The sequence below is a fragment of the Bufo gargarizans genome, unplaced genomic scaffold (genome assembly GCF_014858855.1).
Source record: "Bufo gargarizans isolate SCDJY-AF-19 unplaced genomic scaffold, ASM1485885v1 original_scaffold_1398_pilon, whole genome shotgun sequence".
Classification (NCBI taxonomy): domain Eukaryota; kingdom Metazoa; phylum Chordata; class Amphibia; order Anura; family Bufonidae; genus Bufo; species Bufo gargarizans.
This window is the reverse complement of record NW_025334339.1, coordinates 73,828-331,923: the sequence shown is the minus strand read 5'-3', so window position 1 is coordinate 331,923 and position 258,096 is coordinate 73,828. Positions and strand designations below refer to the sequence as shown.

The 258,096-nt window shown below is 43.8% G+C and overlaps 2 protein-coding genes, 1 long non-coding RNA gene and 1 pseudogene across 8 annotated transcripts; 1 reads left to right on the top strand and 3 right to left on the bottom strand.

The window, feature by feature from the left end:
* Positions 1-15,147: 15,147 nt before the first annotated feature.
* NTF3 (neurotrophin 3) lies at positions 15,148-155,617 on the bottom strand. Of its 6 annotated transcripts, none has more exons than XM_044274027.1 (3): positions 154,769-155,617; positions 153,871-153,940; positions 54,409-55,351 (listed from the first exon to the last, which is right to left on the bottom strand). In XM_044274027.1, the coding sequence occupies exon 3, from the start codon at positions 55,328-55,330 to the stop codon at positions 54,551-54,553; it is 780 nt and encodes a 259-aa protein (XP_044129962.1). In that variant the 5' UTR covers positions 55,331-55,351; positions 153,871-153,940; positions 154,769-155,617; the 3' UTR covers positions 54,409-54,550. The 6 variants fall into 6 exon arrangements, 4 of the variants coding, with proteins under 4 accessions (XP_044129962.1, XP_044129960.1, XP_044129961.1 ...); XM_044274025.1 differs by having other exon boundaries at positions 153,905-153,940; positions 154,917-155,617; XR_006387251.1 differs by lacking the exons at positions 54,409-55,351; positions 153,871-153,940 and adding an exon at positions 15,148-15,362.
* Positions 64,364-64,506, bottom strand: LOC122923249 (annotated as a pseudogene).
* Positions 132,522-137,520, top strand: LOC122923248. Its single transcript, XR_006387253.1, has 4 exons — positions 132,522-132,580; positions 133,144-133,214; positions 135,844-135,888; positions 137,461-137,520. It is a non-coding gene; the product is annotated as an uncharacterized LOC122923248 (long non-coding RNA).
* LOC122923247 lies at positions 132,777-135,068 on the bottom strand. Its single transcript, XM_044274029.1, has 2 exons — positions 134,998-135,068; positions 132,777-133,511 (listed from the first exon to the last, which is right to left on the bottom strand). Exons 1-2 carry the CDS (start codon positions 135,038-135,040, stop codon positions 132,946-132,948), a joined length of 609 nt encoding a protein of 202 aa, XP_044129964.1. The 5' UTR covers positions 135,041-135,068; the 3' UTR covers positions 132,777-132,945.
* Positions 155,618-258,096: the final 102,479 nt, after the last annotated feature.

Sequence of the window (258,096 nt, the reverse complement as noted above, 5' to 3'; positions counted from 1 at the left end):
AATTTTATTATTTAATTTTTATTTTATTCATTTCCCTATCCACATTTGTTTGCAGGGGATTTACCTACATGCTGCGCCTTTTGCAGCCCTCTAGCTCTTTCCTGGGCTGTTTTACAGCTTTTTAGTGCCGAAAAGTTCGGGTCCCCATTGACTTCAATGGGGTTCGGGTTCGGGACGAAGTTCGGATCGGGTTCGGATCCCGAACCCGAACATTTCCGGGATGTTCGGCCGAACTTCTCGAACCCGAACATCCAGGTGTTCGCTCAACTCTAGTCATGATGTTTTCACTGCCTGGTCTTGGTCAATCAAAGTGCAGAGGGCACAGCAGTTGTAGAGAGAGCTGAACCTCTAGGAGTAACGGCAATGCCCTTGTTGCTTCTAGAGGCTCATTTGCATATATTAAAACATCATTTTTTTCAGCAATGCGGCCACATATGACCAACACAGATGCCTTCAGCTGCCAAGTGCACATGTAACAGGTCAGGTAGTTTCATAGGTACACATCTGCTGACAGACGACCTTTAAGTGGACTAACGACAGACCATTATCTTCTGAATAGAAGTTGGCTGTTTTTGAAATTTTTGTTCAATGATCCTTTAAAAGGTCTTTCATTCAAAGAAAGTTTTTTCAAAGGTTGGACAACGCTCCATAATCTCTGGGGGATACACCGTACTGAATGTGATTAGCCATTCATAATAACAGAAATAGCTAATTAGACCCAGTATCAACCACCAAAGAATCCGACTTATGTACAACCCCTCTATACCACTTCACTAGGTAACCTTTTCCCCAGACATTTTATCAGACACTTGTTCCGTATTATAGAAAACAGATGTTTTTTCCTATATATTCCAAAACCAGAAAGAAAGAAAGCCTGTGGTTTCCCCTCTCTTCCACATTCGTGCTGCTTGTGGTATTGCCCTTTTATTCAGAATGAAGTTGATAAGAAAATAAAGCTAACAGTTATAAATTACATGGCTGGCTTTATAAACACCACCAATTCAAGAGATGGTTTATAGACTATTAACTTCTGATCTCACTTTTACTTTTCAAAATTTCCTTCACACGTATTTAAAAACTCCACTTGATGATACAAGTGCGATAGATGACAGAATGGGGATTAAACAGAAATTTAGACTACATCATAGAAGACTTGGCAGCCATTCAACACAAACTATGAATTCAAGGCCTGCACAGAAAGTATACAATGTATAAACGGGAACAATATGCTCTGAAACTCAATGAAGTAGATTTACTATACATACTGCAGCTAGTCAAATAGAAGTGCACTAAACTTCCTGTCATTTATTTATTCCTGTTTCTTATTTAGCACCAATATATTCTGCAGCGCCATACACAGATTGCCATCATTAACATCATTTTGTGTCCCCAATGGGGCTCACTATCGAATGTTTTATTAGACATATAGTGCATTTGGAATGTATTCAGACCCTTTCACTTTTTCACATTTTGTTATGTTTTTTCCCCATCTTTCTGCACTCAATCTCATATAATGAGAAAGTGAAATCTTTCCTAAATTGTTGAAAAAGAAACGTTAAACTCTTCCCTTGGCATAAGTATTCAGAGCTTTTTAGGTTAAAGCACCTCTGGCAGTGATTACAGCCTCCAGTCTTCTTGGGTATGATGCCACAAGGTTTACACACCTGGATTTGGCGATTTTCTGGCATTCTTCTCTGCAGATCCTCTCAAGCTCTATCATGTGGGATGGGGGATGTCGATGAACAGCCATTTTCAGGTCTCTCCAGAGATGTTCGATTGGGTTCAAGTCAGGGCTCTGGCTGGGCCACTCAAAGACATTCATAGAGTTGTCCCAAAGCCTTAGTGTTGCCTTAGTAGTGTGCTTAGGGTCACTGTCTTTTTGGAAGATGAACCTTAAGCCCAGCTTGAGGTCCAGAGCACTCTGGATCAGGTTTTCATTAAGGCTATCTCTGTACTTTTTTCCATTCAGCTGTCCCTCAACCCAGACTAGCCGCTGAAAAACAGCCCCACAGCAGGCTGCTGCCTCTACCATGCTTCACTGTAGTGATGGTATTGAGCAGGTGATAAGCAGTGCCTGGTTTCCCCCAGACATGACACTTAGAATTGAGGGCAAAAAGTTAAATCTTAGTTTCATCAGACCAGAGAATTTTGTTTCTCTTAGGGTCCATTCACACGTCCGTGGAATGGGTCCGCATCCCTTCCGCAATCTCGGGTGCAGACCCATTCATTCTCAATGGGGCAGGAATGGATGCGGAGAGCACACTGTGCTCTCTGCATCCGCATTTCCGGAGCGCAGCCCCGATCTTCCGGTCCGCAGCTCCGGAAAAAAATAGAACATGTCCTATTCTTGTCTGCAGACAAGAATAGGCAGTTCTATGGGGGTTCCGGCCGGATGTATTGCAGATCCAAAATTTGCAGATCCGCAATACACCATGGACATGTGAATGGACCCTTAGTCTGTGAGTTTTTTGGGTACCTCTTTGCTAATTTTTGTCTTTTGGTGAGGAAAGGCTTCTTTGCTGCCACTCTGCCAAAAAGATCAGATTAGTCAAAATACTGTAGTGATGGTTGACCTTCTGGAAGTTTCTCTTATTTGCACAATGGGACTCGACCAGAGTGACGATTGGGCTCTTGGTCATCTGTCTTACCAAGGCCCTCCAATTATTTAGTTTGGTCGGGTGGCCTGCTCTAGGAAGACTCCTGGTTGTTCTAAACTTCTTCCATTTAGGAATTATTGAGACCACTGGGTTCTTGAGAACTTTCAGTGCTGCAAAACATTTTTGTATCCTTCCCTAGATCTGTGCCTCCACACAATCCTGGCTCCTCAGTCATTTTTTTCTTTCTCATGGCTTGGTTTTTATTCTGATATGAATTATCAGCTGTGAGATGTGATATACACAGGAGTGTGTCTTTCCAAATTATGTCCAATCAACTGAATTTACCAAAGGTCGTCTCCAGTGAAGGTGTAGAAACATCTGAAAGATGATCAAGAAATGGGAGGCCTCTGGGAGCTCAAGCGTCATAGCAAAGGTTCTGAATACTTATGTCCATGTTTAATAAATTCTTTAAAAATTTCTACAATTCATATAGAGGTACAGGATGCCTATCAATTGAAAATGGACCTGTAGAGGCTCTATGTCATGCCACTGTACAGAATCAATGCACACTAGATCCCAAAGCAGACTTGGCCTGGCTGTTCTTTGGGAGGTATGTGGCCTCTGATCTTTATTGCTTCCGCCATCACCTTCCTCCTTTGATTTTTCCCCTTCTCAGCACCCTGACCCGGCATCCAGGTCCTGTCTAGCACACACTCGTCATCAGAGTCCTCACCTTCCCTTTCTGGTTCTATCAGACTGTGGTATATCATGGTGGGTTCGTTGAGGCTCAATTTCAAATTAATACTCACAGGTAGATTGTTGCCCCACCCTGTGTATTGCAGCAGGGGCCAGACCCCCCTCCTTCCCCAGTATTAAAAGCATTGGTGGCCAGTGCGGCCCCCCCTCCATCCCTAGTATTAAAAGCATTGGTGGCCAGTGCGGCCCCCCTCCCTCCCTAGTATTAAAAGCATTGGTGGCCAGTGTGGCCCCCCTCCCTTCCTCCCCAGTATTAAAAGAATTGGTGGCCAGTGCAGCCCCCCTCCTCCCTTCCAAGTATTAAAAGCATTGTTGGCAAGTGCTTACAGACCTGTCACTTACCAGTAGGAGGAGCGCCGGCCGGCCACAGACAGTGCATGTAAGTATAAGCTAAGTAACCATGGTAACCGATTGGAGCCCCAGCGATTAAACTAGAAATCCGATTGGAAATGCCGCTCCGCTGCCACCAATGATGGGGGGAGGGGGGTTGTTAGCCTGTGGCCACTGCCACCAATGCTTTTAATACTGGGGAGAGAGGGGGCCGCACTGGCCACCAATGCTTTTAATACTGGGGAGGGAGGGGGGCCACACTGGCCACCAATGCTTTTAATACTAGGGAGGGAGGGGGGCCGCACTGGCCACCAATGCTTTTAATACTGGGGAGGGAGGGGGTCTGGCCCCTGCTGCCTGACAGCACCCGATCAGGGGGCTGAGATCCGCACAATTAACCCCTCAGGTGCGGCACCTGAGGGGTTAATTGTGCGGATCACAGCCCTCTGTAAGAGATCGGGTGCTGCCAGGCAGCAGGGGGCAGTTATGTCCACAGTTCTAAGTATATTCTAACTTGAAGCGTCCCCATCACTATGGGAACGCCTCTGTGTTAGAATATGCTGTCGGATCTGAGTTTTCATGATCTAACTCAAATCCGATGGTATATTCTAACATACAGGCGTTCCCATGGCGATGGGGATGCTTCAAGTTAAAATATACCATCTAATTGGAGAAAACTCAGATCCGCTGGTATATTAATAGGGACTCCTGACTTTACATTGAAAGTCAATGGGGGACGGATCCGTTTACAATTGCACCAATATTGTGTCAATGTGAAAGTATCCGTCCCCATTGACTTACATTGTAAGTCAGAACGGATCCGTTCGTCTCCGCACCGCCAGGCAGACACCAAAACGCTGCAAGCAGCGTTTTGGTGTCCGCCTCCAGAGCGGAATGGAGGCGGAGCAGAGCTAAACTGATGCATTCTGAATGGATCCGCATCCATTTAGAATGCATTGGGGCTAAACTGATCCGTTTGGGGCCACTTGTGAGAGCCTTGAAACGGATCTCACAGGCGGACCCTGAAACAGCAGTGTGAAAGTAGCCTAAATTGTTACCCTAGCCTGTGTATTGGTGTACTGATCACCTATATGCTGGTTTCATTAAGATCAATAACTCCCCTCTCCAAAAAATAATGATACTAAACTGTGTGTATGTGGAGATAATAAATAGATTTGGTTCTCAATTACTGATGTATATGATTTTTCAAACTGAAACAAAAAATATATAAATAAAATAAAATATGAGAGATGACCTGATACAGAGTTCTCACTATGCTGTGCTAGATTAATGGTAGAACACGAGTTGGTACATTTTTTACTTATTCCATCCCAAAAAAAAGATTTCTGTGAAAAATGATTTCCTTGCAGGTAGCTGCTTTTGAGGTTTGCAGCAGCTTCAGTTCTGCGAGGAGGCACAGTGGCCACAGCTCCTCTTTCCTTCTTTCCTGGCTCTGTTGGCTTCCCTGCTTTTCCCTATTCTACACAAACAATTCCTCTTTGTAATACTAGCCTTTCCTTTCACTCTACCTGACAATATAATACATGATTAATTGATTGATTTTTCACTCTCTCTGACTTCCTAAGAATGTTTTTCTGGCAGACACTGCAACGCCCATTCACAGCCCAGGACGCAATGGCGTTCTGCTCGTTCTGCTAGGGCACCTCCCTGCCTGCTGAAGCATTGATTGGCTCATCAGGGCTGTCTGTCAGCATGGGAACCAATCAGGGAAAACCATCCGCTCGACTTCTTCTCAGGGTCATGTGAGACCCCTTCTTCTTCCTCCCTGTTTTTTTCCCTGCCGACATGCGCAGTAAAATGGCACCTGAAAATATCTGGGTTTGTCTGCCGTCCAAAGAATAGCAACATTCGCTCATCCTTAGTGTCTACTTCCTATTGTTTTCAATGGGAGGGCACACCGTCGTTCACGAAGCAGTCCTTTCCTGGTGCTGATGCTGAATCCAGACTGATGTCGCTAGAAGCTGCAGCAGGTGTCCGTTGTTTTTTAGTTCCATTCAATGTGGCAGTATAAATAGGCCCTAAAAGTCTGTACAAAACATGGATATAAACAAGATTGTTCCCATTCACTGATGGCAAGCAGGAATCTTCACAATGTTGAGAAAAACAAACCACACAGTATGTTAGAAATTTGCTGAAATTTTCCTTAGGCTGAGTTCACACGAGCGTGACGGATTAGGTTCGGATGCGTTCAGGGTGCGTTCAGTTAAACTCGCACCATTTTGCAAGTAAGTTCAGTCAGTTTTGGCTGCAATTGCGTTTAGTTGTTCAGTTTTTTCCGCGCGGGTGCAATGCGTTTTGATGCGTTTTTCACGCGAGTGATAAAAAACTGAAGGTTTACAAACAACATCTCCTAGCAACCATCAGTGAAAAACGCATTGCATCCGCACTTGCTTGCAGATGCAATGCGTTATAAACGCAGCCCCATTCACTTCTATGGAGCCAGGGCTGCGTGAAAAATGCAGAATATAGAACATGCTGCGATTTTAAAGCATTGCAGAAGTGATGCATGAAAAAAAACGCTCATGTGCACAGACCCATTGAAATGAATGGGTCAGGATTCAGTGCGGGTGCAATACGTTCACCTACTGCATTGCACCCGAGCGGAAATCTCGCCCGTGTGAACGCAGCCTAAGGCCCCTTTCACACGAGCGGGTGCAATGCGTGAAGTGAACGCACAGCAGCCGCACTGAATCCTGACCCACTCATTTCAATGGGTCTTCGTAGCATGTTCTATATTCTGTGAATGGGGCTTCAGCGAAAAACGCATTGCATCCGGATACAGTGCGGATGCAATGCGTTTTTCACTGATGGTTGCTAGGAGATGTTGTTTGTAAATCTTCAGTTTTTTTCACACATGTGAAAAACACATCAAAACGGATTGCACTCGCACGGAAGAAACTGAAACACTGAACACAATTGCAGACAAAACGGACTGAACTTGCTTGGGAAATGGTACGAGTTTCACTGAACGGATCCTGAATGCATCCTGAGCCAATCCGTAACGTTCGTGTGAAAGAGGCCTCATAGAATAATGAATCTTTATTTGTATAAAACTGAAAAATCCCTTTAAATTCAGTATGTGACGTTTTCTTGGGAAGTATAGCAAACTACTTTCACTATACTGTACATTGATTACAGTTCTCTGCTTTCCTCTTCCCACACATTCTGTGAAAAGATTTCAAAATTAGGCATGGTCGCTGCTAATACCCAGATGGGCATATTTAAGGGATTTATCCTATCCACAGGGATAAAACACTTGGAACATAGTTTAAAGGCCTAAAGTAATGAGGATTTTTAACTTCCCCAACTGTCCCTTGAGCATAATATCTATTTACGGGTAAAGTTGAGATTCATTTATATCTGATGAAAAGATATCTTTATTTTTATTCTTGTAAGACCTTCTCTGAATTGAAGGGAGGTCTAGTTTAGAAAAACTATTTTCATATACCTTATTAAAGGGAGTCTTTCACGCAGATTCACCCTATTAACCTAATAACAGTGTTATGTTCACGGCATCCCCCCTATTAAAACGGTGCTTACCGTTTGTTCCTTGCTATCATCGTTGTGGAGAAAAACACTTTTAATCCGCAGGCAAATGAGTCTGTGAAGGTGCCCAGGGGCGGCGTTACAATGGCTGGTGCCCAGGCCCCTGGGTCATTTTCAAACAAAGGCACCCCCCCTCCGCCGTGTCTGCCCGCCCTTAGTCTCTGTTCTAACCTCCCTCCTCCCGTCCGTAATCCCGCGCATGTGCACGCTAAACTGCGATGCCCTGGCCCGACAGTGCTCATTCAATGCGCATGTGCCAATATCGCATTCATTGGCGCATGCGCAGGATTACAGACGGGAGGAGGGAGGTAAGAACAGAGACTAAGGGCGGGCAGACGCAGCGGAGGAGGAGTGCCTTCATATGAAAATGACCCAGGGGCCCGGGCACCGGCTGTTGTAACGCCGCCCCTGGGCACCTTCACAGACTCATTTGCATGTGGATTAATAGTGTTTTTCACCACAATAATGCTAGCAAGGAACAAGCGGTAGGCTGTTTAGCAGGCACATTGCCACACATTTAATAATGGCTGTGCCTGGTACTGCAGTTTAGGCAATGCCAGGTATAGCCACTACCAAATATTCATCACTATGTCTGATGATAAGTTTTTGTGTCACTTACTGAAACTCTATGGCCTCTCTGTCACTTGATCGGAAGTGCCAGGAGTGAGATTTCCACAGATCTGATATCAATGACCCATCCTATCAATAGGCCATCAGTATGGAAAACTCCTATAAAATTAGATGTAGAAGTTGATTTGATGCTTGTATACACTCTATATAATTACATAAAATAGATGTTATAGTCAACAGTGATCTCAGTGACCTGTGATGTACCATAACCTCTGGGAACCTGAGATCCACCTAAAATCCCACCTTGCTGGATAAGGTCTGAACAGTTTCCACAAACTCATTGGGTTTCTCATAGCATAAACATACAATGTTGTCAGCCTTATCAGCTAACTTGTGATACTGGCAACATCGGTGTCCACCGTGTTTGCTTAATTACGACAGAGCTAAAATAATTTTAATGGTGGAAATGTAGCAGTGTTTAACACATTGATAAAGCCCACACCTACGGTCACATAACACGTTGGTGGCGAGCAAGAAGAAACTTGTTAACTTAAATGATACTGTTAGTAGAATCCCTGCTGACTACTGGGAGACAAGCATAACACTTCATCACGGAAACAAGTCTTGTGATCATTTTATTGTGACACCATTTGGCGCTAAGGGTCTAGGTGTCCCAATGACCTTGGTGAAGATCATAAAAAAGATTATGGGGGTCATTTATTAAGACCGGTGTTTTAGACGCCGGTCTTAATTATCCCTTGCGTTAATTAGGGGCCTTGGCACCAGCCTCTACATAACTTTGGCACATCTATTGACATAATTGTAAGCCAGATTCCTTGCTGAAATTTAAACCATTGTCTATGCCTAAAACAGACGTAGAAAATGATAAATGAGACTGTCCCCTTATCTGCCCACGCCTCACCCTCTCTTTTAAACCTAGCAAATAACCTTTGCGCCCCAAACTGGTGTATATCTGATAGTAAATGACCCCCTAAGTTTCAATATAAATCCAGCAGGATCGATAGATAGATAAGTAAAGCAAACAGCAACACTCTTAAAAATCCCAGGTGCAAATCCTCAATGAATTCCAGACTAGTATCCTCAAGTAATAAAGTAAAAAATAGTAGGCAGCACTCCTGTATGAAAACGATAAAGTGGACTCCTTTATTGACCCATGCAACGTTTCAGCTCATCTCAATAGAGCCTTTGACAAATGTTGCATGGGTGAATAAAGGAGTCCACTTTATCTTTTTGCTGCCTACTATTTTTTATGATAGATATATAGATAGTATATATGAGATAGATAGATAGATAGTAGATATGAGATAGGTAGATAGATAGTAGATATGAGATACATAGGTAGATAGATAGTAGATATGAGATAGATAGATAGATAGATAGATAGATAGTAAGTAGATATGAGATAGGTAGGTAGGTAGATAGATAGACAGTAGATATGAGATAGGTAGGTAGGTAGATAGATAGATAGATAGATAGATAGACAGTAGATATGAGATAGGTAGGTAGGTAGATAGATAGATAGGTAGATAGATAGATAGTAGATATGAGATAGGTAGGTAGATAGATAGATAGATAGTAAGTAGATATGAGATAGGTAAATAGATAGATGTTCTTCTCCATAGTAGATTACAGAAACACCATGAAATTCACTAAGGATGTTGGCACAGGGGTAATAGTTTTAATTGTAACTATAACATAATTTCCAGCAGATTTGACAAACCGACCCATAAATCACAATAAATATGGGATTAACCAGCAATCAAGACAAATATCCTCCGGTGTGTATACGGCCTGTATAAAAGCCTTATTATAGAATGACAAATATGAGCTTTTACAACCCTGCCGAACAAAGAAAATAAACAGCATGGTGAGCCGCCTGCCAGATCCTGAGAAAGACTCATCTGTAGGGCACATTGTATCTGAAGAGCAGAACTTACACGCGACAATGCTCTATTATGCAGAACGCACTGCCAAGGCCTCAGGCTTTGGCACCTCGTCAGGATGATAGAGTAGCTAAATTATAAACAAGACTATATGTGAGGTTATAAAAGTCTGAGTTCAATATGTGCCATTTTATAAAGGCACAAAACATGCAACCTCCTTAGAAGAGGGCCTTTGTTTCCAGTATATTATGTTAGATGTAATTATTTCTTTCAATGACAGAAAGTCTTTCTTAAAGGAGCTGTCCAGAATTGTAATGCAAGGCACCAACAAACAGACCAGTGATGAAAGCAAAAAGGTGTTTATTCACCAGAAACATAAACGTCCAGGACACTTGCTGGTAACAAGGAATAATAACAAAAAACCAGGCAAGGAGATTCCAGGAATAGTCCCAACCAGTGCTGAATGATGCTGTGCACTTGGCAGTCGAGTCACTCCAGATCTTGGGTCCGCTGTAAGGACAAAGTTCCTGGCAGTCTTCAGTCACTAGGAGTTGTGACCTATACCTGGTTGAGGGAAAATAACAGTGGGCACTGATCACCCTGAGAGACCTCCTTTTAAATGCCTGCTGACCAATCCCAGGGTGCCAAGTGTCCACTACCATAGGTGAACAAATTGCCCTGCACCTAAGTACAAGGCCTAAGGCAATCACAAGTTGATTAACCCATGGCTGGCTCCCTAATCCGCTTTGCTCTTGTGAGTCAGTATAATATGCGCCACTGGTCGACGAAGTGCATAAGAAGCGCGTACTCGCGACCGTGTATCCCTTTGCGAACCTGCCCTCGTGCGTACGCACGGACGCATGATTGACTCAGCGCGTGTATGCGAGCGCGTGGACCCAGATGCGGAAACGGAAGTCGCAGGAGACACCGGAGACAACCCTGGCCGCGGTGTCTTGTCACTCGCCTGGCCACTCTGTCCCCGGGACTCCGACGGTCCTCCCCTCCGATGTCCACGCGAACGCATCTCCGCACTGGCTCGCAAAGGGGTCAGCGCTGGTGCATCAGAGACACGCATAACCTGTCCCGCAACTCCACGAGGACCCCTCTTGGTTCCCCTGGAGTGCAAAGCAGGTGAGGATCTTACAAGAATTTTTAAAAAAGGTCAATGTTTTTCAGAACTCAAGTGAAAGAAGCTGAGCTGCAGATATAGCCATCAACTAGAGTGGCATTGTTTTGGGGGGGAAATGGTAACTGTTTCCCTATCCTGGACAACCTCTTTAGGAAACATTTTCTAATTAGTCATTAAATATTCAGATCCCCACATAGTCTAAAACAGTGGTGGAGAACCTTTTACAGACCGAGTACCCAAATTGCAACACAAAACTCACTTATTTATCGAAAAGTGCCAACACAGCAATTTACCCTGAATATCAGTATAGTACTAGTATCTTCCATGTACTTTATCATTTAGCTATAATAGCCTGCCTACATTCCATGTGCTGCTTGTGCCGTTCATAGTGTCCCCTGCGCTGATGAATGTCAGGAAAAGTCTAAGGCATATCGGTACACCATAGACTTTTTCCAGGGTGCGGATACCCACTGAGAGTGCTCTGAGTGCCGCCTCTGGCGCCCGTGCAATAGGTTCGCCACCACTGGTCTAAAAATGAAGGAGCTCTATCATGTCTTGGACAGGAAATCAGTAGCACCAGGGGCGAAGTTATAGGAAGTGCAAAGGTGGCAGTTGTATCTTGGCTATGGGGGCTGAGTAGACCTAAAAGCTCCTCTGTCATGTAAGAGGACACCATTTTTATAAATGTAGCATAGCAGAAGGGAGGCCCCTTTAAAAACTTGTCTCAGGGGGCAAATTGCAGTGTGCATCTAACTGGCATACCCATGTCAGGAATGTGTTATGACCCAAACCCTCCAAAAAATTTGGATTACCCTTCAACACAATCAGGAATATTACGATAGCTTTATTTTGCACCAGAATATCTTGCCTGCGCCATTTTTAGTATGCGCCAAGTTTATGACCAGTATGGATTTGGATTGCTAAATGCGTTTAAATCTGTGATGTTGTTTTAGAAACTGGTAAAGGAAAGATGTGACCACAAACATTCCTATTAGCAACACAATGCGCCATAGTCATTTAAACTATCAGAATTGTATACCACTTTTTAGATCACCTTGTACCGCCTATTTTTGGGCCAAAACGAAAAGAGTGCAACAAAATAAGTTGCAAAATACGACTAGACAAAAAGTTATCAAAAAGAAAAACTTTGGCGTCATTTATCAAACTGGTGTGAAGTAGAACTGGTTTAGTTGCCCATATCAACCAATCAGATTCCACTTTTCATTTTCCAAAGGAGCTGTCAAAAATGAAAGGTGGAATCTGATTGGTTGCTATGGACAACTAAGCCAGTTCTACTTTACACCAGTTTGATGACACGACTAGCATGTCATAAATGAAGCTAAATTGTGACACATACTTTTCATATATTTGGTGCAGCAATCGTGTGCCATTTTATAGTGACATTGATGCATTGCCCCCAATGTTACGGAAAAAAAAGATGACAATGGCATTCTACCTTGAATGTGCTTTCATTGTTTTCTTGGAAAGGAAATTAATGAAGATATCAACTCTGCGTGCAAGGGAGACTCTCAAAAAAAGAGACCTTCTGGGAGAGTTTGGTTTTCTCCTGATTCGTCCAATGATGATGGTTTAATGACGATAGCATGGACAGGTGACTGTCTTTGCTGCAGGGACTGCGCGTGTATGCGACAGTCCTTGCTAAAGTCACTAAACAAAAAATGGTGGCTTCCCATTGACTCCATCGTCAAACCCATGTAACAGAAGTAACACAGTGGCTGCAGTCAGACTCTCACTCTTATATGGCCACTGTGGCTGGCACTGTTATTTGTTTTCAGGGGGTTAAGGGTGGGTTCACATCTGCATTCTGGATTCCGTTATGGCTTTACCTTATCACATGGTTATAACAGAAAATAACGGAATCTATAAGACGGAAGGACGGATCTGTTATGCTGTCCATAGACTTGTATTATGACGGAATGCAAAACGGAAGCCTTTAAAAGGCATTCCGTCTTAATAGAAGTCTATGAAAATAATAACGGATCCGTCCCGTTTCCGTTATGGAAAACGGAGAAAAATGTCCTGTTGACAGGACTTTGTTTTCTGTCTTGCATAACGGGAACCAGACGGATCCGTTATGATTCCCATAGACTTCTATTAAGACGGAGCAAAACGGAATACCTCTTAAAGGCTTCCATTTTTACTTCCGTCTTATGGATTCCGCTATATAACCATGTTATAACGGAAAGCCATAACGGAATCCAGAACGCAGATGTGAACCCACCCTTACAGATATGTTAACTATACTCTCAACCTAAAGTCCTTGGATTGTACCAATCTCTATATGGGCATTGAGGTACAGACAATATATGTTAAAAAAAAATTATGATACACAAAACATGCTGCCCGTAAAGCATGCTTCCTTTAGTCATTTTTAAAAAGTAGACACATATGACAATCAGTGGAGCCAAATGGTTAAAGGGTTATACAACATTATATCAGATCTCATAGAGTGGCTGACCCATGGTGGTGATCTCAAGTACATGGTTTCCCACCTGGATTTGGTCTCTATCGCTCACCAGACAGCTCTTCATCTCTCTTGTTGTAGCTGCAGACAATGTCTGCAACTATATGTTGTGATGCAAGGGGAGCAGCTCACCTCTCCGGCCAGTGATTGGCTGCAGCAGTCACGTGACACCCTCCTCTGACACTCCTAGTCAATAGAATGTTGATATCAGCGCACCATGGAGATGAACAGCTGGCCGGGGAGCAATAGAGACCACACCCAGTGATGAGGACCCCGTAAGTACCACTACCATGGGCCGCCCACTCTGATATACGGTAATATTGGATAACTCCTTTAAGGGCATTCTGAAGTAATCAATTAAGGTCAGTGCCCTAATTTTACAGTAATTTTGCTTGTCGATAAATATGTTCCAGTAAAAAGTGCATATTTTCAAGGGGTTATGGCAAGAAACCAAAATGCAGGGTCCCTAACTGGATGGGGAGAAAGAAAAACTGAAGAATGGACAGTTTAGGAACTAAGTTACAATGCTAGACCCTGCCCATGGACAAGATTGGTGCTGTTTCTAGAAAGAAAGCAAACATTTTTGTCAATATCAAATAACCATTTCAAGTTAATAAATTCTTCCGAATTCATTGTTTTAAAAATCTGCTGGGACCATGATAATTTTTATGAAGTGACAAACCTACAAACCAGCACATTTTTGATGAAAGTAGTGCCTTCTACCTGAATCTTTTATCTTGGCAGATTCACTTGATTTTTTGATTATGCACTTTGAATTAAAAATTCAGCTTGAATGTCACAGAAAGGTTGTTCCCCGAAAAATATTTTACAGTTTTCAAACCAGCACCTGAATCTGAATACTTTTGCATTTGCATGTAATTAAAAATTTTGCATAGCCAGTGAGTTATTCAATAAAATGTATCTGTATAGCGCCACCTTATTTGTCCTGCTTACTGAGATGGCCGCGCATGCTCAGTTTCATCCTTCAACTGCCTCCTGAGCTGTGATAGGTAGAGCATGGACACGCCCCCTGAGCTGCAGCAGAAAAGACACTCCCTTTGAGCTGTCAGCCTGATATAAATGTAGCAGAGCAATGACTGGGGAGATCTCTGGATCCATGTGAGGTCCAGGGCTGGTTCTAGCTTTGTTAGAAAGAGATTGTCATGTACTATATGAGTAGTTACAGGGGAAATCTGCAATCAGCAAAAAATTTAATGTTAAATGTCCCCCGAAGGTTTTGTTTGACCTTATGGAACCACAAGAGTAAAATAAAAAAATAAAGATTAAGTAAAAATAAAAAAACAAAAAAATAAAAAAACACTACCACAAGCACCACTGCAGCCCTGCTTCCAGCCACCATTACCCATACATCCAATTTCACTTTTTACTATATATAAACATAATAAATAATTTAAAAAATTACTTACATAACCGAAAGAAAAAGGTAATGGCTTTCAAGGACGCAAACGTGCAAAAAAAAAAAAAAAACGATAAAATAATATAGCAGAAAACAGCTGTCAGACTAATAGGCCTTATAAACAAAGTTTGACTTTACTTAAGTGGTGGCCGGTCCAACACGTTTCCTTCATGTCAGGGAGGAAAACGACACGTAAAATACAGAAAGAACCTTTGTCTTCATGATAATCATAGCAATAAATAGGATCATTTACCGTAACTAACACTCTTCCTCGTCTGCTCCTGACTTGAGACACTTTTGCCAGCAGCTGGCATGTTTGATTTTTGTTTCTTCTAAATATTTTTTTAAATATCTTGAATTTTTTATTCTTTCATGTGAGACAGCATTGGCAACAGGTCATGAAAGGAAATAACAAACATAAAAATTGTTCAAAGCCTCTCTGGGTCACAAACACTGTCAGATATATCAATAATTGTACTCCGGCATTTCACAAGGATCATAGTCAGTCTGGAAACCGTTTTGTGTTGTATGTTTGTTCTAGATCCAGACAAGTCTGCTCCGCTTGAGTGTTCAGTATGGTTGGCATGCACATGCTTCAGAAAAAGTCCTGTAAAAAGAGATGAATTATTATGGACAGGAACTCATTATAACTCTAATAGCCTGAGCACTTGCTCACAACAATTCCCTAACTCCAATCCCTGATGATTTAGGGTACTTTCACACTTGCGTTGCTGGATTCTGGAAGGCAGTTCCGTCGCCGGAACTGCCTGCCAGATCCGGCAATCTGTATGCAAACTGATACCATTTGTAGACGGATCCAGATGCGGATCCGTCTCACAAATGCATTGCAATATCGTATCCGTCTCTCCGATTGTCATCAGGAAAAAAAACTGATCCAATATTTACCCTTTTCACATTTTTAAAGGTCTGCACTTGCGCAGACCGCAAATTCGCATCCATTTTTCCGGAATACTTGGGGCTGGATCCGGCATTAATGCAAGTGTTCCGTAATTCTGGAATTTTGGATGGAGAAAATACTGCAGCATGCTGCGGTATTTTCTCCATCCAAAAACCGTACAGTGACTGAACTGAAGACATCCTGATGCATACTGAACGGATTGTTCTCCGTTCAGAATGTATTAGGATAAAACTGATCATTTTTTTCCAGTATTTGAGCCCCTAGGACGGAACTCAATACCGGAAAAGTTTAACGCAAGTGTGAAAGTACCCTTAGAGTTCCCGTTAATCTAGTGGCCAAGCATCTGCACTCATGTAACTAAGTGATTAAATGTCTACTCCCTACTTTCTCAGCAGAAGAACATAATTTCCCTGTGGCTTATTAGGACACACTTCACATCTGGTGGTCCATTGAGGATGTATCTTATCACCAGTGACCTAATCAGATAGAGCCTACCCACTGGTGGCTTTGTGGGACACAATTCACACTTTGAATGAGTAATTTGAGCAAATTCTACATTTTGGTTCATGCTTTCCCAGTAGTAAAACAACTACTCCTCAGAAGCTTAGTGGGATACAATTCACTTTCTTGTGATGAGTCCAGTTACCTAATAAGGTTAAGCCTACCCCTGGTGGCTTAGTACAGCTTAATCCACATTCAGAATAAGAAATATGTGCAAATTGTGAAATATTGCAAAACAGAGATCTATACTATACACTTAGTTGGACTATGGCTTGGTGGGGCATAACTATGATAAGCAGCTCACGGGTCATCCCATGAACAGCTATAAATTGTGTCACAGGAGGGAAAAAGAAGTATTTCATGATTCCTACAGAATTTATTATTTCTCCTTTTTAATGTATGTACATTTAGGGTCTTCCACAATAATGCCTTATTTACAGTGTCAGTGTTTGGTCAGTGATTTCCATCAGTGATCGTGAGCCAAAACCAGGTGTTGCTCTAAACACAGAACATGTGCAGATCTTTCTCTTATACCTTATGTCTGTGGAGGCTCCAATCCTAGATTTGTCTCAAAATCACTGATTAAAATCCCTGACCAAATCACTGATGTCGGAATAAGGCATAAGGATGCCATATAACCAACCATCCATTATAATTTCCTTCCGGGATGGTGGTACAGAAACGCAGGAGGCAGACTGAGGCCAGAAATGATCTCATGTTTTTTTAATGGGATTGTTTCAGACATGTGGTGCATCAGTTGTTCACTGGATGTCTATTTTTCTGTCCAGTTATATCTGGATGCTGGACAAAGTGCACAAAAATGTCATTGGTGGTCTAGCTCAGCAATAAAGCAACTTGATGGACACAACTGTATGCGAGCTCAGTCTACAGTCCTCCATACACATTCAATCTATAGTTTGGCCGACGGTTATCTCTTCCAGTTCCCTACTCACTTCCCCATACACATACATATTGCCTTCGGATGAATGTGTATTCAATGGGGAGAGACATCCAAAACCGCTGCCAGTAACTTCTGGTGATGGCTTATTTCCTGGGAGAACAAAAGGTTTGGTGGCAAAAATATACACTCTGCCCATTTCGTCTCTCTCTCGACATGATCTGTTGGGAGTTTCCCACACACATTAGACTGTCGGCCAAATCTGCCATTCTCTGCAGGTTCAGACGACAGTACTCTAATTTGTAGGGGGCCTATAAGGCTTGTAGGTCTAGGGTACTCTTACTATAAAAAAAAGTGCACTTTAGAGCTTGGTGCACAATTAGACAAATCAGACCCAGCATTAAAAAATTGTCATATACCAAATTAACAGAACAGTTGCCATTATCAGGTTCACCTATATGCCAAACGCAGTCGAAAAAAGATTGTATAAATTATACATGTGCTGCTCTGGGCATAAACGTCTCCCATATCTGTCACTTTCAACATTGAAGAAATTAAATAATAGACCCATTTTTTATTTTTTCTGAACTTTTTTCATTGTTTTTTTAGAATATTTTTTACAATGAATACGGAAGGCTACATTTCTTACTGCAACATGCTAGCTGGAAGAAAGAGATTAATTACATCAGCTGTTATAAAATTGCTACTGACTAGATTATGGGTTTTTGTGGGATTCTGAAACTTGATGGTTTCCCACATTAAGTCCCAGGTTACCAGTAGAACTTGGCACAGGTGGCCGCATTTAAGAAACATGCAACTTAAGCCCATATCAACCTCAAGTTAGAAGGAAGTTAGTGGAAAAGGAATATCGGGGGGGGGGGGGGGGGAGGGGGGAAAGGAACCATTTTAACATCTGAGTGTCAGGGTTCACGAGATGAGGTCAGCATTCCAGATGAGTATCAATCGAGCATTCTCTTTTTGAACTTCCAGTGCAATGATAAAAATTGGTCCTTATAGACAAATAATTTTACAGGTCATCTACTGTATCTAATGTGTTCAGTATGGTTTCACAGCTCTCCTTAGATGTTATATAGCTTTTTTTCCTACAAAGTACTTACTATACAGTTAGATCATTTCTAGTGTTATTTGCCCTAGCTCTGAAAGATCAGATTTTCATATATTTCTTACAAAAATATGTCATACCGGGCACTGTAATACTATATTATTGGTTGGTGTTTGCATACCTATCCCCTGGTGTACACGTAGGCTATCACATAGATGTTGCTGCCTCAATATACCATAGTTGTTCTTTTCACAAAGTAGTTTGGGGTGATATGGGGTCAGACTGGCCAAACAGGTTACCACTGGTTCTTCTGGTGGGCCTTGTGTATAACACTGTAATGAGCAGCAGAAGAGAACCCAAATTGAAGCCATTTAAGGTAAAGGAGAAAAATGATTCCTCTCTAATTTTTGCAAAGATCCATACTCCTTTTGATTACTGAAGAAGGTTCAACTGGCTAGTAGTCCTACACTTGGTCAACCTGCATCTTCATCCTCATTCCAGTTCATTAATTCAGTGTTATTTGTACATTGTATATATTATTTGGACTCTATATGATACAACATGAGGTAACGCATCAGAAGCTACCACATAAGACATCCTATCTGGCCATACATGTCCTTCTTTCTTCTTGATATGTTTGTTTTGCTACAAGGGTGGTTTCACATCACGTTTTTTGCCATCCGTTTAACGTATACAAAAAGCGTATGGGTTAAATAGATGCCTCGGACAAATGCCGTACAGGGGCATCAATTCACCATAGAGTTCCATTAAAAAAAAATAATACATTAGCGGATATGTTTTTTTACCAGACTCTGCAGGATAGTAAAGTGTTTTGTGTTACGCTTTTGTATCCTTTTTTCCCAATGTATAGGTTAAATAGATAGCAAAAAGGTGATGTGAACATGTAAACTTACAGTAGGTTTACAGCAAGGATAAAATTTTTAGGACTATTGTACTTTATCAATCTTTCTTGTGCTTTGGTTTTCATACACCCCCTCCATCCAAGACATGTGCCCCTTCTACTTACTTTTCCTGGAATCTAAACCCAGTATAATTTAATATTAATATTCCTATACATAACAGCTGTGAGGACAGGATTAGACAGGAGGGAAAAATGCCATTATTTCATTTACAGTAAAATAAGGCACCCAGGGTGTTGGCTTCCCCTAATATTCTGAAACACTGTCAGAAAGTGCAGTAAATATTGGAAAGGCAGACATTTACTGAGGAACACCATGACTATAAAACAGTGGGGGATTAAAGGTTTAAGTTTAAGTTTGTACTCTAGGCGAAAACACCTGGATGTCGCTCGTCTTGATTCCACCAGGCAGACTTCAAGTGTCGACTTGCTCAATGACACTGGGGGAATACAACACTAGTTATAAGCTTCTACAGCCCTCCAATAATAAGAAACTCAAACTTGTCAAGGGGGAGGGAAGGAGGTGACGATGGAACAGGAACAAGCACAGAAAGAAACTTTATGTTTGTTAGGGCTTGTTCACATGTCGGATTTTCTGTATGGATTTCCGACCATATCTCACGCCAAAATCCGTGCGGTATCCTCCTTCAATTGTTTTCTGTTCAAACCTACATCAAACCACAGGAAAAAAAAGAGATTTCTTGGCACAGTTTCCATGTGCAAACTACCCAAAAAACACGTTGCTGGATTACCCCACTGAATGCGGATAATCCTTGATCTTACCCATGGCATTCAAACTGTGGAAAAAATCAAAGGGCTAGCCTCTGATGCTGCAGATTCCTCAGAATATCCACTTCAGATTTTTCTAAAGACCATTTTCCATGTGTGAACATACACTAACAGGGCAAGTAATATAAGGTTGGATGGTACTCCAATCAGATTGTGTGGGCAATAGGAGATGGTTTCCAACCCAGATAATGATAGAATTTAGACTCCTGTACTCCACTTGGTTTTCAAGAGAGATGCTTTTATTAATGTGCGGTTCCAGTCAAAAAACGTTTTTTGGCTTATAGCCTTCTTCAGTACAACCGGTTTGAGTCGCATAGGTGAGGGGAAAAAAAGCATGGAGATGATGAACCCTCAGTGGGTATCAGGATGCTGCAATGGTTATGGGCTCTATGGCCCTGTGTGGCGTGCGCTAAGGTGAGGCAGTAGCCTGAAGAAAAAGATGCCATGGCGCCTATGCGGCTCAAACCGGTTGTACTGAAGAAGGCTAAAAGCCGAAAAACGTTTTTTGACTGGAACAGCACATTAATAAAAGCATTACTCTTGAAAACCAAGTGGAGTACAGGAGTTTAAATTATATACACTAACAGGGCATTATACATAGTCCTTAAAGGAAATCTTGCAACATGCACTTGTCAGCTGAAGACATCTGTATTGGTCCCATGTTCAAATCTGTCTGCATTGCGGAAAAAAATATGTTTTACTCTGTGCAAGTAAGCCTTTAGGAGCAACGTGGGCATTGCCATTACTCCTAGAGACTCTGCTCTCTCTGCAACTGCCGTGTCCTCTCCACTGTGATTGACAGGTCCAGCCGATGAAAATATTATCACACATGGCCTTGTTAATCAAAGTAGAGAGGGTGAGGCAGTTGCAGACAGAGCAGAACCTAGGTCTAGGTCTAATGGTAATAACCCTGTTGCTCCCAGGGGCTCATTTGCATATATTAAAACTTTTTCTCAGCAATTTGGGCACATATGAACATGGGAACAACACAGATGCCTTCAGCTGCTAAGCGTACATGCAGCAGGTCAGCCAGTTTCATTGGTACAAATCTGACAGATGCCCTTTAAAGTGGTTTTCCAGTTTCAACCTCCGTTTTAGCTTGGGCCAAAACAGATCTGTACCTAAAATAAAAAAGGTACTCAACTGTTCCCTGCTATTCTGTTCCAACAACGATGGTTGGATCCTTCCAGTCCCATGTATGTAAACTTCCAGATGTGGTCATATGCTTTGCTGCTGCTAGTAACTGGCCTCAGCAGTGACACATCCCCAAGTGGCATTATAATAATTTTCTGTGAGCAGATTCTCATAGCATGGGGTGTTTAGTTGTAAGTTCTGCAGAAGTAGCAGTTGAAGCTGGGCCCTGGTGACTGAAGAAGCCCAAAGACCTCTCTAACACATAAGAAAAAATTCCTGTATATAGGGAGGCCACATGACCTACCCTACGGCATTCATTACCTTGAGGAAAAAGAAGGTATTCATGCCAGGACCAGTTTTGCCTATTTTACCCAACAACAATTTTATAGTAGTGTTGAGGGCGAAAATTCGAATAGCGAATTTTAATCTCGAATATCGGCACTTCGAGATTTCTCGAATATTTAGAATACAGTGCTATAAATTCGTAATGACGAATATTCGTCATTTTTTTCATCTGCACACGATTCCTCCTTGCTTCTTGCTTTTGGGACAATGACTCATTGGCCCACAAGCAAAAAGCAGGGCGGAATCGTGTGCAGATGGAAAAAAAATTACGAATATATAGTACTATATTGAATATAGTGCTATATATATTTTTTTTTTATTCATCATTTTTTTCCATCTGAATTCATGATACCTCACTGCTTAAGTTGTTTGTGGGCCAATGACTCGGCTGAACATAAAGGCACTTTAAATGTGACTTTTATGGTGTATTGAATACACTGTATTCCCATGCACCCCTTCCACCACAACCAAGTGTATATGGTTCAATCTTCCTTTTCTCGTCCTCCTCCTCCTCCATCATATCAACCTGCTTATTAGGCTGCCCTCGCTCCTAATGTTTTAGAGGGTCAGTTCAATAGCAGGCCCTCAACCATAATTTTTTCGATGGTCAGCTCAACAGCAGGCCCTCGCCCATATTTTTTTCCATGGTCAGATTAGCAGCAGACACTCACCCCAAATGTTTTAAAGAGTCAGCTAAGCAGCAGACCCTCATCCCTAATGTTTTAGATGGTCAGCTCAGCAACAGGCCCTCGCCCATTAATTTTTACATGGTCAGATCAGCAGCAGACCCTCACCACTAATGTTTCAGAAGGTCAGATCTGCAGCTGAACCTCACCACTAATGTTTTAGATGGTCAGCTCAGCAGTAGACCCTCACCCCTAATTTTTTAGATAATCAGCTTAGCAGCAGACCCTCACCCCTAATGTTTTAGATGGTCAGATAAGTAGCAGGCCCTCGCCCCTAATGTTTTAGAGGGTCACCAGCAGGCCATCAATAATAATTTTTCATGGGTGTGTATGATTCCCCCCTTTATGTGTAATAAAGGGTGTATTGGAGTGTCGGTTCCTTGTCATTTTTGGCAGCCCTTTCACTTAGTGCATAGGCATTATGAGTGTTGGAGTCCCACTAACTGAACAATTGTACCACAATGTGAATGAGGCCCTCCTTTATGTGATATACAGGTTGTATTGGGGTGCCACTTCCTTGTAATTTTTGGCAGCACTTGCACTTTATATACAAGTAAATATACAATTTTTCCTCTAAAATTGATTTTATCTTCGGTTTTGTGAGTATTATTGTCAGTCTGTAAAAGTGGCGTACTACTTGGACAACATCGTTCCCAGCAGCGACCTGGGAGTCCAAGATGCATCCAGACATCCTCCCCATGCTGCTCCCAAACCATTACAGTGGTGTTTCCATCAATTTCTGACCTTTTCATGTGAACCAGACACACTCCCCTCTAGAGAGCAGGGGGTGACTAGTTTAATACTCGGGTTCTCCCATTGACCTCCATTGTGCAACCCGAGGTGTTCTACTCGAGCACCCAAGCACTTTGGTGCTTGATCAATACTAATGACAATGAAAAGTGTACTGTATGGCATGTGAATGGAGCCTAGCTGTTGCAAAGGAGACTAGAAGAAGGAGGACACTGTTGTTGTGCTGGCTAGTGGCCACTTCTATTTTCCCACTGGATCGGGTGATGCCACTTCATGTGGTGCAATAGAGCTGTGGGGCCTATATTTGTGTTTGAATACCGATGGCTTATTTTAATCCTGCAGCACTTGCACATTGCCATGTTTTTTGCCTTCAAGCACTTTAGAGAAAAACTGCCAGACATTAGATACTCGGATACTCTATATAGAACTAGAGGCAGCCAAGCTTGGCACAGGTCTGACACATTTTGAGCCTGAACCCACAGTATCAGTGACATTACCAGTTCCCAAACTGAGCAGAACAAATGCAGATCTGGCCGTGGCAGTTTTTTGGGGTATGTTGCTTCTGCTCCTTATTGCTGCCTCTGCCACCACCCTCCTCTGCACCCCAATCCCTCTCCCAAGTCCTGTCCAACACACAGTCATTATCAGATTCCTACTTGTTACTATTATCAGACTATGATATGCCACCGTGGGCTCCTTGGCCCCCCTCCCAATTCTCTTCTCTGTTATTGCCCTGCGTGACCTACCACCACTATCTTGGCTATAAGTTCAATTACTACCACACCAAAGCTATGCATAGAATCCCTCCTGAACCTCCTCCTCATGGCAGTCATAAAACTACCAGATCTTACAACTCATACAACAAGCACACTCTCTTGATTATTTTGCATAGTGCATAGTGAGGGTTTTGCCTCTTTTTAAAAAAGAAGGGTCCCCACTAGGAGGGGGCAGTGATGACAGAGAGAGAACAACTGAAACTGAAAGGCTTCTCTGGGGAGAAGCAGGATTAATGCTGTGACCCCCGTCTCCAAGGCACAGTGTCAGACTCATAGCTGACCTCCACATCATCCAGCTGTGACTGAGAGGAGGTGTGAGGCATATTATTATGAATAAAGAGCATGCGATTGTGGACGGGATGTCCACATTCTCATGCTCTGTATTCATAATAATAATGTAAAACCTGTGAAACCCATCAGAAGCCACGGAGAACTGTGGCTTCCTACAACTATGGGTCAGATGGCTGTGACTGCTATTATTAAATGATACTAGCAAAATAGCAAGTGTTTTTTTTTTCAGAAAATTTAAGACAGAGGTGCAATTAAATGTCTCTTTTCTTCTAAAAACACACTGCACACTGGTATTGACAATTTACTTTAGAAATAATGCACCTTTTGCAGTAAAATGTTTTTAAACTTTGCATTCAAGTATATCACAGAAATAACAATGCAACCTTGTAGTAAAATGTCTTTGAACTATATGGTATGATTCAGTAATGCATCCTCTAACACAGATATAACAATGGAACATATGCAGTAAAATTTCTATACATTCAACTATATCACGGATATAACAATGCAATTTTCGTTGTGAAATGTCTTTGAACTACATGGTCTGATGCAGTAATGCCTCTACTGATGTGGATATTACAGCGAATGTTTGTGGTGGTAAAATATCTTTGAACTATGCATTAAATTATAGCACAGGTATAACAATACATCACAGAGCACTGCAATTCAATTATTGTGGTTAAATATCTTTGAAATAAGTGGACTGATATAGTTATGCATCTGCTGACATGAACATAGCAATGCAAGGTGGAAAAATTGCCTTACTGCAGTATTGCATTTGCTGTAACTACCCGTTATCTTGCATAATATATTGTATGATACACTGATAGACCCCCATCAGAGCTTAGATCAGACCCCCATTCCTCATCAGACCTCAGATCAGACCCCCTTCAGACCTCAGATTAGACCTTATTCCTCATCAGACCCTCAACTGACCTCAGATGAGACATACTTCCTCTGTTCCTGCTGGCCAATAATAGATCCACGCGCTCTTCCTGCACTCACTGCTGCCTGGTCTTCTGCCGCTCTGCATTGTGAACTGACGTTGCAGAGTGTCTTGTATGTAGTCAGGACACAGCACAGAGTCCTGACTACATACATGCCCTGCAAAAGACTAGGGAGCAATGAGTAAGGCTAGCATAAGGAGTGCCATATTGACTGCTCCCCTGTCCTACTGTGTTTTAGTGAGCGCTTCCATGATGCAAGTTCTCATTAGTATTCGTTTCACTTTTAGGGGAAAAAAGTGTGTCTTATTTTGTGGGAAATACGATAATATCAATAAATGTTAATGAAAGTTTAAAAGGTCTTCTATCCATGGCTAAAATATCGTGAAAATAGTGAAAATACCATATTATATTTGTTTACAGTAAATAAGCGTGCAGTGGATGTGAAGCTGTCACTGATGTTTATTTTACATAGCCAGCCAGCTCCTTGCAGGAAAGCAAGCAGCTGCTGGGGGACCTCTGGGAAGGCAGACGTGTCAATGCACATTTTTGTATTGTAAAGTGAGTGCAGGCATGGCAATGGATATTTATTGTGCCCAGGGGACCTTGTACAGTACCACGCTGCTCTAACTTCTTTTGAAAACATTCCTGCAATAGAAGCTGACAATAATTAACACCAGTAAAAGTCCTGCCTACAATGGCGTTACCAAATTCAAATTTAATATCTAATTTACTTTTCTTTAACATTTAATATGACATATTCATTAGTGTTGATCGAGCACCAAAGTGCTCATGTGCTCAAGTAGAACACCTCGGGATGCTCAGGTGCTCTACCGAGCACCCGAGCACAATAGAGGTCAATAGGAGAACCCAAGCATTAAACCAGGCACCCCCTGCTCTGAAGAGCGTAGGGTGTCTGGTTCACAGGTCATAAATTTATGGAAACACCACTGAAATGGTTCAGGAACCGCATGGGGAGGATGTCTGGATGCATCTTGGACTCCCAGGTTGCTGCTGGGAATGATGTTGTCCAAGTAATACGCCAATTTTACAGACTGACAATAATACGCACAAAACCGAAGATAAAATTTTAGAGGAAAAATTGTTAGGACACATTCTTTCCTGTATATTTACTTGTATATAAAGTGCAAGTGCTGCCAAAAAGTATGAGGAAGAGGCACTCCGAACAAAACCTGTATATCACATAAAGGAGGGGCTCCCTCACATTGTGGTACAATTGTTCAGGTAGTGGGACTCCTACATTCAATAAGCCTATGCACTAAGTGAAAGGGCTGCCAAAAATTACAAGGAACCGGCACTCCAATACACCCTTTATTACACATAAAGGAGGGCATCATACACACCCTTGAAAAATTATGATTGATGGCCTGCTGGTGACCCTCAAAAACATTAGGAGCAAGGGCCTGCTGGTGACCCCCTAAAACATTAGGAGTGAGGGTCTGCTGCTGAGCTGACCATCTAAAACATTAGGGGTGAGAGTCTGCTGTTGAGCTGACTGTCACGGACGGTGTACAGGAAACAAGACAAAGCAACATGCATATATGAGTCACTGGATCCAAAGCTAAGGAACCAAAAGGGAGACCCCTGCACAAGACCTGAGACTTTCCCTGGCTGCTCAGCCTATGCAAAGATCCCAGAGGTGGATGGTTGCATATCCACGTACCTCGACTATATAACCCCTGAACACCCTACAATAGTGAGGAGACACGACCACCGGCTCTCTACACCAGACACGGAGGGAGTCAGGGTCACCTGGGATCCAGCAAACAGAAAATAACAGATAAATGTTCAGCACTTAACTTTGTAGCAGACTGGAAAACAAGATCAGCATGCACACACACTCCAGGAAGTAGTATAAGTCGCCCAGTAATGCATTATGGGGAGGAATTTAAAGGGAAGCAATCAGTCCAACTGCATGAAAGCTTAGAGAGGCTAACGAGATGAGGAACTGAACATCACAACAAAGAAACTCAAGGAGGAGGTTCTGAAAGGCTTCTGTCAGAGCTTCTCAGCTGTCTGGTTGTGACAGTACCCCTCCCTCTACGAGTGGACTCCGGACACTCAGAGCCCACCTTCTCAGGATGGGACCTATGGAAAGCCCTGATGAGACGAGAGGCCTTAATGTCCGTCACTGGGACCCACATCCTCTCCTCAGGACCATAACCCTCCCAATGAACAAGGTACTGAAGAGAACCGCGGACAAGACGAGAATCCACAATCCTAGAGACCTGAAATTCAAGATTCCCATCAACCATAATCAGAGGAGGAGGCAAAGGCGAGGGTACAATGGGTTGAACATAAGGTTTCAATAAGGACTTATGAAAAACATTATGGATCTTCCAAGTCTGAGGAAGATCAAGACGGTAGGCAACAGGATTGATGACAGACAGGATTTTGTAAGGCCCAATAAACCTAGGACCCAACTTCCAGGAGGGAACCTACAATTTGATATTCTTGGTAGACAACCACACCAGATCACCAACATTCAGGTCCGGACCAAGCACACGTCTCTTATCTGCCACACGCTTATATCTCTCACTCATGCTCTTTAGATTATCCTGAATCTTTTGCCAAATAGATGACAAAGACGAGGAGAATCTGTCCTCATCAGGTAAACCAGAAGACCCCCCTCCCGAGAAAGTCCCAAACTGCGGATGAAACCCATATGCACCAAAAAATGGTGACTTATCAGAGGACTCCTGACGACGGTTATTTAAAGCAAACTCAGCAAGGGACAAAAAAGAACACCAATCCTCTTGATTCTCCGCCACAAAACAGCGCAGATATGTCTCCAGATTCTGATTGACGCGCTCTATCTGGCCATTCGACTGCGGGTGGAAAGCAGAAGAGAATGACAACCGAACCCCCAAGCGAGAACAGAAAGCCTTCCAGAATCTGGAAACAAACTGCGTGCCCCTATCAGAGACTATGTCTGAAGGAATACCGTGCAATTTGACAATGTAATCAATAAATGCCTGCGCCAGCGTCTTAGCATTGGGCAAACCAGGAAAAGGGATGAAATGCACCATTTTGCTAAAACGGTCCACCACCACCAGAATCACATTCTTCCTGTCACGGCTGGCGGTGGGGGAAACCCCCAGCCGTACAGTGCCAGGAGATGGTAGGGTTACCCCTTGGCCGGGACCACAGAGTTAGGGAACAGGTCACCTCCTATTGCGTCCCTAATGCTGACCCTGTCTCCTATCTGTATGAGCCGACCTTGGTGGTAGGAGGACTCATACGCCGGAACCTAAAAGTCCCTACGAGCCCTCAAGTCGGCCCTGTACTAGGGGACAGAGTGAGACGACCTGCTCCTCCTAGGCACGGGGAGCAGGAGTCTCAACGGCCAAGCAACACAGGGGAATACAAAAACAGAACTTATGGCAGTGACAGGCAAATGGGACCAACACATCACTCACCTGCCACAGACAACAAACCCTGGATCCCATGTGCAGGTGCTGCGGTTCAGACACCAACGAACACAGCACACACCAGACATCCCACAGGAACCCAGGACCACAAGCTGCACTAACATAAAACCCCACACACACCTAAATAACACCATGAAACATAAGATTTACTGACAAAGGTTTTATGACCAGAAGGATGGTCCTCACCAGGCAGATGGAGGAGACAGGAGGCTGCTCCAGCCAGCATGGCTGAGAGCAACCTACTGAAGCCTGCAAGAGACTCAGGCTATATAGGCCAAAAGGCCCCACCCACCAGTCAACCACACCCAGTGACATCACACACACTGGGAAGGAAGTTAACCCTTCCAGCACACAGAAGGGAAAACACACATATAAGGGGAAGTGCACATAATACATAACCCACACCAACCCACTCACCTGTTACCGCCAGCAACGGCATGCGTGGCCACCATGTTCTGGGGAACAGCCCGCAGGCCAAAACCCTGCCACCACATGCATACAACAACAGACGTTGCCGTGGACAACCACAGGTGAAGGGAGGTGTCTACGTGCATACAACACATAACCTCGTGCACCACAAAACGACAAAGGGAGTGCACATAAAACACGTTGCCAAGGGCAACCGCACGCATGCCTATTGTCCGCGGCAACCGCACCTGAGGCAAACAACTAAGTGTCCCCAGCTGCGGTTGACAACACCAAACCGCGGGCAACCGCATGCGGCTCCCAAGGAGTCACGACCATGACCAAGGGTCGTGACACTTCCCCGAGGAACGAGGCAGGTCCGTTATAAAGTCATGGACAGATGTGTCCAAGGACGGGAAGGAATGGGTAAGGGAAGGAGAGGACCTGATGGCCGTGAATGAGGGACTTTGGCACGAGCGCAATGAGGGACTTTGTCCAGGAGGACAAAGATCAGGAGCCTCTGACTGGACTGCCTGCACCTCTGCCTCTAATTCAGAAAAAAGAGCAGAGACCACCACACCTTCAGCCAAAATGGGACCCGGGTCTTCAAAATTCCCGCCTCCCGGAAAACAACGTGACAGGGCATCTGCCTTCACATTCTTAACTCCATGGCAGAACGTGACAACAAAATTAAACCTAGAAAAGAACAAAGACCATCTGGCCTGTCTCGGGTTCAGACACTTGGCTGACTCCAAGTAGGCCAGATTTTTATGGTCAGTAAATACGGTAATAGGGTGTCTGGCTCCCTCTAGCCAATGGCGCCATTCCTCAAAAGCCAACTTGATGGCCAACAATTCCCTATCTCCCACATCGTAATTTCTCTCTGCGGAGGAGAGTTTTTCGAGAAAAAGGCACACGTCGCCATTTGGCAGGAGAGGAACCCTGAGACAAGACCGTCCCCACACCCACCTCAGAAGCATCAACCTCAACTATGAAGGGTAAAGAAATATCAGGTTGCACCAAGATGGGAGCGGAAGCAAAACTCTCCTTGATATTAGAAAAAGCCTTACGCGCCTCTACTGACCAAGAAGAAAAATCTACCCCCTTTCTGGTCATATCAGTCAGAGGTTTAACAATAGAGGAATAATTCAAAATAAACTTCCTGTAATAATTGGCAAAGCCCAAAAAACGCATCAGCACCTTCTGATTCTCAGGAAGCTCCCACTTAAGCACAGCGCGGACCTTCTCAGGGTCCATGCGAAAACCAGAAGCGGAGAGAAGAAACCCCAGAAATTGAATTTCTGGAACCGCAAACACACATTTTTCCAGTTTCGCATATAATTTATTCTCCCGCAGGATGAGCAAGACCTGACGTAAATGTTCCTTATGAGTTTTGAAATCAGGAGAAAAAATCTAAATGTCATCTAAATACACTAATACAAATTTTCCCATCAAATGATAAAAAATGCTGTTCACGAAATGCTGAAAAATGGCTGGGGCATTCATCAAACCAAAAGGCATAACCAAATTCTCAAAATGGCCCTCAGGGGTATTGAAAGCCGTCTTCCATTCGTCTCCTTCTCTGACCCTGACCAGGTTGTATGCCCCTCTTAGATCTAATTTGGAAAATACTTTAGCCCCAACAACCTGGTTAAACAGGTCCGGGATCAGAGGAAGCGGATAAAGGTCACGAATAGTGATACTGTTCAGCTCCCTGAAATCCAGACAAGGTCTCAAAGAACCATCTTTTTTCTTAACAAAGAAAAAAACAGCGGCAACAGGTGACTTCGAGGGTCGTATGTGTCCTTTTCTCAGACTCTCAGAGATATAAGCACGCATAGCGATCCTCTCAGGTTGGGAAAGATTGTATAAACAAGATTTAGGCAGTTTGGCGCCTGGGATGAGATTAATAGGGCAATCGTACTCCCTGTGCGGGGGCAAATCCTGAACTCCACTCTCAGAGAAGACATCCGAAAATTCAGAGAGAAAAGATGGTACAGTCTTAGTAGCAACCTCAGAAACAGATGTCGTGAGGCAATTCTCTCTGCAAAAGTCACTCCAACCATTTATTTGCCTCGCTTGCCAATCAATGGTGGGGTTATGTTTAGTGAGCCAGGGTAGCCCCAACACTAGGGGAGTAGGCAAACCGCTAAGGACGAAACATGACACATCCTCAACATGAACATCACTCACAATTAAACGGATATTGTGAACTATGCCCTTTAATGATTTCTGAGAAAGTGGAGCGGAATCAATAGCAAAAACAGGAATATCCTTTCCCAAAGTGCGCACCTGGAAACCATGAGTTATTGCAAATTGATTATCAATGAGATTGACAGCTGCTCCACTATCCACAAAAATCTCACAAAAAATGTGCTTGCTCTCTAGCGCCACCCTAACCGGCAGGACAAAACGGGAACTACAAGCAAACGGAAAACCTTTAATTTCCGCCTCAACCCTGCCAATAGTAACAGATGGAACATTTTTAAAGGATTTTTTCCTGTTTGTTTCTTTATTACTCCCAGAAAACTGCCTGAATCTCCTAGAGGGACAAACGTTTGCCAAATGATTTATACCTCCACAACAAAAACAAACCCTCCCATGCGAGCTGAATCTTCTATTGTCAGAAGCAATCAACCCCAGCTGCATGGGCTCCTGCTCAGAAGGGGCTGACAGCGACTGAGACCCCTGCGCACAGAATGGGACCGCTGCACTGTCCTGGGACTGAGTATGACAGGAAGGGGACATCTCTCCTCTCTCTCTAAGACGCCTGTCAATACGAATGGCCTGAGACATAGCAGAGTCCAAAGAAATAGGCCTCTCATGAAAGGCAAATGCATCTTTCAATCCCTCTGAAAGACCATGGCAAAATTGACTTCGGAGTGCAGCATCATTCCAACCAGTATCAGCTGCCCATCTCCGAAATTCTGAGCAGTATATTTCTGCGGATTGTTTACCCTGGCATAATAGACGTAGTCTAGACTCAGCCAGAGCAATACGACCAGGATCATCATATATCTGACCCAGGGCTAAAAAGAATTCATCCACTGAACGGAGAGGCCGTGCCCCCTCCGGCAGCGAAAAGGCCCAAGACTGAGCGTTACCCCTGAGCAGCGATATAATGATCCCCACCCTCCATTCCTCATCACCAGAGGAATGGGGAAGAAGGCGAAAATGGAGTTTGCAAGCCTCTCTAAAACGCACAAAATTCTCACTACCCCCGGAGAACGTATCCGGGAGCGAGATCTTAGGCTCAGAACAAACTCCATGAACGCAAGCTGAACTGGTCACTTGAAGCTGAGAAAAAGTCTTACGGAGATCAGCTACCTCCAATGAAAGACCCTGGAAGCGTTCAGCCAAAAGTGAAACCGGATCCATGCTTGAGACGGTTTTGGCGGCTTATAATGTCACAGACGGTGTACAGGAAACGAGACAAACAACATGCATATATGAGTCACTGGATCCAAAGCTAAGGAACCAAAAGGGAGACCCCTGCACAAGACCTGAGACTTTCCCTGGCTGCTCAGCCTATGCAAAGATCCCAGAGGTGGATGGTTGCATATCCACGTACCTCGACTATATAACCCCTGAACACCCTACAATAGTGAGGAGACACGACCACCGGCTCCCTACACCAGACACGGAGGGAGTCAGGGTCACCTGGGATCCAGCAAACAGAAAATAACAGATAAATGTTCAGCACTTAACTTTGTAGCAGACTGGAAAACAAGATCAGCATGCACACACACTCCAGGAAGTAGTATAAGCCACCCAGTAATGCATTATGGGGAGGAATTTAAAGGGAAGCAATCAGTCCAACTGCATGACAGCTGAGAGAGGCTAACGAGATGAGGAACTGAACATCACAACAAAGAAACTCAAGGAGGAGGTTCTGAAAGGCTTCTGTCAGAGCTTCTCAGCTGTCTGGTTGTGACACTGACTCTCTAAAACATTAGGGGCGAGTGTCTGCTGCTGATCTGACCATGTAAAACATTATGGGCGAGGGCTTGCTGCTGAGCTGACCATGGAAAAAATTATGGGCGCGGGCCTGCTGCTGAGCTGACCATCTAAAACATTTGGTTGTGAGGGTCTGCTGCTGAGCTGACTCTCTAAAACATTAGGGGCGAGTGCCTGCTGCTGATCAGATCATCTAAAACATTAGGGGCGAGTGCCTGCTGCTGAGGTGACCATCTAAAACATTATGGGCGAGGGCCTGCTGCTGAGCTGACCATCAAAAAAATTATGGGCGAGGGCCTGCTGCTGAGCTGACCATCAAAAAAATGATGGGCGAGTGCCTGCTGCTTAGCTGACCATGGAAAAAATTATGGGCGAGGACCTGCTGCTGAGCTGAGCATTGAAAAAATTATGGTTGAGGGCCTGCTGCTGAGCTGACCTTGGAATAAATTATGGGTGAGGGCCTGCTGCTGATCTGATCATCTAAAACATTATCGGCGAAGGCCTGCTGCCGAGCTGACCATCTAAAACATTATGGTCGGAGGCCTGCTGCTGAGCTGACCATCTAAAACATTATGGGCGAGGGCCTGCTGCTGAGCTGATCATCTAAAACATTAAGGGGTGGGCCTGCTGCTGATCTGACCATCTAAAACATTATGGGTGATTGCCTGCTGCTGAGCTGACCATATAAAACATTATGAGTGAGGACCTGCCGCTGATCTGACCATGGAAAAAATTATGGGCGAGGGCCTGCCTCTGAGCTGTTTATCTAAAACATTAGGGGTAAGGGTTTGCTGCCGAGTTGACTCTCTAAAACATTATTGGCGAGTGTCTGCTGCTGAGCTGACTCTTTAAAACTTTAGGCGCGAGTTCCTGCTGCTGATCTGACCATCTAATACATTATGGGTGAGGGGCCTGCTGGCCAGCTGACCATGGAAAAAATTATGGGCGAGGGCCTGCTGCTGAGCAGACCATCTAAAAAATTATGGGCGGGGGGCTGCTGCTGAACTGACCCTCTATAACATTAGGACCGAGGTCAGCCTTATAAGCATGTTGATATCATGGAGGATGTGGAGGAGGACGAGAAAAGGAAGATTGAACCATATACCATTTTTTGTGGTGAAAGGGATCCATGGGAATACAGTATATTCAATACACCATAAAAGCCACATATAAAGTGCCTTTATGTTCAGCTCATGGGCATCACTAGGTTAAAACATTCGGGGCCTGGGCCCCAGATGTTTTGTACTAGGCCCCGAATGTACAGCATGCTAATGAAAAAATAAGCGTGACTACTAAACAGGGATGCACTGCAGGAGCTGAAGGACCTGTGATGACATCATGTAACATCCCAGAGTATGTTACTTAACTCTGATTCCCTGCCACAACATGTCAGGTGTATATTTATTGTCATCGTGTGTAATCTAACATTGCATTTTCCCCTGTATATATATTTTCTATGCCTGTTTCATAGATCATGCTGTAATTTCCCTGTACACCAGCAGGTGGCGGTAATGTGTGATCAGGTATATAGCCAGTTTAGTACACCTAGACTGGAATAGTTTATTCCAATCTAGCCTCCCCTGAGGCCCCATGTCCTGTCTCATGAGGAGGAAAAGGAAGTTAAGTGAGTGTACCAGTCACCCCGGCTAGGTAAAGGCTGTATTAGTAGGAGCTCCCAGAAACAGGGATCCCAAGACAGGATCGAGCCTCGGCTGAGGCCAAGATCACTCTTCCCAGCCTGAACCATCAGCCTCAGCTGGTTGACAAGAAAAGCAGCCATCTCCAGCCTCCAGGAAGAAGCATTCCCTGTTAGCTGTGAGTACATATCCAGAGTCCAGGATCCAGGAGTCCAGCCGTACCAAGGTAGGAGACACCGTTGACACTACACAGAGACATTATCCCCCTCTGGCATTCCTCACCTGGTACGTGAGCTATAAGATCTTAAAGGGCCCTGCTACAGAACCTGCGCAAACTGCAATTGGCGTCACAAACTACTTATAAATACATCTATACATATCCTGACCCACTGCATCATTGGCCACCGTACCAGTGTCCTGCTCGGTGCAATCACAGTCAGGTGATCAGTGCTAGAGGCAGAGCTCAGTGGTGGAGAAGGACCTTCGAAGATGTCACCGTCATGTGATAAGTGCGGGAGGGAGCTAAGCTGTGAAGAGGAGAACTAGTGGAGAAGACCCTGACAGTGATGGCTTCTGTGACTGAGGAGAGGTAAGTGAAGGGATGGATACAGTGTGAGAGCCAGAGGAGTGCTGGGAGTTGTAGTTCTGCTCTCTCACACCATCTCCCTGATTGGTTAAGAGAGTGATGTTATTTACAAGGGGCTGTATGTTAGGGCTTAAGGGAGGGTCGTTATTTACATGGGACTGTATATTGAAGGGGCTGAAGGGAGGGATTTTATTTACATGGGACTGTATATTGAAGGAGCTGAAGGGAGGGGAGCGATTTTATTTAAATGGGACTGTATATTGAAGGGGCTGAAGGGAGGGGAGTGATAATATTGACAAGGGACTGTATGTTGGAGGGGCTGAAGGGCGGGGAGTGATGTTATTTATATGGGACGGTATCTTGGAGGAGAGTGATGTTATTCAGGTCTTGTGACCACAGTTTAAGTAGCGTCCATATATAACCAATTGTTGTCTACGTGGCTGTTCACACTGCATTTTTATTTTATTTTTAAAAGGTCTAGTAAATAGCATCTAACAAAAATTAGGACATGTCCTATTTTTGGCCATGAAACCAATGGGGCCCTTTTTAACAGCTGTCTAGAAAGGAGATTTTTTTTTTTTTTTTTTGCTGTCAAAAAGAATGCTGTGGGTCATATAATTAATGCTGGCGGCCACTATGAGGGACATTATTAATGCTGGGGGCCAATATTTAAGCATTATTTACAATTGGGACCATTATGGGGGCTTGGGATAAGCCAATGAAATTCATCAACTTTTAAACAGCCAGATGCACAAAGGGTTCGAAAATGGTTATGACAGTGTGTCTGCTTCTAAACGCCTATTTATTTACTTTTTCTACATTCTTGTGCATGTAGTCTTACATAGAACTGTATGATGGAGGCGGTTTGGGAGGGAGTGATGTTTCCTACATGGGACTGTGTGTTGGATGAGGCTGAAGAGAGGGAATGATGTTTTGTACATGGGACTATATGTTGGAGGAGGCAGGAGAGATGGTGTGATGTTATTTACATGGGACTGTATGGTGGAGGGAGGGAAATTATGTTATTGGGTCTGTATGTTGGAATGTCTGTGGCATTATCATTCCTGAGGGAACTACAGGGAGGATTATAACTATAGGGGGCATTATAAATACAGAGGACATTATTGGAGTCCTGTTTGCTATTGCTCTATAGGAGTGTTTATACATCGGGCTATAGAGAGGTTTACTACCACTGGGGGAACAATAGCGGGCCTTATTTCTACTGGTGGTTGTGTTAGGGCATTATTAACACTGGAGGGCTTTTCTACTAATGGAGGCACTCTTGGGGGGCATTATCACGATTGGGGACTGTAGGGGGCAGTATCACTAATGAGGGCATTCTAGAAGGGAATTACTATTGGTGGGACTTGGAGGAGCACTATTACAATGGGGGGACTATTTGTATGGCAATAATATTTCTTCAGGGTAGCATTTGGGGTAGCATTTGGGGTGTGTCATGGTGATGTTACGGAACACTTGCTGGTGTAAAGCGGGGACGGCACAACGGACAAACTAGTGGCAGCTGGGGACTGAGTAATGAGGGATAGCTGCCGTCATCAGGCTGTGGAAAGCCTCAGTGTCCACAAGCCTAAGTGGTAAAATTTCCAGGGCCAGCAATTTGGAAGGGTGCGCATTTAGGGCTATGGCCAGTGGCTGGATGGCTGAGTATTTGCGCTTTCGTTCAAAGTCCTGGGGTATGGACATCTGTATGCTGCGCTGGGACACAGAAGTAGATGTGCTAGCTGATGGTGGTTGCGATTGCCCAGGTGCAGGGCAGGAGGCATCTGGACAGGGGATTGGTTAGCACGTAACACAAGGGAAGAGGAGGCAGTAGTGTGACCCACAGACACTGGTTGTAGACCCAGGTGTTCGGCCCACCTATTAGGGTGCTTTGATGCCATGTGTCGGATCTGGTGGTGGTGAGGTTGCTAGTGTTCACACTCCTGCTCATTTTGGTACTGCACAGGTTGCAAATGACAATTCTTTTATCATCTGCACTTTCATCAAAAAAGTGCCAGACTGCGCCTTGGCAAGGGAGATTTCCGCAAGGGATTGCTCCGGCGAACAGTTGCGGGCCTGTTTGGTGTGGCCCGTATTCTTCCTTTTGCCACCCCACTGCCTCTTCCATCCTGTTGCGGAGCTACGGATCCCTCCACCTCTGTACTGCTATCCTCGCTCGGCTTGCCACCTTCCCAGGTTGGGTCAGTGATTTCATCATCCACCACTTTCTCTTCCACTTCCTCACTTTTATTATTTTTATTATTATTATTATTATTATTATTATTTATTATTAAAGCGCCATTCATTCCATAGCGCTGTACATATGATAAGTGGTGCACATACATAATACATACAATTGCACTAATCATAACCAAAATGAGTTACAAACTGGTACAGAAGGAGAGAGGGCCCTGCCCGTGAGGGCTCACAATCTACATGGTATGGGAGAAGGACACAGTAGGAGCGGGTTAAGTTGGTCATGGCAGTATAGAGGCAGCAGGGTCACTGGTTGTAGGCTTGTCTGAAGAGGTGGGTTTTCAGGTTTCTTTTGAAGGATTCCACTGTAGGTGAGAGTCTGATATGTTGGGGTAGCGAGTTCCAGAGTATGGGGGATGCACGGGAGAAATCCTGGAGTCGATTGTGGGAAGAGGCAATAAGAGGAGAGGAGAGAAGAGAAGGAGGTCTTGTGAGGATCGGAGCGTGCGTGTGGGGGTGTATCGGGAAAGTACCTCAGAGATGTAGGGAGGGGACAGGTTATGAACGGCCTTGTATGTATTTGTAAGTACTTTGAAGTGAATTCGTTGGGCAATGGGGAGCCAGTGAAGGGATTGGCAAAGGGGAGAGGCAGAGGAATAATAGGGTGAGAGGTGGATTAGTCGGGCAGAAGAGTTGAGGATAGATTGGAGGGGTGTAAGAGTGCTGGATGGAATGCCACAGAGGAGATTGTTGCAGTAGTCTATGCGGGAGATAATGAGGGCATGTACAAGTATTTTTGCAGATTCAAAGTTAGGGAAAGCGCAGATGCGGGAGATGTTTTTGGGTTGGAGGCGGCAGGTGGTGGAAAGGGGTTGGATGTGCGGTCGGAAGGAAAGGGCAGAATCCAAGGTCACTCCAAGGCAGCGGGCTTTGTTGACTGGGGAGAGTGTGCAGCCATTGATCATAATAGACAGGTCTGTTGGGGGGGTTGAACAAGATGGGGAAAAGATTATGAATTCTGTCTTATCCATGTTAAGTTTAAGAAAGCGAGAGGCGAAGAAGGATGATATAGAAGATAGACATTGTGGGATTCTTGATAGTAAGGTGGTGATGTCTGGACCAGAGAGGTAGATTTGTGTGTCGTCAGCGTAGGAGTGATACTGAAAGCCATGTGACTCTATGAGCTGTCCCAGGCCAAAAGTGTAGATAGAGAAGAGCAGGGGTCTTAGGACAGAAGGGAGTGGTCAACAGTGTCGAAGACAGAGGACAGGTCAAGGAGAAGGAGGACAGAGTATTGTTTCTTGGTTTTGGCTGTTAGTAGGTCATTGGTGACTTTGGTAAGGGCAGTCTCGGTCGAGTGATGGGGTCGGAAGCCAGATTGTAGGTGGTCAAAGAGGGAGCAGGAGGAGAGGTGGGAGGACAGTTCTGAATGGATATGTTGTTCAAGTAGCTTTGAGGCATATGGAAGAAGTGATATGGGGCGATAACTGGACAAGGAAGATGGGTCAAGTGAAGGCTTTTTGAGGATGGGTGTAATGGTAGCATGTCTAAAAGCAGAGGGGAAGACACCAGAGTTTAGTGATAGGTTGAAGAGATGAGTTAGGGCTGGGATAAACACTGCGGTGAGGTTAGGGATGAGGTGGGATGGGATTGGGTCAAGTGCACAGGTGGTCAGATGAAATTTGGAGAGTAGAGTGGAGAGTTTTTCTTCTGTAATGATGGAGAAGCAGGTTTTGGGAGAAGAGGACCGAGGCACTTCGGTCATCCTACTGACTTGTTGACCCAACAGCAACCTCACTTTTTGACAACTGTGTCTCATCCTCATCATCAACCTCTTGAGACACTAATTGCCATTGACTTATTAGCAACTGTGTCTCATCATCATAATTCACCTCGTGAAACACTAATTGCCGTTCCCCACCGCCATTATCTTCTGACTGTGGATGCTCAAGATTTGGGGAATCAGGGCACAAGAGCTCCTCGGAATATCCGAGTGTGGGATCACTTGTTTGCAAAGACTCTCAATAATGGGAAGAAGGAGGATCAGGGTGAGTATTCTCTTGACCAGACTCTTGGCTACTGAGTAGGAATGGCCTTCCGGTTCGCCCGGCAGTCGTTTTGCGGCGAACTTTGCGCGTTCGCAATTCGCCGAAAAGCCATGGTCCACAGAGAGCTTTCAAAGCATCAGAGGGATCTCATTGTTAAAAGGTATCAGTCAGGAGAAGGGTACAAAAGAATTTCCAAGGCATTAGATATACCATGGAACACAGTGAAGAAAATATGGCACAACAATTACATTACCAAGAACTGCACGTCCCTCCATAATTGATGAAAAGATGAGAAGAAAACTGTTCTGGGAGGCTACCAAGATGCCTACAGAAACATTAAAGGAGCTGCAGGAATATCTGGCAAGTACTGGCTGTGTGGTACATGTGACAACAATCTCCTGTATTCTTCATGTCTGGGCTATGGGGTAGAGTGGCAAGACAAAAGCCCTTTCTTACAAAGAAAAACATCCAAGGCAGGCTACATTCTGCAAAAACACATCTGAAGTCTCCCAAAAGCATATGGGAAAAGGTGTTATGGTTTGATGAAACCAAGGTTGAACTTTTTGGCCATAATTCCAAAAGATATGTTTGGCGCAAAAACAACACTGCACATCACCAAAAGAACACCATACCCATAGTGAAGCATGGTGGTGGCAGCATCATGCTTTGGGGCTGTTTTTCTTCAGCTGGAACTAGGGCCTTAGTTAAGCTAGAAGGAATTATGAACAGTTCCAAATACCAGTCAATATTGGCACATAACCTTCAGGCTTCTGCTAGAAAGCTGAACATGAAGAGGAACTTCATCTTTCAGCATGACAACGACCCAAAGCATACAGACGTGGACAAAATTGTTGGTACCCTTTGGTCAATGAAAGAAAAAGTCACAATGGTCACAGAAATAACTTTAATCTGACAAAAGTAATAATAAATTAAAATTCTATAAATGTTAACCAATGAAAGTCAGACATTGTTTTTCAACCATGCTTCAACAGAATTATGTAAAAAAATAAACTCATGAAACAGGCATGGACAAAAATGATGGTACCCCTAGAAAACACAGAACATAATGTGACCAAAGGGACATGTTAATTCAAGGTGTGTCCACTAATTAGCATCACAGGTGTCTACAACCTTGTAATCAGCCATTGGGCCTATATATATGGCTCCAGGTAATCACTGTGTTGTTTGGTGATATGGTGTGTACCACACTCGACATGGACCAGAGGAAGCAAAGGAAAGAGCTGTCTCAAGAGATCAGAAAGAAAATTATAGACAAGCATGTTAAAGGTAAAGGCTATAAGACCATCTCCAAGCAACTAGATGTTCCTGTGAGTACAGTTGCACATATTATTCATAAGTTTAAGATCCATGGGACTGTAGCCAACCTCCCTGGACGTGGCCGCAGGAGGAAAATTGATGACAAATCTAAGAGACGGATAATCCGAATGGTAACAAAAGAGCCTAGAAAGACTTCTAAAGAGATTCAAGGTGAACTTCATGCTCAAGGAACATCAGTGTCAGATCGCACCATCCGTCGTTGTTTGAGCCAAAGTGGACTACATGGGAGACGACCAAGGAGGACACCATTGTTGAAAACGAATCATAAAAAAGCAAGACTGGAATATGCCAAACTACATGTTGACAAGCCACAAAGCTTCTGGGAGAATGTCCTGTGGACAGATGAGACAAAAATCGAAGTTTTTGCCAAGGCACATCAGCTGTATGTTCACAGACGAAAAAATGAAGCATATCAAGAAAAGAACACTGTCCCTACTGTGAAACATGGAGGAGGCTCTGTTATGTTCTGGGGCTGCTTTGCTGCGTCTGGCACAGGGTGTCTTGAATCTGTGCAGGGTACAATGAAATCTCAAGACTATCAAGGAATTCTAGAGAGAAATGTACTAGCCAGTGTCAGAAAGCTTGGTCTCAGTCGCAGGTCATGGGTCTTGCAACAGGACAATGACCCAAAACACACCGCTAAAAACACCCAAGAATGGCTAAGAGGAAAAAATTGGACTATTCTAAAGTGGCCTTCTATGAGCCCTGACCTCAATCCTATTGAGCATCTTTGGAAGGAGCTGAAACATGCAGTCTGGAAAAGGCACCCTTCAAACCGGACACAACTGGAGCAGTTTGCTCATGAGGAGTGGGCCAAAATACCTGCTGAGAGGTGCAGATGTCTCATTGACAGTTACAGGAAGCGTTTGATTGCAGTGATTGCCTCAAAAGGTTGCGCAACAAAATATTAAGTTAGGGGTACCATCATTTTTGTCCATGCCTGTTTCATGAGTTTATTTTTTTACATAATTCTGTTGAAGCATGGTTGAAAAACAATGTCTGACTTTCATTGGTTAACATTTATAGAATTTTAATTTATTATTACTTTTGTCAGATTAAAGTTATTTCTGTGACCATTGTGACTTTTTCTTTCATTGACCAAAGGGTACCAACAATTTTGTCCACGTCTGTATATCCAAATCAGCAAAGGAATGGCTGATTCCGAGTGTTTTTGCAAAGAATACACATATTCAAAAAGACTGAATGCTGTAATAAAATCAAAAGGTACATCAACAAAGTATTAGTTTAAGGGTGTGCACACTTATGCAACCATATTATTTTATTTTTATATTTTTCTTCTCTCTACCTAAAAGAATTCAGTTTGTTTTTCAATTGAGTTGTACAGTTTATAGGTCACATTAAAAGGTGGAAAAAGTTCTGAAATGATTTATCTTTGTCTCATTTTTTTACATCACAGAACCCTGACATTTTAACAGGGGTGTGTAGACTTTTTATATCTACTGTACCTGCTTCCACAAAATACTGATTAAGGGGTTTGATATACCTGTTTCTACTAAATATTGATTGAGGCCTGCGATATACCTGCTTCCACAAAATACCAATTAAGGGGTGTGATATACCCGTTTCCACCAAATATTGATTGAGGCCTGCGATATACCTGCTTCCACAAATACTGCTCTTCTCTAAAGACTTAGGCACAGGGTCATTTTGAAAATGACAGGCAGAAGAAGAGGCAGGCCATTCCGCAGGGGTGGTAGGGGTTGGGTAGGTGCACGAGGCTGGACCCTAAGTGGGAAGTTGGAGAAGGTGCATGCGATTACTTCAAAGGGCACACCATAGTTGGTTGATTGGCTCACTCAGCCTTCCGCTTCTGCACCCTCCTCACTCTCTGCTGTGTGCACCCCCAAATACACCACCAACATAGCCCCTCCACTCGAGTAGGGGTATTATTTTCCCATTCATTCTCAGACCTTACTGATGCACAGCCATTCTTGACATCGGATGAGGAAGAGGAGATAGCAACGGTCGCCACCCAGCGGTCTGACGACAGTACCCAGATAAGTCCAAGGAGGAAGGTCTCCGCTGTTGCTGCCTACTCCGAGATCTCAAATGTCAGTGGTGGTGAAGGTGACGATGATGGAGCAGGAGGAGCAGAGCAACAGAGAGAGAGAAGGAGGAGAAGCAGGCAAAGTTCGCAGGGCACAGTAGGCAAAAAGCAGACTACAAATGTATCTGGAGCGAGCCATCCATCATGCACGGTCACTTCTGGCACTTCCAGGACACCGGCACATGGCTCCACAGTGTGAGATTTTTTTTTACATGTCAGCTGCTGACAATAATGTTGCAATCTGCAGCCTCTGCTGTCAACGCATAAGTTGCGTTAAGCCCAACACTCACCTAGGGACGACTGCCTTAAGAAGGCACCTGGCCTCCCGTCACCAAGCTCAGTGGGAGCAACGCAGTCAGAACCCACAAAGCCACATTCCCGGCGTTCCACGTCCTGCCTCTTCTCCTTCTCCTCTCTTCTCCCATTTGTCCTCCACTCCACCTACCACTGAGCCGTCATCGCGTTCTTCTGGCAGAAGGCAGGCTTCCGTAGCCCAAACATTCAGTGGTAAGTTAATATATCTCTGGCACACAGTGTCGGTGCCAAGATACATCTGACCACAGACACGTGGTATAGCAAACAGGGGCAGAGAAGGTGCATAGCTTTTACTGCCCACTGGGTGAACCTTCTGACGGCTGTCAAGCATGTAACCCATGGCTCCCTTGTGGATTTGGTGTTACCGCCAATTGCATGCAGGCCTGCCTCTTCTTCTCCTCCTTCTACTCCATCCTCCTTCTCCTCCTCGGCTGACTCCTCCTTTTCCACTGCTACCGCCTCTTCTGCTGCCACCCCCGAAGCTCCCCAGAATCTATTCGAGGTCCCAGGTGAGACGCTGCTATGCTGCACTGCGGCTGTTGTGCCTGGTGTCCGACTACATCGGGTTAACAGCCGATGTGGACGCTCTGCGAAGCGAGGAACCTCTGGACTACTGGGTGTGCAGGCTTGACCTGTGGACAGACCTGGCACAATTTGCCATGGAACTCCTGGCTTGCCCCTCGTCGAGTGTCCTGTCCGAAAGGAGCAGCTGGGGGGATCGTGAGCGCACTCGCCTAGCTCATGACAGTGTGGACTACCTCACATTTCTAAAAATTAATGAGGAATTGATCTCGGAGAAATTCGACACCTGTAACGACCACGTGTAATTGAATTTCTTTATGCCAGCCCACACATATCCACCACCACGGAGAATAAAGAATGGTCCTTGTCTTATATATATACAGCGGCATAAAAGGCTCTTTTTGTGGCCTCTACTCCAGTGGCCTACAGTAACATTTTTATCCAGTGACCGCCTTATGTACATCCAGCCACATAATCACAAGTTCTTTTCTGTCAGATGAATGCCTATTTTTTAGGCCTGTACTCCCGTGGCCTAAAATAAAAAATTTCTAGGCTGCAGCAGGGCACATTTTTGAGAGTTTCCCTTTAAGACACATAAAAACGTCCCCTGATTAAAATACATATTTTTTGTAGGAATTTTTGCCAATGATCCCCCTCTGGTATGTCACTGTCCATCTTGTGGGACTATTTGTGCACTTCTAGTAAGTATTTGGTGGCTGTAAATATGACCTAAAGGTGTTTCAGGTTCGCCTGCCATTAAAGTCAATGGGGCCTGCCGCAAACTAGTGGTTCTCCAACATTTGATCGTCCATCAAATGTATGTTCGTCCATCACTACTACTGAGACTGGACTTTGTGGAAGACAGGGTGGTGCTTAACCAACTGGAAGCATTATCTGCTGCAATCCAGCGGACCACCTGCTCGCACTGGTCTGACTTTGAAAGTAATGTCCTGCGCCACCCTGCGAACTAGAACATCAAGCTAGGTAACGTGGATGAGTGTGTTTTTGATCTCTGCCAGCAGGCACAGTTTCACCGCGACCAGGTCCGCGGCCTCTGCGTGCTCCATCAGCAGCACGGCCACTTCCCCGTCCCTTATGTCACACGTACAGTAGCGCAGTTTTTTAAAGTGTGTGCGCAAATAAATTATAGTTAATGTCACTGATATTTGGGATGCGGAAACGTTACACAGGAGAGGTACCACAGGTAATGGCGCTGCTGTCAACAGGGGCTAAGAAAGAATTACAGTCAATGTCACTGATATTTGGGATGTGGAAACGTTATACAGGAGAGGTTTCACAGGTAATGGCGCTGCTGTAAACAGCGGCTAAGAACAAATTGCAGTCAATGTCACAGATATTTGGGATGCGGAAACGTTATACAGGAGATGTAGCGCAGGTAATGTCACTGTCCTCAGCGTCTACGGAAAAAGTACACTGGATGTCACAGATATTTTTAGTATGCGCACATGTTAAACAGGAGATGTAGCGCAGATAATGTCGCTGTCCGCAGCGTCTGTGGAAAAAGTACACTGGATGTCTCAGATATTTTTAGGATGTTATACAGGAGATGTAGCATAGGTGATATCACTATCCACAGCGGACACCATCTACGTAAAAAGTAGACTGGATGTTACAGATATTTTTAGTATGCACACACGTTAAACAGGAAATGTAGCGCAGATAATGTTGCTGTACGCAGCGTCTGTGGAAAAAGTACACTGGATGTCTCAGATATTTTTAGGATGTGCAAACGTTATACAGGAGATGTAGCATAGGTAATGTCACTGTTCGCAGCGGACACTGTCTACGGAAAAAGTACACTGGATGTCACAGATATTTTTAGTATGCGCGCACGTTAAACAGGAGATGTAGCGCAGATAATGTCGCTTTCTGCAGCATCTACAGAAAAAGTACACTGGATTTCACAGATATTTTTAGGCTGCACACAAGTTACACAGGAGATGTAGTGCAGCGGCCAAACAATTGCAAGCTATTTAGCGCAGGTTGCGCTAAAAATATATATTGCTGCCAGATACAACAATAGTCCTTAAAAGGACTTTTGGGTCTCTAACTCCAACCCTGCCTAAGAAAAACATTTTATTCAATTCCCTACACTATATGTCCGTTCTACAGCACAGCTCTCCCTGACTAAGACTGAGCCGAACCACGTGCTTTATAGCACCCAATGACGCGTTCCTGCCAGCCAATCACTGTAATGCCAGTGACCAACATGGCTATGGCATTACAGTGAGTGGCAGTACTTACCCGAATATTTATTGGATGCGCAGCAGCCAATAAACATGCGCAGAACAAACGAGGTATTCGGCCAAACACCGAAATGTGCTGAGCATCGCGATGCTTGTGCTGAACTGGTGTTCAGCCGAGCAGGCTCGCTCAACACTAATATTCATCAATGTGAAACGTCAATAATGTGAAACTTCAATAAGGTCTTTAAAAAAAATGAAAATCTTAATCTACACTGATGCATTGATCCAAAATGCAAGATCACTTTGATCCGCAGAGCCACTTTTGCCATGAAACATAGCCTCCCTCACCTCTGCATAGCAGCCAACAAACATGCGGGGAGGAAACTTAAGCATTGCGCTCGAGCACACGCGGTGTTCAGCTGAACACCGCAATGTGCCGAGCATCGCAATGCTCGAGCCGAACTGGTGCTCGGCTGAGCATGCTTGCTCAACACTAATATTCATCAATGTGAAACTTCAATAATGTGAAACTTCAATAAGGTCTTTAAAAAAAATGAAAATCTTATTATACACTGATGCATTGATGCAAGATCACTTTGATCCGCAGAGCCACTTTAGCTATGAAACATAGCTTCCCTCACCTCTGCAGCACATAATATGTATATAATATATATCAGAATTAAAGAGGAAGCCCAGCTCAGGAGGTAAGTTGGGGTTTAGTTTTGAAGGTCATCTGTGACTGGTAATTTAGGTAGCATTTGAAGAGCATCTAAGTCTGGTAATGTATGGATATGCAGCCATTTGAGGTTATGGTCCAAATAGAAACATCAGAGAAACAGATAAGGACAGATGTGGCTACATCACATTAAATGTTTAGGAAGGCAACATAGCTGAGCTTTCCTTTACGGGAGCAAATAATCATCTTACCCAGCACCCTGGACACATAATGTCCCAGTGTTCCCTCAACTATACTTTGGAGCAATTCTGCTATAACGTGATACCTATGCTGATCCCACATATTTCAAAAAATTAGTACCAACTTTTTCTACACAACAGGGTGGAATATTCTATATAATTTAATAACAATTGTTTTGTTTTATCCACAAATTCAAACTTTCTCTTCTGTGTCTTAATGTTCCCATTGATTCATTTGATTGTTATCCCTGTAATCCAGCATATATTACGGATAATCTGGATCTGCTTATAAAATTGAGCACCGGCCTGCATTCAACTACAGCTCTATAAAGATAGCAATCTGGATCCCGATGAAATGATGACATATTTTGGAAATCTCTTCAATCGGTAACAGGTCAACATGCTAAAAGAAAACTTGAAGCCTCCCTCTGCTCTCTTAGAAAATTATTTAATTTCAGCGGGAAAAATTTGTTCCAGATTTTTAGGAATCAGGTGCATGTTTCTGATATTACCACAATATCCGATTTCTGGTATATGCAGGGCGACACAATTCACAAGAAAGAAACACAAGATGATGAGAAAAGCAGATATAGGTTACACAGAAGAGACAACTGGAAGGTTATGTGAGTGGGAGGCAGAGGACTAGGACTGTGCATTTACCTAAACCAGGCATAATAATATTATATTAAAGGGGTTCTCTAGCTTAGAAAAAAAAGTATTTTTCTGAGTAAATAGACCTCATTTTCAATCCCCACACAAGTAGCTATCTGGAGGACTCGACTCACCACTTCATTACATACTACTGATTTTAATAGACACCATAGACAATAGACATTTTTGCCCTTTGGTGTGCTATGTGGAAATTGAATACTTGCTGCTGTGTTCCCACACAGGTTACAGCTGATTACTGGTGGTCTCATCTTTTTTTCAGGTGCCTTCTAATAAGAAGATATTGTAAAAATTAGATAATCCTTTATAGGATATTTTTATGCATACATAAATGTTAACTAAACATATGATTTATGTTGTCCACGGATATAAGGCCCTAAAGTTAAAAAACAAATAGAGAACACCATCCATGCTGCTTATTCATGCATCTACAGTGAGCTCCTTAGGAGCCGGAGTAGAGGATAAGAGTGACAGTGTCCCTCACAATGATGTGTCTTGGTGTACTCCCTCAGACTCTAGCTCCCTGGGGTCAGTGCAGTAAATGAGGGTCACCATTTTTTTTCCCCTCAGGTCACTCCCTGTAGCTGTGGGCTCCCTGCCTGATGGTAGTTCAGGGGTGCCCATGGTGTTAATGTCCATCTTGGTGCTAAGCAGGGCATGTTATGGAAATGCAATGGCCAGCATGTGGTGTTTGGAGATTTAGAGACCAGGCCAGGTTGAATTTAACAAAAGTTACTTTACTGTGTGCAGGATAGAAGTTGAAGTACAGTACATCCAGCAAATCTCTTTACATGGTGAAAAATCCTCCCATATGCCCAAGCATGAGCTAGGCAGATGAGTATGACATTGGCCCTCCGATAACTCTGGTTAACATATCTGTCACAAGGATCTCTGGCTAATAGCTGTGTTCTGGCAACTGGGTAGTGTCCACTATTCTGGGGTGCATGGGGTGCCTTAACTTATTTCTCCTTTGCAGCAGCAGGGTCTGGAAAGCTTTATGCTGGGTTAACTTTCTGTCTCTAACTCTCTCTCTCTGTGTCTCTCGCTGTAGCCATTCAAATCCTCCTCCTCTAGTTCTTTCTTGCTTTCATGTCTTAGAGCTTGTGGAGGTGTTGGAGGCTTCAGGGCTTGAATCTGAAATCTGGGGGAGAGGAGCACATGGAGTCTGCTTCCTACCTTCTCCCTCTCAATAACTAGACTGACTCTGAAACTTCTGGAATGAAAGGGTGGGGACAGCCCAAAACCAACAATCCAGAGAGGGCTGGGCCAGGATGGTTAACTCTGGCCATAGCTGTCTCATGCTTAGAGAACAGGTGTACAGTATATTATATTATGATTACAAACAGTACAAACATTACAAACCAAATTGCAGATACCCTGCACATCCAACAACCTGGAACCAGATGACCCACTTCCTTTGCATCCCCTTTCCCCCTATCCTTAGTAGTAGAGAAGGTGGACCAATGAAAATGGGTGCCATTTTGATCTTTGATAGGTTGTCCTCTTTCCTCTATGTAATCAACTGATTTCAGGTGCTTCACTTGTGACTTCCAAAACTTGTGACTTCCTTTTTCAAAGCAAAAAGTTCTGCTTGGGAGGTCACCCTACCACTAAAACCACAGTTATGTGACTCTTTGTGTCACTGGTGGAAATTCCAGGTGAATCTCATCATTTCAAAGTAAGCATACCACCATATAGGGTAGTTGACCCAAATCATGAACATACCTTTCTTGTGAAAATCTTTATTAATCTAGTCCTGAGAAATGCTTTTTCTACATTTTATAAAAATAAGGTTTTCCTTGCACTCTGCTCAGTGCACCAGGTTTCCCCTGTATTATCGCTACTAGTCCTGAAATCTCAGTGACTGTAAATCAAATAAGAAGAGTGGTGCTGGGCAGTATTATGGCAGAGTCATGCTTTACCAAATAGAGAGGCCCTTCCCACGGTGCACTGAAAATCTAATTTGCATAAAAATAAAAAGAAGCTTTTCACAAGAAAGGTACGGTTATATTTCATGGCACCTACATGGTGGTATGCTTACTTTAAAACCAATTATGGAGATGACAGACTCTCTTTAACGCAGTGATTTATACATAAATTTGTCCTTGGAGACATTTTAACATTTTGCAGTCATTAAAAAAAAAAAAAAAAAAATCATGACTAAATCCTAGGAAGGAACAGTGGGCAACTTCCCAGAACCCTCCTCCTTCATGCAACAGAAGACATCATGGCACAGTGAAGCTGCCCTCATGTGCCTTAGATTATGATCTATTGATGATGGCTCCTATGTTTATATCCAGTTTATGAGTGTCATATTATATAAGGTGATCACTGCAGAGGAGACATTAAAAAAATTACCCAGTAGCCTCTACCAACCTTGATGCCTTGCCCCTTTATATTTACCGTGAATTTTATGGTACTTGTTGAAGCCAATGTGGACTGTCAACATGGTATCACAAAACTATGTGTTCCAAACTACTGCTTGGTTAATCTTGCTGGGAGTTGCAGTTTTTAACATCTGGGGTGCCTCCATCTACTCTCCAGTAACTGGACACAGTGTGGTAATGTTATGAAGAAAATCCTCTGAATTAATTCCTGAAGTGAAGTGATATCTGTGAAATGCTGAGGTCACATGTCACCGTGCATCGGCCTCCACGGGGTTAATGATAGCTTTTATGCTTTTTGTAACATAAAACCGAGTACAGAAAGGAGACTGGAGCCTGACAAAAGATTGTTGGAAGCCAATAATACCACATAGCCTTCCTATAAACAATTCTAACAAAGCTCTGTGCTTGCCATCTGTTTTGTATCATTTGGATTAATGTTTGCAATCCATATTAGAACAATGGGCTTTCTAAGCTACACGCTTTGTAGTTTTGTTTTCAGTTTTTTTTGTTTTTTTTTCCATTTCATTAAACATTTCCAAAATGTGTCACTGATTGGGGAAGGAATTTCAAATATTTTTTTAAACTTTTGACTTACACGAATTTGCAATGTTTTTGCCTCAGCCTTTGTTCTTTACAGACCTTACTGTATTCAAAATTGCATATTATTATTAAGTTTATATATTTTTTTATTTTGTTTCATTTTGCAATGTAATTATTTTATTGTATTAAAGGGAATGTGCCGCCTATAATTATTTCTGCCAGTTAAAAATCAGGTAGCAACACATATCTTGTCTTCTCATCTGTTTTTATTTTCTAATTATAGATTATTTCATTTAATTTCCTGCACATGATTATGAGGGCTTCCATCTTTTATGTGAACACTTTATCATATTGAATCCATAATACACGAAAAAATGTTTGCCATGTTTAATTGAATGCCTTATAATAGTGCTATTCTGCCCTTGGGCTTAGCATTCAGAGAAGGGTATCTTGCCACCTTAGGCACTCTATGTAGACCCTAGTGTTTTAAAGGGCATCTGTCAGCAGATTTGTACCTATGAAACTGGCTGACCTGTTACATGTGCACTTGGCAGCTGAAGGCATCTGTGTTGGTCCCATGTTCATATCTGCCCACATTGCTGAGAAAAGTGAAGTTTTATGCAATATATGCAAATGAACCTCTAGGCGAAAAGGGGGAATTGCCATTACACCTAGAGGCTCAGCTCTCTCTGCAACCGCTGTATCTTCTGCACTTTGATTAACAGGATCAGGCAGTGTAAAAGTGATCACACCTGGCCATGTCAAAGTGCAGAGGGTGTGACAGTTGCAGAGAGAGCGGAGCCTCTAGGAGTAACAGAAACGTCCCTGTTTTTACTAGAGGCCCATTTGCAAAAAACTGCATCTTTCTAGGCAATATCACCACATATGCATATGAACATGCGACCAACACAGATGCCTTCAGCTGCCAAGCGCACATGCAACAGGTCAGCCAGTCTCATGGGTACAAATCTGCTGACAGATGCCCTTGAAGGTGGCCCTATGAATCCCCTATGAAAAAAATAATTACTATAAATGACATCCTGCAAGGGCCCAGCAGTTCGGGCTGGTTGATTTTCACTGTATTTGAAAATATATTACCCATGTTACTTGTTCAGCTGTGGTTCTGTGGTAGAATATCTAAAAACTAACGAGCAAAACTCTTAGTTCCAATGTATTCTTCTTGCTTAACACAGAACTGCTGAATCCAACCCTTTCTCCCAAACCCACATACTATATTAAGACACTGCAACAAATGACAAATGGTGACTTCACAACAAGATGCCTATTGTTTAATGTAAGCTTCCTTTATGGCGTTGGTGACATTTTTGTGAACGTGTGGTACAAATTACTTATGCATCACTGCTCTTGGAAACTTATAGATGACATTTGAAACCTTACACATGAATGGCGCCACTGGATCATTTCACAAACAGAAAAATGTTTAGTAGTAGATGATTTTCATATTTGTTCCTGTTTCTTTTCCTTCAGAATAGCTTGATGTGTCTGTAGAGTGAAGGTTATTTCTAAGATATATAGACATCAAAGAAACATTTTTTCAGCCATTTGTCAACCATGTATATTAATATATGCTTATGTTCACTACATTTTCAAACCTAGCTTTTGGAATTTCCAAAGAGGTTCTGCATAAATATCTGGGCAAAATTGTCTAGGCCAAAATGGCCAAATAAATGTGCCAAATAAAGGGTCACTGCACTTGGTTCAGTAGCATGCCACCTTAATTTTTTCAGATTTAGCACCACCTTCCCCCACACACATAAAATAGATATGTGATAGGCAGATAGATACATAGATAGATATGAGATAGATTGACAGATAGATAAATTTTTGATAGATAAGGGATAGGTAGATAGATATGAGATAGATAGAGACAGATAGATGGATCTAGCTATAAACGGTTGTTCTAGAGATTTCAGGCAAACCACTGAGATTAAGTAAGATCTTTCCATATCAAAAGACACATTTATTTCATACAGAAAATAATACAAAACATATTGAATAAGGCTACTTGGAGGATGTATCAAATTTTGTTTAAGCTTTGAACTGCACAAAACATCTGTCAGAAACATGAGTGAAAAACAGAATATTCTTGCATAACTTTGGTCATTTCATTCAATAGCCAAACTGGAGTAAAAATTTAAAAATATCTTTCATTTTTCCCAAAAAATCTCAAAAGGTCAATTTTCTATATCAAGTATATGCAAAATTGATACTAAGAGACATGACTTTGTCTTCTGTGATGTTTTATGCTGTGCTATTCCATCTCATTTTATGATTTCACAGGAATGTAGGGTGCTGTAAGTAATGGTATAACCTGGGAGATAGAAGAGTCTGGGGAGCACTCTCTACATTGTCCTATATCCTCACCACTTATGATTGTGCACATTGTAGTATTCCTAGTCATGGCTTTGGATCTTGAGTATATGCACTGCTATATTTTGCAATTGCACATGTTCTACAATTCTGCCAAGTCAGGGACTACCATAAAACTACTAACAACAGTATTGGCTGTATAAATAACACAACATATAGTGCCAATTATGTACTGAACATGTTTCATACCTTTCAAGTTATAATAAATATTAAGTATTATGGTTGTAGGTAGATGAAGAGAGCATTTGCCTTTCCTTAGAAGAACTATGTGGAAGCTTTAGGGCAGCAGAGTCCCATAGACTGCAGGTTTCCTTTAGGTTCTCAGGGGTATCTGGATAGTTTGCATCTATGTTTACTTTTTGCATTAGGTTTCTTCAATGGGAATTCTGCCTTTACTTATCAACTGACTGGTTATTGAGAAATAGTGGGAGATAATATCTGCAAGAATCCATCAGTTAGACTGCTATATCCTAGAATGAAAGGACTATTAAACGTCCTACACACAGTTTCTTTGGAAGTAGCACAGTTATTACTGGTGTTGTGGATAGGTGATTAAGAACGTTTATGTGAGCATCAAAATCCTTATAGATTAAATGGGTTGTTTAGAGCTTAAGTAATTTTGCTTAGCAAAATAATGGCTTCCATTCAGGTCTCTCATCTATTGGCAAGGGGGAAGTGTGGATACAGACATCATCTCTTACTCTGGAGGACCCAGCATGTCTACACATCATACAGACAGCCCCTTGAGTTAAGTGGACAGAGGGCAATGCTTCAGAAATGGAACACTCACTGCTAGATTCCCTTACAAATTAAGGATTATTGCTAGCAACCCGATTTCATTAGAAGATACTCTTACAACAAGGATTATCGAAAGAGGACAACCACTTTAATGTTATGGTCTTGGAACATCCATAGAAGAATACAGTTCTTTTGACTTTGTGTAAATACGATTTGGAAATAACTGATAGGGATAATAAAAAAAAGGAATAGGACAATTTGGAATGCACCTTAATAAATGCAATTACAATTATCTGGATAATTCTAGGACCTCCAATGATTTACGTGTCTTGGTGCCAACATCATGCATACGTGATATTTTACAGATGTAGGCTTACTACGATCTACTGTAGATATTTTCAAATTTACATATCTGGTAGAAAATAGAAATGCAGAATATCCTCTTGTCACATATACTGGCAGTGATGCCACTTTCAGTAGAGTATATATACCGTTTAAGTTCTAAGGTAGCTTAAATAAAGTTGGCAGTAAAACATGACCCGTTACATTGCAAATGTGATAGAAATTTTCATTTAATTTGGGTAGCTACAAGGGTGTACATACGATAGAGATACGCCATGCTATGTGGCTCTTACAGAGGAGTTCCACCCTGGCTAGTCCCATCCTGACCGTACAGAACTCCCCTCTCAAAAGGACCTGAGGAATTGGCCCAAAAGACCAGGAGATATCATGGAGGGGAAAACAAACAACAGGTGCTTCTGTCCTGGGTGGCAAAACCCAATAGTATAATGGGGATAATTTTGATCTTTGCTATGGTGCTCTTTCTCTTCTGTGGACACCAATGGGCTACTATTTTGAAAAATGTCAGAGATAAGAACAAAATGTCTATATCGATAAAAACATCCTATATATACAAAAAGAAACAAACTAAAGTCACATATAACATCACCAGGATCTTATTTCAACATTTGTTTGAAATTGAACAAGTTAGTTTTTTTAAATATTATTTTTTTCTTCTTTTAATTGAGGTAAAATATATTGAATTGAATATAATGTTCATACAATTTATATATCTCTGATATAGTCGGATTTCAAAAGTCTACTTAGAAAGAGTCAGTGGCATGAAAATACTGTAGGAAGAATACTGACATATAGATTTGGTTTCATAGGGTCATATTATATACTGCTCGCAGTAGAATTAGATGTGTATGTTTTGAAATTTTGACAATGCCCTGAAAGAAGGCACAGACTTCTTCTGAGATCCATCTGGAGAGGAGATAAAGCTTATATATGTTTACTGAAATTTAATAAATAAGAACATCTTATAATATATAAACAATATAGACATTTATATGCTACATGCATATTATATAATTTAAAGTAATAATTTATATAGTGAAAAGTCAAAGCTATGTTCTTCCTATTTTCCTTGATAATGCACACACACAAGACGTGTCTATTCTTATCCATCGCCAACCCACCAGTTTATTATTTTCTGAAGTCAATGCACGGACATAAGTTTGGGATGTTTTACATTGAGAATTCCAGTGTTTGTCATCAATGCCTCGGCACCCATTTTTGACAGGTCTTGCGTCTTTACATCTGGTTTCATAAAAATATTGCTTGACGGGTGAATTTCCAGTCTTAATTTCACCCAAAACAGTTACTTGGTGCCCCCGAATGTCAACTGCATTCGACTTATCTGTGACCCATAAACTTTCACTATCACACACGGAATATTCCCCTCGGTGACTTTTGTGGTCTGCAAATCTTTTCCTCCTTGAGGTTCTGTTGGAAGACGAAGAGTGTCCAATAAAGTCATCCATAAGATACAAAGGTGGTGGTTCCAAGGGAAGACTATCACTTAAAAGCACACGTGGTGAGTTATAGCGTTTTTGTCTTTGATGCTTAAACAGCTCGGCTTCTATTGAGATGACTGGCTGGAAGTCAGATTTTCCATTGTCAACCATGTCCACGTCAAGTATTTCTGCTTTTGGTATTGTACTTTGCTGCTTGATTTCCTTGGTGTTGACCACTGGCTTGGGAATCTTATTTTTAAGAAGGTCTGCTTGCATGAGTTTAATAAATAGAGAATTTACAGAACTTTCTGGCAAATTCCTTTTATCCATGGTGGTAGCGTGGATGCCACAAAGATAAGGAAGAAACATCACACAGAACAGGATGGACATCACCTTATTCACCTGTAAGATCTAAAGGATAAAAAAACACAGAATTAGTTTAGTTTAGGAGAAATAGAGACAATGTAAGATATGTGTTATAGTCCTACAGTTTTTTGTTTTTTTCACCTGTTTGCATTACGCCCTGTAAGTCAGGATGTGTAAATACTTGTGGGTACCTATCTATGAAATTTTGGCAATATAAAAATTCTACTTCTGAAATTGCCATATTCTAGATATACAGTAACCTGGGTAGAAATGTTATTACACATGGATGGAAAGGCTAAAGATGAACAATTCCTTTAAAGGGTTATCTACATTTAGCATCTAACCACCAGATTGGTGAAAAAAGTCCAATTGTTGGAGGCCTCAAAGCTGGGGCCCACGCAGATACCTATAATGGGGTGTCAAGCAACAAAGCAGCAACATTCTTGCACTTCGGTTCATTATGGTATTGTATATCAGCTCCATTTATTTCAATGAAGCTGAGCTACAATACAAGGCATAACCGAAGGGCAGGTATGGGTCTTGAGATTGTAGAGACCTGGATTTCTTTTTTTTACCATATTAGGACACATATAATAATTAGATCTTTAAGTTGTTATATACAGGAAAGCTTATTGTCGCCATTAGAGATGGGCAAAATTATAAAAAATTGTATTAGATTTCGCTGCCTTGCCGAATTTCGCAAAGAAATTCGATTTGTTATGAATTATTTAGTCAAAAATTGCATACCATTTAATGTAGTGGGTGCAATGATGGGGAACTGCGAACCCATCAGATGCCGTGTTCACCGTTAATCAGGGGTAAAAAAAACAAAACATGCTCATCTCATCCATTTGCTCATGGAAAGGCCGTCACAGCCATCTTGATTGAAGAAACCACATAAAAAATTGCGTGTGATGATGTGATAACATCACCATGTCATCACGCTGGCCCGGAATGACTATGTCATCACTTATGATGTCACCGCACTCGGCCAGTGTGCTGACATGGTGATATCACACATCACCGCATACGAGATTGTGCGTAGTTTATTCAATCAAAATGGCTGCGAATGACTCTCCACGAGAAAATGTAGGACGCCTTTATTAACACATAATTCCCTAATAAGATATTTGAAGATGAGTTTTATAAAGCAGACTAACTCTGATTCATTTTACAATGTACTAGGTTTGTGTCATATATCAAGTATCTTTTAGTAGTTCCCCAAAATATTACAAAACATTCATTGAAGCTCCAGGGCCCCAGTGAAAAAATTTAATCACTTTTATCATCCTATGTGGCAGAGATGCCTTTGAGTATACTCAGATGCTATCTCTACACCACCTACAGTGGATATAAAAAGTCCACACACCCCAATTAAAATGTCAGGTTTCTGTGCTGTAAAAAATAAGACAAAGCTAATCATTTCAGAACTTTTTCCACCTTTAATGTGACCTATAAACTGTACCACTCAATTGAAAAACAAACTGAAATCTTTTAGGTGGAGGGAACAAAACAAAACAAAAAAAATAAAATAATGTGGTTGCATAAGTGTACATAAGTGTGCACACCCTCTTATAACTGGGGATGTAGCTGTGTTCAGAATAAAGCAATCACATTCAAAATCATGTTAAATGGGAGTCAGCATACACCTGCCATCATTTAAAGTGCCCCTGATTAATCCCAAATAAAGTTCAACTGCTCTAGTTGGTCTTTCCTGACATTTTCTTAGTCGCATCCCAACAGCAAAAGCCATGATCCACAGAGAGCTTCCAAAACATCAGAGGGATCTCATTGTTAAAAGGTATCAGTCAGGAGAAGGGTACAAAAGAATTTCCAAGGCATTAGATATACCATGAAACACAGTGAAGAAAGTCATCATCAAGTCGTGAAAATATGGCACAACAGTGACATTACCAAGAACTGGACGTCCCTCCAAAATTGATGAAAAGACGAGAAGAAAACTGGTCTGGGAGTCTACCAAGAGGCGTACAGCAACATTAAAGGAGCTGCAGGATTATCTGGCAAGTACTGGCTGTTTAGTACATGTGACAAAAATCTTCCGTATTCTTCATATGTCTGGGCTATGGGGTAGAGTGGCAAGACGAAAGCCCTTTCTTACAAAGAAAAACATCCAAGCCATGCTACATTTTGCAAAAACACTTCTAAAGTCTCCCAAAAGCATGTGGGAAAAGGTGTTATGGTCTGATGAAACCAAGGTTGAACTTTTTGACCATAATTCCAAAAGATATGTTTGGTGCAAAAACAACACTGCACATCACCAAAAGAACACCATACCCACAGTGCAGCATGGTGGTGGCAGCATCATGCTCTGGGGCTGCTTTTCTTCATCTGGAAATGGGGCCTTAGTTAAGCTAGAGGGAATTATGAACAGTTCCAAATACCAGTCAATATTGGCACAAAACCTTCAGACTTCTGCTAGAACGCTGAACATGAAGAAGAACTTCATCTTTCAGCATGACAACAACCCAAAGCATACATCCAAATCAACAAAGGAATGGCTTCACCAGACGAAGATTAAAGTTTTGGAATGGCCCAGCCAGAGCCCAGACCTGAATCCGAGATGCCCTCACAATCTGACAGATTTGGAGTGTTTTTGCAAAGAAGAGTGGGAAAATCTTGCCAACTCAAAATGTGCCATGCTGATAGACTCATACCCAATAAGACTTAGTGCTGTAATAAAATCAAAAGGTGCTTCAACAAAGTATTAGTTTAAGGGTGTGCACATTTATGTAACCATTTTATTTTATTTTTCTTTTTTCTTTTCCTCTACCTAAAAGAATTCAGTTTGTTTTTCAATAGCGTTGTACAGTTTATAGGTCACATTAAGGTGGAAAAAGTTAACATCCCCCCCCCCCCCTCTTTGTTCCAGCACACAATTTAGCTATGTGAGACCTTGAATTTTGTAGGATGAGATGTAGTTTTCTTTTTAATCATTTTGGGGTACATATAGTATTTTAAATAACTTTTATGACTTTATTTTAAGGGGGAAGGGGAAAATTGTTAACATTATTTTGTAGGATTTATGTTTACGGTGTACTCTGAGTGGTTACATTATTACAAAATTCTAAAAGATTATGATAATGCCAAATTTATGTCATTTATGTCATGTTTTAAGACTTGCATAATTAAAACACTTATTTTTTAAAATAATCTATTTTTGCGTCACTGCATTCCAATACCCAGAATATTTTTCGGTTGACATAACCGGCTAATATATTAGATTCTTCTCTAGTGATAATTGTTATCATGAGAAAGGATGATTTTCTTTCCTATACTGCAGGCTGTCAGCTCCCCTACTGCCCCCTCCTTATTCAGCCTGGCTGAGATCACAGTCAGCTGAAGGGGGAGGTTGCTTTACATTGGAAGGTATAGCCTTAAGAAATCAAATTGGGAATGAAAGCAGCTGAAAACTGCTTTCACGATTAGGTGCTGCCACTCCTGAACTGATTTCTAAAGGCTATATCTCCCAGTACAGTAGAGAGAAATTTAAAGCTTTCAAACAAGACCATATCTTTATCTTCTACAGAAGCTGAGATTGGAAGGCTTAAAGCCCCCTTTTCCACACTCACCCTGCTGCTTGAGCTCTGCTAACTGTTGGGTCCTTTTCCCAATATTGTTAGGGGGTTAAAGGGGTTCTCCACTCTGAATAATCCCTACTTGTTAGGAACTTCCCTTACAAAATAAACTGATCATAAATTGTCCACTGCTGGGACACCAGTCATCAGTTCTAATCTCTGGGAAAACCTGGCAGCGCCACCATGTGTAAAATTAAGTACTGTCCACTTTAATTAAGGGGTTTTCTTTGACATGCAGGATGGGTCCTTCAGAGTTGCAGACACTTTATAGTAGCTCTCTAATCTGGCTAATAGCTGTGGATCACCAATAGAGGACTCCCTCTCTTAAATCAGAATTGCCTTATAGTTCATATAAAATTGGGCTTTCTAAGGCAGACAAACTCTTAAAGATGTACAGTAGCTATTATGAAGTGAGTTTGAGGACAAAATTAAATATTTTTTGTTTTAAGATAATTGCACATTACATCTATCGGTAGTAATTTTGTAGTTATTTAAAGCATAATTTTATAGTTATTAAAACATATTTAATATATAAAGCCAGACCATGTAAACTACAAGGTTATGTATAGTTATTAATCAACCCTTTGTAACTGAACAGCATAAATCTGTTAAAAGTAATCAAGATGACAAACAAAAGACATTTTACTTTCACTAATAGGAAAATATTATGTTCACACTCACTTTCAGAGCAGACATTTCAACATTCGTGGCTGAAGTTTAAGTACAATTTACTCCAAGCACAATAATGAATGCTATCATAAAATTGGAACGCTATGGACTGCATAGAATTGTATATTTTTGGTACATTATCACATTCAGCTGCCTACATTGTATATTACATTTAAGTGAACCAGTCATGCCCTATCTGACATGAGTATATGCTGGAATGAGAGCCGCTAAGAGATATATAATTTTATCTGATTTGAAGCATGATTTCTGAGTAAAAAGCATAGTCCTGACAGGACTCCTAGAAGAGACAGTGAGAGTCCTGATTACCCAACCCACAAAGAAGGATTAATAGCTGTCCCATGTGTGCACACAGAAGGCTGTCAATCACTGTGTGTGGGTGAGGTAAGCAGGATTCTCACTGTCTCTTGTAGGGATCCTGTCAGGATTTACTCATCACATCATGTTCTCAGATAAGGTAACAGAATTAATCTCACAGGCTTGCTTCAAATTAAGGATTAGACTACACACAGGATTTATTTGTAGTCTATAACTAGACATGAGCTAATATTCCAAGATTCGGTTTGTTCCAAGAGTCGGATTCGCCAAATTTTTCTAAAAGTTTGTATCGGGTCCGATCTATTAGTATGAACTAATCTGAACCAAATTTGCTCCAATTGCCCTGGAAATTTGTATATAACCCCCTCTAGTCCTCTAAAACACAGATTTATTTTTAATGAAAAGCTCCTATCTCGTTTCATTCATTTTTAACAATTTTTTTTCATTTTCACTCAACCGTCGCCTCAGTCTGATACAGCGCCAGGTGTAACTGTATCTACTTTTATCGTTGCCTCCGCAAATTGTGGTTATTGCTTGGCCGCAACTGACTGCAATTACCTCCTGTCTGGTGGCGACAGAACACTATTGAATGCGTATGCGCTGGGCGCCGTTTTACAAGATTTGTCCGAATCGAACTAGAAAAGATTCGGGTTCGATTTAGAGCTGAAAAAAAACTGATTCGAAACGAATCCACGAATCTGCGAATAGATTTGCTCATCTTTATCTTTATCTATGAAAACACATAGTTCTGCCCAGTATTGTTATATATCTAGGTACTTGTCTACACTCTAATTTATTGATTTCATTCTTTTGGATATTAATGAACAAAGAGAAACATGAGCAGGTTTAAGAAATGTCAACACTGCGCACAACTTCAATGACGGAGATAAAATGTGACATTGCAGATCTGAAATTGTTCAGAGTCTCAAAGGAGCCAAAGCTTAATATAGCAACCAGCAATGTAGAAGAGATAGGAAGAGTTCACAAAACACTCTGCTTCCAATCAGAATGCACACAAGGCCGTTTCCTACATCGTCCTCAGTTGAACTGAAGTCTATATTGAAGGATTTGCCTGTGGTGTTCAGATGTAATTGAGGGATTTAATAATTAGGCTCACAGGGCGTTCTTGGACATGTTTAATAAGAATGTCATTGAAGTTTTGATGGTCACAGATGTACTGGTATCTGAAATTGTGACTAATATGCTTTAAGCTAGAATTCTCAGTATTATAGCTACATGGAACTAAATCAGCTCTCCCAAGTGAAAATGAACAAAAAAATAAGTTTATTCCAGACTTAAAATTAAAGGGTTTGTCTCATCTGGAGTAAAGGACGAATAGTTTGTTTCCAGCAGCGGAAACTCCTAAAATCAGCTAAAAACCTGCTGAGGAAAGCCAAGAATGGCAAAACAAAATCATTCTAAAGTGACCACTGCTGGAGAAATGTAGTATTGCATACAGCCCATTCATCCATGAATGAACTGTTATGTATTACACAGCCATATTTTGTCCTCCAGAGGGTGAGATGCTCTGCTAAAAGAAGAGCGTTGCCAATGCCAAGCTTTCCCGGTTTGTTTTTGACTACACGCCTGCCTACTGACAATACACCGCATATGACCAAACATACCATTTCCCAGTTACAAGCAATTACTAGCTATGGTGTGTGATATCTCCTTTATGTCCTTTAAGGCAGAGTTATTCAGGTAATATGCCTGGGTAGAGCCACATAACTATACTTTATTCCTTGTGCCAAGAGAGTGGTGGTGACCCAAACCAATGCCAGTGGTCATAATGTGTAGTGAAAATTGCACAGCTAGAAAAAAAATGTGATATTGAATACCTTTGTGCTAATAAATATAAAAGTATAATGGAACTGATACATTTGATGCCTAACCAGAAAAAGTCATATTGCTTTCAGAGCACAGGGCTCCTGCTTTGGGCAAGATCACAAATGAATGAGTAAGAAATAGGCACATCATTTAAAGGCTATTATAACAAGACATGTACGTGGCTAAACTAAAGGAGGTTCTATCGAACTGCACAACCAAACCTATAGCATACTTCTGGTATATTGATGACCTGCTGATAATCAGGTCTGGCTCAGGAGGAAGAGGAACTACAGATTTTCCACAAAAACATCTGACCATCAGGCTTACTGTTAATTATTTTCCATCCCAAATACATTTTCTGGATACAACTATATACATAAGGAACAATAACATGCAAACATCTATTTATCTATCTACCTATCTATCATAAACCTACAGGCCATCCAACATATCTTAGATGGGACAGCTTTCACCCTAAACACATTTAAAAAATTCAGTTAGGCGTATCTGTTCAGACAGCAAGGACAGTAATCAACACCTGCTGTCATTAAGGAATACAATCCTGCAACAGGGATATCATCCAATGGTTATAGATGAGCAAATACATAGGGCCACAAAGATTCCAAAGAGTAGCCTCTTGAAGTATAGACAAAAGGAAGACAAGAGCAGGACACCATCAGTATTCAAATGTGCATCCTAAGGAAGATTGTGGTGGTTCTCCACCCCATATTCAACAAAGACAACAGCCTAAAATAAATATTTCCAGAGTTACCTTTTCTGGCATACAAACAACCACCAAAGGAAGGAATCTCTTTGTCAGAAGTGCCCTTTAATGACCACCAGAGACTGACATGTCCGAGGAGCATGCTTTCTACACCCGTGCAACAAAATTGTGCAGCGTGCCACACAAAAAACGTGCACTACGTACGGTCCATCACAGGCCTTCTTCCAAAGAATAAGGGCCCCCCATAAACCTTTCCCAGTCCCTCCGGGCCAGAAGGCTCCTGCAAGGGACTGAGACAAAACAGGTAAGCCCCAGCCGAAGACGGGGGTACACCCAAGCAACTCTGTGGCTCCGGTCTTCAACTTTGGCGCCACTAGCTTAGATCCAGCAGAGGCCTTGGTCACCTAGCAAGGGTACCTTCAAAACCCAAGCCGTACACCCTAGGCTTTCTGTGGGGTTCTCTACTCTACATCCTGGCAGGGCTCTGGCCACCAGGAATCTAAGAACAGATTTTTTTTGTTGTTGTTGATAGCGTCAGAATACTTGTATTCGTAACAACATATGTCCAGCACTTCATCATCCGATTCAAATTTTTCCTTCAACCTGGTTTTAAGCCACCAATCCAGGCATAGTATGCCATTCTTCTCATGGATTTTTTATGAATCAGCATGCCAGATGACATATCACATAGCATACTTTGTTGGTCAAAGGATGAACTTTAAAACGTTTTAAAGAATTGAAGGCCTTGTTCTGCTAATAAACCTCTTACTTTCCTAAACAGTAAGCTTAGATTGACATCTTTCCTCTCTAATTTCTCTATTTCTGCTTCTATTTTCTTATCATGATCTAAATATGTATAAACAGCCTCTTCTTCTTCTTCTTCCTCTTCTTCTTTTTCATCTTTTTCTTCCTCCTCTCTTTTTTCTTCCTCCTCTCTTATTTCCTCCTTTTCTCTCTTCTCTTCCCTCCTACTATCTCTCACCACCCTTTTAATCACAACTTCCTTTTTCTGGCTTTCTTTATTTTCCCTCTTTCTTTTTGTTTCTCCTCCCTTTCTTTTTAAACATGACTGATAAACGTGACTATTGTACCCACATAAATTATGCTTCCTCCTTTTTTTTACAACCTTCTGCTGAATGACCATCTTCTTCACACCTAGAACAAAACTGCAAAGTACATGTACTTTTCTCGTGACCATACTTTTTACATTTTCTGAAGAACTCTGGCATTCCGTTAAAAAACAAGTCACCATTAACAGAACCCAGTCTAAAACGATTTGGAGAAAAAAGGATTTCTCCTTCAGAAGTTTTCTTGAACTTTACCACAAATTTCCACTTCGTGGACCAAATACCATACTTATTAAATATTGTTCCACCTTGAATGATTTCATCACAGAATCTTGACAAAAAGACAATAATGTCTTCCTCTGGGACAAATGGGCTGTACATTCTTACAGTTACGACTTTCTCACATCTTGGAAAGTGGGGTATAAACTTTACCCCATTTAAAACAGGGTTAAGCCTAAAGTGTTCCAATCTTTTCAATATCACGTGCATACATCTTCTGTCACAAAAACCACGTCATATATTCCACGCCTAGGAAATTCCAACATAGATAATATAAGATCCTTTTGTACTTCGACGAGGGCAAGTAGGAGTTCCTCTACCATAAAGGCGAGTCATTTTTCCTTTTTCTGTGGATCCAACAAAAGAAACCTCACACAATTCTTGATTCTCTCATATGCTGGCATCTCTTCCAATTCCAGCTTCTGGATCTCCATTCTCGTGGTTTCAGCCATGGTCCTATCAAAAAAATTCATTTTCAGGAACTGATGAACGCCCTACTACAAAAGTAGCAGGCGGATGATCGCTCCCTGTTGCCCCGGGACTAAGCCTTTCCTCCAATAGCAGCAAGGGGTCCAGCAGCAGCTATAAACTACTGCCTTTCCCCAAGGCCGAAGGTCAGGGTACCCGGGGCACCTCTGGCCAAGCCCAGTGCAGCACCTCTCGATACTACACTTGATCTTAGCCAAAAGGCCGAGAAGTGAACAGATCTATAACATCATGGACACTTTTATATGCATCCTCCAATGTGGTGTACACGATACTTTGTACAAGGTGACCTAATGGTGTAATTTATATTGAGGAGACTGCACAGAAACTGCAAACCAGAATTAATTTACACAGATACACAATAAAGCACAAGGCTGATACAACTGTGGGAAACAATTATTCTGGACCAGGACACTCCATGGACAAATTTTAATTCATAGAGGGAATTTTAAGAGCCATATGGACAGAAAAACTTGGGGTTTTAAGCTTATACCCACATTCCAGACTTTAATCAAGAACTAAATCTAACACCTGGATTTATGAGCCACTATATGTACATATTCCACACACTCTTTGTGCAGATCCAAATCCCTTATCTACAGACTCATTACTGATGTTACCATTGTATGTCTTATCTTAATTATGTATCTCCCCATGTACATGTTTTGTAGTAATATTATCTAAATAATATGCTTATTTCCTAGTCATTAGTTTGTGATCTTGCCTGAAAAAGGAGCCCTGTGCTCTGAAAGCTGCAATGACTTTTTCTGCTTAGCTAATTTAGGTATCACTCCAATAATACTTTTGTGTTTATTAACATTATTATTCAACATCACAATGTCCATGGTCAAAAGGAAATCTATAGGTTAAGCTATAAAGTTTTGACTTGAATGTCTTTAAGAACCAGAATCATTGAGTGGACCCTACCAAGGGTAGATGCCTTTTATACCCATACTAATAGTACTTAGCTCTGGTTCAACTAAATATCAGCGAGTTTACACTAGTGTAGTTCTAATATTTGATAACAGAACCATTAAATGGATCTGACCAATTGTAGATTCCTCTCATACCCATGCTAATGATACTCAGCTCCAGTTTTAATCATCTGAAAGCTAAATTAAACTAAATGGCAGCAAGTTTACACTGGTGTAGTTCTCATATTTGACACCAGAACCATTGAATGGATCCCACCAAGTGAATATGCCTCTTATACTTATACTAATGGTTCTCAGCTCCAGTTTGCATCAGCTGGTCACTAAATTTAACTACATATCAGCAAGGTCCCAATGGTATAGTTTTCATATTTGACACCAGAACTATTAAATGATCCCACCAAGTGTAGAAAATTCTCATAATTGTTCTTGGCTCCAGTATTCATACTCTTTTCACTGAATTCAACTAAATACCAGCAGGGTTCCTCTGGTTGGTTGCTCATATTTTACATTGTATAGATAACTAGATATATGAGTTCCTGTGAATCTCATGTCCCATCCACAGCACTTTATACTAAATCCTAATATGAATATCTACAACTAGATCAATAGAATCAAGGCAATGAAGACTGTACTCAGATATATAATACACTTTTGATGTTCCAAAATACAAATTCCAGTTGGAGATGAGCAAAGTGATTCTAAAATGTGGGTAATTCAACCTGAATTTTACAAAAAAGTTATTCTAATGAAGCCAATTTTTGTGTGATTCGATTCAGAGAGATAGAGATTTCTAGGCAGTCAAAACACTTTTAATTTGGATAGAATTAATTGGACACAAATTGAATTTTAAGAAATTTGCTCATCTCTACTTTGGACAATCTTTTTGTCAGAAGCATCAGCTGTAACCTGTGAAGGAACCCAATAGAAAGGATTCAATTTCCCTCCAATGCTTCCACAGTGGATAAGAACCATTTCATGTACTATTTCCTCCAAACTTAAAGATATTCTTGTATCCACTCTGTTTTGGCTAATAGATGAGCTTTGTATTACAGTACTCTCAATCTTAATACATATGTGGAATAGATTTACATGGCTGTTTTTAGGCTAAATGGTAATTCCTGTTTAAAAAATGTAAAATGAGACTAGGATAACACTACTGTTTGTAAGACACACGTCTTTCGATTAATACCTCTTTATGTATATATTAATGGGATTACCAACTTCCATTACCCACAACCAGATACTCCAAGTGCATATGTAATAAAAGCCATAACCTATAATACATATGGATTATTGGCATCAAGAGAGTTCTGAGTCTGGGATTTCACAATTTGGAAAAGAAGCTGAAGTCAAATGGAAACCTCATTTTAGAATGGGAAAAAATATGTCATAGGATATTTCATTGTGACTCAGGATAATCAGAAAGAAAAAAATTTCCCCCCATCATTCTGCACTCAAAATTCCATAATTGTTGAAAATGTATTAAAAAAGGAAAATCTAAAATTTTGCATGGACATAAGTATGTCAGACCCTTTGCTATGACACTTGAAATTCAGCTCTGGGCCTCCCATCTCTCTTGGAACAACCATGATTCTTCTTAGAGCTCATCATCCCACCATATTAAGTAATCAGGAGATAAGGGGCTTGGTAAGAGAGGTGACCAGGAACCCAACAGTGACTCTGGCTGAACTCCAAAGATCTTAATTGTGGGCTTTATGGCAAAGTGGCCAGAAAGAATCTCTGCTAAGCAAGAGACACATTAAATCCCAACTGTTTGCAAAAAGCACCTAAAAGACTGAAACAGTGACAAACAAGATTCTCACCCACTCACTACCATCTCCACAGTGAAGCATTGGCTGGGGCAGGGAGGCTATTCAAAGTTTAGGGAGAGCGGAATGCACCAAAGTACAAATATATTATTAATGAAAATCTGATGCAGTGTGCTCTGGACCACATACTGTGGTGAATATTCACCTTCCAACAAGATAATGTCCCTAAGAACACAACAAAAACAACACAGGAGTGGCTTAGGGGCAACTCTGTAAATGTCCTTGAGTGGTCCTGCCAGAGCCCTGACCTAAACCCAAGGTCTGGAGAGACTTGAAAATAGCTTTCTATCAACATTCCCCATGTAACCTAAGAGAGCTTAAAGGGGTTATCCCACTTTGCGTTTTTAAACTTACCTGCTGCCACCGTGCGTTCACTTCCTGGATTCTGGCTCGGGACAGGCTTCATCTTGATTGAAGTCTTCTCCGGCCGTGCCGTGAGCTGGACTGAACACGCACGCCGCCGCGCATGCGCAATGGTGACTTATTCCTGCCCAGTATAGTACAGAGTCGACGTGTGCGTTCGCAGCTCTGTACTATTCTGTCCGGGAAGAAGTCACCGTCGTGCATGCGCGGCAGCGTGCGCGTTCAGAACAGCGAGCGGCCCGGCCGGGAGAAAAGAAGGAGTCTTCTGGTCAAGCGCGACCATCGGGATTTTGGAGAAGAGCGGTGGTCATAACCAGGGGAGACCAAGTCACAACAATAAGGTAAGTGGGGATGAATTTTATCCTAATCGGTGGGAATTTGTTAATAAAGTATATTTACAAAAATGATCACTGTCAAATCATTAACAGATTTAACAGTGATCATTATGATGGGATAACCCCTTTAAGAGAATCTGCAGGGTAAAATGACATAAAATCACCAAATCCGGATGTGCAAACCATGTGGCATCATACCCACAAAGACTAGAGCCCGTAATCGGTGCCAAAGGTGTTTCAAATAAGCACTGAATAGGTTCTGAATACTTATGTCAATGCAATATTTTAATTTTTCCAATTCTATAAATTAAATTCCAAATATTCTGTTTTCACTTTGTCATTATGGGGTATTAGGTGGTGAAAGAATGGGCAAAACTTTATTTTTATTTTTTATTTAGCACAAGACTGTAACACAACAAAATGTGAAAAAAGTGAGAGTCTGAAGACTTTCCGAATGCATTTCAGATAAATCATCTGTAAATATATGCGGATTACCAACAGTTTTTTTTTATAAAATGGAACATTCCCCTAGGCTAGTTTCAGATGGGCATAATGTAGCTTTATTATAGTGTCTATTTTATAGCAGCAAAAGCTGAGACCCAAACAATTATACTGAAAGGAACTTAGATTGCCATAGGGTTCGATGGCGATCATCTTAGGTCGAGCAGAAGAGCAGGGGTACATATGTGGCTGTTAAATGGACACTAAAATGTAACTGCATTAAAGGCATATTAAATTTGTGATTTACCAGGGCCCCACCATTCACACCAAGGCCAGAGATATGGGTACCCTTGGTTGCTGCCACGGTCTGAGAGAGTCATCATTCAATTATTCCTTGCTGTATTTAAAACCGGCTCTTTATATACCAATTTTCTGAACAGCTTTTGACAGACCTGGTTCTATACACAGCCACCAATCACAACAAGCAAATATGCAGTGAAAAATATAGATTTCAGTCAATTCCAGCCTTCCTTCATCTCTAGTAAACACGATGTTTATGCTGTAGTTCAAGCTAAAGAGGTGTCAAAATCGAAGAAGATAAATAGTGGGGCATTACAACCACATCTGGGCACTGATTTATGTCCCCAGGTTGGGTGTAGCATTGTTGCTCTGCCCTATTCACTCCACTGGGATTGAGCTCCAATAACAGACACAATCAGTGGTCAGGTGTGGAACTCTTTCTGTAAGAAGGCAGTTATATTTGTGTAATACAATACAACCTATGAGTTTCACAGAGCTTCTATAGGGGTCCAGATGAATTCAGAACAAAAATCCTGCTGCTCACATTGTTTTGATAAAAGCACTTGCATGTGCCGAAATGCATGTCACCTCTTCTATGAGTGGTGAATAGAGTTGAGCGAACACCTGGATGTTCGGGTTCGAGAAGTTCGGCCGAACATCCCGGAAATGTTCGGGTTCGGGATCCGAACCCGATCCGAACTTCGTCCCGAACCCGAACCCCATTGAAGTCAATGGGGACCCGAACTTTTCGGCACTAAAAAGGCTGTAAAACAGCCCAGGAAAGAGCTAGAGGGCTGCAAAAGGCAGCAACATGTAGGTAAATCCCCTGCAAACAAATGTGGATAGGGAAATTAATTAAAATAAAAATTAAATAAATAAAAATTAACCAAAATCAATTGGAGAGAGGTTCCATAGCAGAGAATCTGGCTTCCCGTCACCCACCACTGGAACAGTCCATTCTCAGATATTTAGGCCCCGGCACCCAGGCAGAGGAGAGAGGTCCCGTAACAGAGAATCTGTCTTCATGTCAGCAGAGAATTAGTCTGCATGTCATAGCAGAGAATGAGGCTTCACGTCAGCCACCACTGCAACAGTCCATTGGCATATATTTAGGCCCAGCACCCAGGCAGAGGAGGGAGGTCCCGTAACAGAGAATCTGTCTTCATGTCAGCAGAGAATTAGTCTGCATGTCATAGCAGAGAATGAGGCTTCACGTCAGCCACCACTGCAACAGTCCATTGGCATATATTTAGGCCCAGCACACACACAGGCAGAGGAGAGAGGTCCCGTAACAGAGAATCTGGCTTCATGTCAGCAGAGAATCAGTCTGCATGTCATAGCAGAGAATGAGGCTTCACGTCAGCCACCACTGCAACAGTCCATTGGCATATATTTAGGCCCAGCACACACACAGGCAGAGGAGAGAGGTCCCGTAACAGAGAATCTGGCTTCATGTCAGCAGAGAATCAGTCTGCATGTCATAGCAGAGAATGAGGCTTCACGTCAGCCACCACTGCAACAGTCCATTGGCATATATTTAGGCCCAGCACCCAGGCAGAGGAGGGAGGTCCCGTAACAGAGAATCTGTCTTCATGTCAGCAGAGAATTAGTCTGCATGTCATAGCAGAGAATGAGGCTTCACGTCAGCCACCACTGCAACAGTCCATTGGCATATATTTAGGCCCAGCACACACACAGGCAGAGGAGAGAGGTCCCGTAACAGAGAATCTGGCTTCATGTCAGCAGAGAATCAGTCTGCATGTCATAGCAGAGAATGAGGCTTCACGTCACCCACCACTGCAACAGTCCATTGGCATATATTTAGGCCTAGCACACAGGCAGAGCAGAGAGGTCCCGTAACAGACAATCTGGCTTCATGTCAGCAGAGAATCAGTCTGCATGTCATAGCAGAGAATGAGGCTTCACGTCACCCACCACTGCAACAGTCCATTGGCATATATTTAGGCCTAGCACACAGGCAGAGCAGAGAGGTCCCGTAACAGACAATCTGGCTTCATGACAGCAGAGAATTAGTCTGCATGTCATAGCAGAGAATGAGGCTTCACGTCAGCCACCACTGCAACAGTCCATTGGCATATATTTAGGCCCAGCACCCAGGCAGAGGAGAGAGGTCCCGTAACAGACAATCTGGCTTCATGTCAGCAGAGAATTAGTCTGCATGTCATAGCAGAGAATCAGGCTTCACGTCAGCCACCACTGCAACAGTCCATTGTCATAAATTTAGGCCCAGCACCCAGGCAGAGGAGAGAGGTCCCGTAACAGAGAATCTGTCTTCATGTCAGCAGAGAATTAGTCTGCATGTCATAGCAGAGAATGAGGCTTCACGTCAGCCACCACTGCAACAGTCCATTGGCATATATTTAGGCCTAGCACACAGGCAGAGCAGAGAGGTCCCGTAACAGACAATCTGGCTTCATGACAGCAGAGAATCAGTCTGCATGTCATAGCAGAGAATCAGGCTTCACGTCAGCCACCACTGCAACAGTCCATTGTCATAAATTTAGGCCCAGCACCCAGGCAGAGGAGAGAGGTCCCGTAACAGACAATCTGGCTTCATGTCAGCAGAGAATCAGTCTTCATATCATAGCAGAGAATCAGGCTTCACGTCACCCACCACTGTAAGAGTCAATTTTCATAAATTTAGGCCCAGAACCCAGGCAGAGGAGAAAGGTCCCGTAACAGACAATCTGGCTTCATGTCAGCAGAGAATCAGTCTTCATATCATAGCCTAGAATCAGGCTTCACGTCACCCACCACTGTAAGAGTCAATTTTCATAAATTTAGGCCCAGAACCCAGGCAGAGGAGAAAGGTCCCGTAACAGACAATCTGGCTTCATGTCAGCAGAGAATCAGTCTTCATATCATAGCAGAGAATCAGGCTTCACGTCACCCACCACTGCAACAGTCAATTGTCATAAATTTAGGCCCAGCACCCAGGCAGAGGAGAGAGCTCCCGTAACAGAGGATCTGGCTTCATGTCAGCAGAGAATCAGTCTGCATGTCATAGCAGAGAATGAGGCTTCACGTCACCCACCACTGCAACAGTCCATTGGCATATATTTAGGCCTAGCACACAGGCAGAGCAGAGAGGTCCCGTAACAGACAATCTGGCTTCATGTCAGCAGAGAATCAGTCTGCATGTCATAGCAGAGAATGAGGCTTCACGTCACCCACCACTGCAACAGTCCATTGGCATATATTTAGGCCTAGCACACAGGCAGAGCAGAGAGGTCCCGTAACAGACGATCTGGCTTCATGTCAGCAGAGAATCAGTCTGCATGTCATAGCAGAGAATCAGGCTTCACGTCAGCCACCACTGCAACAGTCCATGGTCATAAATTTAGGCCCAGCACCCAGGCAGAGGAGAGAGGTCCCGTAACAGACAATCTGGCTTCATGTCAGCAGAGAATTAGTCTGCATGTCATAGCAGAGAATCAGGCTTCATGTCAGCCACCACTGCAACAGTCCATTGGCATATATTTAGGCCTAGCACACAGGCAGAGGAGAGGTTCATTCAACTTTGGGTAGCATCGCAATATAATGGTAAAATGAAAATAAAAATAGGATTGAATGAGGAAGTGCCCTGGAGTCCAATAATATATGGTTATGGGGAGGTAGTTAATGTCTAATCTGGACAAGGGACGGACAGGTCCTGTGGGATCCATGCCTGGTTCATTTTTATGAACGTCAGCTTGTCAACATTGGCTGTAGACAGGCGGCTGCGTTTGTCTGTAATGACGCCCCCTGCCGTGCTGAATACACGTTCAGACAAAACGCTGGCTGCCGGGCAGGCCAGCACCTCCAAGGCATAAAAGGCTAGCTCTGGCCACGTGGACAATTTAGAGACCCAGAAGTTGAATGGGGCCGAACCATCAGTCAGTACGTGGAGGGGTGTGCACACGTACTGTTCCACAAATGTTGCCTCCTGCTAACACGTTGCGTATCAGGTGGTGGTGCAGTTAGCTGTGGCGTGTTGACAAAAGTTTTCCACATCTCTGCCATGCTAACCCTGCCCTCAGAGGAGCTGGCCGTGACACAGCTGCCTTGGCGACCTCTTGCTCCTCCTCTGCCTTGGCCTTGGGCTTCCACTTGTTCCCCTGTGACATTTGGGAATGCTCTCAGTAGCGCGTCTACCAACGTGCGCTTGTACTCGCGCATCTTCCTATCACGCTCCAGTGCAGGAAGTAAGGTGGGCACATTGTCTTTGTAGCGTGGATCCAGCAGGGTGGCAACCCAGTAGTCCGCACAGGTTAAAATGTGGGCAACTCTGCTGTCGTTGCGCAGGCACTGCAGCATGTAGTCGCTCATGTGTGCCAGGCTGCCCAGGGGTAAGGACAAGCTGTCCTCTGTGGGAGGCGTATCGTCATCGTCCTGCCTTTCCCCCCAGCCACGCACCAGTGATGGACCCGAGCTGCGTTGGGTGCCACCCCGCTGTGACCATGCTTCATCCTCATCCTCCTCCACCTCCTCCTCATCCTCGTCCTCCTCGTCCTCCAGTAGTGGGCCCTGGCTGGCCACATTTGTACCTGGCCTCTGCTGTTGCAAAAAACCTCCCTCTGAGTCACTTCGAAGAGACTGGCCTGAAAGTGCTAAAAATGACCCCTCTTCCTCATCCTCCTCCTCCTCCTCCTGGGCCACCTCCTGTTCCATCATCGCCCTAAGTGTTTTCTCAAGGAGACATAGAAGTGGTATTGTAACGCTGATAACGGTGTCATCGCCACTGGCCATGTTGGTGGAGTACTCGAAACAGCGCAACAGGGCACACAGGTCTCGCATGGAGGCCCAGTCATTGGTGGTGAAGTGGTGCTGTTCTGTAGTGCGACTGACCCGTGCGTGCTGCAGCTGAAACTCCACTATGGCCTGCTGCTGCTCGCACAGTCTGTCCAGCATGTGCAAGGTGGAGTTCCACCTGGTGGGCACGTCGCATATGAGGCGGTGAGCGGGAAGGCCGAAGTTACGCTGTAGCGCAGACAGGCGAGCAGCGGCAGGATGTGAACGCCGGAAGCGCGAACAGACGGCCCGCACTTTATGCAGCAGCTCTGACATGTCGGGGTAGTTGTGAATGAACTTCTGCACCACCAAATTCAGCACATGCGCCAAGCAAGGGATGTGCGTCAAATTGGCTAGTCCCAGAGCTGCAACGAGATTTCGCCCATTATCACACACCACCAGGCCGGGCTTGAGGCTCACCGGCAGCAACCACTCGTCGGTCTGTTGTTCAATACCCCGCCACAACTCCTGTGCGGTGTGGGGCCTGTCCCCCAAACATATGAGTTTCAGAATGGCCTGCTGACGTTTACCCCGGGCTGTGCTGAAGTTGGTGGTGAAGGTGTGTGGCTGACTGGATGAGCAGGTGGAAGAAGAGGAGGAGGAAGCCGAGAAGGAGGAGGTGGCAACAGGAGGCAAAGAATGTTGCCCTGCGATCCTTGGCGGCGGCAGGACGTGCGCCAAACAGCTCTCCGCCTGGGGCCCAGCTGCCACTACATTTACCCAGTGTGCAGTTAGGGAGATATAGCGTCCCTGGCCGTGCTTACTGGTCCACGTATCTGTGGTTAGGTGGACCTTGCTACAGATGGCGTTGCGCAGTGCACACTTGATTTTATGGGATACTTGGTTGTGCAGGGAAGGCACGGCTCTCTTGGAGAAGTAGTGCCGGCTGGGAACAACATACTGTGGGACAGCAAGCGACATGAGCTGTTTGAAGCTGTCTGTGTCCACCAGCCTAAATGACAGCATTTCATAGGCCAGTAGTTTAGAAATGCTGGCATTCAGGGCCAGGGATCGAGGGTGGCTAGGTGGGAATTTACGCTTTCTATCAAATGTTTGTGAGATGGAGAGCTGAACGCTGGCGTGTGACATGGTTGAGACGCTTGGTGACGGAGGTGGTGGTGGTGGTGTTGGTGGTACATCCCCTGTTTGCTGGGCGGCAGGTGCCAACGTTCCTCCAGAGGCGGAGGAAGAGGCCGAGGCGGCAGCAGCAGAATAGGCCGAGGCGGCAGCAGCAGAAGAGGTAGCAGGGGGAGCCTGAGTGACTTCCTTGGTTTTAAGGTGTTTACTCCACTGCAGTTCATGCTTTGCATGCAGGTGCCTGGTCATGCAGGTTGTGCTCAGGTTCAGAACGTTAATGCCTCGCTTCAGGCTCTGATGGCACAGCGTGCAAACCACTCGGGTCTTGTCGTCAGCACATTGTTTGAAGAAGTGCCATGCCAGGGAACTCCTTGAAGCTGCCTTTGGGGTGCTCGGTCCCAGATGGCGGCGGTCAGTAGCAGGCGGAGTCTCTTGGCGGCGGGTGTTCTGCTTTTGCCCACTGCTCCCTCTTTTGCTACGCTGTTGGCTCGGTCTCACCACTGCCTCTTCCTCCGAACTGTGAAAGTCAGTGGCACGACCTTCATTCCATGTGGGGTCTAGGACCTCATCGTCCCCTGCATCGTCTTCCACCCAGTCTTGATCCCTGACCTCCTGTTCAGTCTGCACACTGCAGAAAGACGCAGCAGTTGGCACCTGTGTTTCGTCATCATCAGAGACATGCTGAGGTGGTATTCCCATGTCCTCATCATCAGGAAACATAAGTGGTTGTGCGTCAGTGCATTCTATGTCTTTCACCGCTGGGGAAGGGCTAGGTGGATGCCCTTGGGAAACCCTGCCAGCGGAGTCTTCAAACAGCATAAGAGACTGCTGCATAACTTGAGGCTGAGACAGTTTCCCTGGTATGCATGGGGGTGATGTGACAGACTGATGGGGTTGGTTTTCAGGCGCCATCTGTGCGCTTTCTGCAGAAGACTGGGTGGGAGATAATGTGAACGTGCTGGATCCACTGTCGGCCACCCAATTGACTAATGCCTGTACCTGCTCAGGCCTTACCATCCTTAGAACGGCATTGGGCCCCACCATATATCGCTGTAAATTCTGGCGGCTACTGGGACCTGAGGTAGTTGGTACACTAGGACGTGTGGATGTGGCAGAACGGCCACGTCCTCTCCCAGCACCAGAGGGTCCACTAACACCACCACGACCATGTCCACGTCCGCGTCCCTTACTAGATGTTTTTCTCATTGTTATGGTTCACCACAACAACAAATATATTATTTGGCCCAATGTATTGTATTCAAATTCAGCGGGATATAAATTTGAGGCCTAGTATTTAGGCGCTGGGTGACCGGTATGGATTTAGTGACAGAATTAGACTTGGAAATGCACAGAAGCGTGTGTGTGAAGTTATTCTGAATGACCCTATGTGCACCTTCAATATTATATACCCTTTTAGGGATAGATTTCAAATAGCTCTGATATAGCAGAAACCACTAAATTATGAAATTGCTAAATTGGGAATTGTACTTCAACCCAGAACAAAAAATGTGCTTTGACGGACACTAAATATCTTGCCCAGCAACAACAGTACACCGGTGGGTAACGAGAGATTTAGAGGGAATTAAATTTGAGGCCTAGTATTTAGGCGCTGGGTCACCGGTATGGATTTAGTGACAGAATTAGACTTGGAAATACACAGTAGCGGGTGTGTGTGAAGTTATTCTGAATGACCCTATGTGCACCTTCAATATTATATACCCTTTTAGGGATAGATTTCAAATAGCTCTGATATAGCAGAAACCACTAAATTATGAAATTGCTAAATTGGGAATTGTACTTCAACCCAGAACAAAAAATGTGCTTTGACGGACACTAAATATCTTGCCCAGCAACAACAGTACAGCGGTGGGTAACGAGAGATTTAGAGGGATTTAAATTTGAGGCCTAGTATTTAGGCGCTGGGTCACCGGTATGGATTTAGTGACAGAATTAGACTTGGAAATGCACAGAAGCGTGTGTGTGAAGTTATTCTGAATGACCCTATGTGCACCTTCAATATTATATACCCTTTTTGGGATAGATTTCAAATAGCTCTGATATAGCAGAAACCACTAAATTATGAAATTGCTAAATTGGGAATTGTACTTCAACCCAGAACAAAAAATGTGCTTTGACGGACACTAAATATCTTGCCCAGCAACAACAGTACAGTGGTGGGTAACGAGAGATTTAGAGGGATTTAAATTTGAGGCCTAGTATTTAGGCGCTGGGTCACCGGTATGGATTTAGTGACAGAATTAGACTTGGAAATGCACAGAAGCGTGTGTGTGAAGTTATTCTGAATGACCCTATGTGCACCTTCAATATTATATACCCTTTTAGGGATAGATTTCAAATAGCTCTGATATAGCAGAAACCACTAAATTATGAAATTGCTAAATTGGGAATTGTACTTCAACCCAGAACAAAAAATGTGCTTTGACGGACACTAAATATCTTGCCCAGCAACAACAGTACAGTGGTGGGTAACGAGAGATTTAGAGGGATTTAAATTTGAGGCCTAGTATTTAGGCGCTGGGTCACCGGTATGGATTTAGTGACAGAATTAGACTTGGAAATGCACAGAAGCGTGTGTGTGAAGTTATTCTGAATGACCCTATGTGCACCTTCAATATTATATACCCTTTTAGGGATAGATTTCAAATAGCTCTGATATAGCAGAAACCACTAAATTATGAAATTGCTAAATTGGGAATTGTACTTCAACCCAGAACAAAAAATGTGCTTTGACGGACACTAAATATCTTGCCCAGCAACAACAGTACACCGGTGGGTAACGAGAGATTTAGAGGGAATTAAATTTGAGGCCTAGTATTTAGGCGCTGGGTCACCGGTATGGATTTAGTGACAGAATTAGACTTGGAAATACACAGTAGCGGGTGTGTGTGAAGTTATTCTGAATGACCCTATGTGCACCTTCAATATTATATACCCTTTTAGGGATAGATTTCAAATAGCTCTGATATAGCAGAAACCACTAAATTATGAAATTGCTAAATTGGGAATTGTACTTCAACCCAGAACAAAAAATGTGCTTTGACGGACACTAAATATCTTGCCCAGCAACAACAGTACAGCGGTGGGTAACGAGAGATTTAGAGGGATTTAAATTTGAGGCCTAGTATTTAGGCGCTGGGTCACCGGTATGGATTTAGTGACAGAATTAGACTTGGAAATGCACAGAAGCGTGTGTGTGAAGTTATTCTGAATGACCCTATGTGCACCTTCAATATTATATACCCTTTTAGGGATAGATTTCAAATAGCTCTGATATAGCAGAAACCACTAAATTATGAAATTGCTAAATTGGGAATTGTACTTCAACCCAGAACAAAAAATGTGCTTTGACGGACACTAAATATCTTGCCCAGCAACAACAGTACAGTGGTGGGTAACGAGAGATTTAGAGGGATTTAAATTTGAGGCCTAGTATTTAGGCGCTGGGTCACCGGTATGGATTTAGTGACAGAATTAGACTTGGAAATGCACAGAAGCGTGTGTGTGAAGTTATTCTGAATGACCCTATGTGCACCTTCAATATTATATACCCTTTTAGGGATAGATTTCAAATAGCTCTGATATAGCAGAAACCACTAAATTATGAAATTGCTAAATTGGGAATTGTACTTCAACCCAGAACAAAAAATGTGCTTTGACGGACACTAAATATCTTGCCCAGCAACAACAGTACACCGGTGGGTAACGAGAGATTTAGAGGGAATTAAATTTGAGGCCTAGTATTTAGGCGCTGGGTCACCGGTATGGATTTAGTGACAGAATTAGACTTGGAAATACACAGTAGCGGGTGTGTGTGAAGTTATTCTGAATGACCCTATGTGCACCTTCAATATTATATACCCTTTTAGGGATAGATTTCAAATAGCTCTGATATAGCAGAAACCACTAAATTATGAAATTGCTAAATTGGGAATTGTACTTCAACCCAGAACAAAAAATGTGCTTTGACGGACACTAAATATCTTGCCCAGCAACAACAGTACAGCGGTGGGTAACGAGAGATTTAGAGGGAATTAAATTTGAGGCCTAGTATTTAGGCGCTGGGTCACCGGTATGGATTTAGTGACAGAATTAGACTTGGAAATACACAGTAGCGGGTGTGTGTGAAGTTACTCTGAATGACCCTATGTGCACCTTCAATATTATATACCCTTTTTGGGATAGATTTCAAAGAGCTCTGATATAGCAGGAACCACTAAATTATGAAATTGCTAAATTGAGAATTGTATTTCAACCCAGAACAAGAAATGTGCTTGAACGGACACTAAATAACTCGCCCAGCTACAGCACTAGGGACAGATTTAGCTGGATATAAATTTGAGGCCTAGTATTTAGGCGCTGGGTGACCGGTATGGATTTAGTGACAGAATTAGACTGGGATATGGCCAAAAAATGAACAGACTATTGCTGGTTAAATGCACTTGGTGTGACAGCTTCACCCTGATGTAGGCTTTAGCCAAAAAACAACCACACCATTGAGGGTTAAATGCACTTGGTGACAGGCGCAGCTTGCCCCTGATTTTGTATATGGCCAAAAAATGAACAGACTATTGCTGGTTAAATGCACTTGGTGTGACAGCTTCACCCTGATGTAGGCTTTAGCCAAAAAACAACCACACCATTGAGGGTTAAATGCACTTGGTGACAGGCGCAGCTTGCCCCTGATTTTGTATATGGCCAAAAAATGAACAGACTATTGCTGGTTAAATGCACTTGGTGTGACAGCTTCACCCTGATGTAGGCTTTAGCCAAAAAACAACCACACCATTGAGGGTTAAATGCACTTGGTGACAGGCGCAGCTTGCCCCTGATTTTGTATATGGCCAAAAAATGAACAGACTATTGCTGGTTAAATGCACTTGGTGTGACAGCTTCACCCTGATGTAGGCTTTAGCCAAAAAACAACCACACCATTGAGGGTTAAATGCACTTGGTCGCAGCTTGTGCTGGCGCACCACAAGACACAAAATGGCCGCCGATCACCCCAGAAAAATGAGACTGACAAACGGTCTGTGCAGCCTAAAAACAGTGAGCAATTGAGGATCAGCAGCTCAATGATCCACAGCTGCAGATCGATCAGTTAATCAAGTCCTTTGGAGGAGTTAATCTGCCTAATCTCGCCCTACTGTCGCAGCCGCAACCTCTCCCTACGCTAATCAGAGCAGAGTGACGGGCGGCGCTATGTGACTCCAGCTTAAATAGAGGCTGGGTCACATGGTGCTCTGGCCAATCACAGCCATGCCAATAGTAGGCATGGCTGTGATGGCCTCTTGGGGCAAGTAGTATGACGCTTGTTGATTGGCTGCTTTGCAGCCTTTCAAAAAGCGCCAAGAAAGCGTCACAAAAGCGCGAAGAAAGCGACGAACACCGAACCCGAACCCGGACTTTTACGAAAATGTCCGGGTTCGGGTCCGTGTCACGGACACCCCAAAATTCGGTACGAACCCGAACTATACAGTTCGAGTTCGCTCATCCCTAGTGGTGAATAAACCTGATAAAATTGCAGTACGAAGGAGTGCCGGTTTCTTCCTTCATTCAAGCATCCGGAGTGACGTCCGCTAACCGCGCACCCATACCTTCATGCAGTTCCGCCCGAATATTCGTAACCAGCCCAAAAATTATAGCTGTCTCCATTACATGCAATAATTAGGGAGTTATTCTTTCATAGAAGCAGTTTAGAGAATATATTTTTAATAAGGTGCACCATATGAAGTAACCCAGAACATAGAACTTCTGTACACAAGAAGTACAAAATAAACCATAATTATGATGCACCTATTCAAATTAGAACATCCTCATGATATTTTAACAGTATTATACAAGTAGGTGCATTTTCACTGGCTAAACATTCCTCTAATGTTCTTAACAGAGGGACTAAACAGAAAGGACTTCAAACTGGTTAAGAGGGGTCATGTGATACTAAGTAAACAAAACTAGGAAATATTTTTTCTAGCCCTCCTGATGCAACTATATTAGGGATTGTTTTAATTGTAATTCTCTTTAAGGTTCAATAATGTGTGCATTGATGTGCAGAACAATAGTATCCTTTTCTAGTAACTGAATCCCAAATCATGGGTAATTTTTAGTCCTACCATGTCCAGGATTGTCTTCAATTGGTGCAAAATGCCTTTTTTATTCCAAATTTCAACAAGCCATTCTCTTTTTGCTGTCCAGTTTTAGGACTGTCCAGCAAAAAATGGGACTGTCGGAGGGTGTGCAATGATGATACTGCTCCTAGCTTCTAGTCACATGCCAGCAACCGTTTCTGTAGAACATTCTACAGTACATTTGCTTATGGCTTACGGCTGTGCTATGCTGTTTCCATAAATCCCCTCAGAATAAAAGGAAGCTACTGCACCCTACGTATTTCAGTCACTTCCTGTTTCCATGGAAGTTATGGTAAAAGTACAGCACAGTCAGTTGGTGTGTTTCCATCTTCCCGGCAACTATTGGTTGCTGCATGAATGTCTGAAATGGGAATATTCCTTTACAACATTCCATCTTAAAGTTATATTTACTTGGAAATATTACAGCATTTTAAAATAATTGATTTTATTTGGCAGAAATTAAATAATATTAATTCAATTATTATTCAAATTAATTCATAAGCCGTTATCATTCTTCAATTAAACAAGTAAAACCAATTATCCAGTCAAGCACTAGCAGCTTCCATGAATCTGCTTCTAATTATTCCATCTGAACCTTAGCCATTAGCCGATATGTAATTTAAGTGAACCCATTAGAAGAAAAGTGATAGCTCTACATTTGATTTATAGCCGCTTAATAGTATAATTAACTTTCTTTTCTGCTTGGTGCCACTAAAAGATTTTACTTAAAGGGATTGTTTTCTATAAATATCCTCTTCATGGGCCTTATGAGGACATCACTAAAGAGATTGTCTACGATGACAAAAATATTGTTGCTTTTTTCCAAAAATAGCACCATGTCTGTGCTCAGGTTGTGTGGCATTGCAACTTGGTTCCATTCACATCGACAGGGCTGAACTGGAATACTGGATTCAACCTAAGCACAAACGTGGCACAATTTTGGAAGAAAGCAACCTTGCGCTTTTAATCTTCTGTTGCCTTTAGATAATGTCTCCAGTTTGTTGATGCCTAAATGAGCTATGGTGATGTTTCAAAGGGGAAAATGACCAGCGATTTTCCCTCCCCTGCCAGATTATATGTGCTGCAGAGGATAGAGGAAAAAAATCCCAGAGCCAGTGTTTTCCGCAATCTAAGACTTCTAATGTAGACAAGATGGTACAATGAGTCCAGGGAGATATTTCGGGATAATAGCACCTTCCTCAGATAAGAACATATGGGTGATATATATGTACATCCATAACATGAATTTCCAAGGAATTCACTGCGGTGAGTCCCCCACTGAAGTTGTGCCAAAGAAACTTCATACCAACATACCATAGGTAGCGGTGCCAACTGTGTGTCCTTTCTGATATATAAGTCTTCGATTGTGGAAATCACTGGCCCTACAATTTTTTCCTCTATCCTCTTCAGCTATATGTCTGGCTACCTCCTTATGGCCTCAATGAGAATTCCCAAATTCTAGCACCAAGTCTACAGAAGACTTTTATTTGTTTACATGCATAGTTGTAACTCATGAGGTGCGCCACCAATTGCACTCTCACTTTTATTTCACACGGGTATCATCCCATGTCTTGATCTGCTGTTCATTGTTCTGTAGAGGCTGCCAGATTATATATCAGCTGACTGGAGTAGTCATCCTCAACTATACACCTGTCCATGCACAATGGCTGATATTGCAACTGAGCCCTTGAATATTGATAAGTAGTAATACCAGAAGTGACCATTGAACAAGACTGGAGCTGTTCCTGGAAAAAGTAGAATCATATCTAATCACATTCAACCCCTTTAAAACATGCTTTCATTGTCTTGGAACTTTTTTTTTTAGCTTTGATGTATTTTTAGAGCCACCTTCCCAAACAATTTGTTTTTTTTCCCTGGTGACCTATGCATGGCTGGCTGAAGAATTAAAACCCTGAATATTTAGTATACAAAATTCAAATCCTATGTACAACCAATGCAGCAATTCTGTCAGCCTTTGAGGATTAATTAAGTTTAGGAGAGAAAGGAGACATATTGCTTGACTTTTATATGGATCACAGTCTTAGACTGTATACAAAATGCATTATGGGATTGTGAATTAAGTGCATACTTTACACTATTAAAGTGCATTCTAAGTTTCTTATGGGATCAGAACTGGTCAACTTCCTAGCCTTGGAAATGCCAGTGTTAGTTGTCAATGCAAAGTCCTCGGAAGCTAGGTTTTTAATTGGTTTTGGAGCTCAGTCTGAATGTTCAAAGGGTTTGGGGGAGGGGAGTTGATGACTACTATACAGTAAAATAATAATGGCACATGGCTCAGCCTACAATGAAAGAATACTAGTACATGGTTTAACAGAGAGACTGATAGATCATGATGATATGAGGTCATTATTCAACAAGGCATTCAGGGAGCATTTAGAATTTCATGAGCCTAGAACAACCACAGAAACAGTTTGAAAACCACAAAGCCATCCGTGATGATGTGCAGCCTTGATTAAACACATTTAATAAAAACAATGAATACACATTTCTCCTCTGTTTACCAATGCCATTTTCAAAATCCTAATAAAACTTTGAAAAACTTGACTGCATTCTTCGAAAAACATGTCCACAGTCACTACATTAGACTTGGTCTGCAATACCATATGTAGTTTATGAACAGATGTATTGATGTTTCTCAAAGTAAACAGCCACATTCTAATAATCCTCCTACATTGTGTTTTCCAATCAAAACAATGCATTGTTAAAAATACTTAAAAGGATGTGAGTATAAGACAACTAAATATTGATGCATTGTACCTCACTTTCCCATGTCAAAAATACTTGGCAAACTACAAAAAGTGAAATCCATGTCAAAGACCTCACATCTAGCCAAATCAGCCACATGCACTGCACTGAGGAGGGGCAAAATCCCAGAAACAGATGCTTATTTTTCCTTGTCGAGAAGTTCCTGGTATGACTTATATTCCAAGTCAAGTTACAGGGACTGTTAAATGTCAGACATTGGCTTATCCAGCAGCTACCCCCCAAAAGTGGCACTTGACAGTTCTCCTTCTTCCAAGAGAAGACAACTTTAAACTGAGGAACAACTTGATTTAGTGGGTATTTACAAATAGTGATGGACGAACATTGGCCGGACACTCGCTCGTTCACCCCATTCACTTTGATTGCAGGGGAACCTGAAAAACCTTCAGGTCATACAAATACTTAATAGAAGTACACAAATAGTCCCAAAATCATCTGACAGAAAAGAACTTGTGATGATGTGGCTAGAGGTACATTAGGCGGTCACTGGATAAAAATGTTACTGTAGAGCAGTACAGGCCTCAAAAATTAGGCATTCACCTAACAGAAAAGAACGTGTGATTATGTGGTTGGAGGTACATTAGGAGGTCACTGAATAAATTTTTTACTGTAGGCCACTGGAGTACAGGCCCCAAAAGTTAGGCATTCACCTGACAGAAAAGAACTTGTGATTATGTGGCTGGAGGTACTGTACATTAGGTGGTCACTGGATAAAAATGTTACTGTAGGCCTGGAAATGCTGTATTCTGCCAGCCCACTGTGATGCTGGTAACATGTCCGCCATTTTGTGTTTGTACCGGGGTTCTAAGTATGTTGCCACCCAGTACTGGTTCTTGCCTTTTATGCTATTTATACGGGGGTCCCTCTTCTGCCTGTCATTTTTAAAATGACCCTGTGCTTAAGTTTCTAGAAAAGAGCAGTATTTGTTGAAGGAAGTATATCGCAGGCCTCAATCAATATTTGGTGGAAACAGGTATATCAAACCCCTTAATCAGTATTTTGTGGAAGCAGGTATATCAATCCCCTTAATCAGTATTTTGTGGAAGCAGGAATATCACAGCCCTCAATCAGTACTATGTGGAAGCAGGTATATCAATCACCTTAATCACTATTTTGTGGAAGCAGGTATATCACAGGACTCAATCAATATTTGGTCGAAGCAGGTGTATCTAACCCCTTTATCAGTATTTTGTGGAAGCAGGTATCTTGCAGGCCTCAATCAATATTTGGTGGAAGCAGGTATATCAATCCCCTTAATCAGAATTCTGTGGAAGCAGGTATATCGCAGACCTCAATCAGTATTTTGCGGAAGCAGGTATTTTAATCTCCTTAATCAGTATTTTGTGGAAGCAGGTATATCGCAGACCTCATTCAATATTTTGTGGAAGCAGGTATATCAAACCCTTTAATCAGTATTTTGTGGAAGCAGGTATCTCGCAGGCCTCAATCAGTATTTTCTGGAAGCAGGTATATCAATCCCCTTAATCAGTATTTTGTGGAAGCAGGTATATCGCAGGCCTCAATCAATATTTTGTGGAAGCAGTTATATCAAACCCCTTAATCAGTATGTTGTGGAAGCAGGTATATCGCAGGCCTCAATCAATATTTTGTGGAAGCAGGTATATCAAACCTTTTAATCAGTATTTTGTGGAAGCAGGTATCTCACAGGCCTCAATCAGTATTTTGTGGAAGCAGGTATATCACAGGCCTCAATCAAAAATTTGTGGAAACAGGTATATCAATCCCCTTAATCAGTATTTTGTGGAAGCAGGTATCTTGTAGGCCTCAATCAATATTTGGTGGAAGCAGGTATATCAAACGCCTTAATCAGTATTTTGTGGAAGCAGGCATATCACAGGCCTCAATCAATATTTGGTGGAAATAGGTATATTAAATCCCTTAATCAGTATTTTGTGCAAGCAGGTATATTGAAGGCCTCAATCAATAGTTTGTGGAAGCAGGTATATCAAACCCCTTAATCAGTATTTTGTGAAAGCAGGTATATCGCAGACCTCAATCAATATTTGGTGGAAACAGGTATATAAATCCCCATAATCATTATTTTGTGGAAGCAGGTATATAAATCCCCATAATCAGTATTTTGTGGAAGCAGGTATATCGCAGCCCTCAATCAGTATTTTGCTGAAGCAGGTATCTCGCATGCCTTAATCAATATTTGGTGGAAGCAGGTATATCAATCCCCTTAATCAGTATTTTGTGGAAGCAGGTATATCGCAGCCCTCAATTAGTATTTAGTGGAAGCAGGTATATCAATCCCCTTAATCAGTATTTTGTGGACGCAGGTATATTGCACCCCTCAATTATTATTTTTTGCCACAACAGTTATATCACACCACCCTGTTTATTTGGGGCAACAGGTATATAGCAGCCCTTAATCAGTATTTTGTGGAAGAAGGTATATCACACCCCTCAATCAGTTTTATTGGGGCAACAGGTATATCACACCCATTGCAAATAGTTGTTCCAATAGCATTTGTCCCTCTATATAGCTGCGGTTTTGCAGCAGAATAGCACACAACTGCTGCACAATACAAATGCATTATATACATTGTATGGTAGAAAGTATAGTGGGACTGGGGGAGGAATAGAAGGAGGGACTAGAACAGTTCAGAAGGAAAGGTGTAGGGTAAAAAATATACATAAATATACATAAACCTCTTAATTGTATGTATGCTAATGCCAGAAGCCTGACTAATAAAACTGGTGAACTGAAATTAGTGATGTGTGAGGAGGACTATGACATAGTGGGAATAACTGAGACATGGCTGGATGATAGCTATCATTGGGCAGTTAATTGTACAAGGTTACAGTCTGTTTAGAAAGGATCATCAAAGCCGGAGAGGGAAAGGGGTCTACTTTTATGTAATGTCCTGTCTAAAGCCCACAGTCCGAGAAGATATAAGTGAGGGACATGAACATGTGGAGTCACTGTGGGTAGAAATACATGGAGGCAAAAATAATAATAAATTACTAATAGGAGTTTATTATAAACCACCTAATATACCAGAGTCCACAGAAAATCTACTACTAAATAAGATAGGCAAGGTGGCAAATCATAATGAGGAGGTTATTATAAGGGACTTCAACTACCCAGATATAGACTGTGAAACTGAAAGCTGTACATCTAATAAAGGAAACAGGTTCTTGGCAATAACCAAAGACAATTACCTTTCCCAACTGGTTCAGGACCTGACTAGAGGGACGGCCATACTGGACTTAGTATTAACCAATAGACCTGACAGAACAACAGATGTGCAGGTTGGGAGACACCTGGGAAATAGTGAACATAAACTAATAACCTTCCAATTATCCTTCAAACTAGCGTTTCTACAAGGAGGAACAAAAATACCAAACTTCAAAAAAGCCATAGGCCTAACTAACTGGAACAAAGACCTCAAAAATAAAAATACAGCCACAAAATGGGATATTTCTAAATGCATACTAAAATCTAATTGTAAAAGGTATATACCTTATGGGAATAAAATGTTAAGGAACAAGATGAAACCAATGTGTATAAATAGAACTGTAAAGAAGGCAATAAATGACAAAAATAAAGCATTTAAATCACTAAAACAGGAGGGTAGCAAGGAAGCACTGAAAAACTATAAGGAAAAAAAATAGAATATGTAAAAAACTAATAAAAGGTGCCAAACTAGAGACCGAGAGATTAATTGCCAAAGAGAGCAAAACTAACCCTAAAATGTTCTTCAATTATATAAATGGTAAAAAGTATAAATCTGAAGGTGTTGGCCCTCTACACAGCAATGAGAGGGTGTTGCAGAGAGCGACAAGGAGAAAGCAAAGCTATTCAATATTTTTTTCTCCACTGTATATACTGAGGAAAATACATTTTCAGATGAAATGCAGAATGTAAAATTTAATTCCCCATTAAAAGTGCCGTGTCTGATCCAGGAAGAAGTACAACAGCGACTTAAAAAGATTAAAATAGACAAATTGCCAGGGCCAGATGGCATACAGCCCTGTATCCTAAAAGAATTAAGTAATGTCATTGCCAGACCCTTATTTCTGATATTTACAGACTCTATACTGACAGGGAGTGCTCCACAGGATTGGCGTGTAGCAAATGTGGTGCCAATATTCAAAAAGGGTGCAAAAACAGACCCCGGAAATTATAGGCCGGTAAGTTTAACATCTTTTGTGGGTAAACTGTTTGAAGGTTTTCTAAGAGATGCTATCTTGGAGGGTCTCAATGAAAACAAGCAAATAACATCATATCAGCATGGCTTCATGAGTAATCGGTCATGTCAAACGAATTGAATCAGTTTCTATGAGGAAGTAAGTTCTAGACTTGACAGCGCCGAATCAATGGATGTCGTATATCTGGACTTCTCCAAAGCATTTGACACTGTACCACATAAAAGGTTAGTATATAAAATAGGAATGCTCGGACTGGGAGAAAACGTCTGTATGTGGGTAAGTAACTGGCTCAATGATAGAAAACAGAAGGTGGTTATTAACGGTACACACTTAGATAGGGTCACTGTCATTAGCGGAGTACCTCAGGCTTCAGTATTGGGCCCTATTATCTTCAATATATTTATTAATGAACTTGTAGAAGGCTTGCACAGTAAAATATACATTTTTGCAGATGACACTAAACTGTGTAAAATAATTAACACTGAAGGGGACAATATACAGCTACAGATGGATCTGGGTAGATTAGAGGCTTGGGCAGAGAAGTGGCAGTTTAACACTGACAAATGTAACGTTATGCACATGGGAAGGAATAATGCAAATCACCCGTACATACTAAAAGGTAAACCACTGGGTAACACTGACATGGAAAAGAACCTAAGAATTTTAATAAACAGCAAACTAAGCAGCAAAAAACAGTGTCAGGCAGCTGCTGCCAAGGCCAATAAGATAATGGGTTGAATTAAAAGGGGCATAGATGCCCATGATGAGAACATAGTCCTACCAATTTGCAAATCACTAGTCAGACCACACATGGAGTACTGTGTACAGTTCTGGGCTCCTGTAAACAAGGCAGACATAGCAGAGCTGGAGAGGGTTCAGAGGAGGGCAACTAAAGTAATAACTGGAATGGGGCAACTACAGTACCCTGAAAGATTATCAACATTAGGGTTATTCACTTTAGAAAAAAGACGACTGAGGGTAGATCTAATTACTATGTATAAATATAACAGGGGGCAATACAGAGATCTCTCCTATCATCTATTTATCCCCAGGACCTTGACTGTGACAAGGGAACACCCTCTGCATCTGAAGGAAAGAAGGTTTGTACACAAACATAGAAAAGGATTCTTTACGGTAAGAGCAGTGAGGCTATGGAACTCACTGCCTGAGGAGGTGGTGGAGGTGAGTACAATAAAATAATTCAAGAGGGTCTTGGATGAATTTCTGGAGTGTAAAAATATTACAGGCTATAGCTACTAGAGAGGGATTGTTGATCCAGGGAGTTATTCTGATTACCTTATTGGAGTCAGAAAGGAATTTTCCCCCCTTAAGTGGGGAAAATTGTCTGGTACCTAAAGGGGTTTTTGCCTTCCTCTGGATCAACTTGCAGGATAACAGGCCGAACTGGATGGACAGATGTCTTTTTTCGGCATTATATACTATGTTACTATGTTACTATGTATGTCACACCCCTCAATCAGTTTATCACACCCAGGGGGCAACAAGTATATCACACCCATTGCAATTAGTTGTTCAAATAGCGCTTGTCCCTCTATATAGCTGCGGTATTGCAGCAGAACCGCACACATCTGCTGCACAATACAAATGCACTATATACTTTGTATGTTAGAAAGTATATTATAGGTATATCACAACCCTCAATCAGTTGTTGTTTTTTGGGACAACAGGTATTTCACACCCATTGCAATTAGTTGTTCCAATAGCGTTTGTCTCTCTGTATTGCTGCAATTTTTGCAGCAGAACTGCACACAATTGCACATACAATACAAATGCACTATAGTATACTTTCTATGTTAGAAAGTATATTATAAGTATATCACACCCCTCAGTTTATCACACCTATCGATAGCACACCTATACCAGTTTTTAAAATGACTTTTGTGGTCCTATTAGCTAGCGTTTGGTGTCCCTAACAGCCTGTCCCTTCTCCACAAAGCAACCTCTCCCTACACTGGCAAAACACAGAATGTAAAATGGCAACCAGATCAAGTTCTGTGATAGGGTGGGGGTGTGTCCATGTGCTGAAACGTCTCAATTGGCTGTCCTGTCCCATCTGATGGATGTGTCATGGGTCAAAGTTTGGCGCAATGCAAAAGAATATGGCACCGGCGGACAACACCATATGTTCTCATGTTCGGCGAAGTTCTCATGTTTGGCAAAGTTCGCCGGGAAACGACTGCCGGGCGAACCGCAGGGCCATCTCTATTTACAAACATAGAAACATATATTATGAATATTTGAGATGTAGAGGTCCCACATCTAGGAACTTCACACATTTTAAAAAGAGGATTCTGCATATCAAAAAAAACAATGATGGCCTCCATAACAGGGGGAGATAAAATGAAGAGGTTATTGCATCATGATCGTAAGCAATGCTATTATGTTATGTGGCTGTGGACATGTTGATTGAAGATAGCAGCAATCAGCAGAACTGTGAATGCAGCTCTGCAGTATACAGTAATACAGGCTATAAAATAGGACCAGTACAATATACATAACACAATACAATCACCATTACCATATGTAAGTCTATCTAACATTTACATTGGAGACTCGCAATGCTGCTGGGAAAAGTAGTACAACATGCTGCACTTTTTTATCTGTTAAACTGATGTACACGGTAATGGTAAACCCAACGGACCTCATTACCGTCAATGTTGTCTGTCAGGTGTAGTTGGTATCCAACATGCGATAGATTAAGCAATGCATCATTTTCACTGTTCTGCCCCTATAATGGTGAACCTAGCCTAAACTTGTATTCAAATGTGTATCCACACTTCAATAATTGTAGAAAGGGAAACTTAAAGTAAGAAAAAACGTCAAATGTGACACTTAACTTTTAGGTGATAAATACATGATATAATTGGTTAGTTCTGCCAAATTGAAGGGTTCCACTACCATCTATCTGGTGTTGTATGGCCATCTAAAATTGGCCTTCTTTTTCAGGGGCTTCCATGGGCTTGTTATGTGAAGGAGATTATCTAGTGGCCATGTAAAACATGACCAACTGTACCAGAATGTTTGCAATAGCCACAGGTTCAAGAACAATTGCAGTTGAGGTCTGACTTCAATTTAACCACAATTTACATGCAATTTGATATCATAGTGCAGGCCTAGCCTTATTATAGGCATTATTTAATATTGGGTACCATCCTCTCATCCTAATCCACATAACAAATAAACAGATTACACATCTGTCCCATCAGTCACCGTGATCTTTCATGTTTCAACGGCTGATATCAGCAGATATCCAGTGATTGCATTTTGTTGATCCCTGTAAGGCCGGAGTTTATCTTGCGCTGACAACAATTGTTAATGGAGTATTTGCACAGCAGTCATCACAGTAATTATAAGAAATACATGCTGCATAATGAAGCTTCAACAAGTTTGTAGGTTAACATGAAGTTTGAAGTTAGCAAGAAGCTGGGGGCAGAGAGATTGAAGGATGACTGCAGGATCAGACTACGCTAGGTTTGTTTTTATCTGATAACAAGGTAACCATATAAGTCTGCAAAAGAAATACAAAATACACAAGGCAATACTCATTCAGGACTATTTACTGTACAAAGTTCCTTCATCTTATATTGTATATGCCTTTGCCAAACAAATAAAATGAACACAGGACCTACCCTTTAAAAGGGTTGTTCAGGGTAATTTAAACTCAAGGGCAGCAATGTGTTAAAAAATAAATTCCCCTGCTCACCTTTTAAAAAACTCTCCTTTCCAGTGCCATGGTGCCACACTGCCTCTTCAGTGATGTGCCATTCCTGCACATGTGCCCGCTGAGGCTATTGATTGACTGCAGTGGTCTTGTAACTAATTACGGGTCCTCATCAATTCTGGTCCTGGGAATCGTGGTGCAGGAAAGGAGGGCATTTTAAAAGGTGAGTGAGGGCTTTTGGTTTTTAAAACACCGTTGCTTTCACCTAGAGTTTTAAGTTATATGTATTGAGGAAAAACTATTATTGCAATAACCCAGTTGTGGGCTTTGTATGGCCCAACGTGCCATTAGTGAAAATAACCACCTGCTACTTTTGTAAGAACAACATTAGTATAGGATGGATATGACTAGAGTCCTTGATTAGAGGTGAGATAATTTGGAGAGAAGGTGCTCACTGTTGGTGTCTTGTAGGTACAGTATGAAGAGGCTTCAGAGATGGAAAATCTGAAATAGGACAATCCCCCATTTATAGTATTTCTCTCTTCCTATGTGCAGAGGGACTTTTGGGCCATAAAGAAGCACCAGAATCCAGTACCTCTGCATCTTTTATACTTATGCCCATGGTGTAAGTCGGGATACATCTTCATTTGCTCAGACTCATTGTGCTTGCATTGCAGTAGAGATCTGATTCTGATCCTTTTTTTGTAGACATGAACAACTATGCAGACTATACAGGATCTGAAGGGTCAAGAAAAGTCTCTGTAGGTATGAAATGTAAGATTTATTGTGGACACAATGACACACAATGCATTTAAGAGTCACCATAAATCCTTTTTCAGGTGCATAAATTCTCCCTCTGGCAGCAGTCAAGTTTCTCACTTCTTACAGCTATTTACTTGTGTTTCCTCAAAGACTGTAAATAACCCTCCATTATCAGGCTGTATCAGCAGCCGGTGTTTACCACTGTTAGGCTGGGTTCACATCACCATTTCATTTTGCGTTCTTCTGATCCACAGCAGAAAAAAATACAGATCCTGTAGTAAAAAAGGACTTTGAGCATCAGTTATGCACATTTTGCATCCGCTTTAGCCATTTCCGCCTGAGATCCGTTTATTTTAGATGGAAAAAAAGCATACTTGGAAATAGCTAAACCAGATGCGAAATGTGCATAACTGATTTCTAAAATACAGGATTCTTTTTTTTGCTCTACTGATGGATCAGAAGAACAGAAAACAGAACAGCGATGTGAACCCATCCTTAGTTACCCTACAGTCTATGCAGGGCTAGGGAGAGGGCAGCCACCTAGGATACCTACTCTAGAAGAGGATGTGATGGAAATGGCTTAAAAATGTATATTTCTATGTAACCCAATTGGACACTGAGTCTAAGGAGCTGATGATACTACCAGAGTCCCTTTAAGCTAAATGAAAGCTCTCATTGGTGAGAAAACAGTGACTATTGCATAAATAAACCCATTGCACCTAGTCAGGCCCACTGTCAGTACTGTCATTGTCATATGTAGACTGACTGCTTTCGTGTATGTGAACGCATATCATGCATATTCAGGAAAGCCAAATATGTATGTTGCTGGTTGCAATCTATCATGTTAAACTTCAGGAATCAATGGTAGTACGCATTCTGAAACCCCTACGTTGCGCACCAAGAGAGCTTTTTCCACTCATGAGTCCATCTCAGGAGAGGCATTACTTCAAGCTCCTGGATCCCAATACAAAATCTTTAACAAGGCCCAACTTACTATATGTCATTTGGAATACTGGTGTTTTTTGTGTCAGAGAGGGTGATGAGCCCTTTGAGCACTAGGGCCTGGGTAGAGCTGGTACCTCTGACCCTTCTGTAGCTATGTCGCTGTACCTAAGGGTTATGTTTACTTTTCAAGACCCTCAAAAGTTGTCCATTATGAGTAGGGCATATGTCCTACTGAGACTCTATAAGCTGTCCAGTACATCCTACTGTTTATGGTAAGCCCTGTGTAGTACCTACAACTATGTTTTGTCTTTAAATATCAAAAATCTATATTTAAATAATGTGATATCATGCAATAAAACACAAATCTACATAAACATAATAAATGCCTGTTCTCTACCGGCAATTCTTCAAAAGCAAGAGCTCGCTTAAGTAGGAATTATGAGAAGAATTTAAACAATTACTCAACAAGCTTCTATTTTAAGGTATGAGTCTATTCATATTTAGGCCAAATGCCAAAATCCTTGAATGAAGGCCGAATGCTCAAGCAATAGGCCCGAATCAACCAGACAGAACTTCCTAATACTGTATCTGCTCTCCCTATCTACAATCCAAATCTTAAAGAATTTATCCAATTTGGATCATTTCTTTTGTTTTAGAATGATGCCCCTGCTACTGAGACCACCATCTGTAAACTGTGATGGAACTTGGCACCAAGGGTTTATTTACTCGGTAGTGCCACTATGGGAGAAATTTGATATTACACAAATTGTATTAAAATGAGTAGCAGTTGCTACCAGGCCCAGGAGCTTGAGGGGGCCCAAAGATCCTTATGCCACAGAAGACACCGGTATTATTGAAAGTACATGCTGGTCAAGTTACATCTCTGGCTGTATTCTTTGTCCCCGCCCCTGCCGTCAAGACTTTGGCATGGGGGTGGTGCCAATCCAATTTTTGCCTCTGGCAGAACGAAGGCTATGCGCTTCCCTGCCCCTGGCCACAAAGCACTGAGGAAAGGGCCCAAGCTGAAATCTTTCACCAGGCCCCATGAGACTTTAGCTACTTGCCTGCACAGACATGTTTGGTGCTCCAAAGTAGAAGATGCTTACTGAATTGTGACACATCTTCTACAAATGCAATGTTCCCTAATATGGTCTTTTTTTATTTTTTAACCAAACATCATCCATTTGAAATATTATGATGATAACAGAGAGAGTACAAGTAATTGCAAAACACTAAGCACCTGAAAAGTTCCTAATTTAATATAAGGAGTAACTGGCAGCTCCATGTTAGAGACAAATGGCAAAGTAATAGATCATGCCTAACTGGGATGACAGCTTGTAGTGACTGAGCAGTGGCATACCTACCAAACAGGCAGACCACGCAGCTGCTATGCGGCCCGTGGCATGGGGGGCCCGGAGCACATAGAAGGCCCCGTCCCCTACATCTGCAGACAGTTTATCAGGCATTGAGGCACCCCCACTTGTTCTCCGTCCAGTCCTGGCCAGGCCCTGCTTCCTTTCTCTATGCTCAGTCAGAGCCCCCCTCCGAACCTCCCCCATCCCGTACACAAAGGGAGCACAAGCTGCTGATGTCCCGACCCTCCCTGTCAGGTTCAAGCAGACAGAACTTCACCGGCATGTCCACCTCCATGAATCCCCGCCCCTGCCCCATGAAGCCATGCCCCCCACCGCTGGCAGGAAAAAATACTGCAGCAGGAAAGAATCTCAGGTAGGAAACTAACTGTCTGCCACGTCCCTCTATCCTGCTGTTGTTACCTAGTATCTCCCTCCTGGCCCCCACAGAACCTCTCTTGTATGCCCCTCTACTACTCTCCCCACAGAATGCAATCATCTCCAGCCACTATCATCTTCTATGTTCCCTGAAGTCCCCAGAGACTCCTTGCCACATTCTGTGACCTGAAGAACCTGTACTACTTTCTGTGCCCCCTTCTCATAACAGAGCCCCTGCCATTTTTTGTATTCTTTGTCACCACCACACACTCAAAGTCCATGGAACCTTCTGTCCTCCTCCAATCTGTTTCTGTCCATCCATCAGTAACTCAGCCCCTATCACATATTGGACTTGATGTGCCCAATCCCTTAGCACAAAGCCATTGTCAACTTCTGCCCCCTGATCTAACAGAGTCCATGCCACCTGCTTCTTTCCCCTTTCCTATAAAAGAGCCCATCAGCTGCTGCTGCTATCCTCCCTCTAATAACAGATCTCCATCACCTTTTGTCTTTTATGTTCATTTTCCTCATAGAGCCTCTAGCAACTTCTAATCTCCCACCCACTGCAGTGTCCCTGACATCTGCCTCCTCTAACAGTGCCTAGTGGCACTGACTCTGTGGCAATAATGGGACAAAAAAGTGCTAATATCTGCCCTGTCCCACTGTGTACAGGATATGGTGGCTTTATCTGTGTACATTGTATAAGGGTCCATTCACACGTCCGCAAAATGGGTTCTCATCCGTTCCGAAATTATGCGGAACGGGTGCAGACCCATTCATTTTCAATGGGGCCGGAAAAGATGTGGACAGCACACAGTCTGCTGTCCGCATCCGCATTTCTGGTCGACTGCCCCGATCTTCTGGTCCGGGGCTGCAGGGAAAAATAGAGCATGTCCTATTCTTGTCCACAGTCCCGGCGATGTTCGGCGTCAGTGTTTTGCGGTCCGCAATTTGCAGACCGCAAACACTATAGACGTCTGAATGGACCCTTAACAGGATTATCTGTATAGCATTACGTATGATGTTCACGTTTTTATTTCTTGCACATTATGACAGCAAAATCAACTAATACTCTAAAGTCATTATTCATAATAAATGGCTATTTTTCTCATGGTAAACTAAGGAGTTAAAGGGATTATCCAATCCCTATAATGCCCCCCAAAATGCCAGGGGACCTCATACAGGTAATACTTAGCTCTCTCCCGTCACCCGCGTCACTGATGCCCACACGGCCGCCACTGCATCACCCCCGTCACATGAATGAAAACATCCAGAGATGTGGGGGGCAGTCAATAGCAGGCCACAATGGGAATGAGCCTCTTTAGCATCACTTGTGACGCTAGGGAGGCTAATTTCCTTTGCGCCTGCTATTGGCTTCACCATCCTGGGCATTAGTTTTACCTGTATGCGGTGGCCAGGCATTTTATGGGGCATAATATGGGTTGGATAACCCCTTTAACAGTTAGGATACCAGAGGTTTTTTCATTTTTGCTTTTTCATTTTTCTTCCTTATCTTCCTTGAGCTCCAACTTTTTTTTTTTTTTCCGGTCACATATTTATATGTGGGCTTATTTTTTGCAGGACAAGTTGTACTTTTTAATACCACCATTTAATATGGCATACAATGTACTGGGAAGCAGGCAAAAAATTCCAAATGCGGTGGAATTGAAAAAATAAAACCGCAATTCCTCCACCATTTTACGGGTTTTGTTCCTACGGTGTTCCCTTTGCGGCAAAACTGACCTGTGGGCTTTTTATTCTCCGGGTCAGTAGAAATACAATGGGGGTGTGGGGGGGTGGCAGGGGATGAGCCAGGTCAGGTTGTGGGATGGGCCAGTGGTGGGTAGTGGGCGGAGTTATGGAGCCCAATTCAGATTCTTGCTATGGGGCCCAATGATTTCTATGTACGCCCCTGTGACTGAGTTTAATAACATAGTAATATTTTAGTTCCCAGTTCAATAGATTTTTAGATAATTCTACTCCGGAACAAAAACAAACAGGCTTTACTGTCTGGCGACAACAAGTATTATATATATGATAAATGGCTAATAGTCCGTAGATCTTGACACCTTTCTGAGGACAACATAACTTTTCCAAAAAAGTCTCATTGGGGCATTCTAATTCAAATAAAACCCGAATCTCTGGTTTGTTTGGTGCCAAAGAAAACACTGTTGAGAAAATTTTCACTTTGTGTTCTTCTTTTATTACGTCAGTTTATTAAAGTGTCTTATAAAACACCTCTGTGTTTGATAAATCGCTTCCTAAAGTCAACATAGGATTAGCAAAGTATGGTTCTTTATTTAGTAGGCTTTCACAGTCGGGTAAATCAAGGACAGTGCAATAGATTAGACTCCTTCAGCTACTGTATATGGAATGCATATATAAAGTGATCTCATCTTGGACAATTACTTCTTTAACTTTTTAGAAATCTTCAGAAAATACAAAAAAATATTAACGTGGCTATAGCATTTATGTTATAGTCTTGTGAAAGCGGTGCCCCTGACGCTGAGTTTTACAACTTGATACACAATAACATTGAGAATAATCAGAGGCACAACAGGCAGTTCTTAGGTCTTATTTAAAGATGAGCAAATTTGTTTCATGTCCGATTTGTATCGGTCATCAGATTCTATTCGGGTCCGAATAAATTAGAAAGTGCCCTGATTGACCTGAAAGGTCATGTATGACACTTTGAGGAATCCTTCTACTGTATCCAACCTCTTTCAAGATCTTTAGCATCAAGATAGCTACCAATACAAGGAAATTGTCCATTACAATACACAGCAACTGTGATGGAGAAAAATAGGTCCTGTGATTCTCCTCTTCATCTTCCTTGCCCTGCTGGGCTTTTCTCTGATTTTCTGATTTGTAAAATGGCAGATGCCATTTTGAATGATTCATCCGAAACAAATTAAAAAAGTGTCAGATTTGGTACAATCCAAATTTTTGTTTCAAATAGTAACGAATGTGATTTGTATAAAATAAATTTCCTCGTCTCTAGTCTCCATACAACATCTATGACCTGCCCTTATACTGTAATACAGATATCTCTTTATGTGACAGAAAGGCATATGTGCCCCAAAAGGACCCAAAAGCAACAGAAACCCATACTGTATGTACTCTATAGTTACTTCCCTGATATTCCGGTTATCTGAGCTTTATCAAACCTTGGTAAAAAAAAAACAACTCTCCTAGCAGACCTGATACACTACATTATGTCAGTACAGTGCCTGAAGGAGGAAGTCCATGGTACAAAGATTCAAAAACAATCTCCTGCATTTTCATATTAATGTACCGTTAGGTTGACATAAGCTGAAGGCTCAAACAATAACCAGTTCACTGGCCGATTCACGATGCCCTAAAGCAGAGAGTAGGCTCGTTGTCACTCCACCTTCTTAACTCACCTCGGCCAGTGCCTAAAGGTTTATAGTAGATTCATTGATTGTGATTAAGAATGTCATAAAATATTTATTTCTTGAAATTTGTTGTAGTCATAAGTATTGCTGCTATGATAACTACAGTAAATATAATGAAGAAAGAGTTCAAAGAAAATAAAAATGCTCCATTTTCACCGTGGTGACGCTGTAGGGGAATTGAACACTTTATGTCAATTTTATCCAAAGATCAGTGATGATTACTAGGGATGCCACCAGAGGAAGACCCAGTGATCATGTGATCATCTTATTTTGTAAGGATCCTTCGAGCAACAAGGGATTGCCGCTATGACCACCTACCCAGTGCTAAGCAAAACTCCTAGAAGTATAATATAGTTAGGGCAAATTATTATCATATATTATAATTAACAAGATATGGTTAATATGATTTACAATGTTCATCGCTAGAACTAACCAAACTATTTACTACCCCACATAAATCGTCAAGGTGTGTCCTAATCCAGGAAAATAGTTATAAAATACTAACTAGGTGGTACAAAACCCCTGACATTACATCCAAATATGATAGCTCGAGATCAGATGAATGCAGGAGGTGTAAGGAATCAAGGGGAAATTTTCTCCATATTTTGTGGAGCTGCCCCATTGTATCAAGTTGGTGAAAAGACATATTTGACAGGAGCAACAAAATATGCAAGACCTCAATACCGCCAAATCCCCAATTAGCCTTATTAAGTCTTCCACCTCCAGACTTTATCCCTAAGATCCCCCCTTTATTCCACACCCTTCTTATGGCCGCTCGCCTCCTTCTACCTCGCTTTTGGCTTTCAACAGAACTTCCGTCCCCTGATCTTTGGAGGGACAAGATTGATAGTATTTACAGATTTGAAGAATTGGCGGCTGCTGAAGAGCGCAATCTCCAAAAATTTAGTGTTATATGGGATAAATGGGTGAAGTACAGCCACTTTAATCACAAGCAGACCTCTGTTACCATATAATCAACTCCTACGAATGGGAATATACGAAATTTCCCTCCGGTCAGTAAAGAGAGGGGTTATAACAGCCTATTTAACGGCCGTCTTTCCACTATTTCCCCTATTTGGTAAGAAATAATAAGAAATTACAAATATGCTCTCATTCCAGACTCAATAGGAGTGTTTGTACTCAACTGCACCTACTATTTCTCATGTCCTCATTACAGTTTCACTGTGTTGTTACTGTTTACTTCTTTTATATACCTTGTACAACATATTATTGACTATGTACGATTCCTTTTCATTTACATAACTGAACAGAAAAAAGTTATGGCTTTCAAAGACGCAAGTCCTGGAAAAACTGAAAATGTGCCTGGTCAGGAAGGGGGTTAAATGGCCCGGTCATGAACTGGTTAAAACATCCACATTCACCCTAAAACAACTTTTTTACATATATATATATATATATATATATATATATATTAATTTATAAATTACATCACTCCTTACATGTATTGTAAAATGCCATTGTATATTGATGACATTGTTCTTCATATTACACAAAATACATATTTATAACGACCAGATATACTGTACTCCTAGATGAAAAATACAACTTCAGAAACAATTTCACCAACAAAAAGTTGCCAATACCTCTACAGTATCAGAGAAAGAACATGCCCCTCTGATGTGGTATCCAAGGCCATTTGCAGGTTTAATTCCAGAGATCATGGTAAACATGTGTTGTAATAAAAATTCACGAGTCAAACAACTTCCTGCCGTAGAGTAATAAACGTAGGTGCTTGACTACTTCGTGACAGAGGCTCGAGCCACATTTTTTCCTTTTGGAATGCTGCATTTTAAAAGTTTAATTTACTTTTTTCATCTGTACTTTACCCAAAAAGTTGTAATACCTTTAGTACGGTATGTAATCTATTGATATGTGGGGCACATACTGACTTGTTATTGCTATCAGTTAGGAATTCTTATACATTAGACGAAGATTTTCTGATTTCATATAAATAAAGTTTATCCATTGTCTAATGAAAAGTTCTGCATAGTTACATTGTGGCCGCGGCCACGGTCAGTAAGGTGACGGGAGGGGGCTAGACAGTGGCTGGTGTGTGCCTGGAGCCACGGGACGTGGGCCTGCCTAAAAGAGGGCCAACCCTAGGGAGAGTGGAAGAAAAGGGGGGGAAAGGGTGGGTGAAGTGCGGTGGCGGACGCGGTGAAGGTGAGCTGTGCAGGGGGGTTTAAGTAGGGGGACCTGGCCCCTCCCACAACAACAGGCTGCATGCAGCCTTAACTATTTGTGGCCGCGGCCACGGTCAGTAAGGTGACGGGAGGGGGCTAGACAGTGGCTGGTGTGTGCCTGGAGCCACGGGACGTGGGCCTGCCTAAAAGAGGGCCAAAGAGACACCAGGTAGGAGAAGTGCTGCTGTTTAATGCGTGTGGAACAGGGTTACAAAGCCAAGGAACGGAATACCTGTCGGGTTTCAGTCAGCGGATCCGGGATGTATCGGGAAAAACAGGCAGATCTCCACCTACCCATGTGACGGATGACGTGCGGAGGCGTCCCGTGCTTGGAAGCCGCTGAAGCTGCTCCGATGCGGAATGAATGTCCTGATATGGTTTTGGGGTCCACCCCCAACCCTGCGACCAGGGATCTGATGTGGGAGACAAACTGTGGCGTGGAAAGGGGTTTCCCCTGGAATGGCAGCAACGGAGACTCTGGATCTGGAGATGGTGTGTAACCCAGGAGATGTTGGAGTACCACCACCGGACACCAGGCGTTCCCGGACTTGAAGAAACGGATCAGTACGGGAGGACCGGTCTGGGACGTCTTGGTGGAAGGCAGGCTTAGTACCAGATGATCCTGGCTCCAGGATAGCTGTTTCTTTTTCAGGAAGACCGTTTTCCGGGAAGGAACTGAAAATTCTCCTGGACGAAGGAAGCCGTAGAAGCTTAGGTACATCGCGGCTTTGATGACCAGGCTAGTGAAATGGCCAAAAGGATTGCCATCTAGGGCTGCAGACAGCTGCCTAAACAGCTCACCGGAGACCGGCCGACGGGACGGGTTGGAGTCTTTACTGTTTTTCTCAATGCCTCTGAGCGTGGCCTTGACGGCTTGGGATGTGAACGCTGCGCGTACTTCTGGGTTCTGAAGGGCTAAGAAGTGCTGCGCCCCGGCCAGGTACAAACGTATGGTGCTGGGTGCCAGCTTGAGGTTGACATGGCAATGGGCCATGAAAGCCATGATGTATGCAATGAAGGACATCCCCTGTTGGGGATGGATCCTGGAAAACGCCTGGAAGTGGTTCCAACCAGTGCCGTAGTTGCGAGCCGTGTTGACCGAAAGGGATCGGTGCCTGAGGTCCTCGGCGGTTGCCAGCAGAGACCTTAGTCCAATATCAGGTCGCTGAAACCGGGAATTCGGGCCCCGGTCCGGTCTGCTTCTGGACATACCTGAAAGAAGGTGTGAAAATTGAACCTCGATAAGGCATCGGCCGCCGTGTTGCTGGTACCTGGGATATGGGAACATGAAAAATGAAAGTTATGGGTCATGGCCAGCCAGACCAGTTTGCGCAACAGGGACATGACCCTGGCCGACTTAGCTCGGCCTTTGGAGATGATGTCCACGAGGTCCTGGCTGTCAGACACAAACATGACGCTGGAATTCGCCCAGAGGTGACCCCAGACAGAAGCGGCCGCCACGATGGGGTAACATTCCAGGAATGGTGATGAGCTGAGGGACTGAGGGTCGGAACTGACCTGAGGAGGCCATGGGCCAGCCAGCCACTGGGACCCGAATATGGCCGCGAAACCCCGGGATGCTGCGGCATCGGCAAACACCCTGGTGGATGACTGGGACCATGGGGGGACAAACAGGCTGACACCGTTCCAAGATAACAGAAAGCTGTCCCACATGCGTAAGTCTGCCATGGCAGCCCTGTCCAAGTGGACAATGCTGCTGGGTTCGGAGGCTGAGGGAAGGAGCGGGAGCAGCCGGGAAATGAAAGCCCTGCCCTGGGGCATGACCCTTAAGGCAAAGTTCAGCCGACCCAGGATGGACTGTAGCTCGACCTTGGTCACCTGGGACGAGGTGATGGCCCTGGCCACGACTTCCCGTATCTGGGACAGCTTTGCCTCTGGAAGCCTGGCTTCCATTTTGTCTGAGTCCAGGACAATGCCCAGGAAGGTGATGGAAGTGACCGGCCCCGCGGTCTTCCCCTGCGAAATTGGGATGGAAAGGGCGGCAAAGATCTCCAGGAGTGAGAGCAGCCCTGATGGTCGACCTAGCGGAGGTTCAATGAGGAGGAAGTCATCCAGGTAATGGATGACCGCTGGGGCGCTGCCGTGGTGGATCAGGATCCAGTGCAGGGCCTGCGCCAATTGGTCGAATAACCACGGGCTGCTTTTTGAGCCGAAGGTCAACCTGTTGGCAAAATAGAACTTGCCTTCCCACCTGATGCCATAGAACTGCCAAAGGTGAGGGGCAATGGGCAGCAGTTTGAAGGCGTCCGCAATGTCCGTTTTAGACAACCAGGCGCCTTTCCCGGCGCTAAGGATGAGGGCAATGGCCTTGTCTATGGACGCGTAGGTCATGGAAAATTCTTCCGAAGGGATGAGCGAATTGATGCTGGGGATGACAGAATCATGTGGGGCGGAGAGATCATAAATCAAACGTTTTTTATTTGAATCTTTTTTGGCCACGATGCCTATGGGACTGATCCGCCAGCGAGAAAAAGGCACCTGGTCGAAGGGGCCCAGGAGGAACCCTTTCTCCACCTCCGAATTCAGGAGTTCCTGTACAGCGGTGGGATCTGACCTGGCCGACTGCAGGTTGTCGCACTCCCAGGTGGAATGGGGTAGTGCCACCAACCCTGTGTCAAACCCGGAGCAGAGGCCAGTGACCAGGAAGTCCACGAACCCTGGCACCGGATGGTCCCGTAACAGGAGAGCCAGGAGGTCGATGTCGCAGTCGGCTAGTCATAGGCGCTTGTACCCCTTCTTGGGACATGTGGACCTGGGGTGGGCCCTGAAGCAGATGGAGCAGATGTGCAGGGCCCTGCAACCGCTAAAAACACATGCACCAAAGTTAAAGTTGTTGCAAACTTGGCTGTTGCCAAGGTAGACAATGGGTCTGCCCAGCTTATCGGTGGTGGAGGGACTGCGGGACACCCCAGAGGGGCCAGGAATGGCCTTGTCTGGTTGGGCCGTGGCCGTTTGAGGACACCACTCAGTAGAATGGAAAATCGACTGGCAGGTCGAACAAGCGGGGGCCCGGAGGCCGGCGAAATGCTGGCAGAACAACTCCATGTCCAGCGTGGCCCAGTTGACAGAGAACTGGAACTGGGCAAGCGCGGCGGCGGCCTTGGCTGAGAAGGAGCGGTGGTAGTCATAAAAAGCCGTGCCGCCGTACTTGTGCCCCAGTCCAGTGACCCTGTGTAGATACGTGTCCAGCTCCTCCCGGCGGGCCGGGGAAGCGGAGCAGAGCACGTCTCTAAACAGGCCGAAGGCCAACACAAACTCGACGACAGAGAGCTTGCGGTTAAGACGCCCATCCTTGGCCCGAAGGACCACTGAGACCTCCCCGCAGTCAAAAGTCTTGCTGTCTGCGGCATCGTGGGACGCAATCAGGATGGACGCGAGATTCACGTCCTTGCCCGCCAAGATGTCCTTCCTGATGTGGTCGGGTACCAAGTGCGCAGGAGCCACCACCGGAGCAGCCGGGAACGTACCTGGAGCCGGAAGCTGCAACAGAGGGGGATCGGAGACGGGGACCACCGCCTGGGAAGATGCCGGTGTTCTGGACTCCAAGTCCACCACCCTGGTCCTGATGTCAGCAACGGACGAGATGAGGGAATCCAAGGAGGCCTGCAACAGCACCAGGGACTGCTGGATGGCTGGAGGTGGATCTTCCCCTTCAGGAGCGCTGGACTGGGTCATCAACAGGCGGTATAACTCGGCCTTCCTGGCTGACGCTGGGTGTCTGATGCCTCTCTTGGCCAATTCCGCAATGAGCCTCGGCACAGTCCATCTTCGGAGGGCAACTGGGCCGCCTTGGCTGGAGACTGAGGTACCCGGGAGGGACAACATGTCGTCGACGTCAGAGACCTGTGACATGGCTTCAATGATGGCAGAGACCTTGCAACACCTGGAATTAAAGACAACAATACGGCCGCTGGAGAGGTCGTGGGGCCGTGCACCCCGACTAAAAAAGGTCGTGGATGAACGTAAAAGATGACGTACCTGGGAGCGTTGGGTCAACACCCTTGTCTTACCGTCAGAGGATGGACGGGAACGAAACGGCTGGACCTGGGAACTGGAAAGTTGGGAGTGACATGAGAAAAAAGCCGCGCGAGACTGGAACTATTGTGGGTGCGCATGGACACCGTGACAGAGAAGACACCTGAACGCCTCAGGCAAGGAAGGACAGTGAAGACACCTGACCGCTTCAGGGTACCTGGACGAAGAAGACACCTGAACGCTTCAGGGTGCCTGGACAGAGAAGACACCTGAACGCCTCAGGCAAGGAAGGACAGAGAGGACACCTGAACGCTTCAGGGCGCCTGGACAGAGAAGACACCTGAACGCCTCAGGCAAGGAAGGACAGAGAAGATACCAGAACGCTGAGGGTACCTGGACGGAGAAGACACCTGAACGCTTCAGGGTGCCTGGACAGAGAAGACACCTGAATGCCTCAGGCAAGGATGGACCGAGAAGACACCTGAACGCCTCAGGGTACCTGGACAGAGAAGACACCTGAATGCCTCAGGCAAGGATGGACAGAGAAGACACCTGAACGCTTCAGGGTATCTGGACAGAGAAGACACCTGAATGCCTCAGGCAAGGATGGACAGAGAAGACACCTGAACGCTTCAGGGTAGCTGGACAGAGAAGACACCTAAGTGCCTTGGCAAGGAAGGACAGAAAAGATACCAGAACGCTTCAGGGTACCTGGATGGAGCAGACACCTGGACGCTTTGGGAAAAGATGGACAGAGAAGACCCATGAACGCTTCAGGGTACCTATACCGAGAAGCCATCGGCACGCCTCAGGCAAAGATGGACCGAGAGGCCCCTGAACGCTTCAGGGAACCTGGAGAGAGAAGACACCTGAACGCCTCAGGCCAAGATGGACAGAAAGAACACCTGAACGTTTCAGGGTACCTGGAAAGAGAAGACACCTGAACGCCTCAGGCTGAGCAGGACAGAGGAGACACCTGGACGTCTCGGGTTGAGAGCGAGAACACATCCCCGTGTGCCTCCTGGGAGGCAACCCGGGATGTCGGGAGGAGGGACTGCCAGAAGCAGCCCCCGATTACCTACCTGAACCCTCAGGTATGAGTTTTCCCGCGAGCGGCCGACAGCGATTTCCTGCAGGACCTAACCTGCTACTGGCACCTGGGAAAGGAACACACATGTGAACATGGAGAGTACCAAGGCCGGAGCCCCCAGGGGCCCCGCTGGGAGGCCGTGGGTAGGCCGGGGCATGAATGACCTGGAGCGCCCCTGACCTGACCTGGACGTGTGTGACGGAACCGTGGCGTGTGCCGGCCTGGCAGGAGCGGGCCTGGGGGTGGGCATGCCGGCCCGGCACGGCGACCTGAAGGGGCAGTGGGATGTGGAGGGGATGTGGCCCGTGAATTGCCCATCTGGCCACCTGTGGCGGGCAATTCACCGCGTGCCAGGGCTCAGACCACCCAGTGTCGGTCATGACCAGGGGGCCATCCCAGGCTGGGCCTGGAGCAGGACGTGGCCCAGGCCACATGGGAGACCGGAATGTGGCCGCTGGACAGCGCGGGTGGCGGCTGCCTGAGCCCCCCGGCTGAGCAGTGGCAGCCCCACCGGGGCGGGAGGACTGAGTGCCCGCATGCCTCCGCCCCCACCGGGGCATGATCTTTTTTTTTTTTTTTTTTTTTTTGCATATGAGAAGGGACACAATTGTGACACCGTCTAAGGGGAAAGATGCCCCCGCCCACGGCAACCAACCACACCACAGCCTCCAATCTCCATGAGCAGAATTTGGAAAGACCGCCGGGCCGTGACTGGTCGCCATGGGCAACAGCCAGCCTCCCCCCCAGACAGCTCCACAATCCACCCGACTCCTTTTGAAGCCTTGCCAATGCGCGGCGGCAGTGTCCAGTCGGATTGCCGCGAAAAGACACACCTTGTGGCCGGCGGTGTGTCCCCCCCCCCCCCCGCGTGCGGTCGTGAGCGGGTGCCGTGGTGCCGCGCATGCGTCCTGCCTCTCGCGAGAGGACGGGCGGCCCCGGACGGCGGAGAGGGGAGGGAGGGGCGCCCGCGGCGGCCGAACGCGGGTGGAGGAGTGAGCCGGCGGACGGACATGGGAACGCGTGGCGATACTTACCCGGGGCGCGTGCTTGCCGGAAGTGGCGTGCTTACCGGAAGTGACGATCACATGAAGTGCGGTGGCGGACGCGGTGAAGGTGAGCTGTGCAGGGGGGTTTAAGTAGGGGGACCTGGCCCCTCCCACAACAACAGGCTGCATGCAGCCTTAACTATTAGTTAATCCGGTTGAAAAAAGACATAAGTCCATAAAATTCAAAAAAGGGATCGATGGGGACGCGAATCCAAGAAGGAAGTGAGACTCAAATTTCTACACGTTTTCATAAGCATTAATGTTGTTTACTTTTAAGAATTCATTTAAACCCTTTCACTTTTCCTGCTGTGACCACGTCCTGAGGAAGTCTATTCCACACCTTCACAGTTCTTACAGTAAGGAAGGTTTGATGCTTCTGGAGATTTCATTTTTTCTTCTCCATGTAACAATTTTTCACTGTATTTTTTGTATGGCCCATTTATATATTTGTATGGGTTAATCGTGTCCCCCCCTTAGATGTCTCTGCTGAAGACTAAATAAATTTAATTATTTTAATCTTTCTTCATAACTAAGAGTCTCCATGCCCCTTATCAGTTTAGTCACTCTCCTCTGTACTTTATACAGCTGCAGAGAGTCCTTTCTATGTACTGGTGCCCAGAACTGAACTGCATATTCCAGATGAGGCCGCACCAACGCTTTGTAAAGTGGTAATATTACATCCCTGCCTCGCGAGTCCATGTCTGATTGACATTGTATGCTGTTATTTAATCTACCATCTACAAGGACACTCAAATCCTTCTCTATAAGTGACTCTCTCAGTGTTACATCACCTAGGACATATGAAGCATGGAGAGTATTACTACCAAAATGCATAACTTTACATTTGTCCACATTGAACCTCATTTGCCAAGTTGATGCCCAATCACTCAGAGTGTTCAAGTCAGCTTGTAGTTTATGGACATCTTCCATAGACTGTACAGTACTACATAGCTTGGTGACATCTGCAAAAATAGAAATGGTGCTAATAATCCTGTCCTCGATATCATTAATAAATAAATGAAATAATAGTGGGCCCAGCACTGAACCTTGGAGTACACCACTTATAACCCGGGACCAATCTGAATAGGAATCATTGACCACAACTCTCTGGACACAGTTTTCATTCCAATAACAAACTATACTTTCCAGGCCTATAGACCTTACTTTACCTATTAAAGCGTCTAGGAGAGACAGTATCAAAAGCCTTTGCAAAATCCAGAAAACACTACATCCACAGCCGCCCCTCTGTCCAGGCTACTACTCACCTCCTCATAAAAACAAATCAGGTTAGTCGGACAACTTCTGTCCTTGGTAAACCTATGTTGGTTATCACTTATATTATTATTTACATTCGCATACTCCTGTATATAGTCCCTTAAGAGTCTTTCAAAACAACAGAACTTAAACTAACTGGTCTATAATTACCTGTGGACCTAGATCATTTTTTTATATGGGACCACATTTGCCTTGCGCCAATCACTTGGCACTGTAACAATACCTAGAGAATCTTTGAAAATTAAAAACAGGGGCAGAGCAATGACTGAACTGAGCTCTTCAAGCACACTTGGATATGATCCATCTGGACCCGGAGCTTTGTTCACTGTTACCTTATTTACCTTATCTTGGACAATATCTAAAGTTAGCCAATTGAGTATATTACTGGATGTACTAACAGTCCCAGCATCACAGATATCAGGTCCTTTCTCTTCTTTTGTATATACACAGCTAAAAAAAACATTTAGTAACTCTGCCTTCTCCTTATCTTCAGTGACTACCCCCCCCCCCCCCATTACCATTATTTAGGAGACCTACATGTACGGACCTTGGTTTTTTAGCATTTATATACTTAAAGAATTGTTTGGGATTTGTTTTGCTCTCTTTTGCCACCTGCCATTCGTTTTGTATTTTTGCTAATTTTATCTCCTTTTTACAGATTTTATTAAGCCCTTTGTAATCTTCAAACACTACAGCTGACTGAATTGAATTTTTGTAATGCCCTTTTTTTTGTCTTTTATTGCCCTTTTTACAGTAGCTTTAAGCCATGGGGGTTTAATTTTAGCCGTTTATACTTGCTAGCTAAAGGAATAATTTTTTTTTTGTTCAATTACTCAATGTGGATTTAAAGCTCTCCCATTTATCCTCAGTATTATTATGTGACAGTAGCTGCTCCCAGTCTATGCCCTAAAATGCTAGGAATTCCTATACATTAGACTGATTTTGTAAGAAGATTTTCTGATTTCATGTTAAAAAATGTTTATCCATTGTCTAATGACCAGTTCTGAAGCTTCCTATTTTTTGGCAATCACTGGCTGAAAACATTTTTGCTCATCCTGAGGTAGAGACTTAAAGGTCATTTACAAAGGCCAACTTTGCAGGCAATTATTGGGAAAACAGCCTTACATAAGTCACTGTATGTCAAAAGGTGGTATATGATCCTACATACTGTATGCCACTGTATGGCAAAAAGTGGTATACTCCCCTAACATAGGCCACTGTATGTCAAAAAGTGGGATACATCCTCATATGCCACTGCATAAAAAAGTATAGTAGACTACACATACCTAGTTAAATATATCTACCCTGTTTAGTTTCCCCTGAAGACGCCGACAGGCTCGGCGAAACATGTAGGGACACAGGACTTTAGCTTTTAGGCAGGAGTTTGTTAGGGCACCTATAAATATTATCTGGATATTGAGATGGCACAGAGTTTGTTTATCCAAATAGCATGAAGTGCAAATACATAAGAATTGTACATCAATACATGGCATATGACCCTGACTCATTGTACTCCTGAGGGTTTTAAAATGTTCCCAAGAAGTTTATTGATATTTTTAACATATTGAAATAAAGTTTAGTTTTATTACTAGTCAGAGGAGCTGCGAAAATATGCCTGGTCCTAGTGACCACTTAATTTCAATTTCATGTAAAATATTGGCGTAGCAGCCCCCTGAGGGATTCCTTTGTTTGTTATTTTCAATCAGCTCCTGCGCCCCCACACAGCAGTCATGACAGTGGAGAGTGAAATCAGAGGTTCCCCCGGTTAGACCTTCATGAGGATGTGCGATGGAGCACCTAGGCAGCAACAGACTGACTACAAAGGATGTCTCAATAGTAGTTACTCTGAATGTGTGAAAAAGGTCCCCATTTTGGACTGGTAGCAAGGCTCTAACATTGTGGAGAGCCAGTAGTCATCCCTCTGTAAAATGATAACACGGCTGTCACTACGCGAGCAACTCAGCATAAATCTGTCCATTTGCACAAGGGACTCAGAGGGAATCCCTGCCTCCATCTCTACTGCATACTGACACAGTCTGTCTAGGTCATCTGCATCATATTTGTCATTGCCCTCTATCTCCTTATGCTCCTCTCAAGTTGCTTGGGCAGATAAACCATGTAGTGCTGTATAGAATTCCTAGATGTTTATGTCCACCTTCTCATTCTTATCCTCCTCCTGTGCCAATTCATCCTTCAAAGTATCTAACAATCTCCTAACAGCAAAAATAAATGGTTATTATTCTCTACTGATTCTTCTGGATCTCTCTGCAGCATTTAATACCATAGACCATAAACGCCTCCTCACCATACACCACTCAATTGTCCCTAAGGACACTGCTCTATCTTGATGTCTCTCTGGCCACTCCTTTAGTGTATCATTCTCTGGCTCTTCTTCTTCTCCTCTTCCCCTTGATGTTGGCAATCCTCAGGGCTTAGTACTAGGTCCTCTACTCTTCTCCTCCTATACAGCCCCAATGGGACAAACTATCAGTAGATTTGACTTTTGGTACCATCTATGCTGAGGACACTCGACTATACACTTCTTACTCTAACATCATGTCCTCTCTGTATCTAAAACTGAACCTCTCAAAAACCGAACTTCTTGTCTTTCCCCCATCTACTAACCCACCTAAACTTGATATTTCAATTTTGGTCTGCAGAACTATCATAACTCCTGTGCAAATTGCCCGATTTCTTGGGGCAACATTTGACTCTGATCTTTCCTTTGTTCCCCATATTCAATCACTTACATGCTCTTGTCGTCTGCACCTCAAGAATATCGCCAGAATAAGCCCTTTTCTTGCAGCAGAAATGGCAAAAACCCTTGATTCATTCTCGTCTTAACTACTGCAATGCATTACTAATTGGTCTCCTCTCTTACTAAACTCTCTCCCCAAATGCTGCAGCCAGGCTCATCTATCCATCAAACCGCTACACTGATGCTACTAGTCTGTGCCAGTCACTTCACTGGTTGACCATCCACCACAGAATACAGTTCAAACTTCTCATCCTCACCCACAAAGCTCTCAACAGTGCTGCACCTCCATACATCTCCTCCCTCATTTCAATCTACCACCCTACTCGTGCTCTCAGTTCTGTTAGGCTACTTTCACACTAGCGTCCGTCGGTCCGCTCGTGAGCTCCGTTTGAAGGGGCTCACGAGCGGACCCGAACGCAGCCGTCCAGCCCTGATGCAGTCCGAATGGAGCGGATCCGCTCAGACTGCATCAGTCTGGCGGCGTTCAGCCTCCGCTCCGCTCGCCTCCGCACGGACAGGCGGACAGCTGAACGCTGCTTGCAGCGTTCGGGTGTCCGCCTGGCCGTGCGGAGGCGTGCGGATCCGTGCGGATCCGTCCAGACTTACAATGTAAGTCAATGGGGACGGATCCGTTTGAAGATGCCACAATATGGCTCAATCTTCAGGCGGATCCGTCCCCCATTGACTTTACATTGAAAGTCTGGACGGATCCGTACGAGGCTATTTTCACACTTAGCTTTTATATGCTAAAATAATGCAGACGGATCCGTTCTGAACGGAGCCTCCGTCTGCATTATTATGATCGGATCCGTTCAGAACGGATCCGATCGAACGCTAGTGTGAAAGTAGCCTTAGCGACCTAAGATTAATATCCTCCATAAATCGTACCTCTCACTCCCATCTTCAAGACTTTTCTCGAGCTGCATCTATTCTCTGGAATGTTCTGCCCTGAGATATTAGGTCAATTCACAACTTCTGTACCTTCAAAAGTGCCTTAAAAACACATGTTTTCAGGCAGGCTTCTCAAGCTACCAAAAATTACTTTTCCCCAACTAAACCTCTACCCCACCAAATCCCCTGGCCTGAACTCGATCCTCTAACAGTCCCAAACCCGAAGCAGATCATCTGGCACCACTCCTTTCAGTTCAATAATGGCCTAAACCCTACAGATCACAATCAACTACCTTATGTATCACCCCCAATTACTCATAGATTGTAAGCTCTTGAGAGCAGGGCCCTGACTCCTAGTGTTTCAGTTGTAGCCAGTTATTTTTATTTTCTACATGAATCCTATGAATTTGTAAAGCGCTGTAGAATATGGTGGCGCTATATAAATAAATGTTATTATTATTATTGTAGGGCTCAGGTGGCCATGAGATGTAGGCGCCACGTCTTCTGTCCACTCGGCAGTCAGATTTATCAGCATCCCATCCAGGATGTGAAATGACATCATTCATCTCGTAGTCCTGGCGACTGACAAAAAGAGTGGCCTCCTCAAACGGCCTGAGAAAGCGGTAGGTGTCATGCATGAGCTGCCACTGTCTAATGTCAAAGTTATACCGGGAGTAGTCCTGTCCATCTGCATCATCAAGAAATTGGTCACAGGTTTCCTCTGCTCATACAGTCTGTCCAACATGGCCAAACAACTTGTTTTTTTGTGGGGAATCCACCATCTGTCCGCATGTATCATTAGTGGGACAGTCCCATTTGTCTGGCGGTTCAAAAAACCTGTTTGTTCACATCTGGCTTTGGAGCTAAGTATCACTTGTGTATCGCATTCTGTATCATATGTGTTGTATCTTTTTTGATAATATAATCACCCCCTGATGAGCCTGAAAAGTTCTAGGCGAAACGCGTCGGGGTTCTTGTTTGGTTTAGAGAGTGATAGTGGTGTCCATTTTACAGGATAACCATCCACTTTCTATTTTTGTTAATATCCTTACCCTGAGTAGGGTTTACTAGGGACCGGATAGCATTAGGTTTGGGGACAGGGAACCTCCACCATCAGGGGGTCGCCCTGGGCTAAGCAGTCTGTAGGGCAATTAGGGTAAGTGAATTCTGCCCTGCCCTTTTTACTAGACCTTGATCCTTCTGTCGGTACCTCTTTTTCTATCCCGTCACCATGTATGTTTTTCTTTTAGGGGTCACTACTCCCCTGTAAATAAACTTTGATAACTTTAGTACACAATTGTCGGTATATACATACCTATACCCGTCTGATTATAAATAAAGGTATTTTTTAAAGTCACACTCTTTACCATATGAAATTCACTTTAAAACTACTGTGACAGAGTATCTTGGCAAAAAATCCTAATGTATGGAAGTAAGAGCACAATTCTGTCATTCGATTTTTTGGTTGATGATGCGGAGCAGTTCCTCCCCTGTGTGACTTTGTTCCCACAGGTTTACCAGGTCCAGAACCCAGTGGAGGATGAGGACAAGGTGGAAGATGAGGAGGCAAAAGAGGACATTGGCGCAAAAATCCCAGCATTACAATGTGAAGAAGGCATTGCCATCACCTGCCCAAGTTGCTGGTATTCCTGGGCCGGAACCACATTTATCCAGTGGGCTGTAAAAGATATATATTGTCCTTGACCATAGTTACAGCTCCACATGTCGGCGTTGGTATGAACTGTACCAGACACACCAACAGTCTAAAGGACTTGCCCCCCTTCTGCTCAACATACGTGTGCAGGGCTGGTACAGCTTTTTTAGAGAAGTACTAATGGCTTGGGACTCTCCACCTTGGATGGGCACAAGCCATCAATTCTCTGAAATGTTCAGAGTCCACAATATCGAAAGAAAGGGACTGTAGTACAAGCAACTTTTGCTCCTGTGCCCATTGGATAAGTGCACGCATACTGCTGTCTCTTTGCAATCCTTAACACATGATAAGGAGTAGGAGGAGGATCATCAGGAGCAATAGATGAAAGGAAGTAACAACAGCTTCCTTCTGCTGAGGTTGAGGAGCCCTGACTGCTGGAGAATCCATGCAGGCCGCTGGGAGATGCACCAATTGCTGCATAAGGCTGTACCACTACATTAGTGCCATGGTTTTTCCGGGCAATTTTATGGTGGTGCTCCATTTGTTGACGCTGAGTCGTGCTCCCAACATTGACACCCTTACTGCGCTTCACCTTCTGCCCACATGTCCTGCACACTGCCACACTGATATCCTCCATGGACTTGATAAAAAATTTGCACACTGCCGAGTATGGTATATTGCACCCCCCACTCCATGCTGACTTCCTGCCTCTACCTTTATGAACCCGGCACCACTAGCTATTTCCTTACAGTTAGACTCCTGAATAGCAGACGGTCTACCACAGGCACGTTTGGCTCCAGATCTCCCACTGCTTCCACTCTGTTTGCTCATTGGCATGCTGCAGCCCTGCTGCTGTCTTGCGGGCCTGCTGCAACCCTTGCCCCTTGATGATGATGCCCCCCTTTTCATCCAGCTCCCCTTGTCTGTTTGTCACTTATGTCACCCTCACCATTCTCATGGCCACATCTCTGACCGCTAACAATACGTGCTCCCACCCAACTGTCATCATCGCTGGTTGCACACCTAAGGGAGGATACAGCGGACCTCTCCCCCAAGTCTGTGCTGGCCTGTAGCTGCTGACTGTCCTCACTAAGATCATCCTTGATGAAAAGTAGAGCAGAGTTGGCAGAATGCATTACTTCCTGGGTAGAAGCAGCAGCAAAAGAAAGAAGCACTTGCAGGACAGGTGAGGGCACAGAGTTTGCTCTGAGATGATGTTGAAGTGTGAGTCAATCATTCCAATACAGCTGGATTTTTGGTCAAAACATGACCGCTGTATAACACTGGCACCTCTGGACTGTTGCTGCGGCTGCTGCTACTACCACCTCTTCTGCTGCTACTTGTGCTTGCTACAGGAACATTTTTGCCACTGCCCATTCCTTTTGAGGGCCAAGGGATCTGTCTGTTAGCCACAGTGTAGAGTAACTAAATATGAATGGCACAGCAGGTGACAGATGAAAAGCAATAGAGCGGGGCGCAGCTGTAGTGAAATGCTGCTTGACTGCGGTGGAAGGTTGCGGCACACAGGGTTAAAATGCGCCAGGGAAATACGCCAGGGATTTAAGGCTTTGGGGGAGGAGTTCCAGGTCAGTTGGATTTGTGGAAGAGAAGTTTCCCACCCACCCAACTGTAAAAATGTAGTTCAGGATAGATTGGCTAAACTGTTCTTGTCGTAGTGAGCGGGTTAAAAGAGGGATCCTGGGAGGCTAAACCTGGATTAGGTGCATGGCTATATCTCTTGCGGCGTGCATCTAGGACGTTGTGGTCAATGGCAATGGCACGCCTATATTTTAGACCACCTGTTGACAATGAGTCTGATGCACAGTAAGTCTATGTGTAACTGAACAGATTCATTATTAATGGCGCAGTAGGTGAACTACTACTGGAGCTGATTGGCTGAATATCTCTGCCTACATGACCTGAAGGTAATGTAGTAATAATGCATATTAGGGACACCCACCACTGCTGATGATTTTTGCGTCAGCAAGCATTAATTGTATAAGAGCCCTCACCACTCTTATATTGCTGCAGCAAGGACCTTTAGTAATGCCCACAGCTCATATAGCGTCACTGATGACACTCTACATAGCAGACAATGATTGGCTGAGCACTTTCATTTACATATTACTGCGGAGAAGATATCTTGAGGCAAGATATGCCTATTGGCTTTAGTTATTGACAATCAAAATTTCTTATGACCTACTGGTGAGGGGTGGGGAGGGAATAGGGAGGCCATAAAACAGGGAAAAATTGTGTTCTCACACCATGACCCATCATCCCCTGATGAAGCCGCACTCTGCGGTGAAACATGTCGGGATGGGTGTGCGAGTTCATGTTTTAGACTTAGCTGACCCTTTAAATCCAGTATCATAGTCACTAGAGACATTTTACATGGTATATATGGAGCCATATTAGAGCTGATAGAGAGGCAGAATAGGGCTTATCTGACCGCTACACAGACATAGGGTCAAAATTAGAAGGCAGGAAAAGCCAGCATATCTATAACTAAAATAATCATTGTTGCTACATGTGATAGTCTGTGGCCACAGATATATGATTGTGGTTACAGCATATAGCGCCAGTAACAAGTGAGGTAATTATATTCTTCCAGTTTCTTATCACCTCTCTCACTCTGTCAATGCTTCATTTACCGACAATCCGGAAACCATGTGTGATCATTAGTTTGGGATCAGGATATACATATGGGTTAGTTTAATAGATAGTTTTAATATTTTTTTCCTTATTTACTTACTTTTGCACTTTTTTGCTTTTGTATATATTCAAATAAAAGTTACATTTTAAACCTAATGTGAGAGGATCCCTATTAGGATTTTTTGCGATCAAATAGATCGTTGGGCATTCAGTATTATTCATCCCTAGGATCCCCCGTAGAGGTAATAGTGGGTCTAAACTACACTCACCTAAAGAATTATTAGGAACACCTGTTCTATTTCTCATTAATGCGATTATCTAGTCAACCAATCACATGGCAGTTGCTTCAATGCATGTAGGGTTGTGGTCCTGGTCAAGACAATCTCCTGAACTCCAAACTGAATGTCAGAATGGGAAAGAAAGGTGATTTAAGCAATTTTGAGCTTGGCATGGTTGTTGGTGCCAGACGGGCCGGTCTGAGTATTTCACAATCTGCTCAGTTACTGGGATTTTCACGCACAACCATTTCTAGGGTTTACAAAGAATGGTGTGAAAAGGGAAAAACATCCAGTATGCAGCAGTCCTGTGGGCGAAAATGCCTTGTTGATGCTAGAGGTCAGAGGAGAATAGGCCGACTGATTCAAGCTGATAGAAGAGCAACATTGACTGAAATAACCACTCGTTACAACCGAGGTATGCAGCAAAGCATTTGTGAAGCCACAACACGCACAACCTTGAGGTGGATGGGCTACAACAGCAGAAGACCCCACCGGGTACCACTCATCTCCACTACAAATAGGAAAAATAGGCTACAATTTGCACAAGCTCACCAAAATTGGACTGTTGAAGACTGGAAAAATGGTTTCTTGAACATGACAATGAGTTCACTGTACTAAAATGGCCTCCACAGTCACCAGATCTCAACCCAATAGAGCATCTTTGGGATGTGGTGGAACGGGAGCTTCATGCCCTGGATGTGCATCCCTCAAATCTCCATCAACTGCAAGATGCTATCCTATCAATATGGGCCAACATTTCTAAAGAATGCTATCAGCACCTTATTGAATCAATGCCACATAGAATTAAGGCAGTTCTGAAGGCAAAAGGGGATCCAACACCGTATTAGTATGGTGTTCCTAATAATTCTTTAGGTGAGTGTAGGTAAACCCGTCTATTTGTTAGACCTCCTGTTGAGACTAATTCTGATGCGTAGTAAGTCTATGTATAACAGAACAGATTAAGTATAAATGGCACAGCAGATGAACAAGATGAACAGGACGATTAGACTGAGCCTGCACTGTCCCTGCATTGATCCTGCAGTCTCCCTATGATTTTCCTATGCTCTCCCTACAGTGTCTAAAAACTCTCCCTATGATCATCCCTACACTGTCCCTGCACTGTATCTATACAATATTCTACAATTAAAGCTTTCTAAAACACTGTCCCTATTACTTGCCACGTCTCTCCCTATGCTCAGTTCACGATGGTGACCGCACAGGATGAAGCTTTTATAGGGACATTATGGCATTATGGGTCATATAGCGTTCCCAGCTTTTTACTTTCACTTTATAATACATGTAGCCACCGATTTAGGGGAAAAAAAATATTCATTACTATGAAGAGCAAAGAAATTCAGATTTGTTGGGAATAACATTTTTCCTGAAGTTCAGATTGAAGTGAATTTGCTTCACTTTGATTTGCTCAACACTGCTTATAATCCTCTTAAAACATAAAAGCTGAGCTGTGATTTGTTGCAATGGGTGCAATACGCCAGAACTGGGTGGTATCTGTAATTATTGTTTTATTGTGCATTATAATGTTATATATTTTGTGTTCTAGTGATAAGTTCCAGTAAGAAAATATATGTATGGCAAATGTTTGGCAGGAAGAGAGCTAACCATCCTGTTTCTTCTCTCTTGGTAAGAGTGGACAGGACCTGCTTCCTACTAGGAGGGAGAGCAGTCTTGGAAGGGAGAGGAAGCACAATGCAGAGCTTCTTCTTCTTGTAAAGATTCTCCAGAGAGACCAACTTAATCCTGCCTCAAGAAAACATTTGAGAGGCAAGACAGCAGAGTAATCAACAAAATCCTTCATTTTAGACTCAAAATCACCACTAGGCCAGTTAAAGTTCAATTCTGAACTCAACAGTGCCTATGCCTACAAGGTACCATTTGCAGCCATCCAACTTGCCTCCTTATCTCCTCAACTGGTTCCAGGGACTGCACTTTTATTCTGATGCTATTGGATGTACAAGTACCATAAGTTATATTTTGAACAGTAAGAAGAGACTGTTATACATTTACTTCTAGCCTCATTCTTCAAACTGCATTTTCAAACTGCACCACTCCCCAGGGAGCAATGGCCTGAGGGAATACATCTCATCAGGGTCACTACCACTCCCATCCTCTTCACCGGCTCCTCAGCCACTCGCTGCATGGGCTAAAAGTGTTTAAAAGCTTTGAATATCAAATAAGCATCTTTCAACTTGTAGAGGAATCCATATGCAAACATCTACAGTTACAGAAAAGGGTCATCAAGGAGTGCTCTTACCATACTCATTGAAGTTGCCTGTCACATTTACATAAAGTAAAAAAAAAAATTTTTTTAATATCTTCATTTGATTCCGCTCACATCATTCTTCGGCTCTGCATTTGGCATACTTGTTTGAACAGTGTCGCCAAACGTTTACCCCAGATATTTGCAACTGTGCATTTGCCCAATAGAAGTCTATGGGCATACTAGATGCACAGTATGTGCCTGGAGGCCAAAGCATCTTGTGAAGCTTGCCTTATATAACCTCATCAAAGTAACATTCCCTATATTTGCTAATGTTTTTGCAATAACATGGATATTTATGGCTCCAGCAAATAAGATTCAATTACTTGGAAAATTATATTAGAAACAGAATGCAAGCTTTCCCACAGGATCCTCATACATCAAGAACTGGGCTTTTGATATATTTTGTTATCTCTCTACATCTGAATGTTTTCCAACAGTCATATGATGCCAAACACATTGCAGTGAGGTTGGTGACATTGTCTGTAGGACAGAGGGCCATCGTTCAGGTCATTGAGCAGAACATACGACCACCCCTTGATCCTAAGACCCTCAACTGACGTTGTTATTAAACAGCCCACTTCTCCTATCTCATGTCTCTACATCTAGACTTTGTTCACATTAAGAAATTCTGAAAATAAATGTTTTTAGTGCATGAGTCCAGCAGTGAACGCTATTACCACGGTTGACATGCTGAACATAGCTGACCTTTTTCAGAGTCAAGGACTGTGATTAGACTGCTTTCTCATGGGAACCTGCACCAATGTCCTCTTTTAAATCATGATTCAGCTTGCCAACACTACATAGAACAAATATGTAGTCTACCCTTCCAGATTTGCTGCTAGTGGAAAACGATGCTATCAACATAAAGCAATGGAATATTGTCATGGTACTACGTGTAGAGGTCAATTAAGGATTTATGTATAATTACTTCAATTATCAGTAACTATGTGTAGGTTGACTGGAATCTCTGTATCTGTTGAATAGAAGGGGGTGGTCAACCTATAGCTATAATGGGTGTGATGGATCCATGACCACAGGCAAAATATAGCATGCATCTGTGCTAAAAACACGGACTCATGGGCTGTGGTAACAAACTGATGTGTGAATACATGAATGGGTAAGTGCGCTGTCCGTGGAGAACACATACAGCACATGTACGTGAAACACTGACTTGTGAATGAAGCTTTAGGCAACATCTTTCCGAAATGAATATACCATAGTAATGGCATGTTTATCTCTTTGGGGTATCTCAAGGTCAGAGCTGATGATGACTACACTGCAACCCTTTACACTGACCAAGCATCAGCCAGATAATCGCTAACAAGTATTCGTAGAAACCCTTGTTAGCAGTTATCTGCTGGTTTAAAGGTGTCGCCGATTACCTGTTGAACATAAGTTTCATGGGGTCACCTAAATCATTGCTTGCCGGCAGCAAATTGTGCCGTCTAAACAGCCTCTGCTAGCGGCAAAAGATTCTGTATGGGGATGAGCGATGGCATTACTGATGAGCAGTCTCTTGCCCGGAAGGAACACTTGATTCCTGACAATCATCTGCTCAATTGTGCAGTGTAAAAGAATCTTAGCCAATTCAAACCTAAAGTATTTAAAGCTTCATGAGGTTGTTGGGGAAAGTGGGTCTACAAAAGATGCAGATACCTGAGTGTTATTGAGTATCTGAAAACTGAGTTGTATTGGTGTGGACTTTGCATTCAGTAATATTGATATTAACATAATATTGGTTTAAAAGGGTATCCACGTCATTGAATGTTATGGCATGTTAGGATTGTGGGAGCCCAACCTCCGGGATGTAAAATGCAGAGGCTACAGCATGGGGAATGTACAATGTTGGATTGATCTGGGGAAAAACTGAGAAGGGACCCCTTCATCCTGTTTATCATGTGCTTAAAGGGGTTATTCCATGATTAAAGTAAAACATGAAAATCAGACATCATATAGTACACGAGTATGGCAATATCTTTCTAACAAAGCTAGAACCAGTCCTGTACCTCAAATGGATTCAAAGATCCCCTATTAATTTTTCCACTTGCTATACTAGATTTTTTTCAAGCTGGTGGTTTTTCAGAGGTGTGTCCTATCTTAGGGGGGTCTCCTTTCTTATGAGGTGTGTATTTTCTAAGGTGTTGTGTCCTTTCTGCTGCAGCTCTATCCCTTTAACTGTCATAGCTTCAAACTGTAGATATAGCTGGGGCAGTTAAAGGATAGAACTGAGCATGCGTGACCACCTCAGCAAAGTTACTGAGATGGACAGAGAAATAAGGAACAGAGCCTAGAGCAGGTGGCTCTATACAGATAGATTTCATCAAATAACTCAGTGACTATACTATGATTTTATTATATGCAATTAAAAAATAATTTACTTCTAAGTGCTGCTTTCACAAATTTAGAATATTTTTCATCGGGCAGTCCCTTTAAATGATGATTCAAACAACAACCATATTCCTTGACATCCCCCTACACATGCACAATTGGATTGTTCAAGTTCTATGTTCAAAAGAAAAAGGGGGTAATAGGCTGCCTGACATTTATGGTGCCATTTATATCCTAAGAGAACAAAGTGACAAGTTAAAATTCAACCTGCCAGGTTCTTCTTGGAAAAGAGATGTCGAGGAACTGTTGAGCTATGTCCATACATGTTAAGGTTTTAAGTAAATCCTTTGACTTCAGCAAGATCCGCAAAGAAACAAAAATCTAACATTTATGGCCAGTTTAAACAGGTTGCTTGAGTTTGAAAACATGGTTGCCTTTTTCCAGACACAGCACCACTCTTGTTCATAGGATATGTCTAGTATTACAACTCATCTGTGAATAAGTTGGAAACTGCAAGGGAAATAAAGTAATACATACTGACCTCTTAAAGGGGTTGTCCCATAAAACAATTCTACAGCTTTCAAACAAGCTCCTGGATCTAAATACTTTTGTAATTGCATGTAATTAAAAATTTAGCTTAGCCACTAAGTTATTCAATAAACTCTATCTGTATTGCGCCACCTGCTGTTTTAAATTTTTCTAATTTCTTTGCCCACCATACTGAGGTGGATGCACATGCTCAGTTTCACTAGTTTTTATATAATCCTGCAATTTTTAAGCTGGCTTCTAGGTGTAATAATAGGTCATGATTTCCTGTTATGTGGAAATAACTTTTCAATAGCTATTATCATTATAACCACAGGCAAAATTACAATGGCAAGCAACACCGCTATATGGATAAAACAGGATCCACCATTCACAATAGTTGATATCACAGCTTATCAGCTCTTTTCTGACCTCTACACAGGTCACAAAGCATGCCTAGAAAACTGTCCCATATAAGACAACGAGTCAGCTCCTGTCCAATGTGTCTATGGCCCCTGTAGCTGCTGTCAAAAGACAGGAAGTCCTAACATATTTTAGGCCTAGTGGCAAGCGTGAATATTGCAGGATTATATACATTTTTTTATGTAAATAGTGACATGGAAACATTTTAAAAACTCACCAAAAATTCCCAATAAAAACATGATTGAAATTGGTCATTTTTGATGACACAATCCCTTTAAAGGGGATTAGAAAAGCATGGCTTCTACCTTTAGCACTGCACTTGTCCAAAGGTTTTGTCTGGTATGGCAACTCACTCATTTTAAGTGAATGATTATGAGCTACAATGCCACATGCAACCTGTCAAGAGTTTTTTTTTTTTTTTGCAAAGTGCAATACCACTAATAATTTTTTATTTATAAACCTAAGATATTATATTCTCTTTTATTACAAAGCTGACTGCCTACATCCACCACTAGGGGGAGCTCAGTGTTTGGGAATTTATGCATTAACAATTTACTGAATTAGAAGCTGTAATAATCTGTTTTGCCCCTACAAATGGATACATTTTTTCACATCAGGAACAGAAGGAGTTAAGCGCTGGACCCCCCTTTCCTGGGCCCCGTAGCAGTTGTGTGGTCTGCCTCCATTGAAGGCATGCCACTGGTTCTACCACAATTTTAGAACCACATGTGGGAGAACCCTTAGTAGGGGTTTTGAGCCACATCCACATCAGTATTTTGTTGTATGGGCATGGTAGGGGGTGGAGCTTAGGAAAAGTGGAGTAGCATTTTGAAATAGTTTAAAGATGTGACAAATTCAACGCAAAATTTAATTTAGACTTTTGATAAATTTGCCGCACCTTTCATCAACTCAAAGTCAAAACAACACTAACTAAAGTCTCATCATGATACATTCTCACAAAAGAGTTTTGTATTTTTTATGGGCGGTTTTTGCTGTGCATTTTAGGCTAAAAACGCAAGCACTAGATGTTTCATGGAAGTCTATGAGAGTTATGAAAAGCAGCACACTTGTGTTTCTAGCTAGTAGTGGCATATTTTTTTTTCAAACTTCTGGAGCATTTGTTTTGTTTAATGGCAGTTTTTGACTGGTGCAGCTTGCTCTGGGCGTGTAATATTGTTTTCTTTCATTTTCTGGTATATTTGCACCAATTTGTGTTGCGTTTTAATGTCATTTTGCATAGCAATTTTTTAATCATCTACTTTTTTCATACTGCTCAACAGAAAAGTGACAATGAAAAGTGACATTGAGCACATGTGCTCAAACACACTATTAGGTCAAAAACACCACAAGAACAAGTGTCTACCCCCCAAATGGCTTAGAACATGTTACCTCAGTGCAAAAGCACTGATATCTACCAAGATTCACTTAGTACTAGTGTTCGCAATGCAAATAAGCCCTAGTGTATGTTCTCTAACATTTCCATAAGGGTTTGAAGAATTTGTCCTAAACTGTATGTATTCTTCATAATTCAAGAATTGTAATATGAAAATACTTGGCACCAGACATGTGATTGATTTCAAAACTTCAGTAATTTGAGCCATCAAATTGGTGTTTATCAAGTTGCTCCATGGGAAACGTGGTCACCTCTTATTTCTCTAGAAGTCAAAAGTGTTCCTTTGCCTCATAAGAATCTTCTTTACGCGAGAGTAAACCAAAGCTGATACATAAGCCTCTCACTGGAGAACGTTGCCAACTGTAAAATGTCATCACTTGTGCTCACTATCTCATCTTCACCTAGTTAATGGGTAGCTGCTACAAGCCTCATTGATGTTTCCTAGCAGCTTTCCAAAGACAAAAATATGATATTCCAAACAGGAAGGCAAGAAATTCGGATTCTGTAGTTTAACTAGCCAAGTGTTCCAGGCCAAGTACAGTTAGCAGCTGAAAAGATCAGAGATTGATTAATGATATTGTGGATATAAATAACTTTCTGTCAGTTCTCTGCGTCATCGAAAAACAAGAAAGCAACAGGAAAGGCCAGGTTATAAAAAAAAAGGGAAAAAAAAAGATCAAAATCAAAAGTCAAGAAATGTTGGGAAAAAGTTGTATACTCTCCTTTATATCAAGATACTGTTGCACAGCAGTAAGATTGCAGAGTAGGTGTGTGTATAATCAACTTCAAACCATAAAATTATCATTTAGAGTAATATCCTTTTAAAAGTATTAGACTCTAAGAATAAAAGTATTGAGCTGACAAAATTTTATTATGTCTCTTACCACATATTACTTGGCTGATTATTTACTACATACCTCTTGGTAATCTATTCTGTAAAAGAACAGAGGTGGAAGAAAAAAAGACAAAAAAAACAACAAAATTCAAAAAGTAAGGATACAAAGAACAGCAGCCTCCAAAAATAAAAGTATCAAGTTCGCAAAAGTCTATACTGTGTACTGTATATGTAATGCTAAAAATATTGTATATTTAATATAGTACATTGAAGAGGGCAATAGAATTTTTTCACTATACTTAAAAAAAAGTGCACATAAACACTATGAAAAGTATAAAATTGGTGGTCCACTCAATACAGGGAGACCTAATGGTTCTATTGCTATAGACAAACAAAAGGAGAGCACCTATAGCAGGGGGGAAAAGTTTTACAGTATTACTTAATATTATGACAGACTAATCATGTAATGTAATGGGGAAAGAATAGATAAGTGACCAATGTCATTGAAATTCCTTGTGCCCGATATAAGAAATTTTTCTGAGGGCCCTCTTTCCAGGACAATTTTAATTGCATTGGACTCTTCCTTGTAATCATTGTACACACAGTACATATAATTTTGTGTAATTTTTAGGCCAGATACAGAAACCATATCACAAAAAAAGGGAGATGAGAAGGTATACATTCCCATAATTTGCGCAAAGGCTCAGTTTTGCAGATACAGAAACCACTCTGCTCTGATGGGCCAGTCCAACCCTCTAATTGATTGCTTTTAAACTCTTACATAGTGAGTCAAAGCTATAACATACAGTATGTAGTGCTGTGAATTTTTTTTAGATCAGTTATTTTCCCCCACCCTCCCACCTACTCCATGACCAATGAGCAATGTATATGTACTGGAACATCTGTAGTTTAAAGATGGTTTCTGAGATTAGAAAAGAAGGCCTGCATTTTTTTCCACTCATGACCATGCAGTCTCTCTGGTGTGGTACTTCATTGAATAGGATTACATGTTTCTGGATTAAAACTTAAAGCTTTAGCCCTGATTTTGTGCACATTTAAAACCACTGGCCATTGCAATTTACGTAGAACATGTTGGTGGGAGACACATGTAGAAAAACTAGAGGTTTCAGTTGTTGAACCCCCTCTCCATTTTACATTTGCTACCTTTCTCATGAATAGATGATAACTAGGGATAACCCGTGGAAGTTTGGGTTTAGCGGGTTCGACCGAACTTCAGGTCAAAGTTCGGGTTCGGTACCCAAACTTGACCCAAACTTGACCCTGAACCTAAACCCCAATAAAGTAAATGGTGACCCGAACTTCACTTAATTATTATCCATTATAACATGGTTATATCGAAAAATAATGGCATTCTTAAGATGGAATGCAAAATGGAAACCTTTAGAGGCATTCTGTTTTGCATTCCATCATAATAGAAGTTTAGGGGCAGCATAACAAATCTGTTATGCTGTCCATAGACTTCTATTTTGACAGAATGCAAAGCGGAAGCCTTTAAGAGGCATTCCATTTTGCATTCCATGTTTTGAATGTCAACACAGTGATTAGAATCTCAGGTTGCAGATGTGAATGAAAAAAAGAGAAACAAATAGGACTTACAGTAAAAAATGAAATAAATGAATGTATGTAGGCTGGTCACGTGATCGTTGGCCTTGTGGTCACATGACCGGTTGCTCAGGAGAAGAGAAGTGATGGCTGATATGTGCTATTCCTGGTCAGTCACGTGATCGCGGATGTCGTTGTCCCATGAGCAGTTGCTCGGCAGAAGCTGGGAGATGCCAGATATGCAACTGTCTCGGTCGGTCATGTGATCGCAAGATCCACGTTCACATGACTGGTTACCTGGGTAACGGGACGCTAGATGCAGCTAAGCTAGTGCATCAAGATAACATGGCCTAACAAGATCCTTTATGGACCGAGGAGGGGGTAACGGAGCATGGAAAAGAAATAAGAGCACTGGATCAAGTGGCCTTTTGTTAACCAAAAAAGGGAATACTAGATCAAAAGGAAAAACTTGTACCTTTGCTATTGGAGATTATTTTGCGATATAACCATATTACCAGAAAATACCGAACCCAGACTGCAGTGAAAAAGTCCAGGTTTGAGTCTGGCTACCCAAACTCGCAAAGTTCGGTACGAACCTGAACTTTGCAGTTCGGGTTCGCTCATCACTTATCGGTCATCACAACTTTTAAAGGGGTTGTCTGGGTTCAGAGCTGAACCCCGGATATAACCTCTTCTTTACTCATTTACTATGTATAAGTGGAGCATCTGAACATTTCCTTGCTCCGATGCTTCCCCCTTCCTTGTTCTACATCATACAGGGCAAGTTCTGTTTGTTTACTGCCGGTGACATATCGGGCTTCTCTTCACTATGCTAGGCAGAGACTTCCGTCACCAGCACACATGGGCAGTCTGTAGCATTGCCCTAGGCTGTTTTAGAGACGGGTACCACTAGTACATAGTAAATGAGTAAAGAAGAAGTTATATCCGGGTTTAGCTCTGAACCCAGACAATCCCTTTAACTGGCGAATAATCCCTTAAAGAAAACTTTTTTTAATCTTAAATACAGGTATTAGGCTAATGTAAATTATTAAGTTTACAGCTTTTTCTTAAACTACACATGAAAAAGGGGAGCCAAAGTGGGCCTATTGAGTTATTTCCTTAACAACATTATCACGTATGTAAGTTCCCAGAACACTGTGAGTCCGCTCTATGTAAATTGTTACAAACTTCTTGCTGAGTTTTTTTTATGTGCCTCTTCCCGGGGTTACACCTAGACCCAATTTACGTCTATTTCAGGTGAGTCCCAAAGGGTGCTCATGACATAAATAAGCTTTTAATCTATGTAAATACATAAAGATATGTTTCTAGAATCATAAAGTCTCACAGAACGAATGAACCCAAGATCAACAGCTCTCTTTTTACACTGTACGCATACAGAAGTGACAAAGGTCACCCTTCACTGTTCAGGACATCGTAATAAAAATAATATAGAATTTGGCATAAAATAAATGAATGGGGTGTTTGTGAATACTATGAAATCTGGCTTTGGAAGGCCAAAGTTATTGATATGATGTTCAATCTTGTTCTAATAAATTAATGATAGTAAAACACCTTTGTGGCTTCAACTTTGAGAAGTCCTCTGGAGACCTACTTTAGCTAATCCAACAAGATAATCCATATTCCATTATTTACCAACACATCTTGTACTTACTGTTCTTGGTTCTTTTCATGTTAAACACCACATGTTGGATATTCAGGATTTATAGACTACACTAGGAAAACATTCTAGGTATGTAAGAATAAAATACTGTATTTTTACTGAAGATACTACAGTTCTGATTTGAAAAAATACCCTAAAGATCTGACGATAGATAAAGGGAAATCCTCTGATGTCACAGTCAGAATGTCATGGTTAAGTTCTTTTGCTAAGCGGATTCTTGGGTTGCATTTGGGTAGACCATTTGTGGTTCTCTTTTTCTAAATCCTGCTTAGCCTAGATCTTCTGTATGTGTAAAAGACCTGTCTGCTTCTATTATAGACTTCAAACAGCTTATGGTTTTGAGTAACACATAGAGACACACATTACCTATTTGTTTTCAAGAAATTCAAGACATCGGAAATAAATTTGAAAGATCATTAACACCCTAAAATCAAAGTTAAAAAAAAAAAATCCATTAAAGGGGAGTGGGCCTTACAAAAAACCAAGAGCTTAACAAAAAATAGCCCAAAACATGTTATCACAGAAAGTATTTGTATACTTTACTCCATTCATCCAAAAAATAAGTAGTCAATCCTCCTTTGCGATAACCTCTATTTATAACTCCTCTACAGACTTCAGAAGCTGGGTGACAACCTATTTGGATGCTGTATTACTGATATTAATTGTGACTCAGTGTTGGATGCCACAAGAGCATATTTATTGGTCATTTAATGATTTTTTTTTTAAATAATGTGGTCTTTATTACCCTTTAAGATGATCAGTCACTTCCTTTTTTTGGCCTAGTAGTTTTCTTAAAACACCTTTTGAACAGCTCCAGCTCAAGCACTGGTGTCCACTCAATGCAATGATCTAGCTCAGAGGTTGACATATTCAAGAGCTTCTGGGTTTCCAATCCCCACACTCCTTGATGGGCAACTTTCTCCTTATACACAGTATAGGAAGAGAACTGTCAGCCTATAAATATCAGGACTCGAAAGCTCAGCATGCTGGAGATTCTTACCAGGGATTTTTTGTAAATGATTGGGTTAATAGAAGTACCTTTTTTAATAGTTTACAGTCAGCTCCTGTTAATCCTAGTGTGTCAACTTTCGACTATTGAAATAAACAGCAATGGCGCTTGAGGCCACATGATAGGAGTATTAATAGCACAATAAATATCAAAAGTTACAGTGTACAGTACAATACAGTACCCCCTGTGTCATCCTGTTCTGCATACTAGACTAGCTCCTCCCACTGGTGATATCATCAAAAATCCATTAGCTACACTAAGTCAGAACTTTCATGTATTTCCTTGCTGCCTTGGGACCCTTAGCATGAGCAGGGAGGTGAATCCCACAATTCCCACCATGAGCTGAATGATTTTCCGCCTCCTCTCCTGCCTGCACTGATTACATGAATCAATGTCAGGCAGGGAGAGAGAGAAGTGTGCAGAGGCATACCTCTCTTGCTTATCCAGGAAAGCTCAATCTGAGCACTCCGAGGGATTGTTAAGGAAGCAGTCAGGGACTGGCACATTTAAGGGTACTTTCACACTTGCGTTTTTCTTTTCCGGCATAGAGTTCCGTCACAGGGGCTCTATACCGGAAAAGAACTGATCAGTTTTATCCCCATGCATTCTGAATGGAGAGTAATCCGTTCAGTTTGCATCAGGATGTCTTCAGTTCAGTTGTTTTGACTGATCAGGCAAAAGAGAAAACCGTAGCATGCTACGGTTTTCTCTCCGGCAAAAAAAAACTGAAGACTTGCCTGAACGCCGGATCCGGCATTTTTTCCCATAGGAATGTATTAGCGCCGGATCCGTCGTTCCGGCATGCGCATGCGCAGATCGGTAAAAATGAGAAAAATGTACAAGATGGATCTGTCGGTCCGCATGACAAGCGGAGAGACGGATCCGTCCTTGCAATGCATTTGTGAGACGGATCCGCATCCGGATCCGTCTCACAAATGCTTTCAGTCAGTGGCAGATCGGCGGATCCGGCGGCCAGTTCCGACGACGGAACTGCCCGCCGGATCACACTGCCGCAAGTGTGAAAGTAGCCTAAGCAAGATTGTTTCCTGATAAAAAGTGATTCATATAGTCTAAATATACTGTTAGTGAGCAAACACTTCAATCAGGATGTCTGTCATAAGTTTATGCTTCCAACAGGTGGGACATCATAGACCTGATGATAGATAGATAGATAGATAGATAGATAATATATAGATAGATAGATAGTTAGTTACCTCACTCCAATAATTCAAAACTAGAAAGTACTTTATTTAACCCATGAATGATGTTGCAGTCTCTATAACAAGGTCCTTACTCAAGCCTTTCTTGTCATATGGACTGAAACCTAACTTTTTGGGATTATTGCACTGCTGTCTATTTTTCTACTTTATATATGAAGAATTGATAGATTTATCCTGAGTAGTTGCAGCCGCATTGTTGCTGTTTCCAAATGATGCTGCTCTTTTTCATTTCTATAGATAGATAGGATCAAATTAATGTGTCTGAGCTGCAATACAAGACACAGCACATGGACAATAGATGTGGTATTTCCAGAGATTTTCAAACCTGGAAGAAATCTAAATTGCCAAAAACCGTAGAGGAAAGTAAATATTTTCAATTCTTAATCGCTCCATTCAAAAAAATATCCACAAGTGAAATCTGTCCTATTGTTAATGACTGGATTTACAAGATTAGTAACAGAACTATCCATTACTTGTGTGATAGCACCATCATTAACTAAAATTGTTAACTTGGTTCCTTCCATTCCTTTACGCAATAATCCACTAATCTTCTCAGCTCAGATATGGGTCATACTCATTATGTAGACCGTCAATGACTAACACTGACCATTAACTCCAATAAGATTGACATGTAATTAAAGTAGTTCAATAGAAAGTTCCACTTTACAAGTTACACAGCCTGGAGGCTACTCATATAAACCTATGAATGTCATTGCCCTCTACACCAACAATTCTTTACAGCTTGATCATTTATAATGGGTGTCTTCAAATTCATGTTGCTTGCTTTGAGGATATAGGGAAGTATGTATTAATGTCACATGAGACAAAATACAGAAGTCACCAAGGTAGGTGATGGGAATCTCTCCAACACTGAGAACCGTTGTCCCTGAAGCAACATCATGATTGTTTCACTGGTACCCTATTTGTCATGTTTTGTACATTAAATAAATGCTAGGTTATCTGCAATGGGCAATTATTTTAGAGCCACAGTTACTTTTGTTGGGCTGGGGTAGGATTAAGTTTCAATGGTCTCCATGTTTTTTTGTATGGTTGTCAATTAATGTAAGATTGCAAGTTATTATACTGGCTGGGTATCAAAGAAGTCACCTTCAGACAAGGCTTCATTACTATGTCCAATATCTGAGGCATAAGGGAATTTTGTGGTCCTATCAGCTTCTCTCAAGGATAAACTGAGTAGTCATGCAATAAGTAGGTGCTGAAAAGAGCAGATGCTGTGGAAAGCCACAGCCCCCCCCCCCCCCTTCTTCCCAAGCTGTCAATAGAACTAGAAACCAGTTGACACACTAAATAAAGTAACATAACCGCAGGTACTACTTGGTAATGTCACTACAGCAAAATATAGTCTGACAAAATCATAATCATAGCCATCAAACCATGAAAAATGCCAATGGTCCCAGCTCAGTTCCTGTACTTATAGTAATGCCCCTATTGTACTATGTCTTGGTCTCTTGGGTTTTGGCAAACACCTTATAGCACATATATATAGAATAATATAAACCAAGTCCAGTCTATTACAGTGTACTCAAGAGATCAAAATCTAGAAGTCCATCAAATCCATAACCATACAGTTAGAGATGAGAAACTAAGATTATTAAAGAAAAGCACATGAGAACTTGTACTCGGCTATCTTCAGCAGTTCCATAAAGCTATTGACTACTGTTTGCTTTTGTACAAGATGTTTTTAATCGTAACTGAATAAAGAAGTGTTAGAGAAGAGGATGTATTTGTATGCAAGTTCTCTAGAAACCTAATTCCAGTTCTTCCAATCCAGAATTGCCTCCTTGTACTCAGATTTCCACTTTGAGGACAACCAGACGGAGGTGAGCAGATGACCATCAATGTTTCTTTTGGAGTAGTCGCATAGAGTTGCCTGGAATGGCAGACAAGCATACATGTCTGCTGCTCAATTCAAATGGGGAACACAAGCTCCCATTCTACTGATCAGGTAGGCCCCAGTGATAGGACCCTTGCGGATTAGACACATGGATAGGGGATAATTTGTTGTCATGGGATAACCCCTAAACAAAGACAGTTTAACCGCTTACCGCACACCTAACGCCGAAAGGCGTCATCTCTGCGGCGCTCCCAGGCTACGCTAACGCCGATTGGCGTCATCTCGCGTGAGCCGAGATTTCCTGTGAACGCGCGCACACAGGAGCGCGCGTTCACAGGAACGCATAGTTCACAAGTTCATCTGCAGCCTGCCGGCCGCGATCATTGGCTGGCAGGCTGTAGATTTTTGAATCGTCCAATGAAATGGTTATGTCAGACGCTATTTTGAAAATAGCGTCTGATATAACTGCTGCCTCGTCCTCTGGTGGTCCCTTTCGCTTGGATCGACCACCAGAGGACACAGGCAGCTCAGTAAGTAGCACCAAACACCACACTACACATTACATATTACCCTGTCATTTATTTAACCCCTTATTTAGCACCTGATCACCCATATTAGACTCCCTGATCACCCTGATCACCCCCTTGTCCACCCCCCTGTCATTGATCACCCCCCCTGTAAGGGTCCCTCACCCCTGCCAGGTAGTTAGCTACTTGCTAGGTAGTTTAGCGCCCACCGCACCGCACCGCAGTCACCGATTAGTCGCTGATTAGCGTCATCGCTGTCGCTAATCAGCACTAGTACTATATAGTATCTGTAAGTGATCAATACTGATCGCAATCAGATCTATATAAGTACATTAGGGTCACCTTAGGTTCTACAAAAAACGCAGTGTTCGCCCGATCAGGCCTGATCTTGTGCGCACACTTGCGTTCAGTCCGCCCCACCGCAGTGACAGAATTTTTTTTTTCTGATCACTGCAAAAAACGTAAAATCGCTGCGCCGCTATAAAAGATCACTTTTGAGCTTTTTGGATCTTTATTAGCGATCGCAGCTTTACTTCGCAAGCACTCCTTTTTACTAAGCAGGTTTGCTCTTTTTCCTGGGTAGTCTCAGAGGAATACCCCCTAAATTTAGTGAACCCAAAATGTCAAACAAGGGGTATTCCGCTGAAGAGGCCTACAGGATTCTGACCGTGATGTCATACGCTCCAATTCACAAAATAGAATAAATCATCACTCAAAATAGAATTTAAGCAAATATCTTTATTTATTTAGTTGGGTAATTAAAGGCCGCAATGCTTATTACTTAACCAATTAATTATAATCTGGTTAATCCAATTTATTCTCAAATATAAATAAGTAAATATTTAAACCAATAAACCATATAACACTCAGTCCACTCAGAGAGTGACTTAACCCCCGTCAATAAGCAAAGCGACAAAATAAATAGGGAAGGGAGGGAGGGAACTTGAAAAATACTTACGTGAATGAGCCAAAATCGTTATTTTCTGTTCTTTTATAGGTTCTCAAACTGGCAGTTAAAGTGATCTCCAATCAAATTTGAAGATATCAGCGCAAGCACCCACAGCATCTGGGTTAACCCATTCTTCACATAGGTAAGTAAATAATATAATCAACATATTAACTGTAATGTTAGGTGCCATGTCATCATGGCTCACCACACTGAATTTTTCAGTATGGTTCGCTCCATGATGTCATACGCTCCAATTCACAAAATAGAATAAATCATCACTCAAAATAGAATTTAAGCAAATATCTTTATTTATTTAGTTGGGTAATTAAAGGCCGCAATGCTTATTACTTAACCAATTAATTATAATCTGGTTAATCCAATTTATTCTCAAATATAAATAAGTAAATATTTAAACCAATAAACCATATAACACTCAGTCCACTCAGAGAGTGACTTAACCCCACAACGCCACATAAAAACAAGTGGCCCAATAAACATTGCAAGCCTTTAATAAAAACCATTATCAATTATGTTCTGCAAATCTGAAATGAATATATCACATCCAATATCAGAAAGCTGATCATCCTTTTCTTGGTAAAGTCCTCTAACGAATCCTTCTAATTCAACATGTCTGTAATTGCCATGACCAATTTCCTTCAAATAAATCTCCATTTTTTTATTAATTCTTTTCCTAATTGTTTCCAGAAAGGATAACTCAGAATTGAACCAAGAAAATTTTGGGATGATGTCAGAAAATACGAGTACAACACCATCAAGTAAGTAGCATATTTTACATAACAATTCTTTTAATTCATAAATTAACAAATGCGTTTTGATTTTTCCCAAATCAAACGAGCCAATATGTAAAATAAACAGGTCAGGTTTCGACATTTTTGAATATATAAGGCTGACATTCTTGAAGATATCAGAAATTTTAAGGTCAGCAAAGGAAAACCAGTTTATGGAAAATTCTGCTGAATAACCTAAATTAACAGTAGAATGTCTAAAAGCAGATCTTCTCTCAGCCAATTGAATCAGTTCATCCCCAAAAATCCATACAACTTTTGAAGGTCCTAAAATCAATAAACAACAAGGTTAGGCCGAATATAACATTTATAGCAATTGGACCTCCATCTACCAATACGTTTAATAACAGAACTATCTAAACCCAATTGCTCTGCAAAGGTTGCAGCACCTATACGAAATGAATGTGCTGAAAGTTTATAATTTACGTAACCTAAATCATTGAGACATTTATGAAATACAAAATTGAATTGAAATTTAGACAAATGGGAACCATCAGTGTGGTTAAATAAAGCATTGGAGTCAGGTTTCCTTACCTGAAACCATCTAGTAATATTATCAACTGGACAAATAGATTTAATCGGATAACTCCTCAAACACAACCAAACTCCTTTACTAAATTGGTCAGTCTTGGATTTTTTGATATAAATCTTTAGAATATCACTATTCAAAATTATGTCTGTCATCAATAATGGGGGATTTGAGATTTTATTGTCTGCAGCAATCTCGCTTAATCTTAGAGCAGCAAAGAAAGCTATAGAAAATGCTGCAGAAAATAAATTGGTTTCATATTCCGAAGAACAAACTAATACTAAATTACATATGACCTTTTGTAACAATTCAATAGATAAAGGGCTGGTCTTAACATTGGGGACTGACTTTCTTTTGATACCTTTAATCATTTGTTTAATGATAAAATTATTCAGAATAGAGCTTTCGCCTTTTAATTTAAAGAAAAAAGAAATGCCCGATAATTTTTTAGAAATAGAATCGGCTTGTAAACCGTTGTTGTAAAGATATATAATAAATTTGATAAAATTCCCTAAATTAAAATCAATGTAAGAAATTTTTTGAGATATGCAGAAAAGCTTCCAATCCAACCATGCGGCAGAATATGCTGCCCATGTATTCTTGGCTAATGAACCAAAAATAAGTTCATTAGTTAATCCTCTGATATCTCCCAAAGATGAGTTGGACAAGGAATTCCCATTCGGGAAGCTCGAGGTGTCATTAAGAAGAATTCCTTGAAGCGCTGTCGGGACAAATAATCAGCAATATAATTAGTTTTCCCAGAAATAAATCTAGCTTTTATCCAAATGTTAAATTTTAGACATTGAAAAACTATCTTACGCAATAATGAAGAAACTAACGGAGACTTTGAAGTTAAACAGTTTATGGAAAAAACTACTCCCATATTGTCCGACCTTAGCAGAATTCTCTTATTCTGAAACACTGAGGACCAAATTGTTAGAGAAACTAGAACTGGAAATAATTCTAGAAAAACCAAATTTTTTGAGTACTTGTTATTAGTAATCCAATTTAAAGGCCAACGTTCGGCAGACCAAAAGTTGTCAAAATAAGCACCATATCCAATAGCACCAGACGCATCTGTATAAAGAGACAAGGTGTCTGAGCCAACAAACTCTTCCTGCCAAATGGTGTGACCGTTAAATTCACATAAAAATTGCAACCAAACTGAAATGTCATCCTTTAGTTGTTTGGTGATGCGAATATGGGATCGAGGTGAGGACTTACCTGATGTGGCAGCATACAATCTTTTAGAAAAGACCCTTCCCATGGGAATCACACGAGAAATAAAATTAAGAGAACCTAAAAGAGACTGAAGTTGTTTAAGCGTAATTTTTTCTTTTCCGGATATGCGAGTTAATTGTTGAACAGTATTCCGGATTTTTTCCATTGGTATGCTAAATTCCATTGTTACTGTAATTATATCTATGCCCAAAAACTTGAGATTCGTAGTAGGATAGACAGATTATCTACAGCTAATGGAATGCAGAAATATTTAGCTATACCAATGAATCTATTCAGAAGATTCATACAATCATCCGAATCTTCACGACCTATAAATAAAAAGTCATCGAGATAATGTAGTAAAAATCCACTACCTGAGTGAATATCCATAACCCAGTGTAGAAAAGTTGAAAACGCCTCAAAATAAAAGCAAGATAGGGTGAATCCCATGGGAAGGGCCATATCATAAAAGAATTTATCGAGAAAATAAAAACCCAAAGAATTATAACCGATGGGGTTTATAGGTAGTAGTCTGAAAGCAGATTTAATGTCAGCTTTGGCAAGAAGAGAATTGCGGCCTGCTTTTTGTAAAAAAGACAAAGCTTGATCAAATGAGGAGTATTTCACACTGGCTTTATTTTTTTTCCATCTCATCGTTTAAGGAACTGAATTTAGGATAAGATAAATTGTGAATAAGACGAAAAGAATTTGGTTCTTTTTTAGGAACTAAAGCTAAAGGAGATATACGAAAATTCAAGAAGGGGGGAGAATCAAAGGGACCAGCAATCCTTCCTGCCAAAATTTCAGATTCAATTTTTTCTTTAACAATGTCAATATTTTGTTTTACAGATAACGCATTTTCAACTAGAATGCAACCTGGACCCACAAATTCAGGTATGAAAAACCCATTGGTAAAACTGTCAATTAATAAATTAGCCATCTGAATGTTTGGGTAATGACCTAGCCACTGAATTATTCTTGGCAAATTCAGCGGAGTCACCTTGTTTAAACGATTGAATTTCCTTGTTAGAAATTGGGAAGTGAATACCTTGTTTTTTAAAACATTTTGAGGCTGAATGAGAACCGGCACAGAAAGAACACTCGTGTCGGTATTTGCAATTATGTTGCCATCTGCAATGCGACTCGTTAAATGCGAAACAGATACCTTTTTTGACGTTAATGAAATTGGGTTGACGAAAAAGATTGTTTTTGTTAGGGAGCATTAAATTCAACCAAAGCCCGACATCTTTACTACCCCAATTTAGATTCGGATATACTGCAAGTTTCTGACGAAAGGATTCGTCATACAGACACCAACCCATTCCGCCAAATTTCTATATGCCTCCAAAATAGTATCTACATGGTAAAATAAACCAGTACAAAGACTAGGAAATTTTTCACCCAAAACTGCTGCGTATATATTAAATGCTTGCAGCCAGTTAAAAAAGGATTTCTGGTGTAATTTTCTCTTTTCTTCAGAATCTGATTTTTTGTCTTTCAATAATTCACTTTTTAAATTCTCACTAGATGAAGGAAGAAGAGAAAAAATTTCAACATATTCTTTTCTCCAAATTTTTTCTTTCACGCTCAAGGGTAAATGAAACCCTAATGGAGAAATTTGACACGCCAGAACTTCTTTAACAGATGTCTCTTTTATACCTGAGTTAAATTCAAGCTCAGGAATTACTGCCATTTCAGGGTTAATATTGGACATTTTAGGTACATTAGTGAACGGTTGAATGGTTGAATTAGCAGCAGTCAGACTATTAAGGGTATTAACTTGACTGACATCTGCTAATCCAGACCAAACATTTTTTGGTGATTCATCCTTTTTAGATAGGTAAAGTAAAAATTCATCAAACAACTGAATCTTCAATTTAGAAGAATCCATGTCAAGTGAATTAATCTCTTGATTAATAGTGCCCTGCGGTTTGCAGTCACTTAAAAAGTTATAATTCAGCTCACCAGAAGCAGATGATGTAGGAGGATGATCAACTGTTGAAGCAGGTGATGGCTCCTGAGTGACAGTTGAATGCTGTTGAAAATGACGCCGTTGAATTTTCCTGTTGGCTCGGCTTGAAGATAAGTTGGTTTTCTTGGTCTTAGAAGGAGGCGCATATTGTGAAGGGGAATATGCCCTCTTGTCTCTCCGCTGACGTTTTTTAATCGGCGAGCGGGTCTCAGGTTTTTCGCGCATGCGCACAAAATTATCGCAGGGAGGATCGATCAGTTCGGCGCTCGCGCCAGGTACTGCGCAGCAGACGGGATTAGAAGATAAAAGAAGCTCTTCTTGCTGGTCCGGTCCTTGCTGTAAGCACTTCCTCAGCCATTCTTCTCCCCCTTGGCTTTCTGCTCTGAAAATAAGTTGTTTCAACAGATCTTCCATGACACAGATGAACGCAGGTCTGTCTCTTGAAAAATACTTACGTGAATGAGCCAAAATCGTTATTTTCTGTTCTTTTATAGGTTCTCAAACTGGCAGTTAAAGTGATCTCCAATCAAATTTGAAGATATCAGCGCAAGCACCCACAGCATCTGGGTTAACCCATTCTTCACATAGGTAAGTAAATAATATAATCAACATATTAACTGTAATGTTAGGTGCCATGTCATCATGGCTCACCACACTGAATTTTTCAGTATGGTTCGCTCCATGATGGATGAAAGCGATAGGGACGCCTTATCCGCTGAATCCAGTGGTTCAGAATATGAACCTGTGGACAGCAGTGGCACTCTAACGGCTAGTGAGGATGACGAGGTAGAGGTCCCTGCTACGGCCAGACGTACCCGATCCCATGTAAGAGTTCTGCCTACCCTGCATGATGATCCTCATTTGCAGCAGAGTGGTGCTAGCGCTGATCTTGTTTATGGTGCGGCATACACCAGCAGCGCAGCACAGCCTGGACCTTCTACCAGCACTGCCGTATTCCCTGGTGAAGTGGCGAGCACCAGAAGGGCAGTTCCAGCTGGTACGGTGGCACGTGCAATAACTCCCCCGTCGCAGCCACCGCGTTCACAGGCCCGTAGAACCCTTAGTCTCCCAGAGGTGCTGGCAAATCCTAATTGGCAATCCCCTGATTCCGCCGCACCCGTATTGCCCCCTTTCACCGCCCAGTCTGGAGTTCGCGTGGAGACGGCTCATTTAGGATCGGCCCTTCAGTTTTTTGAGCTGTTCTTCACCGCGGATCTCTATGACCTAGTTGTGGCAGAAACCAACCGCTACGCCACACAGTTTATTACCGCCAATCCGGAAAGCTTCTATGCCCAGCCTTTCCGGTGGAAACCAGTCACTGTTTCCGAGTTTAAAATTTTTTTGGGCCTTATCCTCAGCATGGGTCTAACTAAAAAAAATGTATTGCGGTCATATTGGTCTAAAGACCCAATACATTACATGCCCATGTTCTCTGTTGCAATGTCTAGGGCACGTTTTGAGGCTATCATGTGCTTTATGCATTTTACGGACAATAGCACCTGTCATCCAAGAGGCCACCCTGCTTATGACCGGCTCCATAAAATTCGGCCCCTCATAGACCATTTGTCATCCAGATTTGCAGATGCGTATACCCCTAATCAAAACATCTGCATAGACGAGTCCCTAGTACATTTTACCGGGCGCCTTGGCATAAAACAGTACATCCCCAGCAAGCGCGCCCGGTATGGGGTCAAACTGTATAAGCTCTGTGAAAGGGCCACAGGCTATACATATCGTTTTAGGGTCTATGAGGGAAAAGACTCAAAACTGGAGCCGGTCGGATGTCCTGACTACCTGGGGAGCAGTGGCAAGATTGTCTGGGACTTGGTGTCACCCTTATTCCACAAGGGGTACCACTTATACGTGGACAATTTTTACTCAAGCGTGGCCCTCTTTCGGCACTTACATATAGTCGGAATTCAATGCTGTGGTACCGCGCGACCTAGTCGCCGGGGCTTCCCCCAACGGCTCGTTAGTACCCGACTTGCACGGGGGGAGAGGGCTGCCTTGTGTGACCAAGAACTGCTCGCGGTGAAGTGGAGGGACAAGAGGGACGTTTACCTTCTGTCCACCATTCACGCAGACACGACTGTCCAAATTGAACGGGCAACTGGAGTCATTGTGAAACCCCTCTCTGTCCACGACTATAACCTTCAGATGGGAGGGGTGGACTTCAATGACCAGATGTTGGCTCCCTATTTAGTGTCCCGACGCACCAGACGCTGGTATAAGAAGGTGTCTGTTTATTTGATCCAATTGGCGATGTACAATAGTTTTGTTCTCTACAGTAAGGCTGGGAGAACAGGATCCTTCCTAAAATTCCAGGAAGAGATCATTTCGGAAATCCTGTATCCAGGAGGGTCCGTGCCCCAAGGCCCTGATGTAGTGAGCCGGCTACATGGCAGACACTTCCCGTCTGTCTATCCTGGTACCCCAACTCAACGTTCCACAAGAAAAAGATGTCGTGTCTGTAGCAGGGGTGGAATAAGGCGTGACACCACCTTTTTTTGTCCTGACTGTCCTGACCAGCCTGCCCTATGCATAGGGGAGTGTTTTCGCAAGTTCCACACTCAGGTACACTATTAGCATAGGGATTGCGTACACAGGACAGGCACACAGGGGTCTTAGGGCCCTTTCACACAGAGCTGCCACAAACCTCTCCTTTCACCTGGGACAAAGTGCATAATGTACTTCGCCGCATCTCTGGGCGATTTGCGCTTTGCACATTGTCCCATGGGGAAGGAGAGGTTTGTTCAATAAAGGTAAAAAAAAAAAAACAAAAAAAAAATCACCGGTAAGCAAAAAAGTTATTGTTCTGTTTCAAAAGTTTATAAAAGTTAATGTTAATAAATTTATTGCGTTGCGGCCTGGTTTTTTTTTTTTTTTTTTTTTTTTTTTACCTTCTAGGTGGACCAAGCGATCAAGCAGCTGCAGCACTGATGTGCATTCTGACAGAAGCATTGCGCTGCTGTCAGATTACACAAAAGTCGGTGTATGCGGCGCTGCAAGACGGGATTTTCTCCTCTGCAGTGACAGATACGTTTGCCGAGGCATACGAGCTGAGGAGGAGGCGGCGTTCCTATGCTTTGGCAAACACTTTGTATATATATAAAAAAAATATAAAAAATCCCGGCAATGATTTATTCATCCACATCGATTGATGTGAATGGAGAAATCGGGTTTGCCAGGGCATACGAGCTAAGTGGGTATGGATGTTGGGCGGAGCTCCTATGTCCTGGCAGACGCCTTTCCCCTCCTTTTTTTTTTTTGGGCAGAGATTTTTTCATCCACATTGATCGATGCGAATGAAGAAATCTGTGCCGTTCATTTTTTTCTTTCAGCCCAGAGGCTGAACGGGAAAAAAAAATCTCATTACCTGTATGCTCAATACAAGGAGAATAGCAGAAAATCCTAATGCTGGCCATACATGTAATGATTGCGGAGACCCTCAAATGCCAGGGCAGTACAAACACCCCACAACTGACCCCATTTTGGAAAGAAGACACCCCCAGGTATTCCATGAGGGGCATATTGAGTCCATGAAAGTTTTAAATTTTTGACCCAAGTTAGCGGAAATTGAGACTTTGTGAGAAAAAAAAAAAAAAAAATCAATTTCCGCTAACTTATGCCAAAAATGTTTTTTTCTATGAACTCGCCATGCCCCTCATTGAATACCTTGGGGTGTCTTCTTTCCAAAATGGGGTCACATGTGGGGTATTTATACTGCCCTGGCTTTTTAGGGGCCCTAAAGCGTGAGAAGAAGTCTGGGACCGAAATGTCTAAAAATGCCCTCCTAAAAGGAATTTGGGCACCTTTGCGCATCTAGGCTGCAAAAAAGTGTCACACATGTGGTATCGCCGTACTCAGGAGAAGTTGGGCAATGTGTTTTGGGGTGTCATTTTACATATACCCATGCTGGGTGGGATAAATATCTTGGTCAAATGCCAACTTTGTATAAAAAAATGGGAAATGTTGTCTTTTGCCAAGATATTTCTCTCACCCAGCATGGGTATATGTAAAATGACACCCCAAAACACATTCCCCAACTTCTCCTGAGTACGGCGATACCAGATGTGTGACACTTTTTTGCAGCCAAGGTGGGCAAAGGGGCACACATTCCAAAGAGCACCTTTAGGATTTCACCAGCCATTTTTTACACATTTTGATTGCAAGGTACTTCTCACGCATATGGTCCCCTAAATTGCCAGGGCAGTATAACTACGCCACAAGTGACCCCATTTTGGAAAGAAGACACCCCAAGGTATTCCGTGAGGGGCACGGCGAGTTCCTAGAATTTTTTATTTTTTGTCACAAGTTAGCGGAAAATGATGATTTTTTTATTTTTATTTTTTTCCTTACAAAGTCTCATATTCCACTAACTTGCGACAAAAAATAAAAAATTCTAGGAACTCGCCGTGCCCCTCACGGAATACCTTGGGGTGTCTTCTTTCCAAAATGGGGTCACTTGTGGGGTAGTTATACTGCCCTGGCAATTTAGGGGCCCAAATGTGTGAGAAGTACTTTGCAATCAAAATGTGTAAAAAATGACCGGTGAAATCCGAAAGGTGCACTTTGGAATGTGGGCCCCTTTGCCCACCTTGGCAGCAAAAAAGTGTCACACATGTGGTATCGCCGTACTCAGGAGAAGTTGGGCAATGTGTTTTGGGGTGTCATTTTACATATACCCATGCTGGGTGGGATAAATATCTTGGTCAAATGCCAACTTTGTATAAAAAAATGGGAAATGTTGTCTTTTGCCAAGATATTTCTCTCACCCAGCATGGGTATATGTAAAATGACACCCCAAAACACATTCCCCAACTTCTCCTGAGTACGGCGATACCACATGTGTGACACTTTTTTGCTGCCAAGGTGGGCAAAGGGGCCCACATTCCAAAGTGCACCTTTCGGATTTCACCGGTCATTTTTTACACATTTTGATTGCAAAGTACTTCTCACACATTTGGGCCCCTAAATTGCCAGGGCAGTATAACTACCCCACAAGTGACCCCATTTTGGAAAGAAGACATCCCAAGGTATTCCGTGAGGGGCACTGCGAGTTCCTAGAATTTTTTATTTTTTGTCACAAGTTAGCGGAAAATGATGATTTTTTTTATTTTTATTTTTTTCCTTACAAAGTCTCATATTCCACTAACTTGCGACAAAAAATAAAAAATTCGAGGAACTCGCCATGCCCCTCATGGAATACCTTGGGGTGTCTTCTTTCCAAAATGGGGTCACTTGTGGGGTAGTTATACTGCCCTGGCAATTTAGGGGCCCAAATGTGTGAGAAGTACTTTGCAATCAAAATGTGTAAAAAATGACCGGTGAAATCCGAAAGGTGCACTTTGGAATGTGGGCCCCTTTGCCCACCTTGGCAGCAAAAAAGTGTCACACATGTGGTATCGCCGTACTCAGGAGAAGTTGGGGAATGTGTTTTGGGGTGTCATTTTACATATACCCATGCTGGGTGAGAGAAATATCTTGGCAAAAGACAACATTTCCCATTTTTTTATACAAAGTTGGCATTTGACCAAGATATTTTTCTCACCCAGCATGGGTATATGTAAAATGACACCCCAAAACACATTCCCCAACTTCTCCTGAGTACGGCGATACCAGATGTGTGACACTTTTTTGCAGCCAAGGTGGGCAAAAGGGCACATATTCCAAATTGCACCTTTCGGATTTCACCAGCCATTTTTTACAGATTTTGATTGCAAGGTACTTCTCACGCATTTGGGCCCCTAAATTGCCAGGGCAGTATAACTACCCCACAAGTGACCCCATTTTGGAAAGAAGACACCCCAAGGTATTCCATGAGGGGCATGGCGAGTTCCTAGAATTTTTTATTTTTTGTCGCAAGTTAGTGGAATATGAGACCTTGTAAGAAAAAAATAAAATAAAAAATAAATCATCATTTTCCGCTAACTTGTGACAAAAAATAAAAAGTTCTATGAACTCACTATGCCCATCAGCGAATACCTTAGGGTGTCTACTTTCCGAAATGGGGTCATTTGTGGGGGTTTTCTACTGTTTGGGCATTGTAGAACCTCAGGAAACATGACAGGTGCTCAGAAAGTCAGAGCTGCTTCAAAAAGCGGAAATTCACATTTTTGTACCATAGTTTGTAAACGCTATAACTTTTACCCAAACCATTTTTTTTTTACCCAAACATTTTTTTTTTATCAAAGACATGTAGAACAATAAATTTAGCGAAAAATTTATATATGGATGTGGTTTTTTTTGCAAAATTTTACAACTGAAAGTGAAAAATGTCATTTTTTTGCAAAAAAATCGTTAAATTTCAATTAATAACAAAAAAAGTAAAAATGTCAGCAGCAATGAAATACCACCAAATGAAAGCTCTATTAGTGAGAAGAAAAGGAGGTAAAATTCATTTGGGTGGTAAGTTGCATGACCGAGCGATAAACTGCTAAAGTTGTGGAGTGCCGATTTGTAAAAAAGGGCCTGGTCACTAGGGGGGTATAAACCTGTGGTCCTTAAGTGGTTAACTAATGCAACAGTAAACACTCAGTTTAAAAATGTGCCAGATTTAAAGAGGTTGTCCGGGTTCAGAGCTCAACCTAGTCATAACCCTTTCTTTTCCAAGATTTAAAGAGGTTGTCCGGGTTCAGAGCTTAACCCAGTCATAACCCTTTCTTCCCCCATTCAGCCCCTCTGAGTTGAGCATCAGAGCATCTTTTAAGATCCGGTGATGTACCGGGCTATGCTGAGCGGAGGCTTCCGCCTAGCAGGGAGCCCAGTGATGTCACCAGCACTTATGGGCGGACTTTAGCGCTGCCCTAGCCAGAGGGGCTGAATGGGGGAAGAAAGGGTAAAAAGATAAACAAACAGCCCTTGTCCTGCACGATGCAGTGTAGGGCAAGAGAGAGCATTGGGCTGAATGACGGAATAAGGGGTTATGTACAGGTTCAGCTCTGAACCCGGACAATCCCTTTAACAATGCGGCTGATGCTGGATGATAAATCTGGAGCACCTTAGGCAGTCTAGTTTAAATTTACACTTCTTACTAGTTGGCTTAGTATACACCAGAATTGTCTGTGTGTCAAAATATTGATATATTTTTGGCATAATTTGGTGCCGCTTTCCCGATAGGTCACAACCATTTTCTGTTAAGGTATGTCCCTTGTTGGATGAATTTAAAGAAAAGTGTATAAAATTATGTAAAACAAAGCATGTATACTAGTGTTTGGTGCAAATTGCGGCAGAATTCTGGCATAGTGTAGTTAGTATATCTTCCCTGTTGTGTCCTTCATCATTCACTCAGACTTCATGAAGCCATTTTAGAAGATACATCTGTTATTATTAGACATGAAATTGCTTGGCTACATCTTTAAGAATTGATGCAAAATCTCCCATCTGTGGAAATACTTTATAATGTGTGATATTGTGATGTATGTTATGTGATGCCAAAACCTCACAATGGCTCTTTAAAAACACTTGAAGATATTTGCTGCTTAATACTGTTCTAGGTCGGGTCATTGTCTTCTCAGTTGACTCCAGTGTCTTTTAAGAAGCATAATATTGGTTGGTTGAAGCACTTTGGATCAGACTGGTAAGGGGTTACCGCAGACAAACAAATACTTGAGGTTTACGGTTGGATTTCACTGTGGTTGATTTCAATTGTACTCAAGTGAATTGTGAATTGTAAACTATAATGAAGAGTTGTCTAAACTTTTGTAACTTGACTTAAACATGCATGATTACGTTTTTATGTGTTCCCTAGATTACAATAGTATACTATTTGAAAAGTAAGGATGTCAGCTGTAGTCAGAAAAAATGGGTGGTATCTATATGATATAACATCAACATACTATCTAGACTAGTCCCAGCTGGACAATCTGTTTTTGTATGTGCAGTGAGTCCAGAAAGGGAATAGTGTGGAAGAGGACAGGATTGGTGGTAGAAATGGTGGAGGTAGTAGTTACTCACAGTGGCAGTATTAAAGGGGTTGTCCAGGTTCAGAGCTGAACCCAGACATATCCCCTTTTTTAACCAGGCAGTCGCTTTGAGATGAGCATTGGAGCATTTAATGCTCCTATACTCTCCCTTGCCCTGCACTGAATTGTGCAAGGCAAGGGCTTTTTGTTTACATTTTTACACTGCTAGACAAAGTAATTCATCACTGAGTGAATTTTTTTTGTAAAATTCAGCGAAGCAGGCGAATCGAACTTTTCAATAATTCGCTCGTCATCACTAGTGATTAACATCGACTAACAGATTTCCAATGCAAGGAGCCAGTCAATTTCAATTTCATGGAACACTGTAATTGTGACATGGCCACGAGCAGAAAATTGTGATCAACTACAATCGAACAAGTAACTTCATGTGGTGTTATAAATCGAATAGTATATATATATAGTATATATATATATATATATATATATATAAATATATAAAAAAAAGTATAAACTTGTGGGTTGCCCTACCAGAGGTGCTAAGCAAAAGCTATGCAACATGTAACTGAATGCATCATAACTTTTTTTCATTGACTTTATAGCATCCGCTATAGGATTAAGATCTAGGGACTGTGAAGAGAATTAAAGCAAAGGAAGCTCTCTGTCATGTTTTTGGAACCAAACATTGACTATACCACCTTTGTGGCAATGTTGTGCTAAAAATGTCCTTCCTTAGGGTAAATAGCTGCCGTGAAGGGATGAACGTGGTCATTCACAATGCCTAGGTAAACCCCTACAGTCCTAATATCCATCCATAGGTATTAGAAGACCCAGGTGTGCCACAGGTATCATTCCCCAGGCTTTTACTCCACCAGCCTGGACACCTGACAGAAAAGGTTTATCGATTTGTGCTGCTAGAGCCAAATTCTGACCCTCCCATCAGCAAGATGCCACAGAAATCTGCATTCATCTGACCAGCTACTGTTTTTTCACTGCTCAATGATGCAATTTTTCTGGTCTTTTGCCCACAGAAGTCTTGACTTTCTCTTTCATCTGCTGTTATATCTCATCTGTGGTAAGGGATGATGAGTTGTGCATTTGTACACATTAGTTGGAGCACCAGGGTTGTTTTAAAAAATAACAAAAAATAATGTAGACCCTATCTGGGAAAGGATTTACGATATAACAATCACACAGCCTGAACAGGCTGATATCCTCACTTGACCCAGATAATAAAATATAACTTTTAATGAATAAATTAAAAGAAAATCATCACATCTATTGAAATATTATTAGTGAGCAAAGAAGTGTGGGTTAAAACTAGGGGGGCAGAATTAGGTTTTAGTTTGCTGATCTCTTCTGTCAATGTGCTAAAAAGCAAAAGTGGTTTAGAAGAGTGTCTAAGAGTGGACAGTGTGTGCCAGTGTGTGCCATAATTAGAGTGGTAGTGCAGGGAAGTGCACTCCCAGCTACCCTCTATAAACACTAGCAATGAGTATCAGCTAGTTTTAACCCACACTTCTTTGCTCATAATAATATTTCAATAGATGTGATGATTTTCTTTAAATTTATCTATTGAAAGTTATATTTTATTATCTGGGACAAGTGAGGATATCAGCCTGTTCAGGCTATGTGATTGTTAGGGTTGTTTTAGGCTACAATTTCTCCACTGTGCGCTGTTGTTCTTCAGAGCGATTCTTGACATGCTCCTCCGTCCCTTTTGTGGAAGAGTTTACAGTATGTCCACTGGATCCCCTTTTACTAGATGTTTTTCCAGGATCACACCATTTTCAGTATGCTTTTGACGCTGTTGAATGAGAAAACCCTTCAACAATGGCAGTTTTTTAAATACTGGCCCTATTTAGTCTAGCACTAATGACCATGTTCAGGGGCAGGCTTGCCATAGACCCTTCAGGGATATTTCCTGCTAGGCCAATGCAGAGGACGGCCGCCCAAGCCTTCCTCATGGCCACCAGTCAGTATTATGTGCTTAACTGTGGTATTTCTTCTGCTGGGACAGTATTTTGTTCTGCATTATGGTGTTGCTGGCCCCACCTTCTTCTGTTTTCCATGCCTAATTGTGTTGCCCCACCGTCTGTGAATTTGGTCCTACCTACTTCCAGGGCCACTTTAAGTTCCCAGTCCATCCCTAGCCATGCCTAGTTCCACATCACTTATTTAACTCGATTTTCCAATTCTAATGTGAATACACACTGAAAATGGTCTACAGATAACTTGCTCACTTGATTTTATGCTGCAGTCTAGTTTTCATGCAGGAAAGCACCAATCGTAAAAAAAGACAAATATATGCTCATTAGGTACATACAATGTATATATAAAGTAGTTGGACATGCTTATAGAAACACAACTAAATGGCATGCTACCTGGCTGCAGGAGAGGGCAAGAGCATGTGATGGTTGAAGCATGAAATGTGGAAGCTATAGGCAGCAGACCTGCTGCAGACGATCCAGCCATTACCACATATTGCATGCCTATGTATATCTCAACTAATAGTTAATACTGGTGGGTTATGGACAGGAATATGGACTGAATGGGGGGTGGGGAGACCTGGTTCAGCTGCATCATGTGATCTATTATTAAAATGGCCCCGCATTCTACTATACATCTTCTAGGTTACCACTCCCTAAAGAAAAAGCTTAATGATGAAGGCAAACATTATGACTAATTCGGAAGGATATAAAACAGACAATGGTTTAAAAGACTGTGTCAATGGCTATTGTAAATTGAAGGGTATATGGTTGAACAAGTCATATTACTATGGTAACAAGCCATCATCATCAACATAACAACGTCGTAAGATTGTTAAATGGGCAATCTCCATTCACCCGCAGTGCTGAGAAGTGCACTTAATATGTGTCTTGGGTACACCAAAGAAAAAGATTCTTTCTTTTGGATTAACTCCAAATTTTTACAACATAAATGAAGGCATAGTTTTGATTCCATGCCTTCTAGGCATTTATTTGTAGACAATGGAGTCTTAAATACATTTTGATTAATTCTAATTCCTATGTGCACATCTGTAAATTTGGCTTTGTATGTCTAAAATTTAACCGCCAAGTATAACATAAGACCTTGTGCATTAGAATCTTACTAAAACACACTACTTAGTAAAAGGTAGTGTGCTGAAACTGGGTAAAAATAAGCTTGCAAGAGTAAAATGAACTGGTCATTGTCTATTGACCTATTATGTAGAACAAGTACAGACATTCAGTATATTTAAAGGGTAACTTTCACGTTTTAATAAAAAAAAAACATTTTTTTGCATATGTTACTGCTGCAGCAGCATTATGCATAAAGCAATCTTTAGTTTCTTCACAACCACTGTTTCCCTTGAATTTTTCCCTTAGTTATGGCTGTTTAAACATTTACAATATGAGTATGAGGACCTTCTTAAGATGGCTCCTCTGCCAGTTCTCTGAGGCCAAAACTGCTTTCCCTCACTTCCCATACACACTTGCTGTAGCCAGCAGCTCCCTGCCAGCCAATCAGATTAGATTACTGAGAGACACGCCTCCTCACTCTGAAGCCTAATGCAGGCATGCAGTGTGAAGGACTGCCCCTGTATTCTGTTTACATTAAGTTGGGAGACAGACAAGCCCTAGTAACGTTCTTTTAAGGGAGCAGTCAAAAGGACAGACAACATTAATGAAAGCTGTTATTATAAGGTAATTACAGATCTTTTGACAATCATTGACAGACTAACTCAGGTATACATGCCTAGCTCTAATAAATTAGCGAATACAAAATTATATGTCAGTTACCCTTTAAAGGGTCAGTGAGCTTTCACAAAACTTTTGATATGTAATAACATCATATAAAAGGTTTTGATTGGTGAGGGTCTACGTTCTAAGCCCCATACTGATTACTATTAAGAGGAGAGAGAAGTGTACTCTCTAAATGGACTCAGACTTTCTATTAAACCCATCTCCTCGAGTAAGGACAGAAAGCATGCTATGTGAGTGCTTCTCTCTCCTCATTCTTGCAATAGGTGTCAGTCTCAGCACTTAGATCTCCACCAATCAAAACCCTTTATATTGAGTGGGTTGGCCACTTTCTGGTTATTGTTCACAAATGTGTCTGTAAAATGATTATATGACACTTACTAATATAGTCATTGTTGAAATTCTGCAACATGGAGTATGCTCACTTGTTTACAAATCCTTTTGTACTGTCCACACAAAGGTCCTGTCCATAAAATGGTTGGTGATGGAGGGTCATTTGACCAGACAAATCACCTCAATGCAATGTCTCCTACATTACAATACACTGCACCTGCACTAAATTCTCAATAGAACAAGTACAGTTGATAGGTGCAGTGAGTTTGAATGGAGGAGGCATAACATGGAGGTGATTTGCCTAGTCACATGACCCACCAGCAGCAGCCATTTTATGGACAGGACCTCTGGACAGACTTTGTAAACAAGGGAGACTTTGTAAACCCCTTAAAATATATAAAACTGGTGCAGAATTTCAACAAGGACTATATTAGTAAGTGCTGTAAAATTATCTTACAGACACATTGGTGAACAATAATAAGCAAGTGCACAAACAAAAGTCAGGCTACCTCTGACCAAAATCCCCCCAAAAAGAAACCTGTTGCCTTTAAACAATACCAGTCAGTGGTAAAAGGGTTTCCAAAACAGTCTGAGATCTCATTTCATTAAATCCTCTCCACAACAGCAAGATAATGCAGACACTGTCAAAGAAGATGAGTGGTTCAGGTGTAATCACGATCAAATATGTAGACTACACAAATCTTGATCAGGACTAGAGATGAGCGAACTTCTGTTTTAAGTTCGGCGTCTAAAGTTCGGGGGCGGGTTAGCGGAGAATCCCGATATGGATCCGGATATGGATTCCGACTTCCGTTGTGGTCCGTGGTAGAAGTTCGCTCATCTCTAATCAGGACACTTAGGACAGAGGAATAGAAATAGCGCATAGGCACTTTTAAAAGTAAGAAGGTTGATTCCCCTTACTAACAAAAATCTTTAAGATACAGGTATGCTGAGATTATGGCCCAACCCACTGTTTTGCCTAACTTCAGGCTTCTTCCAGTTCTTTAATGAAATGAGATTTCAGATAGTTTCAGAGACCCTTCCTTCTTGATTTTTATCGCTGACTGGTAATGGTGAGTGGCAACAGTTTTTTGGTCAATAGTAGCTTGAATAAGTCTGCAAAAGTTGACTTTTGTAAATGTGTGTAAACTGGGCCTTGTGGACTGGACCTGTTTTTCTATATTTGGCTTCTTCTGAACTCAGATTGTTGTTGTCTACCTCTGCTCTTCATTTCTCAAAACATTTGATCGTTGCTATGATATATAAAAAGCTTTGTGAAATATCAGTGATCATACTAAGTACACACTATGAATGCATCTATTTTATGTCAAAATCAAGAAGCATGGAATGAATAAACTGTACATACAGTACACATAAAAACTATATGAATGAAAGTATTGGGGGTTCCATTCTTTATTAGCATACAGTAAGTATGTAAGAGATGGCATGTCCTAATGCTTACAAGTGAGCCATATAACCCTGTCTTGTAGGCCAATATTTTGTAGATATTTAAAGGGAATCTGTCACCAGTTTTATGGTGTCCTATCTGAAGGACAGCATGAACTATCCTAAACAAAATGCTGGGTCACTTTCTTGACTTGACCCAGTCATTTTACTAAGATCTGTAGAGAACATTTCCAGTGTTGGAGCTGTTCAATTCACATTATGTGCTAGGGAGTACTTATATTAGTTCCTAGCTCTCCCTGCCCCTTTATGCTGATTGCAATAGGAAAAAATATGTCAATAAGTTGTGGGGATTGGTGGGAGCTGGGAGCTCATGAATATCAAGACTCCCTACCTTTTACAGTATGTTGAGATGACTCTCGTGCTCAGCTCATGCTGGAGCTGTTCAATAAAGAGTTTAGTAAAATGACTGGGTCAGTTGTGCGTTTTGCTCAAGATTTCCGTCACTGGTTTATGCCGCCCTCAGATGTTGGTTTGTATAGATGGAGACAGAGTCATTTACAAGGTCTCCTGTTTATGTATCTTGTGGAATCAAGAATCACATTGTTCATGTTGATCATCTAGGGATAATTCTCTCTTGGATAATTTCTTCAACAAAACTCCTAAAAGCTACACATTGATATCAAGTGTGGACTTCCACGGCAAATCCCCAATAAGTTAATTCTAAGCCTCATTCTACTGCAGTTCTAGTGAATGTGGCCTACATCAAATGAAAAGACAAACCCAAATCCTATATCTGTAGTTTTTTTGTATGCCTACTAGTATAGATATCAGAGCACAAATCTAATGTGTGACTATGTCTATTATATGTTAGTTAAAGGAGAAGTACTGTATAGAATGACCACTTTAAATACCCTATTAGTGATTTTTCTGACATGATCAGTGGCATCCACAGTTACAAACCACTTCTAATAGCCGAATATTTACAATTGTGCCTGCGCTGTCGCTGTTACGTTTTCTCTATGTGCACTAAGGCAGATAGAGCCGCTGCTGAGTACCTGATTGGATGACGGCTGCTCCGATCCAAGGTAGTGTAGACGATAAGGGAATGAACAAACTAATGTTCGGTACCACTTCTAATAGCCTTTATAGGCTTTTAAGAACATCTCTCTCTATGGAGGAACTGGCAGACCTGTGTCCTACACAGTTCAATGAGAACTGTGTAATTCTTAATTTCTCCTGTAGTGGTGCTGTAGATAAACTGCTCTTGCTTTTGAGTTCTTTCCCAGATTGCAGCTGATTACTGGAGATCCCAGTAGAAGGAGGAAACCCTCTGTTACTATCATCTTTAAATATGACAATATTTACTGTTATGCACTTTTGAAGGTGATTAAGTGAAATCTTAACTTACAATTACATTTTCATACATTAGACAAGTGTCTCTCTGCTCATCTAAATCACTCCTGATTCAAGCAATGCAAAATAAAGTGCAATCATTTCACGGAGCCTTTTCCATAGTTTATGTCCTGAAACCATAGAGATGTATTATGATTCATCCATCATCTAGGGGAACATAAGATCTTGTGTGGTGTTTCCCAAAAGATAGATTTTTTTAATCTTCTTCTACACTTTCCTCTATGGGTACCCACATTTTGAACTAATTTAAGGTCCAACTAAACCCAAAAATGTATGTTTTTTTTCAAAATTTTCTACCTATGTACCACCTCGTTCATCAACAGCTTAGTGACAGTTCTGCTCCTAGTCTGTTCTGCCTTTGATAGAATTAATAGGCCAATCAAATTTAGTTTTTGACCTTCCTGGACGTTCTCCATTTCTGTGCCCTACATATTACCCCTGGCAGGTAATTGTAGGGGCAAGATGTAGCTAAAAGTGTGAAGCACAAATGGTGCACTGAAACTACTCTATAAAGCACTATCATTTTCATCAATTTTTAATATTGTAATATCTAGTATTGTATAGCTTGAGATGTGAGCTCTCCATTGGCTGCACCTGTCCTTTCATTCCAAAAATAAAAAACAAAAAACTAAATATAGAAATCTTTAAAACACAAATCCCAAAAAACTAACACTAAATACGTGGGCATTCAAAAAAGGTGGATTCCAATTCACTGGTCCATAAATAAATCAACACGTCACAAGATTTGCTCACAGCAAACTGGCAAGAGCTATTCAGAAATATCCGGTACAATCCTATTAGTTGTGACTTACCAAATGAGATTCCAAAACCATGCTAACCCATTGCCTTAAAATAATTACTGATGAGAAGAAAAAGTGAAGGATTCCAAGAGAATCTGAACTTCTGACTTACGGATTTCAGAAAGAAACATAAATGATACACTGTAATGGCTTTTCGAGCAAGCAAAGTAATTAGCTGAGATCATTCATCGTTATAACACTCTTAGCTTCCCTTTAGCGTTTAGTCATAATCATCTATTATGCCCATGCATGTAGGGATGACTTCTTTGCAATCAGTCAAGTTTATCACTGTACACGCCAAACATGTTCACACTTAATTTTTTTGTAAACCTACCATACAGCACAGCAGTTCAGAGTGTTATGTCTATCACTAAGCACTGATGACATTCGTTATACAACCACTAAATAGTAAACCGATTCTTACCATAAGAACATAATGTCGATTCTTAAGCAGCACAAAAACTATACAATAACAGTATACCTATGAGGGTGTAACTGTATAAATCACGTCCTAAAGTGACATTTTTGTCCCAACTGTTGAATATTATCATAAATACATGACTCCTAAAATGCACCTGAACATATAGAGAATTTTTTTGCCTAATATATTATTTCAAGAATTTTTTTTCTACACTTAACTAAAATAAATACAGTAATAAAACAGTTTGACATGTCTTAAGGAACAGGACGTTATTTTTGGATACCACACTCTATTAAGTAACTTTTTAAGCATGTGGAAATGGTATGTTCAGAATTAGTATACCCGAGAGATTGTTAGAATAGTAAATAACCCTATCACCACACTCTACAAGACCACTTACAGTATCCAGCATATGTAGATGGAACACTGCATTATAAAAAAAAAACACACACACAAACAATGGTGGCAAATGTTTAACTAAGCTGGCAGCTTAAGTGCATTACCTGAGCAGGAAAGCAGTAAGAGAAGAGAGATTTTGACTGCTTTTGCAAGGACTAAAATTTGCCTCTGGGGTGAGTGAGGTCTGTTACAGCTAGTTCTACATTCCTTCTGTGAGCAAAGTTCTTTTTTTATTCTCAGCAGTTGTATATTTTTTCCTTTTTTTATTTTTTTGCCCATTTTCTTTACTTGAAAATGTAACCAATTATGTATACAGTAAATATGTATATCTTCTGAAAGTATACATTTAAATTACCAGCAAAATAGGTAAAGCTAAATATTTTTCAAAAATGAGAATATAAAAATATGTAAACATTTAATAAAGTCTTAGATCTACCCCCACCCTTTCCTATTCTTAACTGCCTACCTTGCTTTTGCAGATCACAGGTAATATTTCTTACCGTGGTGGTTGGATTGACCATGGCATCCGTGTTAATCTATTAAGAAACATCGACATGAAGCTGTAGTTTGCTGGAAGTGTATTCATTCAGAGTAACAAAAAAGTTGGTTTTTGCAAGCCTTGTACAAAAGATTTTTCTGAGTTGCTCTATGGGTGAGGAGCCTTAAACTCTGAGTCTTGTGAACATAATCTGCTCGATTATACCAAACCAGCCCAGCCAGATGGCTCGGTGCTCTGAAGAGTAACCCTTTCCCTGCCAAGCAACACTGTGCAGAATCTCAGGAGCTGCTACTTGATTTTCACCACAAAACGTGCTAGGTTCCTGATTGTATTTTAAAAGTTTTTTTTTTTCATTGGGATTGAAGTAAAGAACTAACTGTTTGAATTATTATTATTTTTTTATATAAAATTCTGAGACAATTTTTTACATTTCATTTTCAAATGATTTAATGTGACATAGCCTTTCCATGTCAAAATATTATAAGGAAACAATAATAAAATAAAAAATAAAATAGCCGTTAAATATAAAATTCAAACTGTTATAGTGAAAGCGTAAAGTATATTGACATTCATGGCTGTCAAAAAGTATTAAAACTGCTATCTATACAAAAATATACTTGTATTAGTCTTTAAATAGGACTTTGGTGATGATGGCTAAATCTCTATTTTATGGTCATTGTTATTTGATTTACATTATTACCTATACAGATCTATGTACTGATTATTTAACATAATTCACAATGCACTGCTCTAAACCTTATTTTATTTACGTAAAAGAAATGTGTTAAACTATATGTTAGATTATCAGTTGAACAGTTAAGATGACATGTATATTCTTGCAACTGTTAAGTGGACCTTTAAATACCTTTTAGAGACTGAAAGCATTGGGTTACATTGAAATTAGGTGTAGTTGCTTCTATTCCACTTTCCCAAAACTCCTTTTGTTCCTGAGTATATCCATCTCCAGTTTCCCCTTTTGCATCTTCAAATATCTTTTGGCATTTTGACCCTACCTGTGCCCTCTTTTCAGGAAATCCTACACCCTCTTCTGGGTCTAGGATTCTCAGTAGGGTAAATTTTACTTTGAATCCGAAGAGTTTTTCCAATCAGATGAAATAGACAAAACAGCTTGAAAAAAATCTGCTCTATACAAATTGCCCAGGTCTGAACATTCCCGGCTGTTCTACTGGTCACAGTTGAAAGCTCGCAATCAGACACGAAAAAGGTATCAGCCACACGCTCCTGGGCGGAAAATTGTTTAAAAAACTGCTTCTCAGTAGCTTGTAGTAATGTCAATGATCTGAGCATTTTTCTGAGTCCACAAAAGTTGAAAGAAAAAATTGCAAAGTGTGCAAAGGTTTCCCAGCTCTCTTAGATTGACGCTCCAACATGAGTCCCAAGAACAGATCAGGGAGTTTCAAGCAAGCCAAGTCAAACGAACTGCAGTGAAAGTGTTGGCTGGCAAATCTCAGAATATGTTTTCCCATAGGAATACACCACCCCCTGGATAGTTGAGTGACAGATTAAGCCATCCAATGTAGTTTTTAGAGACAGAGAAGGCTTCAGAGCACTGCTGTCAAACAAAGAGTCAACCAGTCTTGTTGGCCATCACAAGGGTTAACATTTGAATGTAGATAAGATAGATCTAGGAGGCTCTTTCATCCCACTAAGTCTTATGAAACTCTGATTACGATAAGCAGTGCAAAAGGCTCACACTTATTACAGAGTTCCCGAGAGACAGAGAGACGTGGACCAAGACTGACTTTTCTGTTGCATAAGGGTGGTGGGAGGGTGGGGTGGTGGGGTCATAAGCATAAATGTGTTCGTGTGTGTGTCTGTGTGAGGGGATAACGTATGTGTGTACGCTACACATTTGCATGCAAATAACACGCCTTGAAATTTGATATCTGACAGCTAAAACTTGCCAAAAATGTGTACACTGAACAAAAGAAAAAGAAAATAACATTGTGGAAAAGGGCTGAAATATGAAACATCTCAGCACCAAACATGTTTTTAGTTCTTCAAACATCATTTATCTTTGATCACAGTGGAAGTGTATTTAATCTTGATCATGCTCTTTGAAACAAATTCTGGATTTTATTATATTAGTTGAAAGGACAGTGATTTCTTTTGTATTATATTTTTTGAGCCTCCAGAAGAGGGATCGTAAACAGAAGAACTTGTCATACACATTGTGAATGTTCTGCAACCAGAGCAATGATCTCTACTTATGTACTTGAATACAAGACTGATAGACTGGCAGCTAAGACGTGTTATAATCCAGATCCGATTGTGCTAGGCCTTTCCTGAGGAATTAACTGTGTTATATTTTTAGGTACCTTTACCCTGACCATGTCAACAAACATGAAAGACGGCACGTGTGTTGAGATGTTCCAGAGAACCACAAAAAGATTTAATAAATAATCAGTGCACCAGATGAATTGTATAGACCTGCATGTTTAATTTCATTCAGAATATAAATGCTCATTATAGATTAGTGATTTCCTCTTTTTATCCCTACAAATGAACTAACACGTGGTTCTGCAAAAATGAACACTCCAGATTGAAAAGCTGAATAGTGGAGCTTCATCTACTGCAACAGCGCCACTATGTGGCTAAAAAAGTAAAAATGTATAAAAAAAAGACAGTGGAAGCTATGCACAGACCTATTTATGGAGGTATATAGGGTTAATTGAACCTGTAAATTTTTCAATAGGCCCCAAGCCTATTGTAAGAAGGGTATCTGTAATACAGCACTCATAGAAATCTGTGGGCCATGTTAATAAGTAGTTATGAGCGGCATAGGCAATATTCGAATTTGTGATATTTCACAAATTTTGGGCCGAATATTCGCCAAAATTCGCAAATTCGAGAATTCGTGATCTCCAGTCATTATTTAATTGATTGTGAAAATCGGCAATGTAATATATTCGCGATAAAAATTTGCGATCTACACTAAAGGGTAGTCAACTTTCCTATTGGTTGCTAGGGATGTTGATAAATGCCGATATCCGCGATAAATTTGCGAATAGAATATTCGCGATCAACACTATTCGCGAACACAAATATATACCACCATATTCTAAATATTCGCACATTTCGGAAGTGACGATATTCACGATTAAAATTAGCGATTCGAATATTCGCACTCAACACTATTAATAAGGCCCCTTGAGGACATTTTTGGAATATACTGTACAACATTATTATGAGGTTATATTCATACCTGTTTTACTTATAGGAAGATAAAAAAACTAAACAAAAAAAACTTTATTCACATATAAAGGGTTAAAAGGCTATCTGCCCACTAAATGTAGTATAACCCTTCATATGGAGGGTAGGGATAACTTGCGCATAAATACCCCTCAGTTTGCTTGACTGCTAACACCTGCACAACTCCATTCATCCACCTTGCTCACTTACATGTGCGAGTGTGAACAGTGTGTTATAGGTGTGCCTATATGCACAATCCTCTGTATTGCCATCTGTATTGCTGCTGATTCAAGTGAGCGATACGCACTGAGATTGATCCTTATTTAATATAGGGCATCAGCAGGTGCGAGTGTGAACAGCGTGCTAGAGGTGTGCCTATATGCACAATCCTCTGTATTGCCATCTGTATTGCTGCTGATTCAAGTGAGCGATACGCACTGAGATTGATCCTTATTTAATATAGGGCATCAGCAGGTGCGAGTGTGAACAGCGTGCTAGAGGTGTGCCTATATGCACAATCCTCTGTATTGCCATCTGTATTGCCGCTGATTCAAGTGAGCGATACGCACTGAGATTGATGCTTATTTAATATAGGGCATCAGTAGCTGCGAGTGTGAACAGCGTGCTAGAGGTGTGCCTATATGCACAATCCTCTGTATTGCCATCTGTATTGCCGCTGATTCAAGTGAGCGATACGCACTGAGATCGATGCTTATTTAACATAGGGCATCAGTAGGTGTGAGTGTGAACAGTGTGCTATAGGTGTGCCTGTATGCGCAATCCTCCTCCACCATCTGAATGCTTGATGGTGTGCCACATTGCCGCTGATTCAAGTGAGCAAGGTGGATGAATGGATGTGTCCACTAATCTCAGGGCATCGAGTTGTGCAGGTGTTGGCAATCAAGCATACTGAGGGGTCTTTACTTGCAAGTTATCCCTACCCTCTATCCGAAGTGTTATACTACTACATTTAGAGGGCAGATAGTCTTTTAATCCTATATATGTGAATAAAGTTTTTTTTTTTTTTGTTTTTTAGCGCTATCTTCCTATAAGTAAAACTGTTTAGTTACAGATATGGTGGAGTTAATTGACTATAGTTAGGTCTATCGGCCCCATCTGCTATTTCATTCAGATTTTTTAACAGGACTTTTTCGTGTCCATTTTAGAGCAGGGAGCTAGCATCCAGGTATATAAATATCACAAAATAATTAGTCTTAAAACATAACTTTTATTATGGGTAGGGTTTTGACAGCAATACTTTATAGATAATATTGCCTTTATTAGGTACATGAGAGTTTACTAGCCATACACTTAGGTGATACAAAAACTTACATATACAAGTATCAAGAAGCAAGTTGATCAAGTTTACATATACAAGTTGATCAAGAAGCAGGAAAAAGCCTTAAGGATTTCAGGGGTATTTAGGTCCGGAAGTAAAAGCTACCACTGTGACACAATCATAGATAAACTGAGCTGCAGAGTCTATACACCAATTTCCCGGATAATCACCTTTGGTGACAGGGTTTTGGTTTCACCAAAAAAATCATCATGTTAAGGCAAAGTTGGCAGAGGAATCCAAAGAACACAGTACCAAAAGGAAAAACCAGAGGTATAGTCAAAGGTGAAAGCAGGAATGTGATATGCCCTGGAGCAAGAGGAAGGGAGTCAATACTAGAGAAGGGGACCCAAGGAAAAGAAATTCTTAACTGAAGAATAAAGTTATGTTCAAGGAGCAGAGACACTAAAACTTGGCAGGTATAACAGAAGGAATACTGGCTTGTCATAGCAATGCAGTGTGTCCCCAATGTAGGGAGAAATGTTCTCTTTGAGGCAAAACCTGGGTAAGCAAAGTACCATTTTGTCTCGTGGTAGTTCCACATGGCTTTTTTTCTGTGGCTGCATGATGGACTATTGAAGGGGTTAGCCAAGTTGGGCAAAAAATTGGCCTTGGTGATGTACAGTATGAGACCCATAAGGCATAAGCTATACAGCAATGTTACCGTTGAAGCCAAGTAAACAAAGGTGCAAGCAAGAAAGGCCAGATAGGTACGGAATCAGCTGCAGAAAAAATGGATAAGGAATATTCTTTTATTATTTTATCATCTTTTCTACATTGGCCATCAGGAAAATAAAGAAAACACCATTAGCACTTGGTAAAACGTATGAGAGGAAAAAATGATTCTAACATTCCCAGACATCTGCTTGGAGAGTTTGGCTTAAAGAACAAACTTTTCATCAAGATAATCTTTATTACAGGGAAAAAAATTTACTTTTGATACACACAGAAATTTGCGCAGTGTTGCGTTTTAGGGCAGATTACCCTATGTCTATTGGTGTCACACATCAGGGTATACTTCATTATTGTGTCAGAAAATCCCATTCATCTGTTTTCCAATAGTTGTGTTTAAATTGAATTTAACCTGGAATAATTTTGAGTATGATATCTCACTAAAAGTAGGGGGTTGGAAGGGGGTGTTTAGAGGGAGTGCAGAAAAATATAAAATGTAATAGAATTAGCAGGGTATGGATGCTATCCCACAAAATACTTCCAACATGCTATCCAACATGGTCACCAGAGAATAGATGCCAGCTAATAGGTTCTCCAGGGAGTAGATGCTATTAAGATGGGTTACCACAAAATTGGTAGACTTGTGACCTCACCAGAGACCAGATACTATGTAATACAATTGCAGTGTCCTGAAATCCACTGCAAAGCATTGGATGACTTAATGACACTATATTTAATGTATCATGTCCCATTGTCACGGTCTCTCCTGTAACAGATGTCAGGAGATCAAAGAAACTGGCTACACGTGAAGGAATCTAACAGCCTCTTTGGTTACTTGCTTCAGTTGTTATTTCTCATGACCACACCCCTTGTTTTAGGTCAGTGGCTAGCCATGGGGAAGTGGGGGCGGTCCGCCCCGGGTGTCAGGCTGTCAGCTATATAGGGGGGTGCTGCCGTGCCTGCCTGCCTCCAGGCAGTGAACTGTAAGAGAATTCAGAAATCAGAGGCAGGTGGCAGCCTCTGACTGAGAGTCTAGCGGTGCTAGCGCATCCTGCCATTGCCATTGAATAATTAGATGAATTACTCAGGCGGGATGAGCAGCAGCGCCTGGCCCAATGTCTCTGCAAGGAAGGAGAGCTGTGATTCTCTTAGGAGAAAGGACCTTTGATGACATCATCACCATTGACCAGTAACATATCGATATTACTGGTCACATGGCTATGAAGTAATCAAAGGTCCTTTCTCTCTACCAGGAGTGTTGCTGCAGAAGTTTGCCATAATTGTGGAGCTTTTTTTGTGTGAAGATTACATCAGGAAAAGGTGACAGGGGCTGTTATGCTATTATACTGTAAGCTACTGTATAGTGTGGGGTGCTGTATATCGTGGGGTGCTATACTGCTCTACTGTATACTGTAGGGTGCTGTATATTGTGAAGTGCTATACTGCTCTACTGTATACTGTGGGGTGGTGTATACAGTGGGTTGCTGTATACTGTGGGGTGCTGTATACTGTGGGTTGCTGTATACTCTGGGGTGCTGTATACTTTATACTGTGGGGTGTTGTATACTGTGGGTTGCTGTATACTGTGGGGTACTGTATACTGTGGGGTACTGTATATTGCTCTACTGTATACTGTGGGGTGCTATACTGTATGCTATAGGATGCTATACTGCATACTGTGGGGTACTATATACTGTTGGGTACTATACAGTGATGGTCAGTTTGCATTGTTCGCCCGCGAACATATGCGGGCTGCCATCTTTTTTCACAAGTCTGGCGAGGCACAGGTAAGCCCTTACCTGTGCGTGAGCCGGTCTGAAAACAAGTGCAGTCAGCGGGAGCAGGCTTTTTTTCAGACTGGCTCGCGGCACAGGTAAGGGCTTACCTGTGCCTCGCCGCACTTGTGAATAAAGATGGCAGCCCGCATATGTTCGCGGGCGAACAATGCAAACTGGCCATCACTGGTACTATATACTGTGGGGCGCTGCATACTGTGGGGTGTTATATTATGCATTGCATACTGTGGGGTACTATATACTGTGGGGTAGTATATACTGTGGGGCGCTGTATACGGTGGGGTGTTATATTATGTATTGTATACTGTGGGGTACTATATACTGTGCAGTACTATATACTATGGGGCGCTGTATACTGTGGGGTGCTATACTATACACTCACCTAAAGAATTATTAGGAACACCATACTAATACGGTGTTGGACCCCCTTTTACCTTTAGAACTGCCTTAATTCTACGTGGCATTGATTCAACAAGGTGCTGATAGCATTCTTTAGAAATGTTGGCCCATATTGATAGGATAGCATCTTGCAGTTGATGGAGATTTGAGGGATGCATATCCAGGGCATAAAGCTCCCGTTCCACCACATCTCAAAGATGCTCTATTGGGTTGGGATCTGGTGACTGTGGGGGCCATTTTAGTACAGTGAACTCATTGTCATCTTCAAGAAACCAATTTGAAATGAATCAAGCTTTGTGACATGGTGCACTATCCTGCTGGAAGTAGCCATCAGAGGATGGGTACATGGTGGTCATGAAGGGATGGACATGGTCAGAAACAATGCTCAGGTAGCCTGTGGCATTTAAACGATGGCCAATTGGCACTAAGGGGCCTAAAGTGTGCCCGGAAAACATCCCCCACACCATTACACCACCACCACCAGCCTGCTGTCACGGCTGAGGATGGGGGAAATCCTCAGCCGTGTGATGTCAGAGCATGTCCGGTTGCTGCTTGGCCAGGACCACAGCATTAGGGAGCAGGTCACCTCCTGTTGCGTCCCTAACGCTGACCCTGTCTTCTGTCAGTATGAGGCGACCTTGATGGTAGGAGGGCTCATACGCTGGAACCTAATAGTCCCTACAAGCCTTCAAGTCGGCCCTGACCTAGGAAACAGAGTAGGACAACCCACTCCTCCAAGACAGGGAGGAGCAGGAGTCCCAATGGCCAAGCAGTAGGGAAAAGGGGAACACGAATGCAAACCAATGTATATGGCAGGTGCTGCACTAGTTCCACCCACCTGCCACAGCCCTGCTGACTGGATCCGTGTGCAGGAAATCTGAAGTCCACAAATAGCAAACTGAAGTCAGCACAAACTCATCCACACACCGGAACCCAGATACATGGCAGCACAGAAATATACCAGAAAACATAAACCGAACATCACACAGACTAAGCCAAACTAAACATAAACTTATGACCACAGTGGTGGCTCTCACAGGCAGATCACATACACAGGAGGCTGCTCCAGCTAGCAGGGCTGAAGCAACCTACTGAACCTTGCAAGAGACTCAGGCTATATAGGCCAAAGTGGCCACACCCACCGGTCAACCACACCCAGTGACATCAGACACACTGGGAAGGGAGTTAACCCTTCCAGCACACAGAAGGGAAAACAGACATAAAGGGGAAGTGCACACAAAACATAATACACCGTGCACACAACACACACACTTAACCCAAAAGAAGTTAGGAGAGACTGCATGCCAGGGCAGCAAGCTGCCTAGCCACGCTCAGGCTGCTCTGCTGCAAAATACACATGCTAGTTGCCCACGGCAACCACGAGTGAGGCCACACACCAGCGGCCCTCACCCATGGTTGAATACCCATAGAAAACCGCAGGCAACCGCATGCGGTCAAGGAGTCACGGTCATGGGCATGGCCGTGACACTCCCACCCCTCAAAGCCCCCCCACCAAAAAAAAAACTAAAGTGGTGAGGAACTCACATAGGGGATGGGAGAAGGGGACGTCCACTCTCAGGACATGGTTCCCAAAAGGTCACTGTCAGCTGCATCCTCTCCCAGCTCACACTAGCCAGTCCGACGAGGCCTGCAGCCCGCACCAGCGACAAGGGAAAGGAACCACAGAGAGTGGACGAGGGGACTCTCCACTAACGTCCCCACTCCAGTCGCTGCCAGCAGACACTCCTAACCAGCACGCAGCCGGACCACATACGGAGTGCTGCCAGCAAACGACCAGAGATGGGAACATGGAGAGGGAAGAGGGACCACCAACACGGACACGGAAAGTACGGTGGCGGGGAATAAGCCACCAACCGTGCCGTTAACGATGATCCCCCTGGGACGTTCTCCCTCCGGAGAACGCGCAAGCAGGCCACAAGGGTATGGCACTGCATGCTGCACCCTCTTCCGAAGGTGTGCAAAAGCACTCACCAAATAACACCACGTGCACCAAATAAACACCACGTGGAATAAAATCAGGGGGACGCCAAACGAGGCAACGGTGAAGGGAAGGCGGGGAAACGCCACTCACCGCGCTGTCAGAGGCGAAACCCCCAGAACGCTCTCCCTCCGAAGAGCGAGCATGCACCCCATCCGCAGATGGCGGTGCATGCTTTACCCTCTTTCGAGGGAATCGCCACATGAGATGCCGCTGTGGTCATACTGTCACGGCTACGGCCACTGTGGTCATACTGTCACGGCTGAGGATGGGGGAAATCCTCAGCTGTGTGATGTCAGAGGATGTCCGGTTGCTGCTTGGCCAGGACCACAGCATTAGGGAGCAGGTCACCTCCTGTTGCGTCCCTAACGCTGACCCTGTCTTCTGTCAGTATGAGCCGACCTTGATGGTAGGAGGGCTCATACGCTGGAACCTAATAGTCCCTACAAGCCCTCAAGTCGGCCCTGACCTAGGAAACAGAGTAGGACAACCCACTCCTCCAAGACAGGGAGGAGCAGGAGTCCCAATGGCCAAGCAGTAGGGAAAAGGGGAACACGAATGCAAACCAATGTATATGGCAGGTGCTGCACTAGTTCCAGCCACCTGCCACAGCCCTGCTGACTGGATCCGTGTGCAGGAAATCTGAAGTCCACAAATAGCAAACTGAAGTCAGCACAAACTCATCCACACACCGGAACCCAGATACATGGCAGCACAGAAATATACCAGAAAACATAAACCGAACATCACACAGACTAAGCCAAACTAAACATAAACTTATGACCACAGTGGTGGCTCTTACAGGCAGCTCACATACACAGGAGGCTGCTCCAGCTAGCAGGGCTGAAGCAACCTACTGAACCTTGCAAGAGACTCAGGCTATTTAGGCCAAAGTGGCCACACCCACCGGTCAACCACCCCCAGTGACATCAGACACACTGGGAAGGGAGTTAACCCTTCCAGCACACAGAAGGGAAAACAGACATAAAGGGGAAGTGCACACAAAACATAATACACCGTGCACACAACACACACACCTAACCCAAAAGAAGTTAGGAGAGACCGCATGCCAGGGCAGCAAGCTGCCTAGCCACGCTCAGGCTGCTCTGCTGCAAAATACACACGCTAGTTGCCCACGGCAACCAGGAGTGAGGCCACACACCAGCGGCCCTCACCCATGGTTGAATACCCATAGAAAACCGCAGGCAACCGCATGCGGTCAAGGAGTCACGGTCATGGGCATGGCCGTGACACCTGCACAGTGGTAACAAGGCATGATGGATACATGTTCTCATTCTGTTTACGCCAAATTCGGAGTCTACCATTTGAATGTCTCAACAGAAATCGAGACTCATCAGACCAGGCAACATTTTTCCAGTCTTCAATAGTCCAATTTTGGTGAGCTCGTGCAAATTGTAGCCTCTTTTACCTATTTGTAGTGGAGATGAGTGGTAACCGGTGGGGTCTTCTGCTGTTTTAGCCCACCTTTCTTTCCCATTCTGACATTCAGTTTGGCGTTCAGGAGATTGTCTTGACCAGGACCACAACCCTACATGCATTGAAGCAACTGTCATGTGATTGGTTGACTAGATAATCACATTAATGAGAAATAGAACAGGTGTTCCTAATAATTCTTCAGGTGAGTGTATATTGCATACTGTGGGGTACTGTATACTATAGGGTGCTATACTGCTACTGTGGGGTGCTGTATACTATAGGGTGCTATACTGCATACTGTGGGGTGCTGTATACTATAGGATGCTATACTGCATACTGTGGGGTGCCGTATACTGGGCGATGTTAAATACTGTATAATGTGGGGTATTACACTGTATACTGTGGAGTGTTGAACGCTATATGCAGCGTCCCACTCAGGACACGTGGGAACTGCAAAATGACTGTGAAACGGCATTATCATATTTCATGTCATTTTGCATTACAACACCTGTTGTATCCCTGTTCATAGGCTGGTCTGGTGTAATTTATACATCCCACCACTAGTTTGGGGATAGCACTTAGGTTATATATATATACTTAGGTCAGGCCTAGTGTAAGGAGAGAGAAGTGAAGGAGAAGGTAGAGAGTGGAAAGTAGTTGGTAAGCTGAGACTACACACCACAGAGTAGTGGGTGAAGTCTAATGCAGCAGTGAGGTAGAGCCACGGTATGAGGGGCAGGAGAGCGTTTTCCTCCTGTAATCCTCTTAGTTCCTACATCCTACAACCAGAGGATAGTGTTTGCGTCCCTGGAGGAAAACCAAGCTAAAGAGAGACATCGGTGATAACAGCCACTACTAAAGGCTTAATGGGCACCTTTCCACATGGTGGAGGACAGCCTAGCTACAGACAGCCTCACCATATATTGAAGAATACAGATTAGCTACCTGTTTAAGGGCTTGGAAGATACAAATACAATAGGAATAAGCATACCAATAAGTATTGCAGGCAACCTCACCAAATTATACTGGTTTAAAAAGGACCTTCAAGCTAAGTTAAACCCAGCCAAACCTATTAACAGTGGATCAACATAATTCCTCTAAATGGCAAAAGACTGTATTCTGTCTGGATGTATATGCCACAACTGGAACCAACCTCAGTAAAAGTTGTATCCTACCACTGTCTACTTCATTCTCCAATACTACTACAACTAGTTGTACCACCATTAACGGTACTGGCATCACGACAAATAAAACCAGGGGACCCAGCCGCCACAAGCACCCTAAACATCACTGCCATCAAGGGCACCTCAACCTCCATCTAGGCTCGTGCTCCCCTATCACAGAGTGTGCCCCAGAGGATTTTGTGCTGTCTTCCTCAACACTGTGCTGCCGGCCCAAGGAAGGCTTTTTGCTAACTGTGAGTAAACCGATGAACTGTGTTATTATTTGGCCCCTCATCGGCCCACTATGCACCTCACGTGTTGCGAACAGGATATTAACCCCTGCACCTTTATTTGAAAGACTGTTGCATGAGAATAAGCCCCTTTGCTTTATTGAGAGACTTTTACTTATTGCACGCTGTGTTGGGCCACAGAACCGTTTAAACAGTTTAGAAGTTACATGGAAGTGTTATACCAGTCATCAGCATAAAAATCGCAGTGTTAAAGGTGAGAAAAGCAGACATTTGTGTGTTACTAAAACAGCTTTCTGTCATTGAATAGACTGCTTTTATGCACTTAAGATGGCCGCCAGAGGCCTTCTTGTTTGAAAAAATATACTGTGCCATCACTGTGGATAAGTTAGTGACACCCTCTAAAGAGCGGGAAAATCTGGTGCCACCCATTTTTGCAAAACTGTCCGGCCAGCTCGTCCTACCTTTCCTGTATCAATTCCGAGAGGCCAACCCTATATGCAAACGCAGCGCCGTCTTCTCTGACCTATGAAAAGTTCTACCACAGAATAAAATGGGTGGAATCATGTGTGGAATATCGATGTACCCACCTATTGGATGTTGTGATAGAAACACAGCCACTTATGAATATCTTAATGCACAAAAGACTGCTCCATTATTGTGTGTCACCAAACCCCCAAACTCAATTGGAGTACTGACCATTGTTGCCCCGGACGCCCGATTCCCTGAGACCGCCATTGTACGGTGGATAATGGTTGCGTCGCCTCTGTCATATTTATACAGAGCTGGGAGGCGGGCCCAGCACTCATGAAGAGTGTGACGTGCGTGCACACATTGAAAAGAGAGACGCTGATTGTTTCATGGAGAGAGAAGTGTTTTGCCGAAGCAGCATGGCGGAGAAGCGAGTGAGCTCTGGACCCCTACACCTATTACTCCTGAACTGCAGGTCCGTGTCCAGGTCTTACAGGATCGCCACTGGAGGGAACGCAGTGTGGATCGCAATACTGAACCGGCGGATTACAGTAGAGGTCAGCAAGCAGTCGCAATGCCACGAAACCAGCCTCAGAAGTATGCCGAAAGGTCCGTTCTGGTTGCTGATTCCCCAACCTTGGCGTGGCCCACTACTGAACAGACAGCTCTTTGGGCCAAGTTGTCAGCGGAAATTAAGTCAGCTCGACTCCCGAGCACCCATGCTTGCAAAAAGTATAATGAGGGTCTGACTCGCAAGTTGCTAGAGGAACCTGTAAAAGACTTCACGGTTCCGGCACGGAGATTGGGCCGAATTCTTAACTTCTGTAAGCAGCGAGGATTTGGGTTTATCCATGATATGGAGGCCAACAGAGATTATTATGTGAACTGTCGGTCTGTGAAGAGGAAGTGCAGTACGCAGCCCTGCAGGGTAAGGAGAATGGTGAGGTCACAGGGGTAGTTACTAACCGAGGGTGTTTCTGGTACTCACAGTTTTTCATATACCCTGGGCAGACGTACAGCAGTGATGGAGAGGCTGGCACATGGATCCTCTGGGGCACTCTCTGTGTATAGGGACCAGGCCAGGTGGTAGGTGAGGTGGCCTGGGTGTTGCAGGTTTTTATGTGCCGGTGGCAAGATCCCTTTATGTTCGTGACGCCAGTACCCGTAATGATGGCACACCGATTTATGGTAGGGATAATTGAGGAACACGATGTTGTGGTGAAGCAAAACTTCCTTTTACTGAAACAGTTCAACTATTTACAGTCTTTGGTCAGTTCCACATGTAAACAGGTTGTAACAGGCAGGCTTGATATAACAACGGCAGTGTCACGGAAGGTGTACAGAAAACTAGAAGACACAAAATGAAGATCCAACTTCATTTTGGGAACCAAAAGGGAGAGCCCTGCAACAGACCTGGCTCTCTCCCTAACTGCTCAGCCTATGCAAAAATCTCAATGGTAGATGATCACATATCCTCGTTCCTTGACTGTATAACACCTGAACACCCTATAATAGTGAGGGGACACGACCACCGGCTCCCTACACTTGATACGGAGGGAGTCAGGGTCACCTGGGATCCAGCAAACAGGAAAACACAAATGAATGAACAAAACTTATCTGTCGAAGACTCAGTAGTAGCATCCAGCATGCACACACTCCAGGAAGTTGTATAAACCGCAAAGTGATGCAGTATGGGAAGGGATTTAAAGGGATGCAACCAGTGCAACTACATGACAGCTGAGAGAGGCTAGCGAGATGAGAAAACGAAAGAAAAACAAAAGGAACCTCAAGGAGGAGGTTCTGAAGAACGTCTGTCAGAGCTTCTCAGATGTCTGGTGGTGACAGTACCCCTCGTTCTACGAGTGGACTCCGGACACTCAGAGCCCACCTTCTCAGGATGGGACCTATGGAAAGCCCTGATGAGACGAGTGGCCTTAATATCCGTCACTGGGACCCACATCCTCTCCTCAGGACCATAACCCTCCCAATGAATGAGGTACTGGAGAGAACCGCGGACAACACGAGAATCCACAATCCTAGAGACCTGAAATTCAAGATTACCATCAACCACAATCGGAGGAGGAGGCAAAGACGAGGGTACAATGGGTTGGACATAAGGTTTCAATAAGGACTTATGAAAAACATTATGGATCTTCCAAATCTGAGGAAGATCAAGACGGTAGGCAACAGGATTGATGAAGGACAAGATTTTGTAAGGCCCAATAAACTTAGGACCCAACTTCCAGGAGGGAACCTTCAATTTGATATTCTTAGTAGACAACCACACCAGATCACCAACATTCAGGTCAGGACCAGGCACACGTCTCTTAACCGCCACACGCTTATATCTCTCACTCATGCTCTTTAGATTATCCAGAATCTTTTGCCAAATAGATGACAAAGACGAGGAGAATCTGTCCTCATCAGGTAAACCAGAAGACCCCTCTTCAGAGAATGTCCCAAACTGCGGATGAAACCCATATGCACCAAAAAATGGTGACTTATCAGAGGACTCCTGACAACGGTTATTTAAGGCAAACTCAGCAAGGGACAAAAAAGAACACCAATCCTCCTGATTCTCCGCCACAAAACAGCGCAGATATGTCTCCAGATTCTGATTGATGCGCTCTGTCTGGCCATTCGACTGCGGGTGGAAAGCAGAAGAGAATGACAACCGAACCCCCAAGCGAGAACAGAAAGCCTTCCAGAATCTGGAAACAAACTGCGTGCCCCTATCAGAGACTATGTCTAAAGGAATACCATGCAATTTGACAATGTGATCAATAAATGCCTGCGCCAGCATCTTAGCATTGGGCAAGCCAGGAAAGGGAATGAAATGCACCATTTTGCTAAAACGGTCCACCACCACCAGAATCACAGTCTTCCCCAAGGAACGAGGCAGGTCCGTAATGAACTCCATGGACAGATGTGTCCAAGGACGGGAAGGAATGGGTAAGGGAAGGAGAGGACCTGATTGCCGTGAATGAGGGACTTTGGCACGAGCGCAAGTCTCGCAGGCTGCCACAAAACCCTCAACCGACTTACGAAGCGCCGGCCACCATAATCTCCGAGCGATGAGATCCACTGTGGCTCTTGCCCCCGGGTGCCCAGCAGTATCGTGGTGCTCCTTAAAAATCTTGTGCCTTAAAGCGAGAGGCACAAACAACCTCCCAGGAGGACAAAGATCAGGAGCCTCTAACTAGGCTACCTGAACCTCTGCCTCCAATTCAGGATAAAGAGCAGAGAACACCACACCTTCAGCCAAAATGGGACCCGGGTCTTCAAAATTCCCACCTCCGGAAAACAACGTGACAGGGCATCCGCCTTCACATTCTTAACTCCAGGGCGGAACGTGAGAGCAAAATTAAACCTTGAAAAGAACAAAGACCATCTGGCCTGTCTCGGGTTCAGACGCTTGGCTGATTCCAAGTAGGCCAGATTGTTATGGTCAGTAAACACGGTAATAGGGTGTCTAGCTCCCTCTAGCCAATGTCGCCATTCCTCAAAAGCTAACTTGATGGCCAACAACTCCCTATCTCCCACATCATAATTTCTCTCTGCGGAGGAGAGTTTCTTCGAGAAAAAGGCACACAGTCGCCATTTGGCAGGAGAGGGACCCTGAGACAAGACCACACCCACACCCACCTCAGAAGCGTCCACCTCAACTATGAAGGACAGAGAAATATCAGGTTGTACCAAGATGGGAGCGGAAGCAAAACTCTCCTTGATATTACAAAAAGCCTTACGCACCTCTACCGACCAGGAGGAAAAATCGACCCCCTTTCTAGTCATATCAGTGAGTGGTTTAACAACAGAGGAATAATTCAAAATAAACTTCCTGTAATAATTGGCAAAACCCCAAAAACGCATCAGCGCCTTCTGATTCTCAGGAAGCTCCCACTCAAGCACAGCGCGGACCTTCTCGGGGTCCATGTGAAAACCAGAAGCGGAGAGAAGAAACCCCAGAAATTTAATTTCTGGAACCGCAAACACACATTTTTCCAGTTTAGCATACAATTTATTCTCCCACAGGATGAGCAAGACCTGACGTAAGTGTTCCTTATGAGTTTTGAAATCAGGAGAAAAAATCAAAATGTCATCTAGATACACTAATACAAATTTCCCCATTAAATGATAAAAAATGCTGTTCACAAAATGCTGAAAGACGGCTGGAGCATTCATCAAACCAAAAGGCATAACCAAATTCTCAAAATGGCCCTAAGAAGTATTGAAGGCCGTCTTCCATTCGTCTCCTTCTCTGACCCTGACCAGATTGTATGCCTCTTAGATCCAACTTGGAAAAAACTTTAGCCTTAGTTAAACAGGTCCGGTATCAGAGGAAGCGGATAAGGGTCACGAATTGTGATACTATTCAGCTCCCTGAAATCCAGACATGGTCTTAAAGAACCATCTTTTTTCTTAAAAAAAGAAAAAAACAGCGGCAACAGGTGACTTCGAGGGTCGTATGTGTCCCTTTCTCAGACTCTCAGAGATATAAGCACGCATAGCGACCCTTTCAGGTTGGGAGAGATTGTATAAACGATATTTAGGCAGCTTGGCGCTTGGGGTGAGATTAATAGGGCAATCGTACTCCCTGTGAGGGGGCAAGTCCTGAACACCACTCTCAGAAAACACATCCGAAAATTTTGAGAGAAAAGATGGTACAGTCTTAGTAGAAACCTCAGAAACAGATGTCGTGAGGCAATTCTCTCTGCAAAAGTCACTCCAACCATTTATTTGCCTTGCTTGCCAATCAATGGTGGGGTTATGTTTAGTGAGCCAGGGTAGCGAGTAGGCAACCCGCTTAGGACGAAACATGACACATCCTCAACATGAGTATCACTCACAATCAAATGGATATTGTGAACTATGCCCTTTAATGATTTCTGAGAAAGTGGAACGGAATCAATAGCAAAAACAGGTATATCCTTTCCCAAAGTGCATACCTGGAAACCATGCGTTATAGCAAATTGATTATCAATAAGATTGACAGCTGCTCCACTATCTACAAAAATCTCACAAAAAATTTTCTTGCTCTCTAGCGCCAACCTGGCAGGTAGGACAAAATGGGAAATGCAAGCAAACGGAAAACCTTCAATTTCCGCATTTACCTTGCCAATAGTAACAGATGGAACGTTTTTAGAGGATTTTTTTCTTTTAGTTTCTTTATTACTCTCAAAAAACTGCTTGAATCTCCTAGAGGGACAAACATTTGCCAAATGATTTATACCTCCACAACAGAAACAAATCTTCCTATGAGAGCTGAATCTTCTATTGTCAGAGGCAAGGAAACCCAGCTGCATGGGCTCCTGCTCAGAAGGAATTGAGAGCGACTGAGACCCCTGTGCACTGAACGAGACCGCCGCAGTGTCCTTGGACTGAGTATGACAGGAAGGAGTGATCTCTCCTCCCTCTCTAAGACGCCTGTCAATACGAACGGCCCGAGACATGGCAGAGTCCAAAGAGGTAGGTCTCTCATGAAAGGCAAATGCATCTTTCAATCCCTCTGAAAGACCATGGCAAAATTGACTTCGGAGTGCAGCATCATTCCAACCAGTATCAGCTGCCCATCTCCGAAATTCTGAACAGTATATCTCTGCGGACTGTTCACCCTGGCATAAAAGACGTAGTCTAGACTCAGCCAGAGCAATACGATCCGGATGATCATATATCTGACCCAGGGCTAAAAAAAATTCATCCACTGAACAGAGGGGCCGTGCCCCCACTGGCAGCGAAAAGGCCCAGGACTGAGCGTTATCCCTGAACAACAAGATGATGATCCCCACCCTCTGCTCCTCATCACCAGAGGAATGGGGAAGTAGGCGAAAATGGAGTTTGCAAGCCTCTCTAAAACGAACAAAATTCTCACTACCCCCCGGAGAACATATCCGGGAGCGAGATCTTAGGCTCAGAAGATCTGCTACCTCCAATGAAAGACCCTGCATGTGTTCAGTCAAAAGTGAAACCGGATCAATGCTTGAGACGGTTTTGGCGGTTTATAATGTCACGGAAGGTGTACAGAAAACTAGAAGACACAAAATGAAGATCCGACTGACTGGATCCAAAACTAAGGAACCAAAGGGAGAGCCCTGCAACAGACCTGTCTCTCTCCCTAACTGCTCAGCCTATGCAAAAATCTCAATGGTAGATGATCACATATCCTCGTTCCTCGACTGTATAACACCTGAACACCCTATAATAGTGAGGGGACACGACCACCGGCTCCCTACACTTGATACGGAGGGAGTCAGGGTCACCTGGGATCCAGCAAGAAGGAAAACACAAATGAATGAACAAAACTTATCTGTAGAAGACTCAGTAGTAGCATCCAGCATGCACACACTCCAGGAAGTTGTATAAACCGCAAAGTGATGCAGTATGGGAAGGGATTTAAAGGGATGCAATCAGTGCAACTACATGACAGCTGAGAGAGGCTAACGAGATGAGAAAACGAAGGCAAAACAAAAGGAACCTCAAGGAGGAGGTTCTGAAGAACGTATGTCAGAGCTTCTCAGATGTCTGGTGGTGACAGGCAGGCAATGTCTTTGCAAGACACTCAGAGGGAATTAACACTTACAGATCAGGCTGCACTTTTTCTCAGAATCCTGTCTGTCTTTCTCCAAGGCCTGTATGTCCTATAGCTGGCTTTACTGGCTTTATCCTTGGGTAGGGAAAAATCCCTCTGTTATAAATCCTTGCTGTAGAAATATCCTTCTGCCCTTCAGCTCTCTGTTTGGCTGGAAATAAACCTTGCCTCTGCACTGCACCTTTAAGGGAACTTGTTTTCCTCAGGAGGCAAACCCTTCTCCTGGTGGCAAGCTAGGAGCCAGGGCCATCTAGCTGCATGTCAGAATCTCCACTTCAGCTGCTGCCTAGCTAAAGTCCACACTCACCTCTGACTCTACACACACCGACTTGAACAGGACCTGATACACAGATAACAGGAAAAATATGCATAAAAACATTATATAAAATACAGTGACTCTGTTCCACAGAAGGAGGGGAACAACGTGGCCCAATTGACCTTTGTGTAGTGCCCACATTTACCTAGTGGGATACTACAGAAGGAGCTCCTTAGTTGGCTACATAGTCTGTATGTCAATAAGACAGTTGAGTTCACCCCTGCAGAAGGTACACGTGGACCATACGCTACTGTGGTACATCGGCCAGTACAGCCCATGGAGACCCAGGAGCTTTCCAAAGACTCTGAGCCTGAGGAGGATCTGGAACAAGAACCTTCTACCGCACCCGTGCGGCCTGCTGCCAAGTATGTGCCACCTAGCACTCAAAACCAATATGCCACGGGATTTGCAGGCACCGACATTTTATGGCAGCCCGCCATTGTTACCAAAGACCCTGTCAGTGAACCTAGACCCCTGAGGGAACGGGTTAGGAGAAAAAGGCCCGAACCAAAAGGCCTAAGTACAGCTGTAGAGGACTGTGCAGTTTTATTTCAGCAACTAGCTGTACAACAGAATCAGGGATTCACTATCCCAACCTGTAAAGGTGAATCAGAAAATTCTTCATTAATAAAAAATCCACCAGAGGAATCAAACCCTGTAACCAGGATTGACCCTACAATTGGGCTGGAGTACAACATTAAGAAAGAGCAACCCTCTGTCTTTGAAAAGCTGAAAAAGGAACTGAACTTGCCATCCACTCCTAAGCAACGGATCATGGAGGGAAAACCAGAGGGATCTTCCCCTGATTCATGGGATTCTGGAAGCCCAATACCTACAGATGTGTCATCCTGTTCAGATCCCTACAATTAAAGTAGGCCATTTACTAAACATTTATATGGAGCAGGAGCTGCCATTGTTTTGAGAGGACTTCTCTTCTTGTTTTTGTTTTGAGCCCCTCTCTATGTTTTATTTGCAAGGACTCCATCTTGGACTCCACTTGAATCCAGAGGGAAAAAAAAGTTGCACTTTATTTGTGTTTTATGTTATTTAACCCCTTTTTAACCCATTTTCAGGATATCAAGGGACTACATTGATGAAACGTTTAAAGTATGATACCCAGAAAGACTTTTTTGTGCTCATCCTTTTTATACAAAAATTTTGCACTTTAAAAAGTTTTATACATGTTTTATACCCCTAATTTAGGTATGGACTTTATCTTTAAACCCATATCATGGATTTTACTGCCCTCATGTGAGATCATTATTTAAACTACAATTTTTGGCCGTAAAGAATTAACCAAAAGGGAGCTGTGTATGTGATATATTATATATTTGCCTAAAATGTATTTTTGTGCATAACCCTTTATTCATAGGAGGTTATTGAAGAGTTATAATAATGCATTGCAGTGTCTATATCTATATCCATATGTGAATATTTGGTGGTGTGTATTTGGTGTATTTCAGGAAACGGCTTAGAGATCCACAGCTTCAGATATTACCAATGTCGAGGGTGACTTATGTTTTACCATAGGGGTATGCAGCGTCCCACTCAGGACACGTGGGAACTGCCAAATTACTGTGAAACGGCATTATCATATTGCATGTCATTTTGTATTACAACACTTGTTGTATCCCTGGTCAGGTCTAGTGAGAGGAGAGAGAGGTGAAGTAGAAGGTAGAGAGTGGAAAGTAGTTGGTAACCTGAGACTACACACCACAGAGTAGTGGGTGAAGTCTGATGCAGCAATGAGGTAGAGCCAAGGTATGAAGGGCAGGAGAGCGTTTTCCTCCTGTGATCCTCTTAGTTCCTACATCCTACAACCAGAGGATAGTGTTTGCGTCCCTGGAAGAAAACCAAGCTAAAGAGAGACATCGGTTAATGGGCATCTTTGCACATGGTGGAGGACAGCCTAGCTACAGACAGTCTCACCATATATTGAAGAATACAGATTAGCTACCTGTTTAAGGGCTTGGAAGATACAGAAACAATAGGACTAAGCATACCAATAAGTATTGCAGGCAACCTCACCAAATTCTACTGGTTTAAAAAGGACCTTCAAGCTAAGTTAAACCCAGCCAAACCTATTAACAGTGGATCAACATAATTCCTCTAAATGGCAAAAGACTGTATTCTGTCTGGATGTATATGCCGCAACTGGAACCAACCTCAGTAAAAGTTGAGAGTTGTATCCTACCACTGTCTACTTCATTCTTCAATACTACTACAACTGGTTGCACCACCATTAACGGTACTAGCGTCAGGACAAATAACACCAAGGGACCCAGCCGCCAAAAGCACCCTAAACACCACTGCCATCAAGGGCACCTCAACCTCCATCTAGGCTGGTGCTTCCCTACCACAGAGTGTGCCCTGGAGGATTTTGTGCTGTCTTCCTCAACACTGTGCTGCCGGCCCAGGGAGGCTTTCTGCTAACCGTGAGTAAACCGATGAACTGTGTTATTATTTGGCCCATCATCGGCCCACCGTGCACCACACGCGTTGCCCCTGCGGTTCTGGCTGGCTGCATATGCACTATGAGGGGCTGGGGGTGTTATACAATAGATGTCAATTAAAAAAAATATGACCTAGATAAATGAAGGGTATTAGGTTCTCCTAAATAATAACAGCCCCCCCCCCCCCCGGCTGATAGCCCCCTATTTACATTTATCCTATAATCTGTAATAATAATTCCACTTTATTTCATTAAAAGTCCTCCGACCACTAAACACTGGCGAGCTATCGTATCTGTGTTCACTCCTGCAACAGGGATGTGGTTCTGTGCACTGTCACCACTCGTCCCTCTTTTGCTTCCTTTTCATTGATTAATCGCATGGGTTATATGTAGGGATGAGCGAACTCGAACTGTATAGTTCGGGTTCGTACCGAATTTTGGGGTGTCCGTGACACGGACCCGAACCCGGACATTTTCGTAAAAGTCCGGGTTCGGGTTCGGTGTTCGTCGCTTTCTTGGCGCTTTTGTGACGCTTTCTTGGCGCTTTTTGAAAGGCTGCAAAGCAGCCAATCAACAAGCGTCATACTACTTGCCCCAAGAGGCCATCACAGCCATGCCTACTATTGGCATGGCTGTGATTGGCCAGAGCACCATGTGACCCAGCCTCTATTTAAGCTGGAGTCACATAGCGCCGCCCGTCACTCTGCTCTGATTAGCGTAGGGAGAGGTTGCGGCTGCGACAGTAGGGCGAGATTAGGCAGATTAACTCCTCCAAAGGACTTGATTAACTGATCGATCTGCAGCTGTGGATCATTGAGCTGCTGATCCTCAATTGCTCACTGTTTTTAGGCTGCCCAGACCGTTTGTCAGTCACATTTTTCTGGGGTGATCGGCGGCCATTTTGTGTCTTGTGGTGCGCCAGCACAAGCTGCGACCAAGTGCATTTAACCCTCAATGGTGTGGTTGTTTTTTGGCTAAAGCCTACATCAGGGTGAAGCTGTCACACCAAGTGCATTTAACCAGCAATAGTCTGTTCATTTTTTGGCCATATACAAAATCAGGGGCAAGCTGCGCCTGTCACCAAGTGCATTTAACCCTCAATGGTGTGGTTGTTTTTTGGCTAAAGCCTACATCAGGGTGAAGCTGTCACACCAAGTGCATTTAACCAGCAATAGTCTGTTCATTTTTTGGCCATATACAAAATCAGGGGCAAGCTGCGCCTGTCACCAAGTGCATTTAACCCTCAATGGTGTGGTTGTTTTTTGGCTAAAGCCTACATCAGGGTGAAGCTGTCACACCAAGTGCATTTAACCAGCAATAGTCTGTTCATTTTTTGGCCATATACAAAATCAGGGGCAAGCTGCGCCTGTCACCAAGTGCATTTAACCCTCAATGGTGTGGTTGTTTTTTGGCTAAAGCCTACATCAGGGTGAAGCTGTCACACCAAGTGCATTTAACCAGCAATAGTCTGTTCATTTTTTGGCCATATACAAAATCAGGGGCAAGCTGCGCCTGTCACCAAGTGCATTTAACCCTCAATGGTGTGGTTGTTTTCTGGCTAAAGCCTACATCAGGGTGAAGCTGTCACACCAAGTGCATTTAACCAGCAATAGTCTGTTTATTTTTTGGCCATATACTACATCAGGGGCAAGCTGCGCCCGTCACCAAGTGCATTTAACCCTCAGTAGTGTGGTTGGTCAAGCTGTGACACCAAGTGCATTTAACCAGCAATAGTCTGTTCATTTTTTGGCCATATACTACATCAGGGGCAAGCTGCGCCCGTCACCAAGTGCATTTAACCAGCAATAGTGTGGTTATTTTTTGGCCATATCCCAGTCTAATTCTGTCACTAAATCCATACCGGTCACCCAGCGCCTAAATACTAGGCCTCAAATTTATATCCCGCTAAATCTCTCGTTACCGCTGTCCTGTTGTAGCTGGGAAAGTTATTTAGTGTCCGTCAAAGCACATTTTTTGTTCTGGGTTGAAGTACAATTCCCAATTTAGCAATTTCATAATTTAGTGGTTTCTGCTATATCAGAGCTATTTGAAATCTATCCCTAAAAGGGTATATAATATTCAAGGTGCACATTGGGTCATTCAGAATAACTTCACACACACCCGCTACTGTGTATTTTCAAGTCTAATTCTGTCACTAAACCCATACCTGTCACCCAGCGCCTAAATACTAGGCCTCAAATTTATATCCTGCTAAATCTCTCGTTACCGCTGTACTGTTGTTGCTGGGCAAGATATTTAGTGTCCGTCAAAGCACATTTTTTGTTCTGGGTTGAAATACAATTCCCAATTTAGCAATTTCATAATTTAGTGGTTTCTGCTATATCAGAGCTATTTGAAATCTATCCCTAAAAGGGTATATAATATTCAAGGTGCACATTGGGTCATTCAGAATAACTTCACACACACCCGCTACTGTGTATTTCCAAGTCTAATTCTGTCACTAAACCCATACCTGTCACCCAGCGCCTAAATACTAGGCCTCAAATTTATATCCTGCTAAATCTCTCGTTACCGCTGTACTGTTGTTGCTGGGCAAGATATTTAGTGTCCGTCAAAGCACATTTTTTGTTCTGGGTTGAAATACAATTCCCAATTTAGCAATTTCATAATTTAGTGGTTCCTGCTATATCAGAGCTATTTGAAATCTATCCCAAAAAGGGTATATAATATTCAAGGTGCACATAGGGTCATTCAGAATAACTTCACACACACGCTTCTGTGCATTTCCAAGTCTAATTCTGTCACTAAATCCATACCGGTCACCCAGCGCCTAAATACTAGGCCTCAAATTTATATCCCGCTGAATTTGAATACAATACATTGGGCCAAATAATATATTTGTTGTTGTGGTGAACCATAACAATGAGAAAAACATCTAGTAAGGGACGCGGACGTGGACATGGTCGTGGTGGTGTTAGTGGACCCTCTGGTGCTGGGAGAGGACGTGGCCGTTCTGCCACATCCACACGTCCTAGTGTACCAACTACCTCAGGTCCCAGTAGCCGCCAGAATTTACAGCGATATATGGTGGGGCCCAATGCCGTTCTAAGGATGGTAAGGCCTGAGCAGGTACAGGCATTAGTCAATTGGGTGGCCGACAGTGGATCCAGCACGTTCACATTATCTCCCACCCAGTCTTCTGCAGAAAGCGCACAGATGGCGCCTGAAAACCAACCCCATCAGTCTGTCACATCACCCCCATGCATACCAGGGAAACTGTCTCAGCCTCAAGTTATGCAGCAGTCTCTTATGCTGTTTGAAGACTCCGCTGGCAGGGTTTCCCAAGGGCATCCACCTAGCCCTTCCCCAGCGGTGAAAGACATAGAATGCACTGACGCACAACCACTTATGTTTCCTGATGATGAGGACATGGGAATACCACCTCAGCATGTCTCTGATGATGACGAAACACAGGTGCCAACTGCTGCGTCTTTCTGCAGTGTGCAGACTGAACAGGAGGTCAGGGATCAAGACTGGGTGGAAGACGATGCAGGGGACGATGAGGTCCTAGACCCCACATGGAATGAAGGTCGTGCCACTGACTTTCACAGTTCGGAGGAAGAGGCAGTGGTGAGACCGAGCCAACAGCGTAGCAAAAGAGGGAGCAGTGGGCAAAAGCAGAACACCCGCCGCCAAGAGACTCCGCCTGCTACTGACCGCCGCCATCTGGGACCGAGCACCCCAAAGGCAGCTTCAAGGAGTTCCCTGGCATGGCACTTCTTCAAACAATGTGCTGACGACAAGACCCGAGTGGTTTGCACGCTGTGCCATCAGAGCCTGAAGCGAGGCATTAACGTTCTGAACCTGAGCACAACCTGCATGACCAGGCACCTGCATGCAAAGCATGAACTGCAGTGGAGTAAACACCTTAAAACCAAGGAAGTCACTCAGGCTCCCCCTGCTACCTCTTCTGCTGCTGCCGCCTCGGCCTATTCTGCTGCTGCCGCCTCGGCCTCTTCCTCCGCCTCTGGAGGAACGTTGGCACCTGCCGCCCAGCAAACAGGGGATGTACCACCAACACCACCACCACCACCTCCGTCACCAAGCGTCTCAACCATGTCACACGCCAGCGTTCAGCTCTCCATCTCACAAACATTTGATAGAAAGCGTAAATTCCCACCTAGCCACCCTCGATCCCTGGCCCTGAATGCCAGCATTTCTAAACTACTGGCCTATGAAATGCTGTCATTTAGGCTGGTGGACACAGACAGCTTCAAACAGCTCATGTCGCTTGCTGTCCCACAGTATGTTGTTCCCAGCCGGCACTACTTCTCCAAGAGAGCCGTGCCTTCCCTGCACAACCAAGTATCCGATAAAATCAAGTGTGCACTGCGCAACGCCATCTGTAGCAAGGTCCACCTAACCACAGATACGTGGACCAGTAAGCACGGCCAGGGACGCTATATCTCCCTAACTGCACACTGGGTAAATGTAGTGGCAGCTGGGCCCCAGGCGGAGAGCTGTTTGGCGCACGTCCTTCCGCCGCCAAGGATCGCAGGGCAACATTCTTTGCCTCCTGTTGCCACCTCCTCCTTCTCGGCTTCCTCCTCCTCTTCTTCCACCTGCTCATCCAGTCAGCCACACACCTTCACCACCAACTTCAGCACAGCCCGGGGTAAACGTCAGCAGGCCATTCTGAAACTCATATGTTTGGGGGACAGGCCCCACACCGCACAGGAGTTGTGGCGGGGTATTGAACAACAGACCGACGAGTGGTTGCTGCCGGTGAGCCTCAAGCCCGGCCTGGTGGTGTGTGATAATGGGCGAAATCTCGTTGCAGCTCTGGGACTAGCCAATTTGACGCACATCCCTTGCTTGGCGCATGTGCTGAATTTGGTGGTGCAGAAGTTCATTCACAACTACCCCGACATGTCAGAGCTGCTGCATAAAGTGCGGGCCGTCTGTTCGCGCTTCCGGCGTTCACATCCTGCCGCTGCTCGCCTGTCTGCGCTACAGCGTAACTTCGGCCTTCCCGCTCACCGCCTCATATGCGACGTGCCCACCAGGTGGAACTCCACCTTGCACATGCTGGACAGACTGTGCGAGCAGCAGCAGGCCATAGTGGAGTTTCAGCTGCAGCACGCACGGGTCAGTCGCACTACAGAACAGCACCACTTCACCACCAATGACTGGGCCTCCATGCGAGACCTGTGTGCCCTGTTGCGCTGTTTCGAGTACTCCACCAACATGGCCAGTGGCGATGACACCGTTATCAGCGTTACAATACCACTTCTATGTCTCCTTGAGAAAACACTTAGGGCGATGATGGAAGAGGAGGTGGCCCAGGAGGAGGAGGAGGAGGAGGAGGAAGAGGGGTCATTTTTAGCACTTTCAGGCCAGTCTCTTCGAAGTGACTCAGAGGGAGGTTTTTGGCAACAGCAGAGGCCAGGTACAAATGTGGCCAGCCAGGGCCCACTACTGGAGGACGAGGAGGACGAGGATGAGGAGGAGGTGGAGGAGGATGAGGATGAAGCATGGTCACAGCGGGGTGGCACCCAACGCAGCTCGGGTCCATCACTGGTGCGTGGCTGGGGGGAAAGGCAGGACGATGACGATACGCCTCCCACAGAGGACAGCTTGTCCTTACCCCTGGGCAGCCTGGCACACATGAGCGACTACATGCTGCAGTGCCTGCGCAACGACAGCAGAGTTGCCCACATTTTAACCTGTGCGGACTACTGGGTTGCCACCCTGCTGGATCCACGCTACAAAGACAATGTGCCCACCTTACTTCCTGCACTGGAGCGTGATAGGAAGATGCGCGAGTACAAGCGCACGTTGGTAGACGCGCTACTGAGAGCATTCCCAAATGTCACAGGGGAACAAGTGGAAGCCCAAGGCCAAGGCAGAGGAGGAGCAAGAGGTCGCCAAGGCAGCTGTGTCACGGCCAGCTCCTCTGAGGGCAGGGTTAGCATGGCAGAGATGTGGAAAACTTTTGTCAACACGCCACAGCTAACTGCACCACCACCTGATACGCAACGTGTTAGCAGGAGGCAACATTTCACTAACATGGTGGAACAGTACGTGTGCACACCCCTCCACGTACTGACTGATGGTTCGGCCCCATTCAACTTCTGGGTCTCTAAATTGTCCACGTGGCCAGAGCTAGCCTTTTATGCCTTGGAGGTGCTGGCCTGCCCGGCAGCCAGCGTTTTGTCTGAACGTGTATTCAGCACGGCAGGGGGCGTCATTACAGACAAACGCAGCCGCCTGTCTACAGCCAATGTGGACAAGCTGACGTTCATAAAAATGAACCAGGCATGGATCCCACAGGACCTGTCCGTCCCTTGTCCAGATTAGACATTAACTACCTCCCCATAACCATATATTATTGGACTCCAGGGCACTTCCTCATTCAATCCTATTTTTATTTTCATTTTACCATTATATTGCAAGGCTACCCAAAGTTGAATGAACCTCTCCTCTGCCTGTGTGCTAGGCCTAAATATATGCCAATGGATTGTTGCAGTGGTGGCTGACGTGAAGCCTCATTCTCTGCTATGACATGCAGACTGATTCTCTGGTGACATGAAGCCAGATTGTCTGTTACGGGACCTCTCTCCTCTGCCTGGGTGCTGGGCCTGAATTTATGACAATGGACTGTTGCAGTGGTGGCTGACGTGAAGCCTGATTCTCTGCTATGACATGCAGACTGATTCTCTGCTGACATGAAGCCAGATCCTCTGTTGCGGGACCTCTCTCCTCTGCCTGGGTGCTGGGCCTAAATTTATGAAAATGGACTGTTGCAGTGGTGGGTGACGTGAAGCCTCATTCTCTGCTATGACATGCAGACTGATTCTCTGCTGACATGAAGCCAGATCGTCTGTTACGGGACCTCTCTCCTCTGCCTGGGTGCTGGGCCTAAATTTATGAAAATGGACTCTTACAGTGGTGGGTGACGTGAAGCCTGATTCTCTGCTATGACATGAAGACTGATTCTCTGCTGACATGAAGCCAGATCCTCTGTTACGGGACCTCTCTCCTCTGCCTGGGTGCTGGGCCTAAATATCTGACAATGGACTGTTGCATTGGTGGCTGACGTGAAGCCTGATTCTCTGCTATGATATGAAGACTGATTCTCTGCTGACATGAAGCCAGATTGTCTGTTACGGGACCTCTCTCCTCTGCCTGTGTGCTAGGCCTAAATATATGCCAATGGATTGTTGCAGTGGTGGCTGACGTGAAGCCTGATTCTCTGCTATGACATGCAGACTGATTCTCTGGTGACATGAAGCCAGATCCTCTGTTACGGGACCTCTCTCCTCTGCCTGGGTGCTGGGCCTAAATTTATGAAAATGGACTGTTGCAGTGGTGGGTGACGTGAAGCCTGATTCTCTGCTATGACATGCAGACTGATTCTCTGGTGACATGAAGCCAGATCCTCTGTTACGGGACCTCTCTCCTCTGCCTGGGTGCTGGGCCTAAATTTATGAAAATGGACTGTTGCAGTGGTGGGTGACGTGAAGCCTCATTCTCTGCTATGACATGCAGACTGATTCTCTGCTGACATGAAGCCAGATTGTCTGTTACGGGACCTCTCTCCTCTGCCTGGGTGCTGGGCCTGAATTTATGACAATGGACTGTTGCAGTGGTGGCTGACGTGAAGCCTGATTCTCTGCTATGATATGAAGACTGATTCTCTGCTGACATGAAGCCAGATTGTCTGTTACGGGACCTCTCTCCTCTGCCTGGGTGCCGGGGCCTAAATATCTGAGAATGGACTGTTCCAGTGGTGGGTAACGGGAAGCCAGATTCTCTGCTATGATATGAAGACTGATTCTCTGCTGACATGAAGCCAGATTGTCTGTTACGGGACCTCTCTCCTCTGCCTGGGTGCTGGGCCTAAATTTATGAAAATGGACTCTTACAGTGGTGGGTGACGTGAAGCCTGATTCTCTGCTATGACATGAAGACTGATTCTCTGCTGACATGAAGCCAGATTGTCTGTTACGGGACCTCTCTCCTCTGCCTGGGTGCCGGGGCCTAAATATCTGAGAATGGACTGTTCCAGTGGTGGGTGACGGGAAGCCAGATTCTCTGCTATGGAACCTCTCTCCAATTGATTTTGGTTAATTTTTATTTATTTAATTTTTATTTTAATTAATTTCCCTATCCACATTTGTTTGCAGGGGATTTACCTACATGTTGCTGCCTTTTGCAGCCCTCTAGCCCTTTCCTGGGCTGTTTTACAGCCGTTTTAGTGCCGAAAAGTTCGGGTCCCCATTGACTTCAATGGGGTTCGGGTTCGGGACGAAGTTCGGATCGGGTTCGGATCCCGAACCCGAACATTTCCGGGATGTTCGGCCGAACTTCTCGAACCCGAACATCCAGGTGTTCGCTCAACTCTAGTTATATGGTTTAGGGTTAGCCGTAACGATAGCCGTCCTCTAAAACCTCTTCATACGCTGCCCCCATAATGTTTGCCAGATCCCTGGCATCCTCAGGGGTAAGGGCAACAACACTATAAATGTGGCATAGTTTTATTTAACCCCTTAAGGACCCTGCCATATTTCACCGTTAAGGAGCAGGTCATTATTTATTGCACTTTTTGTGGTGATAACTTTAAAACGCTTTTACTTATGCAAGGCCATTCTGAAATTGTTTTCTCGTCACATATTGTACTTCATGACAGTGGTTAAATTGAGTAAAAAAATTTGGAAAAGTTAGGCAAATTTCCAAATGTCAATTTCTGTACTTTTATAATAGATAGTAATAACTCCAAAAATAGTTATTACTTTGCATTCCCCATATGTCTACTTTATGTTAGGATCATTTTGTGAATGCTATTTTATTTTTTGGAGACATTAGAAGGATTAGAAGTTTAGAAGCAAATCTTCAAATTTTTTGCAGAAATTTTCTAAAACCGACTTTTTAAAGGGAACCTGTCATTAACTTGATGCTGACCGTACTGAAGGCCACATAAAATAGTGACAGAAATGCCGATTTCAGCGATGTGTCACTCATGAGCTAAAAGTAAGTGGTTGCTAAGAACCGACATCACAAATCATTGCAGACTGGGCCTGGAAAAGAGTTACGGCCACCTGAGAAGAGTCATGGTTATTCATGAATTCCTGCTCTCCCTGCCGGTGATTGACAGTTATCTACCTAGTTTTCGCCCTTTCTCTCTAGGAGAGAACTGCCAATCAGCAGCAGGTGGTGGGGCAGAGCAGGAGATTATGAATAACCATGACTATTCTCAGGTAGATTTGACTCTTTTCAAGGCCTGTGCTGCAATAATTATGATGCTGGTTCTCAGCAAGCACTTACTTTTATCTCATGAATGACACACTGCTGAAATCAGCATTTCTGTCAATATTTCATGCTGCCCTCAGTATGGTCAGAATAAAGTTTATGACAGGTTCCCTTTAAGGACCAGTTCAGGTCTGGTCACTTTGTGAGGCTTACATAATAGAAACCGCCCAAAAATGACCCCATTTTAGAAACTACACCCTCAAGGTATTCAAAACTGATTTTACAAACTTTGTTAACCCTTTAGGTGTTCCACAAAAATTAATGGAAAATGGAGATGAAATTTCAGAATTTCACATTTTTGGCAGATTTTCCATTTTCATCATTTTTTGTTCCCACTAACTAAGCAAGGGTTAACATCCAAACAAAACTCAATATTTATTGCCCTAAATCTGTAGTTTATAGAAACACCCTATATGTGGTCGTAAACTGCTGTACGGGCACATGGTATTGCACAGACGGAAAGGATTGCCATATGGTTTTTAGAGGGCAGATTTCACTAGGATAATTTTAAGCTGCCATATCACATTTAAAGACCCCCTGATGCCCTGCTATAGTAGGAACTCCAAAGAAGTGACCCCATTTTAGAAACTACACCCCTCAAGGTATACAAAACAGATTTTACAAACTTTGTAAATTGCTTTTTTGACACTGTTTTTCTTTCTTTCTGGTATTCACCAGAGGGGTTAGCTCATGTGGTATTTTTATAGAGCCGGTCATTATGGACGTGGCAATACCTAATATGTATATTTTTTTTATTTAAGTTTTACAGAATGATATCATTTTTGAAACAAAAAAAAAATATGTATTAGTGTCTCCATAGTCTGAGAGCCATAGTTTGTTTAAGTTTTTGGGAAATTGTCTTAGGTAGGGTATCATTTTTTCTGGATGAGATGACGGTTTTATTGGCACTATTTTGGGGTGCATATTACTTTTTGATCGCTTGCTATTACACTTTTTGTGATGTAAGGTGACAAAAAAAGGCTTTTTTCATATATTTTTTTTTACAGTGGTCAGCTGAGGGGTTAGGTCATGTGGTATTTTTATAGAGCCGGTCAATACTGACATGGAAATACCTAATATGTATACATTTTTTCATTTATTTAAGTTTTGCACAATAATATCATTTTTGAAACAAAAAAAAAATCATGTTTTAGCGTTTCCATATTCTGAGAGCCATATTTTTTTCCAGTTTTTGGGCAATTGTCTTAGGTAGGGTAAAATTTTTGCAGGATATGATGACGGTTTGATTGGCACTATTTTGGGGTGCATATGACTTTTTGATCGCTTGTTATTACACTTTTTGTTATGTAAGGTGACAAAAAATTGCTTTTTTTATATATTTTTTTTTTACAGTGGTCAGCTGAGGGTTTAGGTCATGTGCTTTTTTAAACCAATAACACTATGTTTTACTGTCTCCATATTTATTTTTTATGGCAATTGTCTTAGGTAGGGGCTAATTTTTTGTGGGATGAGGTGATGGTTAGATTGGTACTATTTTGGGGGGCATATGCCTTTTTGGTCGCTTGGTGTTGCACTTTTAGTGATGTCAAGTAACAAAAAAATGGTTTATTTAGCACAGTTTTTATAAAAAATTTTTGACGGTGTTCACCTGAGGGGTTAGGTCATGTGATATTTTTACAGAGCCAGTGGATACGGATGCAGTGATACCTAATATGTCTACTTTTCTTTTTTTCCCATATTTTTACAATTTTTTTCCCCTTTATTTTAGCAAAAGGATATTTTTTTTTTTTACTTGAAACTTAATTTTTGGGGTGAAAACTTTATTTTTTAACTTTTTTTTATCCCACTCTTGGACTTCAACTTTTAGGGGTCTGATCCCCTTTACAATGCATTACAATACTTCTGTATTGTCATGCATTGGCTGTAAGTGTATTACACGCTGTAATACACTTACAGCCTTCCTGCCTGTGAGATCCAGGGGGCTGGCTCTCATAGGCTGTCACGGAAGGCAACGACGATGCATAAGGAAGGCATTGTGCTACCTTCCATGCCATCAGGTCCCCGTCACAGCAGCACGGGGACCCGATGGCTGCTTCCTCACTGCACGGACATTGCATGTGCCGTGGTCCGCGCTGACCGCGGCTGTGCAGGGGTTAAAGCGCCGGCATAGGTGATTTCAATGCCGGCGCATGCAGCAGGGGTCTGGCTATCAGTGACTGCCGGACCCCTGCCATGGAATGGGCGGGCGCAGCTCCTGACCCGCCCGATCACCATGACGTACATGTACTTCTCTGGTCCTTAAGTCACAGCCAGAGATGACATACGTGAACGTCATGGGTCCTTAAGGACCCATGACGTACATGTATGTCATAGAAAAAAATGTATGTCATAGAAAAAAATAAACATGGGGCACAATGCTGAAAGAGGGGATGGTCGGGGCAAATGGACAGAAGAGGCCCAAGATGGGTAAACAGCTCCCGGCCTATGATATACTTAATCCGCCCCTGTGTGTGCGCATGCTCTCACGACTATCTCACTTGAATGCTTGCCGCCGGCCACCGCTCACTTTCCAGGCAGGAAAACCTCCCATCTTCCTTGTAGCCGCTTGCTCCAGTGCTCCTGAGCAAGAAAACGGCTGTGCTGTACGGCCTGTGCCTTCTAGTGAAGTCACCACCTCACCAGTGTTGTGTGTGTCACAGTGTGTGTCTGCAGATACGGTACACTACTGCCGAGCTGACCCTGCAAAAAGCACTGTGATGTGTGGCAGTTAGGAGTGGTGCAGACAGTCACAGTGGCACTGTGGCATAACAGTGTGCAGGCAAGAGGCAGCAGACTAGACAGACTAGAGAGCAGGGGCGTTACTAGGTCAAAACATTTGTGGCCTGGGCCCCTGATGTTTTGTCCCAGGCCCCAAATGTACTGCCTGCCTGTTAGATATAACTCAGGACCGCAATACAATTGAATCTAATGCACTGCAAGAGCTGAAGGACCTGTGATGACCTCACAGGTCCTGTGATTAGTTCTAAATGCAGTAGCTGAAAAGGACCTGGGATGATGTCAGCATCATGTGACCAGTGCAGGAGACAACGGCTCAGCAGTGAAGAGAAACCCTGGGAAGAGGCTGAGGTGAGGTCTGCTACATGAGGAGAGGTAAAAGTGAAGATTACTCAGTGAAGGAGGCAGAGCAATGTTGAGAGTTGTAGTTATTCAACACACTTAATAAATGTCACAGAAGCGCTATATCTTCCTCCTCACTACAAAGCAGCAGTTGTAGTTATTTAACTGGGACTGTATGTTAGGGCTGAAGGGAGGGAAGTTATTTACATGGGACAGTGAGGTGGAGTGATGCTATATACATGGGACTGAAATTTGGAAGTGGCTGGGGTAGGGTAATGTTATTTACCTGGGACTGTATGTTGAGGGGTAATGTTATTTATATAGGACTGCATTTTGAAGGCAGCTGTGGGAGGCAGTGATATTATTTACATAGGATTGAATGTTAAGGGGTAATGTTATTTACATGGGACTGCATGTTGGAGGTGGCTGGGGAGGGGGTGATTTTATTTAAATGGGACTGAATATTGAGGAGGTGATGTTATTTTCATGGGACTGTATGTTGAAGGCGGCTGGGGAGTGGGTGATGTTATTTACATGGAACTGTATGTTGGAAGGGGCAGGAGAGATAGTGTGATGTTCTTTACATGGGACTGTATTTTGGAGGGGTCTGGAGAGATTGTATGATGGTATTTTTATGGGACTCTATGGCGGAGGGAGGAAAACAGTGTTATTTACATGGGACTGTATGGCGGAGGTGCTGAGGAATTCGAATTTCTGAGGATACTAAACAGAGGAATATAACTGCAGGGAGCACTGCAGGCGGCATTATAAATATTGGGGGCGCTTCATGGCGAGAATTATAACAGTAGGGGCGATATAACTACAGGGGGCACTGCAGGCGGCCTTATAAATAATTGGGGTGCTTCAGGGTAAGCATTATAAAAGGTAGGGGGCAGTATAAATACTGGGGGCACTGTGGGGGCATTTTAAATCCAGGGGACATTAGGCATTCTTTTGATTACTGGGGGCTCTATAGGAGGGATCTGCATTATTTCTACTAAGAGCACTATGGGGGCCTTATTACTACTGAGGGGTCTGTAGAGAGCTTTATTACCACTGGACGGAATAATAAGGGCCCTTATTTCTACTCAGGGCTCTGTGAGGGTATTATTAATACTCGATGGCTCTTCTACTAATGGGGGCACTCTTGTGGAGCATTATCACTGTTGGGTCCAGTAGGGGGCAGTATTACTAATGAAGGGAATTCTAAGCATTTTAGAAGGGAATTACTATTGGTGGGACTATGAGGAGTACTATTACTATGGGGGGCACAACATTTTCTTCAGGAAAGTATTTGGGGGTGCAGAAAAGTAAGGAAACTAAGATGTCTATTCGTCCCACTCTGCAGAGACTAGGCGGCTGAGAGAAGTGTCCGGACCGAATGGACGTCACCTGGGAGACCCTGGATGTGAAAAGTATGTGCTGCTGTACAGTAAGTACAGTATAATGTCTTCAGTGCTAGTGTTTGCAGGGGGGGATGAGGTTGTTCAACTTACAGAATTGGGCCATATGCATTTTTGCTTGGGCCCCGGATCTTTTGAGACTCTAGCAACGTCCCTGCTAGAGAGGTATTATTTCAGTTAAGGGCCTTGCTGTGTTCTATTTTCAATGGGGGGAGGGGTGTTGAGGAGTCACAAGGCTGCTGCCAGCCAGTGCCAGGGCAGAAATTTACAAGGCGCCCAAATATGGATGGGAAAGGACCAGACTTATTAATCTGTAGGATACCAGTGCCATACCTATACGGCGCTGCAGGACGTGACTTGAGTCCCAGCGCTGTACAGGTATGGCGGGCAGATCGGGCAGGTACAGGAGCTGTGCCCTTCCGATCAGCGCCACAGGTCTGGCTGTCACTGTCAGCTGAGTCCCTGCTATCAGGGCAGGGCAGTGGCGTACCAAGGGGGGGGCAGGGGGGCGGGCCGCCCCGGGTGCCACTCACAAGGGGGGTGCTGACGGAGTCACCCGTCCCCGGCTCCATCCACTGCTGCGACGCGACTCCGCCAGGCGCTGGCTTCGGTCCGGTGGAAGGATTATTGCGGCGGCGGGCGGCGCGCAATATGACGTGACGATGTCACGATGCTGACGCCGCCGCCTTCACGGATCAGAAGAAGGACCCCATCCATCTATTATACTAGCGGTCGGACGGGCGGACGGCGGGCATCATCAAAATAAATGTGAGACACGAGTAAAGTAAATAATTGTGTAATTAAGGGGGGGTGTACCGTGTAATTAAGGTGGGGAGGGAGGGGGTGTAATTAAGGGGGGGTGTTATTAAGGGGAGAAGAGAGGGTGTAATTAAGGGGGGGGTGCAGGATTTGTTCATTTTATTGATGGGGATTTGGATTTTTTTTCTTTTTGGTGCAGATGGAAAGTGATTTTTTTTAAGGGGGTGCAGGTTTTTATTTTATTAACCACCTCCGGACCGCCTAACGCAGATGTGCGGTCCGGAGGTGGCAGTGCTGCGCACAGCGACGCATATACGCGTCATCTCGCGAGACGCGAGATTTCCTGTGAACGAGCGCACACAGGCGCGCGCACTCACAGGAACGGAAGGTAAGCGTTAGCGAGTGGATCTCCAGCCTGCCAGCGGTGATCGCTCGCTGGCAGGCTGGAGATTTGATTTTTTTAACCCCTAACAGGTATATTAGACGCTGTTTTGATAACAGCATCTAATATACCTGCTACCTGGTCCTCTGGTGTCCCTTTTGTTTGGATCGACCACCAGAGTACCACAAAACACCACTACACTACATTACACCCCCCCCCCGTCACTTATTAACCCCTTATGAACCACTGATCACCCCATATAGACTCCCTGATCACCCCCCTGTCATTGATCACCCCCCTGTCATTGATCACCCCCCTGTAAGGCTCCATTCAGAGGTCCGTATGATTTTTACAGATCCACTGATACATGGATCGGATCCGCAAAACACATGCGGATGTCTGAATGGAGCCTTACAGGGGGGTGATCAATGACAGAGGGGTGATCACCCATATAGACTCCCTGATCACCTCCGTCATTGATCACCCCCCTGTAAGGCTCCATTCAGATGTCCGTATGATTTTTACGGATCCACTGATACATGGATCGGATCCGCAAAACACATGCGGATGTCTGAATGGAGTCTTACAGGGGGGTGATCAATGACAAGGGGGTGATCACGCATATAGACTTCCTGATCACTTCCCTGTCATTGATCACCACCCTGTCATTGATCACCCCCCTGTAAGGCTCCATTCAGACGTCCGTATGATTTTTACGGATCCACTGATACATGGATCGGATCCGCAAAACACATGCGGACGTCTGAATGGAGCCTTACAGGGGGGTGATCAATGACGGAGGTGATCAGGGAGTCTATATGGGTGATCACCCCTCTGTCATTGATTACCCCCCTGTAAGGCTCCATTCAGACGTCCGCATGTGTTTTGCGGATCCGATCCATGTATCCGTGGATCCGTAAAAAATCATACGGACGTCTGAATGGAGCCTTACAGGAGGGTGATCAATGACGGAGGTGATCAGGGAGTCTATATGGGTGATCACCCCTCTGTCATTGATCACCCCACTGTAAGGCTCCATTCAGACATCCGCATGTGTTTTGCGGATCCGAAAATTTTGAATAAATATTATTGAAAACATTCTTAACTTTCTTGGGGGGGGGGGGCAAACAAAGGGTTCGCCCCGGGTGCCAAATGCTCTAGGTACGCCCCTGGGGCAGGGTGCACCGGCATCAGTGAAAACTCCAGCCCGCTCTACAAAAATATAACATGAAAGCTGTGCAAAAACAGCAGTTTTTCTTCACCTTCCCTCACAAAATGTGTAATACCAAGCTTACATTGTATATTCATGTTCCCTCCCTTACCTCACCCGTGACACCCATTGGATATATGGAACCTGAGTTACCTAGTTATGTAGCTAGGGGGAGATAGTATGTTCTCTGTCTCTCAAGAAGGAAGTTGCTAGTTAGTCTACAGTTAGCTCTAACAGGGTGAACACCTAAGAGCAGTGTGGAGTAGAGACCCCGGGAATCTTCCTACCCTGTAGATTACAAGTTGTAAAAGTGATAGTTTAGATGCCAGCCCTCAAGAGAAAGAGAAATTAGAAAATGTTAAGCCGTCACAAAGAGGACTTCAGAACATTTGTGAGAGAAGGTAATGGTCTACATCCTGGCTTATAGGCTTCTCTGTATGTTGTGGGATGCAAACAAGACTCAGGAATCCCAACATAGCTAAAAAACAGAAAGGGTCCTCTGTTTAGAGACTATATTCCTCATATATATATATATATATATATATATATATATACAGTATATCTGGAGACAGAGAAACTGCATCCCTTTAGACCGAAAAAGGAGAGATTGCATAGCATACAACCTTATACAACTTTGGGAATTGCTTATGTCAGCTATAAAGGCTGCATTTCATGCATACAGTGTTTGTGTGAATCACATGCTGACCAGCTTCAGTAAAGTCAATGGATTTCTTGCACCAAAACCTGTTTTTTGCCCTTACACTATAGTATGCATCATCATTTTCATTGCCCGCTTCAGGAATCGCTGGGAAGGACAAACACCATGACTACTACATCCCCATCCATGAAACTACTACTACTCGCATCCTATCCATCTCCTAAGCCTCTGCAAGATCCTCAGAGAATGGTTGCTATCCCACAGAATGAGTGTTATCCAGTTAGGTCACCAGAAACTGGATGACCACATAATGAATGTTTTTTCATGTAGGTTACCAAAAACTTGATATGACTTAATAGGGTCACCAGGGAATTAATGTAATTTCATCAGCTTCCCACGGAGTGGATGCTTTCCAAATGCCTCACCAAAGACTTTTCATTCTACTCAGTGGGGTGACTTGGGTATAAATGCCATCTAATTGTTTCACCTGGGAGTAGCTGCTATTCAATGAGTTACCACAAACAAACTGGTATCCAACTAGGTAACCCGATACCTGTTACTTGATGACATCACCGGGTATTGGTTGCCATTGGTTGTGCTCTTTGGTGTCACACAGCATGGTATGCTTCCTTATTGTGTCTGGAAATCCCATTAATGTGTTTAATATGCAGTGTCCTCAGTGGTGACGTGTATATTCTGATTATGAAACATCTGCTACTATTGTCTTACACTGTGCTGTATTACCAGAATGTACCCTTATTGCTGGCAAGACGTGGTGTGTCCTAATTAGTTTGTGTATGGGTGGAGTTTAGTAGCTAGATAGCAGACACCATATCCTGTTGTAGAAGGTTCTAGCCCTGCCATGGTCAGAGGAAGGTGGTTTAGAAGACCTCCTGTAATACAGTCCTGATCAAAAGCTTAAGACCACTTGAAAAATGGCAAAAAATCATATTTTACATTGTTGGATCTTAACAAGGTTCCAAGTAGAGCTTCAACATGCAATAAGAAGAAATGGGAGTGAGACAAAACATTTTTTGAGCATTCAATTAATTGAAAATAAGGATTAAACTGAAACAGGCTGTTTTTAGGCTGATCAAAATTTTAGGACCACATGCCTTTAAAAGGCCAAATCTTTGCAAAGATGTGGATTCATTATAATTTTCTGTCAGGTAGTCACACGTTGTGATGGCAAAGGCAAAAAAACGCTCCCCTTTTGAACGCGGTCAGGTTGTTGAACTGCATAAGCAGGGTCTCTCACAGCGCGCCATCGCTGCTGAGGTGGGACGCAGTAAGACAGCCATTTGGAATTTCTAAAATGATCCTGAGGGTTATGGAACAAAAAAGTCAAGTGGAAGACCCAAAAAAATTTCACCAGCACTGAGCCGGAGGATCCAATTGGCTGTTCGTCAAGACACTGGACGATCCTCAACCCAAATTAAGGGCCTTACTGGTGCTGACTGTAGCCCCGTAACCATCAGACAGCATCTGAGACTGAAGGGCTTCAATAACAAAAAAATTCTTCAAAGACCTCGTCTCCTTAAACGCCACAGAACTGCTCGTTTGGACTTTGCAAGAGAGCACCAAACATGGGACATTCAAAGGTGGAAGAAAGTTTTATTCTCTGATGAGAAAAAATTTAACCTTGATGGTCCTGATGGTTTCCAACGTTACTGGCATGACAAGCAGATCCCACCTGAGGTGTTTTCTACATGCCACAGTGGAGGGGGCGCCATAATGGTCTGGGGTGCTTTTTCCTTTAGTGGAACAATGGAGATTCAGGAAGTGCAGGGGCGTCAAACAGCAGCTGGCTATGTCCAGATGTTGCAGAGAGCATTCCTCATGACTGAGGGCCCTCGTCTGTGTGGTAACGACTGGGTTTTTCAACAGGACAACGCTACAGTACTCAATGCCCGCAGGACAAGGGACTTCTTCCAGGAGAATAACACCACTCTTTTGGCCCATCCTGCGTGTTCCCCTGATCTAAATCCAATTGAGAACCTTTGGGGGTGGATGGCAACAGTTCCAGACAGTAGATGGCCTTCGTGTGGCCGTCTTCACCACTTGGAGAAATGTTCCCACTCACCTCATGGAAACGCTTGCATCAAGCATGCCGAAACAAATTTTTTAAGTGATCAACAATAACGGCGGAGCTACTCATTACTGAGTTCATGTTTGGAAGTTGTATTTCTGTTTTTGGGGGAAGGGGGGTTTTTGAGGTGTGGTCCTAAACTGTTGATTAGCCGAAAAACAGCCTGTTTCAGTTTATTCATTGTTTTCATTAAATTTAATGCTCAAAAAATGTTTTGTCTCATTCCCATTTCTTCTTGTTGCATGTTGAAGCTCTACTTGCAACCTTGCCATGCTAAATATGATTTTTTTCCCATTTTTAAAGTGGTATTAAACTTTTTATCAGGACTGTATATTGGAGTGTGCTCAGCAAGTGAGCCTGAAACCTGTAGTGTGTGCACTGTTTGTTGCTGGAATGTCAGCATTCACACCCAGCTTATTCAAGGGTCCACCTTACCCTGAAGGTGCTGTATAAGATTACTAGAGCGAGAATGCTTGATCGAACCGGACTGTGACAAGACTGTTGAAAAGGGACCAGGATTGTAAGTAAATAGTGAGCTACCAAAAGGTTGGCAATCAATATATTCTGGAGAACCCAAAGGAGATTACCTTTTGTAGAACTAGGAGAGGACAGAGACCTACCACTCCCAGCACATGCCACTTATGTTTGGATATATGTACTGTACTTGAAATACTGTATAATGCCTTCTGTATGCTAAACAGAACTGTATAGTAAAATAGCAAACTGTGCCTGGTTCAACTTAATCATGACTCCCTGACTTCATTCTGTGCCAACATCAAGCACACCCTGCCCCACATAACATCAGCCAGGAGAGATACATACAGGGGAGTGTCCCAGGGGCACAACTACTAGCATTATCAATGGCAAAAAAACCTTTTGTCACTGCCCCTGTTTAAGACCTATGAGAGGGATTGGTGGCCCTGAAACACCCCTATCATCACAGTGAAATTGCAGCTGCCATATTGGGACCTAGCCACAGTCTATGTGTAAGTCTCTACAGCAGAGCTCTGGATTGATGCATGTAGTAAACATGTTTAGATTGATTTAACCAGACTTGATACTACTAAATGGCATCACCAGGTATTAGATGACATTATAGTCTCACCAGAGAGTAAATGCCATCCTATTGAATCAACACAGAATACTTGATCTTAACCTAGGTTATCAGAGACTTCATACTACTCAATGAGATTAATAGTCAATGGATACCATCTCATAGACTCGCCAGGGAGCAGATGCTAGCCCACTGGGTCACCACAAACTAGGTGCTATCCAACTAGCTCACCAGAGACTAGCACTTAACTGGGTGACCAGGGAATGGATGTCATAACAAAAGCTTACCAACAAGGGTAGACTTTTCCTTTGAGCCACCAGGAATTGGAAATGCAAATGCATAGGATTGTTTTATTTACATGGGACATACACAGAGGAGATATAAATGAAAATCATAGTAGAGAATTTTAAAAGTAGCAGTTTGGCCTAAGGTTAAAATTATATTTTAATCCACCATATTTAGGAAATATTACAAGGCTAAATGACAAAGTCAAAATTCACCTGAAGATGACACCCCTATGTTTAACAATCTCTGCTCCAGAAATCAAAGAAGGCAAAGGTGTAGGAAAATACATTTTCTCAGATTTTACATAATTATATTACATTTGTCAAATCAGCAACCGGATCTGAATACTTTTATAATTGCATGTAATTAAAATGTATCATAACTACCAAGTTATTCAATGAGATCTATATGTATAGCGCCACCTGCTGTTTGTCCTTTTTTCTAAATTCTCCGTCTACCTCATTGAGGTGGACCACAAGCTCAGTTCTATTCTTCAACTGCCACCAGCTGCAGCAGAAAGGACATGCACCCTGAGAAAGCGAAGACCCCGATCTTGAAATAAATCTAGGTTCCTGTGCTATTTTGCTCTGTGTGTTCCGTACATTGTATTGTGTTTTTGACCCCGCTCGTTATTCCTGACTACTCTCCTTCCTTTTGTTATTGTACTGTTTGTCTCTTTCGGGTTTGACTTGGTTTGTCTCCGTTGAGGATTCTGGTTTGGGAACTTTTTCCCCTCTGGTTCTCACCCTGTTCACGCCACATGCTAGAGGCTACACTACCCTGTAAATGCCAGATATGATTCTATACCAACTAAAAGGACTGTTGAGGGTTAATTAGTTTCTTAGGTGGGATTGCCCCTACCAAGACAGCTATTCTGTTGTAGGCAGGGCGCCTGTAGTGTTAGAGGTGTTGCAGGTTAAGATGGCCAGATCTCGCTGAATTGGATAGCTAACGTCAAGTCTGGTGCTGGATGTGCAATTGCTGGACAAGTCATAGAAATCTAACCATTTTTTCACAACAGGTACAGTATATCTTTACTTATTTCATGCTGGAGCATATTATCTTTACACTAAACATACTGTAGTCTAAACCTGACTCAGGTAATGTCTTGCAGCGTGAAATCCGATAAAAACCTAAACTTGGATTTACAGACATTTAATTGTTAGATCTTGCACTTGATTCCTCTAAGTATTTACTTGGGTCACAACTATGCTGGAAAAGTCAAGATAATACTGATAATTCAAATCATATCTGAGATCCCTTGTCAATTATGTTGTATATATTACTGCTAAGGGCTCGGCTTGTTGGCAATTTCATTAAAAGTAAAAAAAAAAAAAATGTAACCGTGTCGGACGTACATCATTGTCATAAATTAAAGGCATCAGGTCTATTTTTGTGCTTGTGGCCTCCAGTGATTATAGCAATTTTCCTAATTGTTATAGCACAGAAAACATTCAACTCTCATTTGGATAATTAGTGTTGAGACAGAGGGGAAAATTCTTCCATGAAGATATGAAGGACATTGTGATTGTGATTTAGGCCTCATTTACACAACTGTATTACAGATATCAGGTATATGGTTCTGTAATTCAAGCGCCTATAGCTTCATATAAGATCATCCCATACCTTCATGTGCCTCAGATTTTATTCAGAGGCATTCTCCACTGGAGATAGTTTCCCCACAAAGGATTAGCTTAGTAATAAAATAGTGCATTATAGGGCCCCATGTGGAACAATACAGACATAACTCAGGAAGGGAAGGAATGCAAATGAGGTCTTAACAAGCTCTGCCTCTGATGCCACCAGATGTAAGGCAGGTATCTTATAAGTCAATGTTCAGCTCTTAAAATAAGCCTTGAGACATGACTTGCATATTAAATAAGCCAGCACCTCATCGGCATTCAGCTGTTTCAGGGTGTTTGCCCCTCATCAGTGCAGGGCAGAGAGTACTGGCTTAACTGCATGAGAGGCCTGTGTCTAGGTAAGGGGGGAACTATCTCTCCTTAGGGAGAGAGCACCTTAATCAGTGTGAGGAGACTTAGGGTCCATTTACACGTCCGTTGTTTCTTTCCTGATCTGTTCCGTTTTTTGCGGAACAGATCTGGACCAGTTCTGTACCCATTCATTTTCAATGGTTCCTGAAAAAAAATCAGACATTGAGCTGTCCGATTTTTTTCAGGGCCCATTGACAATGAATGGGTACAGAACTGGTCCAGATCTGTTCCGCAAAAAACTGAACAGATCAGGAAAGAAACAACGGACGTGTGAATGGACCCTTATAGGCCTGAACATTGACTTATAGGATAGCTGCCTTACATCCGGTGGCATTAGAGGCAGAGCTTGTTAAGAGCTAATTTGCATCCCTTCTCTCCTAGAATTCCAGATGAGCATGTATGGCCTATAAGTCTCCTCATACTGATTAAGGCGCTCTCTCTAAGGAGAGTTAGTTCCCCCCTGACCCGGACAAAGGCCTCTCACCCAGTTAAGCCAGTACTCTCTGCACTGATGAGGAGAAAACACCCTGAAACAGCTGTCTGCAGATGAGGTGCTGGCTTATTTAATATCCAAGTCATATCTCAAGGCATATTTTAAGAGCTGAACATTGACTTGTAGGATAGCTGCCTTACATCTGGTGGCATCAGAGGCACAGCTTGTTAAGAGGCTCATTTGCATCCCTTCCATTCCATTGAAGCATGCATGTCCTATAAGTCTCCCCACACTGCTTAAGGTGCTCTCTCCCTCAGGAGAGTTAGTTCCACCCTGACCCAGACATAATTATGATCTGTCTGCTCCCATACATGGGTTGCTTTTGTGTACATAGGGGAGACTTGTAAAACAGTTACAAATTAGGGGGCACTCTGCAATTGCACCATAAATTCCAATCTTTTGTGCTTCACATCAGTTTTCCAAGGTGGTGAGAAAAATAGGTAGTACAAAGTATATGACTTCTTGATAAATATTTCTGATTAACTCTTAAAGTGTAACTGTCACTTTATTTTTGTTGTAATGTGTAGGGATTACACATTTAGGGAGGCAAGGCTGGAGTATGGAGGTTGAAGCTGGAGCAGGGAGACCATAGGCAAGCTGTGAAGCCTTTGCATAATGCAGGGTGTTTCTTTTACCTTTATTGCTACTATTTTTGTTCTGGGCTGTGGTCACATGACCATGTCCGTGCAGCTTTTTCTTATTTCCTTTGATGTTATGTCCATGAGCTTGTCAAAGTAGCAAAAGAGGGGAGGAGTGTCTATGTAATACGCTGGTGGGAGGAGCTATAAACTAGCTGGGTGTTAGGGGCAGTGATAGGGGGTGTCTCTGTAACTAGCTGGTGGGAGGTGCTATAAACTATCTGGGTGTTGATAGGGGAGTGTCTATGTAATTAGATGTGGGAGGAGCTATAAACTAGCTGGGTGTTGTTAGGGGCGGTGATAGGGAAGTGTCTCTGTAACTAGCTGGGTGGGAGGGGCTATAAACTGGCTGGGTGTTGTTAGGGGCGGTGATAGGGGAGTGTCTATGTAACTATTTGGTGGGAGGAGCTATAAATTAGCTGGGCGTTAGGATCAGTAATAGGGGAGTGTCTATGTAACTAGCTGGGAGTTGTTAGGGTCATTGATGGCGGAGTGTCTATTTAACTAGCTGGTGGGAGGAGCTATAAACTAGTGGGGTATTATAAGGGGCACTGATAGGGAAGTGTCTATGTAACTAGCTGGTGGGAGGAGCTATAAACTAGCTGGGGATGTTAGGGGCAGTGATAGGGGGCTGTCTATATAACTAGCTGGGAGTTGTTAAGGGTGGTGCCAGTGCTGTGGCAGAGAAAGGAGAAGTGCATCATGGGTTTGTTTGGATAGAGCATCAGTGCTACATGTATGTTAACAAACCAGAGTAATCTATTTAAATGTTGAAAATGGGTTAGTAAAGTCCAAACTGACAAACAAACATTAGGAAGATGAACATAGGATAAGCAAGTACATGAGCATACAGTATCTATTAAAAAACGTAGTAATCCTGGAAAACATTGTTTAAACTGCTAGTAAGGTTAAAATGGTATTTACACTATACATGTGTATGGCATATCCAAGGGATATGCCACAAATGTCTGGTAGATGAGGGTACCACCTCTGGAATCTCCAGAATAACTCCCATGACACCTGTCCCACCTGGTGAAGCAGTCATCAACTGTCACAGCCAAGTGAAGAATGAAGAAGAGGCAATTACGTAAACAGCAAAGCAAGCATGTCTCGTTAAAAACAGCTATTTTCTGGCTGCAGAGAGCCGGTATAGTGGTGTAGTACACTGTGCCTTGCAGGAACACGCAGGGAGTCTGCTGTGGCAGTGAAACAATACTGTGAGTCAGTATGACACGCAGATGACAGGCATCGCTCTTAGAATCACTGCACACTTCATGGGGCCAAAACTGACCTAATAACCCAAGTGTGAAAACCCCCCCAATAAACGGATCCTGTCTGTTGAGCATTTGCCTTCAGTCGGTCAGTAATCCATCCGTATTGCGAAAGCCCCCCCAAAAAAAAGTCAATCCAAAACAGAGATGGCACGTGAATGGAATATTTGCTTGTCTTCTGTGTTGTGTATCCACTCCTGCTTTTGGCTACCAAGTCATAAGCCAATTCTGATGCAAACTAGGGACCATGTCATACAGGCCTTACAGCTGCTACATAGACAGGATTGTCCATTGTGTGTCTCATTTTTCCTTCCTTATGACAGATCAGAAGAAGGGTCAAATAAATAGTGATGTCATCCAGGCCAAAAAGGCAAAATAGTGGCCCAGTTATGGAGTGTTGAGGTGGCAGCAGCATGAGGAGACCACAGAGTGGCCCAGTGACATAGTAGTGAGGTGGCAGCAACATGAGGAGACCACAGAGTGGCCCAGTGACAGAGTGTTGAGTTGGCAGCAGCATGAGGAGACCACACAGTGGCCCAATGACAGAGTGTTGAGGTAGCAGAAACATTAGGAGACCACAAAGTGGTGAGATGGCAGCAGCATGAGCAGATCACGGAGTGGCATAGTGACAGAGTGAGGAGGTGGCAATAGCATGAGAAGACCACACAGTGGCCCAGTGAGAGAGTGTTGAGGTGGCAGCAGCATGAGGAGACCACAGAGTGGCCCAGTGTCATAGTGGTGAGCTGGCAATAGCATGAGAAGACCACACAGTGGCCCAGTAAGAGAGTATTAAGGTGGCAGCAGCATGAGGAGACCACAGAGTGGCCCAGTGACATAGTAGTGAGGTGGCAGCAACATGAGGAGACCACAGAGTGGCCCAGTGACAGAGTGTTGAGTTGGCAGCAGCATGAGGAGACCACACAGTGGCCCAATGACAGAGTGTTGAGGTAGCAGAAACATTAGGAGACCACAAAGTGGTGAGATGGCAGCAGCATGAGCAGATCACGGAGTGGCATAGTGACAGAGTGAGGAGGTGGCAATAGCTTGAGAAGACCACACAGTGGCCCAGTGAGAGAGTGTTGAGGTGGCAGCAGCATGAGGAGACCACAGAGTGGCCCAGTGTCATAGTGGTGAGCTGGCAATAGCATGAGAAGACCACACAGTGGCCCAGTAAGAGAGTATTAAGGTGGCAGCAGCATGAGGAGACCACAGAGTGGCCCAGTGACATAGTAGTGAGGTGGCAGCAACATGAGGAGACCACAGAGTGGCCCAGTGACAGAGTGTTGAGTTGGCAGCAGCATGAGGAGACCACACAGTGGCCCAATGACAGAGTGTTGAGGTAGCAGAAACATTAGGAGACAACAAAGTGGTGAGATGGCAGCAGCATGAGCAGATCACGGAGTGGCATAGTGACAGAGTGAGGAGGTGGCAATAGCATGAGAAGACCACACAGTGGCCCAGTGAGAGAGTGTTGAGGTGGCAGCAGCATGAGGAGACCACAGAGTGGCCCAGTGTCATAGTGGTGAGCTGGCAATAGCATGAGAAGATCACACAGTGGCCCAGTAAGAGAGTATTAAGGTGGCAGCAGCATGAGGAGACCACAGAGTGGCCCAGTGACATAGTAGTGAGGTGGCAGCAACATGAGGAGACCACAGAGTGGCCCAGTGACAGAGTGTTGAGTTGGCAGCAGCATGAGGAGACCACACAGTGGCCCAATGACAGAGTGTTGAGGTAGCAGCAACATTAGGAGACCACGAAGTGGTGAGATGGCAGCAGCATGAGGAGATCACAGAGTGTCATAGTGACAGAGTGGGGAGCTGGCAGCAGCAGCATGAGGAGACCACAGAGGGGCCCAGTGACATGGTGGTGAGGTGGCAGCAGCTTAAGGAGACCACAGAGTGGCCCAATAACATGATGTTAAGGTGGCAGAAGTATGAGGATACCACAAAGTGGTGAGGTGGCAGCAGCATGAAGAGACCACACAGTGGCCCAGTGAGAGAGTGTTGAGTTGGCAGCAGCATGAGGAGACCACAGAGTGGCCCTGTGACATAGTAGTGATGTGGAAGCAACATGAGGAGACTACAGAGTGGCCCAGTGACAGAGTGTTAAGTTAGCAGCAGTATGAGGAGACCACACAGTGGCCCAGTAAGAGAGTGTTGAGGTGGCAGCAGCATGAGGAGACCACAGAGTGGCCCAGTGACATAGTAGGAGGCGGAAGCAAAATGAGGAGACTACAGAGTGGCCCAGTGACAGAGTGTTGAGTTGGCAGCAGCATGAGGAGACCACACAGTGGCCCAATGACAGAGTGTTGGCAGCAGCATGAGGAGTCCACAAAGTGGTGAAATGGCAGCAGCATGAGGAGACCAGAGATGATCTGGCCATGATCATCTGACCATCTAAAACATTATGGGCAAGGACCCGCTGGTGACCCTCAAAAACAGACTGGAGTTGGGGAACTCTGCTCTAAACCATTATGGGTGAGGGCCTGCTGTTGAGCTGACCCTCTAAAACATTAGGAGCGAGGGCAACCTAATAAGCATGTTGATATGATGGAGAAGGAGGACGCAAAAAGGGAGATTGAACCATATACCCTTTTTAGTGGTGGAAGGGGTGCATGGGAATACAGTGTCATAAAAGCCAATTTAGAGTGCCTTTATGTTCAGGCGCTTTCCTCTGGTGGAGTAGAGAAGTCAGGGGCAATCCAGGCTATGTTCATTTTTATGAAACAAAACAATAGCTGATCTTAAGGAGACCAGCTAAAGAAAACACTGTGGAGCCTCATTTAAGAGTTTCAACACAGCAATGCAAAATGCAAAGCTCCCTGGGAAACAGTATATAGCTGGCTTAGGTCTTCCCCGTCACATCCTTTAAGCTTGTAAAAGAGTGGGATCTTGACATAGGAGCCACTTAATATGGTGGATCTGGTGATCTCTGTAATGGAGACACCCCTTGGCTCGGTTTTTTCTTTCCTGTGAAGGATATCTGGCTTTCTGTGTTGAAGACCCATAACTGGGGCTTCACAGTTATCTTGCATGTTTGTTTTTATAAGAGTCAACCGGTCAGCATTTTCAGTTGACAGGCGGATGCACTTATCAGTTATTATGCCCCTAGCAGCACTAAATACATGCTCTGACAAAACTCTGGAGGCGGGGCAGGACAGCACCTCCAAGGCGTAGAGCGCCAATTCGTGCCACGTGTCTAGCTTGGACACCCTAAAATTGCAAGGCACAGAGGGATCACTGAGGACGCTGACACGGTCTGCTACGTACTCCTTCACCATCTTCCAAAATGTTTCCCTACTTGTGACACTAGGCCACGTATCCTAAAACTGTCCCAGGCATTGGAAAGTGTTGCCCTGCCTCTGTGGGAACTGATATGTGTTCCGCTCGCCTCCCCTCCTTGGTTGGCCAAGGAACTATGTACTCTGCAGCCAGCGTTGTAAGCTGGAAAAATTTGGAGCAATTTTTCCACAAGGACCTTCTGGTATTACACCATTTTGCTCATCCTCTCCACCACAGGAATGAGAGATGAGAAGTTGTCTTTGTAGCGGGGGTCGAGAAGAGTGAACAACCAGTAATCGGTGTTGGCCAAAATGGGTACAAAGCGAGGGTCACGGGAAAGGCAACCTAACATAAAGTCAGTCATGTGTGCAAAAGTCCCAACAGACAAGACTTCACTGTCCTAATCAGGATGACTCTCAATCTCCTCATCCTCTTCCTCCTCTTCTACCCATACACGCTGAACAGATGCAATAAAACTTCCATGGGTACTACCCTCTGTAGCGGAGGCAACCGTCTCCTGCTCCTTCTCATCATCCAATTTGCGCTGAGAAGACGAACTGAGGGTGGTCTGGCTGTCACCCTGTGTACTGTCTTCCCCCATTTCCACCTCTTCCACATGCAAAGCATCCGCCTTAATTGTGAAAAGCGAGCGTTTGAATGGACACAGAAGTGGGATGGTTAGGCTGATAATAGCAATATCGCAGCTCACCATCTGTGTTAATTCCTCAAAGTTTCCTAAAACCTCACAAAGGTCAGACATCAGCTATGCCCACTTGTCGCTTGTAAAGAGCGGAAGCTGACTAGCAAGGTGACGACCATGTTGCAGCCGGTATTCCACTACTGCCCTCTGCTGATCACAAAGCCTTGTCAACAGGTGGAACGTGGAGTTCCATCGCATGCTCACGTCGCACAACAGACGGTGAGGTGGGAATTGCATGCACTGCTGCAGCATTGCCAGACCAGCAGAAGCTGTCGATAACTTGCAGAGATGGGCATACACACGGCGAACCTTCACCAGTAGCTCAGGCAAACTGGGGTAGGTTTTGAGAAACCACTGAACCACTAGGTTGAACACATGGGCTAGGCATCATATGTGTGTAAGCTTGCCGAGCTCCAAAGCCGCCACCAAGTTACAGCCATTATTAGAGACAACCATGCTTAGTCTGGTCCCTTATCCCCTGCCACAGCTCTACGGCAGTGTGCTGTTTGTCATCTAAGCAGATCAGTTTAAGCACGGCCTCTTGCTGCCTCCCCACTGCAGTGCTACACTGCTTCCAGCTACTGACTGATGTCTGCAAGAGGATAATTCTGAGGTGGAAGTGGAGGAGGAGGTGGAGGACGAGAAGGGGGTGTTGCAGCCACTAACGTAGGTGGTGGCAGAAACCCTGATGAAAGTAGGGCCCGCAATCCTTGGCGTTGGTAGCACCTGTGCCATCCCAGGGTATGACTCGCTCCTGGCCTCCACAACGTTAATAGAGTGTGCAGTCAGGGAAATGTAGTGTCCCTGGCCAAAAGCAATTGTCCATGTGCCGGTCGTTAAGTGGACCTTCCCAATAACTGCATTGGTCAGTGAGAAATATTGGCATCTGGGGACAGAGTAACGCGGGACGGCGACCGCCTCAGTGTCCACAAGCCTAAATGGCAACATTTCCAGGGCCAGCAATTTGGAAAGGTGCGCATTTAGTGCTATGGCCTGTGGTTGGGTGGCTGAGTATTTGCGCTTTCATTCAAAGGCCTGGGCTATAGACATCTGTACGCTGCACTGGGACACAGAAGTGGATGTGCTAGCTGATGGTGCTTGTGAAGGTCAGGTGCATGGCGGGAGGCATCCGGGCCAACATCTTGGACAGAGGATTGACTAGCATGTAAAACAGGGGAAGAGGAGGCAGTGGTGTGAACCGCAGACACTGATTGTGGACCCAGGCGTTCGGTCCACCTATTAGGGTGCTTTGATGCCATGTGGCAGATCATGCTGGTGGTGGTGAGGTTGCTAGTGTTCATGCCCCTGCTCATTTTGGTACTGCACAGGTTGCAAATAACAATTCTTTTATCGTCCGCACTTTCCTCAAAAAAGCGCCAGACTACGGAACATCTACCCCTTGGCAAGAGAGATTGCCGGAGGGGGGTGCCCCGGGAACAGTTGCGGGCCTGTTTGGTGTGACCCGCCTTCTTCATTTTGCCACCCGACTGCTTTTTCCAGCATGCTGCAGTGCTGCGGATCCCTCCCCCTCTGTACTGCTGTCCTCACTCGGCCTGCTACCTTCCCAGATTGGGTCAGTGAATTCATCGTCCACCACCTCCTATTCCACTTCCTCACTCTGGTTATCCTCTTGACTTGTTGACCTAACAAAAACCTCAGTTTTTGACAACTGTGTCTCATCCTCATCATGAACCTCTTGAGAAACTAATTGCGGTTGACTTATTGGCAACTGTGTCTCATCATCATCATCCACCTCATGAAACATTAATTGCCATTCCCCATAGTCATCTTCTTGTGACTGTGGATGCTCAAGAGTTTGGGAATCCGGGCACAATATCTCCTCATGTCCCTCTTCAAGCGGGCTTGTCGAGAGGTCCAAATCAAGGAATGGCGATAAAAAGAGCTCCTCGGGAGTGTAAGAGGCAGCCCTGAATCAACCAGCAGCATTTCCAGCACTTATATCTATGCAGTCTGTCATGTTTCCCTCCGGCCACCAGAGGCCACTGTGACTAAACAGGAACCTGAGTTGTGCTGGCCAGAGGCTAAGAAAGAGTTAAGAAGTTTTTCCCAGGCTGTTTCAGACATTGCTAGGGGCCTTGCTGAGATAACAGGGAGAGATGGACTGCTGAGAGATAACAGAAAAAGAATGGAGCAGCAGGAGGCTACATTAGCTGAGATTTTCCTGACAGCTATGGAGCTGCACACAGAGGACTTCACTGTGTGTTCCAGAGGAGTGGGACCGTGTGTAGAGACCAGTACGAGCCGGATCCTTCCTGCCAGAGCTGGAACTAGGTGAAGATCTGCATCTGTTGTGACCAGAGAAAGACAGACAAGCAAGCGACCAGACCTGGAGCCAGACTGTATCTTATTGTACCCAGGAGAATCTGCAGAACTGTGAGTGGCACCGGTGCTTATCTGTAATAGGTTATAGGGTCAGGGACTTAGTCAGTGCGCTGTAGAAGCGTCCCCTGGGTAGCAGAACTAGATAGGAAATTGGTAGTGAGAGTAGCCTGCAAGCTGACTGCTTACTGTTTAGCTTATTCTGTGTATATGCAAAACTCCATTTCCATTGTTGTTGATTTATGTTCACCTGTTAATACCATTCCTGTCCTTGACCCATTGTGCCTCTGCTATTGTTACTCAGGTTTTCCGGCAGTTTCATTTTGCTCCTTAATAAAGCCGTTTTTTGCTTCAGTCTCCTTGTCCACTGTACTGTACTTGAATCCTGCTTTGCGGTCTCTCCCTCCTCTGACCGCTACAGGAGGAAGGAGTATCAGGGTGAGGATTCTGTTGACCAGATTTTTGGCTACTTAGACTGAACTTTTTGGGAGACAGGGTGGTGCTTAACCCACTAGAAGCATTATCTGCTGCAATACAACCGACCACCTGGTCACACTGGTCTGACTTCAAGAGTGGTGTCCTGCACCGCCCTTCAAACTGGGACATGAAGCTAGGTATGTGTTTCTTGTGCTCTGACAGCAGGCACAGTTTCACAGCGCCCAGGGCCACGGCCTCTGAATGCACCATCAGCAGCACGGCCACTTCCCCGTCCCTTACTGCTCGCCTTGCACATATTAAATGGTATATATGCTTGCAAGTATGTCACACGTACAGTAGCACAGGTTTTGTAGTGTATGCGTAAATAAAGTAACAGAATGTCACAGATATTTTTAGGATGCCCATACGTTAAACAGGAGATGTAGCACAGATAATGTCGCTGTCTGCAGCGTCTATGAAAAAAGTACACTCAATGTCACAGATAAATTGCGGATGCGCAAATGTTATAGAGGAGGTACAGTGCAAGTAATGTCGCTCTCACCAGTGGCTAATAAAAAATTACACTTAATGAATGTCACTGATATTTAGGATGTGAGAATATTATACAGGGAGTATAGCGCAAGTAATGTCGCTGTCACCAGCTGCTAATAAAAAACGACACTGAATTAATGTCACAGATTTTTCGGATGCGCTAACGTTATACTGGAGATGTAGTGCAGGCAATGTCACTGCCAACAGCAGCAAAAAAATGAGACTGAATGTCACTGATATTTCGGATGCACTAAAGTTACACTGGAGATGTAGCACAGGTAATGCCGCTGCCACCAGCAGCAAAAAAATTTGACTGAATATCACTGATATTACAGATACGCAAACGTTATACAGGAGATGTAGCGCAGGTAATGTAACTGTCCGCAGCGGACACTGTCTACAGAAAAAGTACACTGGATGTCACAGATATTTTTAGGCTGCGCACACGTTACCAAGAAGATGTAGCACAGATAATGTCGCCGTCTGCAGTGGCCAAGCAATTGCAAGCTATTTAGCGCAGGTTGCGCTAAAAATATATATTGCTGCCAGATACAACTATAGTCCTTAAAAAGACTTTTGAGTCTCTAACAAGTTTTTTCAATAAAATATTACTATTTCGCTCCCTACACTATCTGATCCTTCTTCAGCACAGCTCTCCCTGACTAAGACTGAGTCGAACATGCGTCATCTGGTGCTATATAGCATCCGATGACACGTTCCGGCCAGCCAATCACTGTAATGGCTACGGCTACATGGCTACGGCATTACAGTGAATGGCAGTACTTACTTGCACTTTTATTGGCTGCGTAGCAGCCAACAAATGTACGGGGAGTAGACTCGAGCATCGCTCAAGTAAAATTAGTGTTCAGCAGAGCATGCTTGCCCAACACTAATTACCACATTTAAATAAAAATCTGTTTTGGAAAAAGCTGGTGGTGGAGTTGTTTTTTTTGTTCGTGACTTCGCTGTATCCTGGGGAGCCCACCCGGTACACGGCTTACAGTAGCTCAGTTTGATCTCCCTCTTAGCAGGTGTAAAAAAGGCCCCCATTTTGGACCAGTAGTGAAGGTTTAAAATGGTGGAGAGCTAGTAGTCATCCCTCTGCCGAATGATGACAATTCGGCTGTCACTAGACAACCAAATCAGCATGCATCGGGCCATTTGTGCAAGTGACTCGGAGGGACTCCCTGCCTCCATCTCCACGGTGTGTCTGCGTCATCTGCCTTGTCTTCCTCATCGCCCTGTAGCTCCTCCGGCTGCTCCTGCTCCTCCTCTCTTGTCACCTGTTTAGAAAAAACACCAATTTTTCTATGTATTGCTTGTGCTCAAATGTCCTCTGCCTACTCCAGTTTAGCCTCCATATGGCTCATGTGGTTGTGAGATATAGTCACCAACTCCTGTCTCCTGGCTAGCAAGATTTAGCAGCATCTGTTCCAGAACATGAATCAGCGGCATGACATTGTTCATCCCGTAGTCCTGGTGACTGACAAATAAAGTGGGCTCCTCGAAGGGCCCGAGCAAACAGCAGGTGTCACGCATGATCTGTCACTGGTTGATATCAAAATTACACAGGGGAGTACTGTCCGACTGTATCATCGAGAAATCGGCTTTTCTCCGTTCATATAATCGGTCTAACATATGGAGGGTGTAATTCCATAATGGGTGGAAACGTTGCATATCAGCCTATGTTGGGGGACACCGTTCTGCCGCTGCAGCTCAAGGAGGGTGATCATTGCGGTGTACGAGTGGCTGAAGTGCATGAAAAGTTTTTGGGCCATTTTCAGGATATCTTGCCGATGGGGTGAAGACTTCAGGAACCACTTTACAACCAGCATGGCTCAACCCTACTTGACGCAGCGCAGACACTATGTTCTTCCCATTGTCGGTCACCATGGTTCCGATATTGAGTTGTCAAGGAGAAAGCCAAGATTCAAATTCTTGATAAATGACGCAGAGCAGTTCCTCCCCTCTGTGACACTGTTTGCTCACGCAAACTAGGTCCAGAACAGCGTGACACGACCGTGCCCTGCACATGTGGTATGCTGGAGGAGCACTGTGAATTGTCCCTGCAGTGGAGGATGAGGAGGCAGAGGCGGACGTTGTCGCAGGACCAGCGGCGTGAGAATGTGGAAGCGACGTCATCTGTCCAAGTTGCTGGTGTGGCTGGGCAGGAACCACATTTATCCAGTGGGCAGTAAAGGAGATGTATTGTCATTGACCGGAGTTACAGCTCCACACGTCAGTGCTGCTGTACACTTTGTCAGACACCGACAGGCTCAAGGACTGGCTATATATGTGTTCTATATATGTGTTTTCTGTTCTATATATGTGTGCAGGGCTGGTACTGCCTTTTTCACAATGAAATGACAGCTTGGGACACCTTGGCTCAGCACAAGCCATCAGTTCTCTGAAAGGTGCAGAACCCTTCACTTGGAAAGTGCAGCACCAGCAACTTGGTCAAGAACACGTTCAGCTTCTGCACCGTTGGATGAGTGTACCCATACTGTTGTCTCTTGGCAATCGCTTCAGTGATCGATTGCTGACAAAATTACTGAAGAGAAATAGGAGGACGAGGAGTAGGAGCATCAGGACCAGTAGATGATGGAAAGGACAGACAGCTCCCTTCGGCTGAGGTTATGGAGCCTTGACTGCATGAAATCGGGTGTGTGCCACTGGGTGATGCAGCGGTTGCTGCAGCAGGCCGGACCACCACCTCGGAGCCACAGTTCTCCCAGGCCACTTTATGGTGACGCTGCATGTGTTGATGCAGGGCCGTGGTGCCAACATTGGCACCCTGGCAAAGCTTCACCTTTTGCCCACGAATTCGGCAAATGTTCGCCTTCTCCGGCGGCTTAACAAAAAACTGCCAGAATGCAGAGCATGCCATTTTTCCCCTAACACTCTGCACTGACTGCCTGCTACTGCTGCCTCCATGAACCCCTGCACAGTTACTTTCCAGGCAGGTAGGCCCCTGCGAAGCGGGTGGTCTACCCCGGCACGTTTGGCTGCCGACCTCCCACTGTTGCCACCTTGATGACTCACGGCTACGCTACCACCTTGCTGGCTCAGCCGCTGCCTCACGTGCAAGCTGCCACCCTCTTCTCCTGATGATGGTGAAGTTCCTTCTTCACCAGGCTCCCAAGTGCGATTGACTACATCATCATCATCCACTACTGTCTGCACGTCACTGATGTCCCCCTCAAAGGTCTCAGTGTAAGCAGCCTGACCGCTCACAACACCAGGTCTCGCGCGACTCTCATTGTCACTACTTGCCCACCTACTGGAGAAAGCTGCGGATGTCTCCTCCACATATTGGCTGGGCAGTAGCTGCTGACTGTCCTCTAGTAGCTCGTCCTCGCTGAAAAGTGGAGCAGAGCCTACGGCATATAATACTTCTCGCTCTAAGGGAAGAGAAGATGACAGAGAAAGGTTGAGGACAGTTGGGGGAACAGGTCTTGCTCCCGGGCCATGCCAACTAAGCATCGAGTCAGAGGAACCCACAGATGCTTGTCTGGGGGTGTCTGATGTCACTTGCGACGAAGTCAAAGACCGAGTCAACCATTCAAGCACCTCTGGGTTGCTGGTCAAGGCATGACCGCTAGGTGACACTGGGAGCTCAGACCTTTCGCTGCGACTCCTGCTGCCACCCCTTCTTCTTCTGCTGCTACTTCTGCCTGCGACAGAAACATTTTGGCCACTGCCCCTTCCCTTTTAAGGGCCTGTCAGTTGTCTGCCTGACATACTGTATAATAAAAGAATTAAATTAAAATAAAACAATACACCCCAAAAAAGGCTGTAGTACAATATAACTTCACTGTAGAATAAAAATTAAGGCATATTTTTTTTCTATTAATACACCCCCCAAAAAATTTAATAACAATCTTAACTTACCGCAGAAAAAGCTAAAAGGATGTATGTATATTTCCTATTACTACACCCTATATATGGCTGTAGTACACTCTAACGTCACTGCAGAACGGAAAATAAAACATATTTTTTTCCTATTAATACTCCCCCCAAAATAATGTATAACAATCTAAATCACTGCAGAATGGCTAATAGGACGTTGGTATATTTCCTAATAATATACCACGTAAATGTCTGTAGTACAATGTCACTTCACCGCAGAACGGCAATTAAGACGTATTTATTTTCCTATTAATACACCCCCAAAAAATGTATAGCAATCTAAATTCACAGCTAATAGGACGTTTGCATATTTCCTATTAATACACCCCTTAAATAGCTGTATCACACAGCACTTGCTCCCCAATAACAAGCAAGGTTTGCTGAAATTACTGAGCTATCATTTTGAGGATTCCCAGTTAGTGCAGCAAGGTGTAATAGAGTTGCTCCTATTACCCAGGATGTACTCTCCCCTACTGGACCCTGTTCTCCTTTTATAGTGTAGATGATGCCTCCCTATCCTTTCCCTACACTATGAATAATCTTTCCCTGAACTTCTAAATCGTTTTTTCAGCACAATAAAGTATGTCCTAGCACTGTCCCTAGCGCCTGCTAACTGTCTGGAAAATGGCTCAGACTATTTACAGGGCTGTGACATCACAGGGGCTGGCTGCTAATTGGCTGCATGCAGTGGCGGATTACAATAGGGACGTTCGGGTCGGCAGCCCCGGGCCCAGCACCGCTGGGGGGCCCAACGCTGACCCGAACGCCCACATACTGCGGCGGGGCACGGGAGCGCATAGCTCCCTGTCCCGTCGCCGATCACCGGCATTCACCGCATAGGCCTCAGGCCTTGTAGGCCTGAGGCCTATGCGGTAGTGCAATCCTGGCGCAGGCGTGCGTGATGACATCATCGCGCGCCTGTGCCAGGACGCAGCACTGTGCCGCGCCTGACTCATCCCGCCCGCCTTTCTCTGCGAGCAAGCGCCTGGCCCTGGACATAGGTGAGTATTTTTTTTTTCATTTTTTGTTCATTTTTTTTTTTTTTATTTCATTTGCCTACTTGGGGGGGACACAGGAGGACCTATTAGGGAAGATAAATCGATTACATGGGGGGGAATGTGGGGGCTGTATGGGGCCAAATTATTATATATATATACTATGTGGGGGCAAATTATTATGAGAGGGACTACTATGTGGGGCAAATTACTAGATGGGGCAGTGTGGGGGAAACTATTGTGTGGGGGCAAATTGCTGTGTGGGGGCAAATTATTATGGGAGGGACTACTATGTGGGGACAAATTTCTATCTGGGGGCAGTGTGGGGGAAACTATTGTGTGGGGGTAATTGCTATGTGGGGACTATGTGGGGGAAAATTACTATGTGGGGGAAACTATTGTGTGGGGGCAGTGTGGGGTAAATTGCCATGTGGGGACAGTGTGGGGTAATTGCCATGTGGGGACAGTGTGGGGTAATTTCTATGTGGGGACAGTGTGGGGTAATTTCTATGTGGGGACAGTGTGGGGTAATTTCTATGTGGGGGCAAATTACTATGTGGGGCAAATTACTATGTGGGGGCAGTGTGGGGAAAACTATTGTGTGGGGGCAAATTATTATGAGAGGGAATACTATGTGGGGACAAATTACTATGTGGGGGCAAATTATTATGAGAGGGACTACTATGTGGGGGAAAATTACTAGATGGGGCAGTGTGGGGGCAAATTACTAGATGGGGCAGTGTGGGGGCAAATTACTAGATGGGGCAGTGTGGGGGCAAATTACTAGATGGGGCAGTGTTTGGGCAAATTGCTATGTGGGGGCAGTGTGGGCAAATTGCTATGTGGGGACAAATTACTATATGGGGCAGTGTGGGGGCAAATTACTATGTGGGGGAAACTATTGTGTGGGAGAAATTACAATGTGGGGACAGTGTGGGGTAATTTCTGTGTGGGGTAATTTCTATGTGGGGACAGTGTGGGGTAATTGCTATGTGGGAAAATTGCTATGTGGGGGCAAAATACTATGTGGGGGCAGTGTGGTGGAAATTACTATTTGGGGGCAGTGTGGAGGAATTACTATGTGGGGGCAGTGTGGAGGAAATTACTATGTGGGGGCAGTGTGGGGCAAATTACTGTGTGGGGGCAAACTACTATATGGGGGCAGTGTGGGGCAAATTACTGTGTGGGGCAAACTACTATATGGGGGCAGTTTGGGGGAAATTACTGTGTGGGGGCAAATTACTCTGGGGGATTACTATGTGGGGGCAGTGTGGTGGAAATTACTATATGGGAGTGTTGCTATTGGGGAGGCACTATAGGGGCAATTCTATTATTTCTGGGGACACTATACAGGGATTGATACCTGGAGCACAATACAGGGTGTTATTATTACTGGGGGTCTCTAGGGGACATTATAGCTGCTGTGGACACTATAGGAACATTTGGGGTAATTTATCAAACTGGTGTAATGCAGAACTGGCTTAGTTGCCCATAGCAGCCAATCAGATTCCACCTTTCATATTTGACAGCTCTTTTGGAAATCCAGTTCTACTTTACACCAGTTTGATAAATTACCCCAATTATATCTATCAGGGTCACATATTTTTCAGCAGTATAGTTCCTGGGGCATTGGGGAGCACAACGGGCACAGTATTGGGGGTGGCAGGATGACACTGTGGGGACACCAGGATGAGGAGGTTGATGGAAAAATTGAGAAATCTAACGTGTCTGTGTTACAAACTGTAGAGACGAGATGCGGCTAAAAGAATTTGCCATGGTGGTCTGGGTCAAATGGAGGAGAAGAGGAAATAGAAGGTCTACATGACAGGAGATGTCACTGGATGTAACAGGTATGTGGTGCTGTATTCTCCTCCATGTCTTTTTTATTACAATTATATGTATTTTAAATTTGACGACCAAATTTTTCAGTTTAGGACCCAATTTGGTTTTTTTTTTTGGGGTCTGAAGATGTCATATGGCCTAAGAAGAGACTGTGGCGCTCATAAAGCACCGCAGCCTCTTCATACAAAAAAAAAAAAACTAAACTAAAATGGAGGGGGGGCCCAAGTTGGGTAGACAGCCCCGGGCCTATCATGCACTTAATCCGCCCCTGGCTGCATGCATGGCATTGTGGGTGATCCCTCGTTCCTAGAGTTCTTTGATCCATGTCCTAACATGTGCAGCAGCCATTTTAGGAAAAAATGTGATTTGTTACCACAAAGTGAGAGGAAATTCGACCTCAGTGCGAATCAAATGTTTTCCTGAAATTTGGATCGAATTCCACTTCTTCAACTTCGATTCACTTATCTCTAGTTTACACTGACTGATCTGTGAAAACAGACCTTGTACTCTATTTGCTCCATGCAGATACGCTGCACATAATGCATTTAGCTCTCCACTCCATTTTAGCTTTTTCGTGCAAATGGATGAGAAAGGAGGGTAAAATAGTTACAACTGCCTTAGGGCTCTTTCACACCTGCGTTCTTTTCTTCCGGCATAGAGTTCCGTCGTCGGGGCTCTATGCCGGAAGAATCCTGATCAGTTTTATCATAATGCATTTTGAATGTAGTGAAATCTGTTCAGGATGCATCAGGATTAGGGATGAGCGAACTCGAACTGTATAGTTCGGGTTCGTACCGAATTTTGGGGTGTCCGTGACACGGACCCGAACCCGGACATTTTCGTAAAAGTCCGGGTTCGGGTTCGGTGTTCGTCGCTTTCTTGGCGCTTTTGTGACGCTTTCTTGGCGCTTTTTGAAAGGCTGCAAAGCAGCCAATCAACAAGCGTCATACTACTTGCCCCAAGAGGCCATCACAGCCATGCCTACTATTGGCATGGCTGTGATTGGCCAGAGCACCATGTGACCCAGCCTCTATTTAAGCTGGAGTCACATAGCGCCGCCCGTCACTCTGCTCTGATTAGCGTAGGGAGAGGTTGCGGCTGCGACAGTAGGGCGAGATTAGGCAGATTAACTCCTCCAAAGGACTTGATTAACTGATCGATCTGCAGCTGTGGATCATTGAGCTGCTGATCCTCAATTGCTCACTGTTTTTAGGCTGCACAGACCGTTTGTCAGTCTCATTTTTCTGGGGTGATCGGCGGCCATTTTGTGTCTTGTGGTGCGCCAGCACAAGCTGCGACCAAGTGCATTTAACCCTCAATGGTGTGGTTGTTTTTTGGCTAAAGCCTACATCAGGGTGAAGCTGTCACACCAAGTGCATTTAACCAGCAATAGTCTGTTCATTTTTTGGCCATATACAAAATCAGGGGCAAGCTGCGCCTGTCACCAAGTGCATTTAACCCTCAATGGTGTGGTTGTTTTTTGGCTAAAGCCTACATCAGGGTGAAGCTGTCACACCAAGTGCATTTAACCAGCAATAGTCTGTTCATTTTTTGGCCATATACAAAATCAGGGGCAAGCTGCGCCTGTCACCAAGTGCATTTAACCCTCAATGGTGTGGTTGTTTTTTGGCTAAAGCCTACATCAGGGTGAAGCTGTCACACCAAGTGCATTTAACCAGCAATAGTCTGTTCATTTTTTGGCCATATACAAAATCAGGGGCAAGCTGCGCCTGTCACCAAGTGCATTTAACCCTCAATGGTGTGGTTGTTTTTTGGCTAAAGCCTACATCAGGGTGAAGCTGTCACACCAAGTGCATTTAACCAGCAATAGTCTGTTCATTTTTTGGCCATATCCCAGTCTAATTCTGTCACTAAATCCATACCGGTCACCCAGCGCCTAAATACTAGGCCTCAAATTTATATCCAGCTAAATCTGTCCCTAGTGCTGTAGCTGGGCGAGTTATTTAGTGTCCGTTCAAGCACATTTCTTGTTCTGGGTTGAAATACAATTCTCAATTTAGCAATTTCATAATTTAGTGGTTCCTGCTATATCAGAGCTCTTTGAAATCTATCCCAAAAAGGGTATATAATATTGAAGGTGCACATAGGGTCATTCAGAGTAACTTCACACACACCCGCTACTGTGTATTTCCAAGTCTAATTCTGTCACTAAATCCATACCGGTGACCCAGCGCCTAAATACTAGGCCTCAAATTTAATTCCCTCTAAATCTCTCGTTACCCACCGCTGTACTGTTGTTGCTGGGCAAGATATTTAGTGTCCGTCAAAGCACATTTTTTGTTCTGGGTTGAAGTACAATTCCCAATTTAGCAATTTCATAATTTAGTGGTTTCTGCTATATCAGAGCTATTTGAAATCTATCCCAAAAAGGGTATATAATATTGAAGGTGCACATAGGGTCATTCAGAATAACTTCACACACACCCGCTACTGTGTATTTCCAAGTCTAATTCTGTCACTAAACCCATACCTGTCACCCAGCGCCTAAATACTAGGCCTCAAATTTAAATCCCTCTAAATCTCTCGTTACCGTTGTCCTGTTGTAGCTGGGAAAGTTATTTAGTGCCCGTCAAAGCACATTTTTTGTTCTGGGTTGAAGTACAATTCCCAATTTAGCAATTTCATAATTTAGTGGTTCCTGCTATATCAGAGCTATTTGAAATCTATCCCAAAAAGGGTATATAATATTGAAGGTGCACATAGGGTCATTCAGAATAACTTCACACACACCCGCTACTGTGTATTTCCAAGTCTAATTCTGTCACTAAATCCATACCGGTGACCCAGCGCCTAAATACTAGGCCTCAAATTTAATTCCCTCTAAATCTCTCGTTACCCACCGCTGTACTGTTGTTGCTGGGCAAGATATTTAGTGTCCGTCAAAGCACATTTTTTGTTCTGGGTTGAAGTACAATTCCCAATTTAGCAATTTCATAATTTAGTGGTTTCTGCTATATCAGAGCTATTTGAAATCTATCCCTAAAAGGGTATATAATATTGAAGGTGCACATAGGGTCATTCAGAATAACTTCACACACACCCGCTACTGTGTATTTCCAAGTCTAATTCTGTCACTAAATCCATACCGGTGACCCAGCGCCTAAATACTAGGCCTCAAATTTAATTCCCTCTAAATCTCTCGTTACCCACCGCTGTACTGTTGTTGCTGGGCAAGATATTTAGTGTCCGTCAAAGCACATTTTTTGTTCTGGGTTGAAGTACAATTCCCAATTTAGCAATTTCATAATTTAGTGGTTTCTGCTATATCAGAGCTATTTGAAATCTATCCCTAAAAGGGTATATAATATTGAAGGTGCACATAGGGTCATTCAGAATAACTTCACACACACCCGCTACTGTGTATTTCCAAGTCTAATTCTGTCACTAAATCCATACCGGTGACCCAGCGCCTAAATACTAGGCCTCAAATTTAATTCCCTCTAAATCTCTCGTTACCCACCGGTGTACTGTTGTTGCTGGGCAAGATATTTAGTGTCCGTCAAAGCACATTTTTTGTTCTGGGTTGAAGTACAATTCCCAATTTAGCAATTTCATAATTTAGTGGTTTCTGCTATATCAGAGCTATTTGAAATCTATCCCTAAAAGGGTATATAATATTGAAGGTGCACATAGGGTCATTCAGAATAACTTCACACACACGCTTCTGTGCATTTCCAAGTCTAATTCTGTCACTAAATCCATACCGGTGACCCAGCGCCTAAATACTAGGCCTCAAATTTAAATCCCTCTAAATCTCTCGTTACCCACCACTGTACTGTTGTTGCTGGGCAAGATATTTAGTGTCCGTCAAAGCACATTTTTTGTTCTGGGTTGAAGTACAATTCCCAATTTAGCAATTTCATAATTTAGTGGTTTCTGCTATATCAGAGCTATTTGAAATCTATCCCTAAAAGGGTATATAATATTGAAGGTGCACATAGGGTCATTCAGAATAACTTCACACACACGCTTCTGTGCATTTCCAAGTCTAATTCTGTCACTAAATCCATACCGGTGACCCAGCGCCTAAATACTAGGCCTCAAATTTAAATCCCTCTAAATCTCTCGTTACCCACCGCTGTACTGTTGTTGCTGGGCAAGATATTTAGTGTCCGTCAAAGCACATTTTTTGTTCTGGGTTGAAGTACAATTCCCAATTTAGCAATTTCATAATTTAGTGGTTTCTGCTATATCAGAGCTATTTGAAATCTATCCCTAAAAGGGTATATAATATTGAAGGTGCACATAGGGTCATTCAGAATAACTTCACACACACGCTTCTGTGCATTTCCAAGTCTAATTCTGTCACTAAATCCATACCGGTGACCCAGCGCCTAAATACTAGGCCTCAAATTTAATTCCCTCTAAATCTCTCGTTACCCACCGCTGTACTGTTGTTGCTGGGCAAGATATTTAGTGTCCGTCAAAGCACATTTTTTGTTCTGGGTTGAAGTACAATTCCCAATTTAGCAATTTCATAATTTAGTGGTTTCTGCTATATCAGAGCTATTTGAAATCTATCCCTAAAAGGGTATATAATATTGAAGGTGCACATAGGGTCATTCAGAATAACTTCACACACACCCGCTACTGTGTATTTCCAAGTCTAATTCTGTCACTAAATCCATACCGGTGACCCAGCGCCTAAATACTAGGCCTCAAATTTATATCCCGCTGAATTTGAATACAATACATTGGGCCAAATAATATATTTGTTGTTGTGGTGAACCATAACAATGAGAAAAACATCTAGTAAGGGACGCGGACGTGGACATGGTCGTGGTGGTGTTAGTGGACCCTCTGGTGCTGGGAGAGGACGTGGCCGTTCTGCCACATCCACACGTCCTAGTGTACCAACTACCTCAGGTCCCAGTAGCCGCCAGAATTTACAGCGATATATGGTGGGGCCCAATGCCGTTCTAAGGATGGTAAGGCCTGAGCAGGTACAGGCATTAGTCAATTGGGTGGCCGACAGTGGATCCAGCACGTTCACATTATCTCCCACCCAGTCTTCTGCAGAAAGCGCACAGATGGCGCCTGAAAACCAACCCCATCAGTCTGTCACATCACCCCCATGCATACCAGGGAAACTGTCTCAGCCTCAAGTTATGCAGCAGTCTCTTATGCTGTTTGAAGACTCCGCTGGCAGGGTTTCCCAAGGGCATCCACCTAGCCCTTCCCCAGCGGTGAAAGACATAGAATGCACTGACGCACAACCACTTATGTTTCCTGATGATGAGGACATGGGAATACCACCTCAGCATGTCTCTGATGATGACGAAACACAGGTGCCAACTGCTGCGTCTTTCTGCAGTGTGCAGACTGAACAGGAGGTCAGGGATCAAGACTGGGTGGAAGACGATGCAGGGGACGATGAGGTCCTAGACCCCACATGGAATGAAGGTCGTGCCACTGACTTTCACAGTTCGGAGGAAGAGGCAGTGGTGAGACCGAGCCAACAGCGTAGCAAAAGAGGGAGCAGTGGGCAAAAGCAGAACACCCGCCGCCAAGAGACTCCGCCTGCTACTGACCGCCGCCATCTGGGACCGAGCACCCCAAAGGCAGCTTCAAGGAGTTCCCTGGCATGGCACTTCTTCAAACAATGTGCTGACGACAAGACCCGAGTGGTTTGCACGCTGTGCCATCAGAGCCTGAAGCGAGGCATTAACGTTCTGAACCTGAGCACAACCTGCATGACCAGGCACCTGCATGCAAAGCATGAACTGCAGTGGAGTAAACACCTTAAAACCAAGGAAGTCACTCAGGCTCCCCCTGCTACCTCTTCTGCTGCTGCCGCCTCGGCCTATTCTGCTGCTGCCGCCTCGGCCTCTTCCTCCGCCTCTGGAGGAACGTTGGCACCTGCCGCCCAGCAAACAGGGGATGTACCACCAACACCACCACCACCACCTCCGTCACCAAGCGTCTCAACCATGTCACACGCCAGCGTTCAGCTCTCCATCTCACAAACATTTGATAGAAAGCGTAAATTCCCACCTAGCCACCCTCGATCCCTGGCCCTGAATGCCAGCATTTCTAAACTACTGGCCTATGAAATGCTGTCATTTAGGCTGGTGGACACAGACAGCTTCAAACAGCTCATGTCGCTTGCTGTCCCACAGTATGTTGTTCCCAGCCGGCACTACTTCTCCAAGAGAGCCGTGCCTTCCCTGCACAACCAAGTATCCGATAAAATCAAGTGTGCACTGCGCAACGCCATCTGTAGCAAGGTCCACCTAACCACAGATACGTGGACCAGTAAGCACGGCCAGGGACGCTATATCTCCCTAACTGCACACTGGGTAAATGTAGTGGCAGCTGGGCCCCAGGCGGAGAGCTGTTTGGCGCACGTCCTGCCGCCGCCAAGGATCGCAGGGCAACATTCTTTGCCTCCTGTTGCCACCTCCTCCTTCTCGGCTTCCTCCTCCTCTTCTTCCACCTGCTCATCCAGTCAGCCACACACCTTCACCACCAACTTCAGCACAGCCCGGGGTAAACGTCAGCAGGCCATTCTGAAACTCATATGTTTGGGGGACAGGCCCCACACCGCACAGGAGTTGTGGCGGGGTATTGAACAACAGACCGACGAGTGGTTGCTGCCGGTGAGCCTCAAGCCCGGCCTGGTGGTGTGTGATAATGGGCGAAATCTCGTTGCAGCTCTGGGACTAGCCAATTTGACGCACATCCCTTGCTTGGCGCATGTGCTGAATTTGGTGGTGCAGAAGTTCATTCACAACTACCCCGACATGTCAGAGCTGCTGCATAAAGTGCGGGCCGTCTGTTCGCGCTTCCGGCGTTCACATCCTGCCGCTGCTCGCCTGTCTGCGCTACAGCGTAACTTCGGCCTTCCCGCTCACCGCCTCATATGCGACGTGCCCACCAGGTGGAACTCCACCTTGCACATGCTGGACAGACTGTGCGAGCAGCAGCAGGCCATAGTGGAGTTTCAGCTGCAGCACGCACGGGTCAGTCGCACTACAGAACAGCACCACTTCACCACCAATGACTGGGCCTCCATGCGAGACCTGTGTGCCCTGTTGCGCTGTTTCGAGTACTCCACCAACATGGCCAGTGGCGATGACACCGTTATCAGCGTTACAATACCACTTCTATGTCTCCTTGAGAAAACACTTAGGGCGATGATGGAACAGGAGGTGGCCCAGGAGGAGGAGGAGGAGGATGAGGAAGAGGGGTCATTTTTAGCACTTTCAGGCCAGTCTCTTCGAAGTGACTCAGAGGGAGGTTTTTTGCAACAGCAGAGGCCAGGTACAAATGTGGCCAGCCAGGGCCCACTACTGGAGGACGAGGAGGACGAGGATGAGGAGGAGGTGGAGGAGGATGAGGATGAAGCATGGTCACAGCGGGGTGGCACCCAACGCAGCTCGGGTCCATCACTGGTGCGTGGCTGGGGGGAAAGGCAGGACGATGACGATACGCCTCCCACAGAGGACAGCTTGTCCTTACCCCTGGGCAGCCTGGCACACATGAGCGACTACATGCTGCAGTGCCTGCGCAACGACAGCAGAGTTGCCCACATTTTAACCTGTGCGGACTACTGGGTTGCCACCCTGCTGGATCCACGCTACAAAGACAATGTGCCCACCTTACTTCCTGCACTGGAGCGTGATAGGAAGATGCGCGAGTACAAGCGCACGTTGGTAGACGCGCTACTGAGAGCATTCCCAAATGTCACAGGGGAACAAGTGGAAGCCCAAGGCCAAGGCAGAGGAGGAGCAAGAGGTCGCCAAGGCAGCTGTGTCACGGCCAGCTCCTCTGAGGGCAGGGTTAGCATGGCAGAGATGTGGAAAACTTTTGTCAACACGCCACAGCTAACTGCACCACCACCTGATACGCAACGTGTTAGCAGGAGGCAACATTTCACTAACATGGTGGAACAGTACGTGTGCACACCCCTCCACGTACTGACTGATGGTTCGGCCCCATTCAACTTCTGGGTCTCTAAATTGTCCACGTGGCCAGAGCTAGCCTTTTATGCCTTGGAGGTGCTGGCCTGCCCGGCAGCCAGCGTTTTGTCTGAACGTGTATTCAGCACGGCAGGGGGCGTCATTACAGACAAACGCAGCCGCCTGTCTACAGCCAATGTGGACAAGCTGACGTTCATAAAAATGAACCAGGCATGGATCCCACAGGACCTGTCCGTCCCTTGTCCAGATTAGACATTAACTACCTCCCCATAACCATATATTATTGGACTCCAGGGCACTTCCTCATTCAATCCTATTTTTATTTTCATTTTACCATTATATTGCGAGGCTACCCAAAGTTGAATGAACCTCTCCTCTGCCTGTGTGCTAGGCCTAAATATATGCCAATGGACTGTTGCAGTGGTGGGTGACGTGAAGCCTCATTCTCTGCTATGACATGCAGACTGATTCTCTGCTGACATGAAGCCAGATCCTCTGTTACGGGAGCTCTCTCCTCTGCCTGGGTGCTGGGCCTAAATTTATGACAATTGACTGTTGCAGTGGTGGGTGACGTGAAGCCTGATTCTCTGCTATGATATGAAGACTGATTCTCTGCTGACATGAAGCCAGATTGTCTGTTACGGGACCTTTCTCCTCTGCCTGGGTTCTGGGCCTAAATTTATGAAAATTGACTGTTGCAGTGGTGGGTGACGTGAAGCCTGATTCTCTGCTATGATATGAAGACTGATTCTCTGCTGACATGAAGCCAGATTGTCTGTTACGGGACCTTTCTCCTCTGCCTGGGTTCTGGGCCTAAATTTATGAAAATTGACTCTTACAGTGGTGGGTGACGTGAAGCCTGATTCTCTGCTATGATATGAAGACTGATTCTCTGCTGACATGAAGCCAGATTCTCTGTTACGGGACCTCTCTCCTCTGCCTGGGTGCTGGGCCTAAATTTATGACAATGGACTGTTGCAGTGGTGGCTGACGTGAAGCCTGATTCTCTGCTATGACATGCAGACTGATTCTCTGCTGTCATGAAGCCAGATTGTCTGTTACGGGACCTCTCTGCTCTGCCTGTGTGCTAGGCCTAAATATATGCCAATGGACTGTTGCAGTGGTGGCTGACGTGAAGCCTCATTCTCTGCTATGACATGCAGACTAATTCTCTGCTGACATGAAGCCAGATTGTCTGTTACGGGACCTCTCTCCTCTGCCTGGGTGCTGGGCCTAAATTTATGACAATGGACTGTTGCAGTGGTGGCTGACGTGAAGCCTGATTCTCTGCTATGACATGCAGACTAATTCTCTGCTGACATGAAGCCAGATTGTCTGTTACGGGACCTCTCTCCTCTGCCTGGGTGCTGGGCCTAAATATATGCCAATGGACTGTTGCAGTGGTGGCTGACGTGAAGCCTCATTCTCTGCTATGACATGCAGACTAATTCTCTGCTGTCATGAAGCCAGATTGTCTGTTACGGGACCTCTCTGCTCTGCCTGTGTGCTAGGCCTAAATATATGCCAATGGACTGTTGCAGTGGTGGGTGACGTGAAGCCTCATTCTCTGCTATGACATGCAGACTGATTCTCTGCTGACATGAAGCCAGATTGTCTGTTACGGGACCTCTCTGCTCTGCCTGTGTGCTAGGCCTAAATATATGCCAATGGACTGTTGCAGTGGTGGGTGACGTGAAGCCTCATTCTCTGCTATGACATGCAGACTGATTCTCTGCTGACATGAAGCCAGATTGTCTGTTACGGGACCTCTCTGCTCTGCCTGTGTGCTAGGCCTAAATATATGCCAATGGACTGTTGCAGTGGTGGGTGACGTGAAGCCTCATTCTCTGCTATGACATGCAGACTGATTCTCTGCTGACATGAAGCCAGATCCTCTGTTACGGGAGCTCTCTCCTCTGCCTGGGTGCTGGGCCTAAATTTATGACAATTGACTGTTGCAGTGGTGGGTGACGTGAAGCCTGATTCTCTGCTATGATATGAAGACTGATTCTCTGCTGACATGAAGCCAGATTGTCTGTTACGGGACCTTTCTCCTCTGCCTGGGTTCTGGGCCTAAATTTATGAAAATTGACTCTTACAGTGGTGGGTGACGTGAAGCCTGATTCTCTGCTATGATATGAAGACTGATTCTCTGCTGACATGAAGCCAGATTCTCTGTTACGGGACCTCTCTCCTCTGCCTGGGTGCTGGGTAGTGTTGAGCGCGAATATTCGAAAAGCAAATTTTTTTCGCGAATATCGCAACTTCGCGATTTCGCGAATATTTCGAATATAGTGCTATATATTCGTAAAAACGAATATTCGTTTTTTGTTTCCCCCCCCCCCCCCCACAAAATTACAGTACACATATAATTGATTGTTTCCCAAAGGTCCAACAGCTCAGATCTTACTCACATTGCCTAGAAAGTGATTGAGGCGCGAATCTTCGTAAGGCGATTTTATTAGCGCACATGCGAATATCGGCACGTCCCAGAACAGAGGCAAAGGGCTTTGCATTCATACATTAGTGAATTGAGTTGCGAATCTTCGTAAGGCGATTTTATTAGCGCACATGCGAATATCTACACTTGTCCCAGAACAGAGGCAAAGGGCTTTGCATTCATACATTAGTGATTGAATTGAGCTGCGAATCTTCGTAAGGCGATTTTATTAACGCAAATGCAAATATCTACACTTGTCCCCAGAACAGAGAGGCAAAGGCCTGTGCATTCATATAGTATAGCACCATATTCGCGAATACGTAGAACTTCGTAAAATTCGATTTACGAATATTCGTATTTTTTATTTTACTTTCCACCTTACAGATTACATTGATCTGTACTCTGTCAACTACTGTCATCACCCCCCACTGTATCTCGATTGATTCCCAAAAGTCTCACATTCCCTAGAAAGTGATTGAGGTGCGAATCTTCGTAAGGCGATTTTATTAGCGCACATGCGAATATCTACACTTGTCCCAGAACAGAGGCAAAGGGCATTGCATTCATACATTAGTGATTGAATTGAGTTGCGAATCTTCGTAAGGCGATTTCATTAGCGCACATGTGAATTTTGCATAGCATATGTATTATGCGATAATTCGAATTATCGCATATGCGAAATAATAACGAATTTGAATAATCGCGAATATTTTACGAATATTCTTTCGAATATTCACAAAATTTCGCGAATTCGAATATGGGACATGCCGCTCAACACTAGTGCTGGGCCTAAATTTATGACAATGGACTGTTGCAGTGGTGGGTGACGTGAAGCCTGATTCTCTGCTATGACATGCAGACTGATTCTCTGCTGACATGAAGCCAGATTGTCTGTTACGGGACCTCTCTCCTCTGCCTGGGTGCTGGGCCTAAATATATGCCAATGGACTGTTGCAGTGGTGGCTGACGTGAAGCCTCATTCTCTGCTATGACATGCAGACTAATTCTCTGCTGACATGAAGACAGATTCTCTGTTACGGGACCTCTCTCCTCTGCCTGGGTGCCGGGGCCTAAATATCTGAGAATGGACTGTTCCAGTGGTGGCTGACGTGAAGCCTCATTCTCTGCTATGACATGCAGACTAATTCTCTGCTGACATGAAGACAGATTCTCTGTTACGGGACCTCCCTCCTCTGCCTGGGTGCTGGGCCTAAATATATGCCAATGGACTGTTGCAGTGGTGGCTGACGTGAAGCCTCATTCTCTGCTATGACATGCAGACTGATTCTCTGCTGACATGAAGCCAGATTCTCTGTTACGGGACCTCTCTCCTCTGCCTGTGTGTGTGCTGGGCCTAAATATATGCCAATGGACTGTTGCAGTGGTGGCTGACGTGAAGCCTCATTCTCTGCTATGACATGCAGACTGATTCTCTGCTGACATGAAGCCAGATTCTCTGTTACGGGACCTCTCTCCTCTGCCTGTGTGTGTGCTGGGCCTAAATATATGCCAATGGACTGTTGCAGTGGTGGCTGACGTGAAGCCTCATTCTCTGCTATGACATGCAGACTAATTCTCTGCTGACATGAAGACAGATTCTCTGTTACGGGACCTCCCTCCTCTACCTGGGTGCTGGGCCTAAATATATGCCAATGGACTGTTGCAGTGGTGGCTGACGTGAAGCCTCATTCTCTGCTATGACATGCAGACTGATTCTCTGCTGACATGAAGCCAGATTCTCTGTTACGGGACCTCTCTCCTCTGCCTGTGTGTGTGCTGGGCCTAAATATATGCCAATGGACTGTTGCAGTGGTGGCTGACGTGAAGCCTCATTCTCTGCTATGACATGCAGACTGATTCTCTGCTGACATGAAGCCAGATTCTCTGTTACGGGACCTCTCTCCTCTGCCTGTGTGTGTGCTGGGCCTAAATATATGCCAATGGACTGTTGCAGTGGTGGCTGACGTGAAGCCTCATTCTCTGCTATGACATGCAGACTAATTCTCTGCTGACATGAAGACAGATTCTCTGTTACGGGACCTCCCTCCTCTGCCTGGGTGCTGGGCCTAAATATATGCCAATGGACTGTTGCAGTGGTGGCTGACGTGAAGCCTCATTCTCTGCTATGACATGCAGACTAATTCTCTGCTGACATGAAGACAGATTCTCTGTTACGGGACCTCTCTCCTCTGCCTGGGTGCCGGGGCCTAAATATCTGAGAATGGACTGTTCCAGTGGTGGGTGACGGGAAGCCAGATTCTCTGCTATGGAACCTCTCTCCAATTGATTTTGGTTAATTTTTATTTATTTAATTTTTATTTTAATTCATTTCCCTATCCACATTTGTTTGCAGGGGATTTACCTACATGTTGCTGCCTTTTGCAGCCCTCTAGCTCTTTCCTGGGCTGTTTTACAGCCTTTTTAGTGCCGAAAAGTTCGGGTCCCCATTGACTTCAATGGGGTTCGGGTTCGGGACGAAGTTCGGATCGGGTTCGGATCCCGAACCCGAACATTTCCGGGATGTTCGGCCGAACTTCTCGAACCCGAACATCCAGGTGTTCGCTCAACTCTAATCAGGATGTCTTCAGTTCCGGACCGGAAAGTTTTTTGGCCGGAGAAAATACTGCAGCATGCTGCGCTTTTTGCTCCGGCCAAAAATCCTGAAGACTTGCCGCAAGGCCGGATCCGGAATGAATGCCCATTGAAAGGCATGGATCCGGATCCGGCCTTAAGCTAAACGTGGTTTTGGCGCATTGCCGGATGCGACGTTTAGCTTTTTCTGAATGGTTACCATTAGAGTTGAGCGGACACCTGGATGTTCGGGTTCGAGAAGTTCAGCCGAACTTCCCGGAAATGTTGGGGTTCGGGATCCGAACCCGATCCGAACTTCGTCCCGAACCCCATTGAAGTCAATGGGGACCCGAACTTTTCGGCACTAAAAAGGCTGTAAAACAGCCCAGGAAAGGGCTGGAGGGCTGCAAAAGGCAGCAACATGTAGGTAAATCCCCTGCAAACAAATGTGGATAGGGAAATGAATAAAAATAAAATAAATAAAAATTAACCAATATCAATTGGAGAGAGGTCCCATAGCAGAGAATCTGGCTTCACGTCACCCACCACTGGAACAGTTCATTCTCAGATATTTAGGCCCCGGCACCCAGGCAGAGGAGAGAGGTCCCGTAACAGAGAATCTGGCTTCATGTCAGTAGAGAATCTGGCTTCATGTCAGTAGAGAATCAGTCTGCATGTCATAGCAGAGAATCAGGCTTCACGTCAGCCACCACTGCAACAGTCCATTGTCATATATTTAGGCCCAGCACCCAGGCAGAGGAGAGAGGTCCCGTAACAGAGAATCTGTCTTCATGTCAGCAGAGAATCAGTCTGCATGTCATAGCAGAGAATCAGGCTTCACGTCAGCCACCACTGCAACAGTCCATTGTCATATATTTAGGCCCAGCACCCAGGAAGAGGAGAGAGGTCCCGTAACAGAGAATCTGTCTTCATGTCAGCAGAGAATTAGTCTGCATGTCATAGCAGAGAATGAGGCTTCACGTCAGCCACCACTGCAACAGTCCATTGGCATATATTTAGGCCCAGCACACACACAGGCAGAGGAGAGAGGTCCCGTAACAGAGAATCTGTCTTCATGTCAGCAGAGAATTAGTCTGCATGTCATAGCAGAGAATGAGGCTTCACGTCAGCCACCACTGCAACAGTCCATTGGCATATATTTAGGCCCAGCACCCAGGCAGAGGAGAGAGGTCCCGTAACAGAGAATCTGTCTTCATGTCAGCAGAGAATCAGTCTGCATATCATAGCAGAGAATCAGGCTTCACGTCAGCCACCACTGCAACAGTCCATTGTCATATATTTAGGCCCAGCACCCAGGCAGAGGAGAGAGGTCCCGTAACAGAGGATCTGGCTTCATGTCAGCAGAGAATCAGTCTGCATGTCATAGCAGAGAATCAGGCTTCACGTCAGCCACCACTGCAACAGTCCATTGGCATATATTTAGGCCCAGCACCCAGGCAGAGGAGAGAGGTCCCGTAACAGAGAATCTGGCTTCATGTCAGCAGAGAATTAGTCTACATGTCATAGCAGAGAATCAGGCTTCACGTCACCCAACATTGGAACAGTCCATTGGCATATATTTAGGCCCCGGCACCCAGGCAGAGGAGAGAGGTCCTGTAACAGAGAATCTGTCTTCATGTCAGCAGAGAATCAGTCTGCATGTCATAGCAGAGAATCAGGCTTCACGTCAGCCACCAGTGCAACAGTCCATTGTCATATATTTAGGCCCAGCACCCAGGCAGAGGAGAGAGGTCCCGTAACAGAGAATCTGTCTTCATGTCAGCAGAGAATCAGTCTGCATGTCATAGCAGAGAATCAGGCTTCACGTCAGCCACCAGTGCAACAGTCCATTGTCATATATTTAGGCCCAGCACCCAGGCAGAGGAGAGAGTTCCCGTAACAGAGAATCTGTCTTCATGTCAGCAGAGAATCAGTCTGCATGTCATAGCAGAGAATCAGGCTTCACGTCAGCCACCAGGGCAACAGTCCATTGTCATATATTTAGGCCCAGCACCCAGGCAGAGGAGAGAGGTCCCATAACAGAGAATCTGGCTTCATGTCAGCAGAGAATCAGTCTGCATGTCATAGCAGAGAATCAGGCTTCATGTCACCCAACATTGGAACAGTCCATTGGCATATATTTCGGCCCAGGCACCCAGGCAGAGGAGAGAGGTCCCGTAACAGAGAATCTGTCTTCATGTCAGCAGAGAATCAGTCTTCATGTCATAGCAGAGAATCAGGCTTCACGTCAGCCACCAGTGCAACAGTCCATTGTCATATATTTAGGCCCAGCACCCAGGCAGAGGAGAGAGGTCCCGTAACAGAGAATCTGGCTTCATGTCAGCAGAGAATCAGTCTGCATGTCATAGCAGAGCATCAGGCTTCACGTCACCCAACATTGGAACAGTCCATTGGCATATATTTAGGCCCCGGCACCCAGACAGAGGAGAGGTTCATTCAACTTTGGGTAGTCTCGCAATATAATGGTGAAATAAAAATAAAAATAGGATTGAATGAGGAAGTGCCCTGGAGTACAATAATATATGTTTAAGGGGAGGTAGTTAATGTCTAATCTGCACAAGGGATGGACAGGTCCTGTGGGATCCATGCCTGGTTCATTATTATGAACGTCAGCTTGTCCACATTGGCTGTAGACAGGCGGCTGCGTTTGTCTGTAATGACGCCCCCTGCCGTGCTGAATACACGTTCAGACAAAACGCTGGCCGCCGGGCAGGCCAGCACCTCCAAGGCATAAAAGGCTAGCTCTGGCCACGTAGACAATTTAGAGACCCAGAAGTTAAATGGGGCCGAACCATCAGTCAGTACGTGGAGGGGTGTGCACACGCACTGTTCCACCATGTTAGTGAAATGTTGCCTCCTGCTAACACGTTGCGTATCAGGTGGTGGTGCAGTTAGCTGTGGCGTGTTGACAAAACTTTTCCACATCTCTGCCATGCTAACCCTGCCCTCAGAGGAGCTGACCGTGACACAGCTGCCTTGGCGACCTCTTGCTCCTCCTCTGCCTTGGCCTTGGGCTTCCACTTGTTCCCCTGTGACATTTGGGAATGCTCTCAGTAGCGCGTCTACCAACGTGCACTTGTACTCGCGCATCTTCCTATCACGCTCCAGTGCAGGAAGTAAGGTGGGCACATTGTCTTTGTACCGTGGATCCAGCAGGGTGGCAACCCAGTAGTCCGCACACGTTAAAATGTGGGCAACTCTGCTGTCGTTGCGCAGGCACTGCAGCATGTAGTCGCTCATGTGTGCCAGGCTGCCCAGGGGTAAGGACAAGCTGTCCTCTGTGGGAGGCGTATCGTCATCGTCCTGCCTTTCCCCCCAGCCACGCACCAGTGATGGGCCCGAGCTGCGTTGGGTGCCACCCCGCTGTGACCATGCTTCATTCTCATCCTCCTCCACCTCCTCCTCATCCTCGTCCTCCTCGTCCCCCAGTAGTGGGCCCTGGCTGGCCACATTTGTAACTGGCCTCTGCTGTTGCCAAAAACCTCCCTCTGAGTCACTTCGAAGAGACTGGCCTGAAAGTGCTAAAAATGACCCCTCTTCCTCCTCCTCCTCCTAGGCCACCTCCTCTTCCATCATCGCCCTAAGTGTTTTCTCAAGGAGACATAGAAGTGGTATTGTAACGCTGATAACGGCGTCATCGCCACTGGCCATGTTGGTGGAGCTCTCGAAACAGCGCAACAGGGCACACAGGTCTCGCATGGAGGCCCAGTCATTGGTGGTGAAGTGGTGCTGTTCCGTAGTGCGACTGACCCGTGCGTGCTGCAGCTGAAACTCCACTATGGCCTGTTGCTGCTCGCACAGTCTGTCCAGCATGTGCAAGGTGGAGTTCCACCTGGTGGGCACGTCGCATATGAGGCGGTGAGCGGGAAGGCCGAAGTTACGCTGTAGCGCAGACAGGCGAGCAGCAGCAGGATGTGAACGCCGCAAGTGCGAACAGACGGCCCGCACTTTATGCAGCAGCTCTGACATGTCGGGGTAGTTGTGAATGAACTTCTGCACCACCAAATTCAGCACATGCGCCAAGCAAGGGATGTGCGTCAAACCGGCTAGTCCCAGAGCTGCGAGATTTCGCCCATTATCGCACACCACCAGGCCGGGCTTGAGGCTCACCGGCAGCAACCACTCGTCGGTCTGTTGTTCTATACCCCGCCACAACTCCTGTGCGGTGTGGGGCCTGTCCCCCAAAAATATGAGTTTCAGAATGGCCTGCTGACGTTTACCCCGGGCTGTGCTGAAGTTGGTGGTGAAGGTGTGTGGCTGACTGGATGAGCAGGTGGAAGAAGAGGAGGAGGAAGCCGAGTAGGAGGAGGTGGCAACAGGAGGCAAAGAATGTTGCCCTGCGATCCTTGGCGGTGGAAGGACGTGCGCCAAACAGCTCTCCGCCTGGGGCCCAGCTGCCACTACATTTACCCAGTGTGCAGTTAGGGAGATATAGCGTCACTGGCCGTGCTTACTGGTCCACGTATCTGTGGTTAGGTGGACCTTGCCACAGATGACGTTGCGCAGTGCACACTTGATTTTATCGGATACTTGGTTGTGCAGGGAAGGCACGGCTCTCTTGGAGAAGTAGTGCCGGCTGGGAACAACATACTGTGGGACAGCAAGCGACATGAGCTGTTTGAAGCTGTCTGTGTCCACCAGCCTAAATGACAGCATTTCATAGGCCAGTAGTTTAGAAATGCTGGCATTCAGGGCCAGGGATCGAGGGTGGCTAGGTGGGAATTTACGCTTTCCCTCAAATGTTTGTGAGATGGAGAGCTGAACGCTGCCGTGTGACATGGTTGAGATGCTTGGTGACGGAGGTGGTGGTGGTGTTGGTGGTACATCCCCTGTTTGCTGGGCGGCAGGTGCCAACGTTCCTCCAGAGGCGGAGGAAGAGGCCGAGGCGGCAGTAGCAGAAGAGGCCGAGGCAGCAGCAGCAGAAGAGGCCGAGGTGGCAGCAGCAGAAGAGGTAGCAGGGGGAGCCTGAGTGACTTCCTTGGTTTTAAGGTGTTTACTCCACTGCAGTTCATGCTTTGCATGCAGGTGCCTGGTCATGCAGGTTGTGCTAAGGTTCAGAACGTTAATGCTTCGCTTCAGGCTCAGATGGCATAGCGTGCAAACCACTCGGGTCTTGTCGTCAGCCCATTGTTTGAAGAAGTGCCATGCCAGGGAACTCCTTGAAGCTGCCTTTGGGGTGCTCGGTCCCAGATGGCGGCGGTCAGTAGCAGGTGGAGTCTCTTGGCGGCGGGTGTTCTGCTTTTGCCCACTGCTCCCTCTTTTGCTATGCTGTTGGCTCAGTCTCACCACTGCCTCTTCCTCCGAACTGTGAAAGTCAGTGGCACGACCTTCATTCCATGTGGGGTCTAGGACCTCATCGTCCCCTGCATCGTCTTCCACCCAGTCTTGATCCCTGACCTCCTGTTCAGTCTGCACACTGCAGAAAGACGCAGCAGTTGGCACCTATGTTTCGTCATCATCAGAGACATGCTGAGGTGGTATTCCCATGTCCTCATCATCAGGAAACATAAGTGGTTGTGCGTCAGTGCATTCTATGTCTTCCACCGCTGGGGAAGGGCTAGGTGGATGCCCTTGGGAAACCCTGCCAGCGGAGTCTTCAAACAGCATAAGAGACTGCTGCATAACTTGAGGCTCAGACAGTTTCCCTGGCATGCATGGGGGTGATGTGACAGACTGATGGGCTTGGTTTTCAGGCGCCATCTGTGCGCTTTCTGCAGAAGACTGGGTGGGAGATAATGTGAACGTGCTGGATCCACTGTCGGCCACCCAATTGACTAATGCCTTTACCTGCTCAGGCCTTACCATCTTTAGAACGGCATTGGGCCCCACCAAATATCGCTGTAAATTATGGCGGCTACTGGGACCTGAGGTAGTTGGTACACTAGGACGTGTGGCTGTGGCAGAACGGCCACGCCCTCTCCCAGCACCAGAGGGTCCACTAACACCACCACGACCATGTCCGCGTCCGCGTCCTTTACTAGATGTTTTCCTCATTGTTATCGTTCACCACAACAACAAAAATATTATTTGGCCCAATGTATTGAATTCAAATTCAGGTCTTTTTTTACAGACACCTAACACTATCTGGCTATCTATTTAGGTACTGTATTACACTAATACAGGCACAGCAGTAACCACAGATTTAGCTGAATATAAATTTGAGGCCTAGTATTTAGGCGCCGGGTGACAGGTATAGGTTTACTGACAGAATTAGACTTGGAAATGCACAGTAGCGTGTGTGTGAAGTTATTCAGAATGACCCTATGTGCACCTTGAATCTGATATACCCTTTTAGGGATAAATTTAAAGTAGGCCTGATACAGCAGAAACCACTAAATTAGGAAATTGCTAAATTGGGAATTGTATTTCAACCTAGAACAAAAAATCTGCTTTGACGGACACTAAATAACTTGACCAGCCACACCAGTAACGACAGATTTAGCTGACTATAAATTAGAGGCCTGTTATTTAGGCGCTAGGTGACAGGTATAGGTTTACTGACAGAATTAGACTTGGAAATGCACAGTAGCGTGTGTGTGAAGTTATTCAGAATGACCCTATGTGCACCTTGAATCTGATATACCCTTTTTTGGGATAAATTTAAAGTAGGCCTGATACAGCAGAAACCAATAAATTAAGAAATTGCTAAATTGGGAAATGTATTTCAACCCAGAACAAAAACTGTGCTTTGACGGACACTAAATAACTTGCCCAGCCACAACAGTACAGCAGTAACGACAGATTTAGCTGGATATAAATTTGAGGCCCAGTATTTAGGCGCTGGGTGACAGGTATAGGTTTACTGACAGAATTAGACTTGGAAATGCACAGTAGCGTGTGTGTGAAGTTATTCAGAATGACCCTATGTGCACCTTGAATCTGATATATCCTTTTAGGGATAGATTTAAAATAGCTCTGATACAGCAGAAACCACTAAATTAGGAAATTGCTAAATTGGGAATTGTATTTCAACCCAGAACAAAAACTGTGCTTTGACGGACACTAAATAACTTGACCAGCCACACCAGTAACAACAGATTTAGCTGGATATAAACTTGAGGCCTAGTATTTAGGCGCTGGGTGACAGGTATACGTTTACTGACAGAATTAGACTGGGATATGGCCAAAAAATAACCACACTATTGATGGTTAAATGCACTTGGTGTGACAGTTTGACCAACCACACTACTGAGGGTTAAATGCACTTGGTGACAGGCGCAGCTTGCCCCTGATGTAGTATATGGCCAAAAAATAAACAGACTATTGCTGGTTAAATGCACTTGGTGTGACAGCTTGACCAACCACACTACTGAGGGTTAAATGCACTTGGTGACAGGCGCAGCTTGCCCCTGATGTAGTATATGGCCAAAAAATAAACAGACTATTGCTGGTTAAATGCACTTGGTGTGACAGCTTCACCCTGATGTAGGATTTAGCCAAAAAACAACCACACCATTGAGGGTTAAATGCACTTGGTGACAGCTTGCCCCTGATGTAGTACATGGCCAAAAAATAAACAGACTATTGCTGGTTAAATGCACTTGGTGTGACAGCTTCACCCTGATGTTGGATTTAGCCAAAAAAACAACCACACCATTGAGGGTTAAATGCACTTGGTGACAGCTTGCCCCTGATGTAGTATATGGCCAAAAAAGAAACAGACTATTGCTGGTTAAATGCACTTGGTGTGACAGCTTCACCCTGATGTAGGATTTAGCAAAAAAACAACCACACCATTGAGGGTTAAATGCACTTGGTGACAGGCTCAGCTTGCCCATGATGTAGTATATGGCCAAAAAAATAAACAGACTATTGCTGGTTAAATGCACTTGGTGTGACAGCTTGACCAACCACATTACTGAGGGTTAAATGCACTTGGTGACAGGCGCAGCTTGCCCCTGATGTAGTATATGGCCAAAAAATAAACAGACTATTGCTGGTTAAATGCACTTGGTGTGACAGCTTGACCAACCACACTACTGAGGGTTAAATGCACATGGTGACAGGCGCAGCTTGCCCCTGGTGTAGTATATGACAAAACATAAACAGACTATTGCTGGTTAAATGCACTTGGTGTGACAGCTTCACCCTGATGTAGGATTTAGCCAAAAAACAACCACACCATTGAGGGTTAAATGCACTTGGTGACAGGCTCAGCTTGCCCCTGATGTAGTATATGGCCAAAAAATAACCAGACTATTGCTGGTTAAATGCACTTGGTGTGACAGCTTCACCCTGATGTAGGATTTAGCCAAAAAACAACCACACCATTGAGGGTTAAATGCACTTGGTGTGACAGCTTGACCAACCACACTACTGAGGGTTAAATGCACATGGTGACAGGCGCAGCTTGCCCCTGGTGTAGTATATGACAAAACATAAACAGACTATTGCTGGTTAAATGCACTTGGTGTGACAGCTTCACCCTGATGTAGGATTTAGCCAAAAAACAACCACACCATTGAGGGCTAAATGCACTTGGTGACAGCTTGCCCCTGATGTAGTATATGGCCAAAAAAAAAACAGACTATTGCTGGTTAAATGCACTTGGTGTGACAGCTTCACCCTGATGTAGGATTTAGCCAAAAAACAACCACACCATTGAGGGCTAAATGCACTTGGTGACAGCTTGCCCCTGATGTAGTATATGGCCAAAAAATAAACAGACTATTGCTGGTTAAATGCACTTGGTGTGACAGCTTCACCCTGATGTAGGATTTAGCCAAAAAACAACCACACCATTGAGGATAAAATGCACTTGGTGACAGGCGCAGCTTGCCCCTGATGTAGTATATGGCCAAAAAATAACCAGACTATTGCTGGTTAAATGCACTTGGTGTGACAGCTTCACCCTGATGTAGGATTTAGCCAAAAAACAACCACACCATTGAGGGTTAAATGCACTTGGTGTGACAGCTTGACCAACCACACTACTGAGGGTTAAATGCACATGGTGACAGGCGCAGCTTGCCCCTGGTGTAGTATATGACAAAACATAAACAGACTATTGCTGGTTAAATGCACTTGGTGTGACAGCTTCACCCTGATGTAGGATTTAGCCAAAAAACAACCACACTATTGAGGATAAAATGCACTTGGTGACAGGCGCAGCTTGCCCCTGATGTAGTATATGGCCAAAAAATAACCAGACTATTGCTGCTTAAATGCTATTGGTGTGACAGCTTCACCCTGATGTAGGATTTAGCCAAAAAACAACCACACCATTGAGGGTTAAATGCACTTGGTGACAGGCTCAGCTTGCCCCTGATGTAGTATATGGCCAAAAAATAAACAGACTATTGCTGGTTAAATGCACTTGGTGTGACAGCTTCACCCTGATGTAGGATTTAGCCAAAAAACAACCACACCATTGAGGGTTAAATGCACTTGGTGACAGCTTGCCCCTGATGTAGTACATGGCCAAAAAATAAACAGACTATTGCTGGTTAAATGCACTTGGTGTGACAGCTTCACCCTGATGTTGGATTTAGCCAAAAAAACAACCACACCATTGAGGGTTAAATGCACTTGGTGACAGCTTGCCCCTGATGTAGTATATGGCCAAAAAAGAAACAGACTATTGCTGGTTAAATGCACTTGGTGTGACAGCTTCACCCTGATGTAGGATTTAGCAAAAAAACAACCACACCATTGAGGGTTAAATGCACTTGGTGACAGGCTCAGCTTGCCCATGATGTAGTATATGGCCAAAAAAATAAACAGACTATTGCTGGTTAAATGCACTTGGTGTGACAGCTTGACCAACCACATTACTGAGGGTTAAATGCACTTGGTGACAGGCGCAGCTTGCCCCTGATGTAGTATATGGCCAAAAAATAAACAGACTATTGCTGGTTAAATGCACTTGGTGTGACAGCTTGACCAACCACACTACTGAGGGTTAAATGCACATGGTGACAGGCGCAGCTTGCCCCTGGTGTAGTATATGACAAAACATAAACAGACTATTGCTGGTTAAATGCACTTGGTGTGACAGCTTCACCCTGATGTAGGATTTAGCCAAAAAACAACCACACCATTGAGGGTTAAATGCACTTGGTGACAGGCTCAGCTTGCCCCTGATGTAGTATATGGCCAAAAAATAACCAGACTATTGCTGGTTAAATGCACTTGGTGTGACAGCTTCACCCTGATGTAGGATTTAGCCAAAAAACAACCACACCATTGAGGGTTAAATGCACTTGGTGTGACAGCTTGACCAACCACACTACTGAGGGTTAAATGCACATGGTGACAGGCGCAGCTTGCCCCTGGTGTAGTATATGACAAAACATAAACAGACTATTGCTGGTTAAATGCACTTGGTGTGACAGCTTCACCCTGATGTAGGATTTAGCCAAAAAACAACCACACCATTGAGGGCTAAATGCACTTGGTGACAGCTTGCCCCTGATGTAGTATATGGCCAAAAAATAAACAGACTATTGCTGGTTAAATGCACTTGGTGTGACAGCTTCACCCTGATGTAGGATTTAGCCAAAAAACAACCACACCATTGAGGGCTAAATGCACTTGGTGACAGCTTGCCCCTGATGTAGTATATGGCCAAAAAATAAACAGACTATTGCTGGTTAAATGCACTTGGTGTGACAGCTTCACCCTGATGTAGGATTTAGCCAAAAAACAACCACACCATTGAGGATAAAATGCACTTGGTGACCGGCGCAGCTTGCCCCTGATGTAGTATATGGCCAAAAAATAACCAGACTATTGCTGGTTAAATGCACTTGGTGTGACAGCTTCACCCTGATGTAGGATTTAGCCAAAAAACAACCACACCATTGAGGGTTAAATGCACTTGGTGTGACAGCTTGACCAACCACACTACTGAGGGTTAAATGCACATGGTGACAGGCGCAGCTTGCCCCTGGTGTAGTATATGACAAAACATAAACAGACTATTGCTGGTTAAATGCACTTGGTGTGACAGCTTCACCCTGATGTAGGATTTAGCCAAAAAACAACCACACCATTGAGGATAAAATGCACTTGGTGACAGGCGCAGCTTGCCCCTGATGTAGTATATGGCCAAAAAATAACCAGACTATTGCTGCTTAAATGCTATTGGTGTGACAGCTTCACCCTGATGTAGGATTTAGCCAAAAAACAACCACACCATTGAGGGTTAAATGCACTTGGTGACAGGCTCAGCTTGCCCCTGATGTAGTATATGGCCAAAAAATAAACAGACTATTGCTGGTTAAATGCACTTGGTGTGACAGCTTCACCCTGATGTAGGATTTAGCCAAAAAACAACCACACCATTGAGGGCTAAATGCACTTGGAGACGGCTTGCCCCTGATGTAGTATATGGCCAAAAAATAAACAGACTATTGCTGGTTAAATGCACTTGGTGTGACAGCTTCACCCTGATGTAGGATTTAGCCAAAAAACAACCACACCATTAAGGATAAAATGCACTTGGTGACAGGCGCAGCTTGCCCCTGATGTAGTATATGGCCAAAAAATAACCAGACTATTGCTGGTTAAATGCACTTGGTGTGACAGCTTCACCCTGATGTAGGATTTAGCCAAAAAACAACCACACCATTGAGGGTTAAATGCACTTGGTGTGACAGCTTGACCAACCACACTACTGAGGGTTAAATGCACATGGTGACAGGCGCAGCTTGCCCCTGGTGTAGTATATGACAAAACATAAACAGACTATTGCTGGTTAAATGCACTTGGTGTGACAGCTTCACCCTGATGTAGGATTTAGCCAAAAAACAACCACACTATTGAGGATAAAATGCACTTGGTGACAGGCGCAGCTTGCCCCTGATGTAGTATATGGCCAAAAAATAACCAGACTATTGCTGGTTAAATGCACTTGGTGTGACAGCTTCACCCTGATGTAGGATTTAGCCAAAAAACAACCACACCATTGAGGGTTAAATGCACTTGGTGACAGGCTCAGCTTGCCCCTGATGTAGTATATGGCCAAAAAATAAACAGACTATTGCTGGTTAAATGCACTTGGTGTGACAGCTTCACCCTGATGTAGTATATGGCCAAAAAATAACCAGACTATTGCTGGTTAAATGCACTTGGTGTGACAGCTTCACCCTGATGTAGGATTTAGCCAAAAAACAACCACACCATTGAGGGTTAAATGCACTTGGTGTGACAGCTTGACCAACCACACTACTGAGGGTTAAATGCACATGGTGACAGGCGCAGCTTGCCCCTGGTGTAGTATATGACAAAACATAAACAGACTATTGCTGGTTAAATGCACTTGGTGTGACAGCTTCACCCTGATGTAGGATTTAGCCAAAAAACAACCACACCATTGAGGGCTAAATGCACTTGGTGACAGCTTGCCCCTGATGTAGTATATGGCCAAAAAATAAACAGACTATTGCTGGTTAAATGCACTTGGTGTGACAGCTTCACCCTGATGTAGGATTTAGCCAAAAAACAACCACACCATTGAGGGCTAAATGCACTTGGTGACAGCTTGCCCCTGATGTAGTATATGGCCAAAAAATAAACAGATTATTGCTGGTTAAATGCACTTGGTGTGACAGCTTCACCCTGATGTAGGATTTAGCCAAAAAACAACCACACCATTGAGGATAAAATGCACTTGGTGACAGGCGCAGCTTGCCCCTGATGTAGTATATGGCCAAAAAATAACCAGACTATTGCTGGTTAAATGCACTTGGTGTGACAGCTTCACCCTGATGTAGGATTTAGCCAAAAAACAACCACACCATTGAGGGTTAAATGCACTTGGTGTGACAGCTTGACCAACCACACTACTGAGGGTTAAATGCACATGGTGACAGGCGCAGCTTGCCCCTGGTGTAGTATATGACAAAACATAAACAGACTATTGCTGGTTAAATGCACTTGGTGTGATAGCTTCACCCTGATGTAGGATTTAGCCAAAAAACAACCACACCATTGAGGGCTAAATGCACTTGGTGACAGCTTGCCCCTGATGTAGTATATGGCCAAAAAATAAACAGACTATTGCTGGTTAAATGCACTTGGTGTGACAGCTTCACCCTGATGTAGGATTTAGCCAAAAAACAACCACACCATTGAGGGCTAAATGCACTTGGTGACAGCTTGCCCCTGATGTAGTATATGGCCAAAAAATAAACAGACTATTGCTGGTTAAATGCACTTGGTGTGACAGCTTCACCCTGATGTAGGATTTAGCCAAAAAACAACCACACCATTGAGGATAAAATGCACTTGGTGACAGGCGCAGCTTGCCCCTGATGTAGTATATGGCCAAAAAATAACCAGACTATTGCTGGTTAAATGCACTTGGTGTGACAGCTTCACCCTGATGTAGGATTTAGCCAAAAAACAACCACACCATTGAGGGTTAAATGCACTTGGTGTGACAGCTTGACCAACCACACTACTGAGGGTTAAATGCACATGGTGACAGGCGCAGCTTGCCCCTGGTATAGTATATGACAAAACATAAACAGACTATTGCTGGTTAAATGCACTTGGTGTGACAGCTTCACCCTGATGTAGGATTTAGCCAAAAAACAACCACACCATTGAGGATAAAATGCACTTGGTGACCGGCGCAGCTTGCCCCTGATGTAGTATATGGCCAAAAAATAAACAGACTATTGCTGGTTAAATGCACTTGGTGTGACAGCTTCACCCTGATGTAGGATTTAGCCAAAAAACAACCACACCATTGAGGATAAAATGCACTTGGTGACCGGCGCAGCTTGCCCCTGATGTAGTATATGGCCAAAAAATAACCAGACTATTGCTGGTTAAATGCACTTGGTGTGACAGCTTCACCCTGATGTAGGATTTAGCCAAAAAACAACCACACCATTGAGGGTTAAATGCACTTGGTGTGACAGCTTGACCAACCACACTACTGAGGGTTAAATGCACATGGTGACAGGCGCAGCTTGCCCCTGGTGTAGTATATGACAAAACATAAACAGACTATTGCTGGTTAAATGCACTTGGTGTGACAGCTTCACCCTGATGTAGGATTTAGCCAAAAAACAACCACACCATTGAGGATAAAATGCACTTGGTGACAGGCGCAGCTTGCCCCTGATGTAGTATATGGCCAAAAAATAACCAGACTATTGCTGCTTAAATGCTATTGGTGTGACAGCTTCACCCTGATGTAGGATTTAGCCAAAAAACAACCACACCATTGAGGGTTAAATGCACTTGGTGACAGGCTCAGCTTGCCCCTGATGTAGTATATGGCCAAAAAATAAACAGACTATTGCTGGTTAAATGCACTTGGTGTGACAGCTTCACCCTGATGTAGGATTTAGCCAAAAAACAACCACACCATTGAGGGCTAAATGCACTTGGTGACGGCTTGCCCCTGATGTAGTATATGGCCAAAAAATAAACAGACTATTGCTGGTTAAATGCACTTGGTGTGACAGCTTCACCCTGATGTAGGATTTAGCCAAAAAACAACCACACCATTGAGGATAAAATGCACTTGGTGACAGGCGCAGCTTGCCCCTGATGTAGTATATGGCCAAAAAATAACCAGACTATTGCTGGTTAAATGCACTTGGTGTGACAGCTTCACCCTGATGTAGGATTTAGCCAAAAAACAACCACACCATTGAGGGTTAAATGCACTTGGTGTGACAGCTTGACCAACCACACTACTGAGGGTTAAATGCACATGGTGACAGGCGCAGCTTGCCCCTGGTGTAGTATATGACAAAACATAAACAGACTATTGCTGGTTAAATGCACTTGGTGTGACAGCTTCACCCTGATGTATGATTTAGCCAAAAAACAACCACACTATTGAGGATAAAATGCACTTGGTGACAGGCGCAGCTTGCCCCTGATGTAGTATATGGCCAAAAAATAACCAGACTATTGCTGGTTAAATGCACTTGGTGTGACAGCTTCACCCTGATGTAGGATTTAGCCAAAAAACAACCACACCATTGAGGGTTAAATGCACTTAGTGACAGGCTCAGCTTGCCCCTGATGTAGTATATGGCCAAAAAATAAACAGACTATTGCTGGTTAAATGCACTTGGTGTGACAGCTTCACCCTGATGTAGGATTTAGCCAAAAAACAACCACACCATTGAGGGCTAAATGCACTTGGTGACAGCTTGCCCCTGATGTAGTATATGGCCAAAAAATAACCAGACTATTGCTGGTTAAATGCACTTGGTGTGACAGCTTCACCCTGATGTAGGATTTAGCCAAAAAACAACCACACCATTGAGGGTTAAATGCACTTGGTGTGACAGCTTGACCAACCACACTACTGAGGGTTAAATGCACATGGTGACAGGCGCAGCTTGCCCCTGGTGTAGTATATGACAAAACATAAACAGACTATTGCTGGTTAAATGCACTTGGTGTGACAGCTTCACCCTGATGTAGGATTTAGCCAAAAAACAACCACACCATTGAGGGCTAAATGCACTTGGTGACAGCTTGCCCCTGATGTAGTATATGGCCAAAAAATAAACAGACTATTGCTGGTTAAATGCACTTGGTGTGACAGCTTCACCCTGATGTAGGATTTAGCCAAAAAACAACCACACCATTGAGGGCTAAATGCACTTGGTGACAGCTTGCCCCTGATGTAGTATATGGCCAAAAAATAAACAGATTATTGCTGGTTAAATGCACTTGGTGTGACAGCTTCACCCTGATGTAGGATTTAGCCAAAAAACAACCACACCATTGAGGATAAAATGCACTTGGTGACAGGCGCAGCTTGCCCCTGATGTAGTATATGGCCAAAAAATAACCAGACTATTGCTGGTTAAATGCACTTGGTGTGACAGCTTCACCCTGATGTAGGATTTAGCCAAAAAACAACCACACCATTGAGGGTTAAATGCACTTGGTGTGACAGCTTGACCAACCACACTACTGAGGGTTAAATGCACATGGTGACAGGCGCAGCTTGCCCCTGGTGTAGTATATGACAAAACATAAACAGACTATTGCTGGTTAAATGCACTTGGTGTGATAGCTTCACCCTGATGTAGGATTTAGCCAAAAAACAACCACACCATTGAGGGCTAAATGCACTTGGTGACAGCTTGCCCCTGATGTAGTATATGGCCAAAAAATAAACAGACTATTGCTGGTTAAATGCACTTGGTGTGACAGCTTCACCCTGATGTAGGATTTAGCCAAAAAACAACCACACCATTGAGGGCTAAATGCACTTGGTGACAGCTTGCCCCTGATGTAGTATATGGCCAAAAAATAAACAGACTATTGCTGGTTAAATGCACTTGGTGTGACAGCTTCACCCTGATGTAGGATTTAGCCAAAAAACAACCACACCATTGAGGATAAAATGCACTTGGTGACAGGCGCAGCTTGCCCCTGATGTAGTATATGGCCAAAAAATAACCAGACTATTGCTGGTTAAATGCACTTGGTGTGACAGCTTCACCCTGATGTAGGATTTAGCCAAAAAACAACCACACCATTGAGGGTTAAATGCACTTGGTGTGACAGCTTGACCAACCACACTACTGAGGGTTAAATGCACATGGTGACAGGCGCAGCTTGCCCCTGGTATAGTATATGACAAAACATAAACAGACTATTGCTGGTTAAATGCACTTGGTGTGACAGCTTCACCCTGATGTAGGATTTAGCCAAAAAACAACCACACCATTGAGGGCTAAATGCACTTGGTGACAGCTTGCCCCTGATGTAGTATATGGCCAAAAAATAAACAGACTATTGCTGGTTAAATGCACTTGGTGTGACAGCTTCACCCTGATGTAGGATTTAGCCAAAAAACAACCACACCATTGAGGATAAAATGCACTTGGTGACAGGCGCAGCTTGCCCCTGATGTAGTATATGGCCAAAAAATAACCAGACTATTGCTGGTTAAATGCACTTGGTGTGACAGCTTCACCCTGATGTAGGATTTAGCCAAAAAACAACCACACCATTGAGGGTTAAATGCACTTGGTGACAGGCTCAGCTTGCCCCTGATTTAGTATATGGCCAAAAAATAACCAGACTATTGCTGGTTAAATGCACTTGGTGTGACAGCTTCACCCTGATGTAGGATTTAGCCAAAAAACAACCACACCATTGAGGGTTAAATGCACTTGGTGGCAGCTTGTGCTGGCACACCACAAGACACAAAATGGCCGTCGATCACCCCAGAAAAAAGTGACTGAAAAATGTTCTGGGCAGCCTAAAAACAGTGAGCAATTCAATAGCAGCAGTTCAATCATCCACAGCTGCAGATCGATCTCTGAATCAAGTCCTTTGGAGGAGTTAATCACTGCCTAATCTCGCCCTAACGTCGCGGCTGCAACCTCTCCCTATGCTGATCAGAGCAGAGTGACGTGCGGCGCTACGTGACTCCAGCTTAAATAGAGGCTGGGTCACATGGTGCTCTGGCCAATCACAGCCATGCCAATAGTAGGCATGGCTGTGACGGCCTCTTGGGGCAAGTAGTATGAAACTTGTTGATTGGCTGCTTTGCATCCTTTCAAAAAGCGCCAAGAAAGCGACGAACACCGAACCCGAACTTTTACGAAAATGTCCGGGTTCGGGTCCGTGTCATGGACACCCCAAAATTCGGTACGAACCCGAACTATACAGTTCGGGTTCGCTCATCCCTAGTTACCATGGCTCCCGGGTAGCTAAAGTCCTGGCAGCCATGGCAAAGTGTAGCGAGTAGCCGGGGAGCAGCATACTTACCATCCGTGCGGCTCCCGGGGCGCTCCAGAGTGACGTCAGGGCTCCCCACGCGAATGGATATGGTGATCGCATTGCACGTCATCCATGCTCATGGGGCGCTCTGACGTCACTCTGGAGCGCCCCGGGAGCCGCGCGGACTGTAAGTATACCGCTCCCCCGCTCCCCGCTCCTACTATGGCAACCAGGACTTTAATAGCGTCCTGGCTGCCATAGTAACACTGAAAGCATTTTGAAGACGGATCAGTCTTCAAATGCTTTCAGTACACTTGCGTTTTTCCGGATCCGGCGTGTAATTCCGGCAAGTGGAGTACACGCCGGATCCGGACAACGCAAGTGTGAAAGAGCCCTAACCCTTTGAAACCTCCTGGGAATTAAATCTCAGCATCTTTGCAAGTGTATCAAGTGTATTTGTCAAAAAGAATACTGTATTGCTGAGTGCACCACTGTTCTCCCTTGCTTCCACTAGGTGACAGATTATTTTTGAGGGCAACAAGAATGACAAAGTGGATGGCTCACTCATCATCTCAGTCACAGCAGGATGATCATGATTTTACCTCTGAGCGTGACATCATGCCCAAGGCTTCAGCGCATTACTCCTGCTCCTTCTCCTTGCAGCCCCAGAGAAGACTTTCATTTGCATAGGCTCTGTCTTTACTATCCACTATTAGTGGGACACCTTCCTTTTTCCTAAGAAGAGTCAACAGGTGACCCTGACTCCCCCCGTATCAAGTGTAGGGAGCCGGTGGTCGTGTCCCCTCACTATTATAGGGTGTTCAGGTGTTATACAGTCGAGGAACGAGGATATGCAATCATCTACCATAGAGATTTTTGCATAGTCTGAGCAGTTAGGGAGAGAGCCAGGTCTGTTGCAAGGCTTACCCTTTGGTTCCTTAGGTTTGGATCCAGTCAGTCGGATCTTCATTTTGTGTCTTCTAGTTTTCTGTACACCTTCCGTGACACTATCCTTAAGAAAAATCAGGTGATTGAAGCTTCATTGCGTACAAGTCAAAGCTCATTCCCTTGAATAGGACTGAGCTGTTCTGAGATGTCATTCTAGACACAGATTCTACTAAAAGTATGGAGCTTTGCCTTATAAACAATGAAGGGGATGAAACACTAACATTTTCTAGTACTGTGCAAAAACCTTTAAGATTGCTGCAAATGTTTAGTCAACCTCAGCCCTCAAAAAGCTACCGTAGAGGGTATCTAAGGCCTCTCCAATCCATAATGAATGAAGAAGAATGAGCATGAAGGAGCTACAGCACTGGTACAGCACTGCATTTCTGCACAGCAGTACCCCGGCCACTAATGATAAAGTGGGCTTCAGTACCATCTCATACATTTTAGGGCCCAAGGTATTTGCACAGCAGGTGGCGGAGAGCGTTACTGTGATGTAAGAAGCAGTGCAGTCCCTTCATTTTCTTGATTGATGATGATCCCAGAGATCAGATCCCCACTGATGATAAAGTCATGGCATATCCTAGTGACATGCCATTACTTTATGATGTAAGAATAACTTTATATCTGTACTTTTTTCCTTGAAGGGGTAGTCTCATCAAAGATAAACCTTTCACTTTAGAGCCTCTTAGGCAATCAGCTGATCGCTACCTCAACAGGATCTGATTTTGCTGCCATAAAATGTGGGCAGAACAAAAATTTTGCCAGGGAGGAGAAAAGTAGAATTACTTTTAAGCCATTCAGATAAATTAATGTCCATGGACAACTGGATTCCATCAGAACAGCTCCACATTCTGTCTCAAAGAGGGTTGTCCTGAACGCCTCCCCTCATCATGTCTGTGTGCCCTAATAGGGCATATGACGAAAGTTGTCTTGTCACCATCAGGAAACCCCTTTAATTCCCAACACTAGAAAATGTTATGTTTTCATTACTTTTAGTAACCACCCATGCATTTTTTTTACAGTGATTACTAATAGGCTTTAAACCTACACATGCACCTTTTTAAGCAGGTACATGTTTAGCCTGGAACAGGTGTCCTGGCACCTGCTCTAATGTCCAGGATCAGAGAAATCTCTGACTGTGGACATTTAACCTCTTAGATGCCACGGCCAATCCAAGTGGTTTCAGAATGAGAATGTGATAGCGGGGTACTGATGTCTTTAGATTGCAGTCAGTGATGTAAAGAAGGCCTGTATTCTGAATATGCCTTTCAGTTTCCTGCTGCCAACAGGATATTCTGTACTACTCAAGTTGTACAGTGTATTATGAAAGCGATCAAATGCATGTCAAGGAACCCATGTGGGACTAATAAGTGGTAAAAATAAATTTGTCCTGTAAAACTAAAGCCTTCATATAGATATGTTATGGGTAGGGGTGAGCAAAGCGAGCTTCGGATCATAGCAGCGGCCTAACTAAAAATGACTGGGCCCCACAGCAAATTCTTGAATGCCCCCCAGCAACTTATTCACAACCCCCGATTACCGGGCAACTCCTACTCCGAATCTCCATACAGTATTAAAACAAAGTTTTTAGTGAAGCCACTTCGGATCTATGGTCCAAAGCTCACTTCATTCATCCCTAGTTATGGGTAAATAAAAAAAATGTCTTGGGATGAATCAATGCAAAAACTTTTTCTTGCTTTAAAAAAAAGGGTTTTTATTGCAGTATACGTAGCTAAAATAAAAAATAAATAAATAATAATAATAATAATAGAGACTATTTAGAATATAGTGCTATATATTCGTATTTGCGAATAGTGTTGAATATTCAAATCGCAATTTTTTTGCAAATTTATCGAGAATATATTACATTGCCGTTTTTCGCAATCAAGTAAACAATGTCCGGAGATCACAAATTCTCAAATTTGGGAATTTATGGCGAATATTCAGCAAAAATTTGGCGCTCAAGTACATCAGATGTCCGGGAAGGTTTTATACCAGTTCTCAGCTCTCTAGGACTTACTGTTCCTGATATATTCCCCAAAATTTTTTGGGCAGTTCGGATTGCCAATAGAAGCCAGCAAGCCTTTCACTTAAATCCGAACTGCCATTTACATGGTCAGATATCCCTTATCAGCCAATAGAAGCTGGTCCTACTCCAGTTTTCCATAACAACTGATCACAGCAGTTTGCAGGTAGTGATGAGCGGCAGGTGCCATATTCGATTTCGACGAAATTCGCGAATATTCGATAGAATATTCGTTTTATATTCGTCGAAATCGAATATTCGTCATTATTCTTGTTATCGCGATTAATATGCGATTTAAATAATCGAATTTCGATTTTAACTTAAAGGCTACTCTCCTATTGAAATCGCAATTCGATTTTTTTCAAGTTATAATAATCGAATTTCGATTTTAACTTAGCACTGCTATATGCCATATTAGGCTAACTAATATGGCATATAGCAGTGCTAAGTTAAAATCGAAATTCGATTATTATAACTTGAAAAAATCGAATTGCGATTTCAACGTAATTCTCAAATCCGACAGTACATTCTAGTATATGGAATCGTTCCCATGGTGATGGGGACGCTCCATAAGCATGGAATATGGCTTCAATGGCTTGGTAGAATTAGCGAATTGACGAATATATTCGTTATAGTCCACAAAACGAATATAACGAATGTATTCGTCATATTCCACAAAACGAATATAACGAATGTATTCGTCATATTCCACAAAACGAAGATAACAAAGTATTCTGCATCTTCATTTTAGCTACCTATTCATCAATTTCGCTAATTCTAGCAATGATATAGGAAAGTTGACTATAGAGACAGCTAAGTTTAATTCGCTATGCGATTATATTACTGCTTTTTTTTTAAATAAATAGAATAATTATAATACCTGATAATTATTATAATTATACTATTTATAAAAAAAAGCAGTCATATAATCGCATAGCGAATTATACTTAGCTGTCTCTATAGTCAACTTTCCTATATCATTGCTAGAATTAGCGAAATTGATGAATAGGTAGCTAAAATGAAGATGCAGAATACTTCGTTATCTTCGTTTTGTGGAATATGACGAATACATTCGTTTTGTGGAATATGACGAATACATTCGTTATATTCGTTTTGTGGACTATAACGAATATATTCGTCAATTCGCTAATTCTACCAAGCCATTGAAGCCATATTCCATGCTTATGGAGCGTCCCCATCACCATGGGAACGACTCCATATACTAGAATGTACTGTCGGATTTGAGAATTACGTTGAAATCGCAATTCGATTTTTTCAAGTTATAATAATCGAATTTCGATTTTAACTTAGCACTGCTATATGCCATATTAGCCTAATATGGCATATAGCAGTGCTAAGTTAAAATCGAAATTCGATTATTATAACTTGAAAAAATCGAATTGCGATTTCAACGTAATTCTCAAATCCGACAGTACATTCTAGATGTTCCCATGGTGATGGGGACGCTCCATGAGCATGGAAGTCGGCAGAAGCGGCAACGGGCACTGACTGGAGCAGCCAGGAAGCCAGGAATCCAAAGGACAGGTAAGAACAACTTTAGGGAAGTGGGAAAGAAAAAAAAATAACAATAAAAAAAATACAAAAAAAAACGAATATTCGAAATATCGAATTTATATCACTATATTCGAAATATTCGCGAATTAGCGAAGTGCTGATATTCGCGAAAAAAATTCGATATTCGAATATTCGCGCTCAACACTATTTGCAGGTCCATAAATAGTCAGTCATATGAGGTGTGTCAGTCAATATAAGTTCATATTTAATTTATCCAGGTTTTCATAACAACATAGCCACAAATAGACTGTACACAGGGTCAAATGTCCCTTATCAGCCAATAGGTCACAACGGGCACTGTGGAGGTCACTGTTAAAGGGGAGGCCACGGTGGAGGTCACTGTTAAAGGGGCAGGCACTGTGGAGGTCCCTGTCAAAGGGGAGGGCACTGTGGAGATCACTACTACAGGGGTGGGCACTGTGGAGGTCACTGATAAAGGGGTGGTCACTGTTAAAGGGGCGGTCACTGTGGAGGTCACTGTTAAAGGTGCGGTCACTGTTAAAGAGGCGGGCATTGTGTAGGTCACTGTTAAAGGGGCGGGCACTGTGGAGGTCAGTTTTAAAGGGGTGGGCACCGTGAGATCACTGTTAAAGGCACGGGGACTGTGGAAGTCACTGTTAAAGGGGCGGTCACTGTGGAGGTCACTGTTAAAGGTGCGGTCACTGTTAAAGAGGCGGGCATTGTGTAGGTCACTGTTAAAGGGGCGGGCACTGTGGAGATCAGTTTTAAAGGGGTGGGCACCGTGAGATCACTGTTAAAGGCACGGGGACTGTGGAAGTCACTGTTAAAGGGGCGGGTACTGTGGAGGTCCCTGTTAAAGGGGCGGCCACTATAAAGGTCACTGCTAAAGGGGTGGTCAATGTTAAATTGGCGGGCACTGTGGAGTTCACTGTTAAAGAGGCAGGCACTGTGGAAGTCACTATTAAAGGGGCGAGCACTGTGGAGGTCACTACTAAAGGGGTGGCCATTATGAAGATCACTGCTAAAGGGGTAGTCAATGTTAAAGGGGCGAGCACTGTGGAGGTCGATTTTAAATGCATGGGCACTGTGAAGGTCACTGTTAAAGGGGCAGTCACTGTTAAAGAGGGGGGTCTGTGGAGGTCACTGTTAAAGGAGTGGTCACTGTTAAAGGGGCGGGAATTGTGGAGGTCAATGGAGGTCACTGTTAAAGGGGCGGCCACTATAATGGTCACTGTTAAAGGGATGGTCAATGTTAAAGGGGCGGGCACTGTGGAGGTCACTGTTAAAGGGGCGGGCACTGTGGAAGTCACTGTTAAAGGGGAGGGCACTGTGAATGTCACTATCAAAGGGGTGATCACTGTTAAAGGGGTGGGCATTGTAAAAAGGGCAGGCACTGTGGAGCAGTGATGCACAGTTCGCATTGTTCGCTCGCGAACATATGCAGGCTGCCATATTTTTTCACAAGTCCGGCGAGGCACAGGTAAGCCCTTAACTGTGCCTGTGCGTGAGCCGGTCTGAAAACAAGTGCGGTAAGCGGGTGCAGGCAGTTCCGAGAACAGCTACCGGGGGCCTTCATCGGGTTGTTCTCGGAACTGCCTGCTCCCGGTGACCGCATTTGTTTTTAGACTGGCTGGCGGCACAGGCACAGGTAAGGGCTTCCCTGTGCCTCACCGGACTTGTAAAAAAAAGATGGCAGCCCGCATGTGTTCCCGGGCGAACAATGCGAACTCGCCATTTCTGCTGTGGAGGTCACTGTTAAAGGGGCGAATACTGTGGAGGTCACTGTTAAAGGGGTGGAGACTGTGGAGGTCACTGTTAAAGGGGCAGGCACTGTGGAGGTCACTGTTAAAGATGCGGTCATTCTTAAAGGGGCTGACACTGTGGAGATGATTGTTAAAGGGGCGGGTACTGTGAGGTCATTGTTAAAGGGACGGGTACTGTAGAGGTCAGGGCCGTCTTTGCCGCAGGGCAAAAGGGGCAGCTGCCCCGGGCCCAGTTGCTCCTGGGGGCCCATGGGAGCTCCATTCCCGACTCCCATTCACTAGTGGGCATTGCTAGGTTAAAACATTCGGGGCCTGGGCCCCGGATGTTTTGTCCCAGGCCCCGAATGTCCTGCCTGCCTGCTAGATACAACTGTATTGCCGTACACAGAACGGCAATACAATTGAATCTAATACACTGAGAAGAGGCGAAGGACCTGTGGTGACATCACAGGTCATGTGATCAGCTAAACAGGCTGTTATAGGATGACCTGGATGATGTCACCATCATGTGACCAGTGCAGGATTGGACCAGAGTGAAGAGGAGGAGCCTAATGCAGGACTGGAGAGGTAAGTGAAGGGTGAGGCAGAGCAATACTGGGAGTTGTAGTTATTTAACTGGGATGTATGTTAGGGCTGAAGGGAGGGATGTTATTGACATGGGACTGTATGTTGAAAGTGGATGGTGTGGGGGGAATAATGTTGATGTACATGGGTTTAGGCTACGTTCACACTTGCGTTTGGGGATCCGCTTGTGAGATCCGTTTCAAGGCTCTCACAAGCAGCCCCAAATGCATCAGTTTAACCCCAATGCATTCTGAATGGATGCGGATCCATTCAGAATGCATTCGTTCGGCTCCATACAGCCCCCCGTTCCGTTTTGGAGACGGACCCCAAAATGCTGCACGCATCGTTTTTGTGTCCGCATGGCCTTGCAGAGCCAAACGGATCCGTCCTGACTTACAATGTAAGTAAATGGGGACGGATCCCTTTGCATTGACACAAAATGGTGCAATTGTAAACGGATCCGTCCCCCCATTGACTTTCAATGTAAGTCAGGACGGATCCGTATTGGGACTTAGAAATTCAAATCTAATACAAACGAATCGGTCCTGAACGGATGCATTCGTTTGTATTATCGGTGCGGATCCGTCCTGTACAAGTACAGGAGAGATCCGCACGAACGCAAGTGTGAAAGTAGCCTTAGGAGGTGATGTTTACATGGGATTGTGCGTTGGAGGTGGCTGGGGAGGAGGTGATGTTATTTACATGGGACTGTATGGTGGAGGGAGGATTAGGGTACTTTCACACTAGCGTTTTTCTTTTCCGGCATAGAGTTCCGTCACAGGGGCTCTATACCGGAAAAGAACTGATCAGGCATATCCCCATGCATTCTGAATGGAGAGTAATCCGTTCAGTTTGCATCAGGATGTCTTCAGTTCAGTCGTTTTGATTGATCAGCCAAAAGAGAAAACCGCAGCATGCTATGGTTTTCTCTCTGGCCAAAAAAACTGAAGACATGCCTGAACGCCGGATCCGGCATTTTTCCCCATAGGAATGTATTAGCGCCGGATCCGGCATTCAGAATACCGGAATGCCGGATCCGTCGTTCCGGCATGCGCATGCGCAGATCGGTAAAAATGAGAAAAATGTACAAGACGGATCCGTCGGTCCGCATGACAAGCGGAGAGACGGATCCGTCCTTGCAATGCATTTGTGAGACGGATCCGCCTCCGGATCCGTCTCACAAATGCTTTCAGGCAGCAGCAGATCGGCGGATCCGGCGGCCAGTTCCGACGACGGAACTGCCCGCTGGATCACACTGCCGCAAGTGTGAAAGTAGCCTTATAACTGCAAGGGGCACTGCAGATCCAGGGGACATTATAGGCATCTTATTACTACTGGGGGCTCTATAGGAGGGTCTTATAGATTCGCCTTATTTCTACTAAGCGCACTATGGGGGCCTTATTACTACTGAGGGGAACAATAGGGGGCCTTATTTCTACTAGGGACTCTGTGAGGGTATTATTAATATGGGAGGGCTCTTCTAATAATGGGGGGCATTGTTGAGGAGCATTATCACGGTTGGGGCAGTGTTACTAATGAGGGCATTCTAGAAGGGAATTACTATTGGTGGGACTATGAGGAGCACTATTACTATGGGGGGCAGTAATGTTTCTTCAGGATAGTATTTGGGGGTATTGGGGGGAGGGGGGGGAGGGGCGTAACTAAAGGCTCATGGGCTCCGGTGCAAGAGTTCATCTTGGGCCCCCCTTCCCTCAGTGCTTTGTGTGTCTTCTTATGCGGCACAAGTGTCTTTGGGCCCCTTCAGGCTCCTGGGCCCGTAGCGACTGCTAGCTCTGCACCCCCTATAGCTACACCCCTGGGGGGGGGGGGGCACAGCCAGCAGCAGGATAACACTGTAAGGACTCCAGTTGGGGGATAATGATAGAATGTGAGGAAGCTAAGATGTCTGTGTGTCACTCTCTGCAGAGACAAGGCGGCTGAGAGAAGTTGTCTAGACCGAGTGAAGAAGATCTACAGAGAAGATGATGACAGAGAGGAGACGTCACCTGGAGGCCCTGGATGTGACAGGTAAGTGCCGCTGTATAGCAAGTACAGCAAAGTGCGGGGGGGGGGGGGGGGGGGCGTTATCCAGGGGGCCCAAGTAAATTCTTGCCCAGGGTCCAATCAATATTAAAGACGGCCCTGGTAGAGGTCACTGTTATGGGGGATACTGTTGATATCTTTGTACCACACACGGAAACATGAAATGAAATAGATGAAATATACCCGAGCGAAGCCGGGTCCTTCTGCTAGTATATATATATATAAAATGTAGATTAATCAGGAAGCACAGCTATGGAAAAAAGCAACTGGAGTGCCAGCGACTGAAAGGCAATTCCTCAACCCCAAAAAATACAACATACATATACAAGAAAACTACAAGTCAAAAATCAAACCCTCACAAAGCTCTGTCAAAATTAAAATACGTTATGGGTCTTCAGATGCAGAGATGTAAGCAGTGCAAAAAATATATTTTATTTTTAAAAAAGCACTAAAACTTAAAAAAGTTGTTGTTGGGAGTGTTGTTTTTCTTTCCATTCTACCAGTTAAATAGTTAATCAATGAAGTATGTGTTCCCCAAAATGGTGTCATTAAAAACTACAACCTGCCCTGCACAAAAAAAATATTGATAGAAAAATGAAAAAATAAAAAAATTATAGCTCTGGAGTGTGCCGGAAAAATGATACAAAAAGCTTGGTTACTACTCTGCAAAACAGGCTTAAGGGGTTAAGCTATATTAGTAACCCTTCACATCCCATTATCCATTAGACACTGACTGAGCCTCCTGTACAATACCCTCCTCCACCCAGCCTGAACTTGGAATCCGATAAGCAAAATTGGATGGCTTGGTGGCATTATATAAAAAAACATGTTATGTAATCTCAACCAATCAGCATCAACCAGATATTAACCCTTAATGTAACACAAACTCTCATATAATAATCCCTATAATGTATCTTTTTTGTAATTATAAGTTTCTACAAAGACTATGACTTGTAACAACTTGCTACCAGGCAATGGTAATAATGAAATTTGAAGGAGGGGGATTAGAGGTTCAGCAGCCATTTCAATTACCTTTTTCATGTCACATTTGTTTTGAGATCGTCCACTTTCTCATCCCGTCTGGTTCCTGGGTCTGCATTGAGATTATAGATTGTGTCCTTCCCCAAAAGATTCAGTCTTATTGTCTTGGTTCCTATCCAGCTATCCCACTAGCCCTGTCTTCTGTAGGTTGATAACCTTAAAATGTGACGTTGAGACCCAAAGCCAGAAAGGGAAATCCCAAAGTTTTTGTCATAACAACGAACTGCGTCTTAATTCTATTTTTTGCCTCCCATTTGGCGCTTTTTCTTTAATGAACAGTAATTGTTTTCCATTGTATTTCTGTCGTTCTGATGCAAGAGATTTTGTTTCCAAGAGACAGCTGCAAGGTGAGACAGGTGTACATGCGAATGCCAAGGGAGAACTTTCCTTCAGCAAAAGGGCGGCAGAGGACAAGCATTTATTTCCATGGTAAACTGTGCCCTGTCATTACCGACACCTCGTACAGAATATCTACTATACATACATGCAGCTGACTTTCATTTTGCTTTGCTTGATAATAAAAAAGTCTAAAACTGTTCTTAAAGGAGCCGTATAGCTAGTAAATAAGACATAAAAGGGTGTGCTTGGTATGCTGTGAGGAGGCTGCAGTGCCCATCGGAGCACTGTGGCCTCTTCAAACAGCTGATCGGCAGGGGTGCCGGATGTCAGACTCCTACTGATCAGATACTGATGACCTGTTCTGAGAATAGGTCATCAATACTGTACTCCTGAAAAATCCCTTTAACAGGTTTGCCCATCGTGGTGGTCAATTAGCTAATACGTGCTTATCAATATTGCTGTTGGTATGTCTCTAATATCATCAAGACTGCCAATTGATGGATAGAGCTAGCACAAGCCACATCTGTTTTGTTCAGACTGTATAGTCCCTGCAAATTCGGAACCCTGTACCTCAAAACAAACACAGCACATACCGCCGTCATGGTGGCTCTCAGAAGCTTGGCGATGCCTACCCTTTCCAGACTCTCTAATGAGACTTAATTAGCAACCAGCTTGATGGCTCCTTTAACCACTTCAACCCCGCTAGCTGAAACTCCCTTCATGACCAGAGCACTTTTTACACTTCTGCACTACACTACTTTCACCGTTTATCGCTCGGTCATGCAACTTACCACCCAAATGAATTTTACCTCCTTTTCTTCTCACTAATAGAGCTTTCATTTGGTGGCATTTTATTGCTGCTGACATTTTTACTTTTTTTGTTATTAATCGAAATTTAACGTTTTTTTTGCAAAAAAATGACTTTTTTCACTTTCAGCTGTACAATTTTGCAAAAAAAACCACATCCATATATAAATTTTTCGCTAAATTTATTGTTCTACATGTCTTTGATAAAAAAAAAATGTTTGGGCAAAAAAAAATGTTTGGGCAAAAAAAATGGTGTGGGTAAAAGTTATAGCGTTTACAAACTATGGTACAAAAATGTGAATTTCCGCTTTTTGAAGCAGCTCTGACTTTCTGAGCACCTGTCATGTTTCCTGAGGTTCTACAATGCCCAAACAGTAGAAAACCCCCACAAATGACCCCATTTCGGAAAGTAGACACCCTAAGGTATTCGCTGATGGGCATAGTGAGTTCATAGAACTTTTTATTTTTTGTCACAAGTTAGCGGAAAATGATGATTTTTTTCTTTTTTTCTTACAAAGTCTCATATTCCAATAACTTGCGACAAAAAATAAAAAATTCTAGGAACTCGCCATGCCCCTCACGGAATACCTTGGGGTGTCTTCTTTCCAAAATGGGGTCACTTGTGGCGTAGTTATACTGCCCTGGCAATTTAGGGGCCCAAATGTGTGAGAAGTACTTTGCAATCAAAATGTGTAAAAAATGGCCTGCGAAATCCGAAAGGTGCACTTTGGAATATGTGCCCCTTTGCCCACCTTGGCTGCAAAAAAGTGTCACACATCTGGTATCGCCGTACTCAGGAGAAGTTGGGGAATGTGTTTTGGGGTGTCATTTTACATATACCCATGCTGGGTGAGAGAAATATCTTGGCAAAAGACAACTTTTCCAATTTTTTTATACAAAGTTGGCATTTGACCAAGATATTTCTCTCACCCAGCATGGGTATATGTAAAATGACACCCCAAAACACATTGCCCAACTTCTCCTGAGTACGGCGATACCAGATGTGTGACACTTTTTTGCAGCCAAGGTGGGCAAAGGGGCACATATTCCAAAGTGCACCTTTCGGATTTCGCAGGCCATTTTTTACACATTTTGATTGCAAAGTACTTCTCACACATTTGGGCCCCTAAATTGCCAGGGCAGTATAACTACGCCACAAGTGACCCCATTTTGGAAAGAAGACACCCCAAGGTATTCCGTGAGGGGCATGGCGAGTTCCTAGAATTTTTTATTTTTTGTCGCAAGCTAGTGGAATATGAGACTTTGTAAGGAAAAAAGAAAAAAAAAGAAAAATCATCATGTTCCGCTAACTTGTGACAAAAAATAAAAAATTCTAGGAACTCGCCGTGCCCCTCACGGAATACCTTGGGGTGTCTTCTTTCCAAAATGGGGTCACTTGTGGGGTAGTTATACTGCCCTGGCAATTTAGGGGCCCTAATGTGTGAGAAGTACTTTGCAATCAAAATGTGTGAAAAATGGCCTGCGAAATCCAAAAGGTGCACTTTGGAATGTGTGCCCCTTTGCCCACCTTGGCTGCAAAAAAGTGTCACACATCTGGTATCGCCGTACTCAGGAGAAGTTGGGGAATGTGTTTTGGGGTGTCATTTTACATATACCCATGCTGGGTGAGAGAAATATCTTGGCAAAAGACAACTTTTCCAATTTTTTTATACAAAGTTGGCATTTGACCAAGATATTTCTCTCACCCAGCATGGGTATATGTAAAATGACACCCCAAAACACATTGCCCAACTTCTCCTGAGTACGGCGATACCAGAT

Coding starts and splice junctions, on each gene's coding strand:
- LOC122923247 (XM_044274029.1), bottom strand. CDS start 135,040: ATGGGAAGGGTCTTTTCTAAAAGATTGTATGCTGCCACATCAG. Junction 133,512..134,997: donor ATTGTATGCTGCCACATCAG/GTAAGTCCTCAC, acceptor TATTGATTTTAG/GACCTTCAAAAGTTGTATGG.
- NTF3 (XM_044274025.1), bottom strand. CDS start 153,925: ATGGTCAATCCAACCACCACG. Junction 55,352..153,904: donor TGGTCAATCCAACCACCACG/GTAAGAAATATT, acceptor TTTATCCTTTAG/ATCTTACAGGTGAATAAGGT.